This window comes from Larus michahellis, chromosome 1, assembly GCF_964199755.1.
Source record: "Larus michahellis chromosome 1, bLarMic1.1, whole genome shotgun sequence".
In the NCBI taxonomy this organism is placed as follows: domain Eukaryota; kingdom Metazoa; phylum Chordata; class Aves; order Charadriiformes; family Laridae; genus Larus; species Larus michahellis.
The window spans coordinates 39626623-39862997 of NC_133896.1; the positions used below are offsets into that span (position 1 = coordinate 39626623).

The 236375-nt window shown below is 42.0% G+C and overlaps 2 protein-coding genes across 7 annotated transcripts; both read left to right on the forward strand.

Moving 5' to 3' along the window:
• Positions 1–97430: 97430 nt before the first annotated feature.
• Positions 97431–189790, forward strand: CNOT2 (CCR4-NOT transcription complex subunit 2). 6 transcript variants are annotated; one of them, XM_074573133.1, is made up of 17 exons: positions 97574–97650; positions 131132–131204; positions 150549–150671; positions 152022–152069; positions 162195–162261; positions 165589–165736; positions 166367–166549; positions 169398–169477; positions 170598–170723; positions 173330–173454; positions 175014–175134; positions 175246–175402; positions 179304–179365; positions 179463–179512; positions 180363–180463; positions 181022–181166; positions 188641–189790. In XM_074573133.1, the coding sequence occupies exons 3-17, from the start codon at positions 150561–150563 to the stop codon at positions 188725–188727; spliced, it is 1611 nt and encodes a 536-aa protein (XP_074429234.1). In that variant the 5' UTR covers positions 97574–97650; positions 131132–131204; positions 150549–150560; the 3' UTR covers positions 188728–189790. The 6 variants fall into 6 exon arrangements, with proteins under 6 accessions (XP_074429271.1, XP_074429280.1, XP_074429261.1 ...); XM_074573170.1 differs by lacking the exon at positions 131132–131204 and having other exon boundaries at positions 97431–97650; XM_074573160.1 differs by lacking the exons at positions 131132–131204; positions 152022–152069 and adding an exon at positions 98450–98625 and having other exon boundaries at positions 97546–97650.
• Positions 189791–196228: 6438 nt separating this feature from the next.
• KCNMB4 (potassium calcium-activated channel subfamily M regulatory beta subunit 4) lies at positions 196229–216658 on the forward strand. Its single transcript, XM_074572644.1, has 3 exons — positions 196229–196713; positions 206045–206172; positions 215738–216658. Exons 1-3 carry the CDS (start codon positions 196330–196332, stop codon positions 215904–215906), a joined length of 681 nt encoding a protein of 226 aa, XP_074428745.1. The 5' UTR covers positions 196229–196329; the 3' UTR covers positions 215907–216658.
• The last annotated feature ends 19717 nt before the right edge of the window (positions 216659–236375 follow it).

Sequence of the window (236375 nt, forward strand, 5' to 3'; positions counted from 1 at the left end):
TGAAATTCTTTATTTAGCAGTGAAAGGGAAACATTAGGAAGAAAAATTAATCTCTGAAAAAGAGCTGACCACAGTCTTTGTAAACACCAGTGTGTCTTAATTGTATATTTATTGCCTGACGATGCAATGCGAGAGTTTAATTTGTTTCTATGCCTTCATTTGGCATTTCTTTTGTCACTATTTCGGGATTTCCTTTAAGGATGACCTTCTCACGGGTTTTTTTAGATTTATGTGCTTCATTTGGGGTTAACTGCAATGTCCATGGGGTTTTTTTGCTTTAAATGACTCACTGCTTTGACCGTAAACATATAAGGGTTTGGGTTTGGTTTTTTCTTTTTTTTTTTTCTTTTTTTTTTTTCTGGGAAGTATTTATGGTGTAAACCACATGTTCTGTAATATCGCAGAACTCTGGATCCAAAAGCACCAGAAGTTTGTGCCTTTAGTTTTTTTATGGTCCATACTTGAGGGTAATTCCTAAGAAGTGTCACCCGGTCACAGATTATAATGCATGTACATTTTGAACAGAAGTTGTACGTTTCTAGACCGACCTGGTTTTCATCACAGTGATCTGGGTTGAAATACCCTTCCCAGTTGTCCTGGTTTGAGGACAGAGCACTGCAGTGGGAGAGTATAAGCTCCCAGTGTTTCCTGTCGTCAAAAAACTTCCTGTGATTAAAGTCTGGGGTGAGATGCCTGTGGGATAGCAACTCTTTTCTTTGTGAAAAAGCTTGTGGTGATTTTATTACACGTTACTTTGCCCATTCAAGAATTTTCAACTAGTTTTTTACTCCTGTCATACATTTTTAGTAAGGTACTCTTGAAGATTTTATTCAGATTTAAGGTGACAAGTTGCTGTCCGAAGGCTGTGTTCTAACATGTCCGAGGTAACAAAAATCCTCCTTGGCAAAAGCTAGGGAGGAACCGGCAGAATTAAATACTTGGCATTGAAAAAACTGTGATAAATGGTCTTCAGGTTCCTGAGAAAATCTGTGAATGACAGTGAGCTGAAAGAATTTTTAAAATGAGATGACATATTAACAGTAGTGTTTTGATCTGTTTTGATTTTAAATGGGGATTGGATGTCTTCTGTCCCTTTGTGACACTAATTATTTTATATTGGGATTACCACTGAATGAGCTAGTGGATCAGGGGGCCAGGAGAAAATACTAGTAGTGTAACAGAACCCTGAACATCCTGAGCAGGCCCTGTTTTTACATGTAGAAGTTTAGTCTAGTTAAAAAAGAAAAACTTTGCTATTTGCCTGGAATTTCACATACACCAGGTCCAAAAGTGCAAGAGCAAATACCCAGTGCATGATTCAGCCTGTTACGTGCATTATGGCTCTTTTGTCTGAGAGTCAGCCAAGTCCTTGGTCACTTGTAAATCCCAGAAAATGTATTAATTCTCCTTTGCCCTGGATAATGTCTTCAGAATACATTGAATTGCCAGGCATGTGCTGGCTGGCTGTACAGTGCATGTACGGCAAGCCCAAGGAGTGTCAGCCTGTACTGGTTTTGTCTGGGAGAGAGCTAATTTTCTTCATTGTAGCTTGTATGGGGATATGTTTTGGGTTTGTGCTGAAAACAGTGTTGAGAATGTTCGGTTGATTGAATTGATTGAATTGATTCGATTGAAATGATGGTTCGGTTACTGCTGAGGGTGCTTACAGAGGGTCAAGGCCTTTTCTGCTCCTCACATTGCTCTGCCAGCGAGTAGGCTGGGGGTGGGCAAGGAGTTGGGAGGGGACACAGCCAGGACAGCTGACCCCAACTGGCCAAAGGGATATCTCAGGCCATATGATGTTGTGCTCTCCAATAAAAGCTGGGGGAAGAGGGAGGAAGGGGGGCACATTTAGAGTTACGGTGTTTGTCTTCCCAAGTAACCGTTACGTGTGATGGAGCCCTGCTTTCCTGGAGGTGGCTGAATACCTGCCAGCTGGTGGGAAGCAGTGAATGAATTCCTTGTTTTGTTTTGCTTGCATGCACAGTTTTTGCTTTACCTGTTAAACTGTCTTTACCTCAACCCACGAGTTTTCTCACTTGTGATTCTCTCCCCCATCCCGCTGGGGGGAGCGTGAGTGGCTGTGTGGTATTTAGCTGCCTACCGGGGTTAAACCATGACACAGCCCCACTAGATGCACAGTGGGTGATGTACATGCCCAGATCTCGGTCCATTTTGGTATGGAAATATGGAAGCTCTAGGAATCATTCTCACTCCCGTATCTGCTGAGCCTTCACTTTCCTGTGTTTGGGGAGGTGAAACTCATCTCTACACCACTAGACTGGTGACATTCTCTACCTTGTGCAGTCCTTCTCCCTTGTACAACATTGAACTGGGACTGTCATAGAAGAATACCATGGGGAAAGCATGTCCGGCAGCATTTTCTATCCTGAACAACTAAAGGAAGTATGAACTGAGTTTTTCAAATGAAAAACATGGTTCTAAAAAGTTCGAGTGTCCCAGTTGGTTTTTTGCCATTTCTGTGTGATCGGTGATAAAGTTGCAACAATTTTTAATAGTGGTCATTACAATGTAATTTGAAACAATTTTTGTGATACTGAATAACCAATTGTTGATGTTTTAAGTAAATTCTACCTGGAACAGGAAATTCCCTTACCCATTTTTAACACAACGTGGATGAATTGTAGAGGCCGCCGGACATCCATGACTGGAGTATTTCCCTCTAACTTGAGCAGGAGCTGAGGCAAAGCAAACTTCCAGTCTGGGTGATCCACACAGCTGTAAATGGCAGGATAGAGCTGGAAGGTAGAGCTAGAACAGGGCGATGTGGTACCATCTGATCTGGGTTTCAAACCATGCTGTTCATACCAAGAACGTTATATGGTGATTCATATTTTTACTTGACTGTAACACAAATTACGTACCCTTGCTTTCAGTAAGTTTGATCTAGCGGTGACAGCGGCTTTTGAAGTGAGGACCTGAGTCCCCTTGAAAGCCGTGAGAAGCTAGTAATCCCAAAGCTGAGTTGGGAGCCCTGCACAGCACAGGTCTGGCGGGAGACCTGGAGGCGAACTTTTGATCAAGTCCTGCTTATCTACGTTTTTCTAGGATCATACCTTGCTTTCTAGAATCAGAAAAATACTTGCATTAAGAATTGTTAGCGGGTTAAATTCTGCCCACAGTGTGAGAAGTTGCTCACTCAGGAGTCATTCACTTCTTAAATTACAATCCAGCTGCAAAAAGAAAATGTGATTTACACCAGGTTTACTCTCTCTTGATCTGAATGCTAGAGTATGTTTAAAATAAAGCAGTTCATTGTAGGTCTGGAAACTAGTTTCAAGATACCCGGAAAATTAATCATAATTTATAAACTAGTTGCAGTGCTTTAAGACTTTTGTATTATATGTTGCTTTATATGAAGACATGGCTTTTATATATGACATTGTAGTGCACTTAAAAACATTGAACACAACTGATGGAAAGTCATTATAGGATTTTCTAAGGAAAGGCCAAGGCATAAGCATGTCCTCATCCTAGATTACATATATTTTGTCCACTGACTTGCTGCCCCTCCTGCTATCATCTGAGCTTTGGGGATCTTGGGTACCCTCCTGGCCCAGCCTCGGCTCTCCCCAGCGAGACTCAGGACATGGGGGTTGTCGAGCACAACCAGAGTGGCAGCAAGGTCTGGACCCGTTAAAGACCTTTAGTTGGTCCTAGTGTGTCTTGTCCAGGTTAAAAAAAGAAAAATTAATGCACTTATAGCACTTTGGGCAGCTTGACATCCTCATAAATACAGTCACCTCTCCCCCCTCCAGCTCCCCAAATAGCATGTCTTCTGTCAAAATAGCACATGGACGAACATTTTCAGCCCGAGCCCAAGCCCTGTATTCAAAATAACAGGTTTCACACTGTCAATCCTGACCCAATTTTAACCCTGGTTGCTATGGCGCTCTGCAAGCCGGGCGGTCGGCGGGGCAGGGCGATGTGGCCGTGGCACACAAGCCTTTTGTTGCTTCTTGGCCTGGGTCCAGCCAGCTCGTCCCCCGCCTCCTTCTCCCTCCACCCCGCAGCAGCTGGCAGCAGCCTACATCTGCCGGCCAGGAGCAGCAGCCACGCTGCAGCCTCTGCTGCCTCTCCGGGTCGGTCTCCCGGAGGAGCCACCTTCTCCCAGGCACCCAGAGCTGTTTCCCTGCAGAGCACAGCTCCCATCCTTTGGCTCCATGCCCCTGTCTTGGGAAAGCCTCCATCATCCTGCTCCCAGGCTTTGAGCAGGCTCCCTCTCCTCTTCCCTCACCGGTTGCTTTCCAGCCTCCCTGTGTCCTGCTGTACTCCCTCCAAAAAAGGAACTCATTGCAATACTTTTAAAGGATGAGATTTAAAATGGGTCATCTTCTTACTAATGGGTAGAAAGGAAAAGGACTTTTATGAACAGGATTTAAAACAAAACTCATTATTTTAAAGGCGGATGTTTTAATTTCTAGTTGATGTTAAATATATCGCAATTGCCTACACACAGTAATATAAGCACAGGATTTGCAAATTTGAGTTTAATGTTAATTTAACTGCTAGAGATACTCTGCGGGGTAATCAGTGCTTTGCATTTTTCATTCAGTCTTAACGTTACACTTTCCCTTCAACAACATAATCTAAACCACAGACCAGCTGGCTGTGTTGATTAAAATCCTCTTTCTGCTTTTTATTAATCTTCATGGTTCTGCCCTAGAATTACGAAATGGTCATGGTCTATCAGGAAGGAAATCTGCTGGGCCAGAATGCAGTATTTACAAATCAAGATTTCTGCCTAAAGCATATTGCTGATTCCTAAAATAAATTGTGTCCTGAATGCTTTGTTATATCCACAGAGCCTTACATGAGTTTTGAACAAAGCTCTTTGGATTAAATTACTTACAAATAATTCATTATGCGTTTGACTGACACATTTCCTCACTGAAAACCTAGATTAAGAGAATGTTATTAGGGGATAGAGGGTGACAGAGGATTCTTGTTGTCAATAGGCCTAATCCTGCCTTTTGGAGGTGTAGAGTCGTGGAAGGTCTTCATGTGGAACCTCATTGCCTTTACCGTGAGGGAGAATGGATGGGGTCAGGGTGTTGCTGCAAGGGGGGAGCACTGATCCAGGAGTCAGAGGTTCCTCGGGATGCACAGCGAAGGGATGGGAAGCGTTCTCAAATGGAAGGTGATGGAGCAGTGGGAAAGATGCTCTCATTTCTCAAATCCATCCAAAGGCTACTCGGGCACGTTCTTGATCTTCCTTGTGCTGCAAAGCTCCTTGCACAAGGGCCATTTGTCCAGACTGGATGAGATTCACCCCAAACAAGTAATGTGCTCTGCGTGTTGTTGCTTTTTTTGTAAATAACTATTTGATCACGATGCTTTGATTTTTTTTTAAACTAATTTGATGTGATGATTAGGCAATCACTTTAGCATGTGTTTTTTCAATTATCTCTCATTAACAAAATGAGGCAGTAACTAAGCATAATCTATCTTTTCCTGATTTCTCACAAGGTTAATTAAGACTGCAGATATTCTTGCTGAGGGGTTTGGGTATCTTTGGATCTAGGGATGGTTAACGTGGTTATATCCTGTAATTATACCGCCTATACTTTGGCCAAGATCTTACTCTCAAGGATGGTACCCAGTGAAAAAGGTACACAGGTAGAGACATCTGCCTACAGGTCCTTGCTGCACTCTTCCCTTTCCTCCTGTATGTTGCTGTTGGGGACTGTGTCAGTGTGTACATTTGGAGCAGAGAGAGCACAAAATGATAAATAAATAATACATGCTAATGCCGCAGAATTTTGCTACAGGGAGTGAAGTTTGGTCTTAGGCTTTACTCTTGTGTTTCCATAGTTGCACTTAACCACAAACACCCATTTTTACTATTCAAAATGAATTGCCCTTCAAATTCTACGCCATTGCTATCTGGTTTGAGCTCTAGCAAGGGGCTTTAAGACTTGCAGGTTGAAGAGTCAGGGCCCCAAAGTTTTCCAGAAGCTTTTCTCTCGCTCTAAGGAATGGTGTGCCTTACCTCAGAGTGTCTCTCACCACTGCAGGGGTAGCCAGCCTACAGCAGAGTAGGACAGAGATAGGCCATAAAGATGTGAAGTACCTGGAGCGTTAAAACCACGGCTTCCCATGGCACCAGGATTCTTCCTGGAAGCTTCCTATGAGCCAACTCTGCTCTGACTTGCACTGTTGAACACAAGCTCTGACAATTTGGGAATTAGTTTTTTGTGAATGGAGCTGTTCTTTCTCCATCTTCTTGCGGGTGTCTTAAGCCTTCGTAGGGTGCCCCTTCCTTGAGGGCATGTTTCTCAGTTTCTAGGCTGGTTTGCAGTCTGCTTCAACCTTATGATTTTGCATTTTTAATCTTCGAAAAGCAATTCCTTTTTCTCACTTTGGAGGGTCTTGGTTGCAAAAACGTCAGTTCTGACTTCCCCTCTTCCCGATTTACTTTTGTCATATTTCCAGGCATTGATAATAGCTTTTGAAGCTCTGATTTCTTCAGATATAGAAACTGGCACCGGCAGCTTGCTGTGGTAACCTCATTGCTGGTAGGGTGCTGGTCAGGATTGCTTGGCTGGCTACTGAAGGTTCATGGGCACTACTCAAAACAACCCCAAAAGGCTACTGGCTGGGACAAGTTAATTGCCTAGTTTTTCTCCTCATGACTGCACAGTTCTTACTTCGTCTGCACTTTTGCCATCTCAGGCATTTTCTTTAGTTTCGGGCACATGGTGGCTGGGCTCCAGCTGCAGAACTGACTGGTAGCAGCATTCAGTTGATGCTCTTCCCCGGTGTTCCCACCTTGCTCCCCCCTACAGCATCATGGCTGAAGCATCTCAAATTACCCTCTTGACATTTGTCTTATCACTTTCCTTTGTGATCTTCTTGCTCTAAGGTTCAGTCTTTCGACTCGCCTCTTGGTAAATGTCATGCCAGCTTCAAAATTTGTGCCCTTATCTTCCAGAAATATTCAGCAGCTTGGAATGTCTCTGCTGGCGTTTGTGTTTCTCCCTCCTTTTGGGCCATCGCTTTTGTCCCTGTGCTTTCTTGTGCAAATCCTTCTTCCAGTTCACTATTTCCTACAAATACTAACCTAAATGATCAGAGGCTCAGCCACACCGCCAAATATGTATTTCATGAGGTTTCATACTGCAGTGTTGTTTCTTCAATGGGCTTCTTGTGTTTGTGGATGATTTTACTGACTTCAGCTGGTGCTCCACGTAGCACTGGTGGTGGTTCCTCGTGGACCAAGGAAGGAGGCCTTGGGGACAGCAGACCTCTGGGTGCTTTGTCCATATGCGCTCCTCAGCACGGGGCACAAGTGGAATGCTTCACAAGCAGAAAATACAAAAATGAACAGAACTGCTTGACAAAAAGAATGCAAACTCTGTGTTTCTGGGTCACTTTACTGTCCCTTAAGGATTTCTTTTTTCATTAAGTTATGTGGTTAAATGTAGTTTTCAAGACAACAAAGAGTGACCTGAAGGATCTCATTCAATTCATCTGTCTTGGTGAGGTTTAGTTTCCTTGCTTCTGTTCAGACAGCTGCCAAGAACCATATACCCGTGTTTACTTATTTAAACTAAATTAGGTATCATGGTTACACAAATCAAAACAGAAACGGTCTGTGGATACACGAAGAAGCTGATGTTCTGTTTCTGGAGTAAAATATATATATTTTTTCAATGCAGAAAGAAGAAAAAAATCCAAACCTGTCAAAGTCAAGCATATTAAAGGAGATGTTTGCAGGAAGAAGACCCATATGCTGTACATAATATATGACTCTCTTCCTCTTCTGTGTCTGCCCTCCGAAAGATGAAAAATTACAAGGGCTGAAACTGAAAGCATCATTAAATATTAATCTGCTGGGGCTTCCTTAGTGCTAGCGAGGTCAGGCTCTGCCGCAGAACATAGTGACAGATGGAGCGTCCTCTGTGAAACCACTCTGCGTTGCCAAACGCCGTCGGTAGACGGGCTGTCTGTCGCTGTGCACGTGCTGCGGCCGTGCAGCACCGGCAGCTCCATGCCCAGGGCTGGGAGCGCTCCGAGGGACCCGGCCCCCCGTGCAGGAAAACGCCGGTGTGGGCATGTCGTGTGGACAGTGAATCAAGAAGGACGGGCTTGAGATTACTGCCTCTGTGAGCGTATCGGAACCTGCAGGCAGGAAAAATGCGGTTTCAGAAATGGTTTGTCCTGGCGTAGCGCTGAGCCGGGGGTCTCTAAATGGCTCTGAAGGGCACTCTCCCTGCTGACCCTGGTTCCTGTGTTTTCCGTCGCCTTGTATGGAAAAGACTCAAGCCTTGGAGATTTACCGTGTTTGCAAAATTAAGTTGAAAGCTCCTGACTGAAAGCCTTAAGGGCTTTTCCCAGAAACAAGGAAAGCTATACTGCAGCTGAGACAGAAGGATAGGTTTTGCTTGGTGTCTAGATATGCCTACTTTGACCAGGCTCCCTACATTATCGTGCTTCTGGCATCATAACATGCCAGCTAATTTAGTGATGAAGCTGCTGACAGGAAAACAAACCAGTCAAGTTCCTCCCTAAATCTTCGGCATAGCAAAAATGGGAATGATCCCTGAATCAATGCCTGCCCCAGCTTCTTTTTGCCAAAGTCTTTCGCGGCAGCAGAGCTGAGGCTGTTTCCCAGGGCTGCCAGAGCCAGCGTTGCAGACACTGTGGCCTTAGGGCCTGTCTGCTCTCGCTCAGGAGGGAGATAACATGAGTGCTAGCTCAATGTGACCTACCCCAGTGACATTACACACAGTTGGTCTGCAAGCCTCATCCTCTGCCTCCCGTATGGAAGAGAGCTCCCACTGCCCTAGCAGAGGAGGCAAAGAAAGTCTAAAGCTGTAATGTCCTGGTTCTGGTGTCCTAAAGCCCTGGTGAACTGGTGGTGTCATTACCTTGGTGCTGCCTGCTGCATTTTGGTGATGGCCTGGGTTACAAGTAGTCCTGGTTTCAGCTGGGATAGAGTTAATTTTCTTTCTAGACATTGCTCTGTTTCAGATTTGGTGTGAAAGGAATGTCAATAATGCATATTGTTTTAGTTGTTGCTACACAATGTTTATACCATTTGAGGACTTTTTTTCAGTTTCCCGTAGAAGCTGAGAAGGAGCATAAACAGGACTATGGAATGGCCAATGGAATATCCTGTACCACAGACATCACGCTCGATATATAAATGGGGGCTGGCCAGAGGGTGGGAATTCTCAATTACTGCTCAGGAAGGTGCCAACTTCATCAGTTCACCGGATGGCGAGAGTGACTTGTGTCAGTGTGGTTATTGTTATTTTCCTTTTCTATTATTGTTCTATTAAATTGTCTTTATCTCAGCCCATGAGGATTTTTTTCCTCCTTCCTTTCCTCTCCTTTTCTCTGTCTTCTCCCTCCCCTTCAGGGGGGAAAGGAGGAGGACTGTGTGAGCGGCTGCGTGGTCCTAGCTGCTGGCTGGGGTTAAACCTTGACACAAATGTAGTTCAAGCAACTTGTGAGAGGCGCCGTTGCCATCAATAAATTATCTAATGTTTAGGGTTTTAGCAAAATCCTTGGAAAACAGTGGAGCTTTGCTCAGGCACTGCTGCTTATGAGCCCACTCATTTCAACTGTGTCTAAACTGGGTTGTACGTTTTGCCAGTGTGGGCAATTTCCAGAAGTCATGTGCTGGGCTTGATTGCCTTGTGAAGGCCAAGGATGTTTGTGGAACCTTAAAGTGATGCTTTTAAACTTAAGTGTTAGATCAAGAATTGAGTTTTTGTATTTGAGCCTCTTGCCTGAACAGCATAAACCTGAAACGAACAGGTTGTGCACCTTCTCCTATGCATCACAGCAAAGAGGAAAGCAACGTAATCTTTGCTGAACAGAAAGACATTATACTTGCCAACAAAGGTTGTACTTATTTACGCTTCTGAGGCAATTGCAAGCTTTCGCTCACAGCGGTTGTAAAGTGGTAAATACCCAGAATATAAAGGTAGCTCAGCCCTGAAGAGAATAATGTCTAGAGCAAACCAGTCCTGGTGGTGGTGTACCTTAGAATAGCAATACATCAATGGCAGCTTGACTGACAGGCAGCTCAGGTGTCCTTGAAGTGGGGACAAGGTGATACATTGTCAAGCTGAGCTGGGGAGCAGAGGCTGAGACTACTATACCTGAGGTTACCCGAGAGGGCCCTGGCAGAGCAAGGAGCAGAAACTGCATCTTCCAAATTGCAAAACAGCCTCCAAGCCAACAGCTTACCTTTACTGTCTCATGGATGTTTCATGGATGTCTACGAAGCCCTCTTCATAAACTCTGCTGCGTGCCTGACTTCCGGTAGGTGGCAAAGAGCCAGCCCACCTAGGCTCATGAGGAGGTTTGTAGTCCGATAATGCTTCTCAAAACAGCAGGCATCACGCCGATGATGTGACAGACACTTTCGTGTTGGGTGAAATCTCGCTGATGGTGGGATTAAATTTATGTTTCTCCAAAAAGGCTAGTACGAAAATGTGCTTATCTCAGAAGAAGTGAAGTTCTCCCTTGGCTGTGTGGAGTCGCTGGCTCATCTTCTGGGGCAGGAGGAAAAGTGGACACTGTTGCGTGGGGTATCTGGGAGCACAAACTCTACACAGGATGGCAAGGGAGAGCCAAGGTTGCTTCCCTTATGATTCATCTTGGACTTACAGCATTTCTGGTGATTGTGGAGTTATAAAATCCTGGCACCTGCGTGTCGTGTCTTTGCTTCCTCTTCCTATAGATTTTATTCAGACGTGTGTCAATTTTCTTCTCCAGATATACGCCCAGCTGGATTTTGATAATGCCTCCAGAGGCTGCTGTGCAGTTCTCTCTTCAATTACTGCCTCCCCTCTGGGAAGGTTTTACTTTCCAAATTGTGCTGAAAAGCGCATGTCCCGCATTTATTTTAACAGCGCTAACAGGGCTCCCTCCCCGGGCGCTGGAGACTCCCAGGACACAGGGTCAGTGCTTTGCTCTGCTTCAGTGTAGCCGTGTCAGATTTTGTTTTTAAAATGCCTTAATCAACATATCCTGGAATATTACCCCTTTCTCTTCGATAGATAAGCCCCTGTTTTTGGCAACAAATGCAAGAAAATAGCCAGTACGGAGCAAGAACAGCGTGAATTTGCCTCTACTGAATGCTGGATCATGCTGAGCTGCTCTGGTCCAGATCAGGCTCCAGATGGGGGTCAGACATCTCCTTTTTTATGTCTCTGGAGCAAACATTTTCCTCTTTCCATGCTTCCATTTGCAGGGAGCGTGCTGCCTGTCTGCGCAGGGAGATGGCCATTTGTGTAACAGAGCTGGTGCAATGTGCTGCAAACGAACCATGCGCTGTGCTTCATCCTGGAGGCCTTGCTTTTTTTTTTCTTTCTTCTTTAATTGTTTCACTGGACCTAATTAAGCCCCTCAAACAGGATGCCTGGCATTGTTCCGTGTGCGAGAAACGTACAGGAGCCATCGCAAGTGGGTGATGCGGTTGGTTCCTGGAGCTTGGCAGTGGCCACCCCGAGACCAAGGTGCTGTCATTTGGCTGTGTCCATTATTGACCTGGAGAAAGAGAATTTGACTCATAAGCTTGGCTTCCTTGGCTGCTGGGTGCTGCAGTGTAAGTCAGAGCCGTATGAGTGGGGGTTCATCTGCGTGGTGCTTTTCAGGGAGAAGTGGGCAAGGCAGCTAGAAGCCCACCCCAAAATGTAAGCGAGGTCTCCTCAAGTATGGCTGACGAGTCCTGCAGAGGCGTGACTTGAGAGCCCTCACAGCTTGCCAAAGCTCACTTGGCTTTTGTGTCAAGTGTCAGGGAAAGAGGAACAGCCCTCTTGACTCCTCAGGAGATGTCTTCTGACATCTGCCGCAGGGTAATGGTGGTTCTTATCACAGTTTGCCTGCTTGAGGAGAAAGTAATGGAGTTTAGTTACCTTAGGTGCAAGCTAGATGGTGCTAGAGCATACTAGTGAAATGATGTTCACCTATTAAATTAAAATAGGATGGTCACAAGAAACCATAGTAAGGGAAACTCCTAAGGGTTAGAGACTTTTTAACACCTGGTTTTGCTTTTTTTTTTGCTTTTTAACTTTGTTCTGGCTGTGTAAAAGTAGTTTCTACTTCCCTGATCCTCTCAAAATGCCCTATCAAATGTATTAACTTATGTAAACCTCTCTTTGATATTCTTATATGGAACAGATTAATAAGCCGAGCCTGCTCTGTGATTTGAAGTAAGTTTTTTTCTCTCTCCTTCACTTAGCTGTTTGCATTACACTGCAAGAGCAGTCAGACGTTCCCCAGTGCCAAAGGGCAGCGCTGCTCGATGTGGAGGTTACAACGAAAGATGTGCGTTGATGGAGTAAGTGTTCAAAAGCATTTGTGGGACCGAAGGCCATAATTCCCGCTGAAAACCAGTGGGAGCTGTACTTCAGAGTTTCCTATACCGCAGAGCTTCCCCTGGCGTGTTTTCCTGGCCGCATAAAGCACCTTGTTCTTTAGAAATGGATCGCGCTGTGACACGTGTGTATTATTGAGTGTAGCAAAAGGAGTAAAGCTGGAAAAGCTGAATACGTTCAATGCGTTTAAATATGCCTGGAGGTTAATAATTTAATTGGCAGAGTGCCCTAGATTTCTGGCTCATGGGCCTGTTCTCATGAGCTCCTGCCGCGTCTGACATACTGGCCCGCTGCTGTTCAGACGCAGTTGTACATCTGGTGATCCGAGCTGCGCCGCTCCTTCGCTCCCACCCTTTCGGTGAGCGTGTCGGAGCCGGAGTGATACTGAAATACTCAGCCGAAGATCTGTGCTTTCGTCTGAGGCTTTGAGGACGTGCTGGAAATGGTCCTTTTTTTGCAGTGTGCAATGTGATAGGCAGGCACTGTGGAACGCTGCCGCGATGAGCAGAAGAAATGGCGCTTGTGCAGCACCGGTGCTGCTCTGCGAGGCGTACACGTGGGAATATAGGTCAGTGAAACATCCAGAGGGGTTGCACAGCTGCAAAGGGCACATTTATGTGCACAGGGTGCAGATGGCGGGCTTGAGCTCTCCAGGCCGCTGCTGAGCATCTTGATGTGTGCCTGGGGAACGGCGTGCCAGCACGCACCGGGAGAGCCTGATCCTCAGAAATGGCTACTTTGGTCTAGAGCTGCCCGCAGGCTGGCACAGCTATTTTGGCTCTGGAATGGGCTATCTGTGACACAGGGCTGTGGAGCATGTGGACTACCTGGGACCCGTGGTTCCCCCGGGAGTCCCGGCAGGGGTATGGTGCCTGGTTCTCAGAGCTGCGTTGAGCATGGTCACTGCGAACGTGAGCAAGGTGAGGCTTGGCGGCTGGAGCAGGTATCACCTCTGTTTTCCAGCTGTATTGACTGATCTAACAAACATGGTTTTGGACCCACAAGCCTTTTTTCAGGCCTGAAGCAGTGGCAGCTGGTTTTGCTCTTAAGCAACCCAAAATTGTGCAGCTTCACTTGCATCAGCTGGTGGAATATTTATGGCTTTGTTCTATGAGGTCTCCCCAGTTTCTTGGTTCCCTCCTGCTTAAATCTGTGTGCAGCATCTTGTAAAAATTTTCCATTTATGTGATTGCCATGATAATTCCAGTCTGGTTTTAAGGTCTTAGGAGAATTAAAACACTCAGTCTTTGGTTTGTTTTTTTTTTTTTTTTTTTTATAATTTAATGAATTTTGTCACAGACTTGCTAGGAAATTTCTTTTCAACCAACAGTCGACAGAGTCTACGGAAAGGTCCTACTGAAATATCAAGCCACTGGACATGTCCTGGTTTCCCTGAGTTTGGGAGGCACACACAGCGCAGCTGGAAGTTTGACAGCCTTTCAAGAGTGTTGGAGGTTTTTGGGTTGAACCAGCTGCCATTACAATCAGCTGGGGACAGCAGCTTGGTGGAGGAAGACTTTTATATCCTTCTTTTTAATACTTATTTGTTATTCTGTCAAGGATGTGCTGTGGGGTCCTGACTGGGAGTTCTCATTAACAAAGAACTGAGATCCCTGAACATCTCAAGCTGCTGCCTACAGCTTTCTTCATGGTCCTCTCCTAAGACCAACAAGAAACACCCAATTCCCAAACTTCCAGTGAACGCTTTATTTCCCTTGATTCTCTCTACCAGCTGGCTTGCCCTTAAAATTTGCCTGCGGGGAAGGACTAGAGGCTTGCTTGTGAAGAATAAAATAAAAAGGCGTAAGACTTCATGAGGCATTTGCTGCCAACATGAAGGCTGCCAAAGCTTGTTGTGCTGTGACTGAAGAAAACATATTTTTCAGAGGAGTTAGTTTGACTAGCTCTCATTTCCTAGACACAGGGGCCCTTCCAGGGTTCCCAAGCACCCTCTTCCCTAACTCAATAATGAAAATTCTCTGCAATCAATTTCCTCACCCATAACCAGGTATTAGTTTCTTTGGATCCTTCATGCACTGGCTTTCAGCAAAGCGGTGAGCGTACTGCTCTCATACTGACTTCAGTTTCTCTCGATAAGAGAGTGAGAGGCATCAAAACCCAACCCTTCACCCCATACATTGAGAAAGTATGCTAGTATCGACAACAGGCTGGATGATATTCATAATAATATTTTAACTGGACTGCAGTGAAAGTTTCCCCTAGTCTTTTGGCTGTCTGTAAGCTGGCAATAATTTCTAGTTTTGTGGTAGAAGAGTGGAGGTTGAGAAGAAACTCACGAGTTTACGGGAAGATGGGATTATCTTTCTGCCATCTAGTCCACCGTGTTTGATGTGTTCAGCTACACACTGCGTGGAAATCAATCAAGGATGTTACAACAGATGTCTGACTCGTCATTCAGCTTGGAACTGAAGATTCAAGCAGTGCTGAGCTTGAAGTCAGCTGGTGGTAGCTCTTGACCCAGGTTCAGTGATCACACCCCAGGGATTATTGAGTGTGCAGTGATTGTTGGGTAAGGTTGTCCAAGCAGATGTTCAGCAAACTTGCCTTAGTCTGCCGTTCTGTCCCCTGTGAAAAAATGGAAAACACAGGACGCAGGGTATTCCTGGAGGAGAAATTGAGGCTGTGGGGAGAAGGGCTGGCTGATTGCGGCAGCCAAGCGTTCCCACTGGGAATTCACGGTGTGCCCCTCTCCATCTCACAGTGAAGCTGCAAAGTTGGGTGCACTGGCAGCCCTTCCGAGTTTGCTGCCTGGTCTGGTTTACAACACGAGCTCTGTAAAACCTATTTCATATGTTTATTTTACCAGAAATCCTATTGGTTTGTGATACCACAACTGAGCGTGTTCGTGGATATTTGATCCCTGTCAGGATAAGACAAAGATTTGCTCAACAAGTAATATTAAATTAAATGTTAGTTCTGCCTCAGCCTGGATTATATATGTGCTGACAAAAATAAATTTGGGGTTTTATTCCTGCCGTGAACAACACAAGATATTCCTTAGGAAATTCTAAGATTGTTCTCACCTAGTAATTAAATCTTAATCATGTTTTTGCCAAAAGCAGTATGTTTGGCTCCCAAGAGGGGAGATCTTTCAGTGTCTGTCCCTTCTCCTCCTCCCGGTTGCGTTTGCCTTGTCAGCCATTCAGTCCCTGACTCTGCAAACCCATACCCAGGTCCACCGTGCATGAAAATCCCTGCTCCGCGTCCTGCCAGGAGTCATTTCGTTTTGTTCCCCTGGCGTCCAGAGGAGGTTTTCCTCCCCAGGAATTACACGCTTTCCCTGCCAGGAGCCGCGGAAGCACAGTGTGTCTGGCGCAGGGCCATCGCTCCGTACCTGCCCGCTGCCAAGTGGGGATGCGCAGCTCAGATCAAAGGGCTCCGGGCAGGAGGCCCCAGAGAGCTCCTGCTTCTCATCCATCCCAAGGGGTCTGCTGGCAGGGTCACCTTGGGTAAATGGCTTCTGTCCTCCTAACAGCCTGCCTGGAAAATTGTATGCGTGTGGCAGAGCAGGGAAACCTGCTAGGTTTTGAAAAGCATAGTATATAATGCAGGGTGCAGATGTTTTATGTGTATTTGTATGCGTAGTATTTTATCAACATCAATGATTGCGGATATTTGTACTTTTGTGAAATCAATCCCTTACGTATCCTGTGCAGGATTCCGACATCATGTTTATCTTATCGGGAGTTGAGTCCTTTCTTTGTTCTCCCCAAACCCAAATCCTTTACTGTTATTCAGTAAGAAAATACATTGGTCTTATATATCCACCCTTTTGGCGCTGGAGTGCCGTATTATTGTTATTTTTTTGTTTCTAGAAATGCTCATAAAAGCTATATACTTTTCCAGGAAGGTGGAGAGCTGTCTCACTGGCTTTCAACACCGTCACCACCATCAAAACAATGATGTGCAGTACTGGCAGTTTCAGGATGCCTTTCTGTGTACAAAAGGGTAGTGTTCAAAAGCGTAAATTCATTAAGCTCTACAAAACCTTTTGTACAAGTAGTTAAGTTTATAGGTGAATTAACTACCATGAAAAAAACCAAACAGAACCAGTGACAAAATCCAATCACCTTTCCTGTCTCTTGCTCAGGCTACTGCATAAATCTGTCCCAGAGGCAAATCTTTAAAATTAATCATGGATTCACTTTTAGCTAAGGACAAACTATGACAATACAGTCTATTGGAATGGAGTTTTCTTCTGGGTTTTGGGGGGTTTCTTTTCGTGTTGTTTTGTTGGATTTTTTTTCCTTTTTTTTCCTTTTTTTTTTTTTTTTTTCATTCTGGAACCATATTCTGTGCTATAGGGCTTTACAATTTGATGTACAAACCCCTGTTCCTGTTCCAGCCAAGAGCCAAACATATATTATATGTATGTATGAGTGCTTATTTCTGTAAGAATTAATTATTTTTACATTTAAAAATGCACATAAACGTTGGTAGATAAGAAATGTTTAGAGCTTGTAGGGATGAAAAATGTGATGATACTACTTTAGCTTTATCACAGCTTTGTCCTTTGCATGGCTCAAGGACTTATTTTGCTATGAAAATCACATGCATATCCTTGGAGAAACCTCTTATTTTTCCTTTCTTTTGGAGACATAATCTACACCATGGTAATAAAAATTAAGCTTCGGTAGAGTTTTGCCAAGAAGAATATTAGGATGCTTTCCCATTCTTCTCGTGTTTGTCTTAGAGGGCTCAGGGGGGATTTGGTTTGGTTCTGGTTGCCACAGACATGTGCATTGCAGATGCCAGAAAGACCTTTGGGAGACTCAAACACTGTCCTTCTGGAGCTACTGGTAGTGACGACTGCATGTGATTTTGAGAAGGCATTCGCTAATTCCTTTTACGCTTCTGACATGAGTTTGTGAAAACAGACCAAAATGGTGGTTTCCAGTGCTCAAACCAGTGACTAGTGTGAAAGAGTAAGGCTTTATTCTGGGTCAAATTGTCTATAGCATGTGCCAGGGTTCAGAGTCATGACCCCATACCGGATCGTTTCAGTATGGAGCATGTTGCAAGGAAAAGCTTCTGCGCTCCATTCCGAAAGATCAAAGGCCTCCAAGTTGTGCATATGTTTCACAGTCAGCAGTAATTGGTTTTATGTTGAGCTTCACTATGAGATTGGGTTTGAATTTTGTCCATCCAAAGTAACATCGCTGTTAAGATTTACCTAGCTTGTAGTGTTAAGAATTGTATTAGAAGTAATTTGCCTAATGACTAATCTGAACCATTTCCTTCAGCCACTCTTCTGAGGCAAGTCTGCTGAAAGCGGAAGTGCTGACTTCGCTTTCCCAATGATAGAATCCACATCCTGTTCTCTAACTTGGATAAACCTCCTTGTACTAAGTAGGGCATTCAACTTCTTTGTGTGCCTTTAAAAATGGAAGTAACATAACAATATTGGGATTTTCCTAGCTGTGTTTGGTGTTCACTCTGGATACTGGAGCAGCCTGCTCTCTTCCTCTCCCACCCGCAGACCATCAGAGCCTTCTTCAGTCCTTCTTCTCCGCCTCTTCCTGGCTTCCTCTGGCTCCCAAGAGCTATTGACAATGCTCCCCTCCCAGTATCTTGATGGGCAATAGCAGAAGCCAGGTAAGCTGAAGCTAGTTTGACTCAGTGCGTTTGCTCCCATTTCGTGCCCTGCAGGTTGTGCTTGGGTCAGCTGCCTGCTTTGCCTTGTCCCTGAGATGGCACTGCAGGTCTTCCCCGTATTTATGCACTGGCTTCCATTTAAACGCATAAGCCCAAAGTGCGTGTAGGAGTGGAGCCTGAGGCTGATCTGCACTTGGTCCAGCTGGAGAATCAGTGCCATTTAAGAAAGTATGGTCATTTTTCTGGTGGATGAAGAGGCAGAAGTTGAAGGGTGGTTGATAAGATCCCCACTGATCAATGCCAATACCCTGGCGAGCACCTTGGCAGCGCAGCATAACTAGATCCTTAGTGGCTTCCCTTCGAGTCAGCCATGAATGTGTAAGGATAAAGCCAGGACTTGGTTTGCCAGTAAGTCTGGTTCCTGCAATGCAACTGAAGATTTTTTTGGTGGGGGCTGAGAGATGGATCCAAGTGTTACCAGATCTTGAAACCACACGGGCCCTCAGCCTTATGGGTGCCTCCTGTGCACTTAAGAAAGAAGGGCTGCTCCGGCTGAACACAGAAGAATTTTGAGGGGTAATGTAAGGAGTATGTGAGCTCTCAGTGAGGAGAATCTACGGTAGAGGGTTTTTCTGTAGCACCACAACCAGCTGCAGTAATTGGGGGAAAGATGCTTGTCTTGGTTCTGTGGAAAGACAGCTGCCTACCCTAGGCATGAGCACCATGAAAGCTGTCTGCCTGCTTCTGCATGTGCATGTGGACTGTTTCCACTGCCTCTAGTTTTTATCTGTATTGTACCTAGGTGAGGATGAGGAGAAGGAAAAGTCAAGGCTCTCCATGTTGATTAAGTTTTGGCAGTGGGTTTCTCCAGTGAGAGAGCATTATTGGTGCGATGGGGCAGGGGTAGCAGGAGGGATGGGAGTTACCTGCTCCTGGCTGGTTTCCTGCCTCTTAGGATAAATCTTCAGCTTTCATTTTTTTCTGCAGCCTTCATCATGCTGACACCGATGCCAGTCTGCGCCGACTTGTTTTCTCACAGCAAACACAAACAGCACTTGATGTGCATATTGTCTTTTTCACAGCCCATATGGTCTTCTCAGGTTCCTCAGGTGCTTGGCAGAAGGGGGTTATTCATCAGCAGCTTAATTCACGGCTCCCTGGGGAGTCAAGGATGCTCCTCAAGGAGGGAGAGCAGCTAATCCCAAGCCTCATGCTGGCCTCCATCTAGGATGGTCTGATAATTGGCAATGGGGAACATGGGAATAATTTAAGAAAGAAATGAACCACCCTGAGGAAGGAATGATTGCTGAAGTTACTGTAATCATACGTCAAACACCTGCGTGCCCCTGGGGGATCCCAGCTGGATCTTCTACAGTAGTTGGGGCTGTAGACTTTTACCCCCTTAAACATGAAGTTGGAGCTGATTGTCCAGAGGAAAAGGCAATAAAGCGTAAAAGCTTCAAAGGCTTCAGCTACTGTTACCTTCTGCCTGGGGTCAACCTCCTTAACAGTAAGACTCTCTGGATAAATGAGCCTAGGAGGCATGGGAATTTTTGCCAGCAGAGGAAGGCTGGGCAATCAGTCACATTAATTTGGGCTAAGTGAAGCATGAATGAGGCCTTTACCATTCATTCAATGTTAATCATATTGTTAGCTAGAATAACAAAACTGACTCTGTAGAAATCCAGTCTAATTTCCTTTTGTTGTAAAGTTAATCCAACCATGTTGTTACTGCGTAGAAGTTCTGTCTTCCTAAAAGATCTTTGACATTGGCTTAACATCTCTTTCATAAGCTTAATTCTCCTGATTGAATACTGTTTTGGTGTTTAGCAGGGATAACCACTCCATATATTTTGTGAAAATAAACTTTTAATCATCTGTATACTCTTGAAAAGGGAGACTACCAATCATACGGCCGGGCAGAGTAGGATAACTCTGAAATAATACGGATTAATCAGATGAGAAATAATAATATAAATAGTGAGATAGACATTGTCCAAAAGGTAAAATAGCGTGAGAAATATTAAGGTGTATCTTCTCTGAGAGAGAGACAGATGTGTGTTCATACTCATTTTGTAGGTGAGAGAAAACAAGACTTGGAAATGACATCTTAATCACTGTTATTTAAGGCATATTTTGGCTCAATAAAGAATTAGATCAAATATACTACCTAAACCTTTGCTAATGATGGTCCTTCTTTAATATGTCCTTAAAATACAGAACTGCACTGAAACAAAGGCTTGGGTCCATTAATCCAAACCTAGCACAAACTCAGCCTCTGATGCTGAGATAATCAAATGAGTTGAAAAATAAAATTAAATCCTATTTTCAGGTCTGCCTTTTGAGCATGCCTTGTGCCCTCCACTTAAAATATTGCCTCCAGGTATCCTCACATGCTTTATACACAAAAGCATGAAAATATGTATACACAGACACACAGTTAAGTCGCTGGCAGCCAATGCGTTTAACTCTCAGCCAAATGCACTTGTGTGGTGCTTGTCCTTAGTGAACCTTCCTCTGGTATTTCTTTTGTGTTTCAAGCTCATGTAACGTTGAGTTTTCATTGCAAAAGCGATGGGGTCACATTGAGTCGGTTGCTTGGTTTAGTGGTATGGCTTTTCCTTTTCATCCCAAGTCTCAGTATAACCGTCTTCTCCAATATTGTCTGAATTTACCTTAATGTGGTTAAACGAGTGTAAGAGCGCGCTGCCCCGGGAGGGCTGTCTCTGCCCTTTCCACCCTCCTACTCCCATCTCCTCCCTGTGCTGGTGTCAGTAGCTGCAGTACCGTGCCGCTGTGTGATACATTGAGTTCAGCTTGAGGAGCTCACCAAAACCTAACACAGCAAATGAATAAGCCGAGGTTAAGGCCTGGTCAGACCCCGGGGCGGATCTGACACACCGTGTGGCAGCAGCATCTCCAGCCCTGACCCAAGAGACACCGTGGCAACGCATAGCCAGGGACCGGCTCGTGCCTTTCAGCCACAACATCATCTTGCACTGGCTTAAGTTGCCTGTAAAGCCTTTCCTTAGCCCGTGACTGAATTTATAGGCAAAAGGGAAAGTTTAGTAGAAGTTTTTAATTCTTCCTTTAAAGGTAAATGCCACTATCTAAACCCACAAAGAAAATAAAACCAATCAACCTTTCATTTTTAAAATTCTTTTCTCTTGAAGCTGGTTGCATGACTTTTTGACCGGCTGACCTGTAGTGTCCAGGGCCTTGGGCTCAGTAGCTTTGTGGATGAACTGCGCTCTTGGAATTAGCTGCCAGTTAAGTGGCAGATCAGAGTAGTGATTTTCATTTTCATATTTACAGCTGCTCTTTTAGTCCTGCTAATTACCTTAATTTGGTACACTTCAGCAGAGGTCCTAGCCGTGCTCTTCTCTCTGCGTGTTTTATGACAGGCCATCAGACAGAGCCAAGGTTGTACCTCAGGCTTTTGCACCTCCAAGGCATAGACTCCTGTCTATGCTTTGGACGTTGTTCTGGCAAGAGAGGAAGCAATTTACTATTTGATTTTATCTTCTTGTAGACAGCAGGACCAGAACACCCCCAAATTCAAAGACTTGGGTCTCTGTCAAAAGCTGCTGGTGCCTGAAAGTGTCAGGGGACTTTTATGCCGCGTGACATGCCAAGCTTAAAGCTCTTTGCCCCGGCGCCTCCAAATACACATCGTGTGTTGCTCCAGACATCACTGGCTCTAAGAGTGTAAACCATCCATGCGATGCTCAGCATCACTAGCACGATTCATTTTCCTGTTAATTAACTGAAGCCAAAGAAGGTTAGAAAATATATGCAAGCCCACCTGTTGTAAGCTGCCATCCTGCAGTATCATGGACGGGAGCGGGTTCCAGAACTTCCTGATTGTAGTGGATTTCTGGGCATGACTGAGGTGCCAGGACCACTCTGAAAGAAAGTGTTGATTTTTCTCCTAGGCAGAAAGTGGCACCAGGAAAGAACACCCCAAATTCCAGGACCTCTGAAAGCTGGGGAAGCTGGGCTACGTTTTAACTCATGGCAACCCTGAAGACTCATTGCTCGGAGGTTCTGGTTATCAGCAGCACAAAGCAGTTGTCCCTCTGCCTGCAGGTGCCTACGTGGGGTGATAGGGGGCCATAAATCGCCACTGGGGAAGCGCTTTCCCTTTTGTTCCCTCTTGGCTTCATGTGTCAGAAAATAATTAATAAACGTCTGTGAGGGATTCTTGATGATGGGTTGTCGTCATGTTTTATGGGTATAGGAACTGCCTTCCAGGGTAACCCCTGGTCCACACCTAAGTCTCTTATGTCCGATACTGGCCAATGTTGCTGTGAAAAATGCCCGTAAGCTCTATAATAACACATTGCCCAAGCCTTTCCCTTGACCTTATGCCTGATGCCTGAGTACCAGTACAGCTTTTATCTCTGTCTCCAGTGTGTTAAGGAAAATAAGAACATTCTTTGCAGGCTGCGTTTTAGGGAAAGTGGCCTGAGGATTCTCTAACACTTCCAAGTTTTCTGTAAGCTACAAAAATATGATGTATTTATAATCAGGTTTCAGTTGCGCTGCTAACGGGCTGAAGCTGACAGCTGGCATTTTGTGGGGAAAGATTTTCAATCCTGTCGTGCTTTTAAAAGATGTTGTCCCACCTACATCTGTTATTAGGTTTATTTCTTGGTACGTGGTCCTCAGTACTCCTGGTGTCCTTCATGCGTGGCTGAGGGGCAGTTTCTGACTGGGGAGACAGAGGGTCTGTGCATCCTCATCTTCAGATATGCCTGGTGGGACTGCAGCCCTGGCCTTCATGAAAGGGAAAGGCGTGAGTTGTGCCATGCAGGTGGTTTCCAGACAGGCAGCCAAGTCATGACCCCTCTCCAACCACCTCAAATTGTCCATCAGCTGCTTTAGCAGACAAATGTAAGTCTGAGGTCAGATGGCTGCCAGATCTTGTGTGCTGGGATTATGCCTGAGGTGCCACATCTTTCATTATCCTTAGCTGGCATCACGTTTGCCTGCTTGTGTTGCAGTGATGGTTTTAATTTGCTATTAAATAAGCAAATTAAAGAAATAAGGCAGTCTTAGCTGCCATACCCTTGCCATGGTTGTGATTTCTTATTCCTGCTCTCCTGTGGGACTTCAGATTTCTTTCTGTTTCTTTTTCAGTTTTCAAGATGGAATCTGGTAGCTGGAGTTTGGTTTTGCTCCTCGGTGCACAGAGTAAGATAGCCCATCAGGAACGAATTTTCTGCAGTGGCAGCTGGGGGAGCATTGTTCACCTTTGGTGAGATTGTGGCCGCATGAAGGCCAGCACAGATCACCAGCTTCACTCTTCACGCTGTCCTGGAGCAGTTTCTTGAGACAGCATTGCCCTCCTTTGTCCCTTGGGATAAATCTGACTTCTTCAGACTCATTCTCATCTTACAAGAAGTTGGGGACAGAACCTGTCATCTAGAAATTTCATTATGAAAATATAGTTGGGGCTTTGGCTATTTTGTTTAACAGGGTTGTTAATAAATGGGATTGAATGTCCAAAGTTCTTTTGGTTTTGATTGAATGGGACAATGGTAAAAGGTTAATTAAGTGCCAATTGATTTTTGCGAACAATATCGGAGAACAGGAATTATGAACCAAAAATAAGTTGCAAAGCTGTCAGCCTTCAAGTGTTTTTAATCAAGTGGCTTTTATTAATCTACCATTGTTGTATCTAAACATGTATTGTGATTGCTAAATTCTAATTAAATAACGATTGATTACTTAAAATAGAAGAGGGGAAAGAAATCTGCTCCAATAACGTCTTACTCAAAGTGCAGATTTCTGCTGCCCTCCCTGTGCCCCCACCAGCCCCGGCCCCCTCTGATATCAGTAACATTTTCTGTGGAAAGACTGGTTCTCACTGAGATGTAATTAAGCAGTAAATTAGCGGCAGTCAGGAGCCTGGCAAATCTGGGGCTGACTTGGTGTGGATGGAAATGCGGTGGAAGCCGGTGCTCTGTCCTACTGGTTCTTGGAACATGTCTTTTGACATGTCTTTATTCTTCAGGCAAGTTAACAGTTAACTTCTAGGTTTTCTACTCATTGGTGTATTATGGCAAGAATATGAAGGGCATATGGTGTCTGATACATTATAAAGAGAAATAAAGAAGTGGATTATATCAGTAAGGAAGATATCAGGTGATTCGGGGATGTCCAGCAGCAGGATCTGGGAGAGGCAGAGCATGAGAGGACAATGAATGGACTTTCCCATGGATGGGTTAGGAGTAAGGTTTCACCCATAGCTGTTACAATCATGGGACGCAGGGTGCTAACGCGGGACGTTATTCTGCGTATTATTCAAGCACCAGCCAAGGGAACCCCTTGCAAAAGCTGGTATTGCAGGAATGCTCTGCTGCTCCTTATTTTGGCAGTGAGACCAGGAAAGAGCAAAGGAGGCATTTTTTCATGGTCTGAAAGCCACAGCCTTTCCAGATAGACAAGAACATGCGGAGATGAGAGAGTGTGCAGGAGCTGATGCTGCACTTGTGTCTCCGTAAGGTGTCCCTGAATAAAGAAATTCAGCTTCCAGCGCTGTCGGTTCAGCGCTTTGCCTACTTCAAACACAATGGCAGGTGTTGTTTTGAATTAATGGCAAAGTAGTCATCATCAAAATTACACTTACAATATGACGACCTTTAGTGTTTACCAAGAATTATGCATCTCCAGTATGCTTGTAGGTATTTAATCTGCAAGGTTGGATCCCCTCAGCAGAAAAGTTGACATTGAACTGCTTTCTGGATTCTCTCAAGCACCGTAAGACACAATTATCTTTACTCAAGCTATCTGCAGATAAAGTAGAAAACGAATTGCTCTCAGATATTATCCTTTAAGAAGCTTTTTAAGAGAGAAGAAAACAAGTTGTAAGCCCTGCAAGGAAGGGTAATTATGTCTTGTGGGGTGTGAGTATCTTACACTTTTGTAAAAGCACTGAAATAGCTCCTGTAACCTAAAAATCCCAGTGAAGACAGTTTTTCTTATTCTCCTGTAGTTACTCGAGGCCCAGCCTGTATGTTGTTTAGTTGAGCTTTGCCTCAATGCTATTCTGGTAGGAACCACATTGATCCGGGTGTTGTTTCCATCAGGTTTTGCAGTCACGGAGGGTTTGTTTCCCCATGAGGATGCTCCTTTGCCTCACTGAGGCTGTGTTGCCCAAAGTCGATGCTTCAAGGCTTGAAGCGAGTCCAATCTCTATCCCTCTGCAGTTACCACGTCCCGGCTCTCCCAAGCGAAAGGGCTCCTCAGGACACGGCTGTGGCCTTTCCACGAGCCTGGAGGGAACGGTGTCCATCGGATAGAGTAGCTCTGACACCTTGAATGTCTTGTGGACAGACCTTGGCTCAAATAAAGGAGGTAGATAGTAGCAAAGCAAACAGACTTTCTTGTGACCTTTTTCTCCTAATCAGGAGGGAAAGAAGATAATTGGTTTTGAAACTGGCACTGTTCAGCGGACCAGCACTTCCACCTTCTGCAGGTAAGCCACAAAGTTATTTGCTCTACGTATTAATTACCTAGAAAAGGGATGGAAGAAAAAATTAAATCCATAGTTTGCAAATGACATCAAATATTTAAGTTAGGAAAGAAAAAAAGAAAATACACAAATGTACAATTCATTATTCATTGGCAGTTGCTATTTCTCCTTAGAGCAGGCAAATTGGGAAGACACTTAACTAACGGTCTCACATTTTGGTGTGTGTGAGGGGGAGCACAAGTCATTTGGGTTAGAGCACACAGTGCCCCTCCTGAACGATGAATGAGAGCAAAAGCAAGCCCCGAGCGTGCCTCCTGCTGCTGGACAAAATTCACGGCCACTTTGTGCCTCGGGGTGGCCTGGCCCTCACCAGGGGACAGGACCCAGCCCAGCGTGGCACTGAGCAGCTGTGTCCCTGCCGAGGTGACGAGGTCTGGGATCAGCGCTTGTGCTGGTGAGCTGGCCAAGACCTTCACGAGCCGCTGACAGGAGTGATTTGAGCGACGGATCTACCCCAGGGGACGCTGGATTAATTTGCAGGCGGGACGGAGGGAAAAAGCTAGATGCGACTGTTGACAGATCGCAGAAAACCTCTGGCCGATGTACTTAGTGATTTAAAAACAACCACCCAAGTGCCAGATTGAGTAAGGGACAGAGTGGAAAAAAAATCACATGGGATTATTATTTTTCCTTTCGAGGAATTTGCTGCCCACCTCACCGGAAAAGCAGCTCCCTGTTCTGTTTGCCTGTTGTTTGGCAGAGCAGAGAGCGCTCTGAACTGGGCAATAAAAATTAATGAGAGCAGGAAAAGATCTCCCGGAAATATAACAGAAAAAAAAAAAATAGATTTTTTTTCATTTAGAGAGGAGATGAATGCAGAGACATGGTGGAAGGATGAACAATAACAAACAGTACAGAGAAAGCAAATTGACCCAACTGAATTTCCCTCTAGTACGAGCATAAGAGGGGATTTTGTAAAATTAATGCATTAATGTAAAATGAGCAACTTAAAAGAAAGTGTTAGTAATCTTACTGAAAGGAACAAACCCAGTGTATTTCAAAAGCTCTGCATATCCTAAATCATCCAATTATACAACCTTTGCAGTAATCATATGGCCATCACAGTATTACCATTTTAGAAAATATCACATTGAAATACAGCTTTTTTTGTTATGAACACTGGTTTCAGTAAAGAGTAGGGTGGTTTTAAACTCAGAATAATCTTAATGTTCAACATCTCCTCTTCGAATATGTAATTGTGCATTTGTTTGATAGCTAGCTTGGGGTGAGCGCGCGGCGGATTTTTTTGTCCTGCCTTATAAGTGGAAAGAAATAAAACACGTCAGAGAGATTCTATGTTGAGATGTGGATGAAATCCAACACTCACTTCTCAAGAAACAAAGGGTCTTTGTGCCAGGGGCCGTGGGGCACCCCACTGATCTGCCCGGGCAATGCCGTGGGGTAGGAGTACGGTGCCTGTGTTCCTGTGGCTGATAAGCAGTGGCTAATTCTTCTTGATACTGCCAGAAGAAGTCATTTTGAACTTTGCAGTCATAGGCAATAAGCAGCAATACACAGCATCTCTGGATGGGGCTCTACGGAAAGTAGACTTTATGTGTTTTGGAAGTTTGGGGCTTTTTTTGCTCTTCTGCCTTGTCAGCTGGTACCTGCTCTGGGCTTCCACCCACCTTCTCTTTTTTGGTGGAAATACCCAGAGATTATAGCAACTCTGAAGTTTCATAGGGTGGGAAAGCTATTTCCTAGCCAGAGTTAATCTCAACCACAGCACCTTCAGAGGAATTGATGAGGTGACGTGAGCTTTAAAAAATAAAAAGCTTATTTGTTTTATTAGTGTTTTATTAGCACTTCTTTTTCTATCCAAATATTCAGGGACCACAGCAAGATACCCCACAAAAAGCCATTGGAAAGACACTAGAAAGTTTTAATCCTTTTTTTTTCCCTCTTTTTTTCTCTTTTTATTGTGGTTTAGCAGCTGCCACAGGTCAGACCTGCCTTAGTTTTCTCCTAATTTGCAATCCTTAGCATACGAAATCCGAAGCCATGGCTGGGCCCACCGGGTCACAGCTGAACCTCTTCTCCCACAGAACTTTTTTTGGCAAGAAGCGAGTTATCCACGGTTTGATAACACATCACAGGTCCAAGAGTGGTGTCACTGCAAAGGGGACATAGGTTTTTTTCTCCTCAACTTTGTGTCTTCATTTCTTTGTTTTAAATATGTTCAACCGTAAGGCTTTAATTAAAATATTAGTCAAAGCACTCCTATTCCTTCTTCGGGCTCAGAAATCCCTGGCAGAGGGACTGCCCTGTCCAGTGGGCAACAGGGACGTGTCCTCTCAGCCCTTCTTTTCTGTGGTCTCTGAAGCTGCATGGATCACTTAGGAACAGTACAAAACTGCCTGCATCCTGATCTGATTTAAATTATTATGTTGTCTAGAGAAACGACATTCAGATCAAACATCTTTAAAAAAAAAAAATCCCATATGCCGCGAATTCCAAACAAAGCTGGATTTGCCTGGGACATAATGACACCAGCCTGTTGTGCTCTTCCGCAGCAGCCTGTAATTATTTCTCTCCTCAAACTGTGCATACATCATTGAGGAGGCTGATACATAAATAAAAAGGCTGCATGAATTTCAAGCTACATTAGGAACTCAGGAGTAAAAATAACTGATGTCTGATAGACAGGAAAAAAAGGCAAAATTAGAAGAAATCTGACTGAGAGGTTTCTAGGGGAGTTAGAGAGCAGGGAGTGAAAAAATTAAACCATCAGAAAGCAAAAAAGTTTGTTATTGCTGTAGGATTAGTTACGGCATGTGGGCTTTGCAGGCTCCTGCAGGTCCTACACTTGATCATTTGCAGGGCAAAGGCAGTGCTGCAAAGGTATGGCGTAACCCCTGGATCTTCATCTTGTCTTCTTCAAGGCCACGAGGAAAATGTGGTCGCATGAAGCCCAGTGTGATTTTCAAATCACACTATTTCTCCAGAAGGAGGACATGTATTGGGAAAATGGCTGGATGGAGCTGATGGAGGCCATCAGGGAGGTGTTGGCTGCTCCGGCTTTCCTTCTGCTATTTTGGAGTCTGCAGTTCAAAGGCTTTGGTGTGCCTGAGCATCAGCTATGTGAAATAGCAGGTTAAAATGGGACTGGAATGTCACCTGATGCTTGGATTTGACATGGCAAATCAAGGTACCTTCCCATCCTCCCCATCTCACGTCTGGTCAGTTCAACTCTCGCAGCTGAAGACGGGTATCCTCCATACGCTCCCGGGAAACGTTGTTTTGGCTGCCAAAACAAGCTCCTTCAGGCAAAGGGACATTCTCTGACATTTTTATCTTTTCACAGCTGTTATGTATAACCAGGAAGGGGTGGCCGCATTTCTGAAACTGGCATGTTAGAAGTTAAGCTTTTAAATCTATAATTAGGTATGTAAATCTGAGCTATTTGGTTCCCGGAAAAGCTGAGTGTCCACATATTCGGCTGAAATCCCAAGGGTGGCCGATAATGTACGCTCTATACAAAGTTTTTTTTTTTTTACAACAGACCAAACCAATTCTAATCTTAAATGTTCAGAAATCAAGGCCCCTGTCAGAAGAAAGAAGCGTAATGATGAGCAGCCCGCCCGGTGCGCGGCCACATCCTTCCCAGAGAGCATGCTGTCACCTGAACCAGATGTGTGCGGCAATTGGTCTTCCCGCTTTATTTTGCCTGAGCTCATACATCAAATCTAACTTTTCTGGCTAGGAACCGAATGGTGGCTCTCACCAGCAACACCCTTTTAGAAATTTCCCTCCAGCTCTCCAGCAGGGGCTTTTCCTGAAGGTGACGCCTGATGGTCCTGGCCCTGGAATGGGAACCGATATCTTGAGCTGGAGGGAAGAGGGGGCTGGTGGCTGAGACGGGAGTCCCGCAGAGCTCTGCCGGGAGCGGTGGGGTCTGCCGTGCCGGGGCGGAAGAAGGGAAGGGGTGATGAGGTTCAGGAGGCGAATGCCGCAGCCGAGCAGGAGCGGGGAGATCCAGCCTCGCATCCCCATCCCACCTCATGCAGGGGGGAGCCTGCAGGGGAACAGAGCCCCAACGACCCCAGGGTCCGATGGAGGTGCGAGCTGGTGGCTCTCCAGTGTTTGGGAGCTTTCCTGTGCTATTTCTGCATGTGCAAGGCCTTCCTTTTATTCTGATCCCACAATCTAACTGGAATTCAAGATTTTTTTTCCTTTCTTCCATATTTCAGGATGTGGGAAAAAGAATTGGGCTGAAAATGGACGCGAATTTCCATTTAATTTTTAAAGGATCATGTTATTAACCGATTTTCCATGCAATGTACTAATGCTTAACGAATTATCAACTAGGGACCAAGGTCTTTTTATGCAAGGTGTTTTACAGAAACCTGTTAAAACCCGAGTGCTGACAGATCACACTTTCCTCTCGAGTTTAGGATTACACGGCTGCTACTTATGCTATGACTAGGGTTGTAGCCTAAATTCAATTATGGGTATTCCGTGGCAGGTTTCACTGGATTGTATATCCAAGTTAATCTGTGTAGCTCAATTGAATGGCACCAGTGAGAAACCTGACTCATGCAAGACAAGCTGACAACTTGCTCCCCTATAAATACTTGAGAATTGGCTTTGTCTTGAGTGCCAGCAGGAGACGATCCAAATAAGTTCTTCTTCTGGCAGAGGTCGCTGAAGGACACTGAAAGTTTTCCTCTGCAGTGATTGCATTTGTCTGCAGAAATACTGAAGTAACGAGTGATTGTTTGGGAAAACGTGTTAGATTTTTTCCCCCACCTTTCTTTCTCTTCTCGTCATTGTCTGTTTCTTGCTCTTTTACACGTCAGTCTCTTTAAAGAGGAAGCCGTTCCAACTGTGTCAAAATAATTTTCTTTTAAGGGTGCATGTTCTTCTTTTGTGGATCAAAAGCAATTAGAGAGAAGAGCTGACGGTTTCACTGAACTGTCAATGAAAATACCATAATGAACAGTTTATTTTGAAATAACCAATTCTCCCATTAAATGATCTGTAGCCCTGGGGGGAAGAACTGTGTGGGAACAAGAAGTGCTGTTTGTTGCAGCATCTCTGTGTTGATCTTTTGATATTTTCTAGGAACACAGTGGTATCAGTATTTTGAAAGGAACATTGGTAAGTGTGAAAGAGACTGCAATGTACCAGGATCTGACCTCACACTGGTGACCATGAGAAGTTTCCTTCTTTCTTCAAGAGCATCTAGGTGTTTTGCCTCCATCAGACCTTTGCTGTAAACACAGAGCTATGTGAAACCCTATAAAAAATGGGAGAAGGATGCCAAGTTCAGCTTACCGGTTTTAAATAACTTTATCTGGTTAATTGCTTCATAATCCCAACCATACAGGTGATTAATGAACCTTTTCTTTTAATGATCATGAATGGTTTGAAGTGCTGTCCTTCTCCCCTGGGAAGGGTTTTGTAGGACACCACATACCCATGATGTGGGCAGTAGGGTATGTACATATACACCTTTATCCGATTTCATAGACAATTTCTTCCAGAGAGCATCAGCAGCTGAAAATGCAGCACAGCCCCTTGGAAAGACTCCAGTGTCCCTTCGTGGCCATGGTCTCATGTGTCTGCCTGTGCCACGGGCTCTGCCTGTCCCGCGCAGAGGAGGAGAGCTGAGTAGACCAAGGAATTTGTCATGGGGAGAAGTAGGTGACAAAACCAAATGCTAGAATTGCGTTAAACTCTTGGTGGAGTATCAGGCCAGTTTGGTCAACTGAGACAATGTGCTCAGTGTGTCTTAGATATACCTTTTTTAACCTAAAACCTATTAAAGAAGAACGTACCTGTCCCTGTCCGACTCTACTAGGAATAAAACTTGTTTTGTGCTCTTAAGCCCTCCTTCTCCCTGCCTGACTTCCCCAGGACCACCCATGTGCAGGCTTTTCCTACTTTCTCCTTTCTTTTCCATGACCTCCCACATTTTATACATTTAGGGCTTCTCCCCTGTCCCTAGACAAGTTCACCTCCTCTCCTCTCTGCCCCATCTCCTCTCTGCTGTTATTCCATCCCCAGAGCACTGGAACAGGCTGCCCAGAGAGGTGGTGGAGTCTCCTTCTCTGGAGATATTCAAAACCTGCATGGCCGCGTTCCTGTCCAGCCTGCTCTAGGTGACCCTGCTTTGGCAGGGGGGTTGGAAGGTCTCTTCCAACCCCTACCATTCTGTGATTCTGTGACAACCTCTCCCCAAACTGAGGCTGATCCTTGGGATTGTGAAAGCAGGAAGAGTCTCCTCTGCTCCTCATTGTCTGATCCCGACTGACCCACTGTTGTGATGGTGCTTCACCTGTTTCCAGGCCAAGAGCCAGCATGGACAAGCAGCTGCTACCCATCTCACAGGGAGTACCTATACCGTGTTGCTTGACATCCGCAGCAAAGTGAAGCGCTTGGTTTCCGTGGCACACTCAGGATGGCGCCATCTTCTCATCTGCTTATTTGGGGCATACATTTTTTTCCATGGGGTCACACAGGAGGTGTCACACTGCTCAGCTTTACACGTCTGGTTTCACCACCCACTCTCCCCACGTTGTGTCTCCGCAGCTGAAGGAGAGGTACCCACGCTGAAAACCCCGGAGGAGCGTTCGATCCGCAGCAGGTACGTGCAGAGCTCAGATGGCTGGCGTAGGTGCTGAGTGAGAAGCTTGGCGGTCTGAAGCTCTTCCCTGGAAGGTCTCGTTTCCATGTCTGTTGGTGCCCATTAGGCCAAATTTATGTCTTGTATAAGTATCATAAGCATAAGTATCAGAAATTGCCCGTACACTGAAAGCCCGGCTGGCAGCCCTCACACAGAAAGTCAAGCCAAACGGTCGGTAATACCATTATAATCATCTTTCTTGATCCTCGCTGGCCTCTTGGCACTGCTTTTATAAATGTATGTCACTGCTGCAGCTCAGTCACCGATGACCTCATTCAGTCAGGCGTCTGCTTGAACTACCAGAAGTTCCAAAAATATGGAAGTAAAATTGCCTTCTGCAAGTAACTCGTGGTTCTAGGGTATGGTGACCAGTACTCGCTGCAATTCCCAACAGGCTGCTTTAAAGGTTTAATAATTTAGTCAATGTAAGTAGTAAGAGTTCAGAAGTTAGCACCAAGTGCAGCCAAAAATGGATGACCACGTTGGTGTCTCGTCTCCCAGAGATCTGCAAAAGGGAACTACATATTTTTCTAGTTATACCTAATTTTTTAGTACGATTTCTCTCGCATACTCTTCAGGGTGTGCACTTTATGTTAATTCCTGTGCTAGTTGCTAGTAAGAACCCATGAAAAGCCTTGTCAGGAGGGCAAGAAAGGGATTCCAAATTATTAGCTCTGCCTGGATATTGCTTTTTTCCCCAATTATTGTTTCCAAATAAAATTTGTCAGTTTATGCCTCCTGACCTAGATGTAATTATAGCGTGGCTGTCAAGGAAGAGCTGGTTTAATGCCAGTAACGAGGGAAGCCTCCTTTGTAGAGACATAAGGAGACTGTTACTTGCAGCTTCTCTTACGGGGTTTGGGTCCTATTTAAATAATGAGTAAATAGCCGCCTGTCTCCAGGAGAACAGTATAAATGGCTGCTTTTGAATGAAACATTTGGTGCTGTTTTTATGCTTTTCATGTTGCAACAGCATGCTGCCTCAGTGCAGGCTGATACAGCCACTGATGTGTCCAGGCTGGAGCTGAAAAACAGCAAACATAACAATTTTAGTGGGCTGTTTGTTAGCATTTTATATGGAGTTTTCCAATGGGAACCAGTGTTGCCGGGGTCTTGCTGGCAAACTAATGAAAATACTAATTATAGATGAAAAGTGCATCTCACTTTGATTTGAGCTCTGTAGGACTAGGCTATTTTTGTGTAAATGTCATTTCACACTAACATCAGAGATATGGATGGATCCTCTCCTTATTTTGAGGATGTTCATGAAGAGCGGTGGGTTGCACAAAGGCTTGGAGATGGTGGGCCAAACACTAATTATTTTGTTTTGGTTGCTGCTTTGCTGCTTTTCGTTGGTGATCCTGAGTTTCGTGTCATGAACAGCCAGCATACGAACAGGGTATTTTGGCATCCCATTACAAATTCTCAGCAAGTCCAAAGCTAAGCAAACATCATGAGTGTGTCCTAAAAACGCAAATTGCCTCCAGAAAATGGCATCCACGTAATGGAGTTTTTCTTCTTGTCCTAGGGGTTAAGCAACCATCTGTGGTCAGTTTGCAGACCAGAGGTCTGAGACAGTGAGGGTCAGTTCCTTTGAGGCATGTTTTGCTTCATTGCGACATCCCTCGCAAAATGCAACTTCTGCAAGCTGGCTTCTGTGAGAGGCTGGCATCTGTACGAACGGGGGCAGCACTCACTGGAATGGGATTGAGTGCTCCAGGGAGGGCTGCATGCAGCAGAGTGTGATGCTGCTTTATCTTAAAACTAGAAAACGAATACATTGTCGGGTCGTTCGGGTTGCATTTGGGATGAAGGTTTCAGTGAGAGTGTGTGTCTCTTCTCGGTATCCTCAGGCACTCTGGAGCAGACTGGTTTAGGAGTTATTGCCTCTCCCTGGGCAAGATGTCCTTGATACCTTGCCTCTGGTGGGACCCTGCCTTTGGGTCCCCCCTGGAGCTGGGAGAGCCTGTCACTCATGGAGAGAAGCTCCTCTTCTTCCACCCCAGCTCCGGTGGGGGTCCTGATGCCCTGGGAACTCCCGACTCTGCGAGAGGCAGGAGAAACCCCCTGCTGCTCTCCCCAAGGTCAGAGCTGCTCTCCTGTGAGGAGCTACGCCAGGCAAAACCTCCAGGCGCCTGCTGAGCCTGGAGCCATGCCAAGCCTTATTCCTCCGTGCTGAGCACAGTCAGAAAGATCAAAGCATCATTGAGAGGTGGAAATAACAATTACTTATTAGAATTAACTTCTGCCTCGGAAATTGCATCCTCCCCCTCTGATATAACTTCATCTCAGCTGCCTCTGCCCTTACTTGGAGCAAGGAAAATCTCCAAGGCCCAGCTTTGGATTTCATTAACACTCCTGGAAAGCTGGGGCAAAGCCACCGGCTCCTGCAGGGTCACTCCAGCTGCGCACCTGAATCCAGTTTGACAACGGCAGAGCTGACGTGACAGCCAAGAATGTGCAGGAACAATTTAAAGCAGGAACGGAAATGTTTCCTCTTTAAAGGAAAGGAGGTGATACTGAGCCCTTTCCACATGCTAATACCCATTTCAGAAATGAAAGCCAGGCTGAGAGCAATAGATACATCCTGCACAGATTGCAAATCATCTCATCTCGTGTCTGGTTGCCGAAGTCCTGGATTTCCTAAGCTCTCTTTCCAAACTTAAAAAACTTTTCCCTAAGTATTAAATCCAGGGCAAATCCATATGGTGGATTATAATAAATGCACTGATGTTAAAAACTGAGCTCTCAAAATAAATGATGTGATCATCTTAACCAAAAGCCTTTGGCCTTTGTAGAAGCTCTGCACTGGAAGACCTTCAGTTGCTGTCAGTTTTGCTTGCTTATGGCAGCTGTGAGTAGGAATTTAACAGCAGCACCTATAAGGTACCTATAAGAGGGTACCTCTCACTAAAGTGGTCTGTCCTGTGACCCACGTCAGTGCTTATAAGCAGGGAGTGAGGGCAAATTCCGAGTGTCGTCTGAGAAAAAAAAGATGACCTTTCTCCCGATAATTTCTCTGTGTGATTGCTCCGTGTTCCCCAGAGCTCAATACCCAGGACTGTGAAGCTGGCTCTAAAAATTAAAGTCTTAACGTGTGGTTAATCCTGCTGAGAGGGTGAGGAAGGGAAAGGAAGTCTTAGTGAGGAACAACCTTCCTCCTCCCTGCTCACCTGAGTGCTTGTTGCTGGTGAAATCCTCCCACTGGTGCCTCTGAGCTGTAGTTCTCAGCCCGTGGTCTGGTGGCACTGGGGGGGTTGTGTGTGTCTAGCATGTCCACGGAGGACAACTAAGACCAAAATTAAGAATGCTGTTAGGAAACCCAGATTCTCTGCCAACATTTTGGAAGCCAGAGTTGAAAACTATCACTTGAAGGGCCAGGAGCTGTATGCAAGGTACCAAGCAGTGACAGCTCTGTCATTCCGTCTAGTCCATTCCCTGCCCTATGGGACTGTCTCCCTGATTTCGCGTTGTTTGGTGGCACAAAGCTTATTGGTGTTATCCCTGCTGCTGGGTCGCAGCAGCAATCCTGAGTTTAGTGGGTAGATAACATACCTCTGCCTGCCGCTTTCCGGAAAGCAGTAGTAACATTAACACACACCCTCTTTTTCTTAGTAGTCCCCATGGTTAAAAAAAGCAGTGATCAAAAACCATAACTTTCCGTGCAGCTTTTATACCGTTTGAAGGGCTGGGCTCTCCGTTGCCTTCTCCACGTGGAGGTAAGGAGTTTGCAGTCATGGAAACGATGCTGAGTTTGGCACACTGGGCACCGTTATGTGTGACATACTCTGGAGTGATCAGCACTGTATACATAAGAAATAGCCTTTGGATGTTACCTGTATTGGTGCAACTTGCCAGAAATAGTATTAACACCTTGCAAAGGAACGCGGTGCTGTGTAAGGGCATGGTGATGGTGGGTGGTTGGATACCCTCTCCCAAGTGCTGTGGCATCTCCTGCTCACCTCTCCCGGGAATCCCTTCCTCTCCCAGAACACCTCCTGCGCACCCAGGCTATCTGCTGGCCCTGGCCCAGCTGCACACCGGCATCTGTGTCCTCTGCATGGATCCAGCAGATCCTGCTTGTGTGGAAACCAGATGTGCCGCCTGCATCACCTGCGTGTGCAAGGGCCACGGCACGCACGCTGGTGGCACCACGGCCTCTCTCCTGATCCCCCGCACCAGGCAGAGCAAGTTGCCAGGTCTCTGCTCTGACTGCAGTGGGTGTATACAGGGAAGGCTGCGATGGATGAATGCTGGAGTAGGGACAGGACGTGTGCCCGTGCTTCCCATGGGTGTACTGTGGTTGCCACGTGGAAAGCACGCCTCCGGGGATGACCTCGTGCTGAAGCCACCTGGCCAAGCCCCGCCACCGGGCAGCGACTCCGAGCTGGGAACTCACAGCACTGCGTTGCCAGAGTGTGTTATACAGAATATCACAGCCTGCAATAATTCAGCACGATCAGGTGCTAGCAGCTCGTAAAGGACCGCGTAACCCCATAAAAGTGTTGGACTAATAACACAGGCGCTTGTGGCCTGTGAAAATAAAGCGATGGTAAATAAGGAACCAAAGTATTATTCTCCAGTCTGTCGTTACCCTAGTTTGTTTGTAAACTTGCAGGCATTAAGCCCAATACTGATGACAATGGAGTTGACTGTATTTGAGAGGCTAGTCTTTAATTTTCTGAACATCCATATTTACTCGCAGCAGTAGAAAATTAAGTGCCCATCACTGTGATTTTGGCACTCAAATCTGGATCAGTGCCTGGTGCTAAGGAAAGAAGATATTTTACAGCACCACAGTTCCACCTTTAACATCAGGTTAGTGAAATTACCCTGAAATGGAAAAGGTGCCTTTGCAAGGAAGGAAGTTGAGTGCACGGCAAGAGCCTCTGCTTGTGGACTGATAGAATATGCGTGAACTGGAGATTCATGCTCGCATCGTCTTAATACAGGAATAGCAGAATAAAGGAAATATTTGTCTACAGGTTATGGTTGTCTCGATAAACTCATCAACTCTAGTTAACCTACATATTTTCTGGTAGTGTCTGATGAAGGATGTTCATATGCCAGAGATTCAGTTGCCACTAACATCATTGTTTTGTGCCACTGGAGTTTTATTTCACAGCAGGTATACCTACCTCGCCGTCACGGGGACCTGATTGTGTGGGCACAGCAGAGTGGCTTCAAGTGCCGAATCTGCATTTGTTAGCATATACGTAAATGTATTTTCTTTTCTCTGCCCTGAGCCTGTGAAAGTGGTACTGGGTGGCAGGTGCTGAGCCCACTCCCCCATTCGGTATTTTTCTCTCCCCTGATAACTGGGATATTTCTGCAGGACCCGTCCTCTGCAGCCACCACCCTGACCTCCAACTTGGACTGCAACTTGCTCCTCTCCCACGCAGTAATGCAAATTCTTGTGCTGTTAATATATTTTACATTATTCAGAAGTTTCTTGATGGTGAGAATTTCTCTTTTTTACTCTCTTTCTGCCTTTCAGGGGTCTGTCCTGGGTCTGGGGCTAGGCTATGTTTTAACGGCTTCGATGATGGAATTGGGTGTATGTCCATGAAAAATGCAGACAACATTAAGCAGCAAAGAGCCGCAAGGAGGTTTGGATGTCCAGCTGGTCTCAAAAGATTGGAATGGGGGTTAGGAACAAGGAGATAGGATTCAAGGAAACAAAAGAGAGGCTGCACTCAGGTAGGAATAACCAAATGCATCGATACTGGGTGAGGGATGGTGGCCAAGGCGGCTGCTCCCCAGAAGGGGACGGAGGGGTGGTAATGGATCGCAAACGGGCAGAAGTAAATGCTCTGCAGTTAGGAGAAAAGGCAAAGGTGATGTGAACATATGAGCAGTGGTATGGCCTCGTAGGCATCTGAAGTTATTCTTTTTCACTATTTTGCACCAAAAAGTCTCCAGACTGAATGCTGTGACCAAGTCTGGGCTTTGCTTTTAACAAAGACGCAGAACACTTAGAGCCTAGAAAAAACATACAGAAATCTAGAAAACATCTCTTACAAGGGAAGGTTTACAGAAAGAGGTTGTTATATCTAGAAAGGAAAGAACAGAAGAAACTGAGGAGTCACGCGATATGTAAAAGGCACCTGGGAAAAGGAAGGAAATCTTGCCCCATCCTGACTGTGGATAAGAGAAGTAAGGGGCATACATTTCTGCAGGGAAGATTTTGGCTTTGATATTAGAAAAATAACTTTGTGAAGTTGTAGCAGCAATGTAACACATCTCAATGAAAGACCTTATAGGGGAATGTGATTGTATTTAATATAAAATTGATTTTGCTCATTCACACATTTCATAGCCACATACTCACATGCACCAAAAATGTGTGTATCACAGGACCACAGGGTAATCCAGGTTGGAAGGGATGGTGGGAGGTCTCTAGTACAACTTCTGCACTAGCACAATGCAGCAGTCAGGTCCACAGAGCCAGAGGTGGTGAGTTCACAACTTTTCTGGGAAACCTTCTTTTCTTGGTCAAGGCAAAAGCTCCATGATTTCAGTTTATAACACTGTTTTTTGTCCTCCCACTCTGCACCTTTGTAAAAAGCCTGGCTTTCTCTTCTCAGTAACCTTCCTTTAGGTACTGGAAAGTGGTATCCACGTATCCAGGTGGTCTGATCAGGATCCTTGCAATTATAAGGAGCAAATGACACCAGCTTGAGCCCTCATCACCTCTCATGAAGTCTAGGTAGCATGGCGACCCTCTGCTGTTTTTGGGAATGCTTTTTGCACCCCTTGGGAGCAGACGGTAATTAGGATTTTCTGTTTCTCCACCCTGTCCTGGCTCTGTGTGCAGGATTCACCTGCTGTCCTCTGTCTTCTCATCTGGGCATGACAAGGTTCCAACCCTGTTCTTTGTCTTTGCCTTTTTAATCTTCCCACCATCACCTCTTCATGACTTTTTTTAGTCTGTTCATAGTCTGTCCCCTGTTTTGGGTAGTTCCTTGTTTTCTTAGTCTTGGTGTCCGGAGAAGCTCCTTGTAGAAGTGATGGGATCCTGATGACCTGCTAAAAAAGGTGCTATTAACCCCTACCATTCTTCTGCTGTTTCTCCTGGACTTTCCATACTTGGACTTTCTCATCCATTCTCCATTCAGACTTAGCATTTCTGTCACAAATGGGAATAAACTGCATTTATGGAATCTCTGCAGAGATCTTTGGAGATCTTTAGGAACCAGTCAAACCAACATCTGACAGCACTGGTTTAGGGAGCTCTGAATCCAGCCATTAGGGTGAAGGGTGGACTACATGATCCTTGACGTCTTTTCCAGCCCTAGTTCTGTGATCCATGCTTACATTGCTCTATCCAGATTTCTTCCTTATAGCCCAAAAAGCCCTAGAAGCGTGAGTTGAGAATAACCAAAACCTTCAAATTAGAATGCAATGAAATAATTCTGTTAATTCTGAAATAATTTCTAAGGCAGCCTCCTGTTATTTTTATGCCTAGCATGATTTCCTGAACCCTTAAAATGAGAAATTTTAAGTATAGCATATGGCATATAGGGTTCCACAATAGCAGTAAATAAACACTGCATTTGCATCTAGAGTCCCCTTCACATACTAATCATGTCCATTCCACACCTGCACCCCTAAGGGCATGAAGGCAATTCCCATTTACTCCCTTTTTTCTTAACATTTAACGGCAACGAAAGCTAATGCAGCTAAATATTACAGTGGGATCTGAAGCTGTAATTGAGGCTTTCAGATGCTGTGGGTATACCCATAACTTAATTGGGTTGTTGCACCCGCTGGTGAGGAATCATTTGACAGATGGACACAGGTCTCAGCAAACCTAGTGAGAGCTTTCCCATGGTAATGTTCTCCTTCTCTCTGAACAAATCAGGATGAAAACCTCAAGTCACCGGTACTTTTGTCCTGGATGAAACAGTCAAGTCCACACAACCAGCTTTAATTTGCAGATGTGATAGACGGGCAACTTTCACGCAGATCCAAGCACAGCTTGCCTAGACAGCTGTCAGTCATCAGCTCATCAAAATGACTGCTAACCTTGGATGAATTCACACCTTTGCTTACCACCTCCCTAAAATAGCCTGGATATTGCAGAGGAAGCCCAAGTGATCTGTCTTAGCTTAACACTAAGAGTCCTTTTATTGCAAGCGGAAAGAAAGGGGCCCAAGGAAAGGCAGGGAGAGGTTTTATTTCTTACCACCATCCAGTTCTCTTCCTCCTCGGGCCACCGATCACTGTTCTGTAGCGCAGTTTGTTTCCAAGGTCTGTTCCCCAGTGGGCATTTTTAAGGCTTAACCTTTTATAGGGAAAGGTGTTTTTTTAACGCAGAAGGGCCAGGAATTTTCCCGAAGTTACTCTGGGAATTAATCCAAAGAATAGGACAAGTCCTGGCAAGTGGCCAGCCCTCCCGTTGAGCCACCTGGGCCGAGGAGGTTCCCTCTTAGCAAAGGTTTTCTCCTCAAACAGCGCTTTGCCTGCATGTAGCTATTTCAGGCTAGAGTCAAAGCTAAACTGGGAAGTTATGCTCTGAGAAACTTGATTCTGCTCTAATTACGTATTCAGTTACACCAGTATTGAAATATTATAAATACTGTTAAAAAATAGAACAACAGCCTGCACTTCATGTGCAGTTTGGTAGCTCCTGACTCGGCCGATGTTTGCCTCTGTGAGCACACGAAACACTTCTGACGCCTGGAGGGAGCCTCTCCCATACAGGCCCAGCAAGAGGTGAGGTCCTCCCCCCTAAAATGTTGCTGGGGCACACAGAAGCACGGGCAGCTTCTCTGCCAGCGGGCACAGGGCTTCGGGTCGCTGCAACCCGAGTGGGTGAGCAACCAGTCTATGGCAACCTTTCCTGTGAGTACGCCAGAGGGTTTGGAAATGGGTAGGAAAATATCACTGCGAGCTGACGGATGGCTTCAGGAGCTACTCTGCGTGTAACAGTAAACCTGCCTGAGCTTTTGCACAGTTTTTTTTCCCTGATGACCACAGCTGGATGGAAATAGGAAACAAAAGAAGCTCCAGTTTGTTTGTCATGAGAGTGGATGTTATTTACCAGACTCTATTCCAGCTACCGCAATGGTATAGTTACCATTTTTCTGTAAAATAGATGTAAACTGTCGGTTACAGGCTAATGGGAAACAGATGTTGTCCAGAAAAAAGCCCTGGTGTGCACAGCATGTGACACCAGGCTTCCCGCTGCTGTGCCAGGGCTGCCACATCTGCAGGGAGTGGGGCATGCTCCGGCACAGTGTGGGAAAGAAAAGGGTTATGTGCAACCTTTTATCGATTCAGGAATTTTTGAGACCAGGCACTTGCACACCTTCACCAAAGATGTTTTACTTCATTTAAACGGTACCGTTTTCAAGAACAGGTAGCAGGGTCAGAGCTGGGAGCATCACACACCGGTTCAGGCTCCATCCTTGTAACTGCGGCTCTCCAGGGCCCTCAGTTCCCTCCAGCGACCTCCCCGTGCAGCTGAGAAAGGCTTTAAGTGCACTAAACACAACCGTGACTTTGTGTGCAACAAACAATTTGGTTAAAACCAAAAGTGACTAAGCTTTAGCATATTCTCTGGCAACAGAGCCCTGATGGACGGGAGGTACCACGGGCAATTTAAGGAAACGCGGAGTTTCGCGGCTGCCCCGCTCTCTGAGCAAACTACAGTTGGGTTCGTCGCAGTGCACCAGGTGCACGTCTTCCTGTGAGGACAGGGCAAAGGCCACCCCAAATGCTCAGAAAAATTGTTTCCCGGTGAAGCCAGCTCGGTGTTTAATGAGGACAGGGTAAACATTTTTTTTAGCAAAATATGATGGTGTATGTTTCATTTCTTGTGCGCCTGCCCGTTTGCCAAAGGTAGACTAGAAGTGCCTAGGTGCATTTAGGTGTATTGTACCTTATTGAGACATTTTGAGCTGAAACCAGCCCTCCTGCCCAGGGTGCACTGCTGGTGCGTGCTCTGTACTGGTCATGCACATTGATTTGCAGTGCCCTCTGACTGCTGGCGCGTAGAAACCCCGGAAAAGGTGGGAGGTTCACTTTGTGAGATGACCTCTGGAGCAACATAAGACTAGAAACAATAAAATATATATATACACACACACACATATCGTATTTTCGTACGCAGTAGTGGGACTTCTGCACAGCAGAACCTTGCTTCATTTCTGTAACTCAACGGGGTCTCTGTAGGACTGGCGCTGAAATTGTTTAGCCGTTGTAATCTTGCATTGTAATGGCATCACCAGGAGGTCCTTCTATGTGCATGCAAGGTCCATTACCCAAACACCCACCTCCTTCTGCTATGGCGATCCCACCTAATAATGACTTTTTAATGAGTTTTTCCAGGGCTAAGGGTTTTTCTTTTAAATCCAACATTTTAATGACGTCTTTAATGGCATAATCAGACAGTCTCCCCAGACCGTTAGACTGTTTGTACTGTTACAATGTCTAATTGTGAATCTCAGTAGCGGAGATTAAGTGCTTCCCCTCTTTCTCTAGGTACCGCAGCACTTAGAAACCCCATGGAAGACAAAGGCAGAGTTGTGCAAGGGAGCGTTAGAAAAATAAGGCAATACCCTGCCCATTACAAAGGACTTCACCTGCGTGGCAGACAGGCCCCTGGCAGATGAGGGGAGGCAGGCAGCAGAGGCATGCGCAAAGGTCCCTGTGCTGTCACCCAGCCTGAGTGCAGCATCAAGGCCAGGGTGCTCGGGCCAGACATCGCTGTTACTCAGAAGTGTTTTGTTTTGAGTTTATGAGCTGCTATATTGTCCTAGGCAGTCACCAGCTTCCGATTTGTTGTCTTATACCTTGCGTATTTTCTTTTTTCCCTTGCGATTGCATTCCATCCCTTTTAGAGTGAGGATTAGCAGTTGCCCTCTTTCCCGTTTATGAATGTGATTTTTATCATGACTAGGTGATTGCCTTTTTTTGTATGAATGATAAATACTTTTGTTTGGAGGGAGAACTGGTTTAAAGTCCTTGTTTTGTACAACCTTATCTGCAAAATGAGTCTTGGCCAGTTTTTCTTCAACTCGCGTCTGTCTCGCCACCTCTACCAAACCCCAGTGCTCAGAGGGAGACCTCAGGTCGCAATTTTTGTGACCATTTCCAGACATTGTGGGTTAATTGGTGCCTTGCTGCGCCAGCCCAGATCTGCAGGGGACCTCTTTGGGAGGCTGAGTAGCCAGGCTTAAGCTCTGGCTCTTGGTGGGACGCACAGCTGCTTAAAAACATCTCCCCATGGGCCATCAGGAAGTCAGGGAAAGGGGATCTCGCAGCCCTGGACCCGGCTGTTCAGCCCAGGGCAGCCCTGTCCTCGCTGCAGGGTTCAGGGTACCTGGTGGCAGCACGCCTGTGCCCGTGCATCACCTCCACCTCTCAGCCCCATCAGAAGGTCCCAGGATGAATGTGCTGCAAACCTTTCACTTCCAACCCCTTTTTGTATCAGTAGCTTTGCCTTCCTGGCTTTTACTTCTCCTCTTTCCTAGGTCTGATTTGTTTCTTTAATACAAGGCTTTGTGGCTGGCTCAGCAGAGAAAAACATTTGGGGTTGTGCTGTGAATTTGCTGGTCTGGTTATTTTATCTGCCGTAGAATCTGCATCTGCTGCTTCGCTCAGTAGCCCACCCCTTGGTGGCTCTCTGCCCGGGTTAAACAGGAGCTCTGCCACCCGTGGCCCCATGTGATAGCATTTGAAACCCTCTCTGGGCACAGATTAACATTAATTTCTTTGATGTGATGGTTCATAGCTCTGACGGGCTCTTTGCGCAGTCATGGCATCTCTGGCCTGGGGCACGTACGGCACAGACCTTACAGGTCTCAGAGACCTTCTTCCATGCGGAGGACATGGTGCACAGCATGGTGTCCGTACATCCCTGCTGTCTGGCTGAGATTGTTGTAGGCTCAGCACTGAATATTTCCAGCAAAGTCTGGGTCTGTGGTGGTGCATTAGCAGCGGCTGCTCCCTCCCTTGAGGCAAGGTGGTCCCCCAAGCACATGGGGATCGCCATGCCCCTGCCCTGCTGGGGTGGCATCTTCTGCCATGATACCGTGCTCTGACCACACTCTCAAAAGGGTCGAAACCTGCGTCTCTTTACCAGCTCCCCTGAGGCGCTGTGGGCACTGGGCTGCGGGGGGGACAGGGAGAGGGACATCTGCCGAGGACACCAAGGAGGGTGAGCTGGTGAAGGAGGCCAGACAGCGCCTTTCACCTCCATATGCCATGCCATTGGCCATAAGGCAACCCAAGTTCTTTTCTATAGGGGGAAACAGCTTCAGTGGGATAAATGGTGAGAGCAGCAGAGTTTTCTGATAGCAGACAAGGTGCTGCAGAGTTCAGCTGAGCAGATCAGGGTTTGACATTAAGGTGCCACATTCTCCTTTCCGCTTCAGGGTCTCCTTTCGGATTTGTCCCAACACCGTCATGGATTTGGCCCTTCGCATTTGTGGCCTCTTCAAACGCAAAGTGCAGCTTTCCCTGGTGTTTCAATGCTGGTTTTATTTTCTTTACTAAATCCAAATTGAACCCCTCTTTATAAATTAAATTCCCATTTTTGACAAGTACACAAAGATAAGAGATTTGCTTTGGCCCTCGGTACTGAAAGGTCTTGCCACTGAACTTAGCAAAACAAGGATTGTTTGGGCTAGAACAGACCAAAATGTATGTTTCCAGCTCTCTTGCGGAGAATACTTTAAATAACTGCTTCCTTTTGTCTCGGCACTTGTTCAGCTCCCAGCTTTACTCACAAGCAAGAACAGGAGTTCTCATGAGGGAATAGCATAAAAAAAAAACGAGCTTGGTTTTTAAACTGGTCTTCATCCAGGTTTTGGCAATGAGGAGCCAGCCGGTACCCCCAGAGGGGTAAACGGCTTTATTGCAGCAAGGCCGTCAGGGGATGGTGCCTTTCTAGGCTGAGTGGAGTCAATCGTGAGTCATCTGGCGATTGTCCTTGCTGCAGGAGCAGAACCATGGACTACTACCAGCAGTTAGAATCACAGAATCGCCTAGGTTGGAAGGAACCTTTCAGATCATCTGATCCAACCATCAACCTAACTCTGACAAAAACCGTCCCTAAACCATATCGTTAAGCACTGTGTCTACCCATCTTTTAAATACCTCCAGGGATGGTGACTCAACCACTTCCCTGGGCAGCATCTTCCAATGCTTAATAACCTTTTCAGTGTAAAAATTTTTCCTAATATCCAGTCTAAACCTCTCCTGGCACAACTTGAGGCCATTTCCTCTTGCTTATTGCCTGTTACTTGGGAGAAGAGACCGACCCCCACCTCGCTACACCCTCCTTTCAGGTGGTTATAGAGAGCGATAAGGTCTCCCCTCAGCCTCCTTTTCTCCAGGCTAAACAACCCCAGCTCCCTCAGCCGCTCCTCATAAGGCTTGTGCTCTAGACCCCTCACCAGCTTCATTGCCCTGTCTTCTCACACCCCCCTGCTCCTCCTCCTTGACTCTTTTCTCTTCCTAGCCATGAAGAAAAGGGGGTTTTCTGTGTCCTGACCCTCTGCCTGAACACCCTTCTCTCCCCTTTGTTCCCCTTGTCCCCCTGCCACTGGCTCCCAGCGCCTTCACCCCCTCGTCTGCTCCCCACAGTTCTCCCCGTGCCCCACTGCACCCCCCAGCTCCCCACGCAGCCCCTGTGCTCCCCGGGAAATGTGGCTGAGTATGACATAGTTTTGGGGAGAATCACCTCAGCACGGGAATGCGTGTGAATGGATCTGCGCTGGAACCATCTGCAGCAGTGACAGCACCTTTTGTTTCTCCCACGTGCACGTTAACTTTATCAGCCGTTAGACCTTGAAATTACATTCTACCCTTAAATATACTGTTGGGAAATGAATTCAGCTGAGTAAATTGCAGCTCTCTCCAAATGCGTACAGGCTTGGGTCAGCTGGTATTTAAACTTCTTTTTATCCTACACTTTCTTATGGGCCATGAAGCGTGCGTGTGCAGTTCACAAAGACAAAAAAAAGAAGGATACTGCTGCAAGCAGCTCATTTGCAAATATTGAGTGAGTGCATATGAATTTTACAGTGTAATTAATATGATGAAGTTGGTATTTACACAAGGAAGTTGGTTTGGCAAACTCGTGTTTGAGTGACACGTCTGTAGGAATTGCATTGAGAGCCCCAGGTTATGTCTCTCCTCTGAAATGAATCCTCAGCTCCATCCATCCTGATGACAATCCCTGAGGTGCAGAACTCCTTCCAGTACAAAGTAATTAATTTTCCAATATTGTTAGCTTCCTGGGTAGCTTTTGGGTGCATATATTCAAAACCTATAACCCATGCCCCAAGTGTGTTGTGAAAGCTACTAGGACCATTTTCTTCAAAGAAGATAAATCTGAAGGACTTGAAGTACATGTCATAGGTGAAAAGCAAAAAAAAAGAAAGAATGGGACACAGCTCAAACAGCAGAAAGAGGGGACAGCTGGTATACAGTAAGCAGGCAGGTGTCTCTTTAGGATGTTTGTGAAGAAGGAGAATATTCGCATTACCCAAGGTCAGGCAGCAAATGTGGGTGCTGCAACAGAGATTCTTCACATGTAGCCATGGGGGAGGATGGACTTGCCTCCCTCCCTATTGACTCTTGAGGGCATTCAAGAAACGGCCCAGCTAAGGGCCTCAGGCTGTCACCCCTCTGTAGTAATCCTTGTCTTGCTGCTTACCAAGGGTATTTGTTGCCTCCATTGGCCTCTTCTGAGGTTGCTGCAGAAGTGAAGCCCCCTGCAGAGCGTGGTCTGGCTGTGCCTCCCGTGGGGGTTGGTGAGAAGACCTGAAGTACAGGACTCAGATGGCCACATTTTAGGTGGCTATAGTCAGTTTATGTGTGTCTTCCTAAAGGCACAGGGTGTAGATCAAAAGCATATGTCACTGGGTGCACGCATCCAAAGTCACCTCAAGGAACGCATGGAGGGAACCAAGCTGGTAACTCGCACCCAAATGCCAAGCATCTCCCATGGCTTTTTTTTCCCTGTCACCGTAACCGGCCACCCACCAGTTCGCCTGTGATTGTGGCAATTGTTCATGTGTGGGGCTCAAAATGAACCAGTCCCAACACAAAGCCTGCCTGCCTTGCAGCATCCCGACTCGCTGCTCCCAGCAGCGCTGGCCCAGTGGACCAACTGTCCCAACCACTGCCTGCGTGAACACATCTCCTGAGGACAGTATGGTGTTAGGATAAGTGACTCCCTCATCTGAAAAATCCACTAATCCACTGCCCACTTTTCTTCCTACTCCTCTTCTTTCCTGCTTCTCAACTCCTCTCTCTTTTTAATGCATATAGGAAGCTCTTTTCCCTAAAAGTCCTATGTTTTCCTTCTCACACATATCCTCCTATTTATACCACGGATGTAAGTCAGCATTAGAGAACTAGAAATATGGAGCATACGGCACATAGCCCTTCATCACCACAGAGGTAACAACTTAGGGTCCCACGCTGAGCAGATCTTACACTCACTGCTGTGCCTGTTGTATAAACTGAGAAACTTTGACTCTAAGCAATTCTGATTAGTAAAAGTCAAGGGAAATGATAAGAAACTTGCTTAAATAATTTAAATAGATTTATATATTGGGCAATATGTATGTAATTGAAGTCAGAGGTTTTTATTTGATTAGATATAACAGGTGTGGATGTTAGAAAAAAAAAGTCATATATTCATATGTTGCCGGTTTCTAGGCTGGGTCTGTGGAAAACACTAAGAATTTCTGAGTGTCAGTGAAGTGTACAGCAGTGGTGAACGTCATGCATTAATGCTGACTAAATACTCATAAAACCTCATTAAATAGAGATAGAAACTACTGAAGTGAGTTGTACAAACAGAATGTGTGTGTGTATACATATAAATAATGTATCTGGAATGTTTTCTTCAATACTGTTTCTCATCTCCAGAAAGAACATAACTCAGAAAAGATCCAAGAAAGAAAAACAAAGTCAGAGATTTGGCGAGACTTACATTTAACAAGGAGAACACAAAACCAGGGAATGGTTATCTTCAGGAGAAAGACAATGTAGTGAGAATTTGGTTGATTATGATGGATATAACACAGATCAATCGGTTCTCTTGACTGATTTTTGTAATAAAGGAATAGAACAATATTTACATGCAAGGGCAGTAAAATTGTAAGCAATAAAAGGACTTACTTCCACAGTAAGTTTGTGGTGGTCAGTGCTGGAAGAGGTCATTTGAGCAGGCAGTGGGGCAGGTTTCTGTGCATCACACAGAAAGAACAGGTAATGTGTTCTCAGGCAGCACCATTGGGACCCTCATCCTGCCCCAAAGGGGTCCAGAAATAAGTCAAAGAGGAATGAAAAGCAGCCCTGGAATGGCCTTTGGTGCCTGTCATGCCCATGGTTTCGTAGATTGAAAAAAAAGGTGTTGATATATTCCAGGATGGGAGGGCAAAGGGAATGAAATGAAAGGTGGTGGTAACAGGACAAGATTCACTGACAGTGAACCCCTCCACCCCATGTCCACACAGCATTTAGCTCGCTGATGTCTCTGATTTGAAACGGTTGGAGTCAACAGCAATTCTAGCTATATCGTACACAGATCAGTTTAAGATTACTGAAAATACATGAGGTGCACAATGATTAACATGTTGATGTGTTTTTATAGTCTGCATGTAATATTCCCTCCTTTCATACAATGTAAAGTCTCTGTCCTACCTGCTCACCAGCAGTTGCTGCTTCTCAGTTTACACGACCACTGGTTTAACCGAATATTTGTGACATAACTCCTCTAATTAATGACCTTAACAAAAAGTCAAAGATTTTTCACATAGTTATTTTTACAATGCTGTTTTGGGGTAGTTGTGTTGTTGTTATTGTAGAAAATCTCTTAATTATCAGGCAATGTGATAGCCTAATTTAAACTAGGCTCTACTTCTCTCTGGGAATAAGGTTCTTAATATATAATTAGCTAAAACAACACATTGTTTAGCTGTGATTTTCAGAGCCATATTATATTTTTAAGCATGCCTTCAGAGGAATGGTGCTATCCTTTTTTTTTTCCCTGGCAGTGTTGGCTCCACTCAGTCCCTGCGTCCAGTGACTGCCAGCCCGGCCCCCCTTTACCCTCATGGAGCTGAGGGCCCAATAAACCTCACATCCACCTGCGGCCCCAGGTTTGTCCTCACCCGGACACAGGTGGAGACAATCACTGCAGCTCTTTCTGGGTAAGTTTGAAGCCTTGTTTCTTCCTGTTTTAGCCTGGCTCCTGCTTCTGACCTTGCTTTGCTCCAGCACCTGGTCCAGCGTGAGCTCTTCTCTACCTCTAATGTCTGACCATGCCACGTGTCCTGTGTGCTTGCTGGTGTGCTCTCTGTTCCTCTTGTCCAACTCCCAAGCATGCTTCTTGCCCATACCTCTACTCAGCATAGCTTTTGCAGTGACTTTGGTTGTCCTGCTGTCGCGCGCTGTCCTAAGCCTCAAGCGTGAGCCCAGCCCTTGCTCTAAGGACTGGGACAACCTAGCAGAAACCAAAACATCCCCATCAGGCAGGGGATCTCAGCCCACATACGTAGGTTCCCCAGTAGCCCCTGGCAGCCCCAGACCGTGATCCCTCCAGCCCTGAGCTCCCTCTCCCCTGGAGATGATGATGCAGACATTTTATGTTGCGGTGGAGTTTTGGGGTCTTCCCAGACCTTGCTCTCACCATCCCCTGGCACCTGCCTTCAACGAGGACTTCTGTGCTGTACGGGGAGGTGGTGCCTGCTCCCACTTTCATCTCCCAGACGACCTCCGAAGATGAACACTGGATTAACTAATGGGATCCTGGGTTAGCTGCCGAGGCAAGGCAACCTCTTCAGAGAAGGGACATTTATACCCAGCCAGAATATGTGCTGCTATTTGTAGCAGTTTTAGCATGCCAACATTATTCTGCCAGTGAGGAAAGAGGAGAAAGTACGCATTATCACAGTTATGCTGGCCCTATGGGAAGTACCAGTATTGCATTTGCTGTTCCATCTTTAACAAGATTAATTCTGTACATAAAAGCTTGTGGAAAGCAGAGATTCACATCAGATCTATCCATGAAAACCAAGATATTTAGCAATCCCTCTATCCTCAATTAACCCTTAGCTTCTGCCAGGCCTAGGAGCCCTTTGACAGCTGTAATGGTATTCTCTGAAGGTAAGGAAGACAATTGTGTGGGCTGAATGGCTTATTCCATAAAGTCTCTTTGTCAGGAGGCAATTAGTTAGGCTATTTAGATGTCTTACTCTTAGATATCTTATTCCCATTGGGACTGGGGCAAGCCAAGTGCCTAGGTAGCTTATTATGCCAATCATTTCAACAGGTTTGGGGAAAAGGAATAAAAAACTATGCCACTTTTTTCTTCTTTTTTTTTTTTTTTTTAACAAAACCACCCAAATCCACACTTGTTGATGAAAACATTTAATTGTCAAGTCAGAAAAACCAGAAAGTTTTCAGAAAGAGAAAAATATCTGCAAAAAGCATTGTCAAGCATTGGAACAGGCTGCCCAGGGAAGTGGCTGAGTCACCATCCCTGGAGGTATTTAAAATACATGTAGATGTAGTGCTGAGGGACATGGTTTAGTGGTGGACTTGGCAGTGCTATGTTGATAGTTGGATTCGATGACCTTAAAGGTCCTTTCCAACCTAAGTGATTCTATGATTCTAAAATGTATTTGTGCGAGAAACTAATTTTTTGTAAGGTAGCTCTAATGCCCTTTCCACCTTGCAAGTATGATCTTTTCTGTGCTAATTTCTGAAATACAAGAAATCCTAAACTGAGGAACGCATGCATGGGGATTTGACAAGGGAGAAGGGATATGCTAATGCAAAGTAAATAGATGTAGTTAAATTTATGCAGGTCTTCGCAGAGCCAAGGAAAGAAAGGAAAAAGTTCTCATATTGGAACAATGCTAGAATCAGTTTAGTAAAAAGCTGGCCCTTTGGAGCAATAAAGCTCAGAACAAACCCCAGAATTTGCAAAAGTGAAACAAACCCCGAGGAATACAGGCGTGTAACCTGATAAAGCTGATGAGCTCCCACCTAGAGGACCTTCCTTTGCCTGCTGCGAAAGCTGCCCCTGGATGTCCTCTTTGTGCATGCTGCATTTTTTCCTAACATCCTTTGTTCACATCTCTAAACACTCTCTGCTCTTTCCATTCCCCATCTCCAGTCGTACCCGAGCTCTGTGCCAAGTAGGGCGGGAGACCCCGGGGACCCCCTCCATCCTCAAGGCAAGCACGCAGTGCCGGCTCCCCCCCAGCCTCCCCAGGCATCTCCCTGCTCGGGCAGCTGCCCCAGCGAGCCCCCCGCATCCCGCGCCCTGACCGCCTGCCTGGGAGTCATACTGAAGTGGAAAGGAGATTGGGAAGGACAGAGGATCGGGCTGAGGTCCAGGATACCCATTTGTGGAGCTGCTGCCACATTAACCTCCCTCAGAAGCCAGGAGTTTTTTGCTTCCTCTTGCTTTACCCAAAATAATTCATGAGGCTCTTAAAACGTATCCTGCATGTACTAAACAGGGAAGCGCATACAGCACACCTGAAAGATGCTGTGAGAAAATAGGATATTTGAGGAGGTGCTAACAGTTTTATTGGGTCTTAATGGCCTGGGGGTGTGTGTGGAGTTTTAAAGGCTGCTAGGAGACAGAGGTTTCTTTTTTCCAAGTGTAACAACATGCTCCTCCCAGGGACGGCATGGAGGTGTGGAGCCCCTTGGCTGGCCCACGCACAAAAATGATGCTGAAAACCCACCAGTGGGGCAGCGCAGCAGAAGCTCGGGCAGCGATTCGGTGTGATCCCACTGTCCCGCTTGCACCGGCATGTGTGACAAGACCCATGCCCACATGGCTACCTGCTGCCTCAGTACAAGCGGAGCACCCCATGTATCCTCCTAATTGCCTACAGACTGGCTGCCTTCTGGGAATTCTTGTTTTACAAGTTTTAAAAAAAACAAGCCCTCCACCAACCCGCTCTCAGGAGAGCCTGGCATGCTGTCAACCCTGAAATGTCCTCAGGCTTTTACTCCTGCCTGAGAGTCTGTGTGTGTGTGTGGGGGGGGTTGTTCTTCTGTGTTTCAAGTTTACAAGCACGCACACGCCTCGTTTTTGACATGTAAGTTAGTCACGGTTACATCAGCTGTCCTCCTCCCATGGAGATGCATAGGCACTTACAGATTCAACACCTCAGTCTGCAAAAACCAGGTATTATAATATTATACATGATATGCAGACACATGTATGCGTAAAGACACGGTGGACAATCTGTTCCTTTTCATCGTTCGGAGATAACCCGTATTTTCCTAGGGAGACACCTGACCCACGCACGACATAATCCTCAACGCATCCTTGGTCCAGCAGACTCAGCAGCTACGGATATCGTGAGGTCTGTTAATGAAAACCTTGAACAGCAAAAGTGCTGTTGCCCTAGCAAATGAAAAATACTTTTTATAGCATATGCCTGCTTATGCCAGGGCCCCTGGTCAGAGGCCGATGCAGCTGTCGGTGCTTTACTCAGCAAAGCGAAGGAGTCTGTACCTTCCGCGTTATCAAACTGAACACAGGCCTTCTAGAATTAAAGATTCCAGAATTAAAGAGAATTCAAGAAGGATCACACTGTGAAGGAAACGCGGAGATTCCTGAGGGTAGGACAGATGAAGGCAAATAGTTCCAAGGACAGACAACACAAAGGGTGCTTTTTTTTCTCCTTCTGGTTACGGTAGCCCCTGTAAACTTGCTTGTTAAAAAGGTTATTTCTTCTAGTATGCAATTAATGGTCCTCTGCTTGGTGTGCTCTTGCACTGACTCGCAATTTATGAGCCATTTCAGCGTCAGACAATGAAATTTTGACATGTGACATGGGATGTATGGAGCTGCTCTCAGCTGCCTTTGGGGCTAATTTTAAGCCAATCAGTCAGGAATTTAGCTATTGCCGAGAGCTTCAAATGGGCGCATCCTTTTCCTTGGCAATCCCTTTTATGCTATGTGATCTTTTTATGGGCATTAGCTGCTTGGGCTGCACACAACTTCTGTTTATTATTTTCGGTAGCAACTGATATTTTCAAAGATGCTAAGAACCAGATCATTAGCTTTGAAGTAGCGGTATGTATGACTGACATGCAAATCAGCCCTTAACACAGTTCATCCGCCTCTCTGAGGATTTCTCCGGCATCGGGAAGCCCCCTGGGGACATGCAGCTTCTGCATCTGCCTGCTCCTAGCCCCATGGGCTGGGGGTGGCATTTTGGCGTTCACTTGAGGTGGCGGCTCAGCACCACTGGAACAGCCCCTGGGGCTGGCAACGTAATTAATGGCAACCACCAAGTTCCCTCTTTTACAGCTAAGATGTGGCCAGCACGGCTCTGCAGCAGCATGGGGAGCGGCACAGGAAGCCAAACCACGTTGCCCCTCACCATCTCTGTCTCTGGTGTCCGTTGTGCTGCCTGCAGGATCAGGGGAGGGTGCAGCCACTGTAAAATTTCAGAATTAGCCTCAAATGCGCTGACATACAAGGGAATAGGACAGCTCTACCCCATCCACAAAGCCACCTCCGTCCTCCTTCAGGAGGACTGACAATTCTATTACTGCCTTTTGAAGCGCAGTGGGCTCCTTGAGCATGGCTGGTGAACTCCACAGAGTCTGCGTGTCCTGTTACTTAGGTCTATGATTTTCAAATTTGGATGCACTGATCATGAAGGCTTTACACAGCTGACCTGATTTTCCAAATTAGTGAGAAATAACATTAGTAGCCGCAGCAGTGGCAGCTTATGGACTTGAGAGCACTCGTTTACCCACTGAGATACAGAAATCGCTCTTCTCTCTGTGATCAGATGTATCTCTGAGCACCTGGAACCTACTTAGCACCTGCTAAATGATTTGCACTGTTTGCATCAGGCCTGAAGTTAGCACCAGCAGAGAGCTCTTGCCCAAGTGCTTCTGTCTCTTGGTGTACAAACCAGGTTTGGGGCCTGGTGTGTTTATTGTGTGAACCCAGGCCGTGTTCCCTTATAGTCTGAACTGTCAATGAACTTAATAAATGTAAGATTTTTCTCATTACATTTCTGAAACCAAATATTTCAGGAGGGCCCACAGTAAAACCAAGGAACTCAAAGAGAAAAAGCATGTTCTCCTGGGCTCCTGGTACAGATGAACCTTTGCTTGAAGACTTTCAGAAGTCACCCAGAGGGAAGACGCTTCATAAAGTGTGCAGATAAAGATTTTACGTGGGAATACCAGCATAGAATAGATGATGGGTGAAATTTCCTCTCTGATGGTAGGGCCCCTTGTTCATAAGGGTTTTTTAAAAGATAATTAGAAGGTTGTTTTTGCTTTAACTTCAAAGGGCTTTATAAGCTGAGGGAGGGGCTCAGGAGGCCTGGAAACATTCATATACGTTCATTTCATGATCTATAATCAGACATATCTGCTCCATGTCAGAAGCTAGCAATTTTGTGAGTAAAACAAAATGAGTTTTGAACAACTCAGCTCTTTACCAGTAACTGAGTGTGATGCTTATTTCATGTCGAATCATTTAATAAAAGTTTCCATCCTTATTTGCTTGTTGTTTGGGGGCCGTTGCTGGGGGAACTCTACAAGGAAAACGGGGTGGATGAATTAAGCTTCATTAAAAACAGACGATCCCCATTATCTGTAGAAAATAATAAGACAGAGTTGTCTAGCTGATGCAGTAGGTGCTGTTTAAATCACTTCTATAAGCAGCAGGTCTTAGAAAAGTGCAAGTAGTGCAAGTTATTCTACATTTTAATAGTGTATCTTTGTGTGTAATTGGAAACTGGAAGGCAAATTGCACAGCAGAAACTCAAATTCTGCAGGGTGAGCAGTAATGAAACAAAGCCATTTTCTTCAGTGTTCAAGATATAAAAATTACCAGAACGAGATTTCTCAGTCTACCAGAAATAGTAAGAAATGAAGAAGTGGGGGAGGGAAACTATCCAACTTCGAAAGAAAAGGAAACAAATGGAGAAATAGCCTCATGCTGTGGTAGAACCTGGTTTTGCATTGAGCAAGAGGCAAATTTCCTTTTAACTTTTACGTGAGCCAGACCTTACTTCTCATCAGAGCTGCATGCAGTGGGACCATTACCACGTGTCTTCTACCCACGTAGCTGTAGCTCATGCTCGGATTAATATTCTGCCTGGATGCAGCCAGGCTTGGGATTTCTCTTATCCGAGTGGGAGATAGCATGTGTAGCCTAACCCATGTCCCATCATTACACAAGAGGTCTCCAAGTCCACATGGAGGAGCAAAACAGTCTTGGATCTTCACAGAGCCTTGGACCTCAGCCACCATCTTGGCTTCATTGAGAGAGTATAGATGGTAGCCCTGGGAGTCTAGACTTCGAAATCATGTTAGATTTATGTTTAACAGGCAGTAAACTCATAATTGTATAAAGAGCACATAGCGCTAGGAGAAGCTGAGAAAGATGTATCTCACTCTGAGAGCACCAGTCTGTATGGCAAGGGTGGTGTGTGTCAATGGGTCACCTGTTGGTGCTGGGAGAATGAACCTACCCTCTGGATAAGGGCTGACAGAGAAATTGTAGAGTCTTCCCCCATGCGTTATTCATGAAGATGGATGCACAGAAAGTGCTGCAACGCTGGAAAACAAGTGTAAGATATCACATGTGAAGAGAATAGCTGAAAAGGACTTGGGAAGAGTAAAGAAGGGGAAAACAAAGGCAAAAATTGATACAGTAAAGTTGTGGTAGTGAAGGTTTTGTAAATTTCTGAAATATCAATAGTGACCATTTTCATAATAGTTGTTCATATTTATCAAACAGATGAATAAAAGAAGTGACCAACAAGCATGCCAATAAAGATCGATAAAATAAACTATTAAGGAGTACATTTTAAAATATATTTTCCCATATATTTACTTGAATAACTACAGATATAGCAACCAAAACTAGTGATGAGATACAGAGATAATGTGATGTGATTACATTCTCTGTAAGGAGACAAATGCTGACAACTGCATTGTTATTTTCATTACATGATGGGATACCTGGGTGCTACCAAAGTGTCTTTCCTCTGGGAGGACTATCCTGGTGAAATACAATTATTTTACCTCTTTACAATCAACAGGTTTGAATTTTTACAGAGTATATTTTCCAAATCCCTGTTCCTACAAATTGATCAGAATAATGTAACTAAATAATATTGCAGAAGTCATGAATACAGAAACATTTGTGTATTTCTCACCACTTCTTAACTAACGCAAGTATTTTTTTCGTTGCTTATGACTAATTGTTGTTGTGTCAAAAGCAGTAGACAGGAAAATTGGTGTTTCTTCCAAACATATCATTACAGTCACTAAAGTAATGAGAAATACATCAGATATTTTTAGGTCATCATTTTTTGTCAGGGAAAATAGCAACCTTTTTGAATAAACTGGAAATCATTATTGCTTCCACTGGGATTCACGCTGAATGCACTAATTATGGTGAATTCATTTCGTACTGACAAAGTTACAACAAAGTAATTTCAAGGAAGCTCCATTATAAATTGCAATGGGCTGGGCTGTACCCGGGCCAGAAACTTGTCTTTTAGCTGTGCCAGACTCTCCATCCCCTGATGGGAGAACAGTCTGAGCTGAGGGGATGTAAATCCCATCCCCAGCAATGCCCTAGGATTGCCCTCCTGGCTCCTGTGCCCTTGGGCCCCATGGCAGGAGAAGGAAGGGCATCCTGGGGCTGGGGGAGAGGATGGGGGGCAGCTCCTGCCCTGCTGTGGGGCTTTGGGGCATCCTGGGGAGCAGCACTGCACGTACAAGAGCGCTCGGGGGCTGCCTTTTCAAAATAACCTCACGTAGATCCTCAGGAAATTAATCTGCAGTAACTAGAGATAAGTGTGTAAAATACCTCGTTAAACCACAGCAGACTGCGGTGCACAGATGTTCACTAGGCTTTCAATGAACCAAATTAAGGCTATTTAGCTTCCAGCAAGGAGAGTCTCAGTGCAGTCTGAGAAATGCGGGTGTCAAGCGTGGTGCTTGATTGCTCCTACATGTTCCTCAGCCGCAACATCAGCTGCAGGCTCTCCTGCCACAACACGTCCTGACAGTGTTCATGCTGCTACTGTTTGTGGGGCTGAGCAATGAGTCCTACCAGGGAACTGGTCTAGGTGGAAAACAAAGCCTTCCCCCTTTTCATGCAGGCTTACTTTTATCTTGGATCAATTAACTGGTATAATTTTACCCTAAAAGCAGCTGGGGAGGCACAGCTGAGAAGGTGATGGGGAACAGGAGTGGGTGGCTGAAGTGTGATGGAAACGTAAAACGCTGTGGCACTTGGCCATCACTTGCCTGTTAGTGTCTTCTCCCTCAGAGTGGCTTTGGGATGATCTGTGCCTTCAAGATGCCCAAATGCTCAGGTACTGTCCTACTATGGACACTGGACCTAATTTATGCAGTGAGAAACATCCACAGAAACAACAGCCTTGATGCCTTTTCATAAGGACGGCTCACAGAACCACCAAAAGAGACTTCCCCTCCCTCTTTTTTTTTTTCAAATGTGGAAATTCCTGGACAGGGAAGGGAAGGTCCCGTCCCTTCTTAACACCATCCTCCACTTTCCCTAGGTGTTAAGAGTATCATTTGCACAAACACACCTGATTTGCCAGGAATAGAGTTACCACTGCAATCATTTCCCTACTTGAGTCCTTCTCACCATTGTTTTTTGATTTGTGCTGAAGTCTGGGGTTTTTTTGTACAGGATTCTGTAAAGGCAGTTGTCCTCCTCACACCAGCCTGAGGTGACTCCTGTGTGAAAGATCCCAGGTGGGAGTAAGTAATATTGCCAGTCAAAAGCAGCTGAATGTTCCAAACTAGGAATATTTAATGAGATAAAAACTTTCCAAAGAGTATTAGGAGAAACAACATTTTCTGTTACTCTCCATAAATGAAAATAATTTTTTTTTGCTTTTTACTGATTACATTTACATTTTAAACTAGTAACTACTTGCCTGATAGAGAGCAATAGCATTTTTTTTCTGAAGCAGAAAGCATTGGAAATATAAATCAATTGGGCTCATTATTTATTTAGAATAAATATCTTGGCATTCACTGAAAGCAATCTCTCAGATGTTTATTTAATTCAAATCACAGCCTTATACTTTATTGCTTTCAAAGCTTAATGGGCTGAGATAAGGTTAACAAGTATTGTTAGGCAAACAAAAAAAGAAAAGGCAATTCTGGAACAAAAAACTTCTAATATATGTTAAAAAGTCCTGGAAGATATGGAATGACTGCTGCTCTGGTAAAAAAAAAAAAAAAGAAAGAGGGTCATCTGAGCTGTAAAAAAGAGGAAAATGTCTCCAAAGTCGAATTATCTAAAAACCAACATGCCTATGTAAGTCATTCCACAGGTGCAAACCACTAGCATGAATATGTCACCCCATTCTTCAAATGTGTCATGGATCAAAACTCAGTTATTTTCCTGAAGGTAATGGGTTTCTAATTGAAATGGACATAACCAAAGTATTTATGTTTGCTTCCTTTTTTTAGACCAAAGATTTGCCTCACAGAATGGTTCCCATTGCGGGGCAGGAGGGTGATCAGAAAATGAGGATGGATTTCACTACAACAGCCAGAATTAAATTGAGCTACTGATTCAGCTTAATTTAGCAGAAAGAGAATTAATTTTTTAAATAATGAAATGTGTTGCAAATTGATTAATGCTCACTTCCCTGAATCGGTCTTTCTTTTATCTCAGTTCAGTATTTGGAAGCTCAAGCCTGGAGTTTTCTTTCTCTCCCATCAAAGTAAAAGGCCCATATTAAAGATTTCCTCCTGTGCTCACAACAACAGTTGTGTTGTGTAAAGCTGCCTCCTGTGCTGCATTAGCAACTATACCTCTGTGGCTGTTGTAGACTGGAGGAGCTTTCCCATCACTAGACCCAGCATAAAACCCCTAAATTCTTCAGCCAGCGCTGGGCCCTGGGATCCAGCAATGACTCCCCTCCGCGGGCACAGTGGGGTCAGCAGGGGATCCTGCAGAGTGCGGTGTCTGGGTACTGCAGAACGGTGCAAAGCTCTTTGAAAGGCATCCTAGCCCCTTTTTTGTTTTCTTTTGTTCGGTTTTTATGCAAAACTGCCGGTGTTTTTGTGTTTCATAGGCTCAGACAGGACAGCTGTGTTCCCAGAAAAATAGGCCTATCTGCTTTAGCCAGCACTCGGATCCGTGAGGCGTTGCAAAAGGATCAGCGTCAACCTATGAAAAGCAGGTATCAGCCCAGACACCTTTCAATATGTGAATAATTTCGACTTCAACATTCCTTTTTGATGTACCAAATTCTGGCAACTAAGGGGGAAGAAACCTCTGTGCAATGCTTGGGGATGTTTCAAGACTTTCAAGAGTGAAACCTAAGGAGACTCATGCCCTTAAATGACACCGTGCCTTTTGAAGATGCCACAGGCATGCAGGGAAATAGTAATACCAGGAAAAGATACCTCCAGATCCCTTTGTGTGCTGTACAAAGCCTGCCCTACAGGGTTTTGCAGCTGCACACCACCAGGTCTTGCCGTTTGCTGAACCTGCCGTTCAGATACAGGTCTGTGCCATTCCAGTGGGGACCAGGCTTTCAGTCTTCTGTCCACAGGTACCTATGGGTTAAAAGGCAACCAAGAAATGCAAATCCATTGCCAGTAGGCTGAAATCCACCGCGCAAGGATTGGCACGTCAGCTGGAGGCCGCCAGCATGCTCTCCGCTACCTATAATCAAGCACCTTCATAGCTTCAGAAAGGTGCTGTATTAGAGAACACCTGGATGAAGCCTTGGTGCTGCTGAAGTCAACGAGAGGTTTAACAGTGATTTTCTGGGTCTTTATCCATAATACTTCTTCATTTATTTGAGGTCAGCCAAAAGGGCACGGCAGTTTTATGCTTACATGATAACATGAGGAGAATGACAAGGCTGAAAAGCTTAATGATAGTTAATTCTAAAGCACTTTTAAGGCTGAGTAAAAGAGGGTGTTTAGAGATATAAGTGGATGGATTAATTTCTCGGAAGAGGTTGAATTATTACAGGATCAGAATAAGTGTATTTTGAAATAGTTTTTCAGAAAATATCTGTTCTGGGACAAAAAGAACATTTCTATGTTGTTCTTAAGCTTTCATATGTTTTTTATTATAAATCCACTCTCCGCACTAATTTTCTTGCAATTACGTTTAGTGACGTCTTTTTTGTTCCACGAATGATAAACCCTCTCAATATTCTTCGTACTTTCACTGGACAGAAGGACACAGTTTAAAGCCTTTTTGCAGTCTGTGGCTGAAGACATATTCTTTTTGATGCCGCTTCCTCAGTGGCCGATGTCCCATTGTACAGCGAGGCTGTGAGCTACGATTTATGATCCCAGGCACTGAAATAACTGAGTTCCCTGACATTGTTGAGGGACTGCAAAGATGTGTATGCGTGCATGGTCTCCTTTTATATGTACAACTTCCCTTTTAAAGAGAGGAGACATACATGTTGCCAGATCTGCTAAAACTACAGAAAGGGCAACTGGCACAGCCTGTGTCAGACTGGAAGTCCCAGGTCCTCAGTTTTTACTTAGCAACTAGAACATAACTTCCCCCCTGGCTATGGGGCTGTATTTCTCTGGATAGATGTAGCAACTTGAAATAATTACATAAAGAGTGTAAAGACTGTGTTCTTGTCAGGCTAAATGCAGCCAAGCGGAGGCTCACGCCAGTGGGGAACTCTGCGTCTGTGCCATCGGAGGACGCTGCCTTCGCTGCACTGCGCATTTCCCTAAAATACAGCTCCTGAATCGATTTAGCTGAGTGTTACATGTAAAAAGACATGTGATTTTGGCTTTGCTAGCTAGCTGCAAGAACAGTGCCACCAATCATAATAAACGAACTGTCTTGCTCAGCTTAAAGATGCCATTGTATTTTCTCTCCCTCACTGCTGAGAGCAGAGGGAAAACAGGAAGGCCTGAAGCCCGGAAAGACGCAGAGGCAGCAAGAAGAATACATCTCTCTCCTAGAGGTAAATGAGAAGTGTAAATTACACCTTTTCAGTTTATTAAGTACTAATTAAGGGTTGCAAGCCTGGCATTCTTCTGCCAGACGTGTGGTGCCAGGGAAGCAACCACCCGTGCGTTTAGAGGTTGATTGCTATCCTGTGATTACACAGAATCCAAGCGTGGCTTTTTCTTTTTTGGGTATTGCTGTCATTTGAATAATAGATCATCAGCATGCCTCGCTGCGGTGATCCATTATTCACAAGCGGTTATCGTCCAAGAAATATGTGTGACTGCTTCAGAGAGCTCATGTGATGCCCAGGCAGTGTGACTGTGCGCTGGGAGCCTGTGACCGACCTCGGGAGACAGAAGAAGGGGTCCCTGGCTGTCCCCCAGAAGCAGTGGGAATGAGGTGATTCCTCGTACATTTAGGCAGGATATTCCTGACTCCGAACAGAGCCATCACCAGTGGATAAACTATAAATCTTCATGTAGCTCCAGGTGAAAAACAAGCATTCCCTGAAGCCCTCCTCTGTGAGGAAGGTTTCTTCTGCAAAAGGTTTCTTCTGGTTTTCCTCTGCAGAGAAGCAGCGAGCTACAGCACATCTGCAACTTGGCTGCTGCCAAGTCTTTTACTACTATCAAAGAAAGGTTGGGGAGGGAGTTAAGGAAGGGACCATAAAAGGATGGCGAGGTAGCTCTGTAGATGGTTACAGGGAGCGTCCCCTAAGAAGGGAAGTACGTGTGAAGGGCCTGGTTTGAAAATTCATTGCTGAGGTTAACATCATGGGTCAAGATAAAGCAGAAATACCTAATGAGAGAGGAAGTATGGCCAGCAGGTCAAGGGAGGTGATTCTGCCCCTCTACTCTGCTCTGATGAGACCCCACCTGGAGTACTGCATCCAGTCCTCAACACAAGAAGGACATGGACCTGTTGGAATGCGTCCAGAGGAGGGCCACGAAGATGATCAGAGGGCTGGAGCACCTATGCTATGAGGACAGGCTGAGAGAGTTAGGGTTGTTCAGCCTGGAGAAGAGAAGGCTCCAGGGAGACTTTATAGCGACCTTCCAGTACCTGAAGGGGGCCTACAGGAAGGATGGGGAGGAACTCTTTATCAGGGAGTGTAGTGATAGGACACGGGGTAACGGTTTTGAACTGGAAGAGGGGAGATTTAGATTATTAGGAAGATTATTAGATTAGATATTAGGAAGAAATTCTCTACTGTGAGGGTGGTGAGACACTGGAACAGGTTGCCCAGAGAAGTTGTGGATGCCCCATCACTGGAAGTGTTCAAGGCCAGGCTGGATGGGGCTTTGAGCAGCCTGGTCTAGTGGGAGGTGTCCCTGCCCATGGCAGGGGGGTTGGAACTAGATGATTTTTAAGGTCCCTTCTAACCCAAACTATTCTGTGATTCTGTGATTCTCTGAAAGTTTGTCAGGGCATAGGGAGCAGTAGAGGTAGGGAAGGGAAATAACCGCTGAGGAGGTGCACCAGCGAGGACAAGCGCCCTGTGCTGGTGAAGAGGGAGGGAAGGGGAATGCCATTGAGGAGATCGGCAAGCAGAGCGCTCTCTGCAGCCTTGCTCTACCTGGGTATAAGGCTGGGTTTGCGGAGGCCAAAGAAGAGCACACTATGGAGCCTGAGATTTGAGATTATGGGAACTCAAACAGGAGTTTCGTCTGAGAGTCCAGTTTAGCCATCTGGAGACAATTTAATCTTGCACTAAAATGTTTTCCTCCCACTCTCCAGCCAGATGAAAACAATAGTAACGTAGCTGAAGACTTTTTAGTGACAGTGGAGCAAATCTGAGATCAAGGGTAGTGAATTGGGTCATGCACCATATGATCTGCAAGCTTCAGACGCAGAAGCTGACTTACACTTGGCTGTTCTCACTGTGCCTTGCTTTGTGCAGTTGTTTTTGTTGCCCTACAAAGGCAGCTCAGTTTAAACAATATTTTACCCATACTTTGTGGGTGTTTGCAGCGAGCATCTCCCAGACAGGGAAAGAAGCATGAGGGAGGTTGCTTCTAAACTCCATACCAGTTAAACCCCAGCTATCTGAGCATCTTCAGCATAATTCCAAGTAATCCACTTGACTGAACTACAGATTAATAGAAGAAAGGCTAGGCTCACCGATTTTCTTTCAATGTTTTAAATATTTTGCTTTGTCTCCCTTGAGTTGCATGTTTAACAAATACTAAAATTATTCCTTCTTTTGTGACTTATGGGAATCATTGTACCACAGGTTGATTTTTCAGTTTGATTGCAAAACCACCCCCAAAAATGCAGGACACCCCTCTCCCCCCATTCATTTTTAAGATGGTTCAAACTATTTTCTGTTTCTAACAAAGCTGAAACCATTTGGGAAAAAGAAATTTGAGGACAGATGAAATGGGCTCTCAGTTTTATGCATGCATAGTAAAACAAGGAGAACACTTAGGCTAAAAAGCTTAGCATCAGTTAATTTAGGATCATTAGTTAGCCAAAGTATAAGGTAGCATTTAGAGATAAAAAAAAATGGAAGTTGTCAGAAAAGGTATATTCTGGGAAAATAAGACTAGGAAATGCAAAACCACAACGTGCGCTTCCCTTAACAGTTGAACTGCAAAAATACAGCTCACTGATATTGCAGACACCAAGGCAGCATCTGCGTACCTCTATATTAGCTTTATAATTAACCAAGTAATGGTGGTGGACATCATCATAAAGCTGTTCTTTGGGTTGACTAAATCTGAGCCGGTGTGTGCAAAACGGTATCATGTGGCACAAATAGGGGAGGGCATAATTTCAGAGAGATCTCTCCCCAGTTGGCATTCCTTAATATTACAGCCACTTTGCTTAATTATGCAAATGCTACTGAGGCTATTAAAGGAAAAGCTGGAATCTCTAATTGCGTGGACCTCCTTGTCTATATTCTGGACGCATCCCACCGTTCAGCTGTAATGCTTTTAAGAATATTTGCTGTAGCAGTAACTTTGAGCTAATTGTATTCAGCTCCCAGGAATTACTGAGTCTTGCTAATTTTGAAAGAAGCTACCCCATTTTTGGCAATCATAGTTTGAACTATGTACATAAATAATTAGTCCATAGATATGTATTTTATTCTAATCATACATTAGTTCTAGAATGTTTTCCACTAAAATGTGTGGAAACAAAACTTCAAATTTTGGCTTAAAAATAGTACAAATGAAATAAACCTGTGGACCAAATACAATTTTTTCATAAACTTTTTCATTTAAAAAATGTTTCCCATCTCAGTTTACAAAAAAGCAACCAAATAAATAATGTCAAGACAACAAATCGCCGCTCCTAAATTATTATTATTAATACGCTGGCTGTACTAGCAATAAATATGTATGAAGAACCCCAAGCATTGTAAAAATTGTCTTGGCATGTCACGTCTGTGGGGCAGATGGCTTACCTGGAATACAAAATATAAGCAACATCAATTTGTCTGAATTATTTTAAAGTGTTTAGGTGGAGGGTTTGATCCAAACCCACCTTCCACTATTGCATGTGCCTGAATGTAAAATACATTTACTCACCTGAACGAAAACAGGGAGAAAGCCATGTACTTTGATCTCTCACTCCATGGGTTTTTTTTAAAGGCTTCTTTTGTAATGAGAGATGCCTGCACAGTTCATATTTTTGTCTGATTTATCAATATACCATGGGATACAGAAACAAATTACATCATCTCTAACAGATTTTTGCAACTGGACAATTATAAATTTACCATATCCAAGAGATGTACCTCTGGGATAGCATGTGAATTTCCACTGCCACTTTTGCACCCTGCATCAGGAGGAGAGAAGGAAGAGCGTGATGAGGAGAAAGCCCAAGCAAAGCTGCTGATAGCAGCAAAGGCAGATGGAGAAATTTGTGTTACATCGCGGCGAACCAGCCCTTCAGCAAGAAAGAGGATTAATTACTGCGAACATGTACACAGTGACTAATGGCAGATAATCTGGAATGAAGATGAATTGTTTCCCTAATATGTCATGTTTGCTGTCCACAGGCTGCCTGCCTGGCTGCCACAGTCCTGTGGGAGCCTTGCCAAACAGCCTCTTAGGATCTCTTAGGAAAAACTGAGGGATTATCCCTTCATGTACCCCTTAGGTTTTCTTCCAAATATATTATCTTGAACTATGTGCATAGTGTCCAACAATGCCCCTTATGTTGACTTCCAAATTTCTTAGCTTAAACTATGTCCATAGTGTCCAACTATGGCCGTATGTCTACTATGCCCAACTTAGCACCTAGCTAAGACCAGCTAAGAGACAATCCCATACTATGAAGGTCTCGATTTCCCTGGGCAGAAAGCTTTCGAATTGGAGACACCTGGGAAAACGTAAAAGCTGGCAAATAAATAAGCAAGATCATTTCTGAAGAGGTTCAGTATTCATTCTTTAAGGATCACTTTTCTTTGAGGAGACTGCGATTTGGTGAAGCTGTCATTCTGAAACCTCTGCCTCCACCTTGGCATGGTCCCTGCCCGAGCCTGCTGGGTGATGCATGGCATCAGGGAGGCAACTTTCAGACACAAATTCTTCACAATTAATGCTAAAAATGACTCACTGCAGAGCCTTGGTTTCCCCGCTGACTTGCATCAGCCCTGCACTTACAGGTTTCCTCTAGCTCCAGTAAAACTACTCACCATCTACATGGTGATCTTGAAGGAAAGGAGAATCAGGTCATGTGTCTGTCCTGTAAAAAAACCCACTCTCATCCTGGAGCCAGTGACATCTGCTACATCTTAAAGTGTCTTTACAGAACTAGGAGCTGGATTTTAGAAAAATGAGAAGTCGTCTTGAAGGAATGTTGGAGCCTGGAGTCTCAACCAGACAGATCACTAATGATAGCTTGCATCAAAAGTACAGCAGTGAGGAAGTGGAAGTATACATTCCATAAGCTTAAGCGCTTGGAAACTTTCCATTATTTTTTAAACAAAGTTCCTTGCAGTCTGGTTGTCTTGGGGGATTTTTGAGATTTACAGAATCGTTCAGCTCTCTGCAGGCAGTTCACCAAAATTCACCCAGGTCTTTATTAACTGATGCTTGTAAGTGACTTTTTGGTTCTGGCAGCATAATTCCCCAGGAACGTTTAGGTGCATCACAAAAATGATCAAGAAATGCATCCTTGCTGCTAATTCCATTTGAAAGATTAAGCAGTAAAGGGACAGGGACGTGTAGCCTGGATTATCCTGTTCCTTTTGGAGCTGGTTCTTGCAATTAAGGAATGGCTTGGTGGCAGATTGTTTGAATTCTCAGTTCAGGTGTTGCGTCTACATTTGCTCTTGCCACCTATTTGGTGTTAATAAGTGCTGCATTAGTTTTCACAGCACAAGATTCGAAATCCTGCTCTTGCACCAAAAATGTAAATACCAAAGAAAAATAAGAAACAGCAGTGAAGATGGCAGGAACTTAGAGGGATTGATCCTCCTAAACACTGGTGCTATTTTATATGTCCTTGGTGAACAAGTAATTCCTTGTTTCACTGGGCTACGGAGATGTATGAAGAATTATGAAATTAATGCACGTGATATCCATCAAAATAGGAATTTTTATGAATGTCATATATTAATCCCTCTGATCTAATAGTACAGTTGCAGAATGTAATTGGCAGCTCTATCAGCAGGAGTCTACATTTGTCAAGCCATCATTACATCAAAATTGGCTTTACATGCACATCTTGTATAAGCCCGGAGGCCAGGTTCTTGCATACTTTGTTGTTGTTGTTGTTCAAACAACAAATACAGCCTTCCTGTAGAGGTGATCGTACTGACTGTTTTTACGTGCTCCAAGAGTTAAGGTCATACAGAGCACCTAGTTCAGTTGACATAAGCATCTGGCCCTAAGCGCTACATAGTGTTCTCGGTTGCCTAGATAAGATGGAAGAGAATGAAAGCACATAGTTGTAATACTGATGCAAGTACCTCCTTAGCCCACATTACATGGGTGTCCTCACAAGAGCTATCAGAGAAAAATGTAAGGATAAGGAGCTTAGAACAAGAAAAGAGGCATGTAGCAGTGAAGAGATCAGTAATCTACAGTTCCTAGAATTTGATCAGGGCCACAAAAGATTATTTTAACTTTAAGCAAGGACTGGACAGATCGTTGATAAGGACTGGTTGTAATTATGACTTCTTGCGAATTAAGACTTGTAAATTGAAGCTTCTCACTGTGCTACTTGCAGAGCTGTTTGATCTGTGTCCAAATGTGCTGCCGCTGCAGCAAGACATGGCCTTTCAATGCAGTGAGCGGTTTGACAGCTTCACTAAGTTTAAAGTCGCAACAAAAAGATACTGCTTTTTAGTGTCATTTGTTATGATCATTAGCGAATCCTATACATAAGGCTGTCTGTACTTACCCATCCTCACAGAACACTATTATAAATTTTTCCCTTGTAGTGGTAGAGATATGTTACTTCAACATGCAATTTAATTAGCGCTTTAAGTAATGTGAGGTTTTCTGCTGAATGAATTTGGATGCCTGTCTTATGGTTTAATACCATACACATGCAGTGCCAAACTCTGCTCTCAGGTTTATAACTTCAAGCTTGCTGGCACTTCCTGCATCTTGCTGAAATGAGGCATCTAATTAAGTGAAGCATGTATTCACCCTGATTTCCTTTCCAGTCAATGGAGAGATTTCAGTGGACTAATTAGCCAACTGGAAGATGCCTATATGCTTTATTGATGACAGAGCATGCCCAGACCCTGAAATAGGTGAGATGAACCTGAGCCATTGACCTAAGATGTCCTTATATGCCTTAGGATAGAACTCAGCCCTTAAAATTTTCAAATGTTCACTTGCAGAATATTCATATATTCAAGAAATTAACTCACAGAATATTCAATAAAACTGTGAAAAATATAATATCTTTCTTGCGAAAAAAGAAAAAAAGCCACAACAATAGATCAAAGTTAGGGTTTTTTTTTTTTCATGATGCTCCCCACGCTGGTGGTGTCGGTCACAGCCTTGTATACAGATAACTTCTTTCTTCTATTTACTTACTTCTTATAAGTCTAAATTAAAAGTTAAAATAATTTGTGGATTTTTTTCACTCGTGAGGGGAGAACACACACTATTTTATCTCAGAAAGCAACATCAGAAATCAGGTCTTGGTATGAAAACCTTGAGTCTGCTCCTTCAAGGCAAGATGTCGGCGTCGTGTCCAAGGTCACTTAATAGTGCATCTAAAAGTAATATTTTGGACTGACACCTGATAGACATAGAAAATCAAAACTAGCAGGAATTAAAGAAATTCAGTTTGTGTTGGAATCTTCCATGAAAAACAGGTACCACAGAAAGGATGCTATTGCAGGGAAACAAAATTAACGCTTAACTGATTGGTAAATAGGACTTATGCACTGCATGGACGTAGTACTCTAGTGCTCTCTGCTTCTTGTCCTCTCCTGTGATTGACAGGATGTCAGATGGACAGGATGATGGGATTGACAGAAGAGCTAGATTGCAGTCACCAGTAGAATCTTCCAGTCCCATTTTTCAAGTGTCTTCTGCCATTTCCTCTCTGAGGTGGGTTGTGTTTGGCAATCCAGAAGCGAACAGATCGATGCTGGTCTAGCATCTCTAGATAAACCAGTCTTAGGTTTTGAGTGAAGTTGATTCGTATGGCTGAGCCAGTTGCTTTATGAGTTTCCTGACTGGCAGAGTTTCATGGTACAGTCCTCAAAAGTTCCTGTCTGAGTATTGCATGCAATATTTCTTTCACTTAATGCTTATAGAATAGGCCACGTTCATAAAATTTAACAGGGTCATTTGCGGAGGTCAACTGCCTCTTTTTTCACCCCCAAAAGCAATATTATATAAGTGTAATTCTCCAAATATGAAAATCAGTGAAAACACCTCCAATAAAACAGATATCCCAAAAACCGATGGTAAATTCAAAGACGAAAGGCAGAGTTTCGCTAAAATTAAATTTAAAGCTAATTTTAAAAAGCTGTTATATGATTTTCAAAAATACACCAAAGCAAGAAAGCCATTTCCGTGGGTATACAGAAAATGCATTCACCAAACTTTTTTTGTTTTTGAGAAGGCTCCTCACAGCATCGAGTTACTTGTGGGAAAAATCTTCCTCTGTGTTTTTAATTTCATATTGTTGTCTGTCTATATCTTTTTTTATCCGCATCCCAAATAACTTCGAAAGGTGTTTTATGAACAGATAATATATCAAAGTCTTGGGAAAAATCTTTTAAAAGTTGGAGAAAATATGTATATACAGATGAAACAGCTAATCATATTTTTTCTTTCCATGACCTTTGGGTATCCAGTTACATTGGAAATATTGCCATGTGTATCTACTGTCAGGAGAGAAAGAAGAGAATGAAAAATACAAGATATTGGAGATGGTAGAAAGAAATAAAAATTGACTGGTTTAAATATTAATTTCACCCTGGACCACTGTCATGTTTTTGTCTTTTAATCAAAAGTATTCTCTTTCCTTCTGATCATATTGATGGTACATGGGGATCTGTTCCATTTGCAAAAAAAGCCCTCCCCATCTATATTTTTGCATAGGTGCATACATCTTTTCAGGAATAATAATGGACCAATATGCTGTGTGGAAATGTATTCGTTGGTGTCAATAAGAGCTACGTTTGTAGGTGAAGGTGATACATTTTCACCTTACGAAATTTGAAAGTGAGGCTCATTCTTGCCAAACCGTGGGAGATCAGAGCATTCCCCTGGACAAGTGAATCAGAAACCCACAATGAAGTGACTTATGAATGGATAAGAAAAAAAAAGGTTCTCTTAGAAGGAAGAGGCATAAACCCAGCTGAGACGGAAGGACGGAGGAACACTTCTCCTAATATGGATGAACAGCATCTGGCAATATTTGCATTATTCTTGGAACTGCTCCTGAGCATGAGGTATCGGGTTACTTGCAGCAGCTGGAATCAACTAGTATATGATGGTATGCTAACCGGCATTTAAAAGGCCATATATGTCAGCCAGCGTTATGAAATAAGTTTTACAGCAGGAACTACTGCATTCTTTTCCTGTAGTATTAAATTTCTATTTCAATCACTAGCAGCGTGGAGCTGATCAGATAATGTTTTTGTACTGGCTGGACTTTGATCCTGGGAACACCCTGCAACAACACAGTACTCCAAGAAGACAAACTGGTGTACATGAATAAGAGCATAGAAACTATTCCATTTATTAACGGTCCCAGGAAATTCTCAATGATTTTAATGTCACCATACATAAAGTTAAAAAATAATTCTGTACATAAGCTTTCTTTCCTTTTTTAGAAGGATACTTGTGAGGAGAAACTCCCAGGAGCTGAGGGAGTTTCTTCCAATAGGAAAAATCAACATAGAGCAACCCAGAGGTTACAACTCTGAAAAGCAAAGCGTATCTTTGGTTTTGTTTTACTGTCTTGATGTAAAGAAGTAGAACTGTTTGACATGTGTGATCTTTGCATTGTCTGGGCCAGTCCAGGACAGGCTTTGTCTTATCCATTATGAAGTTTGCAATAGGATGCTGGAAAGCGTACCTCTTCCCTCAGCTTCCAGCTGCTCCCGTAGCTCTGCTCCCCGAGTCCCCTCCCTCTGCCCAGGCACCTGCCTCCCTACCACTGGGTCCACCCTTCTCCTGGGCAGGTCTCATAGTCCTTGTGCTAGGGACGTCTCCTTCACCATGAAGGGCATGGAGACTTCTGTCCCTCCTCTTTAAGGCAAATCTCAGCAAAATAGGCTTTGGGCAGACTGCCAGGACAGCATATTTTGCACTCTTCATGCAGGGTTTATTGCTGATCAAAGCTGCTTGTCGGTACCACAACCTTCAAGAGAACAAAATGTCATTTGAAAAAGGAAGTGTGTGTGTTTAACTTGAACCAAAGGCTTCCAGAGGCAACCTCTCAGGGTTGGATACAACTCGTTCACCAGTGCTTAGTCCTTTAGGCTGGCCTGCAGAAGTCATCGAGCCTGGCATCCCTCATTCATTAATACCAGATTAATGTTGAAGCCTGGAGGAGAACAACTTCAGCCTGGTCCAGGCATGTCTGCAGGCTGGAGGTGGGTTAACCCAGCCACACGACAGAAAGTTCATGCTTACAACCTGGCCGCGGGAACACAGGCATTACCTGATCTGGTAGAAACTAGAGGTAGCACAGAGAGACAACATGTGATCGGACCTGAACACGTTGGTGCAGAGTTAATTCATTAATTCTTTTTGAGCAAGGTTGAACTAGTGAGTGTGTTGTACAGGACACATGCTCATGCTCTGTGTGTTTTTGATCTGGCTCCAGGAACCTGACAAACACCCTTATTGCATGGTCTCCAGGCCATGCACCCTATAGGTTATGCATCCCACTTCCCAAAGGGCTGTTGGGCAGCTCAGAAAGGGAGAGAGGACAAAGATAGGAACATCAAATTGTCTCAAAAATGGTTACGCTTCAGATCTGTTCCCACTGTCAGTTATAGAAATGTAGCAGCATTATCATTGTAGGGCAGGCTATTTTGAGACACACAGACTAACGGAGTTGGATTTCAACATTTATTTAGATTCTTAGTTTTGCCATTCCATATGTTAGCTCTTGTTTTTTCGTCAAAATGGCTCAACTAGAACTAATGTCTAGCACTTATTCTCTAGGGAGGGGTGCCAAGATGAACTGTGAAACACACTTGTCATTTCACGCTCCTCTCCTGTTACTTGGGGTGAATTTGGTCATGCCAGTCCCACTCAAGCTTTTCCAAAACAAATTAATCAGATGGAGTTTGTGGTCCTCTGCAATTTTTAAGAGGCAGGCTGCAGAGATATCAAACTGGTCAAAGAGAACTAGTGATCACCTGTTCAAAGACTTGTCTCTAACTTCTTTCAGCTCCCTCCTCAGTAAAATAGGGGAACTTAGGCTCCTTGGTAAAGCAATTTAAAGTCCATGGACAAAAGTACCAGAGAAGGAGGTTTAGGTGTTAAAAGACTTAGCTCTCAATTGAGAATTTCCTTCCTTCCCAGTGAGATTTCTGTGCCGTCCCACACTGATTGCCATCATTATTTTGTTCTTCAGTATTTTCTTGCATTCGACATGTTTTTCACTATAGTTGAGAGTAGAAAAGACCTTACAGCGACTTCTTTACAAGGACATTAATAATTTAAACTCTCTGAGAATGAGACTCCTTTCGTCACTTATCCTCAGCCCCACATACAGGACTTTCTTAGGATATGTCATTTGATCTCCCATCAGTCTCCTTTTCTGGCCTGAATCTTCCCTCTTTCATGTCCTCTTTTGGTTTTTATCACTGTGGAGATTGTCCGAAGCCAGCAGCAAGCTACGAAAATTGTTCACTGCTAGCATTTCTTCTTCAAAGAAGCCTTGCTATGGCCACTCCAGTCTCTGCTAGCAGAGAGCGCCTTTGAAGTGCCTGAGGCTCCACAGCATGGTCACAGCAATGGTGAGCATATTAAAAAAAAAAAGAAAAAAAAAAAAAGAGTTGTTTGTTTAAACTGTTGGTAGCAACCACATAATTAAAGAGATGAGAAGGTCTGGAGTTAGTTTTTTAGGGGAAGGTTACCCACACACTGGCTTCTGCTTTACTACGGGTTGGGACAACTATAGCCCTGCCACTCACCCCGTGACGGTGTTGCTATTGCTGCCCAGATGGATTTGGCTCTCGTGCCTTGACCCAGCCTTGGTACGTGCCTGCTAACCTGTAACCGTCCACTGCAGAGCAAATGTGAGGTTACCCAGACAGTGCGATACCTCCCGGAGCGACCGCAGGACGTCCGTGCTGGGAGGCTGCCCACCGACCGTAAAGTCCAACAGCCACAGGAGAAACCAAGAAGCAGTTTGGCCTTTGCCCCAGCGGGGTTGCCATCATTCAACAAAGCAGGTAAAAGGTAAAAATACCCACCCTGGGTGCTCAGAAGCCATGGGATGAGCCCGGCTTGGGGAGGGCAGGTGCCTGGTCATCTGGGCAAGTTCCTGGGCAAGCATTTCAGCTTCTCAGGACCGCTGTCCTGCCAGCAGCCCTCCTGCTCTGCCCAGAGGCAGGCAAGTGCTGGCAACAAGGGACCGTGGCCAGACATGTTGTTAAAACACATGTTTTGCTTGAGGACAAGCCTTCATCTGATGGACCCAGTAGCAAAACCCCTCCAGGAGGTGAGAGATCACCACAGCTTCTTGCCAATGACAGTCCAGGGATAAGTAATTTCCAACAAAGTAATGCAAATAGAGCAAATAAATGAGTCAATCTGCTTCATCCCATCTGTAAGCACACAAAATTACTCAGTTACTCTGCCAGGTAATCCTGCCCTGGATAGAATTAAGTTTGTTAGCCCCTTCAGTAAAGCAGCATTAGCTAAAATGAGAGCGCATTATATTCAATCTATCAAGCTAATCTGCTGTGCTAATGCGATAATCTTGGAAAGACAATTTGTGGGATATCTCTAGGAAGCTGGGTTTTACTTCTTCTTTTCTTTTTCCCTTTTTGGGAGAGTTCTAGGATAAAAATGTGAAACATCCAAGTACTGAGAAGTTACTGAAATAAAAAAAGCATTAGTACGCAACAATAAAGCTCCATCTGTGGAATGACAAAGAACTTCACGGTTGCAAAATGAGCATTTTGTTGCTGTTATTGAAATGGGTTTTTTTTATACTGCATTTCAGAATGTACCCAGGGAAGATTAGATGAATGTGCTAATATGACAGAAAAATATGTGAGATTTTATGAGTGTAGGAGAAAAAAAGTGATGTGGATTCGACATCCTCTTCCTTGCTCCTGGAGGTTAGACTCTCCACAGCAACTGCTCTGCCCTCTCATACCCAAGAACATTATTGATAGAGAAGGCAAAGCCCAGATTTGCAGGTGCCGGGTTTTTTAACTTCATAGGGCTTGGATTGGGCCTGGAGGGTCACAGGGCACAAAATGAACTGTAACAAAACACAAAGGTGTTTTGAGTTAAATGAAACCTGGAGGGAATTGCTTTCATGACAAAAGGAGGCACGGGGATGCAGATACCTTGCTGATCAGGCTTTGCCACAGGCAGGCAAACACTGTAATTCGCTTGGCAAACTCGAATGATCTGTTTGGTACTTCCTAATGCTTGTCTTATACTTTCTGAAATCTGCAGCTTTGGGTAGATTTTCTCTCACTTAAGCTTTTCAGGATGAGAAATATGTGATAGTCTACACTTGTTGCTTGGGATGACGGGGAGCTACCCAGGCCCCTGCAGATGGTTCAGCCCCGATGCTGTAGAGCATCTCCATCTTCTTGGGCATCTCCATTTCCCCACTTGCCGTGGAGGAACCTCAGAACCCAGGTTTTGGAGGGCTAGAAATGGCCTGCCTGAATCAATCATTCCATGAATAACTGAAAGTGGGATCCATCTCACCTGGCTTTAGTCACTTAAAAATGAGGCATGCAGTCTAAGGCAGCTGACTCCCTTTTCTAGCCAATGCAATGAAGTAAATGTCTACAGAGGTTGATTCATTTGACCTGAGTAGGTAAGAAAAATTACCCTCTGGCAGTGCCTGTTCCTCTCCAGAAGAGAAAAAAGAAGTCTAGGGTGAGCAGCAGATGGTCTGTCTTATCAGCTCCCTATAGTCTGGTGGAGGCATGGGGAATTCCTCATTACGGCAGAGCTCCATACCTGCGCTGTGGCAGAGCACAACTGACCGCAGATACAGAAAGCCACTTCGGTAATGTTGTGTTTCAGTCAGACCACTTAAGCTAATGTATTCCTATTCAGAGGAACATCTCCAATATAATATGCTGAGTACTGTACGTAATGGGTTGGAAAAGCCTGTCTGTCCTGTAATCACCTTGGACATTCAACAACAGTATAGCTGCAGGTGCTCTATACGTGTAGCCTATAGCGTTCATGAATCTGAGTAGATGGATGTGTGAAAATACTTATATTTTATTCACCAGTGGTATCTGGAACTTGTTGAAATTTTTATTTTCATTAAACATGCAAGAACAGTATGTACTGTGGTGCGATTTGTATGCATAATTTAGAGGGAAAATTATTTTTTTATATTTTATGAGGGTTGTTTGCTGCCATTCCTGCCTAGAGTTTCTTAAATCAAATTTGTTTGTAAAACCAGACATATCTAAAGTGAGGATGCAACACTGCATTTACAGATATTTTTTTTCTAGAAGCAATACTAATCATGTACTTGCAAAACTTTTTAAAAGACTTTTGTCAGTCTTTTGAATGAGCTGAAATCTATGTTTTTACAAAAAGAGTCTACAAAGTATAAAATGTTGACAAGTAATTCCTTGTGCAATATATTCAGCAGGTCAGAGTAATTATAATAAATGTGACAAAATCCCTGAGTCACAGCTGCCTTTACGATTTTAAAGGCTATTTGATTGGATCACACACTCTCACTCTCCCCACGCCTCCCAACTCCATCACTGCTCCACCGCTTCCTTCTGCAATGAAATCCAGCCGAAAACTTCCTAGGCCTGTATTAACTTCGATATCATCCCATCAGCTGCTTTAATCACATACTGCTCCAGACGGCTCAAAAAGCGAGTTCTCCTGTACAAGAGTTTTCTCAGGTCACTTATTAGTGAAGTTTACTTTAAGATGAATATGTTCACCTTAGAGAGAGCAGATTATGCATATTGATATTGCAGTATATGATTGCAGTGGTTAGTGTGAAATTCAAAACCAAGATACAGATACGCACCATAAAGCTCTTGCTTCCACAAAGTCCACTGAAGTAGAAAATAATTTTGAAGCAGAGCAAGGCATGATCAAATAAAATCCCCTGAGTGATACCCTGGATTTTTAGACTTCCCTAAGTTTTATGTGACTTAGTCAAGTAATTTTCTACAGTTTACAAAATACTAACAACAACACAGCGGAAAAATGCAATCTTGTTTTGAAGATATGCATATTTAGTCTAACTCTTTCTTTGCTTTTAACAAGCTGTTGTGTTCACCAATATCCTATGATCTTGTTTATCTCGTATTTCAAAGGTCTTTTAATTTTTCGGGAAAATACATCACTATACATCTTACCTGTTACAATGCGTTAACGTTTGTGACTATTTCATTTTGTTTGTGGGATGAACTACTTCATCTAAAGTAGTTAGATGTTCTTTTGCTTTGGATGTCGTAGTTGGATGTTTCTTCTGGTGAGAACCTGAAAAAATTAAGAAGAGATTGGTTAAATTTTTATTGACAAGATTCTTATTGGAAAAAACCTGGGAGTTAAAGTGAAGAGGAAGGGAGAAAACCCTCCATTTTCTTTCTTTTCCCCTTTTAAAAAAGACAGGAAAGGACAGAATAAAGCGAAAAAGCTGAGGACTGCAGGAAGGCAAAGAGCTTAGCTATGTGCTTGTTGCTGGAAAAGATGTGTGTATTACTATGAAGTATTTGTACCATTCACTTTTACACACCTTAATAGGAAAAAAAATAAAAGGTCCTGGTTGATGTGCAGAGCTAGAGAGGAGGTGGAGAGCTCAGCTTTGTCTGTGCCATACAGATGCTGAATCATGGAGGATCCGCCTCTATTTTTGGACCAGGAAGGATGTCCTGGGTCAGATGTGGATGGATATTTTGTCCCAGGACTCAGCATAGGATAGCGCCACCTCCTACTCACCACACGTACCTGGAGCCAGTGGGGTTGGGCAGCAGTGAGTGGGGAAGGCAGAGCCCATGAATTTCAGCTTGTGTCCTCCCAGGATGTCACACCGCCACTCAGTCACCCGTGCTCTGTGTTCTCACTTGGTAAATGGACCCTTAAATCCAACATGACAGATGACATTTTCCATTTTCGTACTTCTAAGCTCTGCTTCGTCTTTGCTGAACCTTCACTGATGCCCTAAACCTGGGCTTGTCAAGGGTCTTTCATGCTAGCACCGAGGTGTTGCCACCAAGCTCTGGTGCCTATAGACCGTGTCAGGGACAGCCCAATTTAGCTATGTTTATCTAGTGTGCTGCATGACGGGGTGTGCATGTTCATCATTCCCATGCTGTAACATGTGCTGTCACAGCATTAGCAGAGTGAGCACTTATTTTGTGGTGGTAACTTCCATGAGGAGATACTAGAAGAGATCCGTGTGACGGGATATAAAGTGCCGTTAAGAGCTGGCTGGATGCCTGAAATTATCTCACTAATGTTTCCCACTGTAATGTGGCAATCATGGGGGACTGGGGTTATTTATAGCCGACTGGGTGGGGAGTTGCAGAAATTGTTTTACATGCACAGGGAAAAGTACTCAGGCTGTTTCTGGTTTTGAGACTCCCAGGGAATATGAAAAAGAACTAATAATTTGGCCACAAATGATTAAGGACTGACAAATGAGTCATTTTGAGGTAACTGATGTGATTTACCAGCTAGAGGCAGTGGCCATGTGCTCTCAGACTTAGAACCAAGCTGGGGAGCCCAAAACCACCCCATGTCTTCTCAGCTTGTACCGCCAACCTCACCTTCTGCTATCAGCAATGCATGCCCCTCTGGGTTCACTCCTGGAAGGGAGAACAACACAAATGGAGGCAGCGAGGCCACCTGGATGCCTGCTCAGCACAGACACCCACCGTAATTTGAAGGAGAACATGCCCATAGCTACTGAAATGCCTGGAAGCCCGTAGGAGACAGGGGTGGCTATGATGGGCAGCGGCAACATCCCACTTCTGTGTGACCGTACATGGTCACCTGCTGTTAAGAGGGATGCACTTCTGCGTGACCGTACATGGTCACCTGCTGTTAAGAGGGATGTGAAACGAAGGGCAGGGACACCTCACTTTCTATGCTTATGCCTTGTAACAGGAAGGAAACATAGATTTGATTCCCCTGGCTCCATAGGCTGTAAGAAGGCCATCTCACCATACGCATGGTGTCCCTGGTGGCTAGTGAAACACAGAGAGGGCCACTAGAGGGCTCAGAAACTGCTTACTGGGGAGATACCCAAATCCCATCTATTGCCATGTGCTGCAGCTCAGCGTGTGATTTACTGTGGTGGTTACTTCATTGACCACTACCAGGAGTAAATGACACCTGGAAAATATCTTCCCATAGGTTGGACACATCAGGCTATTTACTGAGCGATGCATCTCAGCATCATCGAGCTCTATTTGCAAGTGCAGGGCATTAATTGTCACTGAAACAGAGTCTCCAGAAGAAGTTGAAAGCAATTATTAACGGAGTGAATGAATTCCAAATTGCCACCTACAGGGAATTTCCCGTTTTGGAAATGTTTTTACTTTCATCTTTCTTACTGAAAAAAAGAGGTAACAATATACTGAATACTTCAAAGGTAATATAATAGGGAAATATGTCACAGATTCAGGTTATAGTATGCACAGTATTCTCTAACAGTTTATCTGTGTTTCTAAATTACTGAATAAAAAGGTAAGCTGTTGCTCATATTGAAATTACTGATTCCTGCATTTTTTTTAAAGTAGTATGAGAAAACCTGGTCAGAAGCATTTTGGCTAAACTGTGTTCTGTTGGAAAATAGTGTCATTAAATATATTTTGTGGGAGCATTTCAATTTCAACAAAATATGAGATGAAATACAAGTTTGACTTAAGATTTCATCATGTCAAATATTTATTTTCGATGCTGATTACTAGCCCAGTGACTCCACAAGAACATCCTGCACTGAACAGCTAAAACTAATTGCTATAACATGTCTGCTGTTTCTAGGATAATCCCTGGTCCCTAATCTGCTGAGTTGTGACACATAATAAAGTGAAGTAATGTACCTCTAAAATGCTAAAAATCTCTCACATAAGCAGACTGCATGTTCTGCTGTGCTCCTTTTTATTTTTACTATTTCTTAAGTTGTAAGTTTAAAGTACAGAGTTCACGGCTTATTTCCTCATTGTCAGCTATCCACCTACAAAACAAAGCGTTGGCTGGGTATCATCAAATCATTGCTTACTTTTGCAGACAGGGTGCTTCTGCTCATTTTGATTTTAAATATAATACCATTCATTTGGTTTTCTAAAAGTAATTTTATCATGAAGATGGTACACAGTTAAAGAATGGCAAGCAAACTAAATTTACCGGCGTAAGTAATGTGAACTGATATTGCTGCCCTTAAAACAAACAATGAGAAATGTGATGGCTTACATTTCACTTCTTTCTATAAAGTAAGTAGGTAGGCATAATACTTTTTATTAAATCAGCTGATACAGTTGAATTAAATGAACTTGCTGTCAGACAAACAGTTCTTGTCTCAGTCTAACAACATTATATCAAAAGTTAATGTTTCTAGCATCAGGTTTTTGACACTTCTTTGTCAGAGCTGATGGAGATACTGTGTGCTTAAAAGTTTCTTTAGTTTTTGCACATGGCCTAACAAAATATTATCTCTTTCTACAAGGAAGAGATTTCTCTATCTCTTTTACTACTATTTTTGCTAGAATAATGATTCTTTGTTGCTTGATGACATTTGCTTTATGTATTACTTTAAAATACATATTTTTGTGCATCATTGATTAATTTTGGTTCACTATCAGTAAAATATTAATTTTGGTGTTTATATCCTCAAAGCGTTGTGCTGTGGAATTTTATTTTCTTAGACCTGTGAAGGAATTAGTCTTGTGTATGGAAGACAGGGTTATAGGACCTTATTGTGTGCACCAGTGAATTACACTGTCCTTCCCAATATAAAATATTTCACTGAAGCGACTCAATGTAAAAATCTATAACATAATATAACTAACTGCCAGAGCTTCGATGCTGAAAAAACTCAGAGGAAAATTCAGCACATGCCAGGATTCAATCCTGGTGGAAGGTGCCTGCTATATAATTGCAAGTTACTGCACAACGTCAGGCGCTTGGGTCAGGATTTCTATTCAGCTGATGACTACGGGACCCTGCTGTGAGTTGCCAAGATCAGAAACCTGCAGAAACGTGAGCACGGTGCAGAGAATAAACACAGCCCATTCCAAGACAGATGCTCCTGTTAAAGAAAACTTTTGCAGTTTCTCTTTGGTTTCTCTCAGTCAGCCAGTAAGTGCTGAAGAACCTCACAGTCAACAAGTGACTTTCTTGTTGGTTTGAGGAGATGGAGACAGCCCCTAGTGATGCCTCTCGGCATCCTGACAGGGCACTGATTCAACCGTGACTCAGAAGGAAATGTGTCACATAATGAGTCACCAGCATCACTACCCCCAACACCTCTGCTCTAGTAATTTAGGTCTCCCATCTGAGAGCTGACAGTGACCTCATCTTACTTGCGGTTCCTGGGGACGGTGAAAGCAACGGATGTCACCACTATGAGGCAAAAATATAGTGGAAACATTCAGCTACTACTCTGGAGTTTGACACCTGAAACCCTTTGTATTCTTTTTTTTTTTTGCTTTTGTTTTTTGTTTTCCAGGATGGATAACTGATCAGGTTTTCAAGAAATGAGAAACCAGGACAGCATTCACAGTACATTGGTGCCGTTATCAGGATAATGATTAATCATGTTTATGAACACTTTAGGCTATGGGTATCTAACTACGATACACAGCTGGAGAAAAATTGGAAAATAATGTAATTTTCGTTTCTCTTGTTTTTTAATCTATTAGAAATATTACTACTGGGAAGAACCACTTATAAAGACACCTGGAAATTAAGAAGGTTGGGACACCAAAATAAATAGAAAGTGCCTGAAGGGAGCTGCTCCTAGATAACGACGCCTCCTTTGGGGGTGGACCTAGAGCAGTAAAAAATTCCTCACTTTGTTTCCATTTCCTAAATAAGCGTTTCTCATCTGGACAGAGGTTTTGAGTTTTAAAGAAGCCGGATGTCTGTCTCTCTGGGTCTGGGACAACAGATGGGTTGTTCTGTATTAATATTGTCTTAATTTTAAGTCCAAAAAAGAAACAAAGGTAGCTGGGCAGTTTGGGGGAGGGAGAGAAGTGTGATCGTGGTGCAACCTTTGTCATACTCTGATTAATTTAGAATAGGAAAAGAGGAACAGAAATGGGGGAAAAAGGAAGGGGAACTTTTACTTGTACAAGTGCCTTTCCAATAGGAAAGGTAATTTATCTGCAAAACCTATTTCCTTCCTTACCTGCCCGCTGTTTGAACTATTCTCTACAGGGTTGGGTGGGATTGACATTGGTCCTCTCCCCACTTCTCCCATAATCTCATTGACTTGTCTGTTAGCAGGATACTAGCAATACAACACCACAGCAGATATTAAGGCTGTATGTCTACTGGTAGATCAAAGGCAGGTAGGGGCTTGAGCCCTGGGTCAGCCACCACACCACTCAATTATTGGTGCAGCCCCTGGCCCAAGACACCTGGTACTCTCTGAGAAATGCCTGGGCTTGCTCTGGGGGTGGCATGTCCCCAGCACACACCCTGAGCGTGCCCGCTCTGCAGCTTTGTAGGGGAAGAAAAGTCAGGCTGGTAAAGGCGAGCTCTGGGATGCCGGTCAGCCTCAGAGGCAGGGAAAGTCTCCCTGGCCTGTCTTACTGAGCAGCGTAGTTGCAGCTGGAGATGGTGCAAACAGGCAAAATGGAAAGCAGCAGGAGTGAAGAGGTGGACCTCATAGGGCTGGGTGCTGCCCAACCCTTCTCAACTTCCTAGTCTTCAAGACTCCCTAACGGATCCGTTGTGACCTCGTGTACTCTGTTGTATATACCCTCATGTATCTTTCCAGGGTGGTTTCTTCAGTACAAGGACACACTTTTAAATAGTCCATTTCAATATGTCTTATGTTTTCATACTGATTTAGTTAGAATTTCTGGAGCAACCACACAACTCCCTGTCTTGCTTTTTTACGACCTGAGAGCCAGGACTCCTTTTTCCTTCCTGTGCTAATATTTTTAACAATCACCACACCTTCTCTCGTCTGGCTACTCAGAAAACACAAGAAAATACAGTATCACACTGTCAAGGGGAAGATTCTTCTGTAAAAGCTGGTATTTCTGGTAGTAAAATATCATAAACCCTTTTTTCTTTCGCATCTTTTACCAGAAGTGGATAATATTCTCCTGAGCATCTTAAATCTCTGTCTGAAAAGGCACCAAGGCCGTTAACGGCGCCTGAAAAATGAGAACCTGCCATGAGGTGCCATGCGACCTTTGCCTTGTCACTTCAAAGCACATCCTGGGTGCCACAGAGCGATGACCGCTGATGTCTAAAAGACAGCTGGGGTCAAAGAGCACGATCAGAAGTGCTGCTGGGCTGGCATCAGGCATCCTCACAGAGTTTAATCTCATGATTAAAAACAGCTCGTGTAATCAAGGAGTTGCATTGTGTAAGACAGCCATTTCTGAAACATCAGCAGTTCGGTGACGTGCTTTTATGAGACTTGTCATCAACCAACAGGCATATAAAGGCTTTTGATTTTCTAATTAAAAGGGTGAATTTATCTTGATTCCCCATATGCTAAGTGAGGTTGATTAGTGAAAGATATAAGGGATTAAAACTTTAGCTGATTATAATTAAGACTAAATTATTCATTGCAAATAAATTATCTGGCAAGTTGGCTTTTATCCTGCTCCTGAGCCAATCAAAAAACAATCTAACGTTTTCAATCCCATAACTATTTTGCAAGTTGTTTCCAAGTATTGACTACACAGGACAAAAACATTTCAGAAGACAAACATAGACACTTATGTTGATTGTCCATCAATGTTGTCCTGGTTTCAGCTGGGAACGAGTTAATTTTGCTTTCTAGTGATTGCTGTGATTCCTTTCACAGGAATTATGTCAATAATACCTATTGGTTTTAGTTGCTAGGTGATGTTTACATTATTCAAGGACTTTTTTTCAGCTTCCTATTGAAGAATAGACACAACGATGGAATGGCCAATGAAATATTCCATACCATAGAGGTCATGCTCAGTATACAAACAGGGGTTAGCCAGGGGGTGTGAATCTGCGATTAGGGTTCAGGATGGTCCCAATTCACTGGATAGTGGGAGTGTCTTGTGTCATTAACATTGTTGTTATTGTTATTATTAGTGTTATTTTCCTTTTCTGATACTGTTTTATTAAACTGTCTTTATCTTAACCCATGAGGTTTTTTTTTTCCTTTCCCCTCCTTTTCTCTCTCTTCTCCCTTGTGGGGGGAAGCAGGGTGCACTAGCAGCTATGCGGTGGAGGTTAAACCATGACAAATGTAAAATGGACAAGTCTGGAGAAGTTGGACAATCTTAAAAGTTTTACTGTATGTCTGAAAATATATATAGATACATCTTACCCGCCATCCAGTACAACACTCCTACGTATGCATTTTGTGTATCTTGCTAAAAGGCGTTTAGTTGTAACGGAACTTATTTTCAATGAGAAGAGGGGCACGGTGAGGCATTTACTACTTTATTTTTATGCTTCTGCAGAGGTTGGACCTGAGCAGCTGCAGGTTGCAAACCGGTGGTCAAGACCTTACGGCCTTTTTCAGGTGTTTCATGCAGTGCAAGGCTACCACAACCCCTTTTCCTTCTATGAGATCAGCTTTACACCCAGTAATAGCGCTTTCTCCGCCTGTGCCACCTCCAAGCTTTCTGCTGGTTTCAAAGGATCAGTCTAGCAAAGGCTTTTGGTATTTCCCACCAGCAGGTACCTAGGAAAGCAGTGTGACACACCAGCTTGCCGTGGCACACCGTGGTGGCAACGGATCTCGGCATACTGGTGGGATGTGGCCCTGGATCCACCAGCTGTCACCTGCAGAGCTGGGACTGGCACCCTCCCGAGCACTGCCCCGCTGCCCCAGGCTCCCTTCGAGCCTTAGTAGCCGCTCGCCAGGTAATATTGCAGGAAAGAAACCCATGAGAGTGAATGAAGGCTTTCGCAACCCCCAAAACTTGTATTTGTGGTGGGATAACAGCTATCCTGCCAATGCCTGTGTGCTCAAACAACCCCTGCCCCAGCCGCCCGAATACAGCGGTGGCTGTGACAGGGACAGAGCTATCTACATGCATGTCACGGGATGCTCACCAAAACCCTTCTGAGTTTGGCACTGATGAGTCACTAAGCCTAGCACAAGCCCTCACCAGTGGGCAGGGTGCCATGTGAACAGATGAAAAGCAGCACAGGGATCTGGCCGACTTCATTCCAGGAGCAGCGGCACTGGGGTCGGCGGCATCGCACCTGCGAGCTCCTAGTGCCAACACGCTCGGCTAAAGGTTTTAGACTGAGGTTAGCATCTGCTGAGACAAATGGGCAGAGGAGCATGTTCGTGTCACTGCAGGCCAGAACTGGATAGATTATCCTGAAAATTTTGAATACGAGTTTAGCGGTTGCACGTGAGGAACTGTTGGATTGAATTTTCAAAAGAGCAAAGAGGAAACAATTATTTGCAAGGCTCGCTGTTTCTGTCTGCTTGGGGGTTCTGTCTTCTGCGGGGTTTTCAGGCTGCTGGGTTTTTTGCATTTCAGAGTCGTCAGATTAGAAATCCTGTTTGAATTCTTCATACCAAAGGATGACTTGCATGACTGGTGGACTGGTGTCTGAATTTTGATCAGGTTCTTGAACATTTTTCCGCTTTCAAACCAAAACATCTAGATAAATGCAACTTTCAAGGAAAAATGTCATCCAGTTTGTTCATAATTAGAAGAACGTTTCAGGAAAGCAAAAGCTTTTATCTATCTTTTAAACACGAACGCTGTATTTCTAGCTGGCTAGGAGGGTTATTAGTGTTTGAAGCTGAGGCACATAAAATGCATTTCCAGGAATGAAAGTGCTGTGTTATTGAGCAAGGCTGCACCGAATCCTCCTGTCACAGTTCTTTCAGACAGAGGAAGGTGTAAGAAGCAAAATGTAAAAGAGCCGACTACGGTAGACTCTGTCTTTATTCTTCCCTCTTTTTCCAGTCTCCTTTGGCAAAAGGGTGGGAATAAGAGTGGCTACAGAGGGGCATCATTTGCAGAGAATCGCGCTCCTGTAGGTGCTGTGCGTCCTGGGTTGCCAGAGTTGTGTGTGTGTGTAGCTTCTAACATCAATCCCAGACTTTTGTCTATTCCAAGCACTTTTTCAGTTACTGTCTTTCTCACTTCCAGGATGCAACTTCACGTGCGATGGTGAAGCATGACTGTAAGCACGGCCAAGGCTGAGGAGAGCCAGAGCCAGACCGTATGACAGGCAGCGTGCTGGTGAGCCTGCGGCTGCGCTCCAGCCATCGTTACCTCCCACAGTGAGAGATTTCATGATGAGTAGTCATGTTTGCCACATCCTTGGCCTTGGAGGTGATCATCCGTGATGTGTCGATGTTGGAAAGAAGCAGTAGCAGCCCAGGCGGGGTTCCCAGATGCAAAAGCTTGTTTTGGCACGGTCGGGAATCGGTACAATCCCTGATGTATCAGTGTGCTCTGATGGCGCTGAAGAAATCAGTGTACAATTCCTTCCCTCCAAGAGCAGCAAAATAGCTAAAGGCTTGTAAGAATCCTGTCATGCAAAAGAGTAAAGAGGAGAAAACGAAGTCATTAAGACTTCACACTGAGAAGACAGAGGGGATGCCTAAGAGTGTGCACTACCTGGAAGGATCCTTTTTGTCCCAGAGATCAGGATGGAGGCAAATGTAGAGTGCAGAGCTATACCAAGTAGAGAACACAAAAGAACTAAAAAAGCCCAAACAAGTATCCAGGCTATCAAAGTGCTTGCCAAAAGCTGAGACATTGAGAACGGTCTAAAAGACAGAGGTTTTATGGGCAAGAACGCCCTTTCCCACTGATGGACCAAAGGTAGCTGAAGAGATTGTGCTTCAAAGGTCAGAGGAGAAGACAGAGAAACAGTCCCTGATTAGAGGAAGAGAGTAACCTAGAAGGGAATCCCAGAAGAGAAGTAAGGAGATAGGAGAAGGAATGTCATGAACAATAAAAATTTACTGACCTAAATCCCAAAAAATGTTAAAATGTGGCAGGGAAATCAAGCAGAGATGTGCATGCTAAATTTCTTATGCTGCTTAAAATAAAGTTCAGTTGAAGAAGTTTAATTCAGAAGGAGGGTTTCCACAGGATTTGTATTCTGGGACAACACAAGCTAAACTAATACCGTATATTCGGTGGTTATCACTGGTCTAGAGACATTCACCACAGCTGTACTGGAGCATCCTACATATAGGTAACGGATCACGACATACAGACCTACAGATCTATAGATCTATACTATCTATACTGATATGGATTGAGGGAGTGAGCTGGAGGGACCGATGACAGAGGCAGTGTTGAAGGTTACCAAGGCCAAGAGAGGCTTACAACCACACAGGGCAGCACTGGCATCCTGCACACAGCCATGCAGCAAACGTCTGGCAGGGACTTTTGGCTTAGGTTATGACACTCCCATGGCATTTCATGCAAGATCAGAATTTCATTTCAGAAGGCAGACCTAAAATAATTAAATGCTGAATATATGATTTAGAAAGTATTGATGGATGAAAGATGTCCCTTTTATAAGAGGCGAAGAGAAAGCCACTTCAGATAGCTCCTTTTCCTAAAATGCCAGCTATATGCAAAGTAGCAATATCCCTACAATAGACATGAAGTAAGAAGGTGAATAGCTGTGATATTTGCATTCCTTCTGTGTGTGAAGTGAATTTCATTTCTCTGGCAATTTTGGCTTGGTGTAGAAGTAGCGTTTCAATACATCCACCACTGATATACAATAATTAGGGTATATTCCCTCTGGAAAAGTTCTCAGTCTAAATAAATAAGTATTAGGACTTGAGAAGTAACTCTGTTGGCAGATGAGTGCCAATGCCAGCTATATCTGACAGACAAGAGAAATCAGAATGTATTAAAAAATTATTTTGTTTCTAACTAATATTTCTACTTATTTTTTATACAAGAATTTCAGGGAAGGAATGGTTGTGTGAAAATTGTAACTGGGCACCTCTTACTCTCAAGAAACCCCAAAGAAAAAGAAAGTCATGCGATACATAGCAGCAAGGATGACTAGAGAGCTTTTATTTTCATCCCAGGAGACGGGCTTAGAAAGTAGGATCCACAACTGCTCTGTTTCTCTCCAGAGAACTGTAACAGTACAGTATTCACACACACGATGCACATGCATGTGACACAGCCCTTAAAACACAATTGTTAGTTATTTTCCTTGCTGTGGGTGGGTGAAGCCCCAGTGCTCATAAAATGTCTCTTATAGAGGAGAAGTGAAAGACCATTTGCCCAGTTTAGAGAATACAAATGAGGAATTATTCTAAACTAGTTCAATAGCTTTTCTTTTCCCCAAACTGCCATAAAATGTAAAATATTTGATAACACTGTAAACAAAAAAAATTATTGCTTGCACTTTTCCAGATGAATTTGTGCAAGTTTCTGCTATATTATACCACGGGGATTTTAACTATATGTTACAAAGGATAAATTCTTTAATGCAATAGATATGATTAAACTTATGAAAATGCTCAACGGTGAGCTTAGAAACAGATGTTTTAGCATTAGAATTACTCCCTTCACTCCAACAAAATTTTTATATATAGAATCAGGACGGTCTTCTACTGAAACTACCATGAGGCCAAAACACAGAAGTCACTTCACAATACATATGAATTAAAATACTTATTTCCTGTTAACTAGTGCAAATTTGGTGGACATCCCACATTTCTTTATTTACAGTGCCAGCAGCTAGTGGAATGAATAGCTGAGGCTGGACATTTGCGGCAGAGCAACCATCTGCAGAAACACAGAGAAAACAGGCTGCTTCTGGGTGTCCGATCTGCCTGGGAAAAGGGCTCAAGCAATCTGCCCAGGCTGCGCTGGAAACCAATCCTTGCTCCACAGCAGCTGGCTGTCCCACTGGGAACCTTCCAGGGCAGGTCCTGACCTTACATGGTGCAACCTGGGCTCAGTTAAACACGACTCTTCTACAGGTCTCTTCTAGCAACTATAAGAATGATAATAGCAATAACATTGAAACTTGTCTCCCCAAATCCTGCTTATGAACGCCTATGGGAATCGCAAGGGAGTATATAAAACTACTTGTGTGAACGTGAATTCACTCTTTAAGAGTGAATTGCTGTTTCAGTTTCATCTCAGACACTGTTGATTTTGGCAACGAGTGTCCTACACTGTACTCCCTTTTATTGCATTAGTTTGACAACCAGAACTGACGGCTACGGATACCGTTTTAATGGTTGGTATGACAGTAAAACCCCCATCTGCACCAAAGCAGAGATCAACATCATCTCAGGTATCCCAAGGGCAATGAATGACAACAGACTCACGCACTTCACACAAGAGGAGGGGGAAGAAGCGCAATGTCCAGGCTTTCTAGTGCTTCACCACACAGGGGAGCAATGCACGGGCTGTGCTCACAGGATAGGTCCATCTGATGTTTTGCAGGCAGATGCGAAGCCTCTCCCACAGCTCATCCTCCCTGAAAACAACATAACTTTGTTAGCCGAGCACAGAGACCTAATTATTAGGGCCTTCTTGGGCTAAGAAGCGTTTTGTCAGTTTGCAATGTGACTAGCTGTAAAAGAAAAAACAAAGCCAAAGTGCAGCTATCTACCCTCAGGCCGTGATGCCATGATGGCTCATGCCAGGTCTGCACACTGCTGGGTCACTGCACACTCTTGTCCACCCCAGGATGGGCTTGTTGATACAGTCAGAGACAGTTCATAGCTTTTCCTCATTTTATGTTGACTGCCAAAGGAAGGACAATACATGGTCTGGCATGAATCTAGGCTCTTGATTCAGCATAAAGCCTGCTGTTACAAGATTAATGCATTTACTTTTTTTTTTTTTTTTAAAGATATATCAACCAACAGAAGAGGGGACACAATATTTTAGAATCAATATTGGGAACTCCGAAGTCAGATTTATTTTCTGACCAAACCTCAAGTGTTTTCAGCGCTCAGAGCACTGGCTTTCTTTTCACTGGATTAGCATGAGAAATCTCCATGAATGTTCTCAATAAAGAAACACTCAAGGCCGAGTGGGGAAGTTGGCACAGGGCCAGCTTATACCTGGGCCACTGAAGAAAATGTCTCAGATTATCTCATATTTGTACACTTTTTTTTAAAAAAAAGATCATACGCAGCAGCATTCAGCTACTATTTTACTTGGGTGCTAGTACGGATTGCTAACAAGGATGTGGCAACCACAACTATTCTTCACAAAATCTTTTGCCATGCTAACAAAGCTAAAAATCCTAACATTCTTGCTTAGGATATTCCATGTTTGAATATAAACTGTGATTTGTCATGTTGTTTTTCTCCCTAGGGAACACTTTTCTTGAACTGGAAAAGCCAAGCTAGCTGTAGGATAAGTAGTCCACCTGCAGTCCCAGTCAGCAGCTTTACCCCTGCACTGGAGCTTGGGAGAGGAGACTATTACGTGACTTTTAGCAAGTCACTTCAGTTCTTTTTTGTCATCTCCTCCATTTCTGTCTTGTCTGTTTTGACAGTAAGTGCTCAGGAAAGGACTGTCTCCAGCTATGTATTTACAACACTAGAACCTTGATCTCTGGAGCTCACAACAGCACTTTATGCTGGTGAATTTGAAATAAATATGCCTTCATACTAAAAAAACAGACATAACTTAATCAGTATGAAAACAGAGGATGTTAGAACAGCTACTTACATTTAAAGCAGTTAATAACAATTTCACATTAAAAAATTGTTCTGCAGATGATTTTTCCAGCCCTGAACAATACAGAGTCCTTCTGAAATTGTTTCTAGGAATACACAGTTTTATATCTAGGATCTTCCTATTAAATTAAATTTTGAAATCGAGAGAAAACGTCCATTCTTTTATGCCAACATAATATTTCACAGGCAGATTTATCATATAGCGCATAAAAGAAAGACCTTCTTGCATATTTTCCAAACGCAGACCCTGAGCAGAAAATCTGTATATTTGTGCACAAACTTACTTTTAGTAAACACCTGCTAAATATGCAGAACAAGCAATATTCAGGCTTCCCATTTGAGTAACCAGGCTGTATAAGGCAGAATTTCTCCCAGCTAGCATTAGCCACCCGAGTGCCACACATCCCAGCAGGGACGCCCGCTCTCGGGAATGGTGGAAGGAGTAAAAATTCCCTTCTCTCCCCATTGACTTGCAGGAAGACTGAATAAATAGCTTAGACTAGGTGCATCCTTTTCAGACAGATAAAGGTGGTGGGATGAATCCTATCCTTAGCTTTCAAATCCATCTGACTTAATATCAAAGGAATAATGTAAAAAGTAAAATATATTTGCGTATGTAAGATACATGACTCCTGCGGGTACCTGATACTGTATCATTTCAGTTACCGCTGGGAATGAGTGTTACACCATTGCTTGGTTGTAAGGGGAAGTGCATATACTCCATGGACTTGCTGTGAATATAAGCTTGCTGGGACTCTATCTAGAAAAAAAAAAAAGGAATTTAAAATGTGCAGGGTTGTCTTGGTGGGTCTGCCCCTGTGCCCAGCCCAGTCACCACCTGCCACAGCTTCTGCCTGAGAAAGTGCTGCAGAACTGGGGCTTTAACGCTTTCATTTGTAGCTATCATACGGTGCGTAATGAAATAGGAAACTTCCTGGATGTAGAAATCGTAATTGTAAGTTTTGCACAATACGACCTGCAGTTTTCAGGCCCTCGCCAAAATCTGTGGGGCTCCCCAACAGGAGCATCAGTTTGTACAGGAGCCACAGCAGAAGTGGGGTCAGGCTCCTGTACTAAAAAGATTTGGCTGCTTATTGTAAGAACATTTAAATCACCATGCGTGTGATTTCAAAAAGACAGCAAGAAGAGGGAAAGAGATAAATCAAAAGAGAGAGAGAGAGGGAGAGATAGAAAAAACAATATACTTTTTTCCTCTCCAAAGATGCTGCCACGTTTCTCAGTGCCAACCCAGGCAAGAAGAGAGCTAGATGAGGAGTGGAGCTGCAATAGGAACCTCAGGATCTGCTGGAGGTGGTGGGAGCAAGGCAGGCCACTGAATTTAAAATTCAGCTTATTTCTGCTGAGGCACACATATAATAGGGGAAGAAGCAGACTGCCTCAGTCAGTTGGTCTCCCCGTGCAGCCTAGCTCTGTTGCTCCCAGATGTGGGCAGCTCCTCCACTAAGAGCATTGAACATGGTGAGCAGGATTGTTATGGGAAGAGGTGGGAGAGGTTCAAGTGTTGGAGGATGCAGTATTTACAGTTGAAATTCTGCATCATGAGGTTTCATAAATAGCTTGGCTGCATGGTAAACAAAAGTCTGAATTCATGGTCCCAAATGGGACAGGAGTAGGGAACCTTCTGTGGTATCCAAGGCTGTGGGGGAAGTTTTGTAACAAACCAGCATCCCATGAGCTGCAGCAAAACTTAGACCCAGAAACCTTCTGGAGATCTTGAGCTGGCAAGTGCATGTAGTTATACCTCTTGCTGGTCAAGAGGTGAAGAAGAGCTCAGAAGTAGCTGCTATTACTCTTTTACAGAGCGTTATAGTCCATGATACAGCGGGGTTATGGCTTAGCTGGGAAAGTTGTCTCAGCCCTGCGATGTTAATGGCTCTTGGAGTTTCCTAGGCACACCAGGGGTTGGTTTCATGCAAGTCAGAATGAAAAGCAATTCAATTCAGTATACTGTCTGCAACAACAGATTGGCTTTGATGCAGTAGGTTTCCCCCCTCATCAGCCTAACAGGTTGAACTGCTCAATGGTAAGCAATTGCAAATAACCTGCTTGAATTGGCTAAGATGGTAAGCAGAAGCTTTGGACTTACGATCTGGGTTTCATCATTCATTGGGATGAAAAGGCAGGTACACCAAGCCTGGCAATAGCAAAAGGATGTGCTTTTTGGTTTTTCTAACTAAGTCTGTAGTAAACAAGTCTCAATTGAAAATATGAGCTGACGATGGCTTTGGACTGAGCTCTTGTAAGCTTCATTCTGTCCTGGATCTGCAACCCAGTAACAGAAACTGGTGCCGTGGCTGGCAGCTGGACTTTGGCCTTATCATGGGAAAAATGTAACAGACCTTCTGCTGATGTTCAGAGTCATCCAACGCGATGATCAGGACCCCAGCAAAACTTCCAAAGCAGGTTAACAGCTGACTTCCCTCTTCAAACAAGCACAAAGCCCAGACAATTGCGTCTGCAGTCAGCGAGCACCCCCAGAGCTTGCCCACAAATGAAACCATCCGCAGGCTGCAAGGCTGGTATGAAGCATGGGTAGCTAACAGCACCACTGGGGAGCTCAGGGACCCTTCTCCAGGCACCACCAAACTCCTGCCAAGAGGCACGAGTTGGCCTAACTTCTGTAGCTGCACACTGGCAACTTGCTTGAATGGGGCTGGGGCCATGCCCAGTGGGACAGTGATACAGGAGACCTCTGGCTTCTGGTGGGATGGCAGACTATCATCAGCTGCTGTAGCCAGAGTTCATTTGCTGCGCTTATTAATACTTATTTAGTGGAGAGTACCCCTTTGGAAATAGGCCTGATCATCAACCTTGAAAAACTGTCAGAAAGCAAGAACGAGAACGCAGCATTTTCCAGACATCCCCCTTCCCCCCCCAGCTCTGTTCCCTTGCCAAGCTGAGACCTATTGTAGTGAAAACTAATCCTTCTTTTACCTTAGATATTGGGATTGCTCTTCCCAGGCTGCTGGTTATGTATTTGCTGATCATTTTTTACAAAGCCATTGTAATAGCCCTTACTTCCCAAAGTAACTTTTAATTATGACCATCTGAAACACTTAAGTTTATGTTTTTATCAATAGGGACTGCAGCTTAATGCAGAGACTGACCTACATAGTGCATATTCATAATAACTACATCAGTCAGTCACATGGAAAAATCATGCCAAAAAGCCCACAATACCCAAAATAAAACATTGTCGGTCTTTTGACATGATTTAATAGTTTCAAATGAGAAACCGCACTTCTGACCAGGGAACTCTTCAACGACCACCACCAGCAAGAGCGCTGCTGACTGCAATCTTGAGAACCGAGATAGGAAGGGTTCCCCTGTCACCACCACTCTAACTCCCATCTCTCCGGGGATAATGGTGCTTGGGAATGTCAGTCAGCACCTACTCCAGCACCGGCTTGTGTTTCTGTAATAATTTCTCTCCTCTGGAAAACATATTTCTGTCTGTAACTTTATTCTTCTCTTTGTCTTAAGAAACACTTGAAACTGCTGCTACCTCCAATTCTTGATTTAGCCTCTCATTTGCTAGCACTCTGGCAGACCTCTTAGTTGCTATACAGCAGCATGAAGCATCTTATTTTTGGAAAATTTTACATTTTATCTCCTGTTTGGGGTCATATTATTTTCCAGAGTTGGCAGATTTCTTTTTAAACTTGGTATTTTTTTTCCCCTGATGCTCTGGTATAATTAGCACTAAATCAGACACTGAAGGCACTACAGCAGAAGGCTGAGATAGGGTTTCCTGATAGTAAAAATGTACAAGAGACTGAGATAAAGATACTTCCGCTCCCAATATTCCCTCCTGGAAGCCACAAATCCAGCAGATGAGAGGCCATCTGTGTGGATACCTTGTGATGCATTTTAACACTCAAACAGTAATGGAGCTGCACTTCTAGGGCTTCCCTTGCCAGCAGCCATCCCTGGAAATCCCCTGTAGGAGTGAAAGGATAGATAAGGACAGTGCCATGGAAACAGCTGATCCTTCCCTTACCTTTTCTAAATTAACTAGAAATTTGAGACTAACTTGCAGAAGTCACCCTAACTAACAAATCCTCCCAGATCTAAGTATTTTGTGCTCCATTTTAGTGTAATAATTAAGAATTATGAGAAAATACCGTAAAAAAATGGGAGGCCTTAGTGTTTTTACTCTTGAAAAAAGGTTTTAACACCTCTTTGTGATGAAATCTTTAATACCAGATTTGTTGTACACGTTGACACACCTTTATCCTTGTGTTTAAGAAATACTAAAAAATTAAACAGGCTATATTTATGAAAATAAATCTGCTGTGTTCTTCTAGGGAAAAGATTAATGCAGAGTGGTGCTGTAACCCTACAACATTCTCCCAAAGAAAGCAACTGAGAGACTTCCGAACATCATGCGTGAAAGACACCCGTGAGAAGCTGCCACTCCCAATTCATGAGTCTCACACAGTTGTGAGGTCAGCAGAAATCAGAAACCTCTGCCTCCTTCAGAAGAGGTATTTCACTGGCTTAGCTAATCAAACACACCTTGCAATCAAGGGGAGCTATCTTCTGGTTCAAGTTGTTTCTTCCAATGGATTTAAACCCTAATTTGTGCAAGAAAAACCCACCCTATTTCACCACTGCTGAAAAGCTGCTGACCCTTAATGTAGGTGATCGCACTCTATTCGTTTTTCCAGAGAAGTACTGGTACTGTCTGTAGGTGGGAGAAGTAAAGACCCTTGGTGCGCTCCAATGCACTTTTTATTCTATTTAAAAATTATTTACAAGGTTGGCTATTCACCGTGTTCTGCCTCCGGTCATCATTGAGGATGGTGGTCTTACTATGACTAATTTAATTTTATGTTCTGGCAAAGTGGGACACGCTGACTCTGACCGGCACATACTGTCGGCAATTCACCTTCCTCCCACTTCTGTGACTGCATTGCCAACATCTACCAGTAATGCTTTGCATGGAGCCAAGGAGCATCCACAAACTCTCTGAAGCAAAGGTTCAGAAAAACTGCAGAGAATTTCCAGTCGACACCCAGAGCCATGGCAATAAAGCATTCGGGGATTCTCAGCACGTCCGTCTCTCTTGATGACCTCTTCCCAAATTTTCCAGCCAGCTGCTGTAGGCTTTTAGACCTCTGTGGGCATTAGCAGAAGCAATGGCCCGCTGGGAATCCAAATGGCTACTAGATGAGCCTCATGACTGCTTCACAACATGCACGTTAAGTCCCAGGCTTTCACGAAGATTAGGTAGAAGACTGTGCTGATGGACTTTCACAGCACCACATGAATTGTTGACATGCAGTCACCTGTGGGACAGGTTCTCTGTAATTGCTGCCATCACGTATTACAGTTCTTTCACCTGTGCTGTTACAGACAAAAGTTTGCAGGTTGACCCCTAAAGACATTCTTATATTGATTAAAAAATGATGTGTATCAGCCTAGCCTGTGAAAAAAGTCAAGAAAAAAAAGAGACCATTGATTACATGAGGTTAAAAATAACAAATGCGTATCTGTTTGTAGACCAAGACTTACACAAGGTGGTCAAACCGTACCATACAAGGTTCAAAACGGATGACGAGTGTCTGACCACGACTAGCAGCCATTGCACTAAAGGAGCTCAGGGCACCTCTTTAATTGAGCATGTGCAACCATGTGAAACAGGCCTCACATTGTAGCAAAATGTATTGAGCCAAGTCTAAAAGTAGCAAATGTACGAACACATATATGACACTGCATCCTTTTTATCGGCTTCGAAGGTTATTTTTAAGCATTAACATGCTAACAGCTTTCACTTTCTTTAAGAAAACAAACGAGGAAGTTGAATACACACCCAGTACAGCCTCAGTGACGAGGTTCCTCAACTAAACACACAGTTTTAGGCAGAAAGGCAGGTTAGGCTTTTTTAAATGGACAGAATTTAAATCACAGTTTACACACATTGTGATTGCTAGTTAAGTTGTGGCACTAAGCTAACCAGCCTAAGACAAGAAAAACTACTTACTTAGGTTCCCTAGCTCTATTGAACTATAAAGGCCTCTTGTTGTATAAATGTTAATTGATTTGCATGTAAATTGTAATTTTGTAATGGACAGAGAGATCAGTCCACACAGGTGTAATGACAATGTCAGGTGCTCAGTTTACTTGAATCATATCATTGGGCACGGTATGTCTTAAATGACTTCTCTTTGGGGAAATATAACAAAAATTACCTTTTGAAAAAGAACTCAGACCATTAAAGGATAAAATGAAACATAATGAAGCAAAATGTTTATAAATGCATGTAAAAGGGTCAATCAGGCTATAGAAAAGCTAAAGGTTAATGAAATTTATGTGTGTTTTCAGTCTAAAAGAACTGCCTTTACACCTGTCATGTGGTGTAAAGAAATCTTTGATTTTTTGGATTGAACAACAGAAGAGCGCTCCAGAAGTTCAGATACTCTACTTAAAACAGGATGTGACTTATGGTGTTTTATAATGATTTGTTTATAGCAAATGAATATTTGAATGACAAAGGAAAGGTTAAAATATGAGAATAAAATGCCGTATTTTCCTGGACAAAGTGTATAGACATTCATTTCAATGACATGGCACCCATCCTCAGCACGCTATTGTGCTGCACAAAAAGGTGGTGGCATTAAGAAACTGGTCTCCTACTTTAGATGAAAGACAGTGCTCTTTCATCTTCAAAACATCTTTATGTTGACAGACGTGTTGCTGTAGGTACTAACGTTTCTATAAAATATTATTGTTGTGTAACCTATGGAATACCTATTTTTTAAATTTGGTTTGGTGCTCCAAAATCAAACCTGAGAAGAAAGTACACGTGTGAAATTATTGACAGAAACCTGCTATTTCTGGCAAAGTATTATACCTTTTTGATTGAATGTTTAAGCTTTATGATTATTTCATAACAAAATTAAGGCGGAAGCACCATTGTTTTTCTTGATGAAGCAGAGAAGCCAGTTCATAAACAATGTTGGCCTTGATCCTGTGAAGATTTGTGTACAGGCTTAGCTTTTGTACCGTTGATAGTCTCATTGAATTCAAGGGCATTATTTGCATTATGAGTGTTTTGTGCACCTGTATTTGCTACACTGGAGCCATTGTTATACATGTTTTCAGGGCCGATAAATTTAAAAAAAAAAAAAAAAAGTCCGGTTCTCTCATCTTGGTAATGCTTTTCCATTTTAATAACAAAGTGGATGGCAAGGCCTGCCTGCCCAACGCTACCTCACTGACAGAGAAAATAAGAACTTTCACACAATTTATCTCATGGGGACGGTGGTATCTGACCGAGATCCTCCGCAGGCTTCCGCACAGCCGACAAGAAGGCCCGGCCGTGCCTTCCGCACCCCGTAACCCAGGGAGAGCAGACAGGCCCGGGACACGGGGAATGGGACTCCCCCTCTGGACGCTCCCCAGGGAAGCACATCCACCCGGGGTAGGTCTCCAGAGTCCCCGGGGTCTCCTGCCTCCCCAGGGTGAGAAGAGGACTGGGGACCCCCGCTGTCTCGGACCCTACTCGCCCCCGCACCCCCTGGCTGGCTTGGGCTGGCTGCGCCGGCCCAGACCGCCCTCTCCCCTCACAAAATGGGGGCCGGGCCGGTCTGGGCGCCGCCGCCCCGCTTGCCTGGCCAGCAGTGCTTCTGTCAGCGCCGGCGCCTCCGGCCGCCGTAGGCCAGTGGAGCGCGGCAGGTCCCGGCAGCCCCGCGGCCTACGTGCACCGCCGCGGCCCCGGCGACGTGCGCGGCCCCAAGCGCTGGGCCGCGTCTCCCGCGGGAGGCGGAGGGAGCGCAGCCGAGCGAGCTTCACTGCTCCTTCTTCCTCCTCCTTCTCCCTGTCCCCCTCAGGCCCGCTCCCCGCGGGGTGGCTCCGGTCGGCGGCGGGCCGGGCCGGGCCGTGCGGCGTCGCTTGCCCCCGCCCCTCGGCGCTGGCTGCCGGGCCGAGCGGCGGCGGGGTCACGGCGGCGGCGGCCGGCGGGTCAGAGGGTAAAGGTTGCTCCCCCAGCATCCTCCGTGCTGGATACTCAGCCATCTTGGATCCGCGGGACAAGAAAATTCATGCGGTGAGTCCGGCCCCGGCCGCCCCCTCCCCGGCCCCCGCTGTCGCCCCGGGCCCCGCCGCCGTCCCGGCCGCGGGCCGATGAGGGAGGGCCGGGCGGCGGCGCGGCCCCCGGCGGGGCTCTGCGGGCCCGGGGCCGTCCCGCCGGGTTTCCGTTTGCTTTTGTCTCCGAGGGGGAGCGGGGGGGACGCGCGGCGCCCGAGCCGGGAGCGCAGCCGCAGGCCCGACCCGGCCCGCCGCCCCCCGCCTTCCTCCGCGGCCGCGGGCTGCGGCGGCCGCCGGGCGCCGCTCCGGGGCCGGCCGAGGCCGCGGCCCAGCGGTGTCTGGGCCCCGCATCCTCCGCGGCCGCCGTTGGCAGCTCGCCCCGCGGCCCGCTCGGCCCGCCCGGGACGGCTACTTCCCGCCGCCGCCGCCTCGCCGCCGGCCCCGGGCCTAGCGGCAGCCGCCTTCGCCGCCCGTCCCCCGCCACTAGCCTCCCCCCGCCGAGCCCGTCTCCGCGCTGCGGCGGCGGTGCGCGGCTGCTCGGCCCCCGCCCTCCGCCTTCCCCCGGACCCGGCGCCGGTGCAGCGAAACCTGCCACCCACGGCCGGGGCTGCTGCTGCTGCCGCCGGCCCGGCTGCCGGGCGGCGCCGGGCTGCGCGCCTCAACGGAGTGGCCTTGCGGCCTGCTCCGGCGGCCCCCCGGGAAGGCCCGGGGTGAAGACAGGGGTGCTGCCGCCTGGTTTTCTTTCGAAAAATATATATTTTATTTAATTATTTTTTTTTCGCCTGCACCTTTTCCACTCTCCTCCTGGCGGCCGTTAGGGTGGTGTGTAAACAGGTTCTGGTGTTCCCTGGGACGTGTTTGTAAAACAAACTTGGAACGGACCGAGCAGCTCTGCCGAGCGCAGCCCCCGGAGGAGGGAGCCGGCCTTCCCCTGCCCACCGGGGCGGCGGTTTGAGGCTTTGGCCTGAACCTGTCCCGGGGGGCGAGCCACCAGGTGCGGGTTGTATGTGTGGGGGGGGAGAGGTGGGACAGGGTGACAGGTTAGGGATGAGAGGGGGACACTGGGGGACTGGGGAAGGGTGCAGGAGGCAGTGTTTGCACTGTAGTTAGTGTGTGCTTGCTCCTGACAGAAGCAAGGATTTGCTTACAGGTATCCTAGGTTTGGCTTTTCTGTTCTGGGGTGGTATTTTTATTTTTTTTTTGTGAAGCTACAGGTAGCTTTGTTCTGGAGGTTTTGTAATATGAGAAAATGAAAACATGCTTGTGTTAGATGCGGACCAGCAGCTGAAGCTGCTGATCCGCATCTAACACAAGCATGTTTTCATTTCTGCTTTAAGTCTCAGGGAAAAACTTGTTTCCAACTTTGCGCCGTTTCATCCCCAGGGGGAAGATAAGAACTTTTTGCACCTCCTTCTTGTATATGTACATGTGCGCGTGCGACTTGAGTGTGTGAGGGAGACATTCCTGTGTGCCTGCACGGCAGTAACATCTGGTGCTGGTGACTGGCTGCTAGCCTTAACTCTTCAGCTGGGGGAAGGGAGTTTAAGATGATCAAACCTGCTGTCACATCAGTTAGTGGCAACCTTTATGTTTCTGGAAACTTGGATATGTTTCAGACTGTTAAGACATGTAAAGACCTGCAAAGGCAAAATAATTCTTTAGGTTTATATTGCAAAGGCATCTTTTCTTGGGCCCGGAAGAATTGGTGTATGCGTGTGTTGATGTACTTTGAGTTCTCTTAGCGTGGTGGTATGCTAATAGAACACAACTTGCAAGATCCGGTTTTATTATCTTGAAGACTGTGTACGTATCCAATGGCTTTTTTCCCGCCCCCCCCAGTTTCCACTATTGTTTATGTTGAGAATTCAGCCGGCATGCTAAACTTTAAGGTGTCGACTGCTTCTGATTTTAGGAAGGGATTTGAATACTTGCTATCATGAGCTGACTGACTTGACTTGCAAGTGTATTTCCGTTTCACTTTCAGGAAGCTGTTGATAAAGCTAAGAGTGTAGTAGTAGATAAACCTTGTCTACAAGTCTCTTTTAGAAACTTAATATTGCTGTCAAAGTAGTCATTGTTATTGTAACCCATTTGTGTGTCAGTTCTACTGACAAATGAAAGCAAAAGCCCCTGGCTAGGAACTGAAGATAAAAAAAATCCATGGAATTTATATAAAAAAAATTAATTTTCTTTAAAAGAATCTAATTTTAGAGAATTGGTATTCAGTGGAAAAAATAGGGCAGTTAACATGTCCTCAAGTTTGATGCAAAAACTGCCTGTTTGCACCTGAAAGTCTCGGTCTGTACCTCATCCCCTTCGTATGAAAGTTGTGTGCGCCTGCAGTGCGATGGTAGCTCTCAGAAGGTATTTCTGCTTTATTTACTATACTAAATGTATTTCTGTCTAGATAGGAATTAGTTCTGAAATTGGAAACACTATTGCATTTTTACCCTCTGCTGTGTATTTTTAAAAAATTTTACTTATTTTTGTATTGGTGCAAGGGTCTTTCTGTTGTGTAGTAATTGCAAAGTTGTAACCTCATTATAGCTTTAAAGCAGTCTTGTATCATAACTTTGCTTATTAAAAATACCTTGTACCTCCTTGGTGTTATTGACTCAAGAAGTGAATAGAACTTAAAAATACACCATAGTTGAATTAAAATAGAGGTTTCTGGTACCTGGCTTTCTGACTTGATCTGGAAGCTGAAGAGAAACATTGAATTGCTTGTTTTGTTATGAGGTAGTATAGAGAGTGCGTGTAAGCTTCCAAGTACAGAATTTTGTTCTAAAGTAAGTAGATCCTTGTATTTAAACTCTTAACTTTTTAAAATTATGTCTTCCCTTAAAACTCTGATGTGCTTGAATATAGATTTTTAAAAGGCACCTTAAAAAATGTGTTCTTAAAAAAAAATAAATATATAACTTAAATTCTTGGCAGAATGCTTGCTATATTTATTGTGTGTGTTTCTAAATGTTAGTTTAGATAGAAAGCTCTGTGCCAGTTTATATAAAAGTATGGTACCGTAGTAAGTCAAAACAGTGTTGTTTTTTTTTGGCCACAGATTTAAATGATTGCTCTCTAAGTGATAAAAAATTCTTTTTTTTTTTTAGTTATTATTAATACAGTGTATAGATGAATTACAGTGCTTGTTGTCAAGTTAAGTTAACCGTGCCCCATCTGGACTTTTGAGATATAGATAAATAAAAATTCTATGTAGATGTTTTACACAGAGATCTCCTAGTATTTTTGCTTGAAATGTATCCTGATGTCTCAGATACACTGTATTGAGCAATTCAAAACAACCTGTTTCAGTTGTGTTTCCTGGATAGAGTTGACCTTTTTTCCTTTTTTTAATTTTTTTTTATTTTTATTTCCAAGTCTGCTTTAGCACATACATTCTGTGTTTGTGTGTGTTGCATTGGTCTCCTGACCCAGGTTCCTGTAAAAACATAGGAACAACTGAAAGTTTGTGGGTAGTCTCATTGACTTAAAAGCACCTACTCGCATGTTGACAGTTCGCTAAGTGCATGAGAGTTTTCAGGATGGATGCTGTATGTTGGCAGCTAAGTATGCTTTTATTGAGCATTATAACAGCGTAGGAAGAATTGTGTCAAATGAAATTATGGCACAGTAGGATGTTTACAATTGTTCTTAAGGAATTATTTTGTTTTTAGTGAAAGTGTTTGCATACCAAGCATGGTCTGTGCTAATCAGTAAGAGACTTCTACATAGGATTTAAAATCTTTTTGTGCTTGTATCAGCAAAAATAAAATTAAAAAAAAACAAACATAAGATGTTCAGATTGCTTTTAATTTATGTTTTATCTTTCATTTATAATACTTTGCTAAAAATTGAATGTTTGTATCGTGGTAGTGCGTACTAGCTCAGCTTCTGGTCTGGTTGTGTAATAGGCCCCAAACTAAGGTGTAAATGATCCTCGCCCAAAGAGGTTACTGAACCCCACTGATTTGTCTTGAGATAGTGTTGGTTATCAGTAGTGTTACAGAAAAGCATGCATTATTTTTTCCCCTTGACTTGCTTGCTCTGCCATCTGACTGCTCTTTACACTGCTAATATGCTTAATTTCACAACTCTCTACATTTCCTAGGAGGATTCTTTTCAGATTATGCTGCTAGGTTAAAACTCGATTATAATTGAGACTTTTTTTCAGACACATACTTCTCTTATTGAATTGCAGTGCAAGAGCTGTTGATCAGAAATTCATTAGTAAGTAAACCATTGTTTCCTCCTGTTTTCCTTTTGATTTGGTAGAATTTTTTAGGGGTATTCTTAAGTATAATCTTGTACCCCATGTCGCTCGTGATTCTTTTTGGCTGCAGTGACAAGCTTAATGAACCTCTGAAGCATTTTAAAAGTTCTGCCTTCAAATTTTTTATGTATTTGAGTTCAATGATGGTTGGATATAGTTGGCTGAGGTCAAGTTATTTGTTAGAAGTATAGTTTATTTAAAATGAAAGCTAGTATAAAATGCCAGTGTATTTGCAGGAAGTAAAATGGAAACTCCTACTCTGTATTACTCTTGCTGAGCAGAAAGTAATCCAATGGATTGAGCATGAGTGTAAGAGCTGGAGCATGCTTTCTGTCTTTCTGAGTTACCTACTGAAGTAATGGGTGACTCTGGGTAAGTCATTTAACCAATTTATAGCCACGTTCTAGTCTGTAGTAAGAGGATAATGCTTTCCTGTGTTTTACTTGCATGGTTCAAGGCTTCTGTGGAACTAGATACCAGTAGCAGTTATCATATCTAGTTAGAGAAAGCAGTATTAAAAACCCCAAAATGGTCCTGTCCCAGATTCAGTAGGTGGCAGTTGTATTGTTCATCCTTGCATGTTTCAGAATTGCATGTCCACAACATTTTCGTTACAATCTAAATATGTGTGTATTTGAAAACAATAGCAAGGAGTTACCAGGCACCAAGAAGAAGCAGTATGACTAATTACATTAAAACAACCGCCAACTATTTTAAATTATAAACTTTTAATGTTTAGATTTGTAGGCAACATCTTGGCAAACAAGTTTTTCTTAGGCTACCTTCGTAACACAGACAATGATAATGTAATATCATATATTATCTTTTCTGTCTAAGAATTATAGGAAAGTGCCCGTCCTAGTGCAAAATAAGTAACTACTGCTTAGTGCCAGTGGACTGTGTATTTGTCATACACTCTATATGACTGCGTGAGTTTTTTCTTTGGGCTTCCCCAGAATAGTATTTTTCCCCTTCCAGCCTACTAAAACCTTGCATTGTTTGAGGTAGACTGGCTATTTTTTGTAACTATTTTTGATGTGTTTTCTTGTTCTAATTGTGAAAACTGTTCTTGCAAAGGAAGTGCTGCCAGAGAATTATAATGATGGAAAAAAGGTCTGCCAACCTTCCTTCTGTTGCTCTGCTGTGTAGGGGACTTGTTCAGGTATATGCTTGGAGTCTTTCACCATTCAGTAGTAATGCAATTTGTGAGAAATTACTTGTTGCATATAAATATATTTAAAAAGAAGGTATAAAGTATGAAAATAGCTGTGAAACAGGTATTTTACATAATAACTCAGTTGGCTAAAAAAATATATAGAAGGTGGTGGTCTCTCTTCTTGAGAGTATGTACCAAGCTTGTGATATGGAGAAGTGGGTATCTGAAAGGATTTCAAAACAAAGTCTAAACTTTATGCAGTGCCGATTTTTTGAAAGACTGAAGAGGTGATGAGCAATTCTGAGCGTTAGAAGTACCTTGTAATATTGTGTCCACTTGTAAAACAGTTTGCAGTAAAAAAATCATTTTATATGAGGTATTTGATTAATCTGTTGCAATGTTGGTACTGTTCTTGATACTTTGCTATGTGATGTACCCCTTTCAACATGTCAAAAGCATCATCATAAGGTAGAAAGGTACCTCATGTTGAAATCTTAATTTTTTGGCTTATTTACTGGATGTGGGTGGACATTTCTAATAAGTTGATTCTTCAAGATCAAATTAAGATCTTCAAGTCTTCAAATTAAGATTCTTCAAGATCAAATTAATACATGAGAATTAAGTATCTCTATTTCACAGTGGAAGCTGAAGTAAATTCAGGTTCCTGCGCTATTGCGATATGGAGTTAATATTATTTGTATTTGTTTAGGAAAGTTGTTGGCACTTTCAAGATGCTATGTTTGGGGCAATAAATATGTGAATTGTTTTCCCCCTAATTCATGGAAGTTCAGTTTTATAAGAACATATATGTTGTGGGACATCCATGATGAAACAGGAAGTATTCCAAATTTCTTGGAAGTCTAAAATGTAGTTAGGTGCTTTTCTGAGCTCTCCTTATCTCAGGTAGGTGTGTATTGTGACTACCAGTATTTTCATAGCAGTTTAATTAGGAATTTGCAAACTGTTGATATTAGTTGTGATCCTAGTCTTTTATTTGTCTCCAAAATACACATAACTCTAGTTTAAATTACGTTGTTTTTTTTTTATTAAAAAAATTAAAAAAGCACCTGGCAGTTCTTTCAGGGTCTTAACTGCAGGTTCAATTTCATGCCTCCCATTCTAAAATATGCTACTAGATTGAATTGTTTTTTGTAGGAACAGCTCAACAGGTCTTGAAAACTGGGATGGCCAAGTGTAGGTCTGGTTGGCCTCGTGAGAGCAGGCATCTTTAACTGTGCCTTTATAACAGCAGGTGTGTGTTCCAGCATGCAGCTGCTGGACTCTTCTGTACTAGTGAATACCTGCATCTGCAGAGTCTGCTTTTTAAAACAAAAACATTCCATGAGGTGTGTGTTAAAACTCAATAGACTAAGCCTAGTCTGCGGGCCATACTGTTAATATACTTAGCAAAGAGCCTGAAAAGGAATAGCGTAGGCTGCAAATGAATAAACAGTGCTAGTAAAGTGTGTTCATAGTGGGATGCGCTTAATGGATTGTTTTATGCCTGTATCTGCAAGAAATAGGGGAAGCAATATTGATAAATTCAGGTGGGGTTGTTTTGAAGAGCAGTGTGATGCATGACCATGAAGTTAGCTGTAATTTTTTTTTAAATCGGTAAGAATGAGAGGAACAGTAAAAATCAGAGATGGTGAGGGAAGAGCGGACTTTTATCTAGGAAAATACATGCTGAGTTCATTCTGCAGTATCTAGTGCTGTTTAAAGAAAGCAAACGCCTAGGAAGCTTCGATTCCGTTTTTTTCAGGAAATTGGATTTATAAGATTAGTTTGTCTCTCCTCCTCAGTGTATGTGTATGTATATATAAAAATTTAAAAGAAGATAGAAGTTGTGTTTCCTATATATACTTTATATATGAGTTAATTCAAAAGTTAAGCATTTAATTTATACTTATAAATATATTTATATATGGAAACTTCAATCAGAAAGAGGAATTAAGACTCAAATTATGGTCCTACAAGCCTCATAAAAAATGTGACCGGTAGAGGAAGGAAGTCCCAATTAGTGCACCCTCTTGTAAAAGAGATAATCTGACCTGATGTAGTATGTATCCTGTAGGACTGCAGCTGGTCAGGCAGCCTATGAGCACATGCAGACTTCCAGAGTGTCTGTACCACCACTCTTTTCCCTGGGGCAAGGGGGAGAGAGAGTCGGGAAGAGATGTGGAAAAGAGGAAATTTGAGGGTTATCATGCTGTGGGAGAAGTATTAGGAAACAAAAGAACAAATCTGTAAGAAACTAGTTTTTAGTAGTTCTGCTGCTTATGGAAAAGAATATATCTGTATTTGTGATTAGTAGTGTGTGTGTGTGTTTGTTTTTTTTAATGAACCCAAGTTGACTTCTTAGTCTCAGATGGTTCAGTATTTTGGGGGATTAGCAGGCGAGAACTCTAAACCGAATCGAATCTAATATTCTGCTCCAACTGAGCAATTGTTCTTTGTGCACGTTGATGTAACTGTCCGTGTCTCTGCAACAGATTCCAGTGCAGTACTTAATTTTGTAATGTGCTTCTAAAAATAAGTGCATAGTCTTATGTAACACTTCTTGTATTGTTAGCACCTAGAGGCTTCATCCCCACTGGTATGAAGCGGAACACTTCCTACATCATTTTTGATTGTGGCTGTTTACATTTGAAATATTTTCCCTGTCAGTGTCTGTGGCCAAACAGTAACTTTGCTTGTGTTTTTAGGAATATCAAATATCTCATTTGCACTGTTAGGTATGTTACTCCTCTGCATTTGCAGAGTTTTACAGTATTATTTTGGCATATCTGAGTGAAACAACAGTTAGAAAGTGCTGTATAGTACAGTAGACATTTGTTTTTCTAATTTAAAGAAGCCCAGTGGATTTCTGCTCACAGGTATGTGCACTTCATATGTTACACTTTCTCAGAGACCTCTCACATAATCTGGCTCTGCACCGTAACTGTAATAGTTCTGAAAGTCTGTGGATGTTGCAGACGTGAAAAGGAGATGTTAGTCGTATTAATGCAACTTTGAGGGCAAACTTGAAATATGCTTGAACATAGACCACTTTTTTCAGTATTTTAGGTGACATTTATGATCAAATTATACTGTTCTCTTAGCTGCTGTACACCTCTTGCTGTAGTCTTAGCAATGTTTTGATCTCTTTAATGTGACTTGTCTCATGCTTTTTGAATTCAGGCTGCAAATACCATGTTAAATTAAATGATAGAATGCATCATGTCTTGGTGATAGGATGACACCTGTGCAGAACAAACTTGTCATAGGTAAATAATTTAAGGAACAGAAATTGGATTTATCAAGAATTATAGCTTTATTAGAGAGTAACTTGGTTCTCATTTTTCACCACTTTTTGAAGTAGGTGCTGTATTTTTATATTAAGAGCACAGCTGAAATTTCAGAGTAGAGGATCGAAAATTGAGAGCCTCAAAATTCAAGGCCAAAACAGAGACATCCATTGTTGGTTCTATTACTGTCCTTATAAAAGTTCATTTTCTATAGTGTTGTTTACTGATATGCCAACTGCTTCATTTTACAAGGTCCTTTTCTTTCCCTGAGGGATCCTGTAGTTCAGCAAAGAGTGAATTCAAAGGGACCTAAGGTCTGAAGGAATAGATACTTGTAAAACTAAACAAACAGGTAGTCTCTTCAGTAGGTCACAACTTTAAGAATAAAGGAGATTTTGTAGATGCTTTTAATGATTGTTTTAGCTGAACAATTCAAATTCTTTAATTTCCTGGCAGTGTGTAGGTCAGATATCCAGAACTTTGGGGCCAGGGAAGTACTGTCAGCCCTCAGAGTTCCTTGTCAACTGTGGAGTTAATCCTGAAAGACTGAAAAATTTGTAAAGCTTGATATTTATGACACCAGTAGACCACGCTTCAGTAAGAGGATTACCCTTGCAAAGTATGGGTTACCTTTTTCCTTCCTGAGGCCAAACAGCATATATGCATGTTCAGGTAGGTAGATATGCGCTGTTTCTACATGGGTAAGTTTTGTTTCTAGGTTGGACTTGGGTTGTTGAGTGGATGAATGGGCAAAGACAGTAGGTGTCAGCCTGCTGTAAGGCCTGTCATCCTGTGCCTTCTCCCTTGGCCGTGGGTCTTAAGAAACCCTCCTGACCCAGCTTATGCTTTAGGAGGAGGAACCCCAAAGCACTCCACCACCCTTCCTGGAGGCCTGTGGGCACCATCCTCTTATCCTGGTGATGGGGAGGCAATCCCTCCTGTTCTTGGGGAACCGATGAGTGTGCTTGTGAGGGGAAGGAGCAGGATGTCCAACATGAAATTGTTGTTACTCAGCTTTGCCCTGTGAATAGCAAAGTTTTGTGTTTTTTTTTTTTTTCAGTCCTGGGCTCTCCAAAGAGCCCTGGGACACAGCTAGAGCACTGTGGCTCTCAGGGAAGGAAGGACACTGATCTGCTGGCACTGACGGACTCCCGAGTGCCATGTTCTCTGTGTAGAAAGCCAGGGAGTGTGCCCTAGCCAAGGTGGAGCAGGCACAGGCCTCTGGTAGGCAAGGCGAGGAGCAGGAGGGCAAGGGCAGGGGAAAAGATCCCAGAGAGGAAGAGCCTGTGCAGGCCAGGCCATGGTGTTCTGTGCCTGGTGGCCAGCTCGGGCCTAGCCTGACAGCTAATACTGCGTGTGTAGAGGAGAACTGCAGTGTTTTTATAGTAAATACGTTCCTCTGTTCCGTTTGGTATTGTTTGCTCTTTTTCTACAGTAGTAATCCAGGGAGCCAAACACAAGAATAACACGTTGGTTGTGTGTTTCAGCATTTAAGTACCCAGTCATTTTATAAGAGTGTACCCCGGCGTTTCCTCACCACAGCTGTCTGTCCGTCCATCTGTCCACTGGTAAGAGAAAACTGCTAATGTTGAGAAGGCCCTGGCAGTTGTTGGCGTTTTATCACCAAGTCTTCTTGGCCTGCTTTGGGCAGGGCTGTGTCAGGAAACTGTTGGTATCAGTAGGTTGACTGGGGGGTTGTTAGGAGAGGGGAATTTTGTGAAAAGAATTTCCTATTTATTTTTGCCTAGAGTGTCAGTATGTGCTTTTTACTTTAAATGCTTAATTGTCCTGTTAATATAATTTAATTTTGTGAAGTTAGTGTGTTTATCTTACATTCAGCATATAACTTGCTATTTATGAAAAGTCTTAGGTTTTTGTGGAAGATGGTGTAAGCCACCTTCCCTCTCTAATTAGTTAAAACTTTGAAATTTTATGTCAGGTTTATTTAGTGTCTGCCTTTTTGACTTGCAACATATAGAATGAATGGATAGTCTTTTCATTGACTAACACAGGGTCAGAATGAGCTCACAGCCCTCTAATGTTGCCCTTGCCATGGCACTCTATAAAACTGTGTGGATATGTTTTGATTTTTCTTAGGTATGGATATTTTGGTTGTGAACGTGTTTTCTGTGAAAACTCTTAGTCACTAATAATTGTAGCGACACTTTAAAATATCTGTTACTGTTTTTACTGGAAAGTAAAAAAGCATATAAAACCACAAGAGAATGACAGATTTTGCTGAGAAGGTAAGCTTGTGAAATTGTTATGCCTGAAGAGCATTTGAAATAATCCAGTTATCAGTGTTAAAGTCTAATACTGAAACAGGGAGGGGAAAAAAAAAAAGTGAAAATGGTCTTCCTAATCAGTTGCCTTCATGCTTTGTAGTGTCAAACCCAGAAGACATACCAACTTTTGCCTTGGTTAACAAAAGAAAATTGTCTTTGGTATTGTTTCTTCTCTCTGAGTGCTGCTACCACAGTTCTGCCCACAATATCCTTTTTTCTTTTTTTTTCTTTTTTTTTTTTCTCTCTCCTCCGAAGAACCACTCAATATTTTTCTCTTGGAGGTGACAGTCCTGTGGTGGCAGGGTAAGGGTGCTATCTTGAAACAAGATGGACAGCTGCTGATAGAGCAGGTTCGGTTTGGGTTCCACAGCAAGGTCTTGGCATTTGCTGGAAACCTCACCAGGTCCTGCTCCTGTCAGCAGTCTGACCTCTATGACACTGTAAAACTGGCAAAAATAAAATCGGCAAAAAATCAGAATTACAAATGGCTAGATTACTAATGGAAATACATCCCTTGAGTAAGAATGAGACCCCTAATGATACCTTGTAATTATACATCTCTTATGAGGAGCTAATTTAAATTTGGGGTTGATGTATGAAGTGATAGTGATTAAAATCTATGCAACACTGCTGAGGTGGTCATATCCCTCACATTCATTTTGTAATAGTTCCTTTATGTATTTTTATAATATCAAATATACTTTGAAATTCTAGCTATTAAAGGTTTCAATTTTTTTCACCTAGCGTGAGAAGCTTTGAATTGGGTTACTATTTAAATCTAGAGAGGAGTAGCTATGCTCCATGAAGTGATGAAGGTGTTCCCAGCGTTAGTATAGGCACAAGCTGTAAACTTAATTTCTATCTGAAGACGGGGTTTTAGATAAATGCGGAACACTTCAGCTAGCCTTTTCTGTCTTGTGTGCTCCCAGAATGCCGCCTTTTCTACCTTATGTATTCTTCTAGCTTGGTTTTTTTTGTCCCTGTACTTTTCTTTCTCTTTTTCATCTATTCTTTTCGCCCTCTTTCTTCCCCAGCAATTTAAGATTGAAAAGCGAAGTTTTGGATTACCTCATTGTTCTTCCTGATGCCTAGTCTTTGTATTGCCATGTCATAAACTTGTCTCATTTTCAGCTCATAAACTGAGAGGGATGTAGGTCACTGCTTATATGAGCATTTGAAGTTTTGTTACAGAGAAACCCCTCCCTCAGTCAGTACATAAAACCCTGCTTCAATGAATATTAAAATTGCGAAGTCAAGGCAATCTGAATTTAAGAAAAGCTGGAATAAAGGTTTTCTTTCCTATTTTAAGTCAGGTTCAATCTGCATATCACCATTGTATAGTTTTTTGATCAAATGCTGTTTTTCCCGGAGGACTCTGGCATCATTTGCTGAACAGGATGCATGGTGTTTGCACATTGAGGTGGTTCTTTTTTAGTCCCATTGTTCAGATCATGCAATCCAAAATTATAAGTAAATTCTGGATTAATGTTTTCTCCCCAGTTTTTTCATTAGTTTCATGGAAGTGCTTTGTAATATGTTTTTGAAACAGTTATGTTTTTATATTGCCTCCCTGAGGTGACAGCCATGCATTACAAAGAGAAACTGAGGCATTGGATTAATATTTTGTAACAGAAATATCTTTCCTTTAATTTGCAGCTGTGAATCATTAATGCTTCTGCATAGACTCTTGGTATACTTCAAGCAGAAAGCACTGGTGAAAATCTTCGTGTGGCTCCCCATGATTATTAAAATAAAATTAAAAGAAAATAAAATACTCAAACCTTAAGAGACAGGCATAAAATCAGTTTACATACGTGACATTTAAACATCTTAGCTAGACACATTGTTTTCTTTCTATAGTCTCTGCCTCATTAATTAGAAGAGGATAGAGGTACATCTTGACAGTGGTCCCCGGTCCATTGACTGTACACTAAAAGAATGAGGAAATCCAGAAATGGTGGGTATGACTCCAGGATCTGAAGCTCCACATGCTGTAGTGGCTGGGTTTTGGGAACTCTCTACTTTTGCGTTAGCATCTTGCACATCTGTCTCTTTCTCTCTGCAGTTTCTTTTTCTGTTCCTGTTCTGAACTCTAATTCTTGTTCTGGTTTCCTCCTCCCCTGTGTCCTAGCTGTACTCCTGATGGCACCTAACTGATTTTTAAGAGAATTAAGGTATTTCTCAGTTCTAGAACAAAATGTCCTTAGCTATCCTGTGGCTAGGCTTACATCCACACCATTGCACAGAGGTCTCATGCAAGAAGGTGAAATATGCATTGTAGATCAGCAGAGAGAAGTTGCAAAATTCTGTACGATCTCAGTGTAGTGTGTGAGTGGGGTGGTGTTGCAGAGCCTTACAGCTGAAGCAAACTTGAGTAGTTCTTCCTTGTGATGGTACACAGTGCCTTCCTAAGACAAGAACATGCCCTGCTTGTCAGCGTTGCACAGTGTTCAAGTGCCAGAGCATCCAAACAGACTAGATCTTAAAATGTTTTCAGCTGGAGGGGGAATATTTTCCTATTTAAAAACATTCAGAAAATGGTTGAACTATCTTAGTTACTTTAAAAAAGAAAAAAAAAAGTAAATCTGATCACTTTGTCCTGAAAGATGGTTAAAGGAGGTATTTGGGCATAAAAGGCTTGTGCATTCTGTAATTTGACCAAGTGAATGAATATGGGGTTTTAAAAGCAATGACTAAGATTATCCAAGACAGTATTACTGCCTATGCTGTCTGTAACAATGTAAGTTGCTCTTAAAAGTAAAACCAAATCAGTGTGTTTTCATAGCTTTTTCTTCTTCCGAAGTAGTGCATTTGAAGGCAATTTTAAACAAGGTCCAGATTAAAATGCATTTCATGTGCATCCAATTTATTGTGCACTACTCTGAATATGGAGTATAAGAAGAGCTACAGAAAATTTCTGGAAAATCATTGGTCTAGAAGTGTTGGATAAACCTCAAATTACAGGATTGTTTTCAGAATTCCTAACTTTAAAACGTGATATGGTTTTCAAAGTGAATTATCTGCTGAAGATTTCTTTTGAAAATGGTGCTGGATTTAAATGCTTAGAAAAAGTATTTTTGCTATCTTGATTTTGTTGTTGTTTTGTTTTCTGAAAACAAGCTTCACTTGAGGAGAGAAGTTGTACTTTAAGAAAAAAATGTGGCCTGTAAATCCATAGGAAGATTACTGGCATTTATGAAAATGCATTGGAAAGCGGGGGTTAGCTGTAACCTCATAGTTAAGGAAAGACTATCAATGCTACATTAAAAAAAATTTTGTGTTGTAAATGCAGATACTTCAGTTGTAAGGGTATAGGAGGGTTATGTAATGAGGAAAAGGGTGAAGCAATTAAAAGAGAAAGTGTTTGTTACAAGAGGAGTGAATGTTCTCAGGTGAGGTGAAGGCTTTAGTTTTATTCGGTGTGTTCACCTACATTAAAACTATCGTGAAAATAGTAAAGATGTCTATTCAAGTAACATATGACTCATTTTCTCCTCTTTGTATTTTACAAGTGAGGCAGTTAATACCCAGACTCAGCTGTAAATCTTTGGGTGTCAATTTAATATCCAGATTTATCCCACATATCTTCCTCCACTTAATTTTAATACTTCAGGTGAAATTTTTCTCTTCTGGCTTTAGCCGTCTAAAAGGTAGGCATCTAGGCCTCTAGAAATCCAGGGAAAGAACTGGGAGAACTTCTTATATGTCCTTGAAAACACGTGCATGTACCAGAAATGAGCATTTGCTCTCTGAATGAATACGCGTAACTGAACAGAGTATGTGTGTTACGGTAATGTGTGTAACAGATCACATAGTCTAAGTGCTGCTGTACCCTCTTCCTTCTTTTCAAACTGTAATTGTGGCAATACACATACAGCAAATCTATATGTTAAGCAAATATGCTGCAGATAATATTCAGTAATTTTCACAAGGATGGACTTAAAATATGTAACTGTGACATTGTGAGTTGCTGGAGTGAAACTTTCCCCCTTTATGCTTCAACTTCCAGGTAGAGGAACTTTTTTCTTATTATGTGGGTCTCTCGTTTTCTGCCTGTAACCCAGGGTTTTGGTAAAAATCTTCCTATATAAATAGGCAGTAGCAATACCAGACTTGTACTAAAGCATAAAAACCCAAGTAAGTCTTGTATTGCTATAGCAGTTACAATATAATGTATTAACAACTGTGAAACCTTGTAATAATCTTTAAAAAACAAAACAAAAACAAACAAACAAACAAAAAAACCCAAAAAAACCACCAACAAAAAAACCCCCCCAAACAAAACCCACCACATTCAACAATGTATAGTCACTACTATGGGATTATGCATTTTTTGAAGACTGCCTCTGTCTGCCTGGGTGAATAGTGTGTATTGAGATCACAAACGAGAATGCGGATAGCATATTTTCCTGTGAGGGGTCAGTTCTGGACTCTTACTTTCTTCTCCCTGCTCTGTCAGGCCTGTGTTGTGGCGCTCGTCCTTCTTAGTGAAGGGCCTGTATTGAATTATGGTTTGTTTACTGGCTTTTCCGACCTCAGGCACAGCGCCTCTGGGATCTTTCCTCTTAAACCTTCTTTGTCTGGGAAAACCAGAGTCTGTAGTTTATAAAACTTATTTAGATTCTTTGGGCTGAAAAGTGTGATAATTTTTTAATGTATAATTTTATAAAGATGTGTAGTGTTAGTGCATAGTTATGTTAATTTTGCAAACTCTTAATTCTGTGCTTCCCCCTTCGGATGCATATACAAATGATTGCCAGTTTTGACTAAAAGTATGTTTGAGTTACAGTTTTGTGCTTATTTTTAGAGAACCAGAACAGTATAAATTGAATTAGGTGTAAAATATGCAGAATAAAAAGTTTGCGAGCTGTGTAATTTTTGCTCCGTAAATGACTCGGTGTCCTCTAATTTTGTGCTTCTGTTTAGATCTATTGTGAGAAAGCCCTTACTGGGCCACCACGCTAACACTATGAAGTTAGCCCAACCTCCTTAAAATATGAGGTAGAGTTCTTGTCACCAATTTCTGTGTCCCAGCAAAGTTCTAAATCAGGCTGTGTTGCCTCTCAGCATTTTTTTTTTAGTTTGGTTTTTTCTTTTTAATTGAAGTTTTGTTTGTCTATGTCAAGTCAAGTATGTAATGCACTCAAGAATCACTAAGTTTCGTTAGTGTTAAAATTGATCTTTATGATGTGTTTGTTCTTTAAATTGGCTATTAGACTTTACAGCTGTAGAAGTGTGCTTAATACTGATGGACTTACTATAAACATTTACTGTGAGATATTTATTATTTTTTTTTTTAAAAGAAAAGAGTTTTGGATCAGTAAGAAATGTAATGGTAAAAATCTAATTTTCTGAAAAGAGGTAGATGTGGAAGTGGTTAAAGGAGCCTCCATTAGGGCAGCAGAAGTATATTATTCCCATATACATCATGTAACTGACACATGTTAATCATGATGCACTTCAAAGGGGTAAACTACTGAAACAGTTTCTTTCATTTAGGCTTTTATCTTGGGATGTTTGGTTATAATTTAGGATCGCTTTACTCTGAAAGAAAAGTATGAGTGGGTTAATTGTATTTAATTGAAAACTTTTTCTTAAAGGATTTTTTTTTACACTGGAGCCATATTAAATGACATTAAACAGTAACTATGCCAGTTAGAAAATATGATGATCTTTCATACTTTAGTTAGAACTTTTAACTTCAGTTTCATGTGGTTTTGAAGATTCTTGAAGGGTCAATTCTTTTAAAAAGTGAAATTTCTTTTGTGTTAAACATCAGCCTCACTAGATTTAATTTTAGTATTAAAGCCTATAGGTTCTCGATATTGCACATAATAGATTTAATAGTGAAGGTGATTCTTTTTTATTTTTTTTCTTCATCCTGTTACAGAGAAGCCTAGAGATTTCTGGAATTTTTCTATTTTTTGTTTTTAATTCTGTAGTGAAAAGTATATGTTTACTCTGGATTTGCAAATATGAGTCGCAATCTCCAGATTGATAGGAAGCCATCAGGTATATATTACAAAACTGGGCAATTGTTTTCTTGCATATGGGTTTGTTTTCAGGGATAATACAACCTGAGACTGTGTCTTTGCTACCTTTTGCAGTCTTGCAGAATTTAGTAAGTGGTTCTCAAGTGAACTTCTTCCTTGTCGTGGGAAAAGTAAAATTTAGGATTGCATATTGAAAAGTGCCTTAAAACATCTCAATCCCGCAGTGTCACTTTCATTAAACCAAGTTAATAGTTCAAGTTTTTGTCTTTCTGAGAAATAGCAAATCACACCCCCCCATTCTATTACAGTGCAGAGAAATGCCTGTGATATCACTAGCTATCGCAGGTGATTCTGGTCCTGACCTCAAGATCAGAATGGTGAGTAAAGGAGATAGTGAAATTAAAAGCGTGATGTCCACTCACACGTATCTTCAGCTTGTGTTCAGACAGGAGACTGACAGTACTGTCTTTAACTTGTTTCAAAGCACATCTTGATTAAGCAAACGCTTTGGATTATTTATTGCTTAAAACTACCTGATGGCCTAAGTAAGGTCTCTGACCCTTTAGGTAAGTAATGTCTCTGTTAAAGCGTTAGCAGAGACATTACATAGGTATTAAGCCTAGCTATCCTCAGGTAGTTCAAAGGGCCTTCCCAGAGGGTTGTTACAGAAAGTAAATGTCCAGATCCAGGGATTCCCCTGCTGCAGCCAAGTCAGGTGAGGCACAGCAGATTCTGGATCTTCTGTCTAGGACATCAGTATCCTGAAAGGTACTGCTATTTGTTAAACGGGTATCATACAAGGAGAGTGTCCCCTGAAATGCTGTTCAAGAGTTTATGAAGCGAAAGTCATTAAACTGTTCTTCATTTATATGATTTCTCTGATTTCTTGCAGCTTGCTGTTCCAAGGGCATAGAGGAATAAGCTTTGTCTCTCAAAATTATTTTTCCTTCTCTGCCTTTCTTGAAAATGCCAGTGTTACCATTCATAGCCTGCAAAAGGTGTTTTGTATAGGAAATGAAAAGCCTTAGATGGAGACGTTTTAGAAAAAGTGTGAGGTAAAAAGCAATGAAGGTCTTGGACAGCATGGGCTGTTCAGGACAGCATCATGTTTTTCTTTCTTGGAAGCAAGAGACAGAACCTGTTTGTGCAAGGTGATAGTTTCCCCTAGAAAGCGGTGAGGGAAGAACCATCTAAACCTATTTTGCTTTATTTCTGTGGTGTTAGCCTTCCAAGTGAAATGTCAACTGCAAAGCAATGGCTTTGATACAGCTGTGTCTGAGCAGACTATTTATGATCATCACCGCCGGAAAGCGCTTTGCTCTTCTTTTTTCTTCCTTCATTCATAAAAGCTTCCTGGCAAACAACAGTCTGCCAGCACAGGTACCTGTATGGCAGGCAAATGAGCAAATAAGCATAAACCAGGGAAATCCTGCCAGTCCGTAAACTGGCTACAAAGTTGCTGTGAGAACCAGTGGAGAAGTTGGTTGGCAGAGCCTGCTCTGATAAATCTGGAAGTCGTTTTTTCACTGTTCATTGCTAGACAGGCTTGCAAGCACTGCCTTAGGCTCTAACAATTATCTCTGATTTCCAGCAAGGCAGCTGAATTAGAGAACTGCTCCATCAGGGAAAGACAGGAACAAGTTTCTAAAGAGATATTTCAGGTAGTTTGCTGGGCTTTTCTCCAGTTTAAACGTCATCTAGGAAGCTATTGCTGTTCTTGGTCCTTCTCACAAAATTAGATTTTGGAGGTCATAGATGGAATATTTCACAGATGGAGCAAGATCCTGGCTTGACAACTAATTTCAACATGTCATTGAAGTAAGATGTTGTGCATCTGTTCATGATGTGACTAATATGATACTTCACGGAATATCCATTTGAAATTGTGCAAGTCGAGGTGAAGTCCGAGGTCCTTTTCTGCATGGGATGCCTTTTTCCGTAACTGTCTATAGTGAGTATACTACTTGTTTTGCACAACATTCCTAGAATAATTTCTGCTTTTTTTTTTCCTGCTTTGAGTACTTAAAGGTGAGTATCATGCCAGTAAGCAAATGGGTAGAAAGGTCCTGTTGCTTTCTGTGTTTACCTTTTCACAAAAGTCACTTGGTAAGTTCCTAACCCAAAATAGAAAAGGTCTGTTGGGACCAATCTGCAAAAGGAGTTATGGTAAAACAAACTTTATGGGGGAGATAATTCAAATCTGTTGTCTTGCATTGCTCTAGGCTCCTCTGTTTTCTTCATTTAGTTTTTGTTCTGTTTTTGTCTATATGCCTGTCTTATCCAAAGATAGCTTTTTGATATTTTCCGAACAGTCAAATTACTTATGGGCTTCTTGAAGTGTGTCTGTTTCCAGGAGCCAAACCTTCTGTCTTTCTAGTAGTAAGTCCTAAGTCTGGCTCTTAGCTGCTGCAGGCTGAGTATCCGTTATAATAGGCTTATAGAATTTATTTCTCTAGGAATAAGTTTTTATAGTAAGTTCTGTTGGTCTCACTTTTCAAACTTCAGATAGAGAAACAGAAGCTGCATTCCTTGCATTCTGTCCGTAGGGAGGGAATGAAGGAGGGAACCCGTGCCTTTCAGTAAAGAGTATAAACCTGGGATTTGCTCTTCTGTGTAGTAGCAAAATATGCTAACAATTCCCCATAACTTCTGTTTGCATTACTACTCTCAACTAGTTAGGGTCTATCCAGTACTAGCAAATATTCAGTGCAAAATTTTAGATTTAGAGACTCATTGATATGCAAAGAGAGGAAAAGTAGAATAACTTGTATCTTATTAGTTCTCACTGTCAATATTTGATAATACCGTCAGCCCCGTTTCTCCTATCTGTTGCTTTTGGTGTTTAAATCATACTGTCTGAGACCCTTGGATTTTTTTTTCCCTTGTCTCACTGTTTTTTTTTTATGCTCTTGTCAGAAATGAGTGAAAGTGGATATAGGGTATGTCCAATTCAACTCAAAGCAAACTCTAAAAGAAACCTGATATTTAGTTTTCTCTTTATCTAAACAGAAACTGTTCTATTATGCTTTTTTCAAATCATTTATTATGAGAATGTATTGAACTTTCAAAAAAATTGTTTTGCATATTGATACTTTAACTTAAAACATATTTGGAAGTCCAGATATGTACAAGAGCAGAGATTATACCAGCATTATTTTTTTTAATTGATTTGTCATGGAAAGTTGTCAAATATTTTTGTTTTGTTTTGTTTTTTTTTTGTTGTTGTGGTATTGTTACAGGAGCTATTTTAAGGGATGAAAGGCCAGCAAATATATAGCAAGAAAAATTTGAATGTGAGGCAGCCTGTGGATGATACTATTGGGAAAACTTATTAAAAATATTATATATTTTTGTATTTAAATCTATGTAAATATCATTATCTCTAGCATTGACTTTGGAGCATTTTTGAATGTTTTATTATGCATGCATATCTTTTAATCTTAATTACATATAGTCAGTCAAGAAGATCTCTGGGTGCTCATTCCTGGAAGCTTAATTAATTTTAAATACTGCAGGAGATGGGTCTGGCATACATAGTAACATTTGTAATACTGAAATTCGGTGTAAAGCCTTGAGTGTTCTAATATACCTTCCCTTAAAAGAATGCTTCTAATATATTGTAAAATAATCAAAGCAGTGCTCTGTATAGCTGTATTTATGAAAGAGCCTGTGTAATGGCACATTTAGTTACAAGATCCTTGTCCTTTCAGATATATCTGTGCTAACTTTAGAAAGTGAGCTTTTTGTCTTTAGCTGTCATTTAAATATTACTAGTGTCTCTTAAGAACTGATGAGTGGAACTACTGTTCTGGTCCATCAACAAATTAAGAGTGTGGAGTGACACAGAAATACTAAAACAATAATTTGACCTAACGAGTTCTTACATTGTCGTCTGTAATACATCAAAAGAAAAGACATTTAGCTCTTCTTTAGCTTAAAGAGCAAAAGGCTGAATAGTTTTCTGACTTGAGAACTGAGCACGTTTATAAGAGAAGAGATGAATAAGCTTCATGTTGTTCTTAGGTACTTGGATTTACTATACAGGAATAAAGAAGAGTTTTCTAATCAATGGCAAAATAACCTGGACACTGAGCAGCTGGAAGAAACAGGCAAATTGGTTAATTGACAGTGTTACCTTGCTCTTTCTTTTAAAGGGAATGTAAAATCTGGATGACTCTTAGAAGGAGTAGCTGTAGCCATACTTCTACATGTTAAATGCAATTAGATTTTTGTAATTTTGCTTGATAATTATATGTACTCTGCAAAGATTGAAATGTTTGAAGAATTTTAAGTTGTTACCTATTTCCCAGTCTTGAAACTTAAGCAGTGAAGTCCAAATTTTTAGTGTGGACAGAAAGACCACACCAAAGTCTGTGGCCAAAGACAGTTATGCAGGTGAACCTTCAGTTATGAGAGAATATGCTATATTTAATGTGAAAACCAGCTTTTCTTGAAATTCCTGTATGAGGGATATGTTACTAGGGGGGAGTTGTAGATCATGTTTTTCTTGGATTTTCTCCTTGAATTTTTCATCCTTGCTGCCTATTTAAAACAAGAGGAGGGAAAAATGAAGGGAAAGGGAAAAAGCTCTTCTATATCCCTCTTTCCCTCCTCAACATAAAGAGGGAGGGGGTGACTTAGTCACATCTTAATTTAGAATCGATTGGGCCATGTTGGTAATGGTAGGATTCCCTGTGTGTAAAAGTACCTGCATTCGAGGAGAGAGTAGCCCCAATTCCACACTAAACATAGCTTAAGACACATGAGTTTCTGATTTGACTTCAGTGAGGCTAATTGTGTGTGTAGTGTTTCGAGTTGAGAATTAGGATGTATAAAAAGAAAATAGAACAGTGATTGAAGGGACATTGATGATTGCTTTGACTTTTTCTAATAACACACTTTGAATAATGTACCATGAGGCCTTTTTATTTATTCAAATATTCTTTTTCCCCTGCATCTCTGTTGCTGATCTACAGTTTGCTGCAGAAACTCTTGTATGTCAGCAAAGGTATCTTTGCCAGTCTGTTCTCGTTCTCCTCCTCTGCTGCCGGCTGGCTCTTCAGGGGCAGGGTTGTTTCTGGTGGTTGTTGCTGTTGGAGGCCGTGGTCAGTCTGGAGTGCAGAAGCAGCACACAGCATCGATGGACAAACCAGGAAGTGCCAGTAAGAGTGAAACCAGTGATCTGCAAAGTGCTCTCAAACCAAATGAGCAAAAAATACTTAGAATATTTTCAGTAACTTTCGCTGATGATTAGGCATTTGTTTGTAAGCAGAGCTGACAAGTGCATAAACCACTGTTTCATGGCTTTAACAAAGTCCGCAAGAGGTATTTATTGAACTCATGTGCTGTTGTCTCTCTAAGGAGTATGTGTATATTAAGGGTGAAGGCATGTCTCCTTATCCTTGTAGTAGTAGGTCCTACTTAGGAGATATGTAGCTGTTTATCATGAATTGCACTTTTATTTTCCTCATTTGTTGCTGCATTACTGTAAAATTGCTGTACTGGCAACCTAAAAATAAGAGCATTTTGAGATTATCTAATATCCATTTAAATAGCGGTGGATAAAATGCTTGAAACATTCATTGGATATTGTACTGTGATGTTGGGTTAAATGTAAAGATTGGAGGAGAGCAATACACCTGTGTCTGGACTATGTTGTTTGAGTAAATTAAACAAAATAGCTCTGCATCAGTGCTTCACTGTGCTAGACTTGCACAGGTGTGTGTTAAACATAAGATGCTTGAAGAATTATGGAGAATGAAACTTGGAGAAATATAATCCATTAGATAAAATGGAATGAAATGCAGTTTCAGTGTAAAATTTGATTTAACTGCAGTGATGTATACTTCAAACCAACTTCAAACAAGAAAGCAGGAATAGTGCAGGTGTGTTGAGATGAGCAGTGTCAATTCATGCTGATCTCCCAGCATGCAGAAGCCGAGTTGTTGTGTCAGGACTGTCTCAGTTCCATTTCCACAGACACTGGGCCAAATGCTGCTTGTGCTGTAAAGCAGGGGCTCAGATACTGCTTCCAACAGCTTGAGAAGTAGTTAGTTAACTTGTTAATGTCTTTGCCCAAACTTCTTATTGAATGTAATACTACTTTAACTATACTAAAAAAAAAAAAGTTACTTTTGCAGGTTTCTGACAGATGTAAGGATTGTTTCACCTTTGAGGCATGGCCCACATGTGTGTTTGCCCAGAAATCCTTGTATGCCCATAGCTACTTGAACCAGAGACCTCTTCTCCTTTGAAATTGGTGTTTAGCTGGAGTATTTTTGGTGTCCTCCCCTGTTTGCTGACAGCACTTTGCTATTTTTGTTTTTCCCTGAGCTGCGCAGTTTTTCACTCAGAGTTTCTAGCCTTTAAATCTACTCACCCTATTTGTCCTTGGTATCTGTGGTAGTGGCTTGATAGTCTCTTCAAGTTGTGTGTGGTGTAGGGCCGAAAGATGGTGGCTAGGTGCAAGAGCTGTTTACCTCTTCTTTTTTTTTTTTTTTTTTTTTAAACAGCAGATGAGATGGATGCCTATTAACTTAACCTGTCTGGGCATGTGCTCCGGGCTGTTGGATTTATACAGTATGTTAGTGGATCTCTGTCTTGCCCACATCATCTGGGAATAAAACAGATTCTCTTTAAAATACAGGTCTTCTGCCATCTTTGTCTTTCAGAGTGACCACCACTCCCAGGTGCTGGTGGGACAATGGTTGTGCTTCTAGAATTTAACTGCAGGCCCTGCAATGTCCTGTGTATTAGAAACAGAAGAGGGAAGGGAAGGATCCCACAGCATCACGGATGTTCTGCAGCAGCTGGCAGTAGCTAGGCTGTTCTTACCTGCTGGTGTGGCCAAAGCACAACTCTGCTTTCCTGCAAACTTCTGCTTTCTTGGATGTTGGAAAGAAAGGTCAGATGTTCCAGGCTTCTAGGAGGATATTTTTGGTATTGCTTTCATGTCTGTCTGTCTTGACGCAATCGGAGAAGCTTTAATAGTCAGAGTTTAGGGATAGGTGTTCTAAAAAAGCCAAGGATATGCAAGAATATACCTATGTTTTGCCAAAATGCTTGTATCCATTGTAGAGGATCTGCCTTTTCATAAACCTGTGCTGTTTGTCCTGAAAACAGATGATCTTAATTTTGTCAAGGTTTCTAACTGACAGTGACATCCATTGAGCATCTCTTCTTCTGCCTCTTTATTTTCACTTGTTTTTCCAAGTAAGGTGGCTTTTACACTGTGTGAAGACATCAGCTTCATCTCCTCCTTACTCTCTGTTCAGACTTGCAGAAAAATACTGTTGGAGTTGAAGACTTCACAAGCGTTACCTCCAGTACCTGTGACCCATCTACATTCCCTCTGCTGCTGTCACTCTAGGTGTCCCAGCAGGTTCACATCACCTGCTTTGTCCCCCCCGCTGCCTACAGTTTCCTTTCTCTAAATAAATACACACACTCCACCCACACCCCCATCGCCAACAAACTCTTTCCTGTTCTTGGTATGCTAGCCACAAGTTTTACCAGTCATGCCACTACTGTCCTACAGTTCATCACTGCCTTTCTCTTTCTGGAGTCAGAGTGTGGACTTTCACTGTATACTAGAGAAAATTTCATGGTGCTGCATGGAAAGGATTTTGCAGCCTGTTTTTGTAGTATCAAAAAAGGAGGAGAAAGATGGAGTCATTTTAGACTTAAGCATTCCTTTTTCCTTTGGGCTTCAGGACTGGCTGCTCTCTTGGCCGGTGAGGGAAGAAATCGGTGTATCTCTTGATTTCAAGGTACTGGAATGGAAATACGGAAGTGAGTGTCACAGAGGCAGTATATGTATTTTTTAGTGACGCAAATCTGCTAACAGTAAAATGTCTGGTTGATTGGCTTCTTTATGGTGCTAAGGTATGGTGACGTCATCTCCTTTCATTTCATAATAATGAAATGTGGGTCTCTTAATTAAGAGACTCAAACTGTGTTGTTGGCTTCGAACATTCCCCCCCCCCAAATGGAAGGCTAAACTTCAAGGCCAGTGCCAAGAAATTTTGCTCATGTCCTATCAGTTGGAAGCAGCTGACTGGGGTGATTCTGGACGCAGTATTTGCGAAGGCTTTTCTGCCTTGGTGAATTTAGAATAGTTAAGTCTTGGTCTAGATGCCTAGCCTACCGCCTAGAGTAAGGCCCTTAGGATTACCTTCATAATGGGTTCCTCCTTCCAATTTAAAGTTTTGAATTTGAGAAATTTGAACTAGTTTTACTTAATCTTGGATGGGCTGTGCAGGTCTTGCAGTTTAGAGTCGCTCATGCCAGCGAAGCAGAAGCATCACATCAGTTTTCTGGAGGTCTTCAGTGAAGCAGAGTGGCTGATGGGTCACTGTCTTTGGGTGACAGTGATGGTGTGTATCGCTACAGTATAGCAATATTGAAGAAAATATTGTGAAGTTACATGGTGTTTACCATGATCAAATAAATTAACATATCAGGGGTTGAGTTTACGTTTAGTTTGTTTTCTGGGTGTTTGAGTACCTTAGTAAGAGTCTGAGTCACTTCATGGCTTTGAGCCTGAATGGGAAACTTGGACCAGTATGTTAGAGGTGGACATCTACAGATGGTTCTCTGTCAGCTCTGTTAGGCATTCAGAGAAAAATGGTTGAATTATCAATTCTGTTAATTTTAGTGCTGCAGTGATGTGTGTTGGGATTTGCACATCTTAGATAGCACACCAGGGTCAAAATTTGCCTCTAACCAGTGAGGAAGTTGGTTGCTCTCTTAAGTATGATCCATGCTCCTGTTTGGACCTGCTTCTGCGTCTTGTTGGGAACCTGAAGGTACTTTTCAGTTTCCTTTTTCCACTGCTGATGTCTTCCAATTTTTAGGGTAATATTAATTTATTGAATTAAAATTTGGGATTAAAATAATGATTGCCTACAATGGATATTTTGAAGTGTCCTTTATTAATAGAAGAACCACTGAAAAACAGCTTGAATGGTTTGGGCAGCTGTAATATCCAGGTAATGGAACAAATACATGAGACCGTAAAAGCACGTAATATCAACAGGAAATTGTGTAATTTCATTGACCTTGTAAACGCTTACCTATACTGGCCCAAACCAGATAGTTACTTTTTTTTTTTTAATTCCTTTTTGACTGTATACCCATTTGTAGTTCCTTTTCTCTGCATGTTTATTCATAGGGAGCCTGTGTTACGTGTTTGCGACGTGGACCGAGTCAGTGTCTTTGGAATGCTGCAATTTTATGCATTTTTGTGGTGACATTTACTTGCCCTTTTTAATCTGTTTAGATCTTTGACAATCTGAAATCTAACTCAATGAACGCTTCATCATTTTTAGTCATCTTTGTTAAAAGTAAGTAGTCTTCCCATAGGAAATTCACTCAGATGAAGTCTTCAGTGTATATACCCATCCCAGATACTGAGGAAGACATCAGATAAGAGATGTGGATTTCAGAGTTAGCTTGTCAGAAGTGCTGTATGAGGAGGAATTAAAAGCAAAAGATGAAAAGGGGTTGTCAAATCATACAGGCTAATGAAGAAATTTGAAAAGAGCAAGTTGAAAAATATTATTGAAAGTGAATATTGTTAGCCAGAAGCTGAATATCTGCTTGGGTTTTATGACTTTGAATACACTTCCATTACTCTTTTGTGCACTCTTCAGGGCGAGGGGGATAAAAGGAAGTTTCTGTTATAGGAGTCATATATCAAATTAAAAACAAAACCCACCAAAACCAAATGTAAGTGCTACCCGTTGATAAAGCTTTTGAAATCTGTAGTCTGCAGGGAGACCTTTTTATTGAGATATGTGTGTATACACATATATTTGTCTGTGTGTGTATCTTGAAATATGGATTGTTACACCCCTGCCCCCTAACTTCGGTGAAATGAAAATCTTTGTTCTGCTAGGGTTGTTGCAAGTGATGCAAGTGAACAAGAATGTGGTTATAAGGTGCCAAGTGGAAAAGTGCATTGTTTGGGTTTTTTTGTGTAAGTAAACTGGACAGAAAAGTATGCAGAAATGTGAATACTTTAGGATGATCTCTCCATTAATATGTTAAAGCTATTAATTAAAACTGTCCTGCATGGTTTTTCTTCATAATAGTTAGATAGTGAATTTTTCTGAATGGAAACTGTTATTGGGTTTTGGACTTTTATATGGAAAGAGAGGTAATCTTTTTATTTTTAATTCCTGAAGTGGTTAAAGGGAAAATTGAGACTAGAACAAGCTTCAAGTATTTCCTTTTCCCTACTTCATTTTACCTGCACAGTAGAAAGTTTCAGAAACCTTACTTGGATGTTTCTGTGTGTCTGTACTTATCAAGGCCTACTTAGGGGGTGCCTACAAGAAAGGCCCTTAAGGAGCCTACCAGAAAGCTGTGGAGGGGCAGTTTGCAAGGGCATGTAGCGATAGGACGAAGGTCAGTGGTTTTAAACTGGAGCAGGGTAGGTTTAGATTAGACATTAGAAAGAAATTCTTTACAATGAGGGTGGTGAGACACTGGAACAGGTTGCCCGGAGAGGTGGTGGAGGCCCCATCCCTGGAGACATTCAAGGCCAGGCTTGATGGGGCTCTGAGCAACCTGATCTAGTTGAAGATGTCCCTGCTCACTGCAGGGGGGTTGGACTAGGTGACCTTTAAAGGTCCCTTCCAACCCAACACATCTATGATTCTAAGTGTGACACTTGGGTCACATAGGTGAACTTGTCCGCAAAGTAGCGGTGGTTCTGTTTTCATAGCTGTCTCCCCCTCAGGTTAATAGTGGTAGTCTCTATGGTAAAAGATAATCAAGATTACGGGTCCTTTGTGTTTAATGTTTGTTTTCTGTTAACTACCTTTCGTGTAGTTGTTTTGTGCTCCTGCCAAAGTTCTGCAGGTTTGAGCAGTTTGTAAATAATTTTTGATTGTTTTAAGTGTGGATCATTGGTGCCTGTTCTACTTCAGGCTTCAAGTGCTGCATCCTGAGATACTAATGGCAATTTAGAGATGTGTTAGATGAGTGTAAGATGCAGTTGAAATAAAGTATGTGAGCGCAGAAGTAAATGAGCTGCAGATAAATACAGTAAGTGGTAAAGTTTAGTTTATTGTATGTGGTTAATTAATCATTCATTTTAGATGGTGGTTGCATTTCTGTGTGACAAATAAAATGATGATATTCCCTTTAGCATGAGTCATTAGAATTCTGGCGTGACCAATTTAGGATTATTGGCTTTGTTCCAATCAGTAAGATGAGAGGAAATGTAAAATATGCTTAGCTAAGTGCAGTGAGTAGGTCTGCCGTGCTTATATTTAATTACTAACAAGTTTGAAATCTGGTTCACCTACCACTTCAGGCTCCCTTTATAGTCAGTGGATAGAGGTCACTCCAGGCCTCCCCTGATACTTCTCTTGACTGACTATAAAGCAAACCGAAGTGTAGCTTTTGAAAGCAGGATTCTTCATGCAGCTGTCTGTTTTTGATCTCTTCCCTTACTGACAAAGACCTCATGCTGCAGATTTGCTTGGTTTGGTGGAGCATGCAAAAGGGCCTCACTACCTAGAGAAATCTTTTCTTTCAATTTATGCATTAGTACAAACAGGAGGAGGGAGCTATTTCTCTGTTCTTAAAAAAAAAAAAAAAAAAAAAAAAAAAATTCTCTCAACAGTTTGTTCCTGAAGCTGACCTGAAGTGGTTGGAATTAGGATCACTGATCAGCTGAAGGGTTTGCAAGTATGTAAGGTCAAAGCAGTATAGGAGTATCTGAATTTGAAAGAAGATGCTGAAATAAATTTAATTTTCAACTATAACAACAGCAAATCAGGGTTGGAAATAATGAAACTGTTCCTCAGTCAAGACTGATGAGTGTGAGACTACAGAGAAAATATCTTTCAAATTAATTCTTCTATGGGGAAAATACAGGCAACCTTTTCCAGTATTAAAAATGCAAATATTAAATTAATTTATTGCAAGTAGAAGCACACTATGTTATCTGAACTTTGTAGAGAGGAAATGTTATGCAAAATGACATGCATGTTGTAATGTGTTTTAGAATAAACACTGTTTTGACGTTTTTACTGGGATTTGTAAATTAAATAATGAAACTTTTCGAATAGTGAAATACTTCCTGTTGTCCTTACTGGACAGGTCTGAGGTCTTAACATCAGAGGCGTTGTTGTTTTAGCTTTGCATTAATCCATGTTAAAGTTTGGAATGCTTGAAGAAGTATTTTCTCTTTTAGAAAAATGAGTAACAATCTATTTCTTTTTTATGTCCTTTACTCCTCTGTGTCTAACTTTCTTTTAAAATAAGATAGTTCATGGAGTGTGTCATCTTTGTGGTTTTTTGGTTGGGTTTTTTTTTGTTAACACTTCTCAGTTTGTTAGAATGGAGGGTCAGTCACTTGGTTGAGGTTTTGGAAAACCTAAACCTATGCTATAGATTGAATTTGACTTGGGTATTGCTCTAGAAGCTCAATCTGAAAGAGATTTAGTACAAAACCGAACTGTACTAAGGCAATCCAGCATCCTCTTTTGGTGGAGCAGAAGATCTGAGTAAAGGAGAAGCAGTAGTTACTGTGTATTTTAAGAGCTTTTGGCACATGCTGGTGTGGTCTGTGTAACTAAGCTAAGGAGGTATGTCCTAGATTGAAGGTACTACAAGTTGTCTGGAAAACTGTAGTAAAAGTACACTGAGAAACTGTAGGTTTCATATGCATTTTCTTGAGTTTAGTACTTGTCAATATTTTCCTGAATTATTGGATGATAGAAGAGGAAGTAAATATACCCATTTTGCATTAAAAGACAAATACAGAGATGACAAATAGTAAAATATATAATGAGGAGTAGTGGTTAATTATCAGAGAAGTATGTAGTGCTTGTAGTGTGTAATAAGCCACCGAGGCCGGCAGTACGTTGTTGAGGGAGAGAGGGAAGCAGATGCAGTTCCAGGATGTATACATAGGAGTGCCTGCATCCAAATCGTAGTGAAATACTGTTGCTGTGTTTGAAGATGTTAGGACCTCGCGTGGAGTACTGTACTTACAGAAGTACATTGACCATTAAAAGGACTAAAAAGGAACATGGGTCTCGCAAAGATGGCCCAGAAGATCAGGGTGGAAGAACTGGAGCTGCTCTCCTCTGGGAACAAGTACAATGTTGTGCCTTGTGAGTGCGAAAGGAGGGGGAGAGGAAGCGCTGTTCTTGGCCCTCTGGGAAAGGGATAAGGTCTTCAGGAGGTTTGTACAAAGGGGTTTTTCAAAGATTGGAGGGACTTTTGGTATGGTCAGACACTAGCATAAGTTCCTCAGGGGGGCTGTGTAGGGTAGGTCTGTCATGGGTCCAAGAGGTAGTAATGGTGTTACTGAGTAGATGATGGTTCCTGCCTTCTGCAGAAGTGAAAGCTCAGCAGGAGCCAGGGACTACCATCTAGGAGATGGTAGCAGCTGCTAGCCTCTCTTGAATATGAGGTGTCTCTTTGCTAGGGAGAATTTCCCATTTCCTGCAAAATTCTTAATCAACAAATTAACATCTAATTTGGAAAAGAAGAATACAGCTTGATGCACAGCCTTTGGACCGAAGAATTCTCATTTCTCATAAAACACGGAGAACAAAAACCCTGTAATGAGGTGGAATTACAGTGATTTTTAATCAGTATAGAATTTGTGTGTATATATGAAATAGGCTAATATTTGTATTCGCATGTTGTTTTCTTAATATAACATTATATACATATGTAACAAAATGATGAAGATTGGCATTTTCTCATACAAAATGTATGTATTTTCAGTTTGTTTTAACTGTGTCGCTCTCAAGTCGTATTTTGGTACTAGACTAAGGTCCTGCTCTTGCTTTCTTAATCCTTGTCCCAGGGATGACAAGGCTGGAGTGTTGCAGAATTTCATTAGGGCTGTTTGAATTGGCCTGATAAAGATTGTGTTATTATGTCATGACATTTTTCTTCTGCTGGAACTGAACACAGAGCTGCTTTGTTGTACTTGAGCCTATAAAGAGATGAGAGGGAGGAGCTGAAACCCAGTTACTTTGGTGGCACTGCCTAGAGAGGCTTTGCAACCCAAGTCCTTTCCTTTCTTGCAAGGGAAAGGGGAAGTCTAGTTTTGTGTGAAATTATGATACTTAGTGATTATACCCTAAACCCAGTTGCTTATGCTGAGTTTAACTTTATAATACCTATTCAGGAAAAGACTAGAACCCTTTCGCTCTAATTTCTGTTATGATTTTATTGTATTTGCGTGTCAAGTATGGTGCATGTTTCCACCAATAGATTTATAGGACTGGATAAAAGTCCTATATTTATTCCATTCCATATGTAGCAAGTCTGAATTTAATGAGATAAAAGAAACTCAATACAGTCTGAATTATTACCGTGTTAGAAGAAATACTTAATATTGTCAAGTTGTACGGGTGCTAAACTGAAATCATGACATTTTAAGGCAAGTAAAGAAAGCAGCATTACTGAGTGTGGGGTGATGCATTCTGAGAAGGGAGTTTTGGAAACATAAAACTTTAGTGTCTTACGGTGTTGAAGCTCTAAGGATCCAGTCCCTTGTCAGGCAGCAAGAATCAGTCTGCCTCTAAGACTTCAGTGATATAATTCTGTATTTTTGTAGCAAACGTAGTTCTTATTTTAAAAAAAAAAAAAATCCCTTCCTCAAAAAATGTGTTTTCCATGGTATTTGGTACTGCTTCTGTTTTGTCAGGTGAGGAACCAGCTGTCAGACACATCCTTGTACCCAGCAGTGCCAAGTCCTCGCATCGGGCAGTGCTATTGCTCTCGCTCCTGCAGGTGAAGGGAGAGTGTCTCTGGATTCTCTGGCGTAGGCACTTGACACGTGAGGCCTGGTCTCTTTACAGAACCAGGGGAACGATAAAGTCTGCTGACTTTATTGGTGGTGCGTATTGCCTTCGCAACCTTTGGAAGCGGAAGGAGGAGGACAGCAGCTTGCCTGGTGTCCTATGCTTTCTTTATGTGATGTGACAATGCTGGGTGTGCACCAGAGTGGTGTAGCCATGTCGGGAGATGGCAGCCTCCCTGGCTTTGCTTCCTCCCATCACCCCACCATTGGCAAACTGTGGTTTTGATTGTGTGGTGCACCCCTGGCACTGGGGTCACATTCTAATCACTCGGGGACCACAGGGGTGACTGCTGTGGGCCTGGGTAATTGGCTTTCTTCGGATGCTGAAGTCCATGTTCAGTGGTAATCACTTTGAATAGGTTCCCTAGCGTATCAGAGTTTTGGTGGTATTTTCAGTGAAGTTTTTTTGTTGAATTGCTTAAAGCTGAAGAAAAAGTTTTGTGGAATAAGTGTACACAAATTATTTAGCAAATCCACTTTGAAATTTTAACGTTCTTCTGAGGTGAAGAACATTAGGAAAGTATTGTGAGAAGGGGTGCTGCAAAATGCTTGGTGATGTTTTATCCTGTAGCTGCAGTACTCACAACTGGTTGTGCTGTGCCTCTTCTGGGCATCTCTCCTAACACTCTGAATGTGCCTTTTGGTTTTTTGGTGAGAAAAAATTTACAGCTTTATCGCATGCAACAGCTGGTTCCTTCACTAGCTTAGGGTCCTAGTTTTGTGTTCAAGGCTCGGGTGAGGTGGTTTTTCACCAATGTAGTTGTTGTTCATTTCCTGTACCAGTTACAGCCAGAACATACTGATTCTGGAGATCCCGAGAAGTCTGAGCTTCTGCTTTCCCAGTTGTTTTTTGTGGTGTTTTTTGGGGGTTTTTTGTTTGCTTTTTTTCCCCTTCGCATTATTTCTTCAGTAAACCAAAATTTCTGTTGGGAATGTTTTTTTGTTTCCTTCCTTCGCCTTTGGACTTGGAAACGTGGATTCTGTGCTCCCAGCTTCTGGTTGTGTTTTTCCAGTCGTCTCTGAAAACTGTTAGGGTGTGAGTTTGTGCTTGTTGCCTTTCCTGTCCCAAGGGTTGTTTGGAAGCATTTCTGTATTTCTTGTAAGGAGGAGGCAAAGTTCCCTTTAAGGTGTACAATAGAAAGAATCGGCCTGTTTTCGAGTTTTATTTTGTTTAGCAGAGAATAAAATACACACAGCTAAAAATAATTTTGGGAGCATTTGTGATTTCTTATGTGGCTTTGTTATGAGGCTACTTCTGTATTATTTTTAGAATAACTTGTCTTTACAGAATCAAGACATCTGTGCCTTTCTGTTTGGACAAAGGATTTGTGGATACATTAGATCTCTGTAGCCTTTTAGTTCATGTTGTGAACACCTTTCTTTTTCTGGGGCGGGGGAAAAAATCTTACTACTGATTCATTTTTCTCTTAAGTCTACAAAAGAGTACTAATTTTGTTTTTAAAATGAAATTTTGACAGTTAACAACTCCTGCTTTAGTTTGTGTGTGATTATTGCTTTTTATTGCATTTGCATTTTGCTTTAAAACTACTCAGTATGCAAAATGTTCAGAAATGGATTATTTTTTTTTCCATTTACGGAACAGTAAGAATTATAACATAACAATATATTTTTACTAATAATGTTTTATTAATCTACTTCATTTACAGGAAGTTGTCATCGGCCAAAACTTGCTTACCTCAGCAGAGACAAAAAATTAATGGGCAAAAGTACAGTGTCTAGGTAGGTAGCTATTTTCAGTGCACTTAAGGTTCTTCAAGGAGAACCTTATTCTAAGGGAGTGGGATAGCTATCAAAATGTAAGTTTTTGCTCTTTCAAATATTCAGGCAGTAGATTCAACGGTGAGATGTTGAAGGAAGTGGCTTTGAAGTTTACCGATGTGCTCCCTACTTTGAGAGTTTACTCCAAGGCACTTTTTAATGATGCATATGTGCATTTGTGTGGTAGCGAAAAACTGAAAGAAGTATATTTACTTTTATAGGTGCTTTAAGATTTTTTTCCAAATATTTTTCTTGAAGGTTTGTAAACAAAGTGTTCTTTCTGATAGTTTTCCCAAATTTGAACATACCTTACCTAGTATAAGTTATAAAGGAGGTGGGGTGCAGGCATCCTTATTTTGTTGACTGTTGGTTTACTACGTTCAATGCATTGAAATGTAGTGCAATAAATGTTACACTTCAGTATATTCTTTTCTTTTACAGTATTCTGTAATCATAACAAAAGTTAGTCAAAGTTTCATGATCATAATTTTGCAGCAGTAGTACTATACACTGGGTGGGTGAGTTCTGCATTTTGGCACGTGAATAACAATCACATTTTATTTATCACCTTAAAGAAATAAACAAAATAAATCCTTGATTAAAATTTTCATGTTAACATAGTCTGCTCTGCAAATAAATGTTCTTTGTAATCCCTAGTGTTCCTTCAGCTCAAGTGGCAAAGCCTAAAAGAAAAAACTACCCGAAAACAATTTGGTTTTGTTCATACAGAAATGTATGTTGTTAATAATTATATAGGATATTTCGGGATAGCATTGCATTTAATTCAATAAACTAATCTTTGAAGATGGAAGCTTCAATTTCAGGACTGTTTTATTTTTATCTCTACATCACTAAAGTAAAAATTCAGTGGCTTTGTTTTTTATTGCAAGTCTCAAACTGTGGTGCTATGTAATGTAGCCAGTTTTTATATTTATGGTCTAAAACTAGAGCAGGAAGGAGGTGATGTTTCTGAGTGGGGTATTATGCCATTTTAAAAGCAAAATTTGTTAAATTCCTATGAGTTAGAAAGGAATTTCAGTGGACTGCAGACTGCGGGTTAATTAGAGTCTACAAATTATTTGGGGTGGAGGGAGTGAAAGTGATAAGAAGACATGAAGTTAAAAACATACGAGTTAACTCTGGGGTTTTGCCAAATAGCATGTTAAAGTAGCATAGACATGTTCCCAGGAACATGTCATGACAGGCTTAAGATTCATTAAAATAAGATGAGCAGAAGAGTCAGTAAACCTCAAGAATAGCTTGCTTTTGTGATTACTCTGTTTTACATTTTGGCAATATGTGTTTGAATTTAATAGTAAGCTGTGGAAAGTCCCAGAAGTAATTTTGAAGAGTTTTTCCTTTCATTTGTCATGTATTGTTTGTTCTGCTCAGTTAGGCTTCAGTTTGAGGATTTAAATGCGATATGAACTTTTCTCCTGTGCGCTCCTAGGTCTTGTCCTAGAATCCCAAATTGGTTGGGAAAAAGTTATGCTTGGCACAGGTTGGTTTCTTGTTCCTCAGAATAATTTATCAGTGTGTTGCTTTTGCTTCCAAGGCAGTCTCCAGACTGTTTTGGCTTTCCCAGAGCAAAGCTGGGTAAGTAGTTTACCATTAGAGAGCATGCCTCTTCACTAATAGTTTCTGAGAATTATTTTTGTGGCAAATCGTGTTTCTCTTCAGTTTCCCATGTAGTGCTTGAAAGAAGCTGAGATCTGAGTGTGGAATTACAGTTCCTCACACAGGTGAAGGCTCGGCTTTGAGAGCCCATGTCTAAAGTGCAGCACTGGAGCACGCAGACTGGTAACTGTGAGTTTCAGAAGTTGCAGTTCCAGATATCCTTGGTATCGGGAAGACAAAAGCTGTCCTGACTTAATTGCTGTGATAAGGAAGGCAGGTGACTGTTCTTGTTTATTAACTTATTTATTCTGAACCAGGCAATAGGATCACTTCTTAAAGCCAGAAATCATTGAGACAGATGCAGACACTGGGGTAGGGGGAGTTAAGGACTGGTATAGCTTGGGTGCTCCTAGGCATGTGATTCAGGAGTGGCAGTGCAGCCCTGCTTATTTAAATTTGGACTAGATCTGATACTTTATGAAGCAGTACCAGACAGACCTGTTTTGGAACACTGGATTCATAGATGAAAAGTCATTCATTTATTGAGAGTAATCTTCTGCTCTGTTCTTTTTGAAGTATTAAGATGGGTTTGTCTTGTGAAAGAAGGCTACTTTGGTTGTGCGCTCTTCTGTCTCTCTTGTCTCTCTTTTCTAGTCTCTGGCACTTTTGATACGAAGAAATTTTACAGAAACCTCTCACTATACCTAATGTATATTTTGCTTCCCTTAGTAGTAGGAGTTTTAGAAAATAACTTAGAACAGAGGGATGCTTTCGTGAGAATGTTTTCGGATGTGGATTTTTGTTTGTATTAAATCCTTGAGAAGAGGTTTGTTGCTTTGAACAAGAATGAGATAGTTTTATTTCAGAGACCCTGATTCAGAGAATATGTTAGTCCCTATGAACACACATAAGGGGGGGAACAAACTGTAAAATTTACTTTTAATATAAAGTGCAAGAACAATTATAAAAGTCATTAGTTTTTACAGAAAGAAACTTCAGAATCGGAGAACGGCACACATTTCCCTCTTGATGAGAAGAAATTAGGAAGCATCAATTCAGAGCAAAAGATTAGATAAGAAGAGTTGGAAGTCACTAAGTTCCCAAAGGGACTCATATTTTTCTCCTTATTAGGCTAAGCACCAGCTTTTCTTTCGTAGAAATTTGTTGGATCACTGTAAGTAATCGAGATTTGAAATATTTTTTCCTCTGAAATTAGTCAGAATGGTGGTAAGAAAGAAAGCTGTTAAACTGGAAAACAATAATATAAAGAGGAAAATAGAACTGACAAAGGATGCACTTTCTACCTAGAAAATAAAAAGCCTAAACTAGTTTCATTTCAATTAGTTGGACTGGAGACTTCACAGGAAACCCAGAAAGGTGAATATATAGAGGGTGCAGAGAATACTTTCAAAGTTCACACAGCCACGATATGCTGAAAATCGTTGCAGAATTATTTGATTCCTAAATAACCTGAAACATAGAAACCTTTTAGTCCTTTTTTAAAGTTTATCTTTCAAAAGAAAACTTACAGCTCCTCCGTTTTATCAGCTTAACTAGGGCTATGTGTGCCCACGCTGGCTACCTATGCATTTAATCTAAAGTTCAGCAAACTTATCTTTATTTAAAAAAAAAAAAAAAAGGAATAGCACTTCAAATCATGCATCTCTTCTCTGTATGTTCTTCGTGGCTTTCTGACAGATTCCTTTCCTTTAGCGTTATTTTCTTATAGCTTACTTATTGTAGTACCTGAATCATAAATTAACAGGCATTGGTCAATATTTTGGTTTGGTTTTTTTTAATTGAAATTTTAGGCTGAGGACTAACACTTGATGTGACATGAGAAGGATGAAGGTAACAGTACTTAAGACTTTTAGGACCTGTGGGTTTATTGGTTTGTTGTTGTTTGTTTTTTTTTTTTTTTTTTGTCCCAATGAAAAGGCAATTGAGCAGATAAAGGGAAAACAGCACAGGCAGGTGCTGGGTGGCAGTTGCACCCTGTGGATGAATGTGATGTGCTTTATGTGGTTACCAGCCTCAGCTGTGTTCTTCCTCCTGTCCCAGAGGTGGCTGTACCTGCTGTAGTGATGGTTGGACAGGGCAGGTAGCAAATCCTGTGTGAATTTCAGTGTAACCTACCAGGTGTAAATAGGTGGTACCTCAGTTGCTACTTGTGTTCTGCAGCTTGTCAAGCAGCCCCTGGGGAAGGGGCACGATGGAAAAACTTAGGATGGCAGCTGTATCGGCCACCCTGCTTCAATCCACCACTGCATGTGATCAGTTACATATTATACTTACTTAATAGTGTTGTCCATCATACAGGGATTCATCCTTCCGATAAAGTGAATTTGGACAACAGGGAGCTTGTCTTCCTCCGTTTCCTAGTTCCTCAATCTTCAGATACAGTTTCTTGGCTGTTAAGATACTGTAAACTGGGGCTCTGGCTGTTACCTTGTCCTACCCCTGTGGTGTGGTGTAACCATGGCTGTAACCATGTAGCAAAGCTGCACCAGAGCAGCCAACTGGCTGAAAATTTAACAAGCCATCCAGGAGCAGGACAGGGACAGTAGACTTCGCTGCTGTGAAACCTTATGCTTTGTGAAAATCCTCGTCAGTGATGATTCACACTGTAGTGAATCTTTGATTAATAATTAAATAAATAATAAAATCTTCCTATGCAGCCCCTCAATGGAAAAATTGTCCAGTGAAGGCTTCTCTCTGTCACTTCAGAATCCAAAAAACTTGTTTACCATCACATTTTTGTAACTGTAGTGGATCATAGTTATGTGTTTGTATTCCTCCCTCCCTGTAAATGATTTGCTGTCACTTTTAAACTAATTTTAGAGTATCCTAAACAACCTTCCTATTCTCAAAGAACACTTTGAGTCTTAAACTGCTTTCTACCGACTATCGGTATTATATCTGATTTGCCTTATTCTGCTTGCAAAGCTTTCATCGGGTATTTATTTTGAGTCATCTAGACATTTCTTTGCAGCTGCTTAACAAAATTCTGGTCAGTACTTTAGAAGCAGCGAGTGCTAATGGATCCTTCCTTCCAGGAATCTCCAGTTTTGGAGGCAGATGGTTTGTCTGCAGCAGAACTTGCTTGATAACTGCTTAAGTTCAGATTCCTTAAAAAAAAAAAAAAAAAAAGGCACCTCTGACTGAATTTTTTTTGCATTTCACTTAGATGTGGGTGATCCAGCAATCTCATCAAGTTTTTTTCTGTTAATAAGTAGAAGGCTTTTGATGTATGAGGTATATGCCGTCACTATAAGGAATTTGTACGTCTTGATAACTAGTTATTGTACACTTCCTGTCATTGAAAAAGAGCTGTACTATATGGGTGATGTTTTGTTTAATTTAAGAATGGTTATGAATTTATGTAACAGGTAACTGCCTCCAGTTATCCAGTATATACGTTCATGATGAAGTGTATCACCATTCATATTCTTACCAGCCTGATGGTCAGAGAAAGACATCCATGCCTTTAAAGCATTTGTGTGGATTTTGAGTGCGAATCTTTTTTTTTATTTTAATATATAGATAAATATAGTTCTCTGAAATGTATTTTACATTTTGAAAATGTGGTAAAGAAATTAGTCTTTCTCTGTCTTCCCTGAACAAGATTTAATGCTGGAACAATGTGTCTTTTTAAAAGCAAAACTTTTAAGAGCCCTGCTTCAAGATTGCGTAGGGTGGGTGGAGAGTGGGGAAGGGATTGTATCACTCAAGAAGCAAGAACTTCTTCCAGGACTTGGCTGACCCTGAGAAGACTTGAAAGAATTTGGCTTCAGACTGTGGTGTAATGACTTAAATCCCTGTATTTTCCCCATCTGCAATACTGGTAAAATGGGTTTAGATTAAAATTGATTTGAATGTTTTGCTATTGCAACTCTAGATGAAAGCGTAGTAATGCTGCTGGTGGTATAACTTTTGTATCTTATGAAATCAGCTGTAGGAAAAGAAAAACTGAAAGTTGAGGTCTTGCATTTGCAAGCACTTCACCAGCTACAAAACTTTCATTGTGAGCAAGACTATATACATTAGCTGAAGACTGAGCTGTCCCATTTTCAGTAAAAATACTCTTTTATTTTGTAATGAGAATAGAATAAGGGAAAGTAATGCTGTGTTGCTTGTTTTACCAGGCTGTTGGGGCACTAAGCATTGCTGTCCTGTCTTAGAGCTCTAAATACATGTGGCTGTTTTCTGAGAAACTGTGGGGAAGGTATGAGATGGAGGGGACCATCCCATGTCTGGGACTCGGGCCAGGTCTAAGCAACACTTGCAGTCTGAGCTTAGACTGCCAATTTGAGGTAGCTCTATTTTAAAATGTTATGGCATAAAGTCTGTCACTTCAAAGGGGAGTTTCTTTAAAATGAAAAATGACATGTTATTTCAGTTCCTGATATTTGAACAAAGTTTATAGTATGTATTGAGCCAAAGTTTTACAGTGTAGGAGTCTGACTGAAGTCCACCTGCTAAATGAGAGAGTGCATAGCTAGATTAATTCATTTTCTGATGACCTTAATGGAAAACAGAATTATTTGAAGAGGTTTAAATTAAATGTGTGGAAGATTAGTACAGTGGAAAGCTACGATAGGTGCATTTACTGCTTTCTTAATTTTACTTGGTGATTGTATTTGTGATAGCATGGTAGAGATTTTGAAGTCTGTAATTTATCTCTTCCAGGGTGGAATAGCATCTAACTGAAAATTCTTTACTAACATCAATTAACAGTAAAAAAATCAATGAAGACTTGCAGTTCAGCAGTTTAAAGTCTTAAATAATTCTATTCTGGTACTTTTTTCATTATCTTTAAAATAAATCCAGTCATTCTTTTTTTCTCCTTTTTTTTTTTTTTGACACTGTTAGTATCCTTGTTCTTTATATATGATGTAAAAACATCAAAGTTGTTTTGTCATACTTTCTTTTATGGCTGAACCCAGTACAGCTGTAATCACAGTATAGCCTGGCTGCGTAGTCAGAAGGTTACAAGAAACAGGCCCTGGAATATTTTGAGAAACATGCTTCCTAAAGTGTCTCAAGGCTTTCATTTAAAAAAATAATAAATAAATAACCAAAGAATAGAAGTCTTTAATTTTAACTTTGCATTTTTGCACTGCCCTGAAGAGTCACAGACTCTCTTAAGTACGTTTTAGGAGGACATGCTAAAAAGCCATACATGAATTTAACTTTAACCTGTCTGTGCTCTCGGGAAATGTTTCTGCTTTTGCAGAACGTACCGTTAGTCTGGAGAAGGAGAGTCACTGAGAAGCAAGTATGCTGCCAGGAAGTTGTGGCAGCTCGTAAATATTTCTTTCTCTTCAAGGATTCAATATATTAAACTTACTTAATGTTTTGAATTTTCCAGTTGTATTTTAATGTAAGACAAGATGTTTGATGTGCTGTGTGTGCAGAATGACTTTTCTGGCCAGAATATTCTCAGCTATTTCTGTTTTTAGAATACCTCTGGAAAAAAAAAAAAGAAACCCAAACCAAAAGGAGGCCTGTATTTCTTAAAATTGAACATAAAGTAAAAATAGTGTTATTACCTCTTCCTTGAAGATACTTCAGACAAATAGTCAGCAGTTTACATTGAATACTGTATGTGTGAATGTACTGCTAGATAAATCTTTAAAAAACAGTTGTGCTCTCTTTCAGTTGTCCTCTATCTTGTGATCCCTAAACACAAAATAACCCCAAATAACATACTTTTTTTTTTTTTTCTCCTGTGGCAAAAGCTGGAGTAGAAATGGGTCTAGTACTGGTTTACTTAATGTCAACAAACTCCATCTGACTAAGGAAAGAGAGAAAAAAATAATTCCTGTTGCTACTCCATTAATCGTGATCTACATCTGACTGTATAGTGCTTAACTTCAGGAAATACTTGGGAAACCAGTGCTTATTTAAAATACAGTGTTTTAGATTAGCCAAACATGAGAGTTTTGGCTGTGTCCAGAAGGGAATAGGTATGCAGTGCTGCTGTTTTATAAAGTTAGTGGTATCAGTTGTTATGCAAAAAAAAAAAAAAAAAAAAGAGGGCGAAAAAAGATAACTGCAGTATTCCTGGAAAGAGGAGTGAGTTCAATGTCAATGTGAAAACATCCCAGGTGGAGCAATGGTTACCCTTCTTTTAGCTGAAGCACAGATGCAGAAATCTGGTCTCCTGACCGAGAGTCTCAGCTGTAAGCAAAGTCATAGTAGTCCTATTCTTTAGTTGTTAATCTTTTATTCTTCTCCCACAGTAGAAGAGATTTGCTGTGATGAAAACATCTAAATCCTGAGATCATGAACCATATATGAATTACTGAGTTTGGGTTTTTTCCTCTTGATTTGTAAGCTTTATCTCCATCTGATATATAGCGCAGAAGTTTCTAAATGGCAAATGAACTAATAAAAGATAGTGTCCAGTGAACAGATGCAGACCACCTAATAGTTATTGCAACATACATAATTTAATAAGTCTTAATATTTTACAGAAGTACAGATCTAGAAAGCTTATCAATGGGCGTTTTTGGCTTCAACTGAATCGGCCGTGTAGGAACTGTTAAGGAATACTGCTTGGAGGGTACTTAAGGTAATGACTCTACAGACAAAGCTGGAGGACACTTAGCAGATGAAATGATACCAGCTTGGCTTAGATATGATATAAGGGAGCACATCAAGATTAGGAGAAAGGGGAAAAAACACTCTGCCAGCGATAACGTGCACGTGGTCTTCTTGTTCACTGACGAGCGCATTGACACCATCCTCCCAACGCTGCTTGAGAGTTGCTTCTCAGCAGTGCTGTCAGCAACCATCTTCCCTTCCCTTGCCTGTGAGGCCCAGCTGACCTTCATGTTTCCGACTCATCCATTCCCATCCCCATGCTACCACCCCTGGCCTGCCATTGCTGCTGGCCGTCTTCAATTTTATGTCCCCTGGAGGGATGAAGCCTCCCTAAGACCTTTGGGGGCATTGTTTTCTCTTTTCTCACCACCACCTCTCCTTATATAGGTTCCTGATTTGGCAAATGCAAGAAACTCAGCGAAGGTTTTGAAGCAGTGGGATGCAGTTTACGTGTGAATTAAAAGGCTTTAAATTGTACAGAATGAGTAAGACGTTTGTCTGTCTGTACAGAAGCTGTTGTTCTAGTGTGCCACTTTATTTAAGGCTATTTTATTTTAACTGTGTCTTACCATTTAGGAGGCTTAAGTATATACATTTTTTTCTTTTAAGGACAATGTCACACTAGGCTGGTGTGCAACTAAATGCGTAGATGTTTTAAAAAGGGGGAGCATAGTGAAGCTTACAGATGAATTTGCAGAGTAACACATGGTTGTCTGTTGTGAAGTACCAAAAAGTAGACCCTTTGTTTGCAGTGATGTTGGCAGTCAAATACGTATCTGTCCCCCACATGGGCAAATGGCTTTTCTTGCTTTCAGTAAGTGGTAGCAGGGAGTTGGCTTGAAGAACAGTTGAGGACTCTTTCTTGGGAGGAGTATCAGCTATTAACGTACTAGTTACAATGGGTGTAATTCAGAAAAATGGTTATCGCCTTATTTCAGTGTAAAAAAAGGTCTGCATGTTACTCTGCCAAGGGTTTTCTTTTGTTTTTATAACTTCTTAGGGGACTCATCAACATATCAGGTTTCTGAGATGCTCCTTGTTAATGAAACCCTTATATCATTTCTGTAATACTGGGAACAATTATCTCTGCTTCACAAGTGGGACCTTAGTGAGAGCAATTGTCTGGCTTTGGCTGGATTAAGACCTGGTTTGCTTTCCAGGTTAAGCTCTGTTGGTCCATCATCTGATTTTTCTGTTGTTTGTAGAAAAAAGGTGTTGACTGGGTAGGAGTGATACCAAGCATCGGTGGTGACAAAGTATGTCATGTTGATATTGAAGCTATAACACTTGACAGAGAAGAAGTATTTTAGTATAGCAGATCTCTTCATTGTGAAGCTGATGTCCGACCTGCTTAATCTTACTTAAATTCCTGTTCTAATTACTGTTAAAAAATGTGTTTTGTGAATTTGTGGTGACTATTGAATACCAATGAAGAATGAAAAACTGTTAAAATTTATATATTTTTTCTCTTAAACTGTTCTGAGCTTTTAATCAAAAATAATACTGACGTTCTTTGCATTTTTTAAAATATTTGTCCTGTTGGGGAATTCTATGAATTAAGATGCTAGAATTCCAAACCTGGTTTACTGCCTGTCTGATTATCACTTAACCAGCTTCATTCCCTTTGTAGGAGTTGCATTAATGTCCCTTGAGGATCTTCTCTCTGCTGTATGCCCGCACAAGTATTGTGGAACATACGCCAGTAAAACAACTGTCCTGTTTTCGTGTGTTCTAGCAGAGGGGGAGTACAGTAAAGAGAGTTGATAGTACCAGTACTCTGACAGTAAACTGCCATTTCCCTGTTGAAATCCCCTGTTTTCTGTTGCTTATACAAATGGCAACAGATTTTTTTTTCAGAAACTTCTTGTTCCCTGTATCTGTTTCACTTTATTGTCTTGGCACCCCTCCTTGAGTTTTCAGCTGAAGTTACTTAAGTTATAACTAGTTCTACAACTTATTTCATACAGAAATTAGTTTTTAGAGTAGGAAGTGCAAATTTCTTTAATTCTTGGCTTTTTTGTCACTATTTTCTTTTTTGCCTCCATGAGAAATGCATAGAATCTGTCAGTTCTAAGTCTTTGAGAAGAACCAATTGCATATGCTTAGTATGATGTTATTTTATGGATTCATTTCTCCAATTACTTGATTCAGCTTTCAGACCGCACATACATCGTGTGAGTTTGCCCATACGCACAATTTGCTGCAGCAGAACTCTGCTGAACACAGAAATTGCATTTTTACCAATTTGCTCGGAGTATTTCAACATTTAAGAGAACTACGAATTCTGACTTCTTTCTCTGGAGACTGGAGGGAATGATAAGATTTTGTTACTTCTGAAGAACTTAGTGCAGTAGCTGATTTTTTTAATCTTTTAAAGCTGGGCTTTACCATTGTATATGCCCTATTAAGGAACTCTCTAGAGTGTCTAGAATTAGTCTAGAATTTCTAACTGGGTAAAGTGCCTTTTTTATTTATTTAGTTAAAAAAAACATACCACAAAGCAACAAAAAAGGCAAGCTTAGGCATGGAACAAGATAAAATTCAAATAGACTAACTTGCTGAATTACAGGATATCTTATTCTAATTTGTTATGAAAGGGTAATTTCTGAAATACAATGAAACTTGTTTTGTCTACAGCAAAATACTCAAAAGCACTAATGCAGGCCAGACAGCAAACTGCAAGTAGTTTTCAATCAGTGTATTCCTGTATTACCTAATGGGATGAGTCAAAGGTTATCAAGCAAAAGAAAGCAGGAAGTTGTTGTTCTGATATCTTCCAATGGCAATCTTTCTTATGGTTGAGGTGCAAAGTAGCAGTTGAGAGAAACTCGCAGAATAAACTTCTGAGGAGCCAGGAGAAGTGCCACTGTACTAATGAGTTTATTATGAGAATATTTGAAGCAAATTCCGTTATGTTCGTGGAACGGAATTTCGTATTTTGCTTATTTATTTACAAACTTGGCAGCTGAATTTCTCCTTTCTAAGACTGACCTCTTTCCGTATGAACCAAATACCGGTTTTCATAGACAGGTTTACTCTAATAGTTTCAAGCAATGCAGGTTTGCCTATCTGTTATTTTATGTGCTTCTTTGCTTGTTTGTTGAGTTTTATTTTTTGTTCCCATGACAACATAGGTACTTCAGAAGCTTGTTTGATTTCTGAACTTAATTTTGGTCAAGTCTGGCTTCTTAGCATAACTGATTTCTTCTTGGATGGTATTCCCAAAAGACAATCAGTAAATAAATGCGATACCTAAGCAGTGTATATTTAGCTGATAATTGTCGTGATGGATCTTCAACTGAGAACATACTTCAAAAGTTACTTTTGTTTACAAAATTGAACTAGTTCCTTTTTTAAAAAAATATTATTACTGAGGAATGTCTTAAGTAGGTAACAGGAGTATGCCAGTACATCATTTACTTTCAAGATTCTTGCTGTTGTTCACTGCGTGCTTACTTAAAATAGCATTGAATTTAAAAGCATGAGCCAACATACTGCCCCTGAAAATTACTGGCGTGATTGCCACTTCTTTCTGAAATGCAGTTATCTTTTGTGGTGAAACCTTAGAACTGAAGAGCACTGCACAGTCAAACCTGCAATAGTTTACAATTGTAAGTCAGAAATGCTATGTTAAATTAAATCTAGAACCCCTCTTAGTCTTGAATTGTCTGTAAATACTACAGATGACTGGCAGCATCAAGAAGAGAGGAAGTGGGTAAATATACTCACGTTTTGGATAGTCTGTTCAAGGTGGTATATTGGTTTTGGTTTTTTCTTATTATTGAGTAAATAATATTATTTATAATACTGTCAGACAAGCAGCGGTTTTTCCTGATTAATAGAACTCTTAAACCATGTCTTTGACAGATAATCTAGCTGTGTCTTTTACAGTATGTGTGTGGGTATGTATATGTGTACGGTTGGTCAGGACTTGGGACTTCATTACCTTGTCTACAAAGGACACGCTCCTGCTTTTCCTCAGGTCACATCACCCAATAAGGTGGAATGCATCTGGCATTTTCTTGGTTTCTCCCCACAACTGCTCTAGATGGAGTGCTAGTTTGTTTGCTCTTCTCGTCACTTCTGCAGATCCTTTGAAACGTCTTTCTTGCACGTGTTGGATTTTGCTGAATGGCGTGTCCAAAGATTATTTCCTGCCTGAACATCTCATTGATCAGACCCATAAAAGGCACCCACACAGCTTAGTGCAAAGTCACATGCCCACCCCCTGTCGGTTTCTCAAATCTTCCAAATCTTGTGCCAGTGATGAATAGGAGTAGAACCTGCGGGAATCTGCCCCAGGATGGGCATGGTGGCAACCATATTACGAAACCAAGCAGAGCTTCTTGTAATCTAAATTTTCAAGTTTAGCTTTAGTAATTTCAACATTGGTTTATTTTTATTTTAATGTAGGGTAGTTTTTCTTACTCCTCCTGTGCTGTTTTACTTCAGGAGTGTTCGAAAACATTCGTTTCATAATAGTTAAGGACGGTTAGAGGTTTAAAACAGTTAGCGTGTAGGTCTTGGCCAGGAGAATTTCCGTGGCTTGTTTGATGTTAGGGACTGCACTTTCCTGACATAGTTTGCATGCAGCAGAGATTCACGGTTTTAGTGTAGCTTTTGGAAGCTTTATAGAACACTTGAAAAATTTTACTTTGTTAGATGGCTGTTCTTGAGAATATGAGTGGAGGGTAGTCTAAAATCTTAACTGTACGTTCTTATTTCCTTCATGCTCAGAATTTTTGTCTGGAGTTCCTGTGTAGAAGTTGCTATATCACATATGTTATATTATTTCCTTTTTGAAAGGAAAGACCATGCAGTGTTTTAAGGAGACCAGTTATATCTTGAACTACTCTGAGACGTGACCTAAGTAAGTCTGTGAATCAGATAGTGCTTTTATGCCTGTTATTTTCTAAAGTGCTCTGTGAATTTGGAAAATAATCAATTTATGAACCATATGACACAAGTACTATGAGATTATTCTAAAGGCTATCCAACCTTCAAGATTTTTGTCAGATTTGTGTCTCATATCATGGTCCTCTTCAGTCTTCCATATTTCTGAGATTTAAACTTAAAAATACTTACATAAATTAAAAGAATATATAGTCAGTTGTTAAAGATGGACAAAACACCTGTTTTACTATTGTATTCTTACAGTGAGTACAAATCTATGCCAGCGTTAAGCTCATCACGGAGAAAGACTTTTTAACAAAAAAGAAATATAGTGAAATGTTCCATTTTCCATGATTATGTATTGTTGATACTACAAAGTTGTTTGAAGGGCTGCTGTAGCATAAGCATACAGTATTTTGTTAGAGGTTATCTGTCACCTTGGAGAAATGGAGTGACTGTGATTATGAAATGAAATGAGGGAACAAAGGATCTCCACTTATAGTTTTGTTTTGTCTTTCATCCTGAAAATAAAATGTATCTATTTGTACCGGTGTACTTTTCATGGTGTTTTTTGATAGCTGTAACTTATCACTAAATGGTTGGGATTTGAGAGGTCTTTTGCATCTAGCAAGTTGGTAGTAGACGTTCTATTGTATATCAGTTCCATTAGGGCCAAGTGGGAATTATCTTCGACACTGAGAAATAAGATCATAAGTGGTAGCATACACTTATTTTTTGAGACACTTACTTCTCACTGAAAGGCTCATTAAGGGTCACTTTTGTACATACTTTGGATATGCAAGTATGTTACCTTAAGTGAAGATATTTATTTGTAACAGAAGAAAAAAAAATAGAGTTAATTATTAACTTTGCTTGGAAAGGCCTAAACAGCAACATCAGGAGCCTTAGTGTGTGTACATGTGTAACATCAGTCTGAGATTACAACTTCTAATTGCTCTCACATAATGATAGTGTGCATGTTTACAAATACTATAGTCATTGGGGGAGCAGGGATGGGAAGATATTACTAAAATTCCTAGAGTGTTTGTTGGTTTTTTTAACTTGTATTACTGTGTATAGTTTTCATCTCTCATGAAGATGATGAATTTAATCAGTTGTAATGCAATGATTGATTTTTCTGCTCTATGCAAAATTAAAAATATTCATTCTCAAAGGAGATTTTATAGTATCCTCTTAGTTTAGAGCTGTCTATCTTAATGTCACGAGTGAGCTCTCCCTGGGCACTACCTATAATAATATTGCAAAACAGAAATATAATTAGTTTTCATATTTTAATACTATAATTTGCTTCAGGCTGTTAAAGTAATTTAATATACAATCATAGTATCACTTTATAAGTGATTACAGAGAAGATCTTTTTGCATCTTAAGATGACAAAATTTTTAATAGCTTTTCCTTACAAATTCCATGTCAATAACATATTTTCAGTTACTGTTAACAAACAAGTTTTTGTGTGATAAAGTATGCTATACCGCAGTGTTTCTTGCAATGAAAAGGATTTTTCTTGAAATTTGGGTGGGGTTTTTTGTTTTGTTTTTAATTTTTTAAAAAATAAGTATTGTTGGTTGTTGTGTGTTATGTACTCAGTTGAAGGGTAAAGGTCAATGACCACCACAAACTGCTTATTAGATGTTTCAAGCTCTGAACACTTGTATGGTGCTTTTAGTTCCCCTGTAGCAGTTGCTGTTAGGAAATGTTCCACAGAAGAATTTAAAGGTCTTGTCAGACTTGTGACTGCATTTTGCTTGGTTACCATTAGCTTGAAGTTGTGGGCAAATCTGATTTTTAAATGTGACGTGCTTGTGCTTTGAAAGAAGCGCTTGTGTTCATCTGATCAGAATTTGGCATGGTTTGTGGCAGCGTGGCTGGTTAGTTCTCTGAACTCCATCCAAACATGCAGCTCCTTCACTTTCTTTTCTCTGTTACCACGAGTATTTTCTAATAATAGTTGTACATGGGTCTACCAGTGGGAGTTGTAAGTACTTTTGCAATATTATGCTAAAGGATGAATCGACAGAAGTGCACCATTTTTGCATTTTTAATGAATGGTTACACTGCCAGTGTGTCTTGTGCAACAGAGAACTGAGTTCCCCCAGTAGAACAGGAAAAGTAGTTACAGGACTGGGAGAGGGATCTGTATGAAATTAGGCTGAGTAGACAGAAATTATTTACTTAGTAAAATTGCCATGCAACTGGAGTACCACTTCTGTGAGATTGTTTTGGCATAAATATGCGCGCGTGTGTGTATATATGTGTGTATATATATATGAATGAGGGACTGAAATACAAGAGCTGATTTCTACCTTTCACCTCATCAGTCTAGACTCTGAAGGTACAAAACCTCAGGTTGCTCTTAGTTTCCGAAGGGTTTAAAATGTGTTTGTAAGTGCTGCATGAACTTCGCTGTGTTTACTTTTGTAGTTGATTGGATGCTGATCTGTCAGCCTATGAAAAAGGAGCTGCAGTCTTTGTGTATGAGGTTTCCTGGTGGCTTCTTGTCCGAAGAAATAAGCAACAAAGTTCCATCTGCACATCTGCCTGTGTTTGGCACAGCCCCAGTTATTCTCACACCTTCTTGCAAATAGTACTGCAACAGTGTTTTTTCAATATCCGTGCATATGCTTGTAGCATGACTGACTAATGAGTGCGTTGGTGAATACTGGAATAAGTTAGTGTGGATAGGAAGCGCCTACTGCTAACGTGGGAACCATCTGACACTGTCTTTGCATAAACCTGCTGTAGTATTATACAAGTCCGCGTGGGGATAGGTGCTCTGATTCAGAAGTTTGCCAGCTGTTTACTGTCACTGATGACTACTGGGGAGTAGATAAACTGGCTGCTGGTGTTAGCCTAAGAACAAGCAAGAAGTAAGCAGCCTGGCCACGGCAGCTGCAGCTTCACTCTCTAATCCCAGTTCCTGCCCTTTCAGTTACTGGTCTTTAGTGGCTGCCTCATTTTATCGTGCTGTTAGTTTTGTAACAGGGCTGGATAGCAGCGTGAATTGCAGTGCCACGTTTCGCTGTTGTGATCTGTGCTGCGGCTCACACTGAGAACAAGTGGCGGTTCTTTCTGGTGAAGTGAAATCCTGTTAGGGGTGCAGGCAGCTGCCAGAATGCCCTCCAGCGCCTGTACCGCTTCCCTCGGTGGGAGTGTGGACAGCTTGAGCACTGCACGCGACTGCTTCACTTGGCAGCGTTGAACTGCACAGAATCGCTTACAAAACTGCTGCTGTGAAGAAGTGTCGGTCTCTGGAGGGGAAAAAAAAAAAAGAAAGTTTTTGAAGGTCTTCAAAGCAGTCGGGCACAGCGATGCAGCTGGGTTGCAGGCAGGGCTCCTCCGGCCTTCCCCTCTTCCCCTGCAGCTGCAGCCTGCAACGCACTGCTCTGCTCTCTGGAGTTCATCAGCACAGTCCTGTTAGGTATTGTGTAGAAATACGGGTTACCAATAAAAATATCAATATGTAATCTACCTAATTATTGAAAGTTTTCTTCATCTCTTTTTTTAATAGCCATGCTCTTGTAAGACTCTGTATTAATATCAGTGCATTTCATCAGTCTTCAAGGCATAATCCTGATTAGTTTTTGGGCCAATGCTTTATACAATTATCAGTATAGAAGGTAATGTTTTAGACAATTTAAATTTAATGGAGAGTGTTTAAAACATCTCCCAGCTTTTCACTATTTAGGGTTCATATTTGGACATACTAGCTTTCTTGCAGCAGCTTTAAACGTATATTTTGAGACTGAAAGCTCTGACCTTACCCCACTGACTCAGAAATCTTTATGGTGTGTGTATAGCCAGTCATGTGTAAACCTCTGAGGAAATAAGATCAAAAGCTACGGGGTCAAAGACAGAATCGTTTTTCCCCGTTATATAGTTCCTGTACTGTAGCTCAGGGTTAAGTATTGCATTAGTTACAGTATGGTGTATGCTTCAGTGACTTGCTTTCTATCACAATTAAATTTTGTTATTCTGATGATGTATCACAAGAGAAGGTTATGTGGCAAAAAAAATTATTCTCTTATCCCAGGTATTGTCAAAGGAGCACCAAAAAAATTCTTCGGGATTTATGAGAAGCTGCCTTTTATCTTCTCAAGAGCAGTAGTTGATTGAGACACTCAGCTTCTTGTTGCTCAGGATAGCTTCACCGAAGCATTTCACTATCCTTTTTACAGTGGTTAAAGGCAACTGCTCGTCTCTCCGTACTTTACTCAGGCAGAGCAAAGGACTAGATAATCCCCTTAGCCTGTTAAATGCTCCATCCCATCTGGTAGGTGATAATTGCATTGTAAGGGGATTAGCACAGTGGGATATGCTTATAGTGTAATGAAAGCTTCACTACAAGTGTGAAAGTCAGCTGAATGTATTCGAGCAGTTTGAGACCTTATATTTGCACATTTTTGTAAATACCATAAAACACAAGTTTCATCTGGAGAAGGTGTGCTTTGTCTTTACATGCCTTCACATGTGTGTAACAAAATAGAAATTTGTTTTGAGATATTAGTAGTCTAAATATCTGAAACATTTGTAGGAAGTAGTGGAATAGGCATTTTTTAGCTGAAGATTTTAGGGCAATTCTGTGATCATAGCTGTATTAAATGCATCCCAAGTGTTGACTTTAGTTTTACTCAAAACTCCTATGACTTTGAAATCATGGTGTTAAGTTGTTCCTAGTATAGGAGCACCCATGTTATCAAACACTGATGAGAAATCTTCATCAGTAAAGGTGAAATTTGAATAAGCAACACTGTGAGGAATATCAGAGTAATTTTGTATCAGTGAGGGTAAGAGGATTTCAAGCTGAAGGTAACTCTCCTTGCAACCAACCAGAATAAATGTTTTGAAACTTAAATTTCAAGCATGAGTGTAAGATAGTGCAAAATAACTCCTGAAAAATAAAATTTAAAAATTGTCCTATGTTTTTGGTCTTTTTTTTTTAAGTTTAGCTAATGCTGTCAGTAGTGAAGACAGTCAGTCTTAGGGCTCAGAGCCTTTCATAAGCTAACTGCAACTGAACTTTCTTACCTTTCAAGATGTTAAAGATCCGTTTGAAGGTATGTTACATAGGGCGGTAGTTCAGGGTTGGTTACCATCCTGCTGGTTGCGCTCTCTCCAGTCTCTCTGTATGGTACAAGAAACTGGGCGAGTTGCTCAGTGCTGACCAGTGTGTGCCGTTTTGCTGGTTTGAACATTAACCTGTTAGGTTAAAACAGGGCTTGGTTGGCCCACACTGCACTGTGATGCTGTTTCATAGCCAGATAGATTAGGAACTTAACAGAGGTGTGTGTATTTTTACATAAGTAAGATAGTAAGGTGTATAAACGTGCACTGCATGCGGTAGATGCTTCAGCAATGTTGTATGACCTTGCTGTGGGATTAAATTTTCTAAAGAATTAAGGTTCTGTGACCAGCTGTGTGGTTGCTGTTTCGTCAGTTTCCATTTTTTGACTTAGCAGCTCGCTCTGTGTGTGTGTGTGTGCACGCGTGCCTCTGGGAGTATGGGCAAATACTCCCATCTGGCCATCTTCAGCAACTTTTTTTTTGGCCATCTTCAGCAACTTTGCCAGTCTGTGATGAGGTGGTTGAGTGTTGTTAAGCTCAACCTTCTCTTAATCATGGCTCTGAGTGCGCAGGGTTAATTAGAAAGCTGCTTTTCCAAAGTTGTGGTGATGAGACATGGGAGTGATTTTTTTTTCTTCCTTTCTTTATGATTGTTATTTCTTTTAAGGTGGCTGAGCTCTAAAGAAAATTCCTTAATTTTCTTCTTTTAGATGGAAAGTGTTTACCTGAGGAGAGGAAAATCTGAGAAATTTGCTGTTTTGTTGTCTGACATTCTGTAATTTTAAATAAACCTGAGTGAAAGGTCATGAGACTCAAAACCACCAATGAACAAAGGAACAGCCCTCCAAAAAATGAAGCGTGTCCCCTCTCCCCACCCCGATCCTTTCTGAAATACAAGTTTCTGTCAGATGAAAATCCCCCTTGGAAGAACCATTAGATTGGCAATATACAAAAAATATTTTTAAAGAGGAATTTTCAAATGTTTAGGAACAGGTTGTTGGTGTTTTCTTTTTTTAACAATCCTTACATAAATATAAAATATATACTCTTGTATGTAGCAAACCAAATCATATGTGGTATATAATCATTTTTCTTCTTACTTAGGTGACAAACAGCATGTTTGGTGCTTCAAGGAAGAAGTTTGTAGAGGGGGTTGATGGTGACTACCATGATGAAAACATGTACTACAGCCAATCATCGATGTTCCCACATCGGTCGGAAAAAGATGTAAGTTGAATAAGCTTATTTTTCCCCTTTCAATAGTAGGATAGTTTCAATCATGTGAAATATATGTGAGGCAGGGCTTCGTTTAGCTTTAAGCTGTGAATCACAGTGTTTTCAGTGGCAAATGCTTTTTATTTTAGTGAGTTTATACATGTAAGCTTCAGCCATATGCATGCCAGGGTTTTATTTTTTTGTCTTTAAGAATTGTATTTATAACTTAGGTTATTGATTATATCTTGTGTTTACATGTTGTATCTACAGTGGTTTTGTTGTGGTTTTGCATTTTACATCTTCAACGGTCTTTCCGTTTCTGAAAATGCCTTGTGCAGCTTGTTTGTCTGCTCAAGTATTCCAATTTAGGTATTTCTCCCATTTGTAATGATGCAAAGTTACAAAACCAACCATTCCTAAATATTTGTTTTCCCTTGGTAATGCATTATCGTATGTTAGAATTGCATTGGCATTACCGAAGCTCCACTTATTATTAAAATAAATAAATTAGCTGGTAAAATATTTCACTCCTATATGGAGTGGCATGTAGAAATACATGGAAAACTGAAAGCATGACTTGAAATACGTGTCACCTGGAAGTCAGTAATACCATCTTATGACAGACTTGCATTTAATATGTGTAAGCAACATATATGCTAGATTCTCTTTTTTTTCTAATTAAAAAAAAAGTAAAAATTCCTTAAAAATTTCAAAAAGATGTCATTGCTTCAAGTCTGCCTCCATGACTGTCCAGAAATATAATTGTTTAATAGCAGATGTTAACATAGCCTTGACAGACCTTGATCTATGTAAACATAAACATTTCCTATACACTCTTAGTGGAATTTTAATCCAGATTTTCAAAGGTATAAGGAAATACGTTTAGAGTAGAAGGCATTTTAAAACAAAAGAAAAAAAAATGCTTAAATGCAGCTTTCCATTTCAGTTTCATAATTTGATAAGAAATTTCAGGTGAGCCAGCAAAGGATTAAAATGTACTACAGTGTGAGAAAATTCAATAGGCTGCTCTTTTCTGTTTATGCCCATTACATATGTGCGTGTACTACAGATACACACAGGCACAATGGAATATTTATAATGTTGAACATACTTTCCTTTCTCTGAGCACCGAGAGGTGCAGCCAGCACTCTCAGAAGCAGTAGATGCTATTTCTCCAAAATGATTCTTAAATATTAAATGCCCACTTTTAGATTTGATGCAGTGAGGGAGAAATCATTACAGTGTAGTAAGAAAGGTAAAGTGAGACAAACGCTATGCTGTACAGTGTACACAGTGAAAGCTGATGCTTGGCATGTTGTTGACACAGTGAATGAGTGTTTTAGTTGCCTACTTTTTCTGTAGGCAATGTTGCAGAAGTGGATCTTAGAATGGGACTTCAAGAGAAGGAAGGTGGGTGTTCCAGACACCGTGAATGACAAATGAGAAATCCTGAAAGCTTGTGGGAGAAGTGGCCAAAATGGGGCATAGAAGCTGCTGTAGTTGGCAGAAGAGTGATGTCGTTCCAACAGGAAATGGAAGAGTCATTTTTGCAAAAGCTTTTAAGTTTTATTTCCAAATCCTTGTTAAGGGATTTTTTTTTTTCCCCTGTAGCTTTACTATTAACCATTACAACTTTTTGAGTTTATGCTTATGAAATCTTAAATGATTATGTGCTATTGTAATATTTATTTTTTTTTAAAAAGTTGATCAAAATAAATATATGGTGGTGATATTGACATTGTCTGTACACCTTTGGTCACTCATCTGTAGCTAAATGTATATTCTGTATTATGTTCCGTATGATATCTCATTTGGCTCGTGGTAGATGAGAAAGGTTGCAAAGGTGGTTGTATTCTTTTCGTTTCCAACCAGTTTTGTGGTTTTGAAAACCTTTTCCAATTGAAAATAACCATGTTTTCAAATAGTCTTTCAACTGGAATTCTATTAAAGATGTTGTTCTGTATATGAGAACACAATAAATATATTGACTGTGTTGTTATTTGGATAACACTTAGTATTGACAGACAAAAATAAATTTGCTCAGAATTTTCTCTGAGTAAGCTAATAAAAACTAATGTTCAAAACCTGGATCTAGTTTTATGAACACCTGGAGGGGGGGGAAACTTCCAGCATTCTAGATCTTGAAACACTTTGAATCTTTCTGTCTTCATATTTGTATTGAAATGGAGAAGGTAAATGTAGGGGTGGGGGGGAAAGATAGAGGAAACTTTGGGGAAAGGAGTGAATCACTTTTATATTCAGAAAATCCAACTGGTAATAAAAAGATTAAAACTAAGCATATACAATCTCTTTTTTAAGCTTACTGAAAAATGGCAATTTATGCTGGTTTTTTTTTATAGTATAATTGTCTAAACAAGGTGCAGTTTTACTGCAATTTAATTTATTCCTCCTTTTTTTCATTTTCAGTTTCTTGTGTGTCTTTGCTGAGAGCAGATAAAATTAATGTATTGCAGGTTTTAGCTATGAACCTGTAGAAAATGTTAAATGTTTGTTGCATCAGATATACATATGAATCCTGAGTCCTTAATTTATGCTTCATTTATCATCTAGAGTTCGTCAACCTTAGAGTGGTTCTGAGGGAAGCCCTCTGTGAATGGCTTCCTTAAATACTGCTTTTTGGGAAGGTCTTAAAGCTTGTTTAGTGTTTAGCCTCATAGTGGACATGACTAGGTGTTTTTCTGTTTTTTCACTTTGTCAAAGTCTTACTGATTCTGACCTTAAAAGTTGCTGCTTTCCAGGGAGTTGTTACTGCACACGTGTATGTGTACTCCAAGCAGAGGAATATACAGAAGAATGGTGAAACCTTTCTAAAATTTAGATTAAGGACTATTACTGCAAGCCCATTATTTTGTATAAACTTTGCTTCCAAAATCATGTGGATGCTGTTTGTGTCTCTTGTTTTCAGCACAAAATTATGGTTCCTTAGATGAGATTAGATCTTACTCAAGCCACGTAATGCTTCCTTTTTGCTAAATGAGTGGCTTTGCCTTGAGTCATCGCAAACCTTGCTGTGCTAAGTACGGAAGCGCAACAGAGTAAATCCATGAATGCTCTTTCTATGTATTCTGCTGCGCATCAGGTCAGTGTGTGATAACTGGGTCAATAATTCTTTGGCAAAGAAATTAGATGTGTTATAGAACTTGCAGAAAATAGAACTGGTTAAGAAAATAGTTTAAGATTTGGTCTGAAACAAATATGGTCCTGTAACTTAAATTGACAACAAGATGCACGATGTGCCCACAAAATAATTGCAGAGCTTATTTGTGGCCAGTTTTACCTACCTAATTGAGCTGTCTGTGCACTCATCAAAATCACTGTGAGGAAAAGGGTACATGTATTTTTATTTGGATAGAGTGACAATGGTAGAAAACGGTAACTCAAAGCCTTAATATGCTGTTGAACCTACTGTCTTCAAATGAGCAAAAAAAAGAGTGTGCTTTGAGGAAAAGGTGGGACCTGTTCAGTCTGAACTTTGATTTCTCATGTATAAGAATGTAAGAAGTGCTCCACAAGGTTTGATCCAGTCTATCCCGATCCACTGAAGATGCCCACATGAGAATATAAGATGAGGGCATCTTCTGTTATGAACTGCAGGTACATATCTGACAGTAGACAGACATGCGTTTTAATGAAGATCTGCCCAAATTATGAGGAAAGTTAGGAGAATTTTTTCAGTGAATGCTTTTGCCATTTCTTGGCCCAGTGCTCTGCTGTTCATTTTCTCTCCCAGTTGCTCAACAGATATGGCATTAATTCTCTGATTTGCACTTCTGATGAGTTAGGTTGCTGAGCTTATTCTTGTCTCTGAAAAAATCGTAATGTTTTACCTAATTCTGGACTTTCTCAGTTGAGACCTGATGTTCTTTTGCAGCTCGGTTCTTTCAAAATGTGGCTTCTTGTGAAATCAAATATATTTTAACAATTGGGGCAAGTAAGATCTAGCCTGCAGATTAGATTTGGCTCATTGCAACTATTGATCTATCTCCCTGGCGCTACCTTTCCTGAAGTAGGAGGCCCTCAGATTTGGGCATTGAGCACAGTGGAATGGGTTATTAATTCTGGGAGCCTTCTTCGCAGGGGTTTCTTCCATCCTGGTGTAGTAGAAGCATGTCTATGAAGGATCAAATTCAGGTGTTCTTCTCTCATCAGACAGTTGCATGAACGCAAATGTCAGTGGGTTTGTCCTGTAATGGACACGATGGTGACGATACAACAAAGGGGTGGTCCGAAGCTGTTATCAAAGTCTTCTGCTGCAAACTTCCATTAAAGCAATTTATGGAACCTTTACTGAACTCTTACTGTGTTTTCAAATATATGGTCTTATAAAGAGGTAGTACTTTTACAGGAGATAAAACCCTGAAACAAGACTTAGCTTACCATGGAGACAGAGATCCAGAATCTTGCTAAGTTTGAGAAACTACATGTGGAAGGGTTTAATCAGTCTTCTGGAGACAGCTTTGACTTTGGGGTTGCTGAACACCGTGTTGTAACTGGATTGTTGACTTTCTAATGCTATTTTTTATGATTCTAAGGAAACCTATGGTATCTTGTTTCCCAAGGCATCTTGCTTGGCTTTTGTCTTAGTCATTGCATGAGAATTTGTTAGCTTAGTCATAATTTAACTTCAGATGCTACATACGGAGTTTTGTTAAGTATTTAAGAATTCCCATGGAATCTTCTTGTATAAGAAGCATTCACACTAATGCTGGCTGGTTGAATAGAGCTACTTAACATTAATGTAACTTTTCATAGTCTGAATAGTTTTGATCCATTTGTGGAGGGGAAAAAAAAGTAAAGCTTGTTTTGGGGAGAAAATAGATTCATGTCTTTAATTATAAACGGCAAATGAATATTTTCATGTGCATTACTTTGCATGTAAACATACTTGTAGATTTGACTGAATAGTGGGTTAGTTTGCCCTGCTTGCTTTCTGTAACACATGGCTTAAGCTTTTTTCTTTGATGTTTGAGTTGCAAAGCAACAGAGTTGGTTTTTTTACCTTCCCAGAGAGTGATTAAACAGTCTTTACATCTTTTAGTGAATACATAATATGTTTTATTAAAAAAAAAAAAAAAAAAAACCCAAAACACCAACAAAAAACAACAAACCACAAAAAAACCCAAACAAACTTTAAATGAATGAAAATTTCAATGCCATTAATTGAAAACAGTTGGATGGACTTGCAGGGGATAAGATTAGAAACAAATTGAGGGAGGTTTTGTGTTTTAATGCAGTATACCCTTTCAGAGCCTATTGGCATTCTACCTGTAGCTTCTGATTTCATAATAAAGAAAGAACCAGAAGTTTAGAATGCAAAATGCAGCCTTTTACTGTGTCACTTATGTACCTGGATGGGTTTATCAAATAAAACAATACATGATAAACTCATTTTACTTAGAGAGAAAAATGTTTTTTTATACTCTGTCATACAGTTTGCGAGAAGTATATATCTGAATTAAAGTTATTTCACATCGCTTACTTTACAATTTGAAATTACATCACAAGGAAATCAATTTCACTATTGATGACTGTAGTATACAGTTTTCACTATGGTTGAGTTTGTATTTAGATTTATTTTTTTTTTTAAATAGAAGAACTAAGTGACTGTGGAAAGTATTGTTTCTGTACTTTATCTAAAAGCTATATTTTACTGCATCTCACCTTAAATCAACAATATATAGTAGTTTTTGAGTCCGCTTTACCATATGAAGTTGTTCCTTGGACGAGATAATTCCGTGCATAGAATCATCTGTCTTTTGTAGAAAGGGGAGGTTGTGGTTTCTTACACAGTAATTCAGTTCACTGAACATATTGTATTGTAATATTGGTGGTTTACGTGCTCAGTATGTGGGTGGGTTTTGTTTTGGTTTTGTTTTTTTTTTTAGTTTTTCATATGCAACTGGTTATTTAATTGAAATAAAATATTTGCTTTGTTGTCCTAGTTCTTAATTGCTTATGGCGGTTTTTGTAGCAGCTTTCAACAAGTTTTCAGTAATCTTTTGGTTTGTTAGTACACTATACCATCAAACTAAATGTCTCTAAACAGGGAGAATTTGTTTTTAGAGTTTTACATTAATATCCATGTTAACCTTGTGTTAATAACATCATTGTCATTCAAAGGCAACATCTTGCCTTTAAGATCTTGAGATACTGCTGCCAACAGCAGTGTGGTCTCCTACCTCCTTCTGCTTCCCAAGTGCCATGGGAAGCAGGGGACCTCAACCTTAAATGCTGAAATCTGGAAGACTGAATAAAATTTCATTTATTTTTCAGTATTGTATTTGGTTTTATATTTCACAAGTAATTTTGATTGGTAAAAATTTTCACTTGCAGATAATACCCTGCAGTTATAAGGCTTTCAAGATTTCTTTGTTGATCTCTGATTTTGAGTTTTGGAAATATTTTCTTGTGATGGAATTTTGTGAGCACTGTATTACAAGTGGTTTGTAATCTAGAGGAGAACTAATAATACTACTAAAAAACTGTCAGAGTATAGAAAAATCTGTATTTTTTTCATCTGTTGTCTGTTGGCCTGATTTATTGTTATTTTTTAAAGCAGTATGACACTTCCTTCTTTTGAGGCTGTGGGTCAGCTGTTTTATTATTAAATAGTGTAGCACAGATGGCAGATACCAGAAATAAAGTAGTGCAAATATAAAATTATGCTGATACTTGCACCTGTGAGAAGCCCATCATTTATCAGGCCAGATATTACTTACAGACTTACTTGCTTATTCTAACATGTTTTGCTTTTTCTTTCCAACTTCCTAGCATTGGAGTGATGTGTTTTAACTTCAGCTTGCTTTGTGTTTAAGAAAGTAGCTTTAGGCTGTAACTGCATAATATAGAAGCCTTCGCAGAAGTCTTGCTTTACTGAGTTTTCTTGGTGCCGCTGTGCCGAAGTGTGCTATGGCAGCAGTTAGGGTGACAGGCAGCTGTCCCCATGGTAGGTTGGGGGCTTGCTTGGAAGATGCAGGATGCTGCAGTGCAGGGGGGTGGTGGGAACCCCATCAGCCGGCTCTGCTGCTGGGCCTCCCCCGCCGCCTCCCTCTGCTTTCAGGGAGGCTGCAGCCTGTGTTCACCAGTCTCCCGAGACGGTTGTAAAATGCAGCAGTTTTTTCATGGTTCTGGCAAGTTTAAGCAACTGCTGGTGTTGTTTTTTCGAGGTTTTTGATGCTCTTAAATGAATTTACTGCAGTAAACCAATCATGAGTTGACAAAAGCAGTTATGGTAAAATCTGGCTCATCACTAGGGCTAGGAAATTGACTGTAGCATGTTTCAGCTTACTGATTTTTTGGTGTGGGCCAGTCTAGAAAAATTGGGCCATCTGCTTGAATCGTCAGTTAGTTTGAGTTTAGAAACAGAATCTTCCTTGATCAGAACTGCACTGTGACTGTTTGAGACTTGCGAGTAAAATGATGCTCGCATTTTAGTTGGCTATCATCAACTCAGTCCTTCAGCCTGAGCGTCGGTCCTTCTGTATGCCAGCAGAATAAAGTGCACCCTTCATGTTACACAAGGTCTTGCTTGGTTGTCTCCTTGCCTTGTGGGAGAGGCAAGTCTTAGGCCTCCTCTGTCTCCTAACGTGTACAGGGAAAGCGAACTGAAACAGTCTGTCTAGTTCAGTCATATAAGGTTGGAATAGATGCAGAAATCCCATGCTATTTCACTGTTGGATTTTGTAGCTGTTAACCACTGGCAAATTGAATTAAATCTAAATGCCAAAGTTTGAAGAGTGGATTATTTTTTTTCGTACATGTGCAGCAAAAGCTATAAGTGTCAGAAGCTTGTTTACAATTTCCTTGACTCGATCAAAGATTATTAGTCACTTGTTTTAAAAAGCTGGTATTGTATACGTACCGCTAGAATACATAGTTCATCAATGTGATCTCAATAATTTGTTATGGGGGGTTTTTTTCCATATGTTGTTACAGGTATAAATGTAAGCATTTTTTCCTAAAATATACATAATTGGGTAAAGCTTAAAAGATCTTATGGACTGGAAGCAGCTTTAGTGACCATAAGAGTTAGACTGCTTTAGATCTTATTAGATTATCATTACCTTTGGCTGTTGTAGACTAAAAGAAATTCAAGAGTAACTTCCAGCCATTGTTGCAAGTACACTCGTGGAGAGTTGTTTTACTTTGTGTGTTGTGTGGCTAGTAGTCCAGTCAGATAAAATGATGATTGCTGAATGCCAGAAGGAATGTTTTTAATACTACTAATAGTGTTCATCTTGAGTCTCTGTTATTTTTGATAGACCAAGTTTGAATAGACTATAATAGTGACTCAGAGGTGATAAATGCAAATAAAGATCCTGGTAGTATAAATTAAGGTTTTTGCTAATTTAGTGGTTTTGTTGTTGACCTAAATTATATGGAAATAATAGAAAAAGAAGACAAAATTTTAAACTGCTCCTTACTTACCTATGACAGAAAAAACTGTTTCATACTGGGGATTTTTTTTTTATTTTGCATATTGCAAATAAACTAGAGAGAGAAAAAGTGAGATTTGAGAAATGCTGCAGTTAATCAGCCTGGAACAGATCCACAGAAATATTTATTAATTTCTTCTTCAGGCTTATTATCTTTGATGTTCTAAGTGTGTTATGACTTTAAGAGTAGTTGTTAGACTTATTGAATTTAGTACTTGGCCTTTATTATGGTTTTCTATAAATGTTTCTCTACAAGTCATTTTGCAATTAACTTTTCATGTAAAAGCAAATGGCACGATAAGTGTGACCCACTTTGCAGTGTTTCAAAAGAAAATCCAATTTCTAATAAGCAGTGTTCATTAAATACTATTTGCCGTTCCTTTTCTTCTAAACTGAAGTACTCAATGTAGAAGAGGTGAGATTCTTTTTCCCCTCTTTCAAGTAATCTAGTACATCTTAGGTCTGTGATTTTTTTATTATTTTTTTTTTATCCAAGTTAATGTAAATAAAAGGTTTTTATGCTGAGGTTTGTACCATCTTTTGCTTATTATATCACATGCCATCACAGCAATTTTTGAATGCCCTGGGCAGCTGTTCTTACGGGATCTTCTTTTTAGCTTAACTGTTTTGCTTACCTGTCCCAAAGCTAGTAGTACTTTTTGGCTGCTGTTTCTGTCTCAATATCTGGTTGGTTTGGTTTGGGGTTTTCTTTGCTTCTGTGCCCTTGTCGTTCTCTCTGAAGGTGTTTCGTAACTCTTTCTCATTATTTTTTCCATGGAATTACGATTTGCCACACCTTGCAACATATTCTCGGATTTTTCAACTTGTCAAACTTTAATGTTTGGGTGGTTTTAACTCAACATTTTACTTTGTCCTTCCTTTCTTAAAACTACTCTGCTTGTTTTATCAATGTTTAGCAAACATCAGTTTGTTAGTTTGGATGGGGAGTGTGCTTTTGAAGTCTGTCTCCCAAGTGTCCCCACTTCTTCATGCTTTTGCAGAGAAGTCTTAGTGTGAGTGAATTTTATTCCTTCGGGATCAAAATAGGCTGGAAGTGCTGCTCCAGGAGTGCACCAAACATGTTCTGCTCACTAATAGGCAACCAGTCCATGGCATCAGGTGTTTTAGTCGTGGCTAACTCTAGTTAGAAATGCATACAGTATATACGATAGGCCCTCAGGATAAACTTTTGTGTTTTACAAATGCATTTCCCTCTGGTGGCATTACTTGCTAATGCAGATGTGGCCTTTGCTGCCTGAGTGCTGACCTGAAGCCACTGGTAGTTATTTAAAATGTTCTTTTGTTCACAGCCAGTTCTTCACTAAGAAAGGAGAACTTTGGTCCAGTTTGGTATATATTTTAGTTATACTTTTTTCTACAGAAAGTTTTTGTCTTAGTATTTTAAACCTCTTGCATGTGTAAGTGTGGATGTTTATTGCTGTAGTTGCTTACTGTCAAATACGTACAGTTTGTTCAAAATATGTGTGAGTATATAGCATTTTGGGGTGATATTTCTGATACATCTTCTGGTGGTCTACACTAATTGCCTGCTGTAATTTCTTTTCTCATGCCTTCTGTATGTATTCAAAAATTATAGATACTCTATGATTGAAAGACATGAATGCTGCTTTTGATATTTAGTGTCTACCCTGCATGTCTTCTTTCTCATTTCTACCATATGGATTTCGCCCCAGTATAGACAACTAGCAGATTCAGTTTATAAGGTTTGTTTGAATTTTACATCTGTCTAGATTAAGTCAACAAAGCAATTTGCACTTTATCACAGTGAAAGTTATTTTGATTTGAATTCTGTACTCTGAAGTTGAAAAAGCTTGAAATCCCCTTATGTGTAAGAATCCAGATGTTTATTTCCTTAAAACCATCCTAAAATTCAATCCAAGTCCAGACTACTGCACCAAACAAGCCAAATGTCTTTTGCCCATGAGTTAGTAAGTACGAGTAGCATATTCTGTTGAGAGCTGGATGGTCAACTAATACGTTGCCTTACTCCAAGGGACGATTTGCTATACCTAATGTTGATGAACATCTAATCTGTTCTTCAAAAACATCCAGGGATGGATGTTCCAGTGCTTAACCATCCTTAAGATTGCGAAGGGCTTTTTTTGCCCCAGATATTTAGTCTAGATCTCCTGTTTCTCAAATTTATTAATACTTCCCATTTCTGCAGCAGCATGGAAAGTAATTTGCTCTTTTCCTCTTAGAGCAATGACTGGAAGTCTGGTGTCATGTCCCTGCCTTAGTTGCCTTCTTTTTTGACTGTGCAAACCCAGATCTCAATCTTTCTTCATGGATCATGATCTTTTTCAGATCTTATTCTTCACAAGAATCTCTTTAGTTTGGCACATTTCTTGCGTGGTGTCTGAAAGTTGACGAGATTTTAATGGAAATATTTGGTAATATGCGATGTCTCTAAAGTGGGTGTAGCAGAGCAGGAAAGATTACTTCTGACATTTGTACATCTTGCCTATCCATATGGTATATATAAGCAAGGATCTAGCTCTTAGGGAGGTACATTACACTTCTAACATTGGAACCTTGTCTGAAGTTCATATCTGTTTCTATATACCTGCTGCTACCTAGCCACTCATTTCCCACCTTTTGCTATTGTAACTGATAATATGAAACTCTGCACTTGCTGCTGTTACATTCAACAGGGATTGATCTGCTTGTATGATGCATGTTTTACAGGGGGAAAAAAAAACCCCTATATCCGATTTAAATAACTGTGTTCCTTCTTCTGTAAAGACTGGTCTCTTAGCTACAAGGGTAGAAAAACTGAAAGCTTTTGGATCTTCTTCCTCTATGTTATTTGTCGCAAGTAGAAGAAAGTCTGATTTTATACATGTAAAGTCATAATTTTTAATTGACATGTAAAATACTGTTACAGTTGTAATGTGCAGATATTTTGGGGAGTTTCTAAAACTTTTGATGACTTCAGAGGACTTTTCAGTTGCCGTTTTGGCTTTTTTGGCAAAACAATATACTTTGTCAACTTTCAGAGCAAGATAGCACAATATCTTTGTGTCTTTAATAACCTTTTCTTCTTCTTACATTTTAGATGCTGGCATCACCATCAACATCAGGTCAGCTGTCTCAGTTTGGGGCAAGTTTATACGGGCAACAAAGTAAGAATTCTTTTTATTGATATGTTTATTTTATGCTACATATGCCCTAGTTTTATGCTGTTTGGATAGAGAACATGCATATGGCTTTGTTTTCTGGTGATTGTAAAAAAGACAGTATGTCTCCTTGTTTGTGTGACTTTTATATTTTTTTTAAGATATATTTTTGCTTTGCTTAGTATGCATTTTTGCAGTGTTTAATATGCAAGGTGTCATATATATGGATGCTGTGTAGCTGTTAAATATCCAAATATGATCTTCCTATAAAGAATGTCTGTGTTTTAGCTGTGGCTTTCTGAAGGAAAAAGTAAGGAAAGTGAGTTAGGCCAAAATGAGCCTAGTTCAGAAAAATATGTAAGGAATAGAAGGAAATTATACCTTAAATTATAACTGATATTTAATGCTCTACATGAGCGAATTGAATATTGTGTACATGTTTGGCAACTAGCATTTGGCAAAGAACTATGCCAGTAAGATTATTACATTCTGCATCACCTTTTTTTCTTTTTCATACCTTGAAGATTTTTTCTGTGTCTGCCAGTTTTGTGTATACTGTTGCAGTAGAAGACCTATAGAGCAGCAGTCACAGTGTGTAACGCTGGCCACCTCACTTAAGGGCCAGCCTTGAGAACTGAACCTCCTCGTAGTTGAGAGGTGCATCCAGAAAGTGACTTAGAGTATCTGAATTAGATAGTTACACAAGTAAAACAGGTTTGTGAACATCTCTGTTTTATCACTGTAGGCTTTTGAACGTTTGCAACTTTCTTGCCAAATGCATCTGACTCAGATTCTAAGAAAAGCTGTCTTTAGAATACTTCAGAGAGTGTGAGCTTTAACTGGACAAACTAAAAGCTTTGTCTGCTAGATGCATGGCCTTCACGACTTCTATCGGCTTTCTTCAAATAGTTTAAAATATATAGTGAGGTTCTTACTATCTCAGGGGCTGTTGATGAGTGACCCTGTAATATAAACTGGCATTTGATTATGCTACTGAGACTTCTATGAGCAGTTTCTCGCCAGTCTCACAGTCATGTTTGGCTTTTGTCTTTTTGGGTCCTGAATCTGGCACTATTGAACCTTTCAGACTTAACTGTATAAAGATACTGAAGTAGTTTATTCATTCTGTTTATCACAGTTATTTGTTGTTTATTTTTAAGGTTAACTTTTTTCATCAACTTTCTTACTCATTCAGTTGGTTGTGGTGCCTAGGACATAATCTCCCTAACATAGAGACATGCATGGCTTAAAAGCTTGGAAGTAAATATTATCAGGGTTCAGTTCCTACCAAATTTTGAGAAAAAGGGGCAAGAAACTTCTGTGTTGAAGTCAATGCTTATGATTAAAATACTTGGAGGAAAACCAAAGCTGATAATGCCTGTGCGCTTGTAGATTGGTAGCTGTCAGTCATTTAGCAAGATGTCACGTTATAGAGTTAAACGTTATATAACTTAAACTTAACTATTAGGCAGGAAATTGGCCACTTCATTATCAGCCTCCAATATAGCCCATGCAGATCTCTTGTCTCTATTAAAAAAGTGGAAAAAGGAAGCATAAGAAAAAAGATGATTTTTATTTTTTCTTATGGTGAATATTTTAACTGGCCCTACTTGCCAGCCCCAGGAATATAGTTCTACTTCACTGTAACAGCCCTACTCGTTAAAAATTCTAGTTAAAGAAAGCCAACAACGAGAAATAACCATCAGTGTAAAACTGGCTTTGCTGAAATAAATGCTTGCATAAAATTAACCTGAATATTGTAATCATGTTTTTCAGTGTACTGTATCTAGTTTGGAAGTGTATGTATTTTTTCTTTACCATTTTATTTTTAAAATCCCACTTAATTGTTAATCAGCATGAAATATTATTTATAATGTATATTTATGCTCATTGAAATTATTCTGATGCAGCAAATTGCCAAAATATTTACAGTGAACACCTTGATATAATCAGTATTTAATGAAGTCTTAGGAGGCTTGTTATAGCAAGTCACACTACCTCTGAATCTGAATGTACAGGGATAAATTTGAGTGTTATCAAAACTTTTGAGTGTTATTGCAAACTTCTTGGCTTGCAAATTGTCGGGTAGGATACGGACAGACAGCAGCTTTTAAAGTGTGAGAGCTGAACAACTGGGAGGTTTCTTCAGACCTTGCCCATGATAATAACCTGAGCATATGCAGTGTCCTTTCTTTGCATTCTTAGTATTTAATCATGTTATACGCTGGCATATTCAGCTCTTCTGCAGGGATGATTTACCATGGGAGAGTGCTGATTGATCATCATTTTTCTTTTGTTCGGTGTGCAACATCAGGTTTTGAGTTCTGTGAGTCTACCTCAGCAGCCTTATGCAGAAGCAATAGAGACTGTTACTTACAGCTATCACATTTTATGTGCTAAGTTTGTTTCTGTTGATACGTTGTACTAAATGACTTTTTCGTGTCTTCAAACATAATTCCAAAACTGCATAAACACAGAAAAGCCATGTGAGAATGATGAGAAACCTCATAAAGTTTTTGGACATTTTGAGATGATCAGCAACTAATCTTTTGCTGTTCTGAGTTAAAGCGATTTCTTTTCTTACCTCACTGAAGTGCTTACTTCTGTCACGCCCAATTGTTTGTGTAGAAAATACTTTTGATCACAATGTTAAAAATCTTCTGTATATTTTTGAATGCTGATAGAAGGCAGTTAAAATTCTCCTTGCTTTCTTTTCTCAAAAGATTGAACTTGACTTGATTGTGGACACTGAAATTCTGTTATCAAAAAGAAGCAACTTAAACTTTACAGAGAACTGGACTAAAAAGTTGCTTTTGTTGTCCTAAAAGCAATGTTATTGTTAATTAAATATTATTAACTTTTTTTATTAAAGATGTGCTTAATGTTTAACAAGACAGATCAGTGTTCTAAATACTGGACAAATATATATCAGTTTATTCAAAAGTAATTAACATATTTCTTGAGTGCAGTTATTAATTTTCTCAAAATGCTGCTTTTTTGAGATAATTTGTAGATTTCCACTTCGTCATCAAAAAATCAAAACTAAAACCTTTCTCCGCAGTATGTGTCTCAAAGGAAACAAGACTTTGTTAGTGACTCAAGTTCAGAAGTTCCTTAAAGAGCCTTTCTGAAGTTTAACAGAAATGGGGCTAAATTTGAAATAATTGGGCTTCTGTTATGCAAACAAGGACTTAGTTTTTACACTGCACTTTCCTTCAGTCTTTACACTTTTTTGTAGGTTTTTAGCATAAATTGTTTCCATCTACACCTGATGGAGAAGACTTTGTTCCTGATTGCTCTATATCTCCACCCCTCTGAATTTTTTTTCAATAGGTGCACTAGGCCTTCCAATGAGGGGAATGAGCAACAATACCCCTCAGTTAAATCGCAGCTTATCACAAGGCACTCAGTTACCGAGCCACGTAACGCCAACAACAGGGGTACCAACAATGTCACTTCACACGCCTCCATCTCCGAGCAGGTATTTATTGATAGCCAATATTTCTGCAATTGTGTCTTTCTGCAGGGCACTTGTTAAATGATCTGCATATTTTGCCTTGACTACTTTACAGTCTGATTAATGGGAAAAAAAAAAGTAGTTTCTATTGACCACTGCCTGTGTTAGGGAAATAATACTGTAAAACAGTAAGATAGGACTTACTGTAAGACGGTATTTGATTTTTGTATGTAAAGGACAAATTGCTGGCAAATTCTGCTTCAGAATGTAAGAGGCTGGTTTTTGGTTGTTCTGGTAAATGTACAGTTAAAATTTTTATATGGATGTCATATGCTATTTAAGAACATTGAGGTAGTAGGTCATTAAAAGGAAGCGGTCATTGAAAAAAGAGCTGTAACACCTTTCCAAATGCATAGTATTTAAGTATTTATCTAAACCTTACCAAGGACTTGATCAGTATGTAATGGGTCATCTGGTGTTTCTGAAGAAATCCAAAACTACATTAATTATAGAGAGTAATCCAAACATGCTGTGTTGACGCTAAGCACAAATTAAGTTGCAACAGCTCAGAGTCCATCCTACGTTAGTAATGTAAATGAGTAACCAAATACTATTGTACAGATTCATCTCTGTGGATGGTTTTTTCTTTTTCAGGGGGATATTGCCTATGAATCCTAGGAATATGATGAACCACTCCCAGGTTGGTCAGGGCATTGGAATTCCCAGCAGGACAAACAGCATGAGCAGTTCAGGGTTAGGCAGCCCCAACAGAAGCTCTCCAAGCATAATATGTATGCCAAAGCAGCAACCCTCTCGACAACCTTTTACTGTGAACAGGTAAGGCTGTTTAGTGAGACTATCCCTCTGCAGCCATGGATGTGCTTAAATGCTGCTCTGGAAATCTAATTTTTATCCATTAGAATAAAGCTCAAAAGCGCTGCTTCGTGTGTTCTTGTCTCCTGGCAATAAACTTTGAAGCTGCTTTTAATATTCACACAAGCTTTTTGAGGCCTTTAAGCTAAATTCTGTTTCTGACTACTGCATTTTCGCTGCTGCTTCTTTAAGATACGTGAAGTTTCTCATGTGTTCCTGACTTTGTTCTTGAAACATGCGTTGATTTTTGGGTATATGCCTCCATTTTAAGACTCTTCATCTGTGAGTTTGGAAAGAAGAAAGGCAATATTTAAAAACACAATAGTTATTCTGGAAGAACAGTTAACTGATTCAGATGCGGTAGGGACCTAGCGTTTTACTTCTTTAAATTCTGGAATAATATAGAGAACAGTGGTTTGCCTTTTGGTTAAGGATGTGGTGCTCATTCTGATGCCAAAAGCTTCTCAGTCACTTCTGCTCTTTTTCTAACAGGGCAAGATTGTAAGATCATAAATCATTAGGCTTTAACTGTGTTTTGGTGCTATGTTTATGCTTAGTTCATACTGATAAACTGGTAGTAAAAAGTGTGTCGATTTTAATTATTTAATGTGTGTGGTCACATCTTCGCACACCTGATTGCTTTCCAGGCTTCAATCCACAACCTCATGATCTCTGTGCTCCCAGTTTCATCCTTTTTCTCCCTTCAGGCCCTTCCTTAGGGGACTGGTTCTCCCACAGAGCACAAGCGAGCTCGTGGCAGTCAGGTGCCTCCTCTAACCCCACCTAGTATTTTACAGAATGGATAAAGGAAGGTGAAAACTAATGTCATGGTTATCTGAAGCTTGGTCAGGCTATTTAGTTCTGTAGTTTCACACTATGATATAAGCATAAAAGTGCTTTTCTCAGTCATGGCAATAGAGATTTGGTAGTAGCAGTTTATGTTCTTGGAGTGTGAGAAGACTTTGTATCTTGCCTCTGATTACATAGAATTTGCCTTTTCTTTCCTGTGATGTATAGCTGCAAGTAAAGGAGATGATAATTTAAGAAGATAACTTTACATTTTAAAGTATTTTTGGAACTTGAGCATCACAAAAGATTGAAGTAGTAGTATAATTATAAACTCTACGTGCGGGAGACAGTGATTTTGGATATTGATGTATGTATAAAAAATAAGTGTTTAAATATCGTTTACTTGTAAGGTAGATAATGAAATCCCTGTCTGTAGGAGCATTTGAATTAAATCCTCATCTTTCACTGTTTGCATTGTATATCTCGTTTTCAAGAAGCTACAATTTTTACAAGTTGAGAAGGAAATATCACTACAACAGTGACAAGTTCTTATTCCACAGTTTATTAGCCTACAGAAATATAGTAGTAGTACATATCCGATTTTTAATTGACATATTTAACAAAATTTTGAAATGATACTTGGAAAAAAAAGTTATGGTGTTTCCTTGACAGGTGTATGAATTACGTGACTTCCGAGAAGTGTTTTCTGAATGTTTGCCTTAGTTGGAGCAATGCAACTTTTTAGGTTTTTGAACATAAAAAATACTTTTACTTCCCCTTCATTAGTTCCATTGGTAAAACAGGTTACAAGTAATTGTAGGGAAATATGCATTTTATGGCCTAATCCTTTTCTTATCCCTGAAATTCTTAACATGGTTATTTCTGATTACTTTAAAAGCAAACAAAAAGCCCCTCGCATGGGAAATACCGTCTGTCATCAAGCTAGATTGTATGTCCTCAAGATCAAGTTGTCTCCTCTTGGTGCTCTCACCAGGTCTAGAATTCACAGATGATACTTGGAATGTGTTTCTTCAGGTGCGTGAGGTGTCCAAGATCTGGATGTCTTTCAGATACACCACCTTGGAGAAGCAAAGCAGGATAGGACTAGTCTTGGCTAACTGTTCCCTTTCTTGATGTCTCAATCCAAAATGAAGCATTTAGGGTTATTTCAAATTGGAATGAAATGCTTCAGATTTGTAGCTGTGGAAGAAGTCTGTGTAGGTAAAATTTCCACTAGGAAAACGTTTGACATTTTTAGTTACATAAACTTCTAAAAGATCAACTTTCATCCTGTTACAGAGGAAAAACGAATGTTGTGATTTCCCACAGGGCAGAAATTCAGAATTTCACTCAGCTGGGGCCTGCCTTTGGGCTTCTCGACATCTACAGCTTGCATAGAATGAAGCGGATCCTTCGTGAGGGTGTCTTTGCAACCACAGTAGTCCTATATGGTAGTTAGATATCTTCAAACATTTTTGCCTGACTATATAAAACTTCAATTTAGCTGGTGTCTTTGTGTGGCAGAGCCCATCCTTACGCTCATGCTATTACCATATGTACATGGTGATGATTGCACACCTTAGCTGTTCAGTTTATAACTGAGTCATGACAAACCTGATCACTTTCATGATCCAGCTTCCCACCTGCAAATGAATGGATTGCAGTCTAACTCTTCACTACTGCATTTACTGCTACTTTGTTTTCCTGGATGGAATTATTGAGTAATGATCATGTTTGTCATAACTTGTTCGTTGACAGATGTCTTAAGGCACAGTGGCTGTTAAAAAACTAAGTTATTTTGAAGTCATCCAGTTGTCTTGATTGAGCAGTGCCCGCTGCTGTGGCTCAGAGTTTTTAGAAATACAGAGGAAAAGAATTAAAAACTGAGTATAGGCTAATGTGGGTTGCCTAAGCTTGAAATAATTTAAGTGTCATAGGGGTTTTTTTCCCCTTAATGCGCCTTCCACTGGAAATTACAAAGTATGTATACCCTTTTGTCTGACTTCCTGGATTTTTTTCACAGTATGTCTGGATTTGGGATGAACAGAAATCAGGCATTTGGAATGAATAACTCCTTATCAAGTAACATTTTTAATGGAACAGGTGAGTTTAGTCTGATTAATGCTGATCTTAAAGTACAATAGAGAGATTTTTAGACTAAGTAAGTCTAACTGAAAATACTGTGTTCTGTTGGAGTGCAACTTTGTTGTAATTTTCCTGTTTCATAGAAATGCTGCTATAAGAGCAGTGCTATGAAACTGTTAGTACTTCGTAACATTGGATTTTAATACTTTTGAAGACAAAATGAAAGTATTCTGTAGAATACTCAGTGTACATCATATGACTATAGATTATACTTAATTGGTTAGAAATACAAAATAGCTTATGGAATTGAAAAAGGGATCAGAGAAGAAGAAGATAGGGTAAAAACAGTGGGAAAGCATTTTTGAAATCTCAGACTCCTTTTGAACAGCTGGTTTATAATGTGATCCTTTCAATCGGTTATTTAAGTTAGGATTGTTCTCTGGGAATTACTTCTTCACCTGAATTTAATGACCTAAAGAAGGGATAATGCCCTTGTGCATAAATGTCTTAGGTTTGTCCATGCTGACGTTTCTGTAGGTGACTGTGTATATGAAGCAACATGAGGTGCTGGTGATATCACAGAGTGGAAGGGTTTGGGCATCCCATAGGACCTTATGGCATCTTTATAGAGCTGCAGCTCTGGTCTTGCCTTTGTAGTATTTTCTGCTGCAAATCAAAAAATGTTCCCATGTCACTTGCACTGCATTGGCTCTACAGTTGCTTCAGTTTTATCTTACCTTATCTAAGGACAAAAGAGCTCCTCGATGCTGCTGTTAATATGGGTCATTATCTTCTCTTGAATTTCTTCTTGATAGCTCCTTAAATTTATACAGTTTACCTATTCTAGTACTGGAATTTTGACAGTCTGCCTGTATTTTACGTGTGCAGCCTTTAATTCAAAATGAATAAACCTTGTTACTAAATACTGTTGACTAGCTATTGTTTGAAAACAAACCACAAACATCTTGATGCTTGTTAGGCTAGTCTCATGACACTCAGGCTGTAGTTATTTGTAATAATTATAGTAAGAGTAAAAAGGTCAATTTGAAGAGAGAAAATATATCCTATATTTATTTTGCACATAATGAAGTCTGAGTAAAAAACGTAAGGGAATTAAAATATCTGGTTTTTATTGTAGATGGAAGTGAAAATGTGACAGGACTGGACCTCTCAGATTTTCCAGCACTAGCAGACAGAAACAGAAGGGAAGGAAGTGGCAATCCAACTCCATTAATAAACCCTTTAGCTGGAAGGGCACCCTATGGTAAGACTATACTTTTGAAAGCTGTTTGAATGAAATCGGTATTTGCTTGATTCACCTTTTGCTGTTCATAAGACAATAGGTAGTGTTTTCAAAAATGCCAGACACTTGAGCTCCTAAGTCTGGTTTTTTTTTTTTAAAATAAATAATCCATATCTCTGTGGTTGGAGATTGTCCTCAGGCTTTTGTAAGTATTAGAACTCACATCTGCATTACTTTCACCATCGATCGAGGTTGTTGGGGTTTTCAGTCTGTATATTGTGAATACTCGGAAACTGCTCACTCTAGACCTGTCTTAGGCAATAGGTTATTTTCTAAACGCATGTATACAAGAACCGTCGAGGTCTGGAGGAGTAAATTTTAGGAATAATATTTGGTTGCTAGAGGTGTTACTGTGTAAAAAGTCAGCAGCTGTAAACATACTGTATAGTTTCTCTGTTAATTGGTAGTGCTTGCTGTAGTGCTGTTCACTGTCACTCTTACGATGAACATCAGACTTCAAAAAATAACCTATAAGCATCAACTATTATCAGTCAGATTCCAAGTACTGAACAGCTTAAAAATTAATAAAGGGAAAACTTTAAGGTGGATACAAATCTTATTATTTGGGTCTGGAAAAAATTCGGGTAAGCTTAGGCACAATGCTTTTTTTTGTTACTGCTTTAGTAGATTTTGTTATGCATGTTGCATCAGCTACCCTGAAAAGTTGCTTTTATAACCTAAAGTTATTTTTGCGAGACTTGTCAAATTTCCAACCAAAAATAACCCAGTATTTTCTAACTATAACAACCTAGTGTTTTTCAGAGATATCGCCAACTTTATTGAAGAGAAGTAATAGATACCGCATTATCAGGAGAAAGTAGCCTCATGAATGGGGTGTAACCAGGGCCCTCTGCATAAGATAGCTGTGAGAAAAAGCTAAATGAGTTAAACTGAGATGCTTCTAAACACAGGGGAGAGTCACTTCCCCAAATGAAGACACTGAAAAGTCACGCTGAGAGTGGAGAGCTAATACGGCTTGTGGTTTACATGAGTTTTCGTCTGTCTCTGAAAGAGAAGCCATTACATGGAAAATTGATAGAAAGTGGGAAGGAGACCCACACAGGTGTACTTCCAGCATGGAGCTGGAGTTCACCATTCAGCAGCATTGCTGCATAAAAAGAAATATCTGTAATTGCTCCCGTGCTCACACCATTTCCCATTTTTGGTGCTAGCACAGCTGTTTGCACATCTGTGTGGTGAATCAGGACAGAAACTTCTCTATCTGAAGAGTTATGTTGAGCCATCTGCTTGATGCAGGGGATAGGTATCATGGTAGAAACAATCAAGAAGTAGGAATATGAGATGCACTGGATACTGTCTCCAGCAATAAAAAGTGGAGAGCGCTTTTGGCTGTGATCAAGGCAAAGAAAAAGGCTTGAAGCTGAGCAGAGACATGCTTTCTTCATGCTTAGCTTATTTAGGAAAATGAGACTTCAAACAACTTTTCAGATAGAATGAGAATAAGCAACACAGTTCACTGTCAGTTTTATTGGTACAGTGGAAGAAATCATAACAACTCTGGATGAAAAAGGTGAATGGCAGAAACAAGATTAACTCAGTGATTGTTGGTTTTTTTTAAAGTGGTTCCACTCAGTGGTTCCTTAAAATAAAGGACCTTTGATCTCTAACTTCAGAATAGTAGAGCAAGTCATATATATTGTCAGCTACTGAACTAATTTAGATCCTATACATCTATTAAGAGTCTTTGAAAATTAGGCCCTAGACTACTTCTGTCGTCTTTTTCTGTAGTGCAGTGTTGTTTGCAACCAAATCACTGAATTACTTCTCTGTCTCTCAGCAAAGAATATTTATCCTTGGGTGTGTGGTGTGGGGGCTTTTCTTTGATTGTTTTTTTGGTTTGTTTGTTTTGGGTTTTGGTTTTTTTTAACTGGCATAAAAAAGAAAAAAAGAATGTTGCTTTTCAGTAGTCGGAATCCATGTTCCAATGTGACTGGCCTACTTTTTTTAAATTAGGGTCAGAGCACTGAGAGTTGCAGGCTAAATGCTTTCAGTTTTCATACTGAAAGTAGGAGTCGTTCTTATGTCACAGGCAAGTATTTCATTGGTGATATGTTCTGTTGCAAGTTAGCTGGGCATCCTTTAAGAATACGTGCTTCTAAAAGAGATCATGCTAAGAAATTCTTCATGCAATTAGGGGATGGAGGAAAAATGTATTATAAACTTAAAAGCAGTACATCCTTCCTTCATCAGTGGATTCCCTTAAATACCGCTTTAATAATGCCTGTAAAGATTATTTGATTATTTGAATGTGCAAAACCGGTGCTTGTCCTGGTAAAAGTACTGGGCTTCATTCTTAAAGCAGTAGATGTGTCTATGAATTTAACACGGAGTGTTTCTCAGCTCACACTTAAATAAGAGGCTTTAGTCTAATATGTGTGGATGTTTTAAATGAATATGCTTTGTTTTGGTTTACCTGGTTTTTTTTGAAAGTCGTTTCTGCTGTACAGCTTGCACATAATGAAAACGGACAGTAAGCAAGATCAACAGCAGAAAATTCTTTACTTAGCAGTCATTTAATGTTATTCCTGCTTTCATTTTGGTGATAGTTGGAATGGTAACAAAACCAGCAAGTGAGCAGTCCCAGGACTTTTCAATACACAATGAAGATTTTCCAGCATTACCAGGCTCCAGCTACAAAGACCCAACATCGAGTAATGATGACAATAAATCTGTAAGTAAACCTTAAATCTTCTTTTGAGTGTTCATACTTCTTTTCATAATTATATTTTAAAATGGGCAGTGACGATATTTGTAATATAAGATTTTCAAATTTGCCCCTCTAAACTAACAAGAAATTTTGCATAAGCAGCATTTCATATATAACTATGTAAATGGAATTTCTTAGGAAGTTTTTTGGTCCCAATAGTCACTGTGACCTCACTTTCTTAATTTCATTTGACTTCTATGTATCCTTTTGTATTTTGGGGACGAACCAGGGAGGAACTTGCAAGAACATCTCAGAAGTTATTTTTGAGAATTCATATATACTTTTCAAGTTTTTCAATTCATAATTTCTTTTTCTACCAATTCCAGCTCAGTTTTTTGCTGTTGGTGCCTCTCATCAGTAGTAGTAATTTACACAGTATAAGAGCTTTCTTCAAAGCTGTCAAATCATTTAAAAGTTAGGTGGTACAATATCACTTCAAGGTAAAATTCTTAGTGGGGAAATGAAATCACAGGGAATAAACTCTATTAGAGACCATTGCATTCATGGGTATATTGTAGACTAGTGGTATACGCTGTATCTTAAGTATTTTTGTATTTATCAGGCATTAGCTATAGATCATAAGATCATGGGTTTTTTTCACTGTTTACTCTGAAAGATATGTGATAAAAATTGCTTTTTTTATTACAAATGAAAGGTAAATAAAATTTTGATGGAAGAGAACAGTCTCTTACAACATTTGACAAAATGTTCTAGTTTTGGCTTGTTTTATTACTTATAATTGCAAAATGTATATTAATCAGGGTGGCATAAATACTGATGAGTAGGTATTAGATGTGGCTACAAACTCATGTGAAAACTGAAAAATGCAGCTGTTCAAAAAAGGGACGCAGGGAAGCCTAGCTCCCAAATGTTGTGGCCAGGTTTATCGTGTGGAAAATGTTCTAATAAAGTTAGTGTTCAATACAGTAAGGAAGGAGGGAGTAAATGTGATTATATTGTGTTACTGCAGACTTGTTTTAAAGAATAATAAAGAGTAAGAAATAATAGTTATGGATGATATCTTTTGTCAGTATATGGGCTCCTAGAGCGCAATCACCATTTTCTTGCCAGACATAGTATTTACATCTCTTTCCTGATAGTTGCAAATGTGCCAACCGTATGTTGCTTGGACCTGGAATTGGCTTGAGTTACTATCTGTTGCGGCATCACGGAGTGTTATGCGGGAGCAAGACTGTATGGGGGAAAAATATATGATGTGACGAGTCCAAAATATCCTCTAGTCACAGGAAGTTGGGATATCTGTTATGTATTCAAACTCAGGTGTAAAATATTATCTTATCCTTTTAGACTGCAAGTTTTAGGCTCATAGGCTCATTAATAGCTCTTATTTGGAAGTGGTAAGTAAGGAACTCAACAGCTTCAGCTTGGTTCCGTTTTAGTGCCTAATTGATCAGAATGACTTGATGTACTGGTTTAGAGCGCGTGACTGAAAGATATGGTCAACAAGTTTTTCCATTTTGGTTTGTTTCCATCATACCAACCCTGCAAATTATTTTTAATAGAATTTGAGTACATCAGGCAAAACATCATCCAGCACAGATGGGCCCAAGTTTCCTGGAGATAAAAGTTCAACTACGCAAAACAACAACCAGCAGAAAAAAGGGATCCAGGTGTTACCTGATGGTATGTGTCGCCCCGTTTTTTCTTCTTTAAAAGTTTCGACAGATATTTGGATCACCTTGTTGATTCCTTCACTTCTTGAAAGGAGAAAATTAATTTGTTCTTCTTGCCCAGGTCGGGTTACCAACATTCCTCAAGGGATGGTGACGGACCAGTTTGGAATGATTGGCTTGTTAACATTCATCAGGGCAGCAGAGACAGATCCAGGAATGGTACATCTTGCATTAGGAAGTGATTTAACAACACTAGGTCTCAATCTCAACTCTCCTGAGTAAGTTTCTGGTTTCCACTACTGTTTTCAGTTTTGCTTTTATTATGCTGTTATTCAGAATATGCGCACTTAGCTCACACAACTATCAAACCCACAAGATATTTTACCAAATAAAATTTGAAAATATAATGACAGTAAAACAAAATTTTCATAAACAAGAGAATTGTGGTTCTAGGCATACCAAGATCTTGTTATGCAAGCTTTCAATTAACCTAGTGGCTTTGCTTATTCTCCTACCTTCCTTAGGACTTTCTTCAAGGAATTGACAGTGTATTGTTAATAAATTTCACGTATATGTTATTTTTCAAATAATAATATTCCTTGAGGATATCTACACTTAACTCTCAGCAATTTGGGGGGTAAATTCAATTTATATTAACGTAATAATGAACAGAGCATCTACAGTGTTACCCTGCACCAAATATTATTATATTTTTATTATATTTAAATGAAAACGTAGTTTTGCAGTTAACTTCTAGTCATTCAGTTCACCTAAGTTTAGTCATCTAGGCTTCCTGTAGAGACAGGGGGGATAAAAGCAGTTAGCAACTGCACTAATGGTAAGATAACTGCTTAAGATAGACTAGATGAATCATCAGCCCAGGCTGCCTCTCCTTCTCCGCCAGTTATTAAGGAACCCAGATCAGTTTGGACAAAAAGGCTTATCTTCTAGGTGAAATTGAGAGCGCAATTTAATTTCTGGTACTCTTGATGTTCAGCTGAGAATCTCCCACCATTCGGTTTCAGCAGAGGTTTACATACTGTTAGCCTTAATGACAGAGTAGTATATACATTTTAAAGTTTGCATGTAATATATTAATGAAACAAAGGCCAAACAGCATACACTCACAGAGTTTCCACATTTCACAAATTTATATGGAGCTGCACTCTGAATGCATGACTTCAGGGAAGACTGATGAACGTAGATATCAAGGTGAGAGGGAAAGCGTAGGAAAAATGGCTCCTGATTTTTTTTCTGTCTTGAAATAGTTGTCATTAATTTACGTATTCCTTTCTAGAGATGTAACTTTTTAGAAATTATCACTTCAAGAAATTCTTTCTGTAGAACTTGCATCAAAACTTAGTCAAATTGTTATGCCATTGACACTTTTAAAAATACTTCAATGTGATCATCCAAAGTCAGCCTTCTAATCCAATTGTCTGTACTTATTTGCAGAACGTATTACTTTAATGTAGTATCTTCTTCACTTGTAGTGTTAGTCTCACAGGTCATTCCTCCATTGAATCCAATAGTTTCCTATTCCCGTCCCCTTCTCCCACAACACAAAGAGAATGCACAAAGAACAGTTAAGCTGACCGTGGATTGCTGTTTTTCCTTGGTAGTCCCAGAGTTTACAGATGGGACTGAGAGATGGGTCTCCTGCATCTATGTGATACTGAAGTAATTTGCCATTCTCAGTACAGATTGCTTAAACGTAATTTGAGGATGATCAGCTGAAAGTAGAATGCCATTGCTCATTAAAATAATTTCAGGTACATCGGTACCTGAATTCTGGAGCTGTTCCTAGACACAAGTGGAATCTAGTTATGCCATTTGGTTATATAGCTATTTTCTCTAGATGTTGGCATGCAGAGCAGAAGTAGTGATCCTACTTTTGGTGATACTATTTGATGTTTTATTCAGTGTTATTCATTAGTTTTAATGACTGCCGTAAAGCCTAAGCTTAACAGACCTATTGGAAAGTCTACGTAAAACTAGTACCTCATTGTAGAGGAACGCTAAACATGCTTTGACGGTGTTAAGACTTGTAGCTGTGTTATGCAGCTTCTGAATAGAGCATCCATATTATTAGTGTGTCTTTGTACATAAGCAGTATATATAGCTGGCATGCTGCTGCTTTTCCCTGGTAGGTGTGCTAGGGAATTCTTTGATTTTTAAAATGCTAGGAAATAGTTGGATTTTTAAAAGCCTTTATCACTTAATTTCTGTGTATAGGGTATTAAGGGTCTCGGAGGGGGTAGGGTTAGTATTTTATCTATGCAGTTCTGTATCAGAAAGCTGGCTTTATTTTATACTACAGAAAAGATTTGCAAACAGCCTCTGCAGTCCTCAGTGTCTGGCCTGCCATCCTGCCTTAAGTTAAACATCCTTTGCTTCCTTTATGAATTGTCATTTGAAAAACTAAAACCATTTCACATGTGGAAGGCCAAAATTGTCTGCCTTGTGAGGTACTTCTGATGGTAAAAGATACTGTCTTAAATACTTAGCACGATAAATGTGCTGTTAGAAACAAAATTTTAGAATTTTGTATATATCTCTAATGGTTTGAATTAACCCTTCTAACTCCTAGTTTTATATAGATTTTCTATGCAGGTAGGTTAAGATTTATTTCAGTTGTTGAAGGAATGATTATGTATTGCCTGTACAGTCCTATACTTCTTTAAGAAATACACTTCTAATTCCTTAGGATAACTTAAAATTCTACATAAACAAAGATTAAAAAATACGGCATTACTACATTTAATTCTTTAGAGATTATGTAGCTGTTTGTTTGTGTTCTGAAGCTTTCTGAAATATCCATCGAATAGACTGTAGGCTGTCCAATACCTCTTTGAAAAATATGAAATTAATAGACTTTTATTTGTATCATAGAGGGAACACTGTGCACAAACTCTTCAGTTTTTATTGCACACAGAGATGCAGTCCCGAGTCTGTAAAATCCTGGATTCTTTGCCCTAGGAAACCAAACTTGTAGGGCAGGCATGAGGTGATGGAGTTGCAGGATGCTCCTCTTCTTGGGGCAATGCCTATCCATGCTTCCGGTACAAGGAATGGTTTAGTTATTTCCCATGTCTCCAGATTTTGCCACTGAAATCTTCTTCCAGGCTCTAAAGCATAAGTTTTTGCTAACGGTAAGATTAATTAGCCTAGAGTAAGATTGACACCACTTGATCAGTGTAGGTTTTGGCCCATGTAGCTCAGCTGGGAATTGGTTATGTTCAGGGAATTCAGTAGGCTGCTGATAGTTTGGTTTTTGTTTTGTTTTTTTTTTTTAATAATAATTATTAGGCCCTTGACAAGAAGGAAGCAACGATTTGATAGGGTGTGCCATGCTCAAGTTTCCTTTACAAAACTTGCCATAATAGGACGCTATCATGGATAGTTAACAGCAAACTGTAGCTACCTGCCAAAAGTACATTTTGCTCAGTCCTTTTTTTCCCACTTCTTTACCTGTTAATTAGAAAACTCATTCCTCAGTACATCAGTCATTGTAGTAGAGTTAGAAGCTTCATCATTTTCTTTTTATTAAACTAATGGCTCCATTTTTTCTTTTTAATTTATGTTAGCAAAATCTATATGAAAGAAAAATATTAAATCATAATAAACTGATGTTCCTGTTGTGCTGGGATTCAATTTATTTGTCGTCACTGAGATTTAGAAGAGGAGTAAGATCTTTACTGGTTAGTTTAAAAAAAAAAAAAAAGCAACCACAAAATCTGCCAGTATAAGCTTTTCCTCCCCTTTTAAATCATAAGCTAATAAATCATAACCCACCAGTCTTGTGGCAACTGTTCCTATGCAAATTGAAGCCATGTTTAAAATTGGGTCCCTGAAAAGGGTTGGGATCCCTGGCACTTAAGTTGAAGGAATGATAGATTAAAAAGGAAATCTTGACCCTCTGGATTCCCGTGTCAGTTTTAATGCAATCTTAGTCCTCATATTGAAAAGAAAATGAATAAATGTAACTGGTTTAGGAAAGTGGGCTGGAAATTTCTTTTTTTTTTTTTTTTTTTTTTCCTTCCTTCTCACCCCAGCTAGTGATTTTGGTTGTGTGGTATGGCTTTTGGGTTTGTGAGGTTGGTTATGGAGTTGTTTTTGGTTGGTTGGTTTGCAGTTTGTTTTCAGTTTTGATAAATTTGTGCTTTTCTTTTCCTTCAGAAATCTTTATCCCAAATTTGCATCACCCTGGGCATCATCACCTTGTCGACCTCAAGACATAGGTAAGAGAGAAATAGCTATTTAATTCAATATTAATATTTGCAAATTATATTCATTTACATGTCTTAATAGTTGCATCAATTCCGATTCTTTTTTTAGACTTCCATGTTCCATCTGAATACTTAACTAACATTCACATTAGGGATAAGGTGAGTACGTGTGTGTGTGCCTATTTTTTGTTAATTTACTATCAGTAATTTTCTAAATTTTCTTTCAGATAAGTGATATTCAAAATCAATACTTTCTATGGATGTCCTCAAACTTTTTAGGAACAGTGGTGCGTTACCCAGCTAATGGGACACATCGTGCACCCATTCCACCTTAGAAAAAGAAAGGGAAGACAAAACCGAGAACGGGCATGGTTAGCAAAAGAGCACATTAGGCTTTTAAGAGTTTGCCCTTCACGCAAAGCAGAAGTTTCTTATAGTCCATATATTGTAATACTCAAATGCCATATTAAATTGAGATATTTCTTCTTGAGATAAGCTCAGAATTGTGGTTCAAGACATTCTCACATTTATCTGTTGCATTTCATAACTACTTGAATAGGGATTTTTTTTTTGTTAGATATATTTTCTTTTAACTATTATAGTTCTGTAAGAGGGATCATTAAGAAATACTGTAAGAAATTTTAGTAATGTTATTTAATAGAGTGTGGAGTGAGCAAATAAATGTAAATGTTTGGGTTTGGGTTTTTTTAATAAAAAAAGTAACTGATGAGGATACAGACAGGTACAGGGAGAAAATTCTGTCTTGCTGATTTGTTACTTCTGCTCATTTTTTCTATTATATCCTTTACGTTGGAAAGGTTAACTGCAAGTGAAGAAAAATTGATTGTTTTAATAATTATTACTCTTGTTATACTAGAGTATCATTTGCAACACACTTAGGATGGAAGCACATTCTGGATGTATCCTTGTGTTATTTAAGTGGGATAGTATGTCTTAAAACATTTATCTATTGTGAATTTTCATCCTCATTTTCTTCAATCTTTTGCAGCTGGCTGCAATAAAACTTGGCCGATATGGAGAAGATCTCCTGTTTTATCTCTATTACATGAATGGAGGAGATGTATTACAGCTATTAGCAGCAGTAGAGCTGTACGTTCAAACTGTTTTGTCAGTCTTATATGATTAAATCTATTGCAGTAATGAAGTAGTAGATGTTTAAAAAAAACAAACAACAAGTTAGACACTGAAAACAGAAGTTTAGTAAATCTGAAGCTGGAAACCTTTTTTTAAATACCTCCTCCAACCTTGGTTCCATTTTGTACTTTTTTTTCATTCGTGTAGTGGAAATCAAAAGCCTGTCTCGTGAATTTTGCATTACTACGAAGGACTGTGAAAAAGTGGCAGGTGCCAATTGTTACTAAATGTCTAACTTGCCTATCATCAACAAAATGAAAAACAGTAAATAATCATAGTAAGAGTTTGTTGTTTGAACCTACCAGACTTCAAGTTTCATGTGTGATTAATTCGAAGTGTAAGAATTGTATGGAAGAGGTATGAGATCACAGGTATAATGATGTCGTAGAAATTTTGTTTTGGTTTTGAATGCGTTGTACAGTTTTGATAGAAACCCTTAAAATTATAGTTTATTAAGTCAAATTCAGATAAATAACACTAAAAATTATTTTTCCTTCTTATTAAAAATGAAAGATTTAACCGGGATTGGAGATACCACAAAGAAGAACGAGTATGGATCACCAGGGCACCCGGCATGGAGCCAACGATGAAAACCAATACGTACGAGAGGGGAACATATTACTTCTTTGACTGTCTTAACTGGAGGAAAGTAGCTAAGGTATCTCTTTTCCCTTGTACAGATTTTTTAAGTTTGTTAAGCACGTATTTTTAGAAGGACAAAAGTAAAACCCACCCTCCTCCCTAAAACTCTCAAACTTTTTAACCTCTTGTTGTTTAAGTTCATTATCTTAATTTCTGGTGTGTGAGGGAATAAAGATTGCCTAAAACAGTGGCTTGTTTGTGGAAAGGGAGCAGTTGTCTCTCTATTTCCAGTTTCCTTTGCGCGGTACAAGGGATGTAGAACTTCTGTTATAAGTTTTGTTAAAATCGAAAGCTTTTTTCAAGTACAGAATTACAGAATTCAAGTATAGTATATTATAGTATTCAAGAATTCAAGTGTAGAATTATAGAATTATTTGGCACTTAAAATATTTGCAAGCACAATTTCTAATTATTTTTCTTCAGAAAATTAAATAGGGCGCTATTGGAATTAAAAATGGGAGTTGGATGGGTGTGGGGGGATTGTTTTTTGTTTTTCAGGTACTGTCTCTCCTTGAGCATATTGAAGGACTTCTCATGCTCTGTTGTTTTGAACATCAGAGTACTGAAATAAATCACTTCTTGTAGGGAAGAGGCATATTTTCACGATGCTTGTTCTCTGTATTGTAGGCTAAGAAGCATTAAAAAAATCAGAAAGCTACAGTCTTATCCCTTCCCACTTCTCATAATCTATTTGTTCCTTTCTGTCCGTGAATACTGTCAGTAATGTTCACCCTTTACATGTTAGCTGAAGAAATTTACAGAATTGTGCTTCATTTTCCCCATCCGCCCCCCAACATAATTAGTTTTCAGTATCTTCCAGCTTTTAAGACCATCCAACTTCCAATTCCAGCTTCCAGCTTTTAAAAACATATCGTACAATGTCTTTTGCTGGCTGGATTGTGATTTCTGTGATTTTCTTCCCCACTAAAGCGAAGATTTTTCCTAGTGTAGATATGCGCCAAAACAGTATTTGAGTTATCAGGAGCACTAACGTTCATTAACCTGGCAAGAGATGTGCTCTTTTGGAAATAGCCTGCCCTACAAAGTGATGCATTCAGCTTCAGCTGGAGCTGAAAAAAGATGTATTCACAATGTGCATACAACCATTACACCTACCTAGAGTCTATTTGAGCTAAATAGTTTGTCAAGAACCTCATTCCCCACTGAAGTTTGGTTATATGAGATTTTATGGATGTGGCATGAGTTTTGCTTCAAGTTTTAACCCACTTGTTGGATTAATTGGTGAAAGAGCAAACATAGAACTTCCATGACAGACCTTCTGTAGACACGGTGTCATGCTCTTGCTTTTCTCTAAAAAAACACTTAACAGATCAGACCAGGTAATTCTTGAAGCCTTGAACTCAACGGATGTGATTACAGCATGTTGGAACTCTGTTTTGTGGTTCCACATGCTTAGGTATTTTGTTTTATCAGAAATCTTTTCACTTGGAGCCTAACTTATTAATTGTTTGCTGAAAAGGCATTTCATTTCTGTGAGCAATTCGCATCTATACGCTTGGAGATTATGAAATATTACATTAAATTGTTACATGTCTGTTGATGTGTTTTTAAACATCAGCTTTAAATTAAAGGGAATAAAGTTTCAATGTTCTCCCCTCTGTTAAGTGCATTCATTACATTTATTCCAGCCAGTATATTGAAGTTTGTCATCATCTAAAGATTAACTAGATGTAATGCTCTTTTTTTTTTTTGCCTTCCCTCTTTCCCCCAGTAAATTTGCTTGATCTGTGTAAGTTCCCCTTAGAAACTAACGTATTAGTTCCCCCAAATGATACGGGAGGGTCTTCAGTCTATTTGTGTGTGTGACTTACTGCCTCTTCTGCTTTTCTTGTCACCATAAGAAAACCAAGATTTTGTAACTAATGACAAGCCCTACTTGTATGTTTTTTTCATAAGTACGGGGTAATTCCAAAACTTTTAAGCAAAAGCCTCACTACCCTCAAAAGAAAACCCAAACAAAAGAAAAGCTTTAATTTCTCCTTGAATTATTTATTTGGTGCTCAGTATACTTGCATAGGTTTCCCAAGATGCTGTTTAAAGCTATCTTATTATTACGTAAGATCATCAGAGGGAAAGTAATTACCTTTTGAAAGGATAGGTTTCTTCTTTGGAGTCAACTGAATATGTTCCATTTATTTACAAGCAATAAGAGCCTCACGTAGGTTTGTATATTAATAGAATTCAGTTTTTACTCTATGTGGAAAGACAACATTTCTTTTGCTAGGAGGAAGTGGTTCCCATGTATGAGGATAGTAACCTCTTTAGTGTCTCTTCTTTTTCTACCTATAGTAAATGTATGAAGCTGCTACTTGATGCTTAAGCATTACTCTTGAAATAGTATTTTCACTGTTTGGAGTCCTGAGTCCTGTCCAAAAACTCGGCATACAGTGCTTGAGTTGTTAACTAGCAAACTACATCCTTCCTCTTTTAAAGAGTAGGTCTGGCTTCATCTATTAGGCATTCCTGGAGATAACAGCAGTGAGAGAGAGAGATGAATCACTGCTGTTCTCCGAATGATTTTGCCCAAGATCTACACAGATTCTCTTCTCTTTACTTTGAACTCTGAAAATAATTCCCCCAACATTAAGAAGCGATTGATAGCTAGTAAGGAGAGGGGGTAGTATTTTTCTAAAGTTTTGCAGCTGCAGTGGTAAGTTAACAAGGAATGTGACTTTTTTTTTTCCTTCCCGCCAGTGTCCATAGGAAGAGATAATATCTGTTCTTTTAGGCTTGTATATTTCTTAATGTAAAAATTTGAACTGCAATATTATTTTGAATTTTTTATTTAATTTAGTTACAGCAGGCAAGTTGAAGTATTGATCACAGGAAGCTAGAGAAGGATTTGGGGGAAAATTGCTCTTTTGTTACGTGAGAAAGGAATCACTTGCTAGAATTGATTCTGTGATGTTTCCATCTATGATAAATAAATAAGAACTTAGATGTATGTCAGGTGGGATCTTGGAATTGTATTAATTCTGATATTAATTTCTGGACTTGTCATGTCCTTGGAGGAAGACTTGCATAGACTTAACCATAACAAGGATGGCAGTATTTGATAACTCCACGTTGCTTTGAATGCAAAGAAAAGTATGGCCAAGTAATTTTTTTTTAACAAATGCAGAAGTATTAATTAATGTTTCAGGAAATTAAAAATACAAGAAGCTGGAAAAAAAAAAAAAGAGAATTCTGATAAATTGCAGTCTCTTACTATAACTGCTACATTATTATTGAATACAGGGGCTATCAGTTCCTTAGAAGGCTGCAATAGTAACTGCTGCCTAATGATTTCATTAGTCCTTTTTTGAAGCGGTCAGACAAGAATTATTTTTGGCAAATGACTATCTCTTATATGTGCAAATTAAATTGTTTTTCAAGGTGGTTTATAAATTTGTCTGTTGTTCTACTGTGAATGCTCAAATATAGGGCAGCGCTTATTTTAATGTGTTGTGCTTTGCAGACATGGTGCATTATGAGCTTATGTATTTATTGTACCTATTTTAAATTATAGTGTATTACAATAGATACAGTGAAGTAGAACTGTTTACTTTGGATAATATTACTAAATCTTAAGACTAAGTTTGTAAACACATAACTCATATGTGGTTTAACTGATTTTTTAATAGCGTCCTAGATTGGTTTTAACAAAGCCCAGTAAAGTAAACTGAATAACTTCTTTCAAGAAAACATCAAGTAATATATTTATCTTTTTTATTAAGCTGTAAGCTCTATTTTTATATTCCTAATACATAATAGATTGAAGAAGGAATGCAGCAAAATAGCTGACTAATGAGATAATTAGGAATAAAATGTTAGGAATAGAATCAAATTAATTCTATGTTGATACGTGATATTAAACAGTGAAAAAATGTGAATGACAATAAGCTTGAAATTCACCTTAAATGCAAACCAAAATGCAGGAAAATGCTTATTTACAGATATGTTCTGTATATATGGTTTTTCATCCTAGGGCATGTGGAAGGTACAGTATGGTTAAAGACTCTTTGACTTTTCACTGAGGATTTGGCTGTATAGTTTGCGGCTGTCAAGGAGACATGAGAGAGGAAGGGAAGTGGATATGAGACCAAAAATGCCTTCTACAATTGCACATGTACTGAAATCCTGATTTAAATAGTCTGAAGTAAACTGTCTGGAATTTCTCCTTTGAAAAGTAAGGAGAATTAATCCCGTTTAAGGAACAAGATTATAAAACCCTTTGATTTTTGTAGTTATAAAACCAGGAATTCTTTATGGGAGAGAAGGTTATATTTCCAAGTGTTTATTTGCTTGTAAGGGTTGCTGCCTATATTAAATTACTTCCTATCCTTTCAAGATCAATATTAATTGAAATACTTTTATAATTGCTAGAAAGTTAAATTTGGGCCTTTGCATCCATCTTTAAGCCAGTAAAAATGCTGCTTTTTCAGTCCCATTTGGAGTTTTTGAGCTAGCCATGGGATTTCTGCCATCTCCTTTGATGGACTTACACAGTCCAGAATATTTTGTCCTCAGGACAGTTCCTGTTCAGCTAACTTTTTGTTTTGTTTTACTCGTATTAATGCTATGGATCACCTCAAGCAATTCTCTTATCTTTAGTATTCTCGTCTATTGTTTGTACATGTGCAGGCTGATGTAACTTTTTACCATCAAAACAAGTTTTCAGGATGACATGAGAAGTGATTGATTCCTTTGCATAGAACAACTTATTTAGTGTCACACATGTGCTGTAAGTTTCCACACACATTTAGTATGCATTATTCTTGATTGATAAAAGGTATTTAATTTCTAATAATTTCTTCCATGTGGAAAATAAAATAACTTAACAGTTGTTTGCCAATAGATAAATGGCATGTTTTTGCATTTTATTTGTATCTGTTTATATTAAAAAGTATCAGTGCTACTGTTCACATCCTAAACCACAGTGGCCCCTGGAATCAAAAGCAAAACCATAAAGTATACCTGTAATGCAAGCATTTTTCTATATGTAATAAATAATTGCAGTTTAGTTTTCAAAAATACTTGGTCAATGAGTTCTTTTTTTGGTATTGTCAGATACAACTTTAGGTGTTCTTATACACGACTGGATATTGGACTTGAGCATTGCTGACACTGGGATGCAACTCAAAAAGGCTGTTTTAAGCCTGTTTATTTTAAAAAGCGATGACAGATTCAAGTATGAACTTGGTAGGGAATCATATGCCTCTTAAATGAGGGGCTTCCGATTTGTGGCACTCAAAGGACCACTTAAGCTGCGGAGCGTTTCCCAGATACATGCCTTGCTCACAGCTACTATTGCAAATAGAGGCACAAAACCGTCTTAAGCTTGGAAAGCCCTTTTTAGGCTACTGATACTGTCTTTACCGGTTTAAGTAGCCATTTTCCATGGGTAATTTTGAAGGCATTTCAGAGCGTGTGGAGGTTCAGGTGCCTGATTGAAGCTGGCCATAGATTGATAGTAATCTGCAGACCCTTCCCTGATTATGTGCAAAATGGAAACTTCAAAAGCCATAAATGGAAGAGGTGTTTGAGTGGTATTTTTTCTATTATAAAATGACTTCAGAGTTACTGAAGATCCACCCAACTTAAATTAGCCTTTGACACCAAAATACCTACGTAGATTTGTACACCTTGATCTCGCTTCTGACAAAAGGAGGGAGCAGGCATCTCTTCAGTATCGGCACCCGTGTACGTATCTGCACAAAAAGAGAACATACACCAACTAGCATGCAGTGTTCAGAATTCCAAAAGCAATTGACTTGTGTATATAACCTAAAAAAGTCCAAACAAACAAACCTGCCACCAAAATAAAATAAAACCCCAATCAACTGAAAAAGCCCTTGGTTGGAGTAGAGAGCGGGGAACCAGAAATGCAGCAGATGTGCAGCACTTCGGCGCAGATGGCTGTAACCTCACACAGGTTTTGCTAGGATTTTCCAGGTTTAGGGACAGTATTCTCTGGGGAATACAGAATTGCTGAATGCTTAGCATTTTCCCCTACTTTGTTTCCTTACCATGCTGAATGTTCTTTCTTTCTATGCTAGATGGGCTTTGTTTTGCCTTAAAGACAAGAAATCTGAGAGTTGGATTTCCTAGGTTTTATTTTTGGTCTTACATTGACTTGGTCTTTAATTTAATTTGTCAACCTGTAAAATCTGAAATCTTATACTATTTAATCACTTCAGGGAGTGTTCTAAAATAATCTATTCACTACTCCTAGTGTTTTCATCTGTATGTAACAACAGTGGGGTAGGTTTGCTTTTCAGGTATAGGTGAGTTCTGCTGAGGTTCTCCACTGAGTTAGGCAAAATGAGTTACTGTGTGTGTCCAGGGTAGCTGCTGTTAAATTACTAAGAAATACCCTTAAAGAACAATTCTGAATCTTCCACTTACTCTGTTTCTTGAATGAAGATAAAATGGGGATGAGACACAGTTAAACTGCTGAAAGGATCTGAAAAATACAAGATTTAAGTAAGTCCTTGTACGTTTTTTCATCAGTGAAGTAACAAGCAGCAAACATCAAAGTGCAGTAATTAGGGTTGTGCGTGCAAATTAATGTCACAGGGAAGGAAGCTGCTTTTTTCACTGTAATAATCAGGATGCATTTAGTCATCAAGGAGGGTTACAGTCTGTTTTGTAGTAGCTGCTGTAGTCAGAATAAGAATTCCTGCTGGATCGATGAAATGTTTTACAATTACGCAAACCAGACGCCCTCAAACAAAAGTCAGGTGATTGAGACAATAAAGCTGCTTCTTTATGAACCAGTAGCTTGTGTGGCATCCAAGTACACGGGCAAAGATTTTTATTCTGAGAGAATTTCTCATGAAAGATGTTGGCAAAGTGGGATACAGGAGCAAGGAGCTCAGGAGGTACCAGGAGGGTTGGGTGAGTCTGAAGCTGTGAGTGAGGAGTCTGAAGAAGTGAATATGAAATGTGGTGGAATATTTTGTTAAATTCTGTCTTAAGCAGATCTCGGTACTTTCTCTAACGTTTTAGACAGTGTTCCTCAAGAAGAAACCTAGCTAGTTTAACTTACCGTTGGGCCTGGTAGTATGCCACAAGATATCCCCAAACTTCAGGCCAATCCGAAGTAAGTCTCTGTACATCTGACGTGTTCAGAGAGAAGCTTTTATTCGTAGTTCAACTCATGCCATGATTGTGTATTTGTGTTCAGTGTGTGTGCGTATGTAAAATTGACATCATAAGTAGGGTTCTGAGACTAATGTAGCGTTAAAAGAATAGGGGAGCCTACGTGTTGCAGGTATAATGGCTTAGGATATTGTCTTTTTTCTACTTAAAATATAAAATCTAAGATACTGAAATCATGTGTTTCTGCCTTAAAATTAGGACTTGATCTCTTCGGTATTTGTGCTTTTCAAATACGGCTGGTAGAAAGACCAGGTCTCAATCGGTAAATGATGTGTTGTTTTATTTGGTTTTGTCTCTTTTTTTTTTATTTTTTATTTTAATTGTAGGAGTTCCATCTGGAATATGACAAATTAGAAGAAAGGCCTCATCTGCCATCAACCTTCAACTACAACCCTGCTCAGCAAGCCTTCTAAAGACTTCCCTTTTCTTGGGGTATGGCTGTCTCAGCACAATACTCAACATAACTGCAGAACTGATGTGGCTCAGGCATCCTGGTTTTAATTCCTTGAGGATCTGGCAATTGGCTCATGCGAAGGGTCACCATTTGAGGTCCTGCCTTACTAATTATGTGCTGCCCAACAACTAAATTTGTAATTGTTTTTCTTTAGTTTGAGCAGGGTCTGAATTTTTGTTTTCGTTTTATTTTTTGCCAGCAGACAAGCTTGGGTCTGTAAAGACAAGCGAGTACACTGACAAAAGTTTACCACTTAGTTTTCCAAAATGTAAAAACAAAAAAAAAGAAAAAAGACAAAAAATTAGACAACAAAATTTGCATTGTTCATTGTAGCACTATTGGTAATAAAAAATGTTTGTGCATTTTTATGTGAAGATCCTTCTCGTATTTCATTTGGAAAGATGAGCAAGGTTTGCTTCCTTCATTTTACTTCCCCTTCTGTTTTTGAACGGCAGTTTTCGCCAAGCTTAATGCAAGAATATCTGACTGTTTAGAAGAAAGATATTGCCACAGTCTCTGGTTAGTTTCCAGAGTTGTGTATTACTGAGCTTCATCTTTCCAGAATGAGCAAAACACTGTCCAGTCTTTGTTACGATTTTGTAATAAATGTGTACATTTTTTTTAAATTTTTGGACATCACATGAATAAAGGTATGTATGTACGAATGTGTATATATTATATATATGACATCTATTTTGGAAAATGTTTGCCCTGCTGTACCTCATTTTTAGGAGGTGTGCATGGATGCAATATATGAAAACGGGACATTCTGGAACTGCTGGTCAGGGGACTACTTTGTCGCCCTGTGCACTAAAGGGCCAGATTTTCAGCAGCCAAGGACATCCATACCCAAGTGAATGTGATGGGACTTAAAGAAGTGAACTGAGACAATTCACTCTGGCTGTTTGAACAGCAGCGTTTCATAGGAAGAGAAAAAAAAAAAAAAAGATCAATCTTGTATTTTCTGACCACATAAAGGCTTCTTCTCTTTGTAATAAAGTAGAAAAGCTCTCCTCACTGCAGTGTTGACTTTGATTTGAGATTGTGAAATTATTTCTTCAACAATGAAAAATGGAAAAAAAAAAAGTTGAAGTATTAAAACTATCGAGCTGTACAGTGGTTAAGACACTTGAAGAGTCTTTTTGCTGCTGACAAGTAAATTTATCAGAGTTTTATATTCTTTTCCACAGTAAAGCTTCCACAGCCAAAAGGTTTGGTTAACCTTGGTTTCAGATCCCCTCTGTATAATAGCAAATAGCAAATCACTTTTAGAAAGGCAGGTGGGCAGCATTTCAAATGACAGAAGGACGCTTCAAGAATTCATCACAGAAGGAACGCTTGGGAGAAGCTTGGTTTAGAGCTGATCAGAGGTCCAGGTTGGTATTTTCCCACTCGAAGCAGAAATACGTTTCATTTGATAATTGCTATCACTTGAACTTCCAAATGCAAACAAACACGAATATACACTGGTTCTGAAAGCTATAGCCGTGCTCTAGAGCAGAGGAAGAAAAACCTGAACTGTTTGGATAGTTTCCTTTTTCGTGATGTGCCTGCCACTTCTCACTGGGTTGCCTCTGGTGATGCAAACCATTTCAAAATACCCAAAATTAGCAAAGCAAGAAGACAGCAAAACACATGTCAGTGGATGGGGTGGTGTGGGGCTTTATTTTTAGGTTTTCACCTGTTTTCCTATGTTGTGCAAAAAAAGCGTGTTGGCATGTATTGAATTATGCTGGGAAACTGGACCATTAACGGCATTCCTGTGGTTCTGTATCAGGTGTATAGTAATTTTAAATTCTACACTTTTTTACATCTATTTTAAGATGATAGACATAAAAATGTAAGACTTGATTATTATATTTTTTAATTATTAAAGCAAACTGCTTTCTCAGCCTGAAAGGGGGATGGTTATAATCCAGATGATGGCTAATGCAGCTGAAAAAAATGGATTTTTTCCTTTTTTAAAAATTTTTTCTTTTATTTTTTCTGGTTTTGCTTTTTGCGCTTTCTCTCACTTTCTCTTGCTCTCGCACTCTTCTCTCAAATTAGAGCAGACACAAGTGTATATTTGACTATTCAAACATAAATTTATAAGTTTTAAAAAGGATAGTTTTTCCAGAAGCATCTTGCTCACTCTACAATTAATGGTAAATTTTTTTACTGTCAGAGGTCCGCTGTGATCTGTGCATTTTTTAATTTTATTTTTTTTTAAGGATTCCTGAAACGATGTTTACATCTTCAAATCAAATGTGATTATTTCTTCTTATATGGGCTTGGGTTTTTTAATGTAATTTTTCATCTGCACAGCCACTCTCATGGAAATGAACAACGGACGCGGTAAAGGGAGCAAAGTAAGTTACGTTAAAAATGGTGTCTTATAACTGGTAAATACCTGTGGTACTTTAAAAACAGTTAAGCTGAAATGGGGAACTTAAGTTCTCCAAAAAGTTACTTTGATGATCCAGCACGATGCTTCAAAAATGCGGGATGCTTGACTTTAGCAAAGCCCTCACCTGTGAGCAAGGAACTGGTGCTTTGCTCCCTCCAAGGAGAAGAACATTCTGGGTCTCTAAGCGTACATGGACACTTTAAAATCTGTGACTTCATTTCATGTTACACTCTGGGTTGTAGCAGGAGAAACAGGTTTAAACAGAAAACAAGGTGTAAAATTGGAAACACTTCTTAGCTGTTACCACATTAATTAAAAAACTGAAAAAAACCCCCAAACCCATACTGCCTTTTTTTTTTCTGAAAGGAAGAAAACCACAGCCCTCATTTACACACGTGGCAAATTGGCAGCTGAATTGACCTCGAGATTTTTAACAGTAACAATTAAGATCTGAGGCTTATTTAATATGTTTTTGCATTCCACTAACACCATGTCTAAGGGGAGAGAATAGATGCTATTTGAAAAATACATTTATTTGAGGTGTGGTTCCCCCCCTCTCTGCCCCGGTAGCGTTGTACAACCATGTGCAAGGTAAGTTCTAAGCAGTAAGCCCGGTGTTCTTGGAAACAGGTAGAAGTGTTCCTATTTCTGGCCTTTTCTAACATATTTTCATATTCATCTCTCCTGTATTGTTTATAAATCTATTGAGTAGTTAGTTTCAGTTTCTCTGGAAATCCACTACCCTGAATTTCCAGGGTTAAGATGGGTTTCACCTACTTGATTATCCCTAGTATTGCAGGAAACACTTGCAGTTGTGATTTTAACAGTTCCTGCTGAAACCACCCTGCTTGTGGGAAGGTCGAGGGGACCAGGGAGCCATGGAGGAAGGAGGTAAGGACACTCCGCCTGGCTGTTTAACAACGAACAGACAAAAAAAAACCTAACCACACAGGACTCGCTCTCCTCTGCCTTGGTACCTGGTGCCACAAATGCTTAAGCACGTGAGAACCTTCACAGGCTTGATTAATTGAAGACCCAACTTATCCAGGGAAGCCTGCAGATACTCATGTGGGTAAAACCATTTTGCATGTGACGTTGGCCTCGGTGAAAGTGTTGGCTGTGTTGGGTGTCAGGATTCGGGACTGCGCACACAGCTCCTTCACAGACGGGACGTGTCCCTGGTACAAAGATGTCATATCACTTGGCTGTGTGTCACGTCTCAAATCCTCTCTGTCCCAAAGCCAGTGTTTTTGGTACTTTTCTGTTCCCATTTTACAGTTTCCATGGAAAAGAACATTGAGAATGTACCCAAAATAAGAACTTGCATATTATAGTCAGATGTGAAATTGTTTGCAGTTTCTGTTGACTGTAAAGAGACCAGAAACTGCCTTTGGCATGACCTAAGCAGTGCTGGAAGGCACAGAGGTCTAGGGGGCCATCAGCTCCATCCCGCATGGCTCATAGTTGCCCATGGCTATTGAGGAAGGGTGTTCAGTTTCTAAATAGCATTGTTTTAAAGATATTTGTCACCTAAAATGAACTCTTTTTTTTTTTTTTTTTTAATGAGTTCCCCATAACTTCCGATTGCAAGTACTTCCATGGCTGGATGTTGAGACTGAAACAAGAAAGAAAATTGATTGCTCTCTGTCACGCTCAAGAAGAGCTTCTGAATGCTCTTGTCACCCTAGGCATGAGGTAGCTAGACAGCACTTTTGATTTTACATCCTAAATGTAACAATGGCTTCTATTAAAGCCAAACTTCTGAGTGTGCCTGTTTTTTTACCATACATTCTCCTCAAAATTTGCTACTGCCTAAAAATTACGCATGTGGAAGCTGAATTCTGGTGAAGAATGGAGATTGGGCTAAGCAGTGAGTCTGGGCTGACGACTGATGCTTTTATTTTCATATGGTGTGAGAATTAAAATGGTGTACAAACCTGAAAGCTTCTGGTACGTTTAAAAGACCCGAGGAAATGCAGCCTGATGACTTATTTCTGAAATTGTGAATGACTGCAGTAGGTAATTACCTCTTAAAACCACTTTACCGTTGGGGTTAAACTTTTCTTTTTTTTTGAAAGTAATGTTAAAACACATCGAACGGTAGTTTGGAATATTACTGATTCAACCCACTTCAGAATTAGTAGTGCTAACTAAGCTCGCGTATTATTTTCCTAGACTTCGTTTTATCGTTTGCATTTCTTATTCCTTTGTTGCTATTAACATGCCGATACTGGAGGTGGGCACGCGTCAGAGTTTTCCTGCTGAAGCTGCCGGAAGAATTTTCTGCAAAATCACTTCTTCGAACTCCCGCTGGTTTCCCAAACAAACAATCTAGGGAAGTGGCAGCCGATTTTCGTGACTGCAGGGTGTTGCACCACCGGTAAGGCAGTCCCCACGCGGAGCGAGGGGAAGGCGGGCAGCCCTGGCCTGCTCTGCCTGGCATGGGCATTGATGGCGTTCTGTGGAAACTCCTTCAGCTTTTTCTACAGCTCTATCTTTGGGACAAAAGAGCTGTTTTGCTTGTTCCCCTGCCCCTAGGCGTGTTTCTACCAGCTGCCTGGGATCTCCCTCCCTTCAAAGGCCGATTTACTTTCTGGTGGGCAGCACAATATTGGTTTCAAAAAGCAATTTTGTTATTGTGTGTATATACATTTGCTATTCGAAAAGGTGGTTTGTTACCGGAGTTTTCGTGGAAGACAGTGCGAGGCACCTCCAGGATGGGTGTTATGAGGACCACCGCTCGGCTTCTGCAAGGAAACGGGGATGTGTGAGCCCATTCCCGTCGGCCGGCCCCTCTGGGCTCGTGGTGACGGAGCCCCGCCACAGCCCCTCCAGCCCCGAGGTACGCGACGCAGGTGGAGGCATCCTCACCACGGGCCGCACGAGGTGCCTTCAGGTGGGTGACCAGCGGTTGGCCACAGGTCGCGGGGCAAGGAAGGGCCTGAAAAAGCAGGGAGCGACCAGTTTTTCTGCCATTGAAAATTTCATACAGACATTTAACTTTGTGCATCGTCTTTCTCAGCCCCGGCTGCTCCTGACGCAGCCCATGGCCATGGAGCCAGCATCCCAGATTCTGACCTCGGCAGGTGACAGCAGATAAAATCTTCACAACAGGCCCTTAGTGCCCTGCTTTACTCTTACAAATTGGGCATTGATGATCATTTTTCACATCCAAATGATCCAAATAGACTTTGAGTCCTGACTGGGTTATTTGTGCAGAACTTTAAAACCAATGAGATTACCTGGTGAATGTTAAACGCCGTTCCCTGTCAAAATACAGCCTCAGCATCTCCTCCGACCACGGATGATGCAGGGGTTGGCTGCACACAGGCAGACTAACTCTCAAGGTTACTGTGTCACCCAGTGAGCTGTTGCCTTAAATTTCAGCTGACGGCACTTTATGTACAGGAGACAGCAAGGAATTGAAGCATGTACTGACCACAGGGAGACTCAACGCCAGCTGTTTGGAAGATAAAAAAACGAGAAGTCACAGCTCACCTGAGCCGGAAAAGTGGGGCTGGAGCTTCCCTTCAGGTGCCAGGCAACAAATCTACCTTGAGTAAAAATTGGGTTTTTATAATAAGAAAGCTCTACGCAGCGAGCCCCACCCTTGGAGAGTGCCGTCATCACAAGCGCTGGCAGCAAAGCCTGACTGATGGGAACGAATGAATGGAGCCAAGGACTAACCAAGATGATTTCTGTGTCTAGTGTAAAAACCTATTCCGTGTTTAAGCCTGGGATTATTTTTATTTCTACTTAGAGCTAGCATACTTTATCTGAAACCCTTTGGTATTAGGAGAGGCTACTACAGAGCAGCTGGCCTGAGGGCAGCGTGGCAGTGCACAGGTGCAATCAAGGACGATATTCGCATCCATTTATATTCACGTCACAGCGTGGATTCTTAATAGCCTTCCTGCCAAACCTTGCTCAACAGTCCATTTGGAGAACCTATGGATCAACTTTATTTTTAAAAGTTGGACGTCGCGCTCTGCGGAGGGAAAGTGATTGAAAAAGGTGGCCAGAGGAAAGTGCTATTTCCCATATTTATTATTTTTTCTATTATTTCTGTACCTTCTTGCCTGCTGTGTCATCAAGTTCAGCTATCGGCTCTGAAACTGTCACATTTTGTTCTGCCTAATTGTCTACGATAAAGACTAAGGAATAAAAATAAAACTATTGCTTATGGTACTTTGGCACCGAAGACCTTGTTGTGTTGTGATGCCACGGTGGGAAATGCTGCGTAATGACCAAACTTCATTTGCAAAATAAGTGTATTTTCTTGGACCGAGTGCTTTTCTGCAGACCTGCTTTGAAGAGGGCACTTCTTGGGGTGAGCTTTCAAAGGTCAATATCTTCCTGTTGAAAGCAATTCCTATGTAAAACGTTTTGCCAGCTGTCATGCTCACTTACTATCTTCAAATAATGATGAAAGAGGCTGGGTCTGTCCGTGCTGGATGCTGGATTTGGGGCTGGCCAGAGCAAGAGCACTTGCCTTACACCCCAAAAAAGTCCTGTTGAGGCAGGATAACGTTCAGCCAAGTCTTGTTATTTCCCTTCTCAGTTAATAAGGAGAAAAACGGCCCCTGCTTCCTCACTTCCAGATACTTAATTTCTTTAATTTCGGCTCTGACTCTGTGTGTGCGTGTGTAGAGTTTGACGCAGGGGGTTACTGAGCGTGACTTCACACGAGCTCTCCGGGACTCAACCAAGCCGGCGGCGAGAATTGGGATGCGCAAACTATGTTTCGAGCCGCGATTTGATTCTTCTGGATTTACCCGTGGGGTTGCTACCCTGTCATCATGGGGATGCTGGTTTTGAGGGGGGGTGGGCGGGTGGGGGGGCCGCAACGCGCCCCTTAGGGCGCGTTGCGGCCCCCCCACCCGCCCACCCCCCTCTAGACATCGCACCTTGCCCAGTACCCGCTATTAATCTGGACCAGCAAATCTCCCGGGCCAGATAATCCCGTTGCAAGCTGTCCCTTCCACCCCTTGGAGGGGTTTGAATTAGGTCACCCGGGTTTCCATTTGCATTTTATTTATTTATCCGGGGGGGGAGGGGGGGTGTTTTGGTTTTTTTTTTTTCCTCTGGATACACACACACACACACACACCCACCAGTGGCATCCCTCAAGGAGGCGGGGATGGAGGCGGGGAGCGGCGGGAGCTTTAGCCCATGGCAGCGGTCTGCCCGGCGGCGGATGCCAGCGGCGACGGGGCGATGGCGAGGAGCCGGGCGGCTTACGAGTACACGGAGGCGGAGGACAAAAGCATGCGGCTGGGTTTCCTCCTCATCGCCGCCGGTTTGCTCTCCCTGCTGGGTTTGGGTTGTTGCTGGCTTCGCCCGGCGCTGCAGGAGAGGGGAGGAGGCGGCTCCGCCAACTGCACGGTGCTGGCGGTGCGGCAGCTCGGGGAGCGCTTCGCCTGCACCTTCTCCTGCGGGGCTGCCTGCCGGGGAACCGCCCGCTACCCCTGTCTCCAGGTCCTGGTCCGCACCTCCCGCTCCTCCTCCCCTGCCCTGCTCCATGAGGACGAGCGGCAGCTCCGCACCAACCCCAAGGTGAGACCCCGCGCTCACAAAGTCCGGGGTAGGCGTGGAGGGGGGGGGGGGGGTTAGACGTCCCGTAGGGCAAATCCTGACCCCTCGCCGCGGTGCTGGGTGCCCTTTCGCTGCCCCTCGTTGCCCTCTTTTGGGGTCCGGGTCCCCTGCAGCCGCCCTCCGTTCGGGGTGCGGGTTTTTCTCTGATGGTGGGGAACGGATGAAGTCGCGGAGCATCCCTCCGAAATGCCCCTGTGCTGTTACTCAGCAAAAAGTATATGTATATGTATAGTATATATATATAAATACTATACATGATGCGTGTGTATATATATGGTGTGTGTATATATATAGCGTGTGTGTATAAATATATATACACGCTATATATAGTATAGTACTACACTATACTTTATAATATAGTATAGTATAGTATAACACTACAAACAGACACTCTCTCTCTCTATATATATAGATATAGATATAGATATATGTATATATTTGCCCCGAACAGCCCTGGATTATCCTTCCCCCGGGAGCGCTGCTGCCTCAGTCCCAAGGCACCCTGCGGGCGGCTCCGCTGCCGGTCCCCTGTCCCCGGTCCCCTGTCCCCAGTCCCCGGTCCCGTCCGCCCCGCCGGCAGCCCCGGGACGCCGGTGGGAAGCCGGGGAGAAACTCCTGCTGCCGGCGAGGAGGTCTGTCCCCCCGAGCGGTGACAGATGCTGATGCCCTGCGTGTCCAGGAGGGTGAGGGACGTCCCGGGGCGAAGAATGGGGAGCTTCCCTGAAACGCAAGCAGAAATTTTAACGGAGCCGCTGTGGATGTGGCGCTGGGGAGAGGGCTGCACCGGAACAAGAAGTTTCCTCGGTGCTCTTTTGATTCTTGAACTTCTCCATCACCCACATGAAAACAGACTGACCAGAAGTGCCTTTAAAGTTGCACCTTCTAGCAAACGAGGGTAGCCTGAAGGTAATGCGCGACTTCTGCTTTTTCTTTCTTTAAAGGCGTTTGCTCTGCTTTCTCCTTTTTCAGTTCATGCTGAGTAAAGCCCATCTTGCCAGCACGCTGCCTGAGTGGAAATTTTGTTAAATAGTTTCCAGAAAATAAAAAATGCGGCAGAACCACTCCCCGCCCTTCACCCTGAAAGAACATGAAAACTGGGGAGTGTATTAGAAAAGCAAATTTCAGCTCTTTGATTCAACCGAGATGTGGATGTAGCTCAGCGCCAAGGGTCACCCTAAGTGTGAGGCAGGGGTCTGCGTGCAGGGCCAGGGGAAAGACCCAGGGATGCAGTGCCGCACTTGCGTGTCCAGTTTGGGATGTGCAGCCTCATGTCTCCGCAGTCATCGTTACACCAGCGTGGAGCAGCCCCTTGGAAGGTGGATTAAGTTGCAAGCTCAGTGTTTGTGGTTTGCTTCTCCCCCCCGCCCCCCCCGCCTTGGCAGCTTGTGGGCTCAGAAGGGTTGCTGGGGCAAAAATCAGCAAAGCGAAAAGCAGGATAATAAGTCGGACAGGATTTGGATTAAATTGTTGGCACCACTCAGAAGCAATAGCGATGAAGCTGCAGTGCTGGATGCTGCCTGACAGCAAAGCGAATGAAACCTTGGCCTGTGAGGGACCTTTGCAAACTTCACCTTTCCCTGGGGGTGCTGCTGGCAGGCTCCCCACGGAGAGGGCTGTGGTTATGGAGAGGGGCACCATGAGCACCCAGTTGTCCGAGCACCAGCGCTTCTCTAAACCTCTCTCTGTCTTCGGGTGGGCTGGGGGTAGCTGGTGAAATGCCCTCTGGAGGTGGGGCAAAGGTGCTGTGTTGCTGCAGAGGGTGCAGCATGGCTGTGGCTGTCCCTGGGCACGGCCCAATGTTCCCGTTCTGGCCATCTCCAGCAGGGATGAGAGGTGGGAGGTGGGTTGCGAGCCGGGCCACCAGCACACCTGGGCTTGGCAACTTTTGCAGCGTCCTCAGTTTCAGCAGAGGCTTTCAACTGCAGCGTCTCTCTGAGTAGTTAGAGTTTTTTGTTTTTACTTCTTGATCCTGGAATTCTACAAGTCTGGGTGGGAAGTGGAGGATTGTACCTGCCCTGGGGCTGGATTGCAGTTTCTGCAGGGAGGCACCCAGAGCTTCAGCAGCAATGGCCCTAAATGTCACTCAGAAGCCTATTTTAATTTAGTAATTGATAAGGAAACACCTTATTAATTGTGTGTTGGCAGCAGGTTGGACTCGCACGCTCTTGCAAATATAATCTGTTTTCTCGGGCTTGCACCTTGTGTCTCTAGGTGTGGGCTGTTTACCCGGGGATATCGATTGCTGGTGACTGAATCTGATTTACCAAATGAGACCAAGCAGAAAGGATGTAATTTTATTTTTTTGATGTAACTGCATTCTCTGGTGGTAATTGAATTTAACTAAGTAGAAAACAACGTAGAAAAAAGTGCACTCCAATTATTTTCCTTACCTTAAGGAGCTTATGTAAAACCAACACAAAATAAGAAGAAAAGTCGTTTAGGTCTCATTAGGAAAACGTACTCTTTTAAGTATGTTTTAATGAAGTACGTATAGCTGTCGCTTTGGTTTTCCCTTTTCCCCCTAGTTTAATGTCTGTGAGCTGAGCAGTTATACTCTCCTTTTAATTTTTGTATTAAAGTCTCACCGCCTTTAAAAGCTTTGGGGATTTTATGCTGTAACAGGTTAGTCATAGCAACGGAGTAGGAATCTGCTGGGTCTAATGCTCGGGATCCAGTATGTATTTATGAATGAACACTTAGGGAGCCGCTTAACCCTTCCTGTTTCCACCACCTTCTCGCAGCACACTTCCTTGTGGTCATGCAATTAGACGTACAACACGTTAATCAGTGCCGACTAACTGGAAGGAAAAAAAAAAAGAACAATTTTGTTTTGAATATTCTTAAAATTTTACGTTCTGTCTAGCCGCTTCTCTGTGTGGGGTAGCAATTCTTCCTGTAAATCAATAGTACGGAAAAGGCGTACTTCAGGCTCCTTACACCGTGAAACAATACTGAATCAGCTGGCAGCTTCATTCTGCCCCCAAAATCCCCAGTGTATTGGACTAAAAATATTCTACTTTCTGTAGTAGAGCGGGCTGGCGTATAAACATATCGGCAGCTACGAATCCGTCTGTTCTAGCGAGGTTTAGCTGCAGGAAAAAGAAATTTATTTTTGTTTCTTTCGTGTTTCCTAAGATAATCACATCATTGTACAGCCCAGGATTCATTTGAGCTCTTAAAAGATTATATAGCTGGGTCAGAGTTAATCCAGAAATGTATATATAAAGCACCGGGCATGATGACATTTGGGTTCAGTCTGAGTGATTTGTGGGTTTCTTTTTTTTTTTCTTTAATTGTTGTCTCAGAGGAAGAAATTTCAGCAGAGGGATGGTAGCCTTTCTTCAGCTGCCTTGATAGCAATAATAATCTCTGAGATAAGGCTTAAGGGGGATTAATTCCCAATTTGTCGCTATCGTTCTGGCCATCGAGTGCGTCGGCGGCACATAGAGCCAGCACGGGGACCAGGCTACAGGTTTGGTTGGGTAAAATGAGAGCGGAGTATGTCAGCTGCTGAAAAGATCTGCTTTCTGGCTTTTTAGACTTTTCCCTTTCTATGCTTAAAGTTAAGTGCAGGGCTCTTTTGATGAAGAAACTTTTAGGGGAGTGACTGGTGATCCTGATGTTAGCAGCTGTGCAGCAGGACCTGGTTGTCCCCCTCCCTGTCCCCAGGCAGAGGTGCAGAGCATCCAGCCGCTGCTCCTTGTCGGTGCTCTGCATCTGCAGGTGTTCCTGATGCACTTCTTTCTGTAACCACTCAGCCTGATGAGATGATGTACGGTTACCCCTTCTCTGCACTTGTAAATAGAATTGGTTTTGGGGTTTGGACTCTCCTAAATACGATCAACAACAGAGGAAGTTTAATATCCAACCCTACAATAATTTTGGGATGGTTTGGTGCATCTGGTGAAGCATCAGATCTGTGTTCAGGGTGGTGCCCATGACGGGCAGACCCTGCAGAGGCTGTCTAGCGATTCCTCTGGAAGCAGCCCCAGGTTCTGTGGATGAACTCCACCGCCCTCCCGTCTCACCTGGGGCACCCCTCGCTGCCTTGAGCCTCTGTGAGGGGTGGTGGGTTTGGCCACTCCCGGTGGGTTTCTCCTTGCTGACAGATGCAGTTGGAAACCAGACGTGATGCTCAGCTCCAGCTCCCTCAGTACAGTCAGCTGGGAGGGGGGCATTTTTTTGTACTGACCGAGCGAGTCCCCCTGCTCATCTCCTGCCACACTGCTCGGGATGGTTGTGGCAGTGCGTCCTCCCTTCCAGGACATGAAAATAACCAAGTAATGTGAGGAGATGCTCCCATACAAAGTTTGGAGAAGCTCATACATTTCTTGGTGTGGTGGGTTAACCCTGGCTGGATACCAGGTGCCCACCAAAGCCGCTCTGTCACTCCCCCTCCTTCAGCTGGGCAGGGGAGAGAAAATATAATGAAAGGCTCATGCATTGACATAAGGACAAGGAGACCACTCACCAACTACCATCACGGGCGAACCAGACTCAACTTGGGGAAATTAATTTGATTGATTGCCAATCAAATCAGAGAAGGGTCATGAGAAATAAAACCAAACCTTAAAACACCTTCCCCCCACCCCTCCCTTCTTCCCGGGCTCAACTTCACTCCTGAAGTCTCTGCCTCCTCCCCCTGAGCCACGCAGGGGGACGGGGAATGTGGAATGCGGTCAGTTCATCACACGTTGTCTCAGCTGCTCCTTCCTTCTCAGACTCTTCCCCTGCTCCAGCACGGCGTCCCTTCCACAGGAGACAGTCCTCCATGAACTTCTTCAACATGGGTCCTTCCCATGGGCTGCAGTCCTTCACGAACTGGTCCAGCGTGGGTCGCTTCCACAGGGTGCAGTCCTTCAGGAACAGACTGCTCCGGCATGGGGTCCTCCATGGTCTGCAGGTGGATATCTGCTCCACCATTAACATCCGTGGGTTGCAGGGGGACAGCCTGCCTCACCATGGTCTTCACCATGGGCTGCAGGAGAATCTTTGCTCCGGTGCCTGGAGCACCTTCTCCCCCTCCTTCTTCACCAAGCTTGGTGTCTGTGGAATTGTTGCTGTCATATTCTCACTCTTCTCCTCCAGCTACTGTGTCCCAGCAGCTTTTTCCCCTTCTTAAATATGTTATCCCAGAGGCTCTACTGTTGTCGCTGATGGGCTCAGTCTTGGCCAGCAGTGAGTCCCTCTCAGGGCTGGCTGGCATTGGTTCTGTTGGACATAGGGGAAGCTTCTAGCAGCTTCTCACAGAAGCCACTCCTGTAGCCCTCCTCCAGCTACTGAAACGTTGCCATGCAAACACAATACACTTGGAGATCAGGAGTCGGCAATTGGTGGCTTTAGTGGTGTGTTGTACTTTTGCAATGATACTTATCTATAGTGTCCTTTCCACTCCTTCTTTTCATCACAAGCTTCCCAACCTGCACAGCACACCATGTGGGGGCTCTCTGCCGTGCCAAGCGAATGATAAGTGCTGTGTCCCGTAGTTCACCAGCAGCCAGGAGGACTGTCTTTGACAAGCTGCTTGGAGACTGAGGCTGGAGACTTGCTTCATAGTGCCATTGGTGTGTCTTCTGATGGGCTGACTCGCTTCTACTTTGGGCCCTTACGTCTGTTTGCGTTTGAGACTTTCTTGGTCTCATCTTGTAGACTGTGTCTTCCAGCCTTCAGACAGCTTGCCTCAGAGCCTACCAAGTCTGGCTTCCTTTTCATAAAAATGTAACTGAAGAAGGCAAGAATTCATCTTTGAAAAGCACACGATGCAACCTGGAAGCTAAACCATGGTCAAGAGTTCACACCTCTGTCCATTCTCTGTGATACGGAAGAATACCTGCTCTGATGAAGTGTTCAGAAGGACCGGGAATCTTCCCAGGCATCTGCAGAGACACTGGAGTACAAGAATCCAGCAGCAAACACAGATACAAATCGTACAAAATCTTGGTGGAAAGGTATATTAGCTGACACTTTTACTGACTTGAATCCTGAGTCATCTATCCAAACACCGGCTTTGATTGAAGGGGGAATATTATTAGCCTAATACTGATTTTGAGCTGTGTAATTGAGACTGTATTTGCGTTACATAATAATTTTATCATTGCTATGACATAGCGTAGGAGGTGCGATTATGGCACCGAGTATCAATAGATCCGCTGAAAAGGCCTCCGCTCCATTAAATTTATGCTGAGTGTCTAATCTTAAGTGCTATTCTCCAACTTCATTGTAACTTTTTTAAGAAAAAAACATCAAAGAAATGTAGAATGGGACCCTTCCACTGAAAATGGATGTTGCTGCACGAGCTGTAATTGAGCACAAGGCGTCCTAGCTTGCTCTCAAACACTTGGCATTTGTTTATGTTTTCATGGTAGGATTTCATGCTGTGTCTTGTGGGGGAGGACTGCAGAATTAACCTTTCAGAAACTGCCTGTTGCCAAAGGGGGAGGTCATTTCGGGTTCATACATCAACTGACAGCAGCGAAAGTTGCCAGGTTGTGATTCCCTTTTACCCGTGTGCTGACTGTGCTTTGGAGGGCGATAGAGCTGATCAAGCAAAGTCCCCAAGAAGTGTGCCTGGGATGCTGACAAAAGAGACATCCACTACCTACATGGATCAGAAGGGGCCAAAATGAACATCGGGTCAGTGGGAACTGTGCTGGCATCCTGGAGAGGCAGTCAAGCTCCAGTGTTCGTGCAGCAGGTGATAAGTCCACATTGGAGTTGGACTTTGTGCGTTCACTGTGGCTCAAGGCCTTCATGATGTTGAGGAAATGATTCAGGGTGACCCTTGGGATTCATATGATGATGATTTTGGCTTGGGCAGGGACCTCTCCTCTCTTCAAGACTGTTAATCCTTGACAGGCTCAAGCAATGTGGTCCCACAGATTTATGGCAAGCTCCTGTGTGTCTCCTTTGTGTTTTCCACATGAAGATATGCAAATGAATCCATCTTGTTTTCTGTCAGCTGTCATTGGGATTACTTACGTAAAGAGTCGTGTGAAGTTTGAGTTATGGAGAGTATATTCACTGCTTTCCCCAACTTCCAGGTGTCCCTCCCACAGGTGCTGGCAGTTCTCCCATACACTGTCTTGCCTTGGCATGGGGAAAGATGGACATGTTGATCAGGGAAGCTGTCTGTAGAGCCCTTTACATCTTCCAAATCAAGCAAAATCCCTGACCTGAAAAACTCCACTTTTAATAGCTTCCATTGAGCTAAAAGAGTAGGGACTGATGTAAAAAATTGCGAAGTCCTCTGTGATGGAGCTGTCCTTGGAGACTTACAGCCTTCTATTTGTCTGTTCAGATGGACATGTCTTGGGAAAAGAGATCTCTGCAGTTGTTTCTAAGCCTGAAACTCAGGGTGGGGATTAACAATGGGTCACCAGGTTGTGAATTTTGTGAAGGATTCACGTAATATCTGGGGGAGGTAGAAGGTCTCTGAAGGATCTGGAGAAAGTTTGGTCAGCAGAGTAGTGGTAGGGTGGTCACACTTTCACAGCAGAGGACAAGAGTAGGCTCAGCCACCAGGAAGAAGGATTTCAGAGGAAGCTGTGTACTGGAGCTGATACCACAGGAAAAGGAGTTCTCAAGATCACTGAGGAAATTTAGGCAGAAGAATGTATGGTGGTACCTGGTTGTTTTGTCTAGGTCTGCGTTTTGTGTGCTGGCAAAATAGTGATTGGTTTGGGGGACTCTGAATAAAGCCTATCTAATTCTGCTCTCTTGTATCCCTGTATGGCAAGAGTGTACCTAAAAGTTGGGGGCTTGAGGAAGAGGAAGGTGTAGATTACAGTCAGATGTAGGTAGTGAGAGAGATTGTCAGCTGTGCTGACAGAAGTGGTCAGGTTTAACACGATCAGGCCAATAAAACCCTGAGATTTCTCCCATCCCCCTGCAATGGCAAAGATTCAAGCTGTTATATGGTGGAGATGGATTTGTAGGTCTGTACAGGTTGGGTATAGCATTCAGTAGGCCCCTGAAACCTCACCAGATAGAGAGGGAGAGGAAGCGCTCACCAGGCACAGTGAGTCACGGTGGTCTTTATTTTCAGGTTAGAGAGGGTATCTCTCTCCTTGTTATTGCCTTCAGGACATTGTGAAGAAACTCGTGTTGTGGTCATATGTGTGGATCCCCTTAGGGGCTTCCCGTGCCCTGCACCTCCTGCTTCCTCATCCTGCCTAAGTAGGAGGCTTTAGCTACCTTCACAGTCACTTTTTTCTGCTTGCAGCTCCCAGTTTTAAAGGAATTAAAAATCTATGTGTGCACCTTGAGCCTTGCTGTCCATGCATCCTCCCGCGTGAAAAGCCTTTGTGTTATTCACGGATCAGTTAAGCTGTGTTACTCAGTTTGGTTCAGCATCTCCTGTAATGATCTCCTGTAACGATCTCCCGTAACGGTCTCCCGTATGGACGCCTGGTAACAAACGGAGGGATTGTGCTTGGACACTGAGATCTTGATACTGCCAACACTGGGTTCAGTGGACTATTTGTTTTATCTTGTTTAGCTCCCCGTGGCTGGGAGGGAAGGGCGGTATGTCAAAGACGAGACTTAGAACAAAGTTGTGTGCACTGTGTGTGACCCAGAGTGGGGTCTCTGAGAGGCCAGTCCCAAGTGCGCCGAGCTGGGGGAGGGATTTCCCTTGATCAATTTGGGCTTTGAAGCAGATGTCTGGGCGAGATCTGCAGATAGCTCAGCTGCACACTCAACTCTTGTTGACTTCTCTACAGCAGAAGCAGATGCTGAACCTTTCTGCTGAAGTGGGGCTTTGAACTTTCTCTGCTCATTTCCCCGTGTTGTAACAGCGGAAGAATACTTGTCTTTTGTCAAGGGAAATCAGCTAGGTATCAGATATCCCATCATCCGGGAAAGCTTGCTGGAATATTTTGGTTATTTGGTGCTAAACAGAATTTGTGATTATGTGCTTCACTGAAAATAGGAAGTAATTCAAATCCAAACCATGCAGCTGGCTAGGAATACGTCAAAATGAAAATGTCATTTTTACATTCATCATGCAAAACCCCAAGGTGTTACGTGGCAGGTTGGTTTGATAATGGAACAAAACATGATAAAGCCTTTATTTTGTTTCTGAATGCTGGCATATTCTTTTCCAGTACCTGCAGGGAGTAACTAGCAATTCAAGTGAAGTTCAGCTAACTTTTCTTTTTTGTTTCTTTGGACCTTGTACTTACGCTTTTTTGCCCATTTCAGTCACATTGGTATCATGAGGAAAATGCGGAGGAAGTAATGCCCCGTGTTCTTGAGTGCAGAAGTAACTCTGTTTTGCAACGTGTGTTGGCAGTGTTCGTACATCCCGCCCTGCGCAAGAGACGATCAGGAGAACTCTGAGAATGTCACGTACAAGCAGAAATACTGGAAAGAGAAAGTGGGTTCGCAACCATTTACGTGCTATTTTAACCAGCACTTGAGGTGAGTAATCTACATTTGCATAGGCAGAAGTGCTTATGCATCTGTTTAACAGCTGTCCGTTGGTTCTGTTTGAAAATGTATATAAACGCATGCATATGTGTATACACACACACTCAGATAGTGATGTGGTTTATCACACGGAGTTTAGTGCAGAACTTTGCAAAACAACTCCTTTGATGAAAAGCTACATAGAAAGCAGAGAAGCGTTTTTACCGCTTGAAGTAAAAATATAAAACTCTGAGGAAAGTTTCCCTTAAAACATGTCATTTTAAGGCAAAAAGCATCTTGGCTTTTAACACTCAGATGGAAAATTTATGGCTTGGATATTAATGTTCCTTCCCTCTGTGGAAGAGAAATCCTACTGTGTTCATGAGGGGCTGGAAGAAAAGGGGAGATCAGTAAATAGTACAAACCAACTCAAGAATTGTGTTCATGGAGGATTAATGAATCAGATACGTGTAATAAATGCTCACAGAACTGCCAGTTTTCATACGTGCTTGCGGAGTAGAAAGTTGTAACTTAAAGCATCTCCTCTTCTGTTTTGATTCTTCCTTTGACTTCCGACGTCAATGCGACTTATGCGTGTACAAGGGTGACGTGTGGTTTCCTTCCTTCAGTAAATGGGAAGAGGAGGGTGTCTTTTTGCCTGTCTCTTTCTGATGATGACGTGCTGGGAAATAAAAGGTGGTGTGGCGGCAGCATCTTACTGTTACCACAGTGTGCAGGCTCCCTGGGAGGACTTGGAAGAACAGCAATGATTGGGATGATGGGTCCATGTAGACAAGGAGGCGGAAAGAGAATATTTAAGATCTCCAGATGAGCCAAGTTTTATATTCCAATTCTGGAGGCATGTGACACTAGCTTAATTTGATCAGCATGAGCAATTTTGGTAGAGCTAGGGAGACTGCTCTTGGTTGCTAAGCACTCAAATGAATGCCACATTGGGAACTAAAGGAGGAGGTTGGTCCTACTCCACCAGCACCTGGAAGTTAAATAGATGAGGGACACCTAGGCGGGAATAGCTTGGTGCTTGCTAGTACAATTCATGCCTCAGTGTGAGAGTGTTGGCTTCAGATATTTAAGCTTATTAAGACACACAGGAGGAAAATGGATGCCAGTGTGTACTTGGAGGAACCAGGGAGCTGAAGGAGGGTGGCAGGCAGAGACATGCCTAGCTCTCTTGTCGGTGGCCCACTGAATGCCTTGGGGGTTTCAAGTTTGTCTTAGGCTGGCTATGATTGTTGTCCCCTCCCTGGAGAAACCATAGATCTAGTGGGAGTGCCCAGGATGACAGCCTGTTGTCCCTGGTTAACTCTTTGCAGAGGGAAACCACCAATGCTTTGTAGCAAAAACTAGTTGTTTCTTATAGTGGGGACGGAAACATTGTCTACAGCATGCAGGAGTTAAAACTTAGGGCACCCTGTGCAGTGACATCAGACCTGGCAGGGACCTTCTTGCTCCACAAGGTGCCAATGCTTGTGTCTGCTAAGCAGAAGCTGCGTGATGATTTTGGCTTCTCTGGGCACGCAGGTGCTGCCAGTTCCCCACGCTGCCGAGACCTGGGACCTGCAGCAGCCGCTGCCAGAGTGAGCAGGATAGTCAGAAACATGGGATCTTCTGCAGGAGACTTCACGGCTGGGATTCATCTGAGCTGGGGTGGACAAATGCTGGGAAAGTCAGCTTTTATAGTCAGTGGAGAGAAATAGGAGCCTTTTATCTTACCCCAAAATAAACACCTAATACAGGTCAGATGCCCAGAGATGTTTATTTCTCGCCTGTAAAGGAGCTTATGGTGATCTGATCGGGTGCAGGCACCTAGGTGGTAGGTGTCCAGAGTTAGTTGAGCTGGTTTGCACATCACATCTGTAGGTGAAGAAAAGGCAAAATTTTCTGAGGCTACATACTGCCTAGGGTCTGCCATTTATGTAGGTTGACGCTGAGGAATTGTGCAGCACTTGGGCAAGGATTTTTCCTTAGAGTTGCTGCATCCTATACTGTTAAATGTTCTTGCCAAATGCAACGGCTGTCTTGAAATGCTGCCTTTTGCTGATCATACAACAATTTATATACAGCAGAAGAGAGACTCACTGCCAGAGATACTTAAAGATAGTCTAAGCTGAAATGTGTACACCATCTATTTTCTTCTGGAGATAGGAATAAGCTTTGAGAGATAAGTTTTGCTGACTAGGAAGGAATGTGCTTGCTTAGGTATACTTTTAGAGCTATGATGACTAAACTGCTTGTGAAGCAGTAAGAAAACACACAAACTGAGGAAAAAATCTGTTCACTTCAAAACAGAAGTGTGCGTATTTTCTGTCGGTATTTTTTAAACTGTGTGGATGAGCCAACTCTTCTGTGTCAGTCTGTATAAAACACATAGAATATAGTGGTAGCTTCCTCGGGGTCTAGTACTTGCAATATTAATACTGTCTCTTTTGAAATGGCAGAATAAAATTCTAGGTATATATCTAGGCAAGGAGTGGACATTGTCTCCTCTTCATCAAACTTACTTTAGCACCATTGTCAGAATTGTTGCTGCACGCAGAGCGCACTGTTAGGTGACACGTCCCTTCAGTCTGGTGATGCACGTTTCAACAGGCTGCTTTGAAAAGCAGAAGTGATGCCGCTTGTACAGCTCAAACTTATAAAAAATGGGTGAGAAGCAGACTTAGCAGTTTCCTTCATTCTCTGTTAATATAAATAGAGGCCCAGCACAACTAGCCATCTGACATTTATCTTAGGGAACCAAAGCATAGCTTAGCTTGGAGCTCAGCACTTTACTGAAAAGCGAGGTTTTGCTTTTCCACTGTAGGTGCGTACCTTTAGTGTCTCACTCTTCTCTGGCTAGCCTTGGGCCAAGTGGTGCAAGCTGCATGGGAAAGTTGCTTTTCCCGACCTCTGGTGAAGGTGCCTGTTTGTTGGCACGATGATACTCTGGTCTGTAGGGAGCCCTGCCCAGCAGAAACCAACCCGCAGTGTTTCAGAGCACAAAATAAATGGAAAATTCAGGTAAAGTTCTCAGGCTGTTGCCAAAGGTTTGGGAAGGTGCTGAGGTCTAGTGCTTCAGTTTTCATCCATCTCACACCAAGTGTCCCAGGGAGTCTGTAGTCACAAACACATGCAAACAAGGGTCACAGCTGCATGCCCTGAAGTGGGAGGCCTGCGGGAACGGGTGGGATGGGGGACATCCTGTTGCTTTATTTCTTCGTGTTCCAGGTCTCACTGGCATCAACAACAAGAACAAAGAGAAACCAAAATCTATGTCAGCTCAGACCCCTCAGTCTCATGCCATGCAGAGATAGGTAGAGCAACATATCTCACTTTATTTCTCATTAGTGGCTCGTTTATGTGGCATTATTGCTTTTTAGCTCTGGGTTTGTCCAGTACGGCAAGAATGCTCTGGGGTTCCTTTGCTGCAGCGCAGCAGATGAGCCAGCCAGGCTTTATACTTCTCTGTGTTTGCTGCAGGATGCTGTACACAAATTCACCTGGGATTTGAAGAGCAGACACTGTCTGGTGATCAGTGACCCCCTGTATGGTGTTGGGGTACCCTGCAGGCCATTTATCTGGGAATAATCCTCTGCAGAAGCCAAGGGTGCTCAGGTAGTAGGGCTGCTCATTCATAAATGGTGGAAGAGAAATATCGGTTTGCTCTGGTAATTCACAAAGTTTTCTAAATTAATTCCCTCTGGTCCCCCGAAGATATTGTTGCTATTTCCTATCCTTTCTGTTAGGATAGCACTGCCCCTGCACGCAGCCGTCCAGCTGAGGATCTCTGTCTCTTGAAACAATAGGGGAAAAAAAATACTGATGAGTGCTTTTCATAGTGAAGGGATGTGAATAATTGTGGGGAAAATAAGCGTATGCAGATTGTAAACATCTTTAAATCCGGATCATTTGAATACAAAAAGCTATTTGTAAGGTTTCCCTATCCCATGCCCCCGCCTCTGCCAGCTTTCGCTGTGTCACATAAATTGCACAATGTGGTGCACAAGTGATGACTGGAATGTTTACATGCCTGTAACTTTTTGGTCCTACATGACTTCCTGGTAACCCCTGCACTGCAGTTCTTACCATGATGCTCAGTAATTGCTCCGAAGGCTCTGATGGAGGCCTGCTTTATCCCGTGTCTCTTTGAACTGCTTGGCAGCGCCTAACAGGGATGTGTTGTGTAATGCAACAACTAATCCAGTTACCCCTGGTCGGAGCCCCACAAGGCTCCAGCCCTGAGCTCAAAGTCCTGCTAAAAATAAGTACTGGTTTCACCTTTTAGCAATGAAAACACAATAGTTCCCTCCTTGTCTGTTCAGTGAAAGGGAAAGGTATGTGTTCAGAGTTAAGGTAGAGACTTCTTTTAGGCTTCTTTTTAGTTTGTTTGTTCTTCTTTCGCTGTGGGGCTGCTGCTGGGCAGTGGTGGTGGTGGTGCACAGTGGCCATCACCATTTGCAGCAGAACCAGGTCTCGATGCCTGACCAGGGCTTGAAAGTATTCAGTATTTTTTTCCCCCTTTTCCCCCACTAGGTCTCTCTTTTGCCCCTGCCACTGTTTTGTGCACGGATAACTGGTGTTAGGCGTTTGGGTGCATCCCCTCGAGAGGCTTTGCATTTACTGGAGAGCTGAATGGCAGCATCGCTAGAAACAAGAGATGGTCTGTAACCGAGCTCAGGGGGTAGCTTGTCCCCTAAACTGATGCTGTCAACGTGATGGATAACAAACAGCCTGGAAGGAGTGAAATACAGCCTCTGTAGGCTAACCTGTTAATTAATCACTAATGACTTTGCTGTATTTAATTCATCTGACTAATTCTGACTCTAACTCCCTCTATCTCCTCCTAATTTTTCCCCAGTCTTTAGTTTAGGACCTTGCAGATCTCCCATGAAATACCTATGGTTTTTAGCCTGTCACAGATCACCTGAGAACAAATACAAACATGTTTATTCTTCAGGTTTTTAGCTAGACGGCCTCCCAGGCCCTCAACTCACACTGCCCACCATGACAGGCCCTGGCTGGCAAGCCAGGACTTGCAAGTCTAGCTTGCAAGATACCCGCCTTGTGCCTTCCTACCCCTCTTTCCAAGGAACAAGTGGAAACCTGGGGATGAGCCCAGTTACCTCATTCGCAGGGCACAGAATATGGGTCCATGACGAACCCCCAGGCCCCTGCGGTTACCTCTGCGCTTCTCCTGCAGAGCTGCAATGCCGTCAGGGCTGCAATGTTCCTCCTGCAGAGGACATTTGGCTGCCCGGCCCCCACTCCTCAGGCTGCTCTTACCATGGACTTACAAGTCCGGTATAACTCATGTGCCGCTGGGGTGTTTTTCCTGCTCAGGGGTGTTTTTCCTGCTCAGGGGTGTTTTCCTCTGCCTGGATGGTCCTTTTCGGGTTGCATTGGCCAGCTCGGTTGCATGGGCTCCCTGCCAGCACCAGCCCAGGGTCTCATGCACATCGTAAGGCTGCAGCAGGGCTGATTTTCCCTCCTCGCTTTGGAAGCTGTTATTTGCCATTGTTTGCAATCTCAGCACCAAAAAGCAGATGTAAAAGGAGTTTTCTTGTAAAAGAAAATAGTAAACATTTTCTTTTTCAATAACGCTTCTTCAGGTATTTCCCTCTGCTGTAAAAGCAGCATCTCAGTGGGACCCTCTGCTGCCATTACACCCTCTAGGCTGTTTTCCAGAGCGCTTTCCGTAACTGCTGTCAGCTCCAGTGATGGATCTGCAGGGAAGGGCTCCTCAACAGGGCACTGCCAAGCCCAGGCTCCCGTCCTCCGCTGCCTCCTCCCGCTGCCCCAGCACTCCCCAGTGCTCTCCCCTGCGCCCTGCAACATCTCTGTGCGGGTCAGCCGATGCAGGAAAGAGGAGCTGGTCCTGATGGGAGAGGGAGGAAATCGTATGGATGCAAAGAAATGGTATTACACGCTGCCAAAGTTGATCTTTATAAGTTTCCGTGGGCTGTTACAGGCAGATAACCAGGACGTTGCCATACAGGAGTGTGCCGTCTGTCTGCCGGCAGCGCTGTCTGCATTTATTAGCTTTTCTCATTCAGTCCTGGGGTCCAGCAGTGCTTATCTTATTTGGGATAAGATAAACACCAGCTGAAAGCACAGTAGCTCTTCCAGAATAACCACAGTGATTAAACCAAGTAGAAGCAAGGCTGAGATTCTTCCCACCACTTTTTGGCACCGAGTCACTACTGAGAGGCTACATCCTGGAGGGTCCCTGAGCTCTCCTGTGTGCCGGGTCACCCTTCAGGAGTTCTTCTCCCTCCCCTTGACTAAAGAAGGGCATTTAATGTCTTAAATGGGGTGCCAATAGTCATTTAATGACATCTGAGGGGAGGACCCAGTCACGACTTGATACATTGTCTGAAGAGATGCTGCGAGCAGCTGACAGTGCAGCTGCAGTTGCACACCTTCTGCCATGTAGGAATTACACAGGGATTTTTGCTGTAGCTAAGAATAGCGGTAATATCCATCGGAACCCAGACCTCATCCTGAGGCTTCATTAAATACCTCTGTAAGTCTTTGATTCTGTTCCAAAAGGGAAACTCTCTTAAATTACTAAGTTGCAAGAGTTACAGTCACACCTATAATGAGTGTTTGGCATCCGTCGCTGCTACCTTTGGTGCAGATGTTTTCTAAAATATCTAAGATTCGATAAAAGAATATCATGCTCTCCTCAACCATACTTTCTTTTCTTTAACTGAATCAAATTTTCTGCTTTCTTCGCTTGCCCCTTATTTTTGAAATCTTTGATTAGTATCCGTTTTAAAAAAATACTTAAAAATCACTGGTAAGCTGAGAGCTGCGAGGACTGAATGCTGCCTACTTATGGCCTCCTTGCCATTTAGCACTCTGTTATTCACAGAAGATGATACAGTAAATATGAGGGAAGCAGTATTATACCTCCTGTGAAAGGATTTTTCTGTTTAGGTGCTGTCATTTGTATGGCATAGACTGGTGGGTTTGTGCCCATAAAGTTAATATTATTTTATTCAATTTATGGTCTCCACATGTGCCTGATTATGTGGCTGGAGGATTTTGGTTGAGCAGACTTCACGTGTTCCACTATTGAGTACACCTGGGTTTCTTTTGATCATTTTTTATGTTGCTGAGTTTCAACTTTTATATAGCTGAGCTGCTCATAATCAAAGTCTTATTCTGCTCCTTACTACACAAATATAGAGAGACAGGTGATTCTGGCACCGGGGACTTACAGACTGGCACGGCACAGAGGAAGCTCCACACAACAGTTCTGGGGGATGTCGTGGGCGGAGTGAATAACTTCACTTGTAAGAGAGTAGTGAAATGTTTATTAACATAAAACAGTGATTTAACAAAGTTAGTAGTGAATGCGACAGTATTTTACGAGATTCGATGCCAGGGTACACTGATTATTTACTGCATAGAGGCCAGGGTCAGACAAGCTCTCAGGGAGACCCTCCCGTTGAGTCACGAGGTTCGGAAAGGACCCCCTTGCTTTCTAAACTCCTTCTCAGAGAGGAGTCTAGGTGCGGCTGGATCCAATCCTAGTCCCAGACTTGGTCAATGGTTTATGTCTAAAGCGCAATCAATCCTTGTATCACTTAGCTAAGATTTCAAAGTTTAGCATGCTATTAGTCACTTACCGAGAATCTGCTGCGGCAAGGAATCTCTCAGCCTCGAGGAGAAGGACCTTAAGCGAGCGTCCCCACTCAAGGGGAGACCCTGTCGTGCAGCCCGCTGCCGTGCAGGAGAGCTCAAAGGGCTCTTGGGCTGTCCGCTATTTATGGAGTAAGGGAATTGACCTAAAGTCATATTCGCATGGGAACAAGATACCTAGGTCCCCACTCCAGACAGTGTTTTGGTTATGTTGCCAGCCATCTCCCACAGTTCAAGTGCAACTCATAACAACTCCTGCTGATGGCCATGGCTTGAGCAGGAGCCGGGGGGGGGGGAAAGGGGAGAGCACACCGCCACAGGGGAGAGACCCGCAAATGCAAATGAGAGTGCAATTAAAAGCGGGGATCAGGTGTAGCCTGGCGGTCTGGCTCCACCTACTCCGTAAAGTGGATAAAACCCTGTAGATTAGCAGGTATCTCCGTTAACTAACTTCTCAGTGAAGGAAAAAAGAGTGTCATCTTGTTTCCCCTACAGGGAATATTTTCTTAGTGCTTCTTTCTGATCAGGACCAAGCTTTGGGGGAGAGACAGCACAGTCATCGCCCAGGTATCTGTTCCCATGTGCACCGTCTTAGGAGAGCTTGACAACCTGGCTGGATGAGCCTGGGTTGCCAGGATTTTAGGCTGTGAGGCTTGTTGCTCCAAGGAGTGTTGGGTAGCATTGATGAAGCAACGTGGGATGGGAGCGTTCAACGTGAATGAGGACCAATATGAGTCAGGACTATATATATTTTCCTAATTAGAGAAAGTTCTGTTTCCTTCCTTTGCAGACAGTTTTCCAGAGACTCTGTGCCTCTGGCTGTAGATGGGAAAGCAGCAGCAAAGTGCAAATTCCATGAGACTGATTTATTAACTCTGTTAAACTACAGGGAGAGCGGAAAGATACAGAGACGAGGAAAGCCTGCCATCAGATTTCCCAACCAACTTCCCAGACTTGGAGCAGGCAGATAGACACCTGATCTTTCAGGCACAAGGCATGGCTGAATTTCCAAGCCTCTTGAGATGCCTCCTCCTTGCTATTCTCCTTCTGCCTCTGTTTCCCTTTGGAAATGCATAAATTCATTACAGACCCGGCTGTGATTGTGTGTTAGATGATGCTGTTGGTGGAGACACTGGAGGTCAGATCTTCAGGGGAGGCTCCCCAAAGTGTCACTGTAGGAGCGTACTCAAGTCCACTGAGCAGCTGGTGTTTGCAGTACCAAATCGCAGCTTATTGCTGAAGTAGCTTCTGCTGGGAAGAAGCTGAATCAGGAGCCTCTGGTATGTAGGGGCCAGACAGGAGTGCTCCTGGGGGTAGGTTTTGTGCAGACCCCTGCTCGCTGGTGGAGGGGTTAGCCAGCTGGGTTAGCCTGGGCCACCAGCAGTGCAGCACTTAGGACCGGGACTGGGTCTCCATCCAGATCCAGACCACAGCGAGGGCTTCATCAGGAGCCTCCATGTAGCCCCATGGACACATCAAGGCTCGAAGCTAAAAGGGAAGTTTAATTGCATTTTAAATGCATTGCGCGGTGTCTGATGCCATGTGAGGTAGATATGTATAACTGTTGCCTTGGATTATGTTTTCATTGGAGTAGTTTTTCAATCCACAGTGTGATATTGTATCTCTCATGGCTATTTATGATGATCATAACCCCTGGAAGACCTAAAGTAACGATGCTTTTTTTATTTATTTTTTTTATCTGAACAAGCCTCTTAGCCTGTAAAAGCTGCAAGTGGAAAGGCCTCACAGCCTGCTATGAGTGCTGGTGATAGATGGGCAAAGCAGTGAATGAAATTGCCCACTTAATCATTTTCTAATGCTGTTGCAAATAAAACATATTGTTTCCAAGGCAGATGCTTTCCACTTATGATGAATTGATGATGTCAAGTTGCTTTATATTTTCTCCCTCTTCTGTTCCTCCTCTTCACAGGCCAGATGACGTGATGCTGAAGCGCACCCATGATGAGACAGTCCTCTTGCACTGCTTCCTCTGGCCTCTGGTTACATTCCTGGTCGGAGTCCTCATCGTGGTCCTGACCATCTGTGCCAAGAGCTTGGCTGTCAGGGCAGAGGCAATAAAAAAGAAGAAGCATTTGTAAATGACAAGGCTGCTGATGGAAAAAAAACACCTGCAAGAAGGTCTCAAGTGGGGCAACTCAACACACCTGCAGGTCTGCGGGGCACCCATCTGCGCCTCCTTCCAGTGTCTCATCTGGCAGTGGAGTTGCTCTTGCCTCAGGATTATTCTTGGGGAATGCCCCCATGAAGTGTCAGCTAATTGCTTCTTCTGCTATGACAGTAAATAAGTATATTCTACCAAAAAAAAAAAATCTACACTGCACCAAATATCCTGTGCGCTGTTAGTCCTGAGCAACAGCTACCCAGGTCCCAGTGGTATTAAGAGACAGTTTATAAAACCCCCTGATGCTCATTTCATCTCCACAAAGTGATCTTTAGTATTGTTTAATACTAAATATTTAAAATATTTACTTTATGATAGACTGTGTTTCCAAAATAATAAAGTTTGGTTGCTTGGTTTTTTTTTTAACCTTTGTTTTGTTTGTGGTTTTTGTTTATTTTTTTTAAGAAAAAAGCTTTAAGACAAAAATAACTGTGCTGGTTTTGGTTTTTTTCACTGTGTAGAGCTTCATTTTGAAATTCAAACTTTAACTTCTGTCTAGACAAAATCCTTCATCATCACCTGTTCATTGTGAAGAAATGTAGAAATCTGTCAGAAATACACCTCCAAAAAACGAATCAGTTATTGGAAAAGGTGATTAAATACTGGACCTAAATTTATTGCCTGGGTGGTATTCAGTCCCTAGTTTTTCTTGTCCCCTCTCAGTTACCCTCTTCACCAAAATGCTCTCAGGAGGAAGGATTTGGAGTCGTTTTACACGAATGTGTTTTACCAGTGATTTCCCCAAATAATGGAGTGTCTGAGCGCTTGCCAAGGGGAGCCTGTGGGCTGTAGTGTGATGGATGTCATTGGGCTCCAGGGATGGCTGGAGAAGGACATCAACTGTTAGCAGGGCTGTGGGTGTTTGCTGCTGAACTCGCCATCCCAGTCACACCAGCTCCAGGCAGGGTCCCTCCAAGGGGATGCTCCAGAAAACACAAGGCAGAGTGGGCACAGTGTCTTGCTGGGTGGCCTCTTTCTCCTCATCCCAGCTCCTTGCTGTGTGCAATGAGAATACTGGCCCTAGTCTTCAACTCGATCAGGTTGCTCAGAGTCCCATCCAACCTGACCTTGAATGTTTCCAGGGATGGAAACCACCTCTCTGGGCAACCTGTTCCAGTATTTCACCACCCTCATCGTAAAAAAACCCGGCCTTGGAGCACAGTTTCCCAGAGCATATCCACTGTGAGCTGTAGTCAGGGGGTGAGACCAGAGAAGCTTTGTGGCACCCGTCCTTGCCTCCACAGGGCTGCACGCCCCTGGGACCAGCTGTGCGGCTTTGCAGGGCTGGCACGCAGCAGAGAAGAGAAGCCACGTGGCTCAGTCAGGAAAGTGAGTCCCTCAGCGTGTGATTACTGGCACAGCATTTTAATCTACATTAACAATTCTGCAATTCTAACCATACTGTTCATTGTACTAATCTCTGATATTCTTAGTATTATGTTTAAATACCTTGTGTTTCGTTGTGCTTTTAACACATAGGAGAGGTATTTCTTCAGAATGCGAAAAATGCTAGATTTGAAAGCCTGAAAGCTTTGTTGGCATAAGCCACAGTGACAAACCTGCTTCTATTGCCCAGTCTCCATCTCAGATTAATTGTATTGTGTGCTTATGAATTGATTTCCATACGGCTTGTTATTTTGTAAACTTGTATGTGTTGTGGTGCCCAGTGATGAGGGTCGTTCCCCACTCCTCTGCTTACTTCCTATATGACTTTTGGAGAGTCCTCTGGTCCCAGTTGACACTGGGATAGCAGTTCCTTTGGAGGAAGTTAAGGAAATCTGTTTGTGGAGGTAGGACCTTGATGCTTCTTGGCTAGTTACTCTGTATGAAAGATCTGATTAATGTTGGTTGCACATGTTCAAGCACTTCCAGTTTTGTGGGTGAAAAAATGCTGCTTGCATGAAAAATTCCCAATTCTCTGTGTTAAACCTCACCCCTTTGGAGGTGCCTGTTGTCAGGATCACACAGGTACCCTCTGTCTCAACCCCCCGAAAAGGACAGCACGGGGTATATTGGATGAAGAGAGGTAGTGACTTCTCAGCCTGTCAAATGAAAGCTGGCCAGCTTCTGGAAGTGCTGTCCTGCAAAGGACACGGCATTTGGTTTCACTCGTGTCTCGCTGCTGTGGCCTTGCTTGCGTCCTCTGTGATTCTCTTGCCTTGGCAACCCACAGGACTATTGCACATGTGCATCTGGTTTTGGGGAGTTGATGACTATATTTTATATATATATAAAAATATATATATTATTTTTTCACACTCTGTAAATCATAGAAAGCTGCTGCAGTGGGGTGGTTTCGTTGTCTGGGTAAGGTGGTGGCAAGTTCCCCTCATCTATTTCACCTTGGTAACTTCTTATAGGTAAGGGGAATAACCCTGGTTTTCTGCATATGTACATCCTTTGTTTTCCCAAGGGAGAAGGAAATACACGGTGACACAGATTCATCATGGATTTTTTTAAGCCAGTAGCTTGGGGCTCACAAATCCAGATTAACGAAATCCTCTCTAGCTTTGCTCCAGAAGCTTTTGTGACTGAATCGTGCAGCTGGTTTTCCGAGCAAAACGCAAGAAGCACATTGAGTTGATGCAGCTCGCTTGATCAGCAATCATATCTTTAAATCTGTTAGAAATGCTGTTTGCAAAAGCCTTTGGAAGCAAGTAATGGTTACAGAGATGATATGAAATCATTTTGCAGAGAGATTAACATCCCAAGTTAAACGTCTAAATTGGTGTGCAAAGACAGACGGTAAGTACCTCCCTGGCTTGGCAGTGTGTGATGCCGAGGGGGAAAAAAAAAATCCTAAAATTCACTCTTCTGTCCCAGCCTCCACCTTGCTGATTTAGAAATGTCTTTCTAATCCCCACAGTCGATCGTGGAAGCTGGGGATTTCCTTCTAGCGGATTATTCACTGATTTCCCCCTTGGCTTTGTGGATTTCCAGTTTTTGCGGCATATTCTCTGAAGAGTATTTGCAGCCAAAGCGGCTGCGATTTCCAGACCCATCTGCAGAGTCCATTTTTGCATTTTATTCAATATTTATGTACTATTGGTTTGAGGAATTTTGTTCCATCATGCTGTCGGCTGCTCCGCTTCAGTAAAACCTGCCTTCTCTTTCATGTAGTGCAATTAAATCATTTTGTTTATACAGTATCTTTCTCTCTTAGCTTCTTAGGCTCATTTTAAAAGTTGAAGTAACTGGACCATTTTTTGTTGCACCTTTCCTGCTTTGTGTGTTTCTGTTGTTGCAGGAACTCACAATGTATTGGAATATTTAGCTACTGAATTAGGAAGTTAATTCAATGCCATGAGGAATGTCATGGGGGTATCCAGGGGCATTTTAAAAAGTCATTACCCATTATTTCTGGTGTAAACATCACCCTTTGACACAGGTCCAGCATAGTCTGCTGGATTTGAAGGACTATTGTCACCTGGGCTTTTCAGTAAGCGCCACAAGATGCAAGCTGGGAGACGTGGTGGAGAGGTAGTGCAGGTCGGAGTTTCCAAATTCGCACTTCCGGGTGTGTTTTGAGGGATTTGTCCTAGATCAGAGCAAAGACGTCTGCAAGGAGTGAGAGCGCAAAGCTCTCCATGCATCCTTCACTTGGGCTCAGCCCCGCGGCTGCTGCCCGCAGGGTTTTCCCGGCTGCTGGTCACCTCCGGGAGCCCTCCGCTCCCGAGCCAGGGCTGCAGTGTCATCCCCACAGGAGCAGGGATGTCTACAGACAGCCATCAGGCATCTCGTCTCATTTCACGCCCTACATGAAAGGATCCATTGAGCATGTGTTATCCCGTCGGAGTCCAGCTGGGAAATGTGAAAGGGGAAACACTGGTTAATGTTTAAAACCCTGTCATAGGTAAGGATTAAGTAACCTTAAGGAAGCACCTAGGGGTTTGCTAAGGGTTTAGACCTCACTTGAAAAATTAAACCAATTTTAAATTGGGCAGTCGAGCCCTGTGTGGGTCTGGTATGATGGCGAGACAGTGTGGATTGCCTGTTAACCGAAGGAACGTGCTGCGCAAACATCTTTGCTCAGCATTGCAAATACGGGAGGTGCCGGCTGAGCCTGTGCTTCTGCAAGCTTTAGCCTAAATGGCCAGAAGTTATCTTGAAGCCAAGAATAAACACGTGAAAGAGGAGACACCTAGAAGAGTGTTTGATAAGAAAAGAAAAAAACTCAGGCCATGGCTTATATTGAGGTAATCAGATGAAAGGAAGCACGGCAGAATTCTTAATTATGAAGCCTATTGTATCATGTGAATATTTTCTTGCAGTCCCTGACAGAAATCCTGTAGCTGGAGTTATCGAAAAATCAGCTTATTTCTGTGTGTGATTTCTTCGAGAATCAAAAGCTGCATTTTTTTTTTTTTAATTTTTTTTTCCTCCCTCAGCATCGAGCAGCTGCTATTCCTCCATTAACTTTCAATCAGAAACCAACCCCTTCCCTTTCTGGCATCTTAAGAGGTTGCTTCGCTGATCTGTCAAGCTAACAATCTTTGTTGCAGAAAGCATGAGCGGGAAAACCTCCGAGGGAATATGTATGCAATTAATCATACTGCCTTGTCAGGTCACAGACCCACTGAATGAATCAACCCCAAAGTTTGATATCTGAGAGGCTGTGCAATTTTCTTTCTGGTTTGAGATGTTAGCATGAATGCTGTCATTACTTGCACTGCGTTGGATTCGCAGCTCTTTGGTGGTCTAATGCCTGTAAGTCTCGCAAGCCAAGAAATTGCTTTGCATGCATTGGATGCATGGCTGGAGATGCAATAAGAAGAGAAAGACTAGCCCATTAAATTACATAGCCCTAATTTGGATGTAAAATTCTAATATAAAATATGTTGGCGTAGCTGTAAAATTACGTACACACCTTCAATACACAAACAATTTCCAAACAGCACGTACAGCAATCAACCTGAAATAACTCTCCCAGAAATCCAGTAAAAGTTACTTAAATCTCCCTTGATATTGCATTGAAAAAAAAAAAAGCATTCTGCCTGTAATTTAATTTAATGAGCTAATGCAGTGTCAAACATTACCTTACATAACATAACTTTTTCATAACTTTTCATCTAACACAAGGTTTATCTCTTTATTTATTTGCATGCCAATTGCCATTCACTAAAAGCAGTTGGAAAAAATCAACTATTAAGCTCTTCCCTATAACTGCTTGCTCAGCAACTGACAGCAACTGATGGTTTCTGGACAAAACACTTCAACTATTTGGACCCCATACAGCAGGATCAATTAAAAAAGAGATGCGAGCAGCTAACGTTTTGTTTCAAAAGCCCCAAAGAGCCAACTTTTAGGACATTTCCATTCCCTCACTGTGGGATTAGGACAAATGAAGCGTTCAGATAAGGAGCAATTTCTGATCGTACCTATCAGAGCGACACCTGCCGAGGTCGGAGGCAGCATCATCTCTGGAATGTAATATTTGGTGTTTCCTGGAGGCCTGGATAGCCCGAACCCTGCCGGGGTGTGGGGCGAGAGTACGACCCAGGGCCATCACAGAGAGCGCTCCCACCTAAGGGCAAATGCGAAATGTTGGAAGGGGCAACCAGTGAAACCTTTTGTGGAATTAAAAGGGCTGAACTATCTTTTCCTGCACTATTCCTCTGAAAAATAATGCTTGAGATGATTAAAAATTAAATGCAAAACTGTCAGGAAGTCTGGTTTTAGGCAGGGGGAGACTAGTTTGGAAGGACTGGACACACAGCAGTCAGTCCATCTAAATGGCAGGTAACCTAGATCCTAACCATTTTTTTTCTGAAAAATCATGAAAAATCGGTCTGATACCAGAGGAAAAAAAAATTATATGGGAATTCTGAAGTTAGCTAGCGTCTCTTGCTTTTGACAGATTAATTTCCTATCCTTATCGAAAATAGAGAGCATATGCTATGAATCTACAAGTGTCCAGACAAGTGAATCACAGGCAGTAAATGATTCTGGTGTATTTAAAGCAAATGGTGTCCTGTGAACTTTGCTGCTTTTTTACAGCCAAACTGGAGACTAATGGAGACATATACGGGAAGCAATACACTGTAGGAAGCATTTTAAATAATGCCTCGAGATCTTATTAAAAAAAATTAATTCAGATCAGGCTGGCAACAAGCGAGGGGAGACTGAAAATGGGCTGAAGAACTGTCAACACAAAGCAATAATGAACAGCGAGATACCGAGCGCAGGTGTAGAGCGAGGTGTCTCGGTAGGTTTATTCATGATATGAAATGGCAAGGTAAAGGGCAAATTAATTGAATTTTTAAAAATATGCCAGATTAGGAGGTTTGAGAGCTCCAGTTTGATGGGCAGGTGATTCAACAGCAAATATGAGGAACTAAGAATATTAGTGGAAGAATAAAATGTCTTTTCTATTCCTGAAAAAATACAAGGTAATAAATGAGGACTGAAGGGACTGAGCAAATATAATGTTTGGTGGGAAGAAATGTCTTGGCAAGCAAAAATGTGACTGTAAAGCCTTCAGATAGATGCTAGACAGCACGCTGGTGTGATCACTGCTAGCTAACCTCAGCTTTGATGGCATTTAGGTGGTGTTTCGGGCTGAAACCGTAGCCGTTTCTTCAGTAGCTGTCACTTAATGACTTCTTGGGGGAATGTGGGGGTACCACCTCGTGGTTTTTAGTCTTTTTGTCTTAACCTATTTGTTTAATCTGTTTTGCTCAGGGCAAAGTGTATTTCCCATTCTTTTTACGTTGAAATTTCTGGGTAGTTTAGACCATTGTTGCATGGGATTTTTGCAGCAATTTGAGCAGTTTCTGGTGCCTGAAGCTGCATGTTGAGGACAGAATGGGGGAAATGGAGCTGAAGCCATCGCCGCTGGGCTCTGCTGGCTTCAAGTCCATCATTGCAGCACCAGGACCATCACACTGACTTTTCTTTCCAAAAAGCGATGTGTTTGTGCTGCAAATTCGTGCATGGCTGCAGAACCCCTGCCTAAATGCATCCCCGGGAGAAGGAGTTTGCATGGCTTGATGCAGCAGGCAGGACATTGCCGGGGCTGGACATCTCAAAATTCACTAGTGTAAATGTCAACAGGTTTGAAGTTAGGTTGGTTTTTCCTCCAGAGATATTTTGGGCATAAAACACAGTCATGCACACAAATTACTTGACAGTAACCTGGTTTCCTCGCTTACAGGAGGTGCATGTGTGCCCAAGGAGTTCTTGCCATGCAAAGTGTGCAAAATTAAAGATTTAGGCAAAACCCCATATTTCAACACAGTTTTTAATGACCTGCTCTTCAAATTATGTCTTGACCTATCTTGAAACTTTGTGGGAATTATTTCTTTTTGCCCATAATTCCTGTACAGATTTACAGCCCATTTGGTAGCAATAGGGCAGCTACTGTATGGGTGCACAGTGGAAACTCGTTGCAGCGCTGTGTCTCCAAGATGGATTGGGAGTTGTTCCTTCCTTCCATCCTGCTATTGGAGTGATGCACATACTCTTTGATTTCACTCTGTTGTTTCCTTCTTAAGCACCCGTTCTCCAGGCACACAAATACATATGTATTGCACGATAAAGGTTTACCAAACTCATCATTATTCTGTATTCATGCACATTGAGCTGTCTCTCTCAATAATTAGCTTTATAATGATCGAAGACATTCTGTACCAAGTTGCATTCCTCTTCATTTTATTGTTCGTCTATCACTCCTGTCTAATGCTTCTTATGTTGCATTTTCAAGGTTGCTTTTATTGATAACCCAAACAAAAAGGCACAATAAAAGTGAAAAGCCAAATTGATTAGTTTTATATTTATTTCGCAAAGACATATTAAAATTAACTTTTTTTTTGTGATGTACATTCTGTGCTTTGCTAAATAACCTTGAAGACTGTGTTGCCAAGTCAAGCATTGCTATTAGCAGTACTCATTATGCAGCTCAAAAATGTTCTGATAATTTGGCCCTCTCCATTTGAACACTACCTATTATCCCCCGTGAAATCTGAAAAACCCAAGTAAGAAATGCTGCAGCTTTTCTGACAACGAAGGGTTTGCTTCCCCTTTCAAGACAGTACATTTCTGGCAAATGTACAGTATTAAAATCTGCAACATCCTCAGGTGAGGAAGAAGAGGGCTGGCAGCATGATTATTTTTAATAGCATCTTTCAAACAGGGATTTTAATTGGACTGTAGGTCTCTTCACATCCAGGGGAAGCAAGAATTTCTTTTACCGGCAGCTGAACTGCTACCTGCAGAGGTTAGGTGTTACGCACAAGGTTGGACAGTGAAACAGAGACGGATACGAAATACAGGGATCCTGGTTCCTCAGTCCCTACCCCAGCTGCCAGCCCAGTTCCTCCTGCTTTGCTGAAAACATCCGCAGAAAGATGCAGGCATTTCTGCACATCAGCAGCCCCATTAAGTGTTAATAATGCTCTGGGGGAGCCAGCTCTGCAGGCCTGGATGTGTGATTGCAAGTGACGGTGTTTGCTTCTGCTTCCACCACAAGCGATGGATCCTAGTTTGGTGATGAAGCAGCAGTTGGCCGTGCTAGCTGGGGATGGTACTCACACATCCGAAGGAAGGGAGACAGCTTTTCCTTCCCTTCCTCCCTTCCCCAGTCGCTTTATCCCTTACTGTTCCTCTGAACAATGCCCTCGCAGTTTGATCTAATTTTCTTTGAACTGCAGGCACTGCATAACTCATACTTTTGCCTGTTATTGCTTCCCTAAACATCTGCCGTTATTTATCTGGATGGTTTAAACTCTTTATGTTCAATTTATTAGTCTCCCTGAGAATTACCTCCAGCTTTGTGTGGAAATATACTCAGCGGTGGAAACAGCTGCCAGCCGTAGGGCCCCTCTAGCTCCTCTTGTGATGGTTTCCATTACAAGGCGATCTCCAGCACTGTTTCAGAGGGTGGGATTTGATGACCACGTTATTTTCCTGGAAAGAGGCAGCAACCCCATTCAACACAAGCTAGCACAATCTCTTTTACCATCTAAGTTTTGAGTGAAGATATTTTTAATGCGCATCCAGAGGCAGATGCCATTGGCAAACCCCTTTCCTTGGCTATGCTGCCAAAAGAGCTCCCCTTCTCCTTTTCTGCTGGGCTTGCAGCAGCCAGGAGGCAACAGTGGGGTCCCACCACATGGTACTTTGCCAGCAGGTCTGAGGACATGGCAATCATGCTGCCAGCAGCTGTGGCACCTGGCCCTCACCAAGCCCTGACCCATCAAATTCATGCCACGGTCTTAAAAGTAAAGCAAAGAGGAGAGGGGAATGGACTTATAGCATCACATAAATTAATTAATGATCCCCTCTTTTTTGTGTCATTCTCCTTTAATTTTTAGCCTACTGCTAGGCTAAACTCGTGCTCCAAGATCCCCATCTTGCCCAAATCCCATATTTCCTACCACTGACGTTTACCAGGAGCCATGGTCAGGTCATACCAACTTGTGTGGCAAATTAGACCAGACACAATGTTCGGTGAAAAGTTTGATTTTAATACTTAATTATGAGTTTCAAGTTGGAGGCTGGAGGGCCATTCATTTCTTCTGGTTAAAGGCCATTGCACAAGCAGTCTTTGAAGTTCAATTACTTCAAGGCCCATATACCACCCAAATCTGTCTGTGTCTCCGCTGTAAGGTTTAAAATGCACCACTGTTTTCTATAGCATCTTGCATGCCATCTGTTTTCCAAATCACTTTCCTCAGCTGCATAATTTAATTACTGAGATAAAAACTAGAGGGGGGAGGATATGGAGGTGTAGGTAAGGGAAATTTGTGAAGTCTCTGCACTAAATTCTCCTTTTCAGTGTATGGGTACTAGAAGATGTAAAGTGGCATTTCAGGAGCAAAGGGGACCTGGTCACACTAACAAGACCCTCAGCTTCCCCATTTCCCTGGAGGAGGCCCATGCAGGGAACAAAATCCCACCACACTGGGCTTTCATACACTTGGGGTAACACAGGGTATGAACCAATATCCATCCTCCCGCTGCCCAGAGCTTTTCTTTCTCTTTCTCTGGTCCCCTTTTCTTCAAGGCTGGTTCCCAGCCATCGGTCATACTTGCACCTATGGGAAAGCCAGGGTTAGACTCACTTTTTTTAAAATCCATCATTCCTGTTCTTCACAGGTGGAGGTGGCAGGCTGGGGACTGAGCTGGGTTTGAGCTTTGTTTTCTTGGGCGCAGCCTGGTGGGACTTGTGAGGGGCAGGTCAGGCTCTGCCGGAGTGGCTGGGCTAAGGGAGTGGGGAAAGATCCGAGAAGCAAAAAGAACGATGTCTGACAACCTATGCCTTGCCAGTCTGCGGCAGCATGAAAACCTCAGACGCTCTCTCCTGCAACAGACTGGGGAGATTAAAAATAACCATTTGTTTTTGTTGATGACAAGGTAATTTTAACACAGATCACTTCCCCGCTCTGTTGAGCCGAGTGGCAACAAGCAGAGGGATGTGGGAATGAGTGGGCGGCACAGGGACTGGAAAGGAAGAGGCGGGCGAGAGCTACTTCCTCAGGGACAACAGCAGCTTGCACAGACGATTCAAGTAGGTTTTTCCCTGGTGAGGCTGAGTAGGGAAGGAGGAGTGGGTCCCACCTCAGCATAAGGACCTCCTGGGCAAGGTGCACATGCTCCTGCTTGCACTGCATGGTCTCGATGGCTCAGCCCCCTGCTCAGAGCACAGCCATGTCTGGCCCCTGTGATCGCACTTTTTGGTCCTTCACAGGCTTTTCTCTCATCTGGTCTCAGACAGCGTGTGAGATGAATGTGTTTTCCCTAGACAAGAACAGTAGAAGTTCACTCACCGTATTTTCTGTCTTTTCTCCTTTTTCTCTGATGGACTCAGTACAACAGGATGTTTAGGTCTAATCCCACCAAAGCAAACAGAAACCCATGCTGAAGAACACTGCCAAGTCAAGCATCTGAAATTTTCCTACCCACCCTGGTTCATCAACCACAACATACTTGACATCAGCTCTTCCTTTTGCGTTTTCCCTCCTCCATTTTTGCCATTGAAATTCCAGGCATCTTAAAGACCACCACCACCCTGGGATCTGCTGGAGAGGGCTGGGGCAGTTGCTTGTTCACCAGAATGTTTACAGAAAATTTGTGACAGCCTGACTGGATCTAATTGCCATGATGTGTAAGAAACAGGCTCCTCGGATATTTTTAGTGCTTTCCAACCTTTCTAGCACAGATCTGTAGGGCATTAATTAATTCCAGTTGTCTGCCAGTTCATTCTCTCAAAGTCGGGCTCTCACAAATAATTTGGCTCCAGGTGTCTTTTAGATCCAGTGATAAGATAACAGGATGCTGGCATTTATCATACGTGGTGTCTTAAGGATATTTTTTCCGATCTTTTTGATACTTTGGGCATTATATACCTCTTTATGGCCTTTACAAGTACCCATCTTTTTCTCCTAGTGTTTTCATCTCTGCTACTTTAGTCATTGACGGGCAGGAGAAATGCCCCCAATTAACACATGGACCTTTCTGTAGCTGTCCTTTATTTGCATAATATTTTCTTCCCTAGCCAAGCTGCATGCAGCATTCTGACCACCTTCACTTTGCTCTCTGCATCCAATTATTTTTACCCAGTGTTTTTTACAGTGTAGCTCAGCTACATACCGAATCTATTTGGGTAGCTTTACTATGTGCCATCTGGTCTGTGTTTGATTTTTCCAGGAAGTTTGGGCTTTCTTATCCATAATGCCACTAGTCTCTTTTTTAATTTCAGGATTCTTTGCTCTCTGTGGGATGGAAAACAAAATTGAAAGGCATTCTTTCTGTGCTGGCTGTGCTAGAGTCTCAAACTTGGTCCAGGCAAAAATGAGATGCATTTGTGCCATGTATCCAATGGGAGCAGGAGACACCTTGGGATTACAGTGGGAACAGATAGTTCTCAGAACTTCTTATAATAAGTTTGCAAAGTGGAAACAATTTTCATAATGTTGCATCTTCCAGCAGAGGTGTGGCAACACAACCGAATGGATTCGCAGAGATCTCGCAGAGCTGCCAGGGTCCGAAGCCCCTGAGGAGGCTCCAGGACCACCCCCGTTGAGTAGGGTGAAGCAGCTCAACTCCTAGTCCATCCCCAAGTGTGACCAGGATAGAGGGACAGTAAGCAGTTAATTTAATCCCATGAATGTCTACATTAGGCACTGTAGAAGTCCACTAAGACAACTGCTTTGTCAATTTAAGTGCTTTCTGGGTCTTTGATGAGAGACAGACACTTCTTATGATCCCTTCTGGCTGCCTGGGGATAAGCAGTCCTAAGGCGTGATTACCCCAGACAGACATCTCTCTGCTGGAAGTGTTTGTGTGTGGTCTGATGGAAACACTCCCAGTGTTTGCTCTTTCTCCACACCCAGTGAGCTTCTCCAGAAGGTACTTCAGAGCTGAGATGCCAGAGGTGGCTGCCACAACAGGTCTGAGGAGGTGGAGAGAGCCAGGGTTAGGCGGCTTGGTCAGTGTCTCTTGAGTGCAGCCTGTATATGGCTCATGTAACTCAATGGTGTCTCAGTGCCTGGCTCCCACATTGATCATTTCTGAGCTGATGGAAATGCTACAGCTCCACTAGAAGCGGGGACAAGGACTTAATAAATGTATTTTGTTCTCCACAAGAAGGAAGGACTTCACCAAAGCCAAATTTATGCTCCTGATAACCCACCAAACAGTTTTTATGGAGATGTCATATTAGCCCTACCATCAGCTTTCTTCTGTCCAGGTTTTGGACCTACACAGGAGGGTGCACTTGGGCATCACTTGGCAAAACATGTCTATTTTTAAGGCCTGGTGCAAACTAGCCCAACCAAGACAAGTATGTAGAAAAAGCTTCCCTGAGAGGCAGCAGGTGAAACAAGGCTGCTGTGATACACTTCCCCGCAGGACTGGCTCACTCAGCTCACCCCTTTCTGCCTCTGCCCCATCTTTTAGAGAGGACACTGCCTCTTCTTGAGCAATGGGTGAAGATTTGTGGGGGCGGAAATACCTGGGTTTGGGCCCCTTCTTGTCTTGAGAGAACTCGGATTACCATTCTCAGGTGGCACCTAATCACCAGGTTGTGTGGCCTCACCATGACGGGGAGAGCAGGAAAATTCTGACTTCTACCCTCGGCAAGAGGTAGCTGCTCCAGCTGCTCTCCGCTATTGATTTGGCGCATAAGCAGGCCTGGGTGCTTGAACACCAAAGACAAGCAAGGACACGGCATGTAATTTGGCAGGGATTTTGGCATGAGCGCGGGGAAGGCTGTGTGCAAAAATGTCTGGCCCAGTCGCCGCAGCACTTGCCAGCAACGCTCGGTGCCCGGCATTCAGCTGCTGCACAAGGCCATGGCTGTCACGCTCTTGGCCTAGCTCTTGGCGTCCGTCTCATGCTCTGGGCCCTCTGGAGCGTGCAGCCTGGGGACGGGGGCATCTGGCGGGGTGGTGTGCCCCCGTGGGAGGGGAGGCAGTGGTCCCACAGCACTGCTGGCTGGCCGAGCTGGTGAGTCCCCATCGTGTGCCTCTGTAGTCATCCCCATGTGCCATGGCCCCACAGCTCAGGGATGGAAGGCCTCAGCACGGAGAGAAGAAACCTGGTGGTGTTGAGCACCGGCTGACTTCCTCATAGTTTCCTCTCTCTTTGACCCGTGAAGCTGTGTGCGCCCATCTGGAGTATCTCTGGGGGCCAGGACAAGTTTCTGCCACCCTTTCCAGATAGGAATTTGAGTCAGGAGGGGTGGGTAGGGCAGCCTGCAACTGGGCTCAACTTGGACCCTCCTCGTGCTGATGGTGCCTGGTCAGTGACAGCCCTCAGGGGCTTTAGCCTCTTTTGGGGGCCGCAGGACCTCTGCAACAGCAAAGCTGAAGGTACTAAGGCAGCGTTTTGCCTGGAGACTTCAGGACTTTGAGGTCTGCAAAAAGCTTTGCCCTCTTGGACCTTGGTGCCTCTATGCCTGCTTGGTGCTGCGGACTACTCCAAGCTTCTGGGAGCAGGGGCCATCCCTCGTCCCAAGTAAAGCCACTTGTTCTGGCAAGGTTTCACATGACGCAAATGAGTCAGCATCTAACTTTGGTATAAAGGTGTCAGGCACCTGCAGGAGCCAGAACCCAAAATGCGAGGCACACAGAATCACAGAATGGCAGGTGTTGGAAGGGACCTGTGGAGACCATCTAGTCCAACTCCCCTGCCAGAGCAGGGTCACCTAGAGCAGGTTGGGCAGGAACACATCCAGGCGGGTTTTGAGTATCTCCAGAGAAGGAGGCTCCACAACTTCTCTGGGCAGCCTGTTCCAGTGCTCTGCCACCCTCACAGTAAAGGAGTTTTTCCTCATGTTCAGATAGAACTTTCTGTGTTCCAGTTTGTGCCTGTTGCTCCCTTGTTCTGTCACTGGGCACCACTGAAAAGAGTCTGACCCCACCCTCTTGACATCCATCCTTTAGATATTTATAAGCATTGATAAGATCCCCTCTCAGTCTTCACTTCTGCAGACTAAACAGACCCAGGTGTCTCAGCCTTTCCTCATAAGGGAGTTGCTCCAGTCCCTTGATCACCTTCATAGCCCTCAGCTGGACTCTCTCAGGAGTTCCTTGTCTTTCTTGAACCAGGGAGCCCAGAGCTGGACACAGTACTCCAGATGTGGCCTCACCAGGGCAGAGTAGAGGGGGAGGATGACCTCCCTTGACCTGCTGGCCACACTCTTTTTAATGCACTTCAGGAGACCATTGGCCTTCTTGACCACAAGGGCACATTGCTGGTCCTGCAGATACAAGCAGTGATGAAGGGCTGTTTGTGTCCGGAGACCCTCACCTGCCAATGCTGCTGGGTCCTGCTCTGCCCTGGGCGCTCCTGGACATGCACACCCAGCGTGGCTGCACACCCAGCGAGCAAAGACAGTGCCCACGGCCGCTGCATGATGAAAACCAGCAGATCAATTCAAAGGGGTGTCCATCAGCAGCTCAATAATCGATACAGGCCAGCCATGGTGGTGACCATGGCATTCCTGCCATCTCCCTCCCAGCAATCAGGCGGCCATGCATGGCCTGTTGGCAGCCGCTGCAGAGCACATCCCCCAGCCACACGCATCACTGACCCCGAGAACAGGAAAAGTGGGTCTGGCTTTTGCAGCTCCTCCAAAACGCGACATTTTCCACAAATTAATTGGAATGCTGTTTTGTTTCTCTCTCTCTCTCTCTTTTTTTTCCTTCTTCTGTTGTTGCTGGGGTTTTTTTGCACAGGTCAGGACTGGTACCATATATGACTGATGTGCAAAGTCTTGGTTAATAACACTTGAAATTTTCACTTGTGGTATTTGCTGACATACTGGTATTGCCACGTTGCGCCTGCCATAGGATGTCTGACACCAGCAGCTATTTCTAGGGCTTAGGAAACCAGCTGATAGCGAAAACGGGGACTGGCAGAAAACGGAAATTATTATCTAGCACTGGTATAGGAAATGACTTACCAGACAAATCAGCCAGGTCACAGGTATGAAGCCCAGGTACAAATCATGACCATTGTATAAAAATAACAAGGTTAAAAACTTGCTTCTAGCAATATCTTAACAGGAACCAACCACCCTGTTCTTGCTAAACTAGAAGAGAACCCTCTGTGTTGCAGTTTCCATGCTGTACTTTGTAAAAGCCTTTGTATTTCTTCTTGCCTGCAATGCTGGCCATGTTTCTCCTGTGTGGAGATATTAACTGCACATTACTTCATATTTATTACTGCTCTTTTGTGTCTGTGTTGGCTTCAGGACAGAGTATGGCTCAGAGGTAAGTTTTTATATTGCAAAGAGAAAAATCTAACAACTCCCTCAGCCTTCAGTACACGTCCCCTCAGCAAATAGCTCACAGTAGAAAATATAAGCTAATAAATCATTCTTTTAAATAAACAGCATTAACTTGTCCTAAAAACTTCTGATGACAAATAAGGAATAATTGAGACACAGAGCGTTGGCAATCAGAACGCTACTGCCAAGCACCCTGAACCCACAGGAATGCTAATGGTTTTTAAGCATTGTGGAGAGCAGGAGGGGAAGAAATATATTTGTTAAAAAGCACAGTTCACATCCTCGGGTGGTAGGCAGTGACGGAGCTCCAGCACGGTGTTAATTGGTACAACTGCCTGGCAAAACGTCTCTAAAATAACAGGCACTCACATTCAGGATGCGCTGTTGTTTCAAATACACATTTTATAAGCCAGACGGTTATTTGGTTTATTAAAGGAGGAGGGCAGAGAACCGGGGAGGTGAAGAGAACCACGGTATCTTTCCACATGGGCACTAATCTGGCCAGCAGGCAACAGCAGAGCCCCTTTTCCCCCAACAGGCTGGGGCTTCTGATGAATTTAATGTTCTCTGAAGACCGTCTCACTTGAAATCAAACTCACTTCTGACCTTTTCTCTGAGCAGCAGGACAACAAAATCCATAATGCAAAGGCAGTCAAACAGAAGATTTTTTTCAAAGGAATGTTTTATTCATGAACTATTTAAAAAAATGTGTAAAATACACTCAAATATATTTGATTTGTTGACTGTCGCTAAAAATATAAAAATATACTTAACAAATGCATAAATTAAATTGACAATAGTGGCACAATTCTGTGTTCACCCAGTGTTTGTTAGGAACACAAATATAAGTAATTATATAGCATATGAGAATGGAATATGTGCTGAAGATGTTTTTCAGACACTTTACTCCAGGCACTGGCAAAGAATTTATGGCGAGCCACATTTCAAAATTGTGGAGTTTTTCACTATAAGATACTGCCCTGCTGTAGAGCAATATATATTTAGCTACTTGACGTTACTTACACTATTTCTTTAGCTTTCAAATAAACCAAGAACCAACTGAATCATCATGCATATCAATCTACCAGCATCATTGACACTGTATGTGCCCAAATTCCACACTATTTGCTAAATTTAGCCAGTCCCTGGTCTCCAGTATTTCCTGCCAGTCTTAAAAACCAAATCCCAGTCTGAACCAGCTGTTGATCTGTGAGGTCACTGATAAAACACCAGTTTGGCCATAGTGGTGCTACCAACAGGTCAGGAGTTTGTCAGCCTGAGAGGGACAGCTGAGGGCAGGGCCTCCACAGCGAGCTGCTAAAGTACGGGAGCACACATTCATCTTCTACTCAAAGCTGCAGCCTTTACTCTGGACCACAGGTCCCAGAGCTCCCAGCTCCACAGCCTGCACGTCTGTGATAGGGCCATCAGGGAAGCGGTTGTCATCTTATGTTGCATTATATTCACACAAACTGCACATCTGAAGTATATTGCAGGAAATCTGAATAAAATGTAAGCACCTGCCATGCCACCGCTTGGTAGTGAAGCTGTGGCTGCAGTAGGCTCTATCTCTGAATGTCAGATCGTTTCTCCCATCTGTGGCCCTGGGGGAGATGCTAATAAAGTGATTAGGTGGTGATTGTTCTCATCCCTCCAGCCCACGTATGAACTCCCAGGCTGAGGAGCACGCCTAAGTGCTCATGTACTCCTATAGGTCTACTATTTTTTTGCTTTCAAATTCAGAGCGTAAATAACTGTGTACAATACAAAATATAAACTTAAAGCTCACACGTTTTCTTTTCTCTGTTCTACAACTGAAAGGAAATTCATAGTATACCATGGCATAAAATAATACTTCTGGCAATTTTAGGCACGTATATAAGCTGTATAAATAACCATAGCAGCAGAGAAAAAATGTATAAAGTTGCACTTTTATGACATCTTCACAGTATGCCTATTTCTCTCACCCACTTTTGTGTTCCATTAGTAACAAAAAATATCATTTATCAACTCCAGCTATGCAAAATCTTTTTTTTTTTTTTTCCTACAATCGGTAGTGGATCTTGTAATTGTATTGCACAGATTAAAAAAAAAAACACATTTATTACAATTTTTTCATTATTAAATATCTTTCAATACAAAAATTTGAATTAACCTAAAAGCCCAACCCTGCAAGTGCTTCAGAAGTGGAATGGTATTCTTCAGGCAAGCATTCCAGTTGACTTTTCATGAAAGTGGTCAGGTAGCTTTGTGGACAATGCAGAGATTCACAGGACTGGGCTCCAAGTGTGCAAATCTTAGCTTATGGATCAGCGACAACACTAGCCTTGCTTTATAACATTATTATTGGGAAACACCAAGAAGGGAATTCTGAACACCATTCGTGGACATTCAAAAGAGAAACATCCTCTTCAGCGAAGGATGTCTTTTTCCTTAAGAGTTCTCTTTGCTCCTTCAAGTCTGTTCTCGTTACAATAACAATTTCCCATCAGTCCTGTTATTCAGCTTAGAGGCACAGTAAATATAATTAATTATACTGATAAGTAGGTGTCTTATATTAATGAAATGCTACATAGATACTTTTTACTTATTCTCAGTGGATTTACACTGGTTTCATACGACTAGAATTGGCTAGAAAGCAGAACCAGAGCAATAATGTGTGTGTACAGTCTCACGCGTGACCTAGCTAGGCAGAGATGTAAAGCTGCTCAACAGCGTCGTGCCAGAGTGTTTAAGGTCATCTGTCATGTTATTAAGTGATGAGGAGGAAGAGGCTTATGAACTGTGTTCATTATCAGCTGAGAGAAAAGATGAAAATAGCTGTCCGCTACGACATCATCATTTTGGGTGCGGATTTGTGAGCTCTGTAGGTGCAGAGGAGGGAGCCAAGAAACAATGTTAAAATGAAGAGCAGAACGATGTGTGTCTTTCTGAAAATGATGAACAACTTGCATACATAGTAAACAATCAGACTTTTGCCCTCAGACCGTATATTATTGAGTGAGTTCCATTTCCCTCAGCATAAAAAAAAGACACAGTGATATATAGCGTGAGATAATTTATAGGGTACATATGGTACATCTTCACAGCATAATTGTACTGCTGGTAACTAACATGGTGATCTTCATTCCTCAGCCACCGCTGCAAAAAGAAAGGACTAAATGCAGCGCACGTAACGCAAGGGCAATTTTCATGATGCCCTAAGTTCAGCTGTTATTAGCAGGGTCAATGATCGATCTAAAGCTGCCACGCTTGTTTGTCCTTGCTTGCTAACCTAGAGTCTGTCTAGCAAAGGAAACAGAGAAAAAAGGGGCCTGCAGAAAATGCGCGCATTTCTTTGTGGTTTTGCTTAGATTTCCCTCTGCGAAAATGGCTCCCACTAAAATGCTGCTTCTTCAGATCACCACTAAGGGTGGTGAATCTTGAGGTTTGCGTGGGGCCAAAGAGGATGTACAAGAGGAAGGAGCCGTATCTTCATACAAAGACACCTAAAAGGTTAACCAAGCTTATGTGTTCTGAGCATCTGTGAAAGCTGATATGAAGGGTGGCTTCTGAGGCATGCAAGGATATTTGGTCAAGAAAGGCTGAGACTCCAGATGGAGTAAGAAGGAAGAGGGACTATCAGGCTCTTTCCTTTTCTCTAGGAAAACCAGAGTGACATGGCTGTGCATAGTCCTGCTGGTTCAGCTGTGGAACAATTAAAGAAAACTATGTCAGAGTTGCCTTGCAGGTTTCTTCAGCCATCACCGGGAAGCTGTTCCTACTGCAAGGAGAGTGCGGCTCCAATAACTCATGGTGAAATCATAGTCGTCTTGGCCCAGGGCCACAGCAGTTCCTCACTTAGGCACTTAGGTGTATTGGCTGGTTCTCTGGAGGTATTCAGAATTATTTATTTCTCTTCAAAATAAAAGTGGAATTTAGGCACTTGCTTTCAGCAGCATGCTGTTTTCTCTAGGTAAAGTGTGGGTAGATATATAAAAGGAGAACTATCGAGCCCTTCTTTTTGTGATGGAGAAGGCCTCTTCTCTATTTGTTTGAAGAGCATTTTATAAAGACAAAGAATAGCTGAACAGAAGTGTTCAAATCAGTCCCTTGAATGAGAAACCTCTTTGCAGAGGAGAGAGGATGTGCCTAATCCGCTTGGCTGGGCAGGATACCTGGTGAGTGCTCTTCGATTGTACTTCTTGCTAATCACTAAATGCTTTTGAGTCATCCGATGATTAGCAGAGCCCTGCCAGCCTACATCCCCTGGTTTACTGATGAGCCTTTTTCTGTTCCAGCTGCCCTTGTGGCGGTGACATCAGGCAACATCTAAGTGGAGCAGTCTTTCTACATGGACATGCTGGGCCATGCTTTCCCTTTATGAAAGCAAGAGGCATTCGAAGGAGTTCAATCCTTAGGCCAAGGCAGCTACGCTGCTAGCAGCTTAAGGCCGAAGCCAGTTGTGTAAACTTTATATGTCTTTATTTCAATATGTTAATAATCCATTTTTTTAGCTGTCGTGGTACAGCATTGTTTTTAATGAGCTATGGAAGTTGCCACATCTCACATCCTTACAGGTCTGTTAACCTGAATGTCTGAGGCGTTTCCTTGAACACCTTTCTCATTATAATTGTACGGAAGCGAAAATGCACAGACACAGCCTGTGGTCTG

Excerpts from the sequence above, each read along its gene's own strand:
- CNOT2 (XM_074573170.1), top strand. The coding sequence starts at position 150,561 with ATGTTTGGTGCTTCAAGGAAGAAGTTTGTAGAGGGGGTTGATGGTGAC. Across the intron at positions 169,478-170,597 it reads TAACATTTTTAATGGAACAG|ATGGAAGTGAAAATGTGACA; the intron begins GTGAGTTTAGTC and ends TTTTTATTGTAG. Across the intron at positions 181,167-188,640 it reads ACTGGAGGAAAGTAGCTAAG|GAGTTCCATCTGGAATATGA; the intron begins GTATCTCTTTTC and ends TTTTAATTGTAG.
- KCNMB4 (XM_074572644.1), top strand. The coding sequence starts at position 196,330 with ATGGCAGCGGTCTGCCCGGCGGCGGATGCCAGCGGCGACGGGGCGATG. Across the intron at positions 196,714-206,044 it reads AGCTCCGCACCAACCCCAAG|TGTTCGTACATCCCGCCCTG; the intron begins GTGAGACCCCGC and ends GTGTGTTGGCAG. Across the intron at positions 206,173-215,737 it reads TATTTTAACCAGCACTTGAG|GCCAGATGACGTGATGCTGA; the intron begins GTGAGTAATCTA and ends TCCTCTTCACAG.